The 245,829-nt window shown below is 35.7% G+C and overlaps 2 protein-coding genes and 1 non-coding gene across 4 annotated transcripts; 2 read left to right on the forward strand and 1 right to left on the reverse strand.

Annotated features, from left to right (window-relative positions):
- Positions 1–24,555: 24,555 nt before the first annotated feature.
- On the forward strand, positions 24,556–103,592 carry Sou (required for meiotic nuclear division 5 protein souji). 2 transcript variants are annotated; one of them, XM_089087373.1, is made up of 9 exons: positions 24,556–24,779; positions 31,028–31,173; positions 37,617–37,754; positions 54,791–54,928; positions 61,184–61,316; positions 75,344–75,509; positions 92,129–92,231; positions 101,236–101,396; positions 103,391–103,592. In XM_089087373.1, the coding sequence occupies exons 1-9, from the start codon at positions 24,644–24,646 to the stop codon at positions 103,452–103,454; spliced, it is 1,185 nt and encodes a 394-aa protein (XP_088943499.1). In that variant the 5' UTR covers positions 24,556–24,643; the 3' UTR covers positions 103,455–103,592. The 2 variants fall into 2 exon arrangements, with proteins under 2 accessions (XP_088943499.1, XP_088943500.1); XM_089087374.1 differs by having other exon boundaries at positions 101,236–101,387.
- On the forward strand, positions 53,443–53,514 carry TRNAP-UGG (transfer RNA proline (anticodon UGG)). Its single transcript has one exon. It is a non-coding gene; the product is annotated as a tRNA-Pro (tRNA).
- A 1,410-nt stretch (positions 103,593–105,002) lies between the features above and the next one.
- LOC148952714 (uncharacterized) lies at positions 105,003–194,592 on the reverse strand. Its single transcript, XM_089087759.1, has 5 exons — positions 194,521–194,592; positions 181,803–181,923; positions 128,253–128,458; positions 118,569–118,628; positions 105,003–105,489 (listed from the first exon to the last, which is right to left on the reverse strand). Exons 1-5 carry the CDS (start codon positions 194,590–194,592, stop codon positions 105,367–105,369), a joined length of 582 nt encoding a protein of 193 aa, XP_088943885.1. The 3' UTR covers positions 105,003–105,366.
- Positions 194,593–245,829: the final 51,237 nt, after the last annotated feature.

Below are 245,829 nucleotides of genomic sequence, written 5' to 3' on the forward strand. Positions count from 1 at the left end.
GAATCCGCGACACGTAAATAATTTTTGGGATCATCAAATATCATAACTATCCAGTATGGTATATGGATCCATAATGATTATGAAGGGTGATATTTATGTACTTATATCTTGTACTGGTCGATCGGGTTCTCACGATTTATGTGATTATATAGTTCGATAATGCACTGGATACTGAGATTCAAATATAGTGTTACCTGATACGTAATATGGTTTGTGGCCGAGGAAACAACGATCAAGGTGACTATAATTTTCGTAAATGAATCTGGGATGAAAATTGCCTGGAGTCTATGGTGAGTACTCTTCGTTGGTTGAGGTATGATGAAAATAGATGCTACTAGGTTGTATCTGCACTGGACAACGCATTGTAATGATCGATTTCCAATATGTCAATCCACTTCCTGTAATAGAAATAGCGAGGCAGAATCACACGTTCTTTAAAATAAGTCGTCATAATACATAATAAGCAATATTTAATGGTTAACGTTACGCTACAAGGCAATATTAAGCAAATGCTAATGTTAATGCACATTTATTGGTGTACAAAAATAACATTGTTACTTTAAATAAGGTCTCTTACTATTTTCCTTAGTATACGTTATTACACACACTTTATCTTAATCTTCTTCAACCCGATTTTAATTCTCCTTTAGTTTTAAAACAATCCTTTAAACATAAGTTACTCTATATTGTTTAGTTTGAGTTCTCATATTACAACATATTCAAGAGCTTCATTGGTTCCAGACATCCGTGCCGTTTAAGAAACGCCTGCTGCGGCGTCGTAACCGCACGGTTTTACGTACACGCCACTTACAATGAGGGAACAAGACATAGCAAGGACGAGTGGAGACCTCTATACCCACTCGTTTTCTAATGACCCCTTTTTCTTGGCTTAGACGTTCTCATGGGGTTTCGGGTTTAACTTCTGCATTTCAGCCGTTTCCCGTGTTGTCCCTTTGGGTTTTGCCTTCTTAGTCTCAGGATTTTTCCATAATTAAAAGTCAGTAAGATTCTCATGGTCAGGGAAGTCGCGAATACGAAACATGCGGTCAGTAGTATGTTCCACCAAAAATTGGTTGAGAATAATCCGTATCTATTATCCACGTACGTTAATCTTTGGTCTTTATTTGTAAATAGGGGAATCTGGAAGTCTAATACTTCTCTTATTTTTGTAAGCCTTAATGTCCCTTTATTCTCTTCTATTTTGGACCATATCGAGGTTTTCATTTCCTCAATTTCTATATTGGGAATAGTGTACGACAGGTTAATTGCCTTAAAATTGATTATTTTGGGAATGATTATAATTGTGGTCGTTGTAATTAACGGCGTTCGAACAGTTGACTCTTTAGTTACAAGTCGACATCCTTGTTTTATGGTTATCGTACCCACATCTTGTAACAGTAATTCTGTCCTGTAACTTGGATTTATTCTTTCTGTATTATTATAACAAGACAAAGTTCCAACAGTTTCTCTTGGAACAGAAAATAACCAAAGATCATTTCTAAGATGTGTGAATATTTCTCATTTAGTACTTCCTATCAAGGCTTCTTTTAGCTGCAATGGATAAATCGTAATAGAACGATGTGTGTAGACTTTTTATATTAAATGCATTTAATCGAAATAATTATTTGCTATATTACTTTTTAGTTCGACTTTGTGTGTAAGAATTGATATATATTGAACGAATAGTACCAGGCAGGTTTGATTCATGTGAATCCAAGATATATGTTTAAAAAAATGTTCTACAGCATTTTTATAGTTGTATGATTTTTACTTGTGAGCTAAAAGTTTTTAAATTATTATTTTTTTATGACGCCTATCCATAAAAATCTTTTAATCCTATACTGTTTAAGTGTAATTCCATCTATCGGGTTTTTTAACCGTATTACCCAATTGTGTCGTTTCTTTCTCCTCGACTTCTTGCGGTTTTTTCTTTTTCGGTTTTGCTAGTGAAATAAGATCAAATTTTTTGAATTGTTTTTTCAAAAATTCTTGCCCTTTTAATTTTGTTTCTTTCGCGTGCGCTGCTGCTGAAGTTGGTTTTGGTTTCCCTATTTCTTTAACTACCATATGGTCTGATTTGTCGCCAGACTCTTCGGAACTGGTTTCCGATGATTCCGCATTAGAACTCTTGGAGGTGGTACTTCACATTTTTTAGGTATCACCTTCTATCCCTTCGTAAATTTCTACTCCTCTGGAAGTAGAAGGTTCATTCTATAAGTTCTCGCTTTGAATTTTCAAGATGGGAGATTTGACAGATTCCTGACAGCTTGACAGGAATTGAAAGTTTTTGCGGGGTTCCGCCATTGTTTAAATGCCATGTCTTCTGGGGAATGGGGCATTCTTTGCACTAGTGTTTCCCTCCATGAAGTCCACTGTTTAGGCTTGACCTTGGACACAGTTATATCATGATATTGTCCTTGCTGGTCATCCTTGGGAGTTTCATTTTTAGGCAATGTACTTTGATTCTTTTTTATTGGGAAATTTATTAAATCCATAGCTTCTCGCAGATTTGTTTTAATTGAATCTTTGGGAGGAGTTTTCTCTACAATAATACCCGGAGTTTCTACCGCTCTGTTCAATTCCTCCTGTAATGGCAGGGGCCTCTCTATTGGTGTTGCAGGGGAAACCATATCGTCTGGAAATCTTTTGGAGGGACAAGGGGTCGAAATTCTATCAGGGAAAAATTGAGTTTTTGGAGATAACATATAATCTAATTCTTCTGCGCTCTCTGATGATGAACTTTTTTGATTTTTTGGCGTTTTCATTCTTACTGGTATTAGGGATTTTCTCTTGGGAGATTTTTCATAGCTAAAAATTTCTCAAAGTTTTCCTCTTCACTATCATTCTCGAAATAGTCTTGCTTGAAATTAAGGGGTTTTAGCTCTGCTAATCTTGATTTAGGGGGCTCATTTTCTGCATCTGACGAATCGATAGACGGGGGACGCGGTACCCATCTCTCTGGAAATTTGACTTTTCATTCGGCTAACATGCGCCTTGTAAGTTTTTGCACTATCGGGGTTCACCATTTTAAAAGTATAATCGTTATCGTACTTTTTGTCTATTCTTTACGGTCCAGAATATTTGTTGGAAAGTTTTTGCCTTCCATCTTTGCCTTGTTCTTTAGGTAGACGCAATCTTTTATCTTGAAATTTATGCTCCCCTTGACTTTGGGTTGTTTTTATAGCTCTTGGTTTATTTTACATTTTTCCAACTCTTGCCTAACTATCTTATAAGTTTTCCTCATCCTATTTATGAATTCTTGTTTGTAATCCTCCGAGTGATTGTAATTTTGCCGGGATTCAATAATCTCGCCATAGGGGATTCTAAAATCACGACCAAATAGTAAATAAAAAGGGTTGTCTTTGGTTGTTTCCGAATAAGCAGTGCTGATTGCGTTGGTTAAATAAGGTAAGAATTGATCCCAATCGTTCCTGTTATCTTTTGTATAAATGCTTAATACATTCGAAAATATTTTATGCCTGTTTTCTATTTTACCATTAGCTTGTGGGTGATATGGAGAAGTCACCAATTTCTCTATGTTAAGAAAACTCATTAAGTCTTTTGTTACTTTTGAAGCAAAATTGCTTCCGTTGTGACTTAAAACCTTATTTGGAATGCCAAATTTTAAAAAAAATTCGCTAACGCCTTACTCGTGGAGTAAGCTCCTTGATTCTTTAATGCTTTTGCAAAAGTAAATCCAGAGAAGCGATCTATAACTGAAAGAATATAAGTATGGCCCCTGTTGGAAACAGGCAAGCCTCCGCTGGTTCCGTATAAATCAATTTCTACAATATCGAAGGGGAATTGTGCTACCGGGACTATTCTAATAGGAGGATTAGGATAAGCTTGGGGGTTTTTCTTAAGTTACACGCTTCGCATGTACTTACAAATTTTTTAAGTTTTGTTATTCCCGAGGGCACGTAAAAATATTGTTTTAATTTACGGAAAGTTTCCGTTATTCCTAAATTTCCGCCATTATCTGAATGAAAATATTCGAATGCATGTGTTATTAAGTTTTGGGGTAATACAGGTATTATTGAGGTTTGGTTACTAGTTGCCTCAGCAATCGCGATTCTGCATAGTATTTCTCTATCCAAATCATAGTAAAAATTATCTACCTCTTTTCTAAGAGTTTTGAATTTGTCTGGTAACGCAACATCATTCACAAAATATTTCATAAGTGCTAAACACATTTCGTCTTTTTTTGCTTTCTTTTTATATTTTCTAAAGACAAGGGACAATGATTAATCTTATTTTATTTTACTGTGTCTTTGTCTTTGTTTTTCTTACATTTATGTTTGCTCTTAGTATTGATAGCGTTAACTTCATTTTCCTCAGTTTCCGACGGCATATCTTCTGGGTATGTACTCAAAAAGTCACAAGCTGCATTTTGTTTACCTTTTAAATATTCATATTCGTAATCTGGGTCTTGGATTTTCATAATCCATCTAGCTAGAATACCCGTGGGGTTTTTAAATGTGCGCAGGTACTGCATGCTTTTATGGTCTCATCGTAGTATAAATTTTCTACCGATTAAATAGTGTCTAAATTTGTCCAAGTGGTGGATTATAGATAATAATTCTAAGTTTGCGGCGGAATAACTACTTTCGCCTTTTGATAAAGTTCTACTCGAATAGCATATAACTTTTTCGATTTTTTTTGTTTAGGCCTTCCCTCTAGAGGATTAGGGTTATCGCAGTCATCGTAGTCATCGCATATTATAAAATTTGTCGGAAAAATTCTATTATCCCTTTTTACGTCTAGGTGAATTGAACCTTTTACATCCAATTTATGCCCTGTCACGCTAGTTAAATTAAAATTTCTTTGTTGCCTAATATGCGGAGGCAACATATTAAATACGCATGAGTTTATTATGTTCGCCGTAGCACCAGCATCAATTAAGACCTTAAAGTAAACATTTGCCACACAAAAATCCTTAAATGTAGGTAACTTGTTATTACTCTCACTACAAAACGGTACTATTATAGGTTTGGACCTATAAAACAATCTAGGCGGCCTCTGGTTCCAATTTATATATCTGAGGGGCCTGAAACGTTTCCCCGTGGATTTATTTCGTACGTCGGTATCTGCAATAGAGATTCAGACACGTGAGATTGCGTAGGCATATCTAATGGATTTACATTTGTCTGCCTTCGCCATGTATTATTACTGTAATTTCGCTTTCTTGCGCCAGTGCCGGGTGTTGGTGCTGACATTAAATGCCGTTGGCTTGAAAAATTTTCATTTCCCGTCGGCCAATTAACTATTTGCCGTTGGCTTGAAAAATTTGTATTTCCCGTCGGCCGATAATTATTTTGTCTATTAGGGGCAGGGTTATACACATTTGGTTGGTACGCGTTGTAAGGTACTGATTGCCGCAATCTTCCCTGGTTATAGCCTAGTGCACCACTGCCGGTAAAATTTGTTCTTCCGAACAAATGGTTGCCATAATTTTGCGTTTTATCGACTGCGATCGTTTGTGCGTGATCGGGGACATAACGGCACTTTCGCGATGTGCTCAACGCGATTGCAAATATAGCATCTTATTATTGTTGAGTTATTTTCATAACTAATTTGTTTGACGGGCTGAAAACGTACTGTTTTCTGCCTAACGGGTTCTTGCGTTCTATTTCTTTGTGGCACTGGGGAGTTATCCCTTGCAAAGAAATTGGGAGACGCCTGATCGCCCTTGAAGGTCAGGCTTGCGTTTGATTCGCCTAGACTATTTATTTTTGTTTTACTGTGATTTGTCACCATCGTATCGACTTCGATCAATTGCCCTACCTCCTGAACTGCAAGATCTAACGTCTGAATATTTTTGGATATTACCATTCTATATAGTTTTGGGTGTAGCCCTTGCAAAAAGGTATTTAGTATGACTTTTTCATACAGTTCTCCTGAACCTTTTCCGTATTTTGCTTCTGCTGAAATCCGTATATTATCAAGATATTTTCTTACGTTTTGTGAATGGTCAAAGCATACCATTCCGTGTTTTAATTTATTTGTGGAACTAGTTTCGATGAATCTATCTTTAAATGCCGTTAACAATTTTTCCACCGTATTTATTGGCAAGCTGGCGTCATCACCAATAGTATCTTCAATGTGCTTTAGGAAGGTTAAGGCCTGGCCTTTTATTCTTAATTGGAGCATGCCGACTAACGTTTCAAGCTCTGTTTTTTTAATTCTACAAACTGGGCAATTTGGATATTAAATTCGTCGATATCTGTTTGTCCATCGTATTGTGGAGTAGATTTTGCTATCTCTACATTCTTCGCGGCCAACTTTTAGGCCATTAATAGTTCGCTTAATTCTTCTGACATTTTTTTGCGTTTGAATTAACTCAAAATAAATTTATTATTTCGCTTAACCTATATTGGGGGAGGGTATTATCTCCTATGAGATATTTTAAAAGAGTTTCCTATTATAGCTTAGCGATTATAGGCCTAAATCCTATTTTATATGTCTGTATCTCTCCAATGATTAAATTTAAATTACAAGGTTTAAAGCATAACTAGTTCACATGTTTTCCTCCAATTTCTGACCGTGCCATATGTAGCGATAAAAAATAGACTGGATTGTGTTAATTGTGGTAATAAAGATTGACCGCGTCAAATGTAATATTATGATTCAAAGCTGTGAACTCACACCTTATAAGTTTTCTGACAGTACCACGTATAGTGCTAAAGGCTGTATCATATGTAATATTATTCTTTAAAGCTGTGGCATTTAATATGTACCGAATTTGATAATGAAGTCGGAGGCTACGAAAGTAATACCATGATTCAAAGCGGTGTACCGATCATGCCACTCATTGAAAGTAAGAAAACAACATGCGTAGCTTTAATAGGTTAGAAATTCTCCAACTATCAATTTGGGAGTGTAACCTCGCTTCCTCGGGTTATAACCGTGCCGATTACCTCTAATGTTATTTAGAAATCAGATTCCTGGGAGCGTTACCGATGGGGGCATACGAAGTAGTTACCTGCTGTGCGGTTAGATACAGATATATAAATAAAACAACACAAGTAGAAAAGCAATAGATTTATTAAGACTTACATTTTAGGCGTACAACAATGCTTCACTCCAACTGACGACAATAGTGGCAGATAACAATAATGAGCAAATCTCTACAATGACTGCATAATAATAATTTGAATAGCAATGCCTGAATGTCAATAATAATGATTCTCATCTACGAATGCGTCATCACAATGCCTCCATAATAACTCTGACAAAACGAATGCCTCGAAAAACACTTTTTTCACTACATCACACAAATATAGCTTCTGCCCTCTACTAGCTTTTTCCCGATTGGCCGAAGTCCTGTGGAGGGGGCCGCTACCTAGTACTTATGTTTGCAAACTCACTTCATTATGCTCACTGACCGTTCAATAATTTGTTTTAAATATATCTGATGATTAAACGTTATAACTTAAGCTTCCTGTGAATTCTGTATCTGGTGATTTACTTATTACCAAATATATTAGCGAAATTCTAAACCGAATAGTATCTTTTTATGTTTTAGGCTAAAACGCAGTTTATCTTTTTGCTGATTAATAATTTAGATTCTATGAAACAGAATTAGAACTTAACTAGAGAAAGTCTAACTTAGTTAAGTATTATCCTTAGACGGGAGGAATTTTATTTTTTTTGTATTTTAAACATATCACATATTACTCACGGTACAAATGGTGGATGTGAGAGGGGGGTTAGTTGCCCTTCAATCACTTTCGACTATTAAAAAGGTCAGTAGCCCTTTCAATATCCAATCAATTGAGCCCTTTTGAAGTTTTTACGACAAAACGTTCTATAAAAGCCTTATATGCCCCCAGGGCACAACTTACAACCTTTGTCCTGAGGGTTGGGGGGGGGGGCTGTCATACTCAAAGACCTAATTTCCAGAACCTTCAACTACGTTGAACAAAATGAACATCTCAAAATTTTTATTGGATGTATTTGGGAAAATGGTGGACGCGAGAGGGGGTTAGTTCCTCTTCAATCACCTTCTACTATTAAAAAGGGCTTTACCCGTTTCAATTTCAAATCACATGAGCACTTTTGAAGTTTCTACGACAACTCTTTCTATAAAAACCTCATATGCCTCCAGGGCATAACTTACAACCCTTGCCCTGAGGGCTGTGGAGGGGGGGGGTGTCATCCACACAGACCTAATTTACAGACATTTCAACTACGTTGAATAAAATGGCCATCTCAAAATTTTGATTGTGTGTTTAGGGAAATGGTGGGCGGAAGAGGGGGATTAGTTGCCCTCCAATCACTTTCGACTATTAACAAGGGCACTAGCCCTTTCAATTTCCAATCGAATAAGCCCTTTTGTAGTTTCTACGACAACGCGATCTATAAAAACCTTATATGCCCCCAGGGTATAACTTACAACCCTTGCCCTGAGGGCTGTGGGGGGGGGTTGTCATCCTTAAAGACCTAATTTCCAAAACTTTCAACTACGTTGAAAAAAATGGCTATCTAAAATTTTTGATTGGATGTGTTTGGGGAAAAGGTGGGCGTGAGAGGGGGGTTAGTTGTCCTCCAATCACTTTTGACTATTAAAAAGGGCACTAGCTCTTTAAATTTCCAATCGAATGTACCCTTTTTCAACTTTCTACGACAATGCTTTCAATAAAATCCTTATATGCCCCCAGGGCATAACTTGCAACCCTTGCCCTGATGGCTCTGAGAAGGAGGGGTTGTCATCTTGAAAGACCTAATTTCCAAAACTTTCAGCTATGTTGAACAAAATGGCTATCTCTAAATTTTGATTGAATGTGTTTGGAAAAAAGGTGGGCTTGAGAGGGGGTCTAATTGCCATCCATTCACTTTTGACTATTAAAAAGGGCACTAGCCATAAGAATTTCCAATCGAATGAGCCCTTTTCAAATTTCTAGGACAAAGCTTTCAATAAAAACCTTATATGCCCCCAGGGCATAACTTATAAATCTTGCCCTGAAGACTATGTGGGGGAAGTTTCCTGCTCAAAGCTATAATTTCCAGAACTTTCAACTGCGTTGAACAAAATGGCTATCTCAAAATTTTGATTGGATTTGTTTGGGGGAATTGTGGGCGTGGAAGGGGTGTTAGTTGCCTTCCAATCACTTTAGACTATTAGTAAGGGCACTAGCCCTTTCAATTTCTAATCAAAAAAGCGTCTTTTGAAGTTTCTACAACAACGCCTCCTATGAAAACCTCATATGCCTCCAGAGTATAACTTCTAACACTTGCCCTGAAGGCTGTGGGGGAGTGTCATCCTAAAAAACATATTTTCTATCTGGAAATCAACTACTCTGAACAGAATGGATATCCTAAAATTTTGATTTGATGTGTTCGGGTAAAGTGTGGGCGTGGAAGGGGTGTTAGTTGCCTTCTGATCACTTTCGACTATTAAAAAGGGCACACGCCACTCCAATTTATAATTAAATGAGCCCTTTTCGAAGTTACTACGACAACTTCTTCGATACATAGTGCCCTGGTCTAAAGTAAAAAAAAATAATAAAAATACATTGTGCCAATATCGTTCTTATATTCCCCCAGGGCATAACTTAAAACCCTTGCCCTGAAGGCTTTGGGGGAGTGTACTCCTCAAAAACATAATTTCTATCTGGAAATCAACTATGCGGAACAAAATGGCTATCTCAAAATTTTTATTGGATGTGTTTGGGGAAATGGTGGGCGTGGAAGGGGTGTTAGTTGCCTTCCGATCACTTTCGACTATTAAAAATGCACAAGCCACTCTAATTTCCAATTGAATGAGACCTTTTCGAAGTTTCTATGACAACTTCTTCGACACAAAGTGCCCTGGTCTAAAGGAAAAAAAATAAATAGTACATTGTGCCAACATCGTTCTTATATACACCCAGGGCATAACTTAAAACCCTTGCCCTGAGGGCTTTGGGGGAGTGTCCTCCTCAAAAACATAATTTCTATATGGAAATCAACTGCGCTGATCAAAATTGCCATCTCAAAATTTTGATTGGGTGTGTTTGGGGAAATGGTGGGAGTGGAAGGGAGTGGGAGTGGAACAATGACTGCATAATAATAATTTGAATAGCAATGCCTGAATGCCAATAATAATGATTCTCATCTACGAATGCGTCATCATAATGCCTCCATAATAATCTGACAAAACGAATGCCTCGAAAAACACTTTTTTCACTATATCACACAAATATAGCTTCTGTGCTCTACTAGCTTTTTCACGATTGGCCCAAGTCCTGTGGAGGGGGCCGGTACCTAGTACTTATTTTTGCAAACTCACTTCATTATGCTTACTGACCGTCCAATAATTTGTTTTAAATATATCTGATGATTAAACGTTATAACTTAAGCTTCCTGTGAATTCTGTATCTGGTGATTTTTTTATTACCAAATATCTTAGCGAAATTCAAAACCGAATGGCGTCGTTATTTGGCTGAGGCCAAAACGCAGTTTCTCTTTTTGCTGATTAAGAATTTAGACTCTTGGAAACGGGATTTGAAATTAATTAGGTGAAGTTTGATTTATGTCAGAATTATCTTTAGAAAGAAGGAATTTTATTTTTTTTGTATTTTAAATATATCACATACTACTCACAGTACATATTACCCTTCCCATTATTTAATGACGTCCTGTCATTAGGACTTGCTTGCCCTTGGTTTTTTGAAATATTCGCTATTTATTAACTATTTATTCTACATAATTTTGATTGACATTGTATTATTTTGTACTCTTATATAAGCTTAATCAGGAGTGCTAAAAATGTTCTCTATTACTTTTCTTATTTTATTATACATCCCTATCTAAAGTTCATCTACCGGACTAAGACTATCTATGGTTCTAGCCTAGCTACTATATTAAAGATTTTTTTTATAACACTGATGACTTTTACATTTCCAACAAGGTTGAGGCTATTCTACTTTTACTATAAGATTTTTCGAAATTAACCTTTTACAAGTTTTTTTTTTATTTTGTTTACTATGGGATAATTATGCTTCCTATCTACGCTAAATTAATCGGGAAATACATTGACTTTACACTAACTCTATCTAAGTAAATAGCAATACTATATATATATATATATATATATATATATATATATATATATATATATATATATATATATATATATATATATATATATATATATATATATATATATATATATATATATATATATATATATATATATATATATATATATATATATATATATATTTTATAACACTGATTCATCTACCGGACTAAGACTATCTATGGTTCTAACCTAGCTAGAACATAATTAAAAGTCAGTAAGATTCTCATGGTCAGGGAAGTCGCGAATACGAAACATGCGGTCAGTAGTATGTTCCACCAAAAATTGGTTGAGAATAATCCGTATCTATCATCCACGTACGTTAATCTTTGGTCTTTATTTGTAAATAGGGGAATCTGGGAGTCTAATGCTTCTCTTATTTTTTTAAGCCTTAATGTCCCTTTAATCTTTTCTATTTTGGACCATATCGAGGTTTTCATTTCCTCACTTTCTATATTCGGAATAGTGTACGACAGGTTAATTGCCTTAAAATTGATTATTTTGGGAATGATTATATTTGTGCTCGTGGTAATTAACGGCGTTTGGATAGTTGATTCCTTACTTACCAGTTGACACCCTTGTTTTATGGTTATCCAGCCAACATCTTGTAATACTAATTTTGTATTCTAGCTTGGAACTATTCTTTCTTTATTAAAACGGAAAAACATATCTCCCACAATTTCTGTCGGAACAGAAAATAACCAAAGATCATTTCTAAGGTGTGTGAATATTTCTCATTTAGTACTTCCTATCACGGCTTCTTTCAGCTGCACTGGATATATCATACTGGAATGGTACGGGTAGACTTTTTATATTAAAGGAAATTATTCGAATTAATTATATGCAATGTTACTTTTTCATTAGAATTTGTTTTCGGGAACTGATATTTGTTGAGCGGACAGTATCAGACGGTTGTGATTCATGCGAAGCCTTGATGTATGTTGAACAAAAATTGTTCTATATGGTTTTCATAACTTTATAATTTTTACTTGTGAGTTGAAAGTTTTTAAATTATAATTCCTTTATGACGCGTATTCCTTAAAATCATTTAATACTATACTAAGTAAGTGTAGTTCCATCTATCAGGTTTTTTAAACGTACTACCTAATTGTGTCGTTATTTTCTACCGGATTTTTTGTGGTTCGTTATTTTTCGGTTTTTCTAGTGAAATAAGATCAAAATTTTTGAATTTTTTTAAAACATTCTTGCCCTTTTAATTTTGTTTCTTTCGCGTGCGCAGCTGCTGAAGTTGGTTTTGATTTTCCTATTCCTTTAACTACTATATGGTCTGATTCTCCGTCAGACTCTTCGGAACTGGTTTCCAATGATTTCGCATTAAAACTTTTGGAGGTTGCAGCTCGAATTTTTTAGGCATCACCTGCCCTTCCTTCATAAATTTCTACTCCTCTGGAAGTAGAAGGTTTATTCTCTAAGTCCTCGCTTTGAATTTTCAACTTGGGAGATTTGAATGATTCTTGAGAACTTTGAGAGGGATTGAAAGTTTTTGCGGGGTTCCGCCATTGTTTAAATACCATGTCTTCAGGGGAATTGGGCATTCTTCGCACTAGTGTTTCCCTCCATGAAGTCCATTGTTTGGGCTTTACCTTGGACACAGTTATATCATGATATTGTCCTTGCTGGTCATTTTTGGGAGTTTTATTTTTACGCAATGTACTTTGACTCTTTTTTATTGGGAAATTTATTAAATCCATAGCTTCTCGCAGATTTGTTTTAATTGAATCTTTGGGAGTTTTTTCTACAATAATACCCGGAGTTTCTACCGCTCTGTTCAATTCCTCCTGTAATGACAGGGGCCTCTCTATTGGTGTTGCAGGGGAAACCATATCGTCTGGAAATCTTTTGGAGGGACAAGGGGTCGAAATTCTATCAGGGAAAAATTGAGTTTTTGGAGATAACATATAATCTAATTCTTCTGCGCTCTCTGATGATGAACTTTTTGGATCTTTTGGCGTTTTTATTCATACTGGTATTAGGGATTTTTTCTTGGGAATAACTAGATTTTTCATAGCTAAAAATTTTTCAAAGTTTTCCTCTTCACTATCATTCTCGAAATAGTCTTGCTTGAAATTAAAGGGTTTTAGCTCTGCCAATCTTGATTTAGGGGGCTCATTTTCTGCATCTGACGAATCGGTAGACGGGGGACGCGGTACCCATCTTTCTGGAAATTCGGCTCTTTTTATTCGGCTAACATGCACCTTGTAAGTTCTTGCACTATCGGGGTTCACCATTTTAAAAGTATAATCGTTATCGTACTTTTTGACTATTCTTTACGGTCCAGAATATTTGTTGGAAAGTTTTTTGCCTTCCATCTTTGCCTTGTTCTTTAGGTAGACGCAATCTCTTATCTTGAAATCTATGCTCCCCTTGACTTTGGGTTGTTTTTTTAACTCTTGGTTTATTTTACATTTTTCCAACTCTTGCCTAACTATTTTATAAGTTTTCCTCATCATATTTGTGAATTCTTGTTTGTAATCCTCCAAGTTATAGTAATTTTGCCGGGATTCAATAATCTCATGATACGGGATTCTAAAATCACGACCAAAAAGTAAATAAAAAGGGTTGTCTTTGGTTGTTTCTGAATAAGCAGTATTGATTATGTTAGTTAAATAAGGTAAGAATTGATCCCAATCGTTCCTGTTGTCTCTTGTATAAATGCTTAACACATTCGAAAATATTTTATGCCTGTTTTCTATTTTACCATTAGCTTGTGGGTGATATGGAGAAGTCACCAATTTCTCTATGTTAAGAAAACTCATTAAGTCTTTTGTTACTTTTGAAGCAAAATTGCTTCCGTTGTGACTTAAAACCTTATTTGGAATGCCAAATTTTAAAAATAATTTTGCTAACGCCTTAATCGTGGAGTAAGCTCCTTGATTCTTTAATGCTTTTGCAAAAGTAAATCCAGAAAAGTGATCAATGACTGAAAGAATACAAGTATGGCCTCTGTTGGAAAGAGGCAAGCCTCCGCTGGTTCTATATAAATGGAATTAGACACTATCGAAGGGGAACTTCGCTACCTGGCCCCTTCCTATAGGAGGTTTAGGATAATCTTGGGTGTTTTTTCTTAAGGTAAACGCTTCGCATTTACTTACAGATTCCTTAAGTTTTGTTATTGCCGACGGCACGTAAAAATATTGGTTTAATTTATGGAAAGTTTTCGTTACTCCTAAGTGTCCGCCTATATCTGAATGAAAATATTCGAATGCATGTGTTATTAAGTTGTGGGGTAATACAGGTATTAATGAGGTTTGGTTACTATTTGCCTCATCGATCGCGATTCTACATAGTATTTCTCCATCAAGATCATAGTAAAAAATTATCTATTTCTTTTCTCAGAGTTTTGAATTTATCTGGTAACGCATCATCATTCACAAAATAATTAATAAGTGCTAAACACATTTCGTCTTTTTTTGCTTTCTTTTTATATTTTCTAAAGACAAGGGGCAATAATTAAACTTATTTTCTTTTACTGTGTCTTTGTCTTTATTTTTCTTACATTTATGTTTGCTCTTAGTATTGATAGCGTTAAATTCATTTACCTCAGTTTCCGACGGCATTTTTTCTGGGTATCTACTCAAAAAGTCGCAAGCTGCATTTTGTTTACCTTTTAAATATTCATATTCGTAATCTGGGTCTTGGATTTTCATAATCCATCTAGCTAGAATACCCGTGGGGTTTTTAAATGTGCGCAGGTACTGCATGCTTTTATGGTCTCATCGTAGTATAAATTTTCTACCGATTAAATAGTGTCTAAATTTGTCCAAGTGGTGGATTATAGATACTAATTCTAAGTTTGCGGCGGAATAACTACTTTCGCCTTTTGATAAGGTTCTACTCGAATAGCATATAACTTTTTCTATTTTTTTTTGTTTAGGCCTTCCCTCTAGAGGATTAGGGTTTTCTACCGGGATTATTTGCGAAGGAATAACACCAATGCCCTTTGAACTAGCATCGGTTATAACCACAAATTGTCCGTTTTTGAAATCAGGCAGCGATAATATTGGTTCAGAAGTGAGTGCCTTTTTGAGACGGTCTAGGGAAAATTGAGCTTCCTGGGACCAGGTAACATTTTGGGAGTTCCCTTTAGTTAATTCCGTGAGGGGTTTCGCAATTTGGGCGTAATTGCGCAGGAATTCTCTAATGTAGCCAGTAAGACCTAAAATTCCTCTTAATTCTTTCATAGTTCTTGGGGGTCTGAGGTTTTCATCACATTTTATTTTGTCAGGGTCTGGAGATATCTCTCCTTGCGTCACCACTACTCCTAAAAATTTAATTTTAGGTTGAAAAAAATTTAATTTTCATGCCGGCATTTTAATCTGTCCTGTCTGAACTTCTCGAACACATTAGCTAATGTTGCTAAGTGTTGTTCAGCGTTTTCTCCAACGCATATGACATCATCAACAAAATGAATGATATTGTTTATTCCTCTTAACAGGTGTAACAAGGGTCTACATAGCGCGCTTGAACTTGTGTTAAGTCCAAAATGTAATCTTAAGTATTCATATGAACCACATTCAGTCGTAGAAAATGCAGTTTTATAGACATCTTTTTCGGCTATTTTCACTTGGTGGTAGCCTTGGGTAAGATCTAAAGAAGTAAAAATTCAGTTTTTGCTTGAAATAGAGTCAAGAATTTCATCTATTCTTGGTAAAGGAAATTTATCGCTAACTACTTTTTTGTTAAGGACTCTATAATCTACAACAAGTCTAAGATCACCATTCTTCTTTGGCACCAAGATCACTGGTGCAGAATACGGACTTGTACTGGGGCGTATAATTTTATTTTTTTTCTAATTCATGAATTTTGTTTTTTAACCATTCTTTGTGATTATACGGCGCACGATATGGCTGTTTCGCTACAGGATTACCAGTCGTTAAAATTGAATATTCATAAAATGGTATCAGTCCTATGTCATCTTCAGATGCGGAAAATACATCCTTAAAATTCCATAATAATTCGCATAATTTTTTCTTAAGTTATAAGTCCGTAATATGATCCATATTAAATTTGTTTAAGAATTGCGATTTAGTTAGGGGGTATTTGTTAGTTGAGGTTTTAATGCCATTAACTAGGTTTCTTTTGGAATTTTCCCATCTATTTAAATCATTTTCCGAGATAACTTGGATTTGCACTAAACACGTCCCCTTTTTTATTGTAATTTTATCATTTTCGTGGTTATTAGTTACCCAAATAAAACCTTCTTCTTTGTCGTAAGATATAATCTGTTCCTCGCATAACAGATTTTCAGGAATGTCATTTGACGGGATCACAAACCATATTTCAGATTTGCAATCTAATGGTTTAATCATCTGTGATATTTGAATTCTTTGCGTCGTTTTGGGAGGGATCTTTGTTTTCCGTACCGCGAATCCATAATATTTTTCTTTATTTTCATTGTCTATTGAATTTGGACTGGCGCTATCTGCCAATAACATTGGCTGTGCCTGAAGTGCATTGGGGTTCACTACTTTTTTCCATAATTCCACTATTTTCTTGATTTCGTTTGACCTGTACTGTCGCATATCTCCTATTTTCATTTTTACAGATTCAATACACTTATTATTTAAATTTACTTCATTTCTGCAATGTCTCTCAGAATAATTGAACAAATTTCTGATAATGCCAAGTCCTCCTTGCGAGATATGAGGTTCAAAAGATTGCGACATTGTACTGCCAGAAATTTTATTTACTGTTATGTTCTCTTCGTAACCTCTGTTACAGTTTCTTAAGGTAGAAATTCCGTCCCTTACCTTAGCCGGGTAGACAAGCCCTTCGTTTGCCACGTCTAATAGTATTCTATTAGACCTTAAAAAAATTGCGCCGATAATGGTTTCATACGGAAAGTCATCGCATATTATAAAATTTGTCGGAAAAATTCTATTATCCCTTTTTACGTCTAGGTGAATTGAACCTTTTACATCCAATTTATGCCCTGTCACGCTAGTTAAATTAAAATTTCTTTGTTGCCTAATATGCGGAGGCAACATATTAAATACGCACGAGTTTATGATGTTCGCCGTAGCACCAGCATCAATTAAAACCTTAAAGTAAATATTTGCCACACAAAAATCATTAAATATAGGTAACTTATTATTAATATCACTACAAGACGGTACTACTGTCGGTTTGGACCTATAAAACAGTCTAGGCGCCCTCTGGGTCCAATTTATAATTCTGAGGGGCCTGACGCGTTTCCCTGTGGATTTATTTCGTAAGTTGGTGTCTGCACTAGAGATTCGGACATGTGAGACTCCGTAGGCATATCTAATTGATTTACATTTGTCTGCCTTCGTAATGTATTATTACTATAGTTTAGATTTCTTGCGCCAGTGCCGGGTATTGGCGCTGACATTAAATGCTGTTGGCTTGAAAAATTTTAATTTACCGTCGGCCAATTAACTATTTGCCGTCGGCTTGAAAAATTTGTATTTCCCGTCGGCCGATAATTATTTTGTCTATTGGGGGCAGGGTTATACAAATTTGGTTGGTACGCGTTGTAAGGTACTGATTGCCGCAATCTTCCCTGGCTATAGCCTAGTGCACCACTGGCGCTAAAAATTTTTCTTCCGAACAAATTGTTGCCATAATTTTGCGTTTTATCGAATGCGATCCTTTTTGCGCGATCGGGGACATAACGGCACTCGTTCGCGATATGCTCAACGCGATTGCAAATTTAGCATCTTATGATTGTTGAGTTATTGTCATAACTAATTTGTTTGACGGGCTGAAAACGTCCTGTCTTCTGCCTAACGGGTTCTTGCGTTCTATTTCTTTGTGGCAATGGGGAGTTATCCCTTGAAAAGACATTGGGAGACGCCGGATCGTCTTTGAAGGTCAGGCTTGCATTTGATTTGCCTAGGCTATTTATTTTTGTTTTACTGTGATTTGCCGCCATCGTATCAACTTCGATCATTTGCCCTACCTCCTGAACTGCAAGATCTAACGTCTGAATATTTTTGGATATTACCATTCTATATAGTTTTGGGTGAAGCCCTTGCAAAAAGATATTTAGTATGACTTTTTCATACTGTTCTCCTGAACCTTTTCCGTATTTTGCTTCTGCTGAAATCCGTATATTATCAAGATATTATCTTACGTTTTGTGAATGGTCAAAGCATACCATTCCGTGTTTTCATTTATTTGTGGAACTAGTTTTGATAAATCTATCTTTAAATGCCGTTAAAAATTTGTCCACCGTATTTATTGGCAAGGTGGCTTCATCACCTATAGTATTTTCAATTTGCTTTAGGAAGGTCAAGGCCTGCCCTTTTAATCTTAATAGGAGCATGCCGACTAATGTTTCTAGCTCTGTTTTTGTTAATTCTACAAATTGGGCAATTTGGATATTAAATTCATCGATATCTGATTGTCCATCGTATTGCGGAATAGATTTTGCTATTTCCACACTTTTCGCGACCAACTTTTGGGCCATTAATAGTTCGCTTAATTCTTCTGACATTTGTTGGCGTTTGAATTAACTCAAAATAAATTTATTATTTCACTTAACCTATTTGGGGAGGGTATTATCTCCTATGAGATATTTTAAAGGGGTTTCCTATTATAGCTTAGTGATTATAGGACTAATCACTTTTCCTTATATGTCTATCTTTCCAATAATTAAATTTAAATTACAAAGCTTATAGCATAACTAGTTCGCATGTTTTCCTCCAATTTCAGACCGCGCCATATGTAGCGATAAAAAAATAGACTGGCTTGTGTTAATTGTGGTAATAAAGATTGACCGCGTCAAATGTAATATTATGCTTTAAAGCTGTGAACTCACACCTTATAAGTTTTCCGATAGCGCCACTTATAGTGCTAAAGACTGCGCCATATGTAATATTATTCTTTAAAGCTGTGGCGATTAAGATGCGCCAATGCGTAGCTATAGTAGGTTAGAAATTCTCCAATTATCAATTTGGGAGTGTAACCTCGCTTCCTCGGGTTATCACCGTGTCGATTACCTCTAATGTTATGTAGAAATCAGATTCCTGGGAGCGTTACCGATGGGGGCATACGAAGTAGTTACCTGCTGTGCGGTTAGATACAGATATATAAATAAAACAACACAAGTAGAAAAGCAATAGATTTATTAAGACTTACATTTTAGGCGTACAACAATGCTTCACTCCAACTGACGACAATAGTGGCAGATAACAATAATGAGCAAATCTCTACAATGACTGCATAATAATAATTTGAATAGCAATGCCTGAATGTCAATAATAATGATTCTCATCTACGAATGCGTCATCACAATGCCTCCATAATAACTCTGACAAAACGAATGCCTCGAAAAACACTTTTTTCACTACATCACACAAATATAGCTTCTGCCCTCTACTAGCTTTTTCCCGATTGGCCGAAGTCCTGTGGAGGGGGCCGCTACCTAGTACTTATGTTTGCAAACTCACTTCATTATGCTCACTGACCGTTCAATAATTTGTTTTAAATATATCTGATGATTAAACGTTATAACTTCAGCTTCCTGTGAATTCTGTATCTGGTGATTTTTTTATTACCAAATATCATAGAGAAATTCAAAACCGAATAGCGTCTTTGTTTGTCTGAGGCCAAAACGCAGTTTCTCTTTTTGCTGATTAAGAACTAGACTCTTGGAAACGGGATTTGAACTTAATTAGAGAAAGTTTAACTTATGTCGGAATTATCTTTAGAAAGAAGGAATTTTATTTTTTTTGTATTTTAAATATATCACATACTACTCACGGTACAAATGGTGGATGTGAGAGGGGGGTTAGTTGCCCTTCAATCACTTTCGACTATTAAAAAGGTCAGTAGCCCTTTCAATATCCAATCAATTGAGCCCTTTTGAAGTTTCTACGACAAAACGTTCTATAAAAGCCTTATATACCCCCAGGGCACAACTTACAACCTTTGCCCTGAGGGTTGTGGGGGGGGCTGTCATCCTCCAAGACCTAATTTCCAGAACTTTCAACTACGTTGAACAAAATGAACATCTCAAATTTTTATTGGATGTATTTGGGAAAATGGTGGACGCGAGAGGGGTTAGTTCCTCTTCAATCACCTTCTACTATTAAAAAGGGCTTTACCCGTTTCAATTTCAAATCGAATGAGCACTTTTGAAGTTTCTACGACAACTCATTCTGTAAAAACCTCATATGCCCCCAAGGCATAACTTACAACCCTTGCCCTGAGGGCTGTGGCGGGGGGGGGGAATCATCCACAAAGACATAATTTCCAGAACTTTCAACTACGTAGAAATAAAATGGCTATCTCAAAATTTTGATTGTGTGTTTAGGGAAATGGTGGGCGGAAGAGGGGGATTAGTTGCCCTCCAATCACTTTCGACTATTAACAAGGGCACTAGCCCTTTCAATTTCCAATCGAATAAGCCCTTTTTGAAGTTTCTACGACAACGCGATCTATAAAAACCTTATATGCCCCCAGAGTATAACTTACAACACTTGCCCTGAGGGCTGTGGGGGGGGGGGTGGTCATCCTTAAACACCTAATTTCCAAAACCTTCAACTACGTTGAACAAAATGGCTATCTAAAATTTTTGATTGGATGTGTCTGGGGAAAAGGTGGGCGTGAGAGGGGGGTTAGTTGTCCTCCAATCACTTTTGACTATTAAAAAGGGCACTAGCTCTTTAAATTTCCAATCGAATGTACCCTTTTTCAACTTTCTACGACAATGCTTTCAATAAAATCCTTATATGCCCCCAGGGCATAACTTGCAACCCTTGCCCTGACGGCTCTGAGGGGGAGGGGTTGTCATCTTGAAAGACCTAATTTCCAGAACTTACAACTATGTTGAACAAAATGGCTATCTCAAAATTTTGATTGAATGTGTTTGGAAAAATGGTGGGCGTCAGAGGGGGTCTAATTGCCATCCAATCACTTTCGACTATTAAAAATGGCACTAGCCCTAAGAATTTACAATGGAATGAGCCCTTTTTCAAGTTTCTAAGACAAAGCTTTCAATGAAAACCTTATATGCCCCCGGGGCATAACTTATAACACTTGCCCTAAAAACTGTGGGGGAGTGTCCTGCTCAAAGCTATAATTTCCAGAACTTTCAACTACGTTGAACAAAATGGCTATCTCAAAATTTTGATTGGATGTGTTTGGGGGAATTGTGGGCGTGGAAGGGGTGTTAGTTGCCTTCCAATCACTTTAGACTATTAGTAAGGGCACTAGCCATTTCAATTTCTAATCGAATGAGCCATTTTTGAAATTTCTACGACAACGCGTTCTATAAAAAACCTTATATGTCCCCAGGGCATAACTTACAGCCCCTGCCCTGAGGGCTGTGGTGGAGTGTCCTCATCAAAAACATAATTTCTATGTAACAATCAACTACGCTGAACAACATGGCTATCTCAAAATTTTTATTGAATTTGTTTGGGGGAAATGTGGGCATGGAAGGGGTGTTAGCTGCCTTCTAATCACTTTCGACTATTAAAAAGGGCACACGCCACTCCAATTTATAATTAAATGAGCCCTTTTCGAAGTTACTACAACAACTTCTTCTATACAAAGTGCCCTGGTCTAAAGTAAAAAAAAATAATAAATAATACATTGTGCCAACATCGTTCTTATATGCCCCCAGGTCACAAACTAAAAACCCTTGCCCTGAGGGCTGTGGGTGAGTGTCCTCCTCAAAAGCATAATTTATATCTGGAAATCAACTACGCTGAACAAAATGGCTATCTCAAAATTTTGATTGGATGTGGTTCGGGAAATGGTGGGCGTGGAAGGGGTGTTAGTTGCCTTCCGATCACTTTCGACTATTAAAAATGCACAAGCCACTCTAATTTCCAATTGAATGAGACCTTTTCGAAGTTTCTATGACAACTTCTTCGACACAAAGTGCCCTGGTCTAAAGAAAAAAAAATAAATAGTACATTTTGCCAACATCGTTCTTATATACACCCAGGGCATAACTTAAAACCCTTGCCCTGAGGGCTTTGGGGGAGTGTCCTCCTCAAAAACATAATTTCTATATGGAAATCAACTGCGCTGATCAAAATTGCCATCTCAAAATTTTGATTGGGTGTGTTTGGGGAAATGGTGGGAGTGGAAGGGATGTTAGTTGCCTTCAAATCGCTTTTGACTATTAAAAAGGGCACTAGCCGTTCCAATTTACAATCAAATGAGCCCTTTTCCAAGTTTCTACGACAACTCTTTCGATACGAAGTGCCCTGTTATGAAAAAAAATAATAATACGTTGTGCCAACATCGTTCTTTACTTAGGCAGCGCAATTGCGCTGCCTATGATATTGGTAAACGCAGACTTATATAACTATACTATAAATTACTAAAGAATAGATAACTTTTAGATCCTATCTTCTTAGGGCTATTTCAACGCATTTAAAATAACAAAAGAAAATTCTAATTGTGTCTAGACTACTACACTTTAAACTGAGTTTAGGCCGATAAATGGCAAATAAAAAAAACAGATATTTCTAAAGGATATACTCTCACCGCTTAAGGTCGAATTCGAACCCTTTAAGGCGGCAAGATTCCTAGGACGTGCTAGAAAAAGGTGGAACTCGGACACTTTAAGGTGGCAAGATTCCTAGAACGGACTAAATGAGCGGTCTGTTCCCAGAGTGGACTAGAACGGTGGTAAATTTCCAACTAAAGAAAGTCTCTAAAAGGTGGCGAGTTACATTGTCAGCTCGGAAATAAGAGGTAGTCTATTGTCTAATCTAGGCAATCCGTAAAAGAACCGTTAATGGGCTTGAGGCACAGGAAATTTGAATAAAGTGAAAGATATAGAAATTAGATAAATTTAGAACGCTGCACATTCTGGCGTTTTACAGTTTGAAATCATGATTTAATAAATAACCTGTCACGGATCATTACAAACATAGAAGTTGTCATTGTCCAAATAATTATGTTGCTTCAAAAGGGTAGCTTTTTGCTGAAACGAGATTTATCTTATCGAACATTAATTCCACCAAAAAGCTGCCTTTTTAAGCAATTTTTGTTTCGGACTTAAAGTACCAAGGAGGCTGGTTTTTAGATTGATTGATCGTTTGGATTGATTATGTAGATATTTTTATATTCATATATCCCTTTAATATTTAGAAAAAATATCCCGAAATTCAATTTTTAATGAAAAATACCTCGAAATTCATTCATACAGTCTTTATTAGTAGCAGGTGTCTAATTTCAAAAAGCAACAAAAAACTTGAGTGAAAAATCATAAGCAAAAAACATGTGCAAACAGCCTAGGTAGGTACAGCTTCAATTGAAAGTTGTCTTTGGAAATCAACAGATTGCCAATTTTTGAATTTTTACCTAGGAAAGTTGGTCGGATTTAGATAAATATTTTTTTTTTCTATTTTAACGGGTGTGTAATTCACATGCCTAAAACTCAAATACCAAAGGTCTCCCTCCGGTTGCAGCCATGCGATACCAGAAGAAGAGGACGTCTAAAAACCTTATTACGACTTAGCTACCTAGCAAACCTCGCAAGATTAAACCTTAGAGGACTACGAGGACTTAAGAGGACTGTTACCTAAGTAAAGTAACAACAGGAATTCGTCTTAAAGGAATCCTGGGGAGTTCCAAACAATAAAGAAACCCTTTCTTGAAGCCACCATATATATTCAGAGTATGTCTTCAACACCTTGCTGAGGAACTCAAATGATTTTTGCCTATACTTTGGTGCTTATGTGTTTAAAGTAGCTAGTTAAAATACTCAGGTATAAAGTACTTTCAATGAACTTTCGCAGGCAAGATTTGCAACAGAATACATTTAAAGTGACTCAATAATCACCCTAGAATATATAAAGATGGAAGCTAGTCACAGGATATGAGATTAACCAAGATAAATCACATATTTTGACCATTAGTCTACAATCAATGTTTCTACAATTCTTTCCACAAGAAACTCAAGTAACGTAAGCCCAGCTTTTACGAGTAATAATTAGTTTTGGTTTAAGCTGGCAAGTATTGTGAAAATTACTCTCCAAGCTGGTCGTTCACTTTCCCTTCTGTCGCATCGCAAAACATTTTTTCCCCCACAAAAATTTCACCTAAGAATTCTCAAATTCTTTTTTTGACGTCATTTAGAATATGCTTGTCCAGCCTGGTATTATGCAATCAAGAAATGATACGTTGTGACCATAAACTCTCTGAAAGCATATACAAAAATGAAATTCAAATAAAACAGAAATATCAAAAGAAAGCCTTTCTTAAAGAGATATTGAAAAAAAAAACTTTTTGCACGAATACCGAATATTTATCAGCAAAACAATTTTGGGAAACTTTAACACCAAAATATTTAAACAACAAAATATTTGAGAAAAAGTAAACAGAATAAAAGCTCTGTACAAAAACAAAATAAAAAAACTAAAGAAAATACATCTAAAGAACGTTCAAATAGAGTCGCAAATCATTTCCGAATATAAAATTAATGGAAATGCGAAAAATTGCATATCGTAGGCGACTTTAAAAAAAGCAGCAATTTCAAATATTTAACAACCTGACTGGAAGAAACAGCTAAAGTACTAGACGAGAAAAGACGGATAATCAACTATCACCATCATCAAGAAAATCCTAGAAATGGAGTCAATAAATGCAGTTGACAAAGAGCTTGACCGGGTGCTAGGAAAATTTACTGCTTTGAAGAACCATGGTTTGAGGACAGTTGGTGATTTAGAAACTCAACTTTTATCTCTGAAAAATGAGCTTCAATCAGGTGACCTGTTTTGGGCTATATTAAACTATGATTATAAAATTTTCTGTTATCACTCAAACAGGATGCCACCAGATGGTCAACAGAAAATGGTAAATTTCTAGGTGGTGCAATAATTTAGCTAGGATGAAAGTGAAAACATCATTTGATGCCTTTTTTCATGTTCTTTCATAATTCAATAATCGCTTCTGGGGCTAGTTGCATCTTGAGCCATTAAAGGGGCCCTGAAGGTATTTTATATAAATTATGAAAGAGCTTAAAAGGTAAAATTCTACTTTAGCTACTTTTGGCTATCTTGGAAAGGAGTTTGGTTAGGAAAATGAAACTTTCAGGGATAGATCTACAGGCTAAAGTATGTCCCGGGAAGGTATTTTGAAGTACCTACTTCCACTCCTTCTCCCTCTAGAGGGTCCTGACCTTTGATGACCTTTAAAAATTGGTGTGTTATAAAAGTGAAACCTTGTAATATAGATCTTTTGCTTAAAATGAAGTCTAACAAAATTGTTTTCAGCTTCAAAACTTTGCTCAATCCTCATTTATAGAGTTTTAAAGATATGCAAATACATTTCCTAAATTTTGAAAATTAACATTGATATGGCTTAAAATACTACTCAAATAACAGGAATTGTATTTCCAGAACTAAAGCCAGAGAAAAAGAATCTTACAACTGAAAATTAGGGTAAAATGTTGTTTTGTCAAAATTTCAATAGGTATAGACCTGTCATGTAGGCAAATTTCAGGATCCTCTAGAGGGAGAAGGAGAGGAGATATGTACTTCAAAATACCTTCCCAGGACATACTTTAGCCTGTAGACCCATCCCTGAAAGTTTCATTTTTCTAGCCTCACCCCTTTCCAAGATAGGTCAAAGTAACTAAAGTAGAATTTTACCAAAGCATCAAATGCTGTTTTCACTTTCATTCTAGCTAAATTAGGCCTATATGGCCCACTGCAAATTGTTGACCATAAACTTTAGGTAAAGTTCTACCAAATCATATTATTGACTTATGTAAAAAGTGAATATACCACTTAATGCCTTTTTTTAAGCTGATTACAAATATAGTAATCATTTATATTGGAAATTAATTTTATCCCCCCTCCCCTATATATGCCAATTCAGGATATATATTTCTATACCCTTACCCTGAATTGGTACATATAGGGGAGGGGGCTGAAATTCATTTCCAATAGAAATGATTATTATATTTGTAATCAGCATAAGAAAATGTATCAAATGGTGTATTCACTTTAGTCCTAACTCAGTAATATGATTTTTTAGAAATTTACCACACTTTACCCCCCCATAATGTGCAAATTTATAGCCTACCCTGAATTGTCAATGGCAAAGTTTCAAATTGCAAAATTCAGTGCTATTTTTGTCAATGGCATTTGAAAAACTTGAAACAGTTAGAAAACTGTTTATATTTGTGTTGCCTAATAAATGAGATTTGAATTGTTATAAATATGTATTTTTGGAATATATTACTTGTGAACAACTTATTTATAAACTAGTGATGTTTTTAACCACTTTTCAATAACTTAACTATTATTAACTTCTTTATATGGTTACAAAAATGAAATTTCTTTGGGATGCCTTCAAGGGCTCAATTACCTTAAATTACCTTAAATTACCTTAAATCGCACTTGCTAGCGATAGGAAAAATCCTGTGTCCGCCAGCTTCAGTGATGATAGTTAATCATCATTTGTGGCATCCCAAATGGTGCACCACGGTTTGTTGAGCCACTCTCTATCCACTGATGACTTAAACGCATCCACGCTGGTAGAGGTTACTGTTTTTTCACTAAGGGAGTTCCACAAGCTGACAACTCTATTTGAGAAGAACTTGTTACTTAGTCTGGTGTTGGCTCGTTTTCGGAATTGCTTTTGAGAATGACCACGAGTTCTCTTTGAATTGTCCGGTTGGAAAAGGCCAGGAATGGTATCCTCAGCATTTAGAAGCTTGTATGCTGTTATCACATCACCTCGTTTGCGACGATATGTTAGAGATGGTATACTAATCTTAAGGAGATGGGATGGATAAGGGACATCATAGAAGTCTCTAACATATTTCGTTGCCCTCCTCTGGACTAATTATAGAGCTGCTTGGTCTGTCTTATTGTTTGAGTATGCGATACCCATTCCAAACTCTAACCTTGGTCAAACTAGACTTTTGTATAGCTTGGTCACAACAGTTGGAGATCTGCTAGTGAACGTTCTTTTGATTAAGCCAAGAGTCTGACTAGCCTTCGCAATAGTTGCTTGTGCATGAATATGAAATTTCAATTCGTCGTCTACCAGGACACCAAGATCTCTCTCCGCGTGGCTGCTGGAAATGGCATTTTGGGACCCATCCCTACAATCCATATGGTACTGAGTGTGTGGGTTTTTCCTCCCAAGGTGGAGAGTCTTGCATTTCGATGCATTGAATTCAAGCCTCCAAATATTAGTCCAGTGAGTAAATGTATTGAGGTCTAGTTAGATCGACTTAATATTCTCTGCTGTGTCTGCACGACCGATAAGATGCAACTAGCCCCAGAAGCAATTATTGAATTATGAAAGAGCATAAGAAGAGGCATCAAATGATGTTTTCACTTTCATCTTAGCTAAATTATTGCATCACCTAGAAATTTACCCAGTCAATAGCATAGCCTAGCTTATATATAGAGGAAAAACCTTAGCCAAGCATTATATATAGAAAAAAAATGTCTAGCATATATATATATATATATATATATATATATATATATATATATATATATATATATATATATATATATTTATAATATATATTGTTATAAATATGTATTTTTGGAATATATTACTCTTGAACAACTTATTTATAAACTAGTGATGTTTTTAACCACTTTTCAATAACTTAACTATTGTTAACTTCTTTCTTTGGTTACAAAAATGGAATACCTTTGGGATGCCTTCAAGGGCTCAAGATGCAACTAGCCCCAGAAGCAATTATTGAATTATGAAAGAGCATAAAAAAGGCATCAAATGATGTTTTCACTTTCATCCTAGCTAAATTATTGCACCACCTAGACATTTATCCAGAAAATAGCATAGCCTAGTTTATATATAGAAGAAAAAACCTTAGCCAAACATTATATATAGAAAAAAAAATGTCTAGCCAACTATGTGGGTAATATGAATGACAGTATATATATATATATATATATATATATATATATATATGTATAGTAGGCAGCATTAGGCTGCATATTGTCTGGGGGGGGGCAGTTGATAGTGTGATTGAGTTTTATCAACTGCTTTTTCAGCCATATCTAATGTAAATTTGAAGGTCTAGGGGGGCAGCTGCATATATATGTAATATATATGTATATGTATATATATATATATATATATATATATATATATATATATATATATATATATATATATATATATATATATATATATATATATATATATATATATATATATATATATATATATATATATATATATATATATATATATATATATATATATATATATATATATATGGAATCAATTAGCCAACCAGTTGGTTATTAGATTTCACCTCAATTATAGGCTGCATGTCAGCCTCAATTAGCCATTTAGTCCGCTTATGTTAGAATTAAAAAGACACTATAGAATTAGCTAACTAGTGGGCTATTAAGATCCCAGATATTTATAAACTTTAGTTTAAAATAGTCAGCTATCAACAAAGTTTCTAATACACAGTAGAATTAGCTAAATATTTGGCTATTAAGGTCTCAGCTATATACACATGTTTAGATTAACCAATCAGTTGGCTATTAGATCTCTCCTATATATACACTTCAGCCCGAATTAGCCAACTATTCAGCTCATTATAGAATTGTATATAGACTAGGACTAAAATATGGAACTAGTTGGCTATTAATATCCTAGGTATACACAAACTTTAGTTTGAAATAGCCAACTAGTCAGCTATCAATTAGGAGATTAAAGCAGAATCAATCTTCCCTGAGAGATATGGAGTCACCATTGGTGTCCTGCAGGGTAGTGTCTTAGGACTTACCTTATTCAATATCTATATAAACGGTATTTTTCAATTAACTACAAATCATCTAACTCTCTATGCAGATGACTCAAAATTGTTTGGTGCAGTCAATCATAAGTAAATACCACCTCATAAGTAAACCACCTCAAAACTGCAGAGAATTTAATTCTCCTCCAATGTAAAAATTTTCAACTTTCTAGTACGATCAGTCAAATTTTTCAAATATAATTTTTGTGTTTCTAAGAGAGTACGCAATGCAACCACTTTCTTAATTTAGCACCAGGTAACGAGAAGGTTGATACAATGGGACGGAATTGGGCTCCTGTCTTATGAATTTTGGGTAGACCATAGATCTAGGGTGCGGAACAACCTCTTGCATTTACTGATAGTAAATTTAAAGATCCCTATTTATGCACTTTCATTAGTATTAGCCACCTAGTTGGCTAAAAAAATTCTCCATATATAATGCTTGGCTAAGAATTTTTTCTTTATGTATAAACTATATTATTTTATATTATCATGGATATCATTGGATATCCAATGATATCCTACATCATGGATATCCATTTACCATCTACATGTTTTACATTATTTTAATTTTCAGCTCTTCTTGACAAGCCCAAAATAGAAAATTTTAGGATTTGAAATATATAGGCTAGATAGTGAATTTAGTAGATATTATTAATATTTCAAATTTGAGTACATGCAAAAATAGAAGATTTCTACTGAAAATAATACATAAATTATACCAAGAAACTCAACACAACATGATTTTTGGTGTGTTGTAAAGTAAGAATTTTGTTATTGTAGTGTTTTCTTCAGAGGAGAGGACAGACTGCACTGTTGTATTTTTAAAGCACTATAAAACTATAGTGTAAAGAGCAGAGGAGGGAGCAGCCCCCTATTGAACACAATTCAGTAATTGCAATTTCCTATTGAATGCCAAAAAATACAGAGATTAGTTCATTAAGCTTATTAAATGTAGGGATTACTCTGCATTACTTTCTATGATTATTTTAACATGTAACCACTATTTACAGTGTCACCAACTGGGGCTGGGAGAGCCTTTGCCTCTCTAGGTCCCCCTGGATTTTGAAAAATTCCTTTTTGGGGGTATTTTTTTTATTGAAAAATGCTCTTTTTTTGGTATTTTCATTTAAAAAAAAACGTATTTAAAAAAAAACGAGTTGCATGACTACATATTTAAAATTCGTTTTGCCCTGTGCCAACTGATGGTAAACCAGTTAGCACATTTATGTAGCCTCTCCTCCCTGAAGATGAACTTTCTTTACATTACTGGCTTCTAATTCACTGTGATAAAGGTAAATTTGCAAAACAATAAAACTTAACACCTGAAATGTACAGGTTGAAATTTTATGTTTAAGTCTCCTAGGTTGTTGGTACCATCTAACAAATTTGAAAAGAATCCAGACACGTTCTTATGGGGAGTAGGTGAAAATGTGAAATACCTCTAAAATAGGTGAAATACCTCTGTACAGTCCAAAGTAGTTTCTATTGATTTTAATGGGATCTGAGCTTTTTTTTTTGTGCAAATGCCAGACAACATTTTGATACCATATTTGTCAGTGTACTTACCCCATAAACTTCAAGCTGATTGGTAAAAAAAAGACATGCTAACCCTTCAGCTGGTTGCAGGGGGTCATGGACCTCTTTGTTCCTCTAATCATATACATTGATAACCTGTCATTATTCTGCTCAAAAGAAGGTGTAAAATGCATAAGTTTATCCTAAAATGTAGGAGGATAATGTAGGAGGGGAGGTGGCTGTTTTATCAAAGCAGAAAATTGGCTAAATTTCTTCTAAAAAAATGGAAGTGGAAGGGTGTTGGACAGATCTTGGGACCATAGGAAGGTAAATACTTTTGAAAATATTATAATTTTCTGGGAAAAGAATGTGTTTTAACTCCTTACCAACCCTCTCCTAGTAACAATATCAATCATATCCCCCTGGAACAGCTGTTTACTTTTGTATGGTTACATACAGAAAGTTTTTGAGATAAATATTGCCTTGATATTAATGCAATGTTTTATATTATACTTAAGAAATTGATTCTGACTTTCCATAAAATGGTTCAATTTTAGACCAAAGAAAAAAGATCTTGTGCACTTTAACATGTTATTCTCTCCAAAAGGGATCTTAGACATTTTTGAGATTTTGCAGTTCATGCCCATATGCAAATGTTTGGGGGATCTATATAAATAATGGTTTCTTTTCAGCCCCTCCTGAAAGTAAACTGACTTTTGGACAAATATCAATACTAAGTCAAGTTATGACCAAAGTTAAAGAAGCAACAAGTCGAATTGCAACAGAGCATCGTGAATTACATGGAACTGTTTCAAAAGTTGGAAAATCCATAGACAAAGTAAGTATAGACACAAACCAAAACAACAATCTGTTTATATATAATTGTATATTATATAATATGTATATTTATATATATATAATATAATATGTATATTTATACATACTGATGTTCTTATGAATAGAATTACTAGTACCAATGTTTCAGCTATAAAATAATAGAAGATTAATGCCGTAAGTAAACTGAGATTATAAAAGCTGAAATGGTTAATAGAATAAAAAGTCTTAGAAATCAAGAGCACAGGGGAGAATACCATATTTATTCCAGAAAGCACCCTGTAAGAAAGAAGACATTCTATATTCTAAATAACAAATATACCAAAAAAGGCTACTATTAAGGGAATCTGCCAAGTAATTAATTGCTGTCATTAACTCTTCAGATAGTTACAAAAAAATGTTTTGCTAAGCTATTATGAAAAGGAAGAACAGTAGGACAGTGTATTTTTCTTTGACTAACATACATCAATCATTAGTAAAAGGTTTTAAGGAACGTGAATATAGGTAACATATTAGCCAGAATATATATCACCAGATTTGCTCTACTCCAATCATCATGGTCAATCAAGCCATAATTTAATATTTTGACGTTATTTTCAACAGATGATGAAGAAACCATAACAAATTGATATTTTTTTATTATTCTAAATAACATATATACAAAAAAAGTGAATATTAAGCGAATGTGAACAAATACAAAAACCTGAAGAATGATGCTTTAACACTATTTAAGGGAAATTAGTGAGGGTTAATCATTGTCATCTTTTTTCCAAATACTTTATTACTAATCTGTCTATTACTCTTCTGAAATTGAAAAAACGGAAGCCCTAATAATGCAAAGCTCATAGTTTCGTTTTTTGGACTGTAGTTTAGTTTTTTGCTTGATTTCAAAGACGATTTCACTTTTAGGCCTACTGCAACATGCCCAACTTTGAGGCCAAAACTTGGCATTATCTTTAAATTTTTTCAGGTTTCTTGTGTTTTGGAGTTTTTTGAATTCTAGTTTTATTGTTAGACCATGAAACACTTACCTCTTCAGCAGAAACAATAAGGAACATAAATTAAAGAGAGATTATAAGGAACATGAATAGTAGATAACATACTAGCCAGCAACACCAGATTTGCTTTCTTCTAACCATCAAGGTCAATCAAGCCATAATTTAATGTCTTTATATTATTTTCAACAGTTGATAAAGAAACCCTATTAATTTTACGTTCTGCTATATAAATAACAAATAATAAAAAAAAAAAAAAATCAAGGTTATTGTAAAAGGAATGTGCCAAGTGCCAGCAGAAACAAAATTTAAGAGTAATGGTTTAACCTCTCTTTGAGTGAAATTAGTGAGGGTCAGTCATTCTCATCTTTATCACAAATGCTAACATGAGGCTCTCCAAAAATATCTTGTTGGTATTTCTTTTTTAACCTGCAGAAGTAATTGAAAGTTGTAGTTTTGCAATTAAATGCATTTTGCTATATTTTGGAGGCCTTTTTTTTCAAACAGCATTGTAGGCAGTGGTGCGAGTTCACGAAAACTCCAGAGGATGGGCAAAATGTATTTTTTCAAGGTCGGGGGGGGGGGTAATGTGCTCTTTATTTCTATTTTTCATTGAATAATCCCCCAAAAGCATTTTTACTGAAAATACCAAGAAAAGTTATTTTTCAAAATCTAGGTGGGGCCTAGGGATCACATGTCCCCCCTCCCAATTGACGCTACTGCCCCTGGGAATCTTGGAAACATCGATTTTAACGTCAGTATTCTGGGCAGACCTTTTGTGGAGACAGCAGAAGATAGCCTGCTTAATGGAGATTGAAACAGTTGGATAAACCTTGAATCAGGGTTTTAACCCGCTTAACCAACGAGGCTATGCATGAGGCAACGAGGCAGGATGGGTTGTAGCATGAAGTATAGGAACCTCAAGTGGTAAGCCAATTTCAAAACAAGGTATGCTTATATTACAGCTGGCGCATGAACGTACCTTTGTCAGATTAAAATTAGATTAAATTTTTATTAATCAGTGGCGTCAATTCCCGAAAATTTAGGGGGGAGGATGTATTTTTCAATATCTAACAAAGGTGACTACTTTGCCTTTTTCTATTTTTAAATAAAAACATCCCAAAAAGGTACTTTTCGAAGTTTAGGGGGGGGGCGCAAAGAATCTAAGAGGGGAACAACACCACCCCCCCCCCCAATGACACCAATGTTACTAATATAAATTAAACACATACCTATAAAAAATTACAACTCTAATCAATGGAGAGCAAGAATGGACGTGTCAGCTTACACATAGCACAAAACTTAATACGCGCCACGAAGTAACGCCAACATCTTCAGAAAAAATAAGACAAATCAAGAAAACATGTAGCAAAAAAAGGGAGAGCAGAGAAAAAGACCAGAGGTCATCCCAACGTGAGTATAAATCAATCCAGAATTAAAACCAGATCAATCATTTGCAATTCCCCACATCCTGACAAGGACTAATTTCCAAAACATATTTTTTCATTGATGAATGATTCTTTGGAGTTCTATAAGCCAGATCCAATGTATTTGCAACATAGAGGATATGGTAACTTTTTTTGGGATTCAATACGGGTTTATTACTAAAAAAACGATACAACAAAACACTTACTCTCCTTAAGCTTCTGCTGGCTTGGAGTGAACATGGACAGAATAAAACGGGGACTCTAGCAATAGAGTCCCCGTTTTATGAAAGCCATCTTTATGAAAGCCATTGGAGTGAACATGGACAGAATAAAACGGGGACTCTAGCAAATAGAGTCCCCGCAAATTATGAAAGTAGTTTGTTGGAAATTGAATGTTATAATACAACATTGCTGTTTGTTATTATTTAGTTGTTTGAGAAAAAAAAAAAAATATTAAGAAATCTAAACGAGGTTTTGGGGTTCCGATAGATTTTGAAACTTTGTAGGGCAAGGAATGAAGGAGTCAAGAAATTTTTCCGCATTATTCTGGATTATCTGTAAGAGTTGGAAGTGAACTGTATATGTGTTGAGATAAACTATAGGACAATATTTAAGATAGGATTCAACGAACTCTAGCCTCGTGGTTAGCGTGCTAGACTTGAAATCCTTTGTTTGTGAGAACAGGGGTTCGAATCCTGGTGTTGCTGGCTATTTGGTTTGGAAAGGGAGTTAGCGGTGTTACTCTGTAAGCTCAGTCAGAGTTGAACCAACTCTAAATGGGTACCTAGAGAAATCTGAGAGGAAAACATAGAAAGAGTCAGATGATTTCCCCCCAACCACGCATTGCACTCCCCACCGAAGGCAGAGAATCAGGAGATTGGTACCTGCGCAAAGCAGACTATTGGTCGGTATGTGGGAAAAATTTTAAAGCAAGCTATTCAACGAGGGAATGATACAAGATTTTAAGAATGGTGAAAGGAGAAACATATTTTAATATATAATGGTATCCCACATTGGTTCTAGGCGAATACCCCCCCCCCCCGGGCGAACAAAAAAAAAACAACACCCCCCCCCAGGCCCCCCACCGCAGACCGCCCAAACTATCCGCAACAGACATAGCAACAATATATTCATTTTCACATGGGGTCCCAATCTAGCCTATGTCCGCCGCTTCCATCATACAAGCCCAATTTTTTTGGTTCTATAATTGTACCCTTATACCGTGTTTCTCTCCACCTAGTCTCTCTCCAATCATCTTCCAAATAGTACCTATTCATTGGCACAGCTCAGCCCCGCAATCTGAGCAAATTTCAATTTTTCAAGTTTTGGGTCATTTGCCTGGGACTCTGGACAGGTGGGTGCCCCCAAAAATTGGCCCAAATTTCTCTCTCGCTCAAGCATTTGTTCACGGATGTCTAATGCGGTGAATGGTTAGACCGTTGCTCAGGCGGTAACCATAGGGCAAACACATACCAGCAATATTTTTTCATTTTCGCATGGAATCCCAATCTAGCCCATGTCCATCGCTTAGCATTCAAGCTTCTCTCTTCAGGATAGGCGGGGAAGGGGTGCCCGTCGTCTCCAATCACTTTCCAAATAGTGTATATTCATTGCCTCAGCTCATTCCAGCATTTTGAGCAAATTTAATTTTTCACTATTTTCAATGCATAGTGACCCCCTCATATAAGGTCTGTGGATTATCATCAGGGGCTCAGGGTGCAAATTTTTGATTAATTATTAGACAAAATGTTAGTGTTCAGATTGGAGCGGGGTCTGACTATCTGGGTTTTATTTTTTTAAGGCCTGAATGCTAAGCGATGGACATGGGCTAGATTGGGACCCCGTGTGAAAATGAAAAAAATATTGTTGGTATGTGTGAAGCGCATGGTTACCGCTAGGGAAACAGTCTAACCGTTCACGGCTTTAGGCATCGGTGAATAAGTTCTAAGGCGAGAGAGGAATTAAGGACAATTTTTGGAGGCACCCACCTGCCCAGAGTCTCAGGCAAGTGACCCAAAACTTGTAATTTGCTCAAATTGCTGAACTGAGCTGAGGCAATGAATAGATACTACTGGAAAAGTGATTGGATACGGTGGGCATCCGTGAACAAGTGCTAAATTTAGAGAGGCATTTGGGACAATATTTGGGGCACCCACCCGCCCAGAGTCTCGGGCAAGTGACCCAAAAATTTAAAAAATTTGTGAAAAATTGAAATTTTCTCAGAATGTGGGGCAACGAATGGGTACTATTTGAAAGATAAAGATGGCTTTAAACGATTGTTTGCCTGTTATTTCAAGCAAATTAATGGTCCTATGTCAATTCTAAATTCTTGGTCAACCATCCCCAAGACCACAGGCGGGCGTGCCTTGTTTGCCTCTCATTGCAGGTAATCTAACGGTCTTATGTCAATTTAAATTCTTGGCCAACATGCCTGAGACTCTAGGCAGGCATGCCTTTCCAAAAACTAACAAACAAGTATGTGTCCAATAAGAGAGTCATGCTTACTCCCGCCATTTACCCGTGCCACAGCCATTTAAACATTTGCCTCTCAATTATTTGGACTATCCGTCTTGGCTTTTCTCTTTCTACAATTAGCCATGTCTCCGTGGGGGGAGGGGTATTTTCGGGGGGGGGGGGTAAACGCCGGCCACCTCCCAAATTATGAGCAAATTTCAGAGACAAATAATCAGAATGTTTGTGAAAAGACAACGTCTCATCAATATGATCCCAAGGGCTAAGCCAACTAGATGGGACCGAAAGCCATCTCTTCTATTCTGATTTTATCCAGTGCCCGCTTTGAGTGCCCAAATTTCAGGAACTCAGTTTTGATAAGTTTGTAGCCGAACAGTTACAGACAAACCATGTGTTAAGGGTATTCGCTGTTATTATCAGACTTTCAATCAACAAGGGTTGTGTTGTAGCTTTTACTGTAAAAACAGTGTCATCTTAACAAACTACTGCTTAGGTGTTGTTAGGACCTGATCGAATACATCTAAAATGCTTCTATTGAAGTGTCAATTACACAATACTGTGGTGCCTTGTCTCCCTCCCCTTTTCTTGGTTTTTCACCACGAGCAACCATTTCCCACAATGCTTTTTTCGCATCTTTAATTATAGCCACTTCAAAAAATGCTGTATATATTTAATTATAGTCTTATCATCAATTCATTTCTAAATGTTATGTTGCGTTATGTTATGTTATGTTACATGTATGTTGCATATAGTTCACAACGGGAGAATGTACCAAGTTCATATCGCTGGACAACAGTGGTATTCGCTGAATTCAAATATGCCATTAGTTTTTGGCTACGGGTTCAAATTTTTAAAATATATGAAATTATCTATATGTATGTATCTTGTTAAGTTTTATTTTTATTAATAAACTTAACTTAAAAATAAAACAATTAATTTTAAGCAACCATCATTTTAAGCATTGTGGGTGTTAGTGGTATATTTTAAAAAGTATAGTTGATGCAGAAAAACTGATTTTGTATTTGGATTCAGCATCGAAAAAACACATTCAGAAAAAATTGCAAATAGGAAAAAAAATACAGGAATTAGTTATTATGTAATTTTACATCATTGATATATAGCGATTTAACAGTAAACTTAATTGTGGATGATACTGACTTATTTCAAAAAGTATAGCTGATACAGAAACAATTGATTTCATGTTTAAATGCACCATTCCAAAAATGACGTTGGGGCAAAAAAAAACTTCTCCTGTTGGCTCTGAATTTTGAACTACCAACTAATTGAATATATTCAGGAGTTCAGAAATCAGTTGAGCAATTCTGTTGCAAAATAGTTTTGTCCTTGTAACTTGAAAAAAATAATCCGATTATAGCAGTTCGTGTTCACGCTTCAAGACTTCGTAAAAAATTGAATCCGTTATGCTTGAGTTGTTTTGTGTAAAAAAAGAAAGAAAGAAAGAAAAACAAAAAACGCAGGCATGTGAGTTTTCAAGGATTGAAAAACTCACAAGTTTTCAAAGATTGTATGAAAAAAAGTTTTCTTTTTTCCAGAATTTTGTTCCAGACTATGACTCAGTTGTTAGTGACAAGGAATTTAGAACTGACGAAAAGATGAAAATCTTGGACAAAGTGATATGCAACCATTTTTTCAGAAGTGGCCAAGTTGAAGTTGGTGAAGAACTAGCAAAGGTTTTTCTTTCTGTCCTAGAGTCGGATAATTTTTTGTGGGGGGGGGGGCACACTCCTTTAACCCACCTCTCCTGGATACGGCTTTGTTACTAACCCTTTCAGTAAGCTTCTCAGGCTGTTCACCTTTTTATTTAGAGACAGTAGCCTTTTCTAAGGTTTTGGCAATGTTTGTTTTACGTTTTTTTCTTCTTTTTTTTCAATGCTTTTTACGCCTTCGGTCGCTTTCTTCTGCTATCACCAATCTCAGCTCAAAAAAAACTTAAAGCTGAACACAACTTCACCTTACCTCCTTATAGCATTACTTCAGACCCGGCTGATCTCTGAGCTTCAATCGTTGTCCATGCTGATGAGGCAAGTTTTTGCTGACACTAGGACAACTTCTACATTTTTCAATTTATCTTTGTTTTATATAAAGAGAAGGAAAAACTTATAAGAGTTGGACCTCTGGCGCTTTAACATGAGAAGACAGGGGTTAAAAACTACTTCTCTAGTCCTATTAAAAGTACTAGATAAAAAAGACTTCCCGTTTTACTGATAATAAAAGTTGTCATTAAGGCGGGGATCTAAGATTTTTCGTTGGCACCTTAGTCAAAGATACCTTTTTTTTTTTTAAGTTTTGTTTTAACTTTTCTTTCTTTTTCTAATAAAAAATTATGACAACCGTTTGCGTAAAAGGGGCTGTTTTGGATGTTCACACAGTTTCAGAAAAATTTCACTGAAAACTCACCCAAAAAATTGGACTGAGTTTACTCAAAGAGCCAAATGTTTTTTTTCAATTTGTGTTTCAATGCTTATTTTTTAGAAAATCTACTTTAGAAAGTTACAGAGCTAAAATGTGTAAAAAGGGAACTTCACTATTGGACTGTAAGGCGGGGGTTTCCCGCAGGCACCTTAGTTAAAGGTTTTTAGTACTTCAGCAACCTTTTTCTTTAAAAAAGCTCTTTTCTTACATTTTCTAAACGCAAATTATGACAGTCGTTTGCAAAAAAAGGGACTTTTTTGACTGTTCTTAGAGTTCCAAAAAATGTTTCACTGAAAACCCACCAAAAAAATTGGACAGAGTTTACTCAAACAGCCAAATATTTTTTTTTTCAATTTGTGTTTCAATGCTTATTTTTTAGGAAATATACTTTAAAAAGTTACAAAGCTAAAAGCAAGTCAAGAGATAAAATACTCAAAAAAGGGAACTTCACTATTGGACTTCGTTGTCTTAATTGCTAATTTCAAGCACTCTGCTTTTCAGTTTTTCCAAAGCTTTAATAGCATTAAAACTAAAAAAAAAATTGAAGAAAGGGTTAAGCAGCGAGCGCGCGGCAGCGCTTTCTCGAGGCTTGACGGCTCTGACAAGTTTGAGTTGGCTGATTTACGATGGGGTGTTAGGTCCGAGGTGGCCCTTAGAAGACTCAAATCTGAACAAAATCTGACACATGACGGTAAACCCCCACTTCTGGTCGTAGAAAATCGTGCCTCATAGAGAGTCAGAGGATACTATATTGCACAAAAATACGTAGAAAATCATTAATAACCTGACAACCGAAAGGCATACAAAATCTACTTAATAAGTGCTTATGAATGGTGTTTCATGTGTTCTCTAGTTGACCTAACGGATGAAACCCCTCTCCACCTTGCACCTTTCCCCCGCTATGAGACAGGCTAGAGGGTATTTACTTAATTGTTTAATTCATAAACCTCTTCTTGTAAGTCTTGTTCTATAACTTTTAATGTCTTATTGGCTGCATGTTACAGAGCTGCAACAGTTATATCTCCTCCTATCTCAATAAGATAGGAGGAGACGGAATGAATTTATCAACAGTTGTGGGCTCAACTTCAAGGAGTGATGGTTCCGCTCCTTCCATTTTGAGGGAGTAGGGCTCAAATCAGAGTCTTATATTTAGGAAAAAACGCTAATTACATTGCGGTCTAAAAACGTTAGGAGGAAATAAGGTAAACAAATTGATGAAACTGGCTTAATTTGAGGGAGTGGGTTCCAAATCTAGGTTTCCCAAAAATATCATATAACGCCTTTTGTATTATCACTATTGACTTATGTTGTTATTGACCTGCAGTTTGTAAAAGGAATTTTTTCATACTTGGTTTTGGGCAAGCCTCCTTCTTTTAGTAACCGGTGGGGTGAGGGGGAGCAGTTGAAACGCCTAAGAATTTTTTTTGAGTGGGGGTTAAAGAGACTTCAATTTTTGTTGTTGCAGCTGAATAGGGGGTATAATATTTTTACTCCGGGCCTCACAATGAAGTTGTTTTGTTTGGCAATAGGGACCCCAGGATTCGATTCCCGTTGTTTTAAGGTTGGGTGACAGGCTATGTACGCTACCTATTCTTATAAAAAAGGAGTTTGTAAAAGGCATCCAAATACAGCAAAACTACTTCGCTATAAAAAATGAACGGTATTTGTCGGTTATTCGAAACCCATTCAAGAATTACCAAATATAATATCCGACATTAACCGGCTTGCCTGTCTAGAATTGGTCATGATGTGCTTATGTTGAGTGAGAAATCGTAGGATATTGCTGGATATTTTAACTAAATTTTTAATATATAGAGGTGGTTGGGTGTTAGGTTAGTTTTCCATAATTTTGTTTCTAAGGTACTATTTTATCATAATGTTTTCTTATATTTCATTAGGATTAACCTAGCTTCACAACTTAACATAACATAACCTAATAAGTCGGGCGCAAAAACCCCTATGCCTTCCCAAGGCCAGAACAAAATTTGTACTATACTGAAAAAAATATAAATATTTTTGCTATCATAACTTTAATAAATCAAATAATATTAACTTGATCCCAACGTATGTTAATTTCTGCTCGTTTTGAGTTTGACTCGGTTATTTATTGTAATTTCTGTTCGATTTGGGTTTCATTTATTTATCGATGCTGATTTGTGGTAGTTTCACGCTTGGTAGATTATTTAATTTTATTTTTGCTAATTTTTTGTTTAATGGAGTTCTTTACTTTTCTTTGAAAAACTTATTTTGTGGAAAAAGTTTTTTTTAATCAATTTCTGTTCGTTTTATATTGACATAGTCTTTTCAGGGAGAAAGAAAATAATACTTTAAATCTTTTCGTTTTTTTAAGACATTATAGTTTGGCCTGCTATTTGTATGCTGGAGAAAAACTTTCAGCAATTTTTAACAATATACACCCTTTTAAAAACTGGACACAAATAGTAGTGTTTAATTTAGGTTCATACCTCCTCTAGTTGACCTGAAATGGAAAATTTGATACCGTTCGCAAAAAAATCTGTTTATTTTCTTTGATAGCTTGGATACACTTACGCTGTTTTGACTTGGTTATGTTTTAAGATCAGATGTAGCCCCGAAAGTTTGAACATAATATCCTCAGTCGTTTTGGGATACTGCTGAGATGCCTTATTGGGAATTAGCATTAACATAGTACATTTTGATTTAATCTTAATGCAACATTTAGTTTTTAAACATAATGGACAAATGAGAGGGTGGGCGTGGGAGGGGGATTAGTTGCCCTCCAATCACTTTCAACTATGAAAAAAGGCATCAGCCCTTTCTATTTTCAATCGAATGAGCCCTTTTCGAAGTTCCCACGACAACTCCTTCGATACGAAGTGCCCTGGTCTAAACAACAACAACAACAAAAAATAATACATAATACCCACATCGATCTTTACTATCAAATGTCATGCCTTCCAATCACTTTCGACTATTAAAAAGGGGACAAGGCCTTTCGATTTCCAATCGAATGAGCCCTTTTTGAGTTTCTTCGACAACGCTTTCTATAAGCACCTTATATGCCCCCAGGACATAAATTACAACCCTTACCCTAAGGGTTGTCAGGGTGGTTGTCATCCTCTAAGACCGAATTTCCAGAACATTCAACTACGTTAAACAAAATAGCTATCTTAAAATTTTGATTGGATTTGTTTGGGGAAATGGTGGGCGTGAGAGGGGCGGTAGTCGCTCTCCAATCACTTTCAACAATTAAAAAATGCACTAGCCCTTTCACTTTCCAATCAAATGAGCCCCTTTGAAGTCTCTACGACAACGCTTTCAATAAAAACCTTATATGCCCACAGGGCATAACTTACAACCCTTGCCCTGAGGGCTGGGGGGGGAGATGGGGGCTGTCATCCTCAAAGACCTAATTTCTAGAACTTTCCACTACGTTGAACAAAACGGCTATCTGAAAATTTTGATTGGATGTGTTTGGGGGAATGGTGGGCGTGAGAGGGGGGTTAGTTACACTCTTATCACTTTCGACTATTAAAAACAGCACTAGCCCTCTCAATTTCCGATTGAATGAGCCCCTTTTGAAGTTTTTAAGATAACTCTATGTATAAAAACCTTTTATGCCCCCAGGGCAAAACTTATAGCCTTTACCCTTGGGGCTCTGGGGGGTTTTTCATTCTCATATCCATAATTTCCAGAGCTTTCAACTACGTTGAACAAAATGGCTATCACTAAACTTTGATTGAATGTTTTTTGGGAAAGGGTGGGCGTGAGAGGGGGGTTAATTACTCTGCACTCACTTTCGACTATTCAAAAGGGCAATTTCAATTTCCAATCAAACGAGCCCTTTTTGAACTTTCTAAAACAACTTTCTATATAAACCTTATATGCCCCAGGGCATAACTTACAAAACTTGCCCTGAGGGCTTTGGGGGGGGGGGAGGGGTTTTCATCCTTAAAGAACTAATTTCCAAAACTTTTAACTTCCTTGAATAAAGTGGCTATCTAAAAATTTTGATTGGATATGTTTGGGGAAAGGGTGGGCGTGAGAGGGGGGGGGGGTAGTTGCCACCAAATCACTTTCGACTATTAAAAAGGGCACTAGCTCTTTGAATTTCCAATTGAATGAGCCCTTTTTCAAATTTCAGCGACAAAGATTTCAAAAAAACCTTATATGCCCCCAGGGCATAGCTTATAACCCTTGCCCTGAAGACTGTGGGGGGAGTGTCCTGCCCAAAGGTGTAATTTTTTGAACTTTAAACTGCGTGGAACAAAATGACTATCTAAAAATTTTGATTGGATGTGTTTGTGGAAATGGTGGGCGTGGAAGGGGTGTTAGTTACCTTTCAATAACTTTCGACTATCAAAAAGGGCACTTGTCATTTGAATTTCCATTTGAATGAGCCCTTTTTGAAGTTTTTACGACGACACCTTCTATAAAAACCTTATATGTCCCCAGGGCATAATTTACAACCCTTGCCCTGAGGATTGTGGGGGAGTGTCCTCCTCAAAAACATCTTTTCTTTCTGGTGATCAACCACGCTGAACGAAATGGCTGTCTCAAAATTTTGATTAAATGTATTTCTGAAAATGGTGGGCGTGAAAGGGGTGTTAGTTGCCTTCCAATCACTTTCGACTATTAAAAAGGGCACAAGCCATTCCAATTTCTAATCGAACGAGCCCTTTTCGAAGTTTTTACGACAAGTCCTTCGATACGAAGTACCACGAAAAAAATAAATAATACATTGTGCCGACATCGTTCTTTACTTAGGCAGCGCTTTTGCGCTGCCTATGAAAGTGGCTTAATTAAGGTTTTCCTAAAATCATTTGATACTTCTGCTTTTTCAAAAATCATATTCATAATCTTCAGTAACTTGTTTCCAACCTCAAAGCCACCATATTTAAGAAACTCATTTACTACCCTATCAGCACCTGGAGCCTTATTATTTTTTAATCCTTTTAGTACTGTCGTTAATTCTTCCTCGCAAAACAAATCTTCCCTCACATCCAAGGTATCACAAACTTTTTAATTTTCCTCTATATCTTTTCCTGCAACTCTATCTCGGTTTAGCAAATTCTCAAAATGTTCTGCCCATCTCTCTTTAATTCTTACCTTATCGATAACTGTGGCCCCATTCCTGTCTTTAACTGAGGCAATTCCAGATTGACTACTCCCTCTCAAATTGTAACGTGCCAGTACAATATTTTACTATTATGCCGTCTAGCTGCATCTTCCAGATCCTCGGCAATTTTATCCATGGCGTCCACTTCACACCTCCTTGGTTCATATTTTAATGCTTTCTCCACTTTCTTTACATTTCTTTTGTAAAGAAAGTACATTTCTTTTTGTAAAGAATATTAAATATAAAGCTTTTTCAATAATATTCTTAGCTGCAGTCCTAGCTTTCTTCCCTAAGACTTCTTCAGCAACTTCACAAATTATTTTTCTACAATTATTCCATCCGTCTTCCACATTATCAAATGTTAAACTCTGAAGTTTAGTATTCAACTGTTCCTGGAAAGTTTCTCTCAAATTCTTATCCTGGAGTCTACCAACATCATAACTTCCCGGGAGGTAGTTACTCTTCCGATATTTCGGCTTTAAATTAACCCTTGACACTACCAGATGGTGATCTTTACTTTTAACATCAATAACAGCACTCCTATATACCCTAGTATCCTGTATTGATCCTGCCAGTCTTCGGTTTACTATAACATAATCAATAAGGTTTGCTGTCTTACCATCACGTGATTACCATGCTACACTCATTACGTTGTGTAAAACTCGAGAACAGACCGATCTCTTCGTTAGTTTCTTTCAGCTTAGCGTGAGACGAGACAAATACTTCTGACTGAGTAGAGGAGAAAGATATAGTTTGGACTATATATTTGCACATTGGGGGAGGGGGGTAAAGTATTTGGACATTTTAAAATTAGAAAACAATTTTTACTTCATAATATGCAGAATAATTGTACCTAGCACATTTTGCATGCAAAACCGCTATACTTTACCCCACCCCCCTATTGTGCAAATATATGGCCCAAATTTGTTTCTAAAGTATTACATTTTCACCATATTTTGTGTCAGAAACATTGACCGTCAAAGAAACAGGTTCTAATTAAAGGAAGCACTTGAGTGGTGTATAATGCACAAGTATCTAACCAACCATGAGCGCCGGCAGGGGGGGGGGGGGCCAGGGGGGATGCCCCTTTCAAATTTGGGACTATAAAGCAATTATAAGGAAACCAAAAGAAAAAAAAAAACAGAATATGGAAAAACCATGGAAAAAATGTGTATTGCCCCATTGTTGACTGCCTGCCAATAGATTTTTACCCTTTAGAGAAAGTGTAAGAGCCTAACTATTGATAACATTCAATCAAAGAATCAGCTTGTTATGGTGATCCTAGATATATGTTTGTTTATTTGTAATTAGTGCAGTTATTATTACACAAGGAAGTTCGTATAATTAAAGAAAACTTGTAATTAAAGTAACGCATTGATAATGCGTTGCTTTTTATCAACAATTGATTCTAAAGACATTAAATATTTTTATGTTTTATAACCAAGTCCTAGGAATTCTGGCAAATTCACCGAGTGTAAAATTTCTCCTGAAAAGTTCACCACCTTGAAAGCTCCCCTCTCCAGGGAAAATTGTCCCCGTGTAAAATCCTCCCAGCAGAAAATTCTTCCTCCCCTCCCCACCCGAAAATGTATGTATACTCCCAATAACAAATAAAACAATGGGGTAAATTTTATAACTTAAAAACGTTTCCCCAGGGGCTGTAGGGGGTCATTTTACCTCTAAAGACATAGTTATTGGGCCTTTCAACTATACCGAAGGAGAAAAGCTGTCTCTAAATTTTGATCGGACGATTTTGGGGAAAAGGTGGTGTGGGAGGGGCCTAGTTGCCCCCCAATTATTTTGGTCACTTACACTTAAAAAGGGCACTAGAGCCTTTCATTTCCGTTAGAATGAGCCTTGTCTTGACGGTCTTAGCCCACTCGGTCGATACGATCACCCCTGGGGAAAAAATAAACAAACAAATAAGCACGCATCCGTGAAAATTACAAAATTTCCACATTTTTGCAGATATGAGCTTGAAACCTCTACAGTAGGGTCCTTTGATACGCTGAATCTGATGGTATGGTTTTCATTAAAATTCTTTGACTTCGAGAGGGCCTTTCCCCTTTTTTTAGAAAACCAGACGAATTTTCTCAGGCTCGTAGCTTTTGATGGATAATACTAAACTTAATGAATCTTATATATTTGGAATCATAGGCAGCGCAATAGCGCTGCCTAAGTAAAGAACGATCTTGGCACAATGTATTATTTTTTCTTTTCTTTAGACCAGGGCACTTCGTATCGAAGAAGTTGTCGTAGAAATTTCGAAAAGGTCTTACTCAATTGGAAATTGGAGTGGCGTGTGCCCTTTTTAATAGTCGAAAGTGATTGGAAGGCAACTAACACCCCTTTCACGCCCACCACTTCCCCAAACACATCCAATCAAAATTTTGAGATTGCCATTTTGTTCAGCTTAGTTGATTTCCAGAGAGAAAATATGTTTTTGAGGAGGACACTACCCCACAACCCTCAGGGCAAGGGTAGTAAGTTATGCCCTGGTATCATATAAGATTTTTATAGAAAGCGTTGTCGTAGAAACTTCAAAAAGAACTCATTCGATTGGAAAGTCAAAGGCCTAGTGCCCTTTTTAATATTCAAAAGTGATTGGAAGGCAACTAACACCCCTTCCACGCCCACGTTTTCCCCAAACAAATCCAATCAAAATTTTGAGATAGCCATTTTGTTCATCGTAGTTAAAAGTTCTGAAAATTAGGTCTTTGAGGATGACAACCCCCCCCCCCCCTCCACAACCCTCAGGGCAAGGGTTATAAGTTATGCCCTGGGGGCATATAAAGTTTTCATAGAAAGCGTTGTCTTAGAAATTTCAAAATGGGCTCATTCGATTGGCAATTGAAATGGCTAGTGCAATTTTTAATAGTCGAAAGTGATTGGAAGGCAACTAACACCCCTTTCACATAAATAATTTCTCAAACTCACCCAATCAACATTTTTATAGAACCCTTTTGTTGCAAGCTGTTAGCAGTTCTGGAAATTATAACTTTAAGCAAGACACTCCCCCCACAGTATTAAGGACAAGGGTTATAAGTTATGCCCTGGGGGTGTATACGGTTTTTATTAAGGCTTTGTCGTAAAAATGTCAAAAAGGGCCCATTCGATTGTAAAATGAAAGGGCTAGTGCTCTTTTTAATAATCAAAAGTGATTGGAGGGTAACTAACCTCCCTCTCACGCCCACCTTTTCCGCAAACACATCCAATCAAAATTTTGTGATAGCCATTTTGCTCAACGCAGTTGAAAGTTTCGGAAATTTGGTCTGTCCGGGTGACACCCCCCCCCCCACAGCCCTCCGGGCAAGGGGTGTTAGTTATGCCCTGGGGGCATATAAGGTTTTTTTTTATAGAAATTGTTGTGGTAGAAACTTCAAAAAGTGATAATTAGATTGGAAATTGAAATGGCTAGTGCCCTTTTTGATAGTCAAAAGTAATTGGAGGGCAACTAACCCCCATTTCATGCCCACCATTTCCCCAAACACACACAATCAAAATTTTGAGATAGCCATTTTTTTCAACGTAGTTGAAAGTTTTGGAAATTATATATTTGAGCAGGAAACTCCCCCCACAGTCTTCAGGGCAAGGGTTATAAGTTATGCCCTGGGGGCATATACGGTTTTTATTAAGGCTTTGTCGTAAAAATGTCAAAAAGGGCCCATTCGATTGTAAAATGAAAGGGCTAGTGCTCTTTTTAATAATCAAAAGTGATTGGAGGGTAACTAACCTCCCTCTCACGCCCACCTTTTCCGCAAAAACATCCAATCAAAATTTTGAGATAGCCATTTTGTTCAACGCAGTTGAAATTTTCGGACATTAGGTCTGTACGGGTGACACCCCCCCCCCCACCGCCCTCAGGGCAAGGGTTATAAGTTATACCCTGGGGGCATATAAGGTTTTTTTTTATAGAAAGTGTTGTCGTAAAAACTTTAAAAAGGGCATATTCGATTGGAAATTGAAATGGCTAGTGCCCTTTTTAATAGTCGAAAGTAATTGGCGGGCATCTAACTCCCCTCTCACGTCCACAATTTCCCCAAACACACACAATCAAAATTTTGAGATAGCCATTTTTTTCAACGTAGTTGAAGGTTCTGAAAATTAGGTCTTTGAGGATGACAACCCCCACAGCCCTCAGGGCAACGGTTCTAAGTTATGCCTTGGGGGCATATATGGTTTTTATAGAAATTTTTGTCGTAGAAACTTCAAAAAGGGCTCATTTGATTGGAAATTGAAAGGGCTATTGCCCTTTTTAATAGTCGAAAGTAATCAGAAGGAGAATCCCCCCCACGCCTATCATTTCTTCAAACACTTCCAATCAAAATCTCGATATAGCCATTTTGTTAAGCCTATCAGAAAGGTCTGGAAATTCTGTCTTTGAGGATAACAAATCATCCCAGCCCTCAGGTTAAGGGTTGCAAGTTTTGCCCTGGGAACATATTTTTTTTTTTTTATAGAAAGTGTGGTCTCATAAATTTTAAAGGGGGCTCATTGGTTTAGTAATCAGACGCTCTAAGGCCCTTTTTAAGAGTCAAAGTAATCAGAGGGCGGATACGCTATCCCCTCTACACACCCGTCGTATTGTCCCGAAATGCGTCTACTAGAAATTTTGAGATAGCCGTTCTATTCGAAATAGTCCATATATAATATAACAAGGCTTTTTGGGTTTAAACAAACCCCAGAGACTAGGGGCAAGGGTTGTAAGTTATGCCCAGGGGGTATCTAAGGCTTTTATGGAAGGGATGGTTGTTAAACATAAGAAAGGGGTCAGTCTTTTTCCCTGAAAAAGACTGCGTCTTTCAAAAAAAGTAAAGAACTCCATTAAACCAAAAATGAACAAAAATAGAATCAAATAATCCACCAAGTATACAACAACCACTAGTAAGTATTAATAAATAAATGAAACCCAAAACAAACAGAAATTAAAATAAGTCAAACTAAAAAAGAGCAGAAATTAAGCTGAATAGGTTTATAAACCCTATGATTTCTAACATCCAAAATATAATTTGTACTTTACTGAAAAAAATTCTTTTAAATGTTTTCATTTTTATAACTTTAAGAAATCAAAAAGTAATTTAAATTTTAAGAAATAAATATTAGCATTATGTATATTAAACTGACAATGCACATAATTTTCAGTAAATTCATTTGAATTTTTTTTTCAGTTAAGTACAAATTATATTCTGGCTTTTAGAAAGCATAGGGTTTAGAACCCTACTCAGATTAATTTCTGCTCGTTTTGAGTTTGACTTATTTTAATTTATGTTTTTTTTTATTAATCAACATAATAAGCCAATTCTTTTGATATATCAATTGGTATCAAAGTTTATTTTTTTAGAGTTTTGGTCACTATTGAGCCTGGTCGCTCCGTACTTACAGTTCATTACCACGAATTTTTTGATTACACATCAAATCCAAACTGAGATCATTGCAATATTGATCGTTTTTTCTGCATTACCAAAAGTACTGTACCCTTTTCAACTAAAGTAAGGAGCAAGTTTAAAACTTAAAACAAATATAAATTACTCTGTATTTAAAGGAGACTGCCCCCTTCTTAACACTTTGCTCATTAAACAAAATTATTTTTAGTGTTTTGAAAAATCTTATCTTTCCAATTGCGAATGTTCTTATGTAAATTTCTTGAAAAAAAAAAACTTCACAATAAACAGTAAGGAGCTAAATAGGAGACAGTTCCCTTCATATAAATAATAATCTGTTCAAATAGATTTCAAATCGGTTTCTTGCTTTCAGTTGAAAAGCTCTTTTTTATTTAATTTCTTATTGTTTTCCAGATCATTCCCATAGGCCTAACCAAGGTATAATTTATTGTACCTGTCCCTTAAATCCCTGGTTAATTGCTTTTAAAATGTGTAAATAAATAATTGTACTTGCTTTAGTACCGACCTTCGTTTAAATTTAAGTTTTGGATAAAATTCGAATATGCTTAAAAAATTGGCGATGAATAGTAATGTTGGTAAATAGTCAGGTGCTCCTGTATTAAACATACTCTTTTATATACTGCTAATTTGGTTAATGCTAATGAAATAAAATAAAATAGGATGAATATATAATAGTTAAGAAACAAATTTGGGCTATATAATTGTACATTTGGGGGGGGGGGGGTAAAGTATAGCATATATTATTACGTAACCTAACCGATGTACCTCCTCCCCTAAACCCCGAAAACAACAGTTTGAATATCGTATACGCAATGAAAACCACGCTATGTATTGCATTACTCTATAGCGATGTCTTGAATTAACCCGTCAAAAACGGGCTTCTCGTGACTGGTTTCCATTACAGTATATAAAAGAGTACGTTTACTACAGGAGTACCAAAGGTCCTTGTTAATATTACTACAAAATACTTTTTGGATGAAAAGGAATATTATTGTTTGTATGGATGTAAATTCTGCAAGACTTTTGATCTTCTACATAACTGAAGGCATCACAACCTCTACAATAGGATTTTCTCATCGATAAATATATTACCAACATTTGTTTAAATATATTGAAATACTTCATATAAATAGAAAAAGATAATAATACCTTTTAGAATTGCTGAAAACTAAGTTCCTAGCAGTATTTGCCATCCCAAAGAAATTTACTGGCGGGGCTGATGATAACCTGCCTTGCCTTTTCAACCTCTGTGCTGGTAGATATGGGAATGTAACATTTCAGCTGTATAGAGAAACAATTTAATTAATTCCTACTTCCCCCTATCTCTTTCAACATTTATCTGAAGCCTCGTGGAGAGTAAGCAGTTTGTCCATTAAAATATACCTGTTCAGGAATCTACCCTATTCCCACCTAAACAAAGACTCACCCCCCTTCATTATAGCTGATACGCAATTACTGATCACCAAACTTAGCATAATTTCATTACAAATAAAGTGAATCAAGTTGGTTGAATCCAGTACTGCCACCGGTTGGCAATGCTGCTTTTGCAACTGGGAAGCCTAAAATATAGCTATTGCTACTTTAAAATCTATTAACTTTTAAAGATTTTAAATTAATTGCCAATTCGTCCTCTTTATGGTAAATTTCTAGTTTGGTGCCCTAAATAGCATGAAAACAAGACTTTCCGCTGGCCCAATATCTCTGGTCACTTAAAAAAGAGCTTTAAATTTACGTTTGAATTTTCGTTCCCTCCCAATTTTCGTTCCCTCCCAATTATCTTGGACCTTCAGTTTGATGCAATCACCCCTGGGAAAAAAACAAATAAACATGCATCGATGATGTTTCTTCTGAAAAAAAAACGAAATTCCCCATTTTGAAGATTTTAGCTTCAAACCTCTACGGTAGGGTTCTCTGATAGGGTGTTTCAGTACGATCGCTTGCTTTTTTGGGGATGTTTCCTTTTTTTCAAAAATGAGACAAAAATTCTCAGATTTTTGGTTTTAGTTGGGTAACAATAAACTGAAAGAATTTTATATATTTAGAATCAGCATAAAGCCAATACTACCGGTGTAACAATTGTCATGAGGATTCCATTTTTAGTAAGATTAAATGCATAATAATTACATATAATTGATTAGACAAATCGATCCCTTTACCCCTTAATTGAGCCCTTTCCTGTCACCCAACCACCACTGCTATTTTGGTGTCAGCCCCTGCCCTGTAAAATTTTCTGCTGGTGCCTTTGTAATCAACGAGTATCATTGTCACTTTCCTACTATTTGTCTGAGGGAGAATGGAGGACAGCACATCTAAGAAAAAACAAATTTGATATACCTTGAGTGCAGAATAAGTCGTGAGAAAATTGATGGCCTCAATAGAACTTGCTTAATTTGAGGAAGTGGGTTCCAAATATAAATGTTCTACAAAGTTCATTTAATGCATTTGAATTGCTGAAACTAATTGTATTTGAATATGTTTATCAATTAGAGAATTTTTTTTTGCAAACATCCCCTATAAACAACCACGCGGCACAGCCAGAAGTCTTAAATATTTTTTCCTCTCCAGATGATTGTCTGAATTACTACCACCTACCAAGCCGCCTGAGGCCACCAAAGCTGTGTGTGTACGGCTCTCCTCCACCCGTTGTATTCAAAGGTTCACTCTGTACCCCGCCCAATGAAGTTCCGATCAAACAGTTCGTGGTAACGAACTGTAAGTAAGGAGTGACCCGGCTCAATGGTAACCGAAACTCTAGAAAACGGTATTTTGATACAAATAGATACATCAAAAGAATCACATTTTAATGCTGATTTCAAATATATAAGTTTCATCAAATTTAATCCTACCCATCAAAAGTTAGGCGCCTGAGAAAATTTGGCTGATTTTCGAAAAAGGGGGGGAAAGACCCCCTAAAAGTTATAGAACCTTAATGAAAATCACACCATCATATTCCGCGTATCACAGAACCCTACTGTTGAGGTTTCAAGCTCCCATCTACAAAAATGTGGAATTTTTCATTTTTTGCCATAATAAATATCACGGGTGCGTGTTTATTTTTTTTTTTTTTTTTTTTTTTTTTTTCCCAGGGGTGATCGTATTGAACCAATTGTCCTAGGATATCGTGGAAGGGCTCATTGGAATGGAAATTGAAAGTTCTAGTGCCCTTTTTAAGTTACCAAAAAAAATGGAGGGCAACTAGGCCCCCTCCCACGCTCATTTTTTCCCCAGAGTCACCTGATCAAAATTTTGAGATAGCCATTTTGTTCAGCATGTTCGAAAATATTACAAGTATTTCTCTTAGGATGACACAATCCCCCGAAGGGCCCGGGGGGAGGGCTGAAAGTTATGAACTTTACCCAATGTTAACAGATAGTATTGGTTATTTGGAATTGTACAGGCGTTTTCAGGGGATATTTTTCCTGGTCGTGGGGGGGGGTCAGGGGTTATGTGGGAGGATCTTTCCATGAAGGAAGTTTTCATGGGGGAAGGGACATTACTATGAAGGGGACGCCGGACTTCCCAGCATTATTTAAAAAAAGATCATAAATTTAATATAAAAAAACAAGTATTTCAACTGCAACAGCAGCAACATCGAAACTTTAAACGAACAGAAAATATTACATATATAATTGGGTTCACCCCGTAGTCAATGCTTCTCTCTTTAAGCCAAAGATTTTTTAGTACTTTCATAAGAGCTATTTATTCTAATTAACGGCCTTTGTGATTAATCGGTCATTTCTAAAGAATTGGAACAAAATTTGAACTTTCGCTTAAAGAGCAAGGTATTGACTAGGGGGCGAACCCCCTAATAAATGTATTAAAAATATATGAATATAGAAGTTCGTTACGTAAGTTAATTCGTAAGTTACGTATATTTATTACTAATAAAAACGTTCGTAAATAAATTTAAACAAGGTTCGAGAAAGCCATTTAACTAAATAAAAGTAAATTAATATGAAAATTTTGTTTTAGTTATTCATGTACGGTGAGCCAAGATCAAAACCTGCATTTATTCAAAACATTCAAAAATTAAATGAAAAAAAAAAGTTTTTTAAACTGAAAGTAAGGAGCGACATTAAAACTTAAAACGAACAGAAATTATTCTGTATATGAAAGGGACTGTCCCCTCCTCAACGCCTCGCTCTTTACGCTAAAGTTTGACTCTGTCTCACAAATTTATTTTTTAAAACAATAAAAAACTTTCGCGTAACGCGCGAGGCGTTGCGGAGGGGACAGTCTCTTTCATATACAGAATAATTTCTGTTCGTTTTAAGTTTTAATGTCGCTCCTTACTTTCAGTTTAAAAAACTTGTTTTTTTTATTTAATTTCGTTTAAACCCGCTCTTATGAACTCTTCCTACTCCAACGGGGACGACAATTTTTTGTTTGGCCTACAATTGTTTTTTTTGTATCTTCTTATTTTAAATAATTAGGTTATTTTACCATGGCCTGTTGGTCTAGGGGTATGATTCCTGCTTTGGGTGCAGGAGGTCCCGGGTTCAAATCCCGGACAGGCCCTTTTTGAAACTTGATTTTCTAACGTTTTATGTAAAATTGATCAGTGGATTTTTTTTCTTTTTTTTTATTAACAAATGGGACACAAAAAAAGAACATCATAGAAATTTCCATATAATACAAAATAAAAATTTTGTATATAAACAAAACTGCAATCACTGAAATCTTCATATAATACTAACAAACTGCATATAATATTAACAATATCAAAATAGGTGTCGACTCATATTCGTGTGTTTGGGACGACCAAAAAAAAAGGACCACTTCAACTACTCATACACTTCCTCACAAAAAAAAACTTCCTGACTCCTCCTCCCTCTCCCATCCTTACTAAACAATTAATCAACATTCTAAAGTTAATATTTTGTTATAGGGAACTTAAAGGAATCCCACACTCATACTCTACGATTCATCATGCTTCCTTTCATATACCGACACTTCACCTCAGTCCACTCACGAATCAATTTCTCTTTTAACACTCACAAGCATATACTCACTCCCAACTCAATCACTGAATCCATGTCTACAATACTGGTTAAAACAAATACATCGCAAAGAAGCACGGAATTCCTCAATTCCGCCGGAAGCAAGAAGCACCTTTTACTTCCGCCGGAAGCCTGTTCCAGACTTCAGGACCAATATACATAATAGAAAATTTAGGTCTGGTTGTAGTTGAACCGGCGTTCTAATAAATTCAACATTTCTAGTTTCATAACTATGTTCCCTTTCTTCATAAAATTCCCAAAACTTGCTGGTAACAAATTAGAAAAAATTTATACATAAACAAATTTATATACAATTTAACCAAACCGAAAAATGGTAAAATTTTTAATTGGTGATACCTGGATCTTACCGAATTCATCGGTCATTGGTCAAAACTCTTACAGATTAAATGTATGGTTTGAAAATCCCATTTTTGTTATTTGGTATTTTGAAAATCCTCTTTTTTCCTTTTTTTTGGGGCGGGGGGAGGCAAGGGGGTGACTCTTTCCGGATGTAGCCTCTGAGGGGATGCCAAACTGAGTTTTATTTTTTAGCCTAAGAATAAACTATATTTGTTTGCTTACATTGTGGTATGTGGTAGTAGTGCCGCAGGGGGGGGGGGGAGGCAAAAACCGAAATTGTTGCCGAAGGCTGAAAACCTTAGCTACGCCTCTGGGGAGAGGGGTAGGGGGTGGTGCTTTGTAAGCCAATCTAATGAAGACCAATTATTTGGCTTACTTAGATAGTTATTTTAGTCTTAGCCTATTAAAAAGTGTTTTTTTCTTTTTCATTGCAGGAAGCTGGATTAGCATTTGATGTTAAATCAAAGGAGCCGTTCCAAGAAATAAATCAAATTTTAGAACATTTGAAAGGAGGCAATGTTCAAAGCGCACTTGCTTGGTGTGATCGTCATAAGGATAAATTACACGAAATGGTATATCTTATCAAGGATTTTTTACTTTATTTACAACTTGTTTTTCCAAATTGGAACTAAAATGATAGTAAGTCAAGCACAACTATTACAACTAGTTTTTTCCAAATTAGAACTAAAACGATAGTAGTTCAAACACGATTATCAAGGCTCCACGGGAGGCTTGTTCGTTTTATATTGACATAGTCTTTTCAGGGAAAAAGAAAATAATACTTTAAATCTTTTCCGTTTCTTAAGACTTTATAGTTTGGCCTGCTATTTGTATGCTGGAGAAAAATTTTCGGCCTGTTAATGTTTCGTTATATTGGTTCCAAGTATTTTTCTGTGGGACAGTCCTGTTTGTAGAGGGGAGCAATCCCTTTTCATCTCCTGTTGCTTGTGAAATATAAATATAAAATCTTCGTTACATGTTAGCCTTACACATACCCACATGATAGGGGAATGTATACACACTTTGGGAGGGACAAAGACAATCCTATCCAGAAAATCAGACCAAAGAACCCCCAGACGAAGTTGTGACTTGAAAAGTCACTTTTACCCCTCCTAAAAACAAAAATTCATCTTCATGGGGAGCAATAGGGTATTCACGGCTGAGATTGGTCTAAGGAGTCCTCTGAAAATTCATTCTCAAAACATTTATCTCGTGTTTTAATCTACCTTTAGTTTTAATATTTGGATGGATTCTAAAACGGTAATCTACTCCACGCATTGATGGTGTCAAACTTTAGGGTCTTATCCTTAGATTACTTCTAGGCTAGACTAGGGTCTTATCCACAGATTTTTAGGGTAATTAGCATAATCTGTACGTAGATTATGGGACTAGATATAGTCATGGATATTTTTTACGATAAGGTTGATTTATTATTGAAGAATTATAAGTGTGGAAAGATCTAAAAATGAACACCTTTTGTATCTTTTGATTGGTAAAAAAATTGACATGTTAGTTTTATTATTAACCTAATGATTTTTTTAGACAATGCTACATGGCGTTTACGGTGTTTCTCAAAGTCTAGTGTAAAGCATAAATAAAGGGTTAAAGTAAGACTAATATGTTTATTTGGCTTATCGTTAGCTTAATGATTTAATTCGGCAATGCTAGATGGTGTTGGCGTTAATGGTTTCTAGGCTAATCAGCTAGACCCCGAAGCCGCGCCGAAAAGTCGGCGGCGCGCCAAAAAGTCGGCGGCGCGCCGCCGAAAAAAAAACGGTGGCGCGCCACCGAGCTTGCATCAGCGCGCTGACGCCGCCGCTGATTCTATCGGCGGCGGCGTAACTAAGACGCCGCCGTTTTTTTCTCTCTTTTTTTCTTGTCGATATTGACCACCGGGCTTCAATCGTCATCCCGGCTAATCTGTTTCTTAAAAATAAATACTGTCATCATGGGCTCGCCATGTATATCGGTTCATAGGAAGGAGAAGAAGAAATTTTTCTTGAAACAAAAATTCTACCTTCCATTTTAAAATTCTGTTGTTTCTGGATTCTGTTCATTTTTCTTTCTGATTTTTCGGATGAAAAGAGGTAGGTAAAAGAGCATTAGGCAATTCAGGATGCTGTCATAGGCAGCGCAATCGCGCTGTCTAAGTAAAGAACAATGTTGGCACAATGTATTATTTTTTTTTTTCTTTTCTTTTCATACCAGGGCAATTCGCATCGAAGGAGTTGTTGTAGAAACTTAAAAAAGGGCTCATTCGATTGGAAATTGGAGTAGCTTGTGCCCTTTTCAATAGTCGAAAGTGATTGGAAGGCAACTAACACCCCTTCCACGCCCACCATTTTCCCAAACACATCCAATCAAAATTTTAAGATAGCCATTTTGTTCAGAGTAACTGATTTCCAGAGAGAAAATATGTTTTTTGAGGAGGTTACTCCCCCACAACCCTTAGGGCAAGGGTTTTGTAGTTATGCCCTGGAGGTATATAAGAACGATGTTGGGCACAATGTATTATTTATTATTTTTTCCTTTAGACCAGGGCACTTCATATCAAAGAAGTTGTCGTAGAAACTTCGAAAAGGGCTCATTCAATTAGAGATTGGAGTGGCTTGTGCCCTTTTTAATAGTCGAAAATGATTGGAAGGCATCTAACACCCCTTCCACGCCCACCATTTCCCGAAACACATACAATCAAAATTTTTGAGATAGCCATTTTGTTTAACGTAGTTGAAAGTTCTGGAAATTAGGACTTAGAGGATGACAACCACCCTCACAGCCCTTAGGGTAAGGGTTGTATTTATGCCCTGGGGGCATATACGGTGTTTATAGAAAGCGTTGTCGTAGAAACTTAGAAAGGGATCATTAGTTTGGAAATCGAAAAGCCTAGTGCCCTTTTTAATAATCGAAAGTGATTGGAAGGCTTGATATTTTTATAGTAGAGATCGATGTGGGTATAATGTATCATTTTTTTGTTGTTGTTGTTGTTTGGACCAGGGCACTGCGTACCAAAGAATTTGTCATAGAAACTTCAAAAGGGATTCTTTTGATTGAAAATAGAAAGAGCTGATGCCCTAGTCAATGTTTAAAAAGGGTTGATAAGCTTCTGATCCCCCTCCCAAGCCCACCCTCCTATTTGACTCTTTATTTAGGAAGTTAGTTCTTCCAAAAGAGTGAATAAAAATACACCCTATTATTGCTAATTCCCAATAAGGAATATCAGGAGTATTTAAGTAATAACTGAGGGTATTATGTTCAATCTTTCAGAGCTTCTTCTGCTCTTAAATTTGACCAAATCAAAATAGCGTAAGTGCCTCCAAGCTATCAAAGAAAGTAAACAAATTTTTTGGAGAATGTTATCAAGTTTTCAATTTCAGGTCCACTAGAGGAGGTATGAAACTACATTAAACACTACTATTTGTGTCCAGATTTGTAAATTACATAATTTGTACTTTACTGACAAAAATACAAATGAATGTGAATTGTTGGTTTAATATACATATACTGATATTTATTAATCAAAATGTTAATATTATTTTATTTATTAAAGTTATACAAGTATAAACATTCATATTTTTTCAGTAAAGTGAAAATTATGTCTTGCCTTGAGAAGGCACAGGAGCTTTGAGCCCTACTTACGTTAATTTCTGCTCGTTTTGAGTTTGACTCGGTTATTTATTGTTATTTTGTTCGTTTTGGGTTTCATTTATTTATCGATGCTGATTTGCGGTAGTTTCCCGCTTGGTAGATTATCTAGAGCTAGTATAGAAATATATCTATAGAAATGAATTACATTTTTTTTGTACAGCTAGCAGAGCACACTGAAGTTGAAGTAGCCTTAAACTTTGACTTTAAACGGTATAACTTGACCACTTCTTTCAGAAAAGAATTTCGGAGGGTTATTTCGTCTTGATAAGAAAAGAGGGTAAAGGTGCAGTTTAGTTCCTCCTGTAGTGTAGTGCACAGGAGCCCTATGGTGAAGGTGCAGGTTTGTCCTCCATTACAAAACAACTTATTTCAGCAGATACAAAGAAGAAGCCCATTTGCGGCATTCTGTGGGACCCCAAGGTCCAGTACTAGTATCAGATCCCGCGAGTGGCAGTTTACGCTCGTCAAGTTCTGGCTGTACCGGCCACATGTGCCCCAGCTAAACGACTTTTAAGCACGACAGGACTGATAGTGACTGCAAAAAGATCAATGGCTCCAGGCAGAGTGAACAAACTCACTTTTGTTACATCAATTGTAACTGAAGTGATGTAACCGCTGATTTAAAATTGTTGGTGTTGTTAAGCCATCGTATCTGATTTTTATACAGTGTTTTTTCGATGTTGTTATTTGTTTGTTTATTTTCGCTTCCTTTTCGTATATATTTGATGAACAGGAGATGTTTGAACTTCAAACTTTGAAAGTTATACACACATTAGCCCAAATCATTAACAAGAAGAACATAACTAAACACGGGATTTTATAGGAAAAATGCGACGCTAAACATAAACACAACATAGGTTTCTCTGGGTCTAGTGGCTAAAAATGAGAATTCTACTTGGTCTGATCGACAGTGAACATAAACACTTTCCGCACGGCCCAACAAATTCCTGTTTTTGTCATATTGTTCTTGTATGTTTTTAGCCAACCATTTAAAAATCCTTACTAAAATCGAGGTTGAACTTGCTTGGTGAAGTGGAATTTTTATTATTATTTTTAATCATAAAAAACAGCGCGCCGTGGCGCCCCCCCAAAAATTTTGCGCCGGCGCGGGGGCCGGCCCCCCGCCGATACTAAATCCCACATTTGCCGCCGTCATTTCGGCGTGGCGCGGCTTCGGGGACTATAATCAGCAAAGTCTTTTTGTAGGTGATGGGATTAAATCTATCCTTGTCCCCGAATATGTAGAAAAATAGGAATATAAGATTTTTTTAATCATAAGGGTTCATAAATTATCTGAAGCTCCCCCTCCCCTAAAAACCAGTTGAATCGAATTTGATTCGAATTTGATCGAAATCGAATTTGAGCCTGATTATTGCTCCCAACCTTATTTTCTGAAATTTTCAGACAAATTCTAAATTTTGAAATTGAGACTAAAATTCTGAATTGAGAAAAAAACCTGTTGTGTAACATATGTTGATTCACTTTTAGTTAATTTATAAAATATTGATACTCTTGTTAAACTTAAAATTGTTCATTAATTTTGGGATTAACTGAAATAAAATGAAGGGATATTGCACAGAGTTCAAGCTGAGTGCGTATATCCTGCTGTATCGGGAGAAGAAGCAGTGGCTTAAATTTAGAAGAATCCTGGGGGAGGGCACTTCAAAATTCATATTACTTGACAGCTGAATGAATTTAAAACAAATTTAAGTTGTATGATAAAACTAATTGATTCCCCCCGGAAATCTCTGCTGAAATTAAAGAAGGAAACATTAAAGATTATTTGTTGACCAATGATGATGAATATTAAAATAGATTATATATCTTTGTTTATGTGTGTTTGTTTTAGTGTGTCCATGTTGGGGTTGCGTCCAACAACCCCCTTCGTTTTTTGTTTTTTTTTAGCTTTAATTGAAGTAAGTAAAACAGTTGAAAATTGTGAACTTTTCTACTGAAATTCATATTTGTAATAAACGTTAAAAGATACAGATATTTCAATAAACAATAATAATATTATGGCATCGAGCACCGCTTGGATTGTTTCACTGGATTTGGTGTTCCCAGCTGTTCAGCATATGCGGAATTTGGGTGGCGTCAGATTTAAGCCTTAAAATCAGCGAATTTTTTTAACGGCACTCCGTTGGAAAATTTTACCTTCAGTACGTTTTTGCATAAAAACTGTTTTTGTTTGTGTATTTTTGATTTTATGGATTAGCTAGCTTGGTAAGCCTGGTAAGACTGGTCGATTGTGTTTTATCTGAAATGAGTTTACAAATATTATTGTAAAGAAGTTAGAGGAAAGAGACTGTCAATTATGAATATGATCTTTGATAGGGAATTACGTTGAGATTTCAGGAAAATTTTGTAACAGCGAAAAGATTCCAGGAAAAATCGCTTGTAACAAGCGATAAGAGTAAGAGTAGTAATTTCAAAGGCATTAGCCTGACTCCTGTAACAAGCAAATTACTTTGTAGTGTGTTACGGATTAGACTTAGAGTTGCTTTAAATAAAGTTTGGTTTTTGGAAGGGACGAGGATAGGTTGACCAATTTGTCACACTTAGTTTACTAATAATTGAGTATTATGTCTGAATCGTCTGACCCTTTTAGTCATGGTTATTAAGGTGAATGTCCATAAATCCATTGCAATATCCATTTCCTATGCTACAAAAGGGATCTTGCTCTCTGACCCGACATACCAGCAAAATGAAACTTTGAATAAAAATATTTGACAAAGGATCTAAAATTAGGCTGGTTTGTTTTTTCTGATTTAATTCCTAGGGAATAGAAAAAGTCTAATGTGAAACCTGGTAGGTTTTTTTAAAAAAAAGGTCTGGAGCCTAAAAAATGGAAAATTTGAAGCAATCGAAAGTACAAAAATCGAAAGATTATAAACATAATTTTTCTAAATCTGAGAAAATTATTCAGTTTTTTTTTGTGAATTAGGTTATGGAGGGTGCGAATTTCAGTGGGGGGGGGGGATGTGCCTGACACTGTTTTTGTTTCTAAAAGTCACTTCACTTAGCTAGGCTCGGTCCCATGGTATATTTATATATATAATAATTATATAATGTATTACATAAACAATAATTAAAAGAATCACAATAAACTTCTAAATAATTATCACTATAAAATAAAATAGCTATCGTGCTAAAATAGTAATTTTTAAATTATTGTTTTTTAGGGATCGAGTCTGGAGTTCAAATTGCATCGACTTTGTTTCATATCTCTGGTTCAAGAAGGGCCATCAAGACAAAAAGATGCACTTACATATGCAAGAATATATCTTCCTAAATTTGCTGGAACCCATCAAAAAGGTATGTGTTCCCAAATATTTTTTTTTTTTTTCAATTTCATTTTGAAAAGGAAATTTGAAATTTGTTTTTAAGTTCCACTTGGAAAAGTCCTGCAGAAAGTTATTGATTTATCATATATCATCACTGTGGCGTATACTCTGATTCTAATGAGAATACCCATAAAGATTATAACCAGCAGCAACAAGTGGACAACAACCGTTGATTTTAAACTGAAGTTATCAAGTATTTTGCAGTAGGTTGTATATGGTTGCATCAAGACATGGCTAATTGTAGACAGAGAAAAGCCAAGACAGATAGTTCAAGTAATTGAGAGGCAAATGTTTAAATGGCTGGGGCTGCACGGGTAAATGGCGGGAGTATGCATGACTCTTTTATTGGACACATACTTGTCAGGTTAGTTTTTGGAAAGGCATGCCTGCCTAGAGCCTCAGGCATCATGTTGACCAAGAATTTAAAATTGACATAAGACCGTTAGATTGCCTGTAATGAGAGGCAAACAAGGCACGCCCGCCTATGGTCTTAAGAAGGTTTACCAAGAATATTGAATTGAAGTCTCTCTAATTCAATCAATCTCAATTCAATCTCTAATGTCGTGTCCTCATTGGTTGTCAAAGTAGTGGATCACATACACTCTGCCTACAGGAAATATTGATCATTTGGATTTTTTTGTGTAATTTTACCGACATTTGTTGTCTAGTAATATAAGACTTTGGACGTACTGTACTATCCTTCCTAGTACGACAAATAGGGAAATGTTAAAGCCAGCACCAAGTCCTAGCTTTGCATTAAAATCCCTTGTTATACTACTACTACTAACAACTCACCGCTGCACCAAGTCCCCTACGCACGCTCCTCCTACATCCTAACCTATTCAAAGCCTCTCTCTTCACACCCTCCTAGGAAGTTCCCATCTCTCTTAAATCTTTCTTTTGCTAGCTCTGTTGTAATATAGTGACTGTTTTTTTAATTACTAAAAGGGCTGAAAGACGTAGCTTTTCTTCAAGCGTTTTGATGCTATATATGTTAGAAAAATTTTCACAGAAAACGTAGCGTTTTTTAAGCAAATATTTCAAATTTGCAAAACATGGACGCTCATGAAAGAACATCTTTTTGGGAAGCCAAGAAGCAGCATATTGAGCGAGATTTGATTAGTTCATCTTCTATAGCTATTATTTATTCAAATCTAGTCTTGAAAATATCTATCTTATTAGATAGATACGAGTATTACTCTAGATAGTATTACTCGTACTACTAGATAGATACGTGCCGCGTAGCCCAGCATGGCTACGCGGAAAGGCTTCTATATATGAATTCTCATTGTCGCTTGTCTTCTAATCGCAGGCAATGTGAGCCTCTTCTTGATTCTCCTGACGTCATCATAGGTGTTTCCCTCCCTGGGGGAAATATTATTTGTTCCTTAAAGTTGTGACCTATGTAGATTATTTTTGTGTCCAGAAATGTTAATGTACCAGCTTTAAGAAAAAAAATATGCAACTGACTTCTAGGCCGGGCCCCGGCACGGATACGCGGCAGCCTTGTATATATTAATTCTCATTGTCTGATATCTTCTAGCTGCAGACAATGTGAACCTCTCCTTGATGTCATGTCGTCACCATAGGTTTACTACAACCACTCTGGGAAAAATAAAAATTCTTTCTCAAATTTGTGAACTTTTTAGATTGTTTTAGATTGTGAAATAAGTTCAAATGAATTTACTGAAAGAAATTTGCATTGTCAGTTTGTTATACATATGCTGAAATTTATTCCTTAAAATTTTAATTGATTTTTGATTTTTTAAAGCTAGAAAAGTGAAGATATTTAAGAATTTTTTCCAATAAAGTACAAATTATATTCTGGATTTTAGAAAGCTTGGGGCTTAGAACCCTACTCATATTAATTTCTGCTCGTTTTGAGTTCGACTTTTATTTATTTTAATTTCTGTTTGTTTTGGGTTTCATTTGTTTATTGATACTGACTTGTGGTAGTTGTATGCTTGGTAGATTATTTATTCTATTTTATTCATTTTGGTTTAATTGAGTTCTTTACTTTTTTTTGAAAACTAATTTTGTTGAAAAAGTTTTTTTTAATTAATTTCTGTTTTATATTCTTCTATTTTTATTTTATATTCTTCTGTTTCTATTTTAAATAATATCTGTTCGTTTTATGTTCGTTGTTCGTTCCTTAAAGTTGTGACCTTTTTAGATTGTTTTAGTGGCTAGAAATATCAATATGACATTTAGAAAAATATTTAGAAAAAAAACAACTATGTAGCTGATTTCCAGAACGGCCTCCGGCACTCGGCATGTGGCTGGCTTGTATATTAATTTTTGTTGTGAGTAGCAATGTCCAAATGAGTTATCTTTGTTTGCTACTCTTTCCTCGGGAAAGTGGATGTTTTCCCAGGGAATCATAGGCAGCGCGCTAGCGCTAGCGCTGCCTAAGTAAAGAACGATGTGGCCGCAATGTGTTTTTTTTTTTCGACAGGCACTTCGTATCGAAGGTGTTGTCGTAGAAACTTGGAAAAGGGCTCATTCGATTGGAAATTGGGGTGGCTAGTGCCCTTTTTAATAGTCGAAAGTGATTGGAGGGCAACTAGCCCCTCCCCCCGCGCCCATCATTCCCCCAAACACATCAAATCAAAATTTTGAGATAGCCATTTTGTCCAGCGTAGTTGATTTCCAGATGGAAAATATTTTTTTGAAGAGGACAATCCCCCACAACCCTCGGGGCAAGGGTTTTAAGTTATGCCCTGGGGGTATATAAGGTTTTTATAGAAGGCGTTGTCGTAGAATCTTCTAAACAGGCTCATTCGATTGGAAATTCTAAGGGCAAGTACCCTATTTAATAGTCGAAAGTGACAGGAGGGCAACTAGCCCCCCCCACGCGCCCTATTCTCCCAAACACATCCCATCAAAATTTTGGGATATCAATTTTATTCAGCGTAGTTGATTTCCAGATAGAAAGTATGTTTTTGAGGAGGACACTCCCCCACAACCCTCAGGGCAAGGGTTTTAAGGTATGTCCTTGGGGTATATAAGGTTTTTATAGAAGGTGTTGTCGTAGAAACGTCAAGAAAAGCTCGTTCGATTGGAAATTCAAAGGGCTCGTACCCTTTTTAATAGTCGAAAGTGATTGGTGGGTAACTAGCCCCCCCCCCCACGCCCATCAGTCCCCCAAACATCCAATCAAAATTTTGAGATTGCCATTTTGTTCAGCGTAGTTGATTTCCAAATAGAAAATATGTTTTTGGGAAGGACACTCCCCCACAACCCTCAGGGCAAGGGTTGTAAATTATGCCCTGGGGGCATATAAAGTTTTTATTGAAGGCGTTGTCGTAGAAACTTCAAAAAAGGCTGATTCGATTTGAAATTCAAAGGGCTAGTGCCCTTTTTAATGGTCAAAAATGATTGGAAAGCAATTAGACCCCCCCCCCCCCACGCCCATCATTTCCCCAAACACATCCAATCAAAATTTTGAGATAGCCATATTGTTCACCGTGGTTGATTTCCAGATAGAAAATATGTTTTTGGGGAGGACACTCCCCCAAAACCCTCAGGGCAAGGGTTTTAAGTTATGCCCTGAGGGCATATAAGAACGATGTTGGTACAATGTTACAATCCCTTTATAATTTTTTTCCTTTAGAGCCTGACACTTCATATGGAAGGGTTCGTCGTAGAAACTTCAAAAGGGGCTCATTCGATTGGAAATTGAGAGTTCTAGTGCACTTTGTAATAATCAAAAGGAGTTGGAGGGCAATCAGCCCCTCCCCCACGCCGATCAGTCCCCCCAACACTTCGGATCAAATTTTGAGATAGCCATTTTGTTCATCGCGACACTCACACCATCAAATATAAACTAACCCACGGAAAAAAAATTCTTCAATTTTTGAGCTCATTCTCATCACCTATTGGTTCCCTAGGGAAAGGAGGAGTAAATGATCAACTAACAATATCTAAACAAAAATTATCAATGTAAAATATTTTTATTGTCAGAAAATGTAATAATAAAATAACATATACATTTTCTCCCTTTTTTCACGAGATGTCCCAATCCATTGTCCTCAATGTGTTTTATGATTGCTTTCAATTTAAGTTGTAGTCTAGATATGTGCATAATGTTCACTTTAGCAGCAAAATATAATTGTTCTTCCAACTTAAATTTACTCAAAGATATAACATATCTACAAAACATATCAACCCACTCAAATATTAGTCGACATTCCTTTGCAATTTCCACCGCTAAATTGGGAACTTCATATCGTCTTCATATCATTATTGTCAACTTCTTCAACTTGCAATTATTTTTTTCCTTTAGAGCCTGACACTTCATATGGAAGGGTTCGTCGTAGAAATTTCAAAAGAGGCTCATTCGATTGGAAATTGAGAGTTCTAGTGGCCTTTTTAATAGTCGAAAGTGATTGGAGGGCAACTAGCCCCCCCCCACGCCCATCATTCCCCCCCACACCTCCCAGCAAAATTTTGTGATAGCAATTTTGTTCAGCGTAGTTGATTTCCAAATAGAAAATATGTTTTTGAGGAGGACACTCCTCCATAACCCTCAGGGCAAGGATTTTAAGTTATGTCCTGGGGGCAAATATGGTTTTTATAGAAGGCGTTGTCGTAGAAACTAGCCCCCTCCACCCAAAACCCATCAATCCCCCAAACATATCCAATCAAAATTTTGAGATAGCCATTTTGTTCAGCGTAGTAGATTTCCAGATAGAAATATATTTTTGAGGAGGAAACTCCCCCAAAACCCTCAGGGCAAGGATAATAAGCTATGCCCTGGGGGCAAATAAGGTTTTAATAGAAGGAGGTGTCTTGGAAACTTAAAAAAAGGCTTATTCTATGGGAAATTAAAAGGGCTAGTGCCCTTTGTAATAGTCAAAATTGATTGGAGGGAAACTAGCCCCCCCACGCCCATCATTCCCCCTAAAACTTCCAATCAAAATTTTGAGATAGCCATTTTGTTCAGCGTAGTAGATTTCTAGATGGAAATATATTTTTGAGGAGGAAACTCCCGCACAACCCTCAGGGCAAGGATTATAAGCTATGCCCTGGGGGCATATAAGGTTTTTATAGAAGGGGTTGTCGTAGAAACTTCAGAAAAGGCTCATTCGATTGGAAATTCAAAGGGATAGTACCCGTCTTAATATTCAAAAGGGATTGTGGGGCCCATAGCCCCCCCCACGCCCCTCTGTTCCCCACACACATCCATCCAAAATTTTGAGATATCTAATTTTTTCAGCGTAGTTGATTTCCAGATAAAAAATGTGTTTTTGAGGAGGACACTCCCCCACAGCCCTCAGGGCAACGATTTTAAGTTATGACTTGGCGGCATATAAAATATGTTTTTGTAGAAAATATTTGTAGAAAATATGTTTTTGAGGAGTACACTCCCCCACAACCCTCACGACAAGCGTTATAAGTTTTGCCTGGGCGCAAATATTTGTCGTAGAAACTTGAAAAAGGGCTCATTCGATTTGAAATTCAAAGGTCTAGTACCCTTTTTAATAGTCGAAAGTGATTATTGATATTTTTGTTGTTGTTGTTGTTTAGACCAGTGCCCTTTTATCGAAGGAGTTGTCGTGGGAACTTCGAAAAGGGCTCATTCGATTTAAAATAGTAAGGGCTGATGCCCTTTTTAATAGTCAAAAGTGATTGGAAGGCAACTAATCCCCCTTCACTCCCACCCTCCCGCGCCCACCCTCCCATTTGCCCATTATTTTTAAAAACTAAATGTTGCCTTAAGATTAAATCAAAATGCACTGTGATAATGCTAATTCCCAATAAGGCATCTCAGCAGTATCCCAAGAACGACTGAGGGTATTATGTTCAAACTTCCGGGGTTACTTCTGCTCTTAAAATTTAACAAAATCAAAATAGTGTAAGTGCATCTAAGCTATCAAAGAAAGTAAACAGATTTTTTGCGAATGGTATCAAGTTTTCCATTTCAGATCAACTAGAGGAGGTATGAAACTAAATTAAACTGTACTATCTGTGTCCAGATTTATAAACGAGTGTATGTTGTTAAAAATTGCTGAAAATGTTTCTCCAGCATATAAATAGCAGGCCAAACTATAAAGTCTTAAAAAACTAAAAGATTTAAATTATTATTTTGTTTTTCCCTGAAAATACTGTTTCAATATAAAACAAATAGAAATTAATTAAAAAAAAAACTTTCCACAAAATAATTTTTTAAAAGAAAAGTAAAGAAATGCATTGAGCAAAAAATGAGCAAAAATAAATCAAATAATCTACCAAGCATGAAACTACCACAAATCAGCATCGATAAATAAATGAAACTCAAAACAAACAGAAATTACAATAAATAACCGAGTCAAACTCAAAACGAGCAGAAATTAACAGAAGTTGGGTGCAAAAGCCCTATGCCTTCCCAAGGCCAGAACATAATTTGCAATTTACTGAAAAAAATATAAATGTTTTTACTTTTATAACTTTAATAAATCAAATAATATTAATATTTTGATTACTAATTATCAGTATATGTATATTAAACTGACAATGTACATTCATTTGTATTTTTTCAGTAATAGGGGTTTTGCATGTTGCATAAAGACCGCAAGGCTTTTATTGACAGCAAGGCATCCGAACTGCAAGAGGCCGCCAAGAAAAAGGACAGTGGAGCCACCTACAAGATTCTTCGTGAGCTGTCAGGTCAGCACACTCAAACTACGCCAGACCTTCGAAGCGCTAGCGGTGAGAATATCTACGACCAATCACACTGCCTCCGCCAGTGGGAGGACCAATTTGAGAAACTGCTCAACTCAGATCCACCAGACCAGACGGACCATGAGCTCGCAGCTGCTGCGGATACGACCCGACCTGCTCCTGATGGTCCTGAATTTTACAGCGTAGGAGATAAACGCTGCCACCCGCAAGCTCAAGAATAACAAAGCGCCAGGACTATATGGACTCAAATTGGACTTCCTGAAAAATGGGGGTCCAGCCATGATCCTCTGGCTACAAATGCTGTTTAACCTTGTGTGGCACTCTGAAAAAATCCCCTCAGACTGGAAGAAGGGCCTACTTGTACCAATCTACAAGAGGAAGGGAGCAAAGCAGAATGTATCAATTATCGTGGCATAACTTTACTCTCAGTTCCTGGAAAGCTCTTCGCTATGCTACTTCTCAAACGGGCAACAAGATACCTCCATGCCCTGCGTCGCCCCCAGCAAACTGGCTTCATGCCAGGCAGGTCCACCACCGAGCAAATCCATACGATTAGACAGCTAGTAGAGAAAACTCTTGAATATAAGAGTAAGGCGTACATTGCCTTTGTAGATTTTCGATCTGCCTTCGACACTGTCGATAGGCAGTCACTATGGCTAATCCTCCAGTCTACTGGCGTACCCACGAAAATCGTCCGTCTCTTCAAAGAGCTGTATAATAACACTGAAAGTGCGGTGATCGTAAATGGACGGCCTTCTGGATATTTCAAAATTAAAAATGGTGTCTGGCAAGGATGTGCCACTGCACCTGAGCTCTTTAACTGTGTAATAGACCACATCCTGAATAAAACACAGCAGTTGCAGTCGTGTGGGCTATAGTTTTCTGGCAGAGTTATTTAAGACCTTGACTTTTCCGACGACGTGGCGCTAAAATTCGAAAACATTAGCGACCACAAAACAACACGGGAAACACAGGCCTCTGCCGCGGAGAAATTAGGTCTGAAAATAAATTGGTCGAAGACCAAGATAATGCCCGTTGAGAAAAAGCCGTCCAACCCCCTGTCATCTGTGGAAATTTGTGGCCAGACTGTAGAGGTAGTCAATCAGTTTACCTACCTTGGTTGAATTGTCTGCTCAAACGGAAGCCTAGATGCCGAAATATCAGCAAGAGCGGCAAAAGCAAACTCTGTCTTCGGTCGCCTTCTAAAAATAGTCTTCCATAAACCCCAGATCAGCCGTCTCACCAAAGCACGAATATATTCTGCTTCGGTTGCCAGCGTTATGCTCTATTCTGCTGAGACTAGGTCGCTGACTCAGACACAGACGCTGAAGGTAGATGCCATCCAGACGAAACACCTCCAAAAAATCGAAGGCTCCCGATGGCCCGACAGGGTACGAAATTCGGAAATCCTCAGGTCCTTCAAACTCCCACCCCTGTCCGAGCAGCTTGAGTCTCGCTCGCTGCGTTGGTATGGTCATTTGCTCCGTCTGCCTGCCCAAACACCCGCCCGACTCATCTTCGATTTCGACCCAGCTGCAAACGGCTTGAGGCGTCCTAGGGGAAGACCGAGCACCAGATGGGCGGGCGTCATCCGTGATCGGCTTACCTTCAGAAGCATCAACCCGGCTGAAGTGACAACCCTTGCCCTGAACCAACCACTCTGGAGAAGGCTGACGTTGCTGACGACTGGTTCCCTCTACGCTGGTGACGCTGCCGATCAAGAGCTTTAAGTAAAGTTAAGTAAGTAAGGGGTTTTGCGCCCAACTTCTGTTAATTTCTGCTCGTTTTGAGTTTGACTCGGTTATTTATTGTAATTTCTGTTCGTTTTGGGTTTCATTTATTTATTGATGCTGATCTGTGGTAGTTTCACGCTTGGTAGATTATTTGATTTTATTTTTGTCATTTTTTGTTTAATGGAGTTCTTTACTTTTGTTTGAAAAACTTATTTTGTAGGAAAAAGTTTTTTTAATTAATACATACAACGTTGAAAGGTCCCAATTACTTGTAATCAACAGTTGCGTAGTTTATGGTATCTTTGTTGGTTTGTATTGGGTTTTGCGCCACATTTTATTGGCGTCAAAGATTGCGATGGCGTTCTTCTTCTAACGTCATATTTCTTTCTTCTTCACTCTCATTTTTGACTCGTTCTGATTTTTGTTGTCGCTTGTCTTTTAACAGCACAATTCCTTGTTCTCCACTCCATTTTTGACACGTTTTGATACTTGTTTTCTCGCGATCGCTTGTAATTTTCGATGTCGCTTATCTTCTAACCGCATATTTCTTTGTTCTCGCCATGGCATGACTTTTAGCCAGGTATTTCTTTGTTCTTCACTTCCATTTCTAATTCGTTCTACTCCTTGTTGTCGCATGCATTGAAACCGTTCTTTATTCTTGATTCTTTATTCTATATGTTCTTTGCTCTTCACTTTTGTTTTTGACTCGTTGTAATTGTCGCTGACACAAGCATTCTGAGCGTATGCCTTTGTTCTTCATTTTCGTTTATCAATACTTTAGACATTTTTTCAATACCCTTTACCTTAGTTTCTCGGATTGGTCTTGTCATGTTTGATGGTCTAGGTTGTTCATTTCTCCTTTAGACATTATGAAACTACTTAAAACGCCCTTCGTAAATAGACTAATTACCATGGGCGCCCATAAGCTGCATTCCAGGGGGGGGGGGCGAACCTCGTTTAATTGGCATTTTTTATGATAGACAAAAGAAATCTAGACACAAAAATATAAAAATAATACCGTATTAGTCAGCCAGGGGGGGGGGGGCGGGGGCCCCCCCCCCAGCCCCACCATATGGGCGCCCGTGCTAATTACACTTGATATTTTACACTTCGCTTTGTTCCTCTTGTAATGCTGCATGCGTCATAGACATAAAAACTATACGTTCACTCCTGGAGGGGGGGGGGGGTGAAAATGATGTAATTTATGCTCTTGAAATATACTAAAAAATAGGACGTCAATCATATGGGTGTTTCTTCGATAATGTGGTTCTTGTGTAATTTTGCCTGCATCATAGACACTAAAAAGGTACAACTACTACTTAGGCAAATATGACGTATGTATGCTCTTGAAATGGGGTTATATGTATGACGTACACATTTTTTTCCATAATTAAGGCTTTTAACGAATTTTCTCCAACCCATTACCTATATAGTTTTATTTTTGTAAGCCAAAAAATTCCCGGATGCCAATTTTCAGAAAAAATATGGAGTCTTTTTCGAGAAAAAATGTACAAATACACAATTAATGCTCGTTTACAGAGATAGTATATATATGTGTGAATATATATTTTTTTTCTAAAATGACGCTTCATTTTTTTTCTTAAAATTAGTGCATTAATATTGTCTGGTGTGAAAAACGATCTAGATAGGTAGGCTTTGATAGGCTTTGGGGCCATTCGTATTGAACCATGGTTCCTAACGTGGGGCATACCCAGGACATACAACGTGGGACGTAGGCCCCACCGATAGGGTTGGTCGCGTTGGTATTTTGGTTGGTCGCGGGCAGGACGTACAACCTTCGGCTAACTATCCTTTAGAAGACAGTTTCTTAAACTTTTTTCCTCATAGACCCCTTTCAAAATTTTTCTGATTCCGGAAGACTCCCTTTCCTTTCATATTTCCAAAACTCGACAAAAATATGAAGATTAGAAAAAATTATGAAACGAATTAAGAGTTTTCGAACAAAAAAGTAATTATTAATTAATCCATTCGTTAATTAATTAATTGATTTTGCTGTGAGTGGATGTCAAAAGAGTAAAGTTGAATACAAAAAAGAAATTCTATCCAACTTTACTATTTTGACATCCACTCATAGCACAAGCGACCAACGCATTGTCACTTATCTTAGGTAGAAAACTCCCTATTCGGAGTGGTAAAATTGAAAAGCAAAAAAGGGTATTTTCTTGTGTTTTACTTATTTAAATACTTAATTATTATACTATTAATTATTGTGATACACCATTATAATATGATAAAAATCGTAATATAACTAAAATTAAACATCAATAACTTAGTGTAACTTTTACAATGATGGTCACAAAATAGTCACAATTTTAATGGTAGGGATATAATTGATGCATTGACATCAAATTATCAATATTTGGCTTCAGTTTTGTCAGGAATACCCACAAATCTCTCTGTTTTGTGATATTCAGTCTGCTTCTTTTTTTGTCAAAAGGTTTGTAACAAAACCAAACTTTTTTTTGACAAGACCTGACGGGGGAAGTGCTATCAAAAGCTTTATCGTAATTCCCCGCATAACACGGTATTTTTGGGGTATTTGCAACCTGCAACCTGCATATCGCAACCTGCAACCTGCATGCCCTTTTTTAAACTTTACCTTCAGCCACAGACAAGAAGTATTATCATACAAGAAGTACTACAAGAAGTATTATCACATATACAATTATTTATTTGAACTTCTTCAGTAATAATAAATATTTGAATAATCCTGATTTGACTAGACAACCTTTGTTAAACGTTTTTAGGAAGAAATTAAGGGCAGATGAAGTTCCACTTCCTTATTTATGGAAGTGGATTCCTTGAGTTATCATCTATGGTTGTATTTCTATCATCAGAATATCTTGAAATCGGATTTTGAAGTCATTAAATAAAAAAATAAGTTTTTTTTCAACTGAAAGTAAGGAGCAACATTAAAATTTCAAATGAGCAGAAATTATTTTTTACATAATGGTGATTCCCCCTCCTAAATATGCTGCTCTCACGCTAGAATATTTTAGAACGTTTAAGAAAGCTTCTTATTCTAGTTAAATAGTCTTTGTGTTTCACCAGCTGTTCTTAAGAATTGGGACTAAAATTCAAATTATAGCGTAAAGAGCAAGGTATTGAGGAAGGGGCAACCCCCCTCCTATATACAAAACAATTTCTGCTCGGTTTAACTTTTAATGTTGCTCCTGACTTTCATTTGAAAAAACTATTTTTATTCAATTCATGATTGTTTTTCAAATAATGCCAGGAAATCCAGATTCTTTCCATGGAAAATTCTCTTCCCACCGAAAATTCCTCAAAATAAAGTTCCTTGCACATAAACACCCCCTTCCGGAATAGTTTCCCGTGGCAATTTCATTCTCGCTAAAAAACAGAAAAAAAAATTCCCCAGGAAAATTTTCCGTGGACAATTCTGCCTGAAAAACTCTTTCATTTGAAAAGCTTTATTTTTGGGTCGTTTTTCAAATCATTTTGGAAATCCAGCGCTCGTAAAAAATTTTTCTCGGAAATTCCTCCACCCCCAGTGAAAAGTTGCTCCCGCGGAAAATTTCCCATATGAAGACTTACTCATCCGTAATCTTTCTTCTGGCAAAAAATTGGTCTTTCTTCTGGTAAATTTTTGTATTAAAAATCTGGAAGCCTCTATAGTAGGGTTCTCTGGTATGTTGAATTTAATGTTGTGATTTTTATTCAAATTACTTGAAGTTTTGGGGGGTGTTTTCCCAAATACTAAACTGCTTAATGAACTTCATATATTTTGAATCAGCATAAAAATTTGACTCTTTTGATGTGTCTATAGTTATAAAAACTCGGTTTTTCAGAGCTTCGGTTATTATTGAGCAGCTTCGCTCCTAACTTAAAATTCGTTATGACGAACTGTTTGATCATGCAGCACAGTTATATATTGAAATCCTCACCAAGGCATTCTTCGTGTGACAAGTTTGAAAACCAGGAAAATGTACGCTGACTAATATCTGTCAAATCTGTCAAATACGCGATGTTTGATTTTAGTTTCAACTGGCTTTCTTTTAAATCTGCATCTTTATTTTCCAGAAACTCTAAAACTAATTCAAAAATTAAGTAAACAATTTTTTAACGTTCATTTTTCGACAACCAACGTACTTCAGTATGTAAGAGCAATCGTTAGAAGTCTTCATCATTGTCGTCTTACCATGTGTAAAGAAATGCATATTCAATGCATTGTTTCGTATTTTTTTGACTGCATTAATCACAATTTGAAGCGATTTATGCAATCTATCAATCAAATTGTTCGCTACTAGGTGTTTTCAGTGTATCACAGAGGGAGTTACGGTTACAGTTTCTACGAGTATTACGAATAAAAGACATTGAGCTTCTTAAAATGTCATCTGCCTACTCTGATAGGTGAAGTCAAGCCAAAATTTTGATTCTCCACTAAATTTCCGCGAACCCCCCTCTACGAACCGGGAACTCCTATTATTTTGTCATGCCAAGAGCCTTGTCGAGTCTCCCGTGGACCCCTGAAGGTCCACCTGGTCTACTTAGGGTATCACGAATTTAGAGCCTTAAAAAAAGATTATGTGAATGACGTCTCATTCATATATATTTAAAGAGCAAAAAAGATACATGATAGTATTTCACCGACGTCATACATTGTATAAAAGGTGTTGTATTCATACAGTGTTTTTCATTAGTATTAATAATTCCAATCGAATGACCAGAAAAAATATACCGAGTTAATGGCTTTTAACCTTCCTTCAGGCTTTTTAGAAAATTTTTGGAAACAAGATTTAAATATCACTAATGGAGGGAGGGGGCATCAGGATTTTAGACATGGCCTAAAATCGTTTAAAGGCTTAATTTTGGAAAAAAAACACATTCGTCATATGAATGACATCACATTTGTGTGCATGTCTATTCATTCTGTTTCCATTACTAGTGTTAACAAGCCTGCTTAGTGCAATGAATGACTAATCGGGCTTCTAATCCCGGGGGGGACAGGCCCGACTCTTACAGTATTCGATTTTTTTTTGAATTGTTTTTCCATTGTAAAATTTTTCAAAAATTGTTATATGAATCACGTCACAAATAGGCCTACTTGGAATAGTTATAATAAATTCCGATGAAGATGAATGTCTGTGCTAAATATCTCAAAGTACATTACAATTGAATTTTATTTTCGATAGTGTGGAATGATGTGTCGAGATAAAAATGAAAAGAAATGCCAGCGAACTGTGTTTTCTGCTACTTTTATAGATGGCACTGAGTTTGTCAACATGTTTATCCTAGTTAAGTTATAGATGGCACTGATAGATGGTTAAATTTTCATCGAGTGAAGCTCCGTTACCTAGTGCCTCGTATATATGGAGTTTAGCTCTCAAACTTGAAATAGTCAGCGTTAAAAGCGCTTGAGATGAGTGTTAACCTAGAAAATATTCCTAGTTTGAAAACTGTATAAATGGGACAAGCACTGTATAAATCTCCCTGTTTCTTAATTTGAAAAACGTCACGTCTATCCAACCCTTAATTCGTATAACATCCTTTCATCCATTAGCGTTTGACTTGGTAAACCGGTATGTTAATAAACTCAACTAAGCGTTTCATTTCGTTCTAGAATTCCAGTCATTGATGGCGACATTGTTGTACGTTTCACATGGAATGGATCAGTCCCCATATCGTCATCTTCTGGACCCGTTTCTTTGGGCTGATGTCTCTGAGACTTTTATGCGAGATGCTTGTACACTTCTTGGACTAAGTATTGACAGTCCATTAGCTGTTTGGTAAGTTTTTTCTTGTAAGTTTTTTTCTTCAGAAAATGTAATTTCCATGGGCCTCTTAACTAGGATAAACATGCTGGTAAAATCAGTGCCATCTATAAAAGTAGCAGAAAACAGTTAAGTAGCAAAGTTCATTTAGGCTAACGGTTTTTTAATTGAGTAATTTGGGCTGAAGCTCTGTATGTTACTTTGGCTCGAGACTTGTGCCATTAATCACGACTTTGTCCACCCTTTATTGTTTTCAGGGGGTGGATCCAGGGGGCGGCTTTTGGGGTATGTGTGCCCCTACCCAGGAAGATCGAAAGTTACTCTAATCATAAGAATTAGAGGACTGAAAAATACCGATGGGGGGATGAAGTTGTGTTGATATCCTTCCCCCTGAAACATTAATTCTGTATCTGGCCGTGGCTGTTCTCTGTGAAGAAGAAGAAGAAGTATTTATTGAAAAAAAAAAACATATCAACAAAAAATTATTGCTGCCTCCCCTAAAAAGCAAAGCTTGTCCGTGTGGGAGGTAAAGTAAACAAAATCAATAAAACAAAGAACACTTGGCCACCGATACCACTAATACCATCACACTAAACAATAAATACAAAATAATATAATGTATTATACTTCCTCTGGGAACATCATATCAACAAAACCCCCACAATAAATAAATCAATTAATCAGTCAAAACTCATATTCAGCAAAAAGCAGTTCCTTAATGATTTTTCTAAAGATATTGGGGTCACCAATAGTCTTAATATCACTATTCAAACTATTCTATTTCCACGTATCTCTATAAAAAACAGAAAAACATGAACGGGAAGATATACCTCTAGGTACACAGAAATCCGCGCTACCCCTTGTATCATGAGAATGAACAGTAGACCAAATGGACAATAAATCACCAAAACAACGAGACTGAACATCCTGCTGCAGTCCAAAAATAAACCACAATATATAGAACTCACGAAGGCCTGCAGCCGGCAAAATTTTTAAAGTTGGGTAAATTTCTCTAACAGACATACGTGGAGATATACCGGCTAAGATTCTTACTACATGATTTTGTAGAACTCTTATTGGTTTTAGGGTAGAAGAAAAAGTAGAGAGCCAAATACTCGAACAATAAAGTATATACGGGTGTATTAAAGAAAAATAAAAATGGCTAAGGACAGACTTGGGAAAAAATGTTGGAGTTTCTTCATTATACCAAGATTTCTTGCCAGAATTTTGCTTGTTAAAGTAAAATGTTCCTTAAAAGATAGAGTTTCATCTATTACAATCCCAAGGTATTTAAAAGACGCAGTCCGTTTTATAACGCCATTAGGCATATTTAATTCCTTGATCCATGGGTAAAAGTTAGATGATGGCGAGAAAATAATAAAGTTAGACTTACCCATGTTAATCCTTAATTTATTTACCCTCAGCCATGCTGTAATTCTATGAACTGATTCCTTCATGGAAATCTTCAGCAGCTCCGCTGTCTTAGCTGTGCTAATGGCTGTTGTGTCATCAGCAAAAAGTGAAACTGTTTCAATAGTCGGGTTTACCGTTAGTTCATTTATTCTATAGCAAAAATTATTTAGAAAATTTGGTAAATCATTAATAAATATCAAGAATAATATAGGACCGAGAACTGATCCTTGCGGAACACCTATTTCAATGCGCTTTTTTTCGGAAGAAGTATCATTTAGTTGGACATACTGATAACGATTACTTAAAAAACTTCTTAAAAAATCTAATGATTTACCCCTCAAACCATACACCTCACACTTCTTAAGTAGAAGTTCATGATCCACAGTATCGAAAGCTTTCATCAGATCTAAAAATATAGCAGCTATTTTGAAACCTTTATCTAATACATCATTAATAATAGTTGTCAAATAAATCATCGCCTGTTCCGTTGTCCTTTTTCTACGGAACCCAAATTGTGTCTCTACCAGTAACTTATGATCCTCCAAAAAAACTCATCATTCTAATACTAAAACACTTCTCTAAAACACGGGAAATAATGGGTAAAACAGATATCGGTCTATAGTTTCCTGGGTCATTTTGAATACCACCCTTATGAATTGGGGTTATACGGGCAACTTTAAAACAGTTTGGGAATTTTCCTTGACGAAAACACTCATTAGTTAACCCACATAAAACTTCAGCTATAACAGGAAAAATACATTTAAGTGTTTTTAGAGTAATATGATAGCTACCAGATGAATTACTACGCAACCCATAAATAATTTTTTTAATTTCATCAACTGTTAGAAGTCTAAGGTGAAGAGACACATCAATGGGGTCCCTCATTAAGGACTAGGACGTTGAGTCACCACTATCAGGCACAACTGACATAGCTAAATTCAGACCAATATTCGAAAAATAACTGTGAAATTCATTGCATATGTCCTTTTCAGAATTCAAAGTCTTTCCCATTACACTAACTAATTCATCAGGTACACTATTTATTTTTAATCCAATCACTTCTTTTATTAGTCCCCAGGTTTTCTTAGGGCATCATTCGACCTCCTTAAACTTTTTCTCAAAATATTTCTTTTTTTCATTTCTTAAAATTGTATTCAACCTATTTCGATAAATTTTATATAATTGCTTATTTTCTTGTTTCGGGTTAATTATTTGAGCTCTAAACAATTTATCTCTTACATTTATTTGCTTCAAAATAACAAGACCAATCCAAGGTTTTTTACTTGAGTGCTTTCTATTAAACGGTTTCAATATGATTTCTTGACTTATCAAGATCTCCAAATTTTCATAAAATAAAACAAACTTTGAATTTGTATCTTGAAGATTGCTTAGAACATCGTAGCAATTCACCTTTTCTATATAATTTTTTAATTTTACCATCGCATTTTTACAGATCACTTGAATCCTTGATTTTATGCCTTTAACCACCTTCTTTACAGTTCTAAAGCTAGCTGAAACTCCAAAGTGGTCAGATACATCGTTGATAAGGACCTCGGGAAGACTCAAGGTTACATTAGAAAGGATATTATCCAGAAGCTTGGCTGATGTTCCTGTAATTCTTGTAGGGATATTTATACAAGAATGAAACCCATTGGATAACCTTCTATTAATAAATTCAGTGCTAGCAGATGACTGATCAATAAGGTCAATTTTAAAATCCCCCATAATAAAACCTGGCATAGAGTTAATCGGAAGTTTCATTAATAGTTCTTCAAATAGGTCTATAAAGTCTTGGAGCAGGCTCTGCGGAGGACTATATACTACAACAATGCAAAAGTTCAAATTGTCTCTACTTATATGTAGAACAAAACACTCACAAACTTTCTCTCTATATATTGTAAGATTTTCTCTTATTGAAACCTTATAATCAGCCTGAATGTAAGCTGGTAGGCCTCCATGTTGGTAATACTCGCGATTCCTTACATATAAATTATAACCAGGGATATGTAGTAATTGCGAGTTATTGTCATTTAACCACGTTTCAGTTAAAGCGACCACCTGAAAGACATTAGTATTTATTAATTCCGAAAAAAAATTATGCGCAGAATTCAATCCCTGACAATTTAAATGAAAAATGTTAAGGCTAAAATGGCCCCTATCACAATACAAGGGTAGGGCTTCTTCTTTAAAAATATACCTTGATGGTTCATTTGTGAAAATCTCAGTGGCATTAATGTCTAAATTTCTATTTATCCTTTGATAAAACTGGCTGGAAAAATCAACCCCTCGACTTTCAAGTTGCAAGACATTGCTGTTCCCAGGAGGAAAAACGATATCTCTAACCATCATCAATAAAAATTAATGTATGTGACGGTAGAGGGTGGCGAAAAAAATCATTATCTACTAAACATATATCTAGACCTAGATAAATACAAAAAAAATAACAAAATATATTCCGGCAAAGCGGACATACAATTTAAAAAAGCACATTATTGCAAGCTTCATGGCGCAAAGCAAAACAATTCAAAAAGACATCAGCCCGCTAACACCCACTCAAAATAATTTCAAATTAAAAAACATTTTAAATTATTTACTCAAAAATTAAAATTATCATTAACCCAAACATTTCAAATTCATCACTATCAACTTTTCCATATGTATTTGATTAAACCAAGCGAAAAAGACAAGATAATTAACCAATAAGTAAACTAAACACATTCAATAAAACACTCATTTTTTAGCACCTCTGGAAGCTGTGGAGGGAGGAGGCTTATGTGCTAGTTCCTCAATCCATTAATCACACGTAAACTTCATTTTCGTACCACCCGGACGTTCAAACTGAAGATATTGTGTAACTGTGTTTGATACCCATGAAATGATACCCATCGTTTTAAGACACAATTTTTTTTCATATAGTTTTTTTCTTGCCTATCTCATAGAAAATGGGGCATCATCACTCACATAAATGTTTCCCTGTTTAGCTATATTTCTTCCTTTAAGCTTCTTTCCATTTTTAAGGATTTCAATATTGTTTCAACGGTTTTTTATATTAACCTTAAAAAATTTCTTATCCTTTTTTATTACAACAACTGAAAAATGGGGTATCACTGTTAAATTTAGTCCATCCGTGCATATCTCGGTAAACATATGTTTGGCTTGATCTTGATCCTCACAGACTGCATTCCATACAACCACATTGTTTTCGTTAGGCTGATATTCCCCAGCCATAAGCCTATCAGAAATACATATGGTCTTTTCTTTAAAATATTTAACTTCTGACTGCAGGTTAAAATTATCGTTTTTCAACAAAGAAATGTCATTTTCTACAGCATTTATACAAGACTTAATCCCGGAGAATTCAAATCTTAAGGCTAATTGCTCTGATTCAATTGCTTTTATTTTATTTTCTACTAAAATGAATCACTGTTCAATTGATTGGACTGAGCTTCGAGTTTTCCGTACAATGTCTATCATCTTTTCTATGTCCACTAATAGGCTTAGTAATTAAACCCGACTTGTCACTAGCTTCCGAATATCTGGATTTCCTTACATATTTGGGATGCCTGTAGCACTATCCTCACTAGAATCAATATCTGGACGACTCCTTTTATTTTTTTTCTTGCCCATCTTATCTTAGTAATAGCTAAAATTGACTTACTGGCAAAAGAAGAAGCCACCAGTCCTAAATAAGTCCTTTTCCCCCACTGTACTATTCCTTTAATATCATATCACGAATAATTGGAGCCTTAAATCACTTTGGAGGAATAACAGCTAATCATTTCCGTTGTTGAGTTTTATTTAGGGAAAGGCTTGTATTTTCAGATTGTCTTTTATCAGATTGTATAAAGTTTTCATTATATCACAGCATGCAGATAATTTAGCAATAATCCATCGTCATTCATTTCATTACGTGATTCATAGAGTGGGCGATAGCAAGCAATACGGTCTTAACCGGTTGAGCAATGAATCATGACTGATGAATGAAAATATTTTTGATGGATGAGTGATGGCTGGTGGTATATCTGTGATGAGGCATGAGATAGATAAAGAGAGAGACAGACACGCAGACATAGGTAGAGAGAGAGAGAGAGAGACAGACAGAGAGAGAATGAGAGAGAAAAAACAAGATAGGGACAAACTAACGTTTGAATCGAAACTTACATGAATTCTCTTATAGGCCTATAGTGCAAATATTCAAACAAAACGGAAAAATCGGACAAGCCGAGAAATGAGCTCACTCTTAATAAAAATAATAAATAAAATCGATTAGACTATGGATGAGGCATGCTAATATGCCTTCTAAATATACTTGTTGATATGATGGTAAGAGCTTGTTCAATAGTGCTCGTTTTTACTAACTTTAGTTATAGTTGGATATATTCGGGTTATAAGTAGGTTTCAGTCCTTTTTTTGTTGCTATCCTTGATTGCTTATCACAGCCTATTACAATTAATTATTCTTATTGTGCGTGTTTTTAACATGCATGCATCTGATCATTTCTCGGCTTTCAATCCTTCATGCATCATTTCATTTCATGATCATTTCATGCATCTGATTATATGATAGTAGCCTATCATAGTTTTCTTTAATGAAATATCCTTTGGTATGAAAGTTATATGTATTTTTTCAAAATTTGAGTCTATTAATCAAATCAAATTAATTTATTTAAAATAAAAAATACAAAAAAAATTTACAGCAGCCATCTACAAAAACCCGAAGGTTTGTTTACGATGGCTGCAAATCCACTATTATAAAGCTCTACAACTACTACATGAACAAAAAAAAAAAAGAGAAAAAAAAACATCCACATAACAACTATCTCTTTGCGGGGAAAAATCAGCATTTGAATTAAAAATCTCAACATAAAGAACATCTCCTACTCTAAAAGGATTACTCTCTAAAAATCGCAAGTGAGAAATATCACCCATCATCCTTACAACATCCACTCAAAAAAAAAAAAAAAAAATGAGCAACAACAGAGGTAAAAAAATGAGATACTACTAAACTAAATCAACTATGACAATGGCTCTCTAAATCTTGATCTTAATGGCTCTCATGATCTAATGGCTCTTCACTATCATGTGGATTGTTGGTTGGTTTTGACTGTTTTTCCCTGTTGCTGGAAAAAGTAAGGATAGACCCTCATCTAAGTGGCTTCAATAAAGTGGCTTCAATCTTCGTTTTGGCTTCGATAAAGGGGCCACTTAGTTCTTTTTTTCACTCGTCTCATATAAAAAAAAAATCTTTTTTTTTTGGTGCATCTCGACTGACTGCAATCCACTTTTTATTAGGATTATCGGGTTTTAGACTTGTTATCCCTTTAAGGAGTACACCACTCAAAGTGGGTGTACCGTCGCATATGGCTGTCTCACAGTCTCTTCTTTAATATATCAATAGTGAGTAATGGTATTGAACGAACTGATGTACAGTACGGGAGCCCAAGGTACTTAAGCACCACAGAAGACGGGATTTTGAAAGAGCGTAGGTGACATAGTTGCGTGTAATTTTGATTTTATCATAAAGAATCACCAAGAAAAGCTAAAACGAAATGGATGAAATCAAGTCAAAATGCGAGCTGTTTAAATATCTTGACAAAACTTGAGCAATAAGAGGCATCGAATGAAAAGAAAAATAATCAGTTGGAAAGATGTTGTGGATGATTTACGCCACAAAAATATGATTGATGGAAGGATAGATGAGCTTCTCCAAGGAAAACTACATGGTGGTTCTCAAGAGTTGGTCAAAAAGTGTTCGAGTGGGGAAGAGAAAACACAATATCCGGAAAGTCTAAAAGCATGGGCCTTAACTCTTTGTTTTTACTCTCCTAAGGCTAATGAGTGTGCCAAGAAAAATTTTCGACGTAATAGATTAGGTATATTTTTTCTAAGACCACACCGTCTTTCTATGGTAAACAAATAGATTCAACAATATTTCTTCTGCAAATAGAAGACGAAGAAGATTTTGCCACCTTCATTAGAAGTTCAACTTAGATTTAGGCAATATTAAAGAAGAAAATCTACCCAACTCAAGACCTTGGAAAAACCCAGTTATTGAACTCACTCAGTCAAATTTAGTGAATGAATCAGAAGTAATTATTTGGCTCTGTATAAATATGCTAGTTTTAATTTCAATGCTTGATTATATCTGCTGGTCATGATTGCTGTATATGTCGTCGAAATATCCAGAATTTTGTATCTGTTTTCACTGTCTAATAGATGGACTTAACTTCATTAGAAAGTTTATTTGTTCACGAAAAATTTGAGTTTAATTTACCATCAGTGAAACTTTAAGAGTATGGACTAAGAAGGTCAAAGGTAAACCTAGTTTTATTAACTAGACTATTAATATGTTGAAGCTAAGAGCCAGAGATTAATCATAAATGAAACAGAAGTCCGGGAACAGGTTGAATGGGATGGAAAAAAGTTTGTTGGTCCGATAGAGAAAAAAGTTTGTTGGACATGGAACATCTAGGGATACAACTTCTTTGAGGACTTTTGACGGTGCTTTGTGTTACTTGTTAAATGCTTCATCTTTTCATCTTTTGGAGCTAAATTACGCTTTCCAAATATTGAACCACTTTATCTAAATCCTACCCATAAAACTGAAAGAATTCCATTGTTTTATTTTTAAAATTTATAATAAAAATATTAACAAATGATTTATTATTTGTTATTTTATAGAGAATTTTATAATTTTGTGATTATTTTGGACCCTTGTCATATGATGAAACTTGTTAGACATTTGTGATTTTTTTTTTAGAGAGAGAGAAATTAATGTTTATTAGAGATCAATATTTAACAAAAAATCATACCAAACAGACCTACCTTTTGAAAACCTAAACGTATTTGTTTTGGACGGGGATCAATATTTTACTCACTTACTACATATATATTGAAAAAAAAATGCAATCATATAAATAAATAAGAAATAAACCTCATGGAAACTGTGAACCAATACTTACACAAGATAGAAGACAGAATACAGCCCCCCCCCCTCACCCATCCTTATTCATTAAGAAATTATTTAACCTATTTTTAAAAGAGGACACACTCTCAGCCATCCTAGTGCTTTCCGGAAGACTATTCCACACCGAAACACTCACATGCCTAAATACAAAACTAGACCTAGCAGTGTGTCGTCTCTCATGTACTAGGTCCGCAGAATTCCTTGTATTATAAGAATGGTACGCAGAATTCGATGATAAAACATCACAAAAATAATTAGGTGCTAATTTATTTAAACACTGATACACAAAAATACCGCTCCGATAATCCCTCAACTGCACAACATTTAAAATATTAAAATGGCGATAACGATCCATTGTAGGTTCACAATTTTCAAAATCACTGAGCAGGCGCAGTACTTTATTCTGCACAATTTGTATCAGTATAAAATTTACAACAAAATTACTAGCCCACACAGAACAACCGTATCAAGGAGGCACACTTGTGCCTCTTTAAAGAGGCGACCCACCACAATGTTAAGCGATTTCCGGTCCTAGCGGTCGCAGAGAGACAGCGGCGATCGCATTTTGTAGCCCAAGCTCCAACTAAGAAACGTGCAAAATTTTACCCCCTCCGACTTTATCTTCATGGGTAAAAGTGGGCCGGAAGTTTCGACCCTCCGACCACAGCCCCCCTTTAACGTTATCCGATTGGGCTGAAATTTAGAGGTTAAGCTTTCCTAGGGCCCGGGAGCTTATCCTCGAAATTTCAGCTCAATCCGATCAATCCTGTTTTCTAAAAAAACAAATATAGCCACTTAAAGTTCATTTCTCTTTTTTTTTTTTATCAGCCACGCCTACAGGCCACAGTTGGCAACGAATCTGGGTGAATGAGGACTCATTCGAAGCGGAATTTGACCTGTTAGGGCCTTTTGATATTTTCATACCAAAGAAATTATCCCCCGAATTTACATTTACGAAAAACCTCGTTTTCCTATAAGAGCCCATGTTAATTTTTCCCACCACAGCCCCCCTTTAACGTTGTCTGAAATTTAGAGGATAAGCTTTCCTGGGGCCTGGGAGCTTATCCTCAAAATTTCAGCTCAATCCGATCACTCCGTCTCTGTTTTCCAAAAACCAAATATCAAGTATTGTGGGGATTTCCTTGCGTCAAAAATAGATTGCACAGAATAAAAATAATGTAACGTGTCTCTGTGGTACAGTGGTCGCTATTCCTGACTGTCAGGCGGAAGACCCGAGTTTGATTCCCCGTCAGAGAAATTTTTTTATATTGAATTTAAAGTTTAAAAAAGAAACTCAGTTTCTTTTTTAAATCCAATCTATTAAATGCTTCGGCTCAACAGGCGTCTCCAGAAGAATATCACAGTCGGCCTTCAGCTTACAGGTAAGTCTCCACTGTTTTGATGACATGCCGTATACCTACATGCTCGAAGAAAAGTTGAAAAAAGAAAAAGCTTTCAAAAGCTTTTTCAATAGTAGTATCAAAAGCTTTCTTAAAATCAATAAAAACAGTTAAAGGAGTAGAGCCGCTCTCGAACACAATGTTTAAAACATCAAGAAGGTGGTGCACTGCATGACTAGTAGAATGGGATTTTCGGAATCCAAATTGTGTGTCACATAAAAACCCAAGAGAATTAAGGTAGGAATACAGTTTCTTATGAACAACCTTTTCAAATATTTCTGAGAACAGTGGCAGAATCGATATTTTTGAGAAATATTTTTGATAACAGTGGCAGGTCTCCAGTTTGACATTTCTCTTTTGTCGCCACCTTTATGCAAATGTATAATTTTTGCTTGTTTTAAAGCATCTGGGAACTGACCTTTTTCCATAGATAGGTTCACCAAGTATAGAAGACAAGGCAAAAGGTAAGTGACGACAGCCTTAAATGCCTTAAGGCTGTTTCATTGATGACCCTCCGAGGGAGTTCATTTTGTTCCGAAGTTTCCTAAATTCTTCAAGGGTTTTTTGGGTTGGACAATTAAGGTACAACTGATAAAGTCCATTCTGTTCACTAATTTTTTCCGAGAGTGAATTATCTACCCACGGTTTCTTTGCGTTATTTTTCTTCTTACGAACAACCTTCCCTGGGCAACACTTATCATAAATAGGTGACAATATTTTTAAAAAAGTGTCAGACGCCACCGATGCGTTTTTTTTTCATTCATAACTTCCTCCCAAGAAACTATACTTATCTCTTCTTGAAACTGTTTAAGATTTTCCGGCTTAAGATACCTAACTGTCGTTTTCTCCATTTTAAAAACCTTTTTTCCAGTGTCCCGAATTACGCACGCCTAAGGAAGATGGTCAGAACCTGGACACATGATCACGTCGCAATAACTTTTCTGTATAAGATTCGACGATAAATAAATATTATCAATAAGGGTAGCCGACTGACTAGTAATCCGTGTCAGTATTTCTGCTGCCGGAAAAAATTGTGCGACAACCTAAGATTTAAAAAATTCAATGTTAAAACTACTTAAATTAAGAAGATTAAAATTAAAATCACCAATAAAAACCCGATCCAATTTAGTCGCCGCTGTATCGGAAATAAACTTATCAAAATCGTAAAGAAAAACATCCGGACTAGCACTAGGTGGCCGGTATACTAAACAAACTAACAAATTTTTCTTCTCCGAAACTTCAATCTCAATAGAAAAAGTTTCAATCCAACAATGTAAATCCTTCTTTACTTTGTATCTTATATGATCCTTAATTATAAATCCAAGTCCACCCAGCATGCTAGAATTTCTTGATTTTTAAACCAGCTGGGACCCTGGAAACGTATATGGTGGGAGAAAGCTACCCCGTGTAAGAAAAGATTCGCATATACCCAACATATCAATTTTAACACAACATGAAGTAAGAAGGTTCGACACTTCAAAAAAATTCGACGTGATGTGACAGTTCCACTGACCAATACATAAATCCATATTTGTCACATTAATTACATTACTATTCATAATATCAACATATCTACTATGCCTCATCGGCCTAACATTAACTTCAGCTGGATCATTTGCCACGCGAGATAACAGTACGTCATCAATACAAAATGGATTATTTTCAAGCGACTTCAAATGCGAACTTGCGAAGGGTTAATACACGAAGCGATTAACATTATTTAACTTCACATTATATACAAATGATTATATGTCCCTGGTTGACGGAGGACAAAACCTATGAATGGAAAACTAATGCTAAACTGTAAGAAATAAATGAAAAACCAATGTTATCTAACTAAAATTACTACAAGCAGGAATAAACTTATGAAGATATGCTAACTAATAATATATGCAAAAAATGACGCACGCATCAGAAGATTTCTTCTAGCGACCAGAGCCTCTGTGGTGAAGAATTGCTAGTTTCACGAACGAAAATTCGACCTTGGTTGGACCAGACACACTTGTTCCCAAATTTATCTATAGCCGCTTTTAAAATATCACGCTTCTTGCGCGTAAGGTTTTCGCACAAAAAGATCCCGCTTTTTGCAAGTTTAGCCTTAGCTTTGAAGATAGACTTTGCAATCTCTTTGTTACGGAGCTTCACTATAACTGGCACTACTCTGTCAGGTCTGCTTGCCGGGTTGTTATTCAGGCTCAGTCTATGTACACTAATGATATCGGAGTCGGCAATATTTACAAGGTCCATTTTTTCGCGGATCACACTCCGGATAGTACTGTTTATGTCGACCGTAGCGGGCTGCTTGACACCATGAAATAGAAGTGAGTCCAGTTTCCCCTCTTGTTCGAAATCGTCCAGTTTGTTTTCTAAACTACGAATTTTTTCTTCAAGTAAATGAACCTGATGCTTGATTCCTTTGAGGAATTTTTCCAGAAGCAAAAATTTGGGGGTATGCTCCACAGTGATTGCATCATAGATCTCAGGGACAATAATTTCCGTCTAAAAGTTACCAATCCCTCGTTCATTTGATTTTTCCTGTACCTTGCGCTGAATATCCTTCCTAACGTTTTCTTTCATTTGAGCGATTTCCTGCTCAGACGCTACCAATTGAGCTGATTGTAAATTAATTGAAAATCAAACAGAAGGCGTTATTAAATCGGGATTTTTTAATCAAATGGAATAAAATTTTGAGAAATTACATGAACTTCAAGAAATAAACGAGGGTTTAAGACCTGCAAACAAGGTGACTAGGCAACATTAAAAGAAAAAAAATCCAAACATAAAAGTTCGCCTATCACTTTAGCTACTTAGCAAATCAACAGCTGAAGAAGCAAAGTTTTTGATGGAAGATGAATTTGATTTGAAAATGCTCGTGCAACAATTTTTTTGCTTCTTTGCTTTTATCACTTCTTTGATATTATGAAAACTAAGTCACTTTTTTTGCAATACTCTACAAAGGACCCCTGAAGCCCGAATCTGAACATTTTTGGAGGCCATTCTTGCGCTCTCAAATGGAATCAACCTTGAATTGTCTTAATAATAATCCAAGATCGAATTTTTTTGACAATTGATTGATTGTCTATCAACCAAGATGCACTGGCTTTCTTGGATTCAATATCCACTCTTTCCTTTTTCCTCTGTGACAACTTTGTGAAGGCGAATAGTCCTGAAAGACTTTTCAACTATATTTTGTCTTATAAGTTTAGCCATTTGCGAAAATAGATTTGTGCAAATTTGGAAGAAGAGACTGAAAGCCCTCGAAAATGGCGTCCGGTCGAAATGAAAACGGCATCATTGGAATTCCCGTGGTTGAAAATTTTCTACAGGAGAATTATATCCCCCCCCCCCATCTTGAAAAAACAAAGGAAATAGCTTTTTTTTTCATGGGAAGCACTGATGTACATTCTCATCGCCGCTAGTGTGGCACTGGAGTATTATAGGTGGTTACCAAGGAATAGAGGACACTGACTAGAGAGGAAACCTAAGTTAATCTCCGAGAAAAAACTCTAATGCCATTTATTGTCAGATAATACAAATATCAAGGGCAGTGACAAGGAAATTTTATTATTTAATTGAAATTAATTTAATTTAATTAAAATATTATTTAATTTATTATTTCAGTTTTATATTTAGTGGAAACTTACACAGCGTATATATCTTAAAAGATGAACGAAAATGGGTAGTTCAATCTCTAAGCAAAAATACCACCATATACACAATTCTTGGCAGTAGTAGGCACAAAATTCGAAAAAAAGAAAAGTGGGTGAAAATCAGCGAAAAATAAGCTAAAAATATGTGACACTAAACAGATTAAGAAGGTGTAGATTATCATTCCTGAATCAGCAACAAATAGTAATTTTTCTCGCTAGACATTTTTTTTAAGTCATTTGTCCTGTACTAGGTTGCAGCAATACCTGCAACCATGATTAGATGTGCTTCTCCAGTTATCTTGCAGATACATTCTTTGGATTGAAAAAGGAAGGAAAACTGAATCAAATTGGCGAATCAATTTTTAACAAAATAAAATAGGTTATATTGCAAAGGTCAACATTATATAACACTTGAAAAATTATATAAACATCATTATCAACGTATATATATCTCCAGTGTGAAAGTTTTGTTTAATTTTTCTATTTATTTATGGATGTGGATCAATACACTTTTGAACCTATGAACTTATCAAACAGTTCGTGGTAACGAACTATAAGTAAGGAGAGATGCGGCTCAATAGTAACCGAAACTCTAAGAAACAGAGTCTTGATAACAGTAGATACATCAAGAGAATCAAATTTTGATGATGATTCAAAATAGGTAAAATTCATCAAATTCAGTGGTACCCATCAAAAGTTGCGAGCCTGAGAAAATTTGCCCAAATTTTAAAAAAGGGGGAAACGCCTCCAAAAAATCAGTGAAATTAATGAAAATCATTCCTTCAGATTCAGCGTGTCAGAGAACCCTACTGTAGAGGTTTCAAGCTCCTATCAATCAATCAATCATTTATTACCCACAACTACAAGACAACAAGTAGTACAAGTGGAGTATAAACATAATAATAAAAAAAAAAAAAAAAGAACATCAACAAAAACTAGCAATTAAATTAAACTAAAAAAAAAACTGTAAAAGACCATGGTCAGGGCCAATATTACAAAATGCATCTGCAGAAAGCTTTGTGTGTAGTTCACAGAGCTTTTGAGTTAAATCCGTAACATAGAAATTTTTAAGTAGATACCAATTTCTAGTTCATGACGGCAGAGAAAGAAGAAATTTTCAAAATTTGCAATATGTAACTTTAATCTTTTTTAAATCCTTTAGCTTGAGAACAGAATGAACACCCGAAAAATAAAGTACAGAATGATCAGAAAAAGTCAAGAATAAGCGCCCAAGAGCTCTTCTGTTATATTTTCCACGGTTTGCTACAATTTTTGAATAACTGAACTGAATTTTTCTTACTGAATCAGCAACGATCTGTTTACGAAAGAGAGCTAGAGAATTAGAAACAGTAATACCAAGCCACCGAAAGGAAGAGACAGAAAGTACAGAAAATTCATTACATACCAGAGGAGTAGACGAAGACAGATTATAAGATAAGATAAGATATGTACAAAAACGTGGAATTTCGTTTTTTGTATTTCTTTTAATAAGAAAGATCACGGTTGCGTGTTTATTTGTTTTTTGTCTGTTTTTTTTTTTTTTTTAAGGGGCGATCATATCGGCTGTCTTGGATTTTTATTCAATATCCACTCTTATCCTTTTCCTCTATGACAACTTTGCAAAGGCTAACATTCCTGAAAGACTTTTCAAATACATTTTGTCTTATAAGTTTAGCCAATTGCGAAAATAGATTCAAATAGTACCCATCGTAGCCATCAAAAGTTACGAGCCAGAGAAAATTTGCCCAATTTCTGAAAAAGGGGAGAAACAACTCCAAAAGATCAAGTGATCTTGATAAAAATCGTTCCATCAGATTCAGCATTCCAGAGAACCCTATTGTAGAGGTTTAATTCCACAAAAATATGACATTTTGTGGTTTTTGCCAGTTCACAGATGCATATTTATTTTTTTATTTTATTTTTTTTTTCAGGAGTGGTCATTTCGAACCAGTGATTGTAGAAGATCAGGAGAGAGCTCACATGATCGGAAATAAAAAGTTCTAGTGCCCTTTTTAAATGACCAAAATATTGGAGGGCAGCTAGCTCCCCTCTCACGCTCATTTTTCCCCAAAGTTACCCGACCAAAATTTTGAGATAGTCTTTTTGTTCAGCATAGTCGAAAAATTAAATAATTATGTCTTTGAGGATGACTTAACCCCAACAGTCCCCGGGAGAAGGGCTGCAAGTTATGAACTTTGTCCATTGCTTACATATAGAAATAGTTATTCAGAAGCATATAGACGTTTTCAGGGGAAATTTTTCTGGTGGGGATCGGGGGATACGTGGGAGGATCTTTCCATGGAGGAAGGGAATTTTCCATGGAGGGGGAGCCGGATTTTCCACCATTTTTTAAAAAACGATCAGAAATTAAATAATAAACAGGTCTTTTCAACTGAAAGTAAGGAGCAACATTAGAACTTAAAACGAACAGAAATTATTATATATATATGGGGGGTAATGCCCCCTCCTCAACATCTCGCTCTTCACGCTAAAGTTTTTTAGTACTTTTAAAAAACTCCTTGTTGTTCAAATTAAACGACCTATGTGTTTCAGAAGTCGGTCTTAAAAAGAATTGGGACAAAGTTCGAGCTTTAGCATAAAGAGCGAGGAGTGGAGGAGGAGGCAACACCCCTTATATACGTAATAATTTCTGTTCGTTTTAAGTTTTAATACTGCTCCTTACTTTTAGCTGAAAAAAATTGTTTTTCTTTATTTAATAAAACAAGAACTGAACTTTGTAATAAACACAACTTTTTCACCAATGAAAATAAAAAATTGAAGTCCCTACATATTACCCGCTTTTAAGATTTTTGTAGAAAGTTTGGAGAATAAGTTATCAAAATTAATTGATTGATTACGTAAAATTAACTAATTAATCACATTATTATAATGTTTTAACTAATTGTGAATTATTTTCTTTATGTTTTTGTTGAATTTAAGTGTAAATGCTGGTTTTGTTTAATACCAATGTCAATAGTCCTTGCAAATAATCGCTTCAAAGACTTATTATATAAGCTGTGGAATTTAGATGTAATTAAATAAGTAATAATAAGTAATTTAATCACTCTTTTAATAACTTATTTAAAAATTATTTGATCGATCAATTAAACTAAAATTAATTAATTAGTTATTTTGAAAGTATTTATTTTTAATTTGGATATTTTAATTGATAAGTGATTGTTTTTACGTTTTTGTTAAATTTCAGTGTGAATGCTGGCTGTGTCACTCTTCCAGCTCTACTTAGCATAAAACAAGTGATGATGCAGAGACAAGTCCAAGGGATGTGGACCTCCAAAGATGAATTACCGGTACTGAACTCCTTTAATTTTTTTTCATTAATTATTAATAGTATATTATCCATTTTTAATATTTAATTTTAATTAATTGTTTAAATTTGATAATAAATAGTAACACTTTAGTTAAGTTTAATAGATTAAAGTTTCAAAAAGTAAAATTTAATAATTTAATTTAGTAGTTTTATTACTCGGTTGACGTTCTTGTAGTTTAGACTGCTTTAGACAAACTAAATTCTAACGGTACGTTCCAAATGCCAATTTTCGTAATATTTTTTATTACCTTCTCCCTAAAACGGCTCAGGATTAAAAATTCAACCATTTTATATTGATCGTGGTAACTGCAACCTAGTAAAGAATGAGCCACGGCCCATAGTAACCAAAAATTTAAAAACGCTTTTAAAAAAAACTGTGTGATGAGACGGTATTGCCATTTGTAGCTGATTTAGGAATTGTTGTTATTATTTTGATTACTCTTAATAGTAAAATGTTATTTTGAAACCAAGTTTATGGATAATTTGAAAAATAACCTGAAACACATCTTAAATGGTGTTGGATCGAAACAAAAAGTACACCATTAGAATCGCCATGACCAAAAACAGTGTCTGGGAAACTTGCAGCCCCCACTTTGAACAACAAGGAAATTCGCTTTACTGAAAGCACAGATGTCTTTTCTTTTCTTCACCGCTAGTGGGGCACTGGAATACCATCTATAACCATAAAGTTTTAACATCTAATTCTTTCTGCACTTATAATACAAAAATTGACCAAATTCTCTTATTACTTAGATTTTTGGAACGCAAATAATAATAAGTTATAAATTGTCGGGATCATCTATTATAGAGGTGGATAGTTGGATTTTTGTGTACTACAGGAGGGAGGAGTAGCTTTATCTTTGTTTTTTTTCTTTATTAATCCTTTCGTTTAAAGTAAAGTTTTTATTTTCTCAGACAGCTAAACGCTTGTCTTTGTTGGGATGGGTAGGTTATGAGATACCTAAGTGCCTGGTACGTAGATTTTAATTTTTCAAAACCCAATTTTAAATTGTATTTTTTGTATTTAGACTAATACAATGTTCATAAATAAGTTGAAAATGTCAGCCAAAAATTTAGCTGCCAGATTGGTTGCCAAATACCCAAAATCTTTGGTACTTTAATATAGGGAGGTAAAACGGGTAAAATTACCAAAGAAAATTTTGGTAATTTTTGGTAGTTTGGTAGTTTTTGGTAATTTTTGTAATATTTGGTAATATTAGAAAAATTCATGTTGGTGCTGGTGAATAATTGGAACAGAATAGGACTCAATGGGACCACCTTAAGGAGGACCATCAAGTTTCGGTAGCATGCAAATATAGCCTTTTTGATCATATCCCTTATCATTTCTTGAATTTTCCAACTTAATATGCTCAGTTTTTCCTGTGCTACACCCTTTTGACAATCCGTATACACATAAATTGTTTTGATTTAGTTCAAAACTCTCCTCAACATTCTCTGAAAGGCTCACCTGAGTGCCCTTCGTCTTTTTGAAAAGTAAAGGCCAAACAAGCATACCTTTCTCAGTAACATATACTATGTTTAAACAATGAACAAACTTCATAGCTTAAAGCCATTGTCCTGAGGACTTTGGGGAGGTTGACATCCCCAAAGACATTATTACTGGGCCTTTCAACAAGGCTGAACAAAATATATCTTTTAAAATTTCGATACGACATGTTTTGGGGTATGATAGCCTGGTGGGGGCTGATTGTCCTCCATTCATTTTTGACTCTTGAAAAGGGAACTAAAACTTGGGACCTCCAATCAAATGAGCTCCATCTGATCCAAACCTTATACGGCCAACCGTTCCACAAAAACCTTATATGCCCCGGCGCATAACTTACAACCCTTGCCCATCGGCTCTGGGGGATTGTGTCCACCCTAAAGACATTGTTACATGATTTTTGGACTACTGGTAACAAAATGGCTATTTCACAATTTCAGTTGAATGTGTTTTGGGTAAAAGATGTTATGGAGGGGGGCTAGTCTTAAAAGGGAACTAGAACTATACATTTCAAATTAAATGAGCCTCTTCTGAAGTTCACACGACCACCCCTTCCGTAAAACCCTTATATGCCAATGAGGCATAACATACAACCCTTACCACTAGACTCTGGGGGATTCTGTCCACCCCAAAGGCCTTATTATATGATCTTTGGACGATTTTTGAGCAAATGGCTATCTCAAAATTTCTATCGGGTGCATTTGTGGAAAATACGACGTGGGGGGGCTTCCCCCCGATTACTGTGACTCATAAAAAAAAGGCCCTAGAACATCTGATTTCCAATCAAATGAGCCCTTCCGGAGTTTTTACGACCACGCTTTTCATATTTACTATATATACATATATACTATGCATATATACTATACATACACATATATGTACATAGATATATATATACTATATATGCCCTTGGGGCATAACCTCCAACCCTTGCGCCGAGGGTTGTAATCCTCAAAGACATAATCTCCAGACTTTTCAACTACGCTGAACAAAATGACTATCTCAAAATTTTGATTAGATGTGTTTTGGGAATTGATAGGCGTGGGGGAGGGACTTTTTTCCCTTCATTCACTTTCGACTATTAAAAAGGGCACTAACTCTTTCAATTTCCAATGGAATTTCTATCAGATTCATTTCGGGAAAATATGAGGTGGGGGGGAATCCACTCCCGATCACTCTGAATGTTAAAAAGGGCACTAGAAATTCTGACTATCAATCCAAAGAGCCCCTTTGAAGTCTATACGATCACCCTTTCTATATAAAACGTATATGCCCCCAGGGCATAACTTACAACCCTTGCCCTGAGGGCTGTGGTGGGGTTGTCATCCTCAAAGACATAACTTCCGTCCCTTTTAACTACGTTGAACAAAATGGCTATCTCAAAATTTTGATTGGATGTGTTTGGGGAAAAGATGGGCGTGGGAGGGGGTTGGTTGCCCTCCTATCACTTTCGACTATTAAAAAGGGCACCAGCCCTTTGAATTTCCAATTGAATGAGCTCTTTTTTGAAGTTTCTATGACAACTCCTTCGATACGAAGTGCCCTGGTCTAAGACCCCCCCCCCCCAAAAAAAAAGAAGAAAATAAATAAATAATATATTGTGTCGACATCGCTCTTGACTTAGGCAGCGCATCGCTTCCCATGATAATCATCCGTACCTTGTTTGTTTTGCACTGTTTTGTTTTGTTCAGCCACATGCATATTTCTTTAAAATTATACTTTTTATTAATGCCATTATTCTGTGATTATTATATATTTTTCTACCTTTTATGTCTTTAAATTAAGAGGCAAAAATATTTCTGGAAGAAACTTCTGGAATTATTTTGGCATTCCTGTAAAAGTGTGTTAGTATCGAATGAAATGGATAGACACGTAGTGGAGAGGGGGCTTCGGCTAGTAGACCACCCCCTACCCTATAGCTTGGATTATTTCTACGATCCTTCTTTAAATTATGTTATTTGCTTTCTGCGTGTGCTGTTTTGGGCCCTGGTTTTTATGAAAGAAGGAATTTCTTGAAAGCCCATTTTATTTAAAAAAAGAAAAACTTCAATAAAGCTAAAGAAAAAGACGAAACAAAAAGAAGAAAGAAGGCTAAGAAAACAGCTCCTTAGGAAAGGAAAACTCAAATTAAGTAACGAGAAAACTGTCTTCAGTAGATTAGTCTTTATCTTGAAAGAATTGGAAAACTATGTACTCTATAAAGTAACCCCCCTCCCCCATGGACAAAGTTGCTTTAATTGATATCATTAAGTTTTTACAAAAACAGTCCTTAGTTTTTGGTTATGTACAAATGTATGTTCATAGATGTAAATTAATGTTTTGAAACGTCTACCGATGCTCATCGTCAATATTTGATAAAGGCCTGACAATTTCTATAAAAATTTTATATATTAAAAAAAAGCCACCGGTGACTGGGTATCTCATTGGTGGAACACAAAAAGCCATTTAGCGCAAGCTGTTTTCAAACAGTTAGAACTTAGTCAAACAATTTATGGTAACGAACTATAAGTAAGGAGCGACCCGGCTCAATAGTAACCGAATCTGTAAAAAACGGAATTTTGATGTTAACAGATATACCAAAAGATTTGGCTTATTTTGCTGATATACCAATTATATAAGATTCATTAAGTTTAGTGTAACCCATCAAAAGCTATTAGCCTGAGAAAATTTAGGCTGATTTTTGAAAAAGGGGAGAAACACCCCTTAAAAGTAAAGCAATCTTAATGAAAATCACACCATTAAATTCAACGTATCCAAAAACCCGAGAAATCCAAGAAAAAGGATCACGGATGCGTGTCTATTTGTTTGTTGTTTTTTTTCTGTTTGTTTTCCCCAGGGGTGATCGCCACGAACCAATAATACTAGAATATCGGGAAAAGATTCATTCTAACGGAAATATAAGATTCTATTGCCCTTTTTAAGTGACCAAAAATTTTGGAGGGCAACTAGCCCCTCTTCTACCCCCTTTTTTCCTCAAAGTCGACCGATAAAAATTTTCAAAATTTTGAGATAGCGGTTTTTTTCAGCATAGTTCAAGAACCCAGTAACTATGCCTCTGGGGATAACGTAACCTCCAACAGCCCCTGGGGAAAGGTCTGTAAGTCTTGAAGTTTGCCCATTGTTAACGTATAGCATTTGTTATTGGGAAGTATATCAGCACTTTGAGGGGGGATTTTCGCCGTGGGGCTTTTACACGGGGAGAATTTTCCGTGGGAAGCGAATTTAAGGGGGGGGGGGTCTCCAAGGGGAGTTTGCCAGAAGTCCTGTACGAAATTATTTTCATTTGTCCTACTTTCTCATTATCGACTCACTTTACATGTGGAGATGTTCAGGGGAATCATCCGGCGGAAATTCTTTACCGGGTGAAATTGTCTTGAGTATCTTTCAGTAGAGGAGAGGGGAGGATTTACCACGACAGAAAATTTCCCATAGGTGAGCTTTCCACGGGATGAATTTTCCAGAGGAACTTCCTGCGGAATAAACTTTCTATCAGGGGGCGGGGGAGAGGCTATTTGCGGGAAAACTTTTTCATAGACGAGGAGATATCCGGCATGATTTTAGAACAATCAGAAATCAAGGTATTTTTTAAATGAAAGTTAGCTAAGAAAAAAAAAGTTCTTCCGGAATCGTCCGCAAGAAACTTTCCAGTGGAATTTTCAGCTAGAAGGGAATTGTCTTGGGGGAGTTTCCTGGCAGGGGGGGGGGGGTATTTTATTTAGAAAGAACTTTCCATGGGGGGGGGTGAATTTTCCATTTAGGGGAGCCGGATTTCCCGGCAAATTTAAAAACAATCAGAAATTAAACGAAAAAACAAAAAAAGTTTTTTTCAGCTGAAAGTAAGGAGCAATATCAAAACTTTGAGCGAACAGAAATCATTACGTATATGATAAGGTTGACCCCCCCCCTCAAGACATCGCTCTTTACGCTAAAATTGGACTTTGTGTCCGAATTCTTTAAGAACGGCTCCTGAAACACAAGGGCCGTTTAATTAGAATAATACATCTTTTTTTAAAATTCTAAGAAAACAACTTTAGCGTAAAGAGCGAGGTATTGAGGAGGGGGCAATCATTTTCATGTAGGTAATTATTTCTGTTCGTTTTAAGTTTTGATATTGTTCCTTACTTTCAGTTGAAAAAACTTGTTTTTTTTATATTTAATTTATACTTAAGCCAATACAATTATTATTATTATATATCGAAAACCCTCCTCATGCAAAAAGAAAAGTGAGAAACAAAAAAAAGCACTATACAACTATGACAGTGTCATTAGTGCTGAAGGAGTTGTTTCCTACGTGGTTTGAAATATTTCGGTTGTGTTTCTCTATTTGTTTTGCAACAGCTATAACAGGATCTGCTCTATGAAGACTATTGATTAGCTTTGATCTGCGTGTCCGAATTGGATATCTCAGTAGATATTTTGCGAAACGGAAGAAAGTGGAGCGGATTTTCAATTTATCAGCATTTGTAAGAATCTTCCAGAAGGCTACAATTTAGAGGATGCGGGGGAGAGATATGAATGAATAGACGTACGAAGCAACCGGTGATCTGGCTGGTCTGTTGCCTGTTATGATGATTTTGCTAATTTCAACTCAAAAACCATTGTCATTGTGCTTAAAAATCAGGCTGGCCTGCAGAAGTATTTTGTGATCATTCCTAGAATCCATGTAATTTTCTGATAGAAAAAAGTGACGGTAAAACAAAAAAAGAATACAAGTTTATTGTATGTAAGTGGTGGAAGCTCCCACCTTAACCTTCTATAAGATGATGTTTAGCTGATGGTGGTAATGATGATGGTTAGATGATAGTAAAATATAGTGGATCTGCATGTAAAATGTGTTAGTTACAATTATTCAGCATATTATGAAGTAAGAAATGTTACGATTTTAACTAGACAAACAGACAATGGGTATCTAGTGTCCTTGATCTGAAGCAGGGAGTTACCACTGCTACGCACCAGAGTGGCAGTACTCAAGAACTAATTTTTACAAACGTGAGTGACAATTATTACTCCCGTCGGTCGTCAGGTCCTCTCCAGAGTTCAGATCATTATGTAATCCTTTGGCAAGCCAAAAATAACCAAAAGAAGCCAAAGAAAACCAATGTGAGTATTCGTACGCTTAACCCACAATCAATCTGTGATTTCGGTCTGTGGATCGGGACTCACTGCTTCGACGATCTGTGTTCTATAGTAAACCTGAATAATAAATTTCAGCAGTTTAACTCTTTTCTGTTAGAGGTGTTCCACAAGTTTTTTCCCACAAAAGTTGTAGTGGTAAGTGAGTCCGATAAGCCATGGATCACAAGCGATCTCAAACAAATGATCAAGATGAGGTGCAGGCTGCACAGTTCCGGACAAATAGCCGCGGCGGCGAAACTTAGAAACCGAATCGTGGCCGTTAATCGTTTCAAGCGAAGAAATTATGTTTGGGAGAAGATATTACCCCTTCTCCAAAGTAGCAGTCGGAAGTGGCATTCCACAGTGAAACAGATGACTGGCAAGTCAGTTTACAGTGACCTAAAAATACCTAAGCCTGACGGGTTTCTTACGAGCGCTTCAGACGTGAACGAGTTCTTTGCTGGCATTTGTACTACCTACCCCTCAATTACGGAGGCCGAACTGGTTAACTCTTAGTCGATTGTGAAACTGACGAAATAAAAAAGTTTACCGAATTTGCTGTTTTTAAAGAACTTAAAAAACTAAAACCGAACTGTTCATCCTACCCTGGGGAGTCGCCGGTCAAACTTATTCGCGAATATGCCTTGTTTCTAGCCAAGCCATTGGAATCGATCATCAATCAGTGCTTCAGTGAACAAACTTTTACCGATACTTGGAAGCGAGCCTATGTTCGCGTAATACCCAAAGTTAAAGGACCTAAGACATGTGATCAGTTAAGACCTATTTCGATCACACCGAACTTTGCTAAGGTTGCAGAATCTTTCATATATCGTGAACCTCTTACGCAAATTTCACCGTCACTTGACCCCTTCCATTACGGTTGCTTGAAGGGATGCAGCTCTTTTGTTGGTTTGCTTCTGGTAGACTACCGAAGGCATTTGATTTGATGAAGCACCCTCTTGCCGCCCAGAATCTCAAGTCAATGGGTGCCCGTAAGCACATCCTCCTATTGGTAGTTGATTTCTTACGTCACAGGTATAAAAAGTGTCCGCCCTTTTTCCCGGTTATATTGAATCGGAATGGGTGGAAATTACATGTGGTGCCCCACAAGGTACCAGATTAGCAGCTCTTCTTTTTCTGGCAGTTATCAACCACGTCCTTTCTGGCTTCGACGATCGCTTTAAATTCATCGATGATTTGTCTGCGCTTCTTAAAATACCAAGTAAAGGATTCGCAAGCTGTAGCCCAGTTTGACCCAAATTTTTTCGATCAGTTTAAATCAAAGTGTACTGCTAACAATCTTCAAATTAACGAGAATAAATTAAAAGTTGAGGTTTAACCCGCTTAAACGCGATTTTACCTGCCCCTTGACTTTGTTCCCTTCCGCTTCGTGTGTGACTATCTTGGGCGTCACCTTAAGTGTGGACTGTTCGTTCTCTATTTACGTACAAGAGCTGGTAAAGAAGGGGCATTAAGCTATGCGGACACTAGTGGCGATGCGCCGTCTTGGTTTTCCAATATGTCAACTGAATTGAAAACGGCGTACCTCACTTTTATTCGACCCATCCTTGAATATGCGTGTCCCGTCTGGGGCCCGCAAATTCATCACATGGATTATTTAAGTGATGATTTGGAGGGGATCCAGAAATGAGCTGTAAAGGTCATTCTTTGTGGCAAATATGTAGATTACAGCTCCGCTCTGAAGTCACTTGAAATACCAAGCCTTCGGGATCACCGTTTTCAGCTGATGATTCATTTTGGCCAGTTTTTATTGTCTAGTCCTTTACATCGGACAATATTACTATCTGAAATGCCTGTCCGCGGAAATACCAGAAGTAAAAGCAAGCTTATGCCCGTCTCTTGGCGCACAAACAGACTCAGTAACTCCTTTGTTCCTTTCTTTACAAGTGTTTTTAATAAAATATGGCGCCTTTTAGCGCATTTTTTTAATGTGTCTTTAACAGCTGTTTTCATTAAACTGATTCTGATTCTAGTTTCACACTGTCTAAATACTATACCAAACCCCCCTCTAATGTGCAAATATATACAAATTATATATTTCCCATCTATTCTGTCATTTCTCTTTGTCTTGTCTCGCGCTAAGCTGAAAGAAACTAACGAAGGAACTGGTTCTACAATATGTCTATGGATGAACAACTTGAGTGGTCGGCACTATAATAGTCAAGTACCCAATGTTTTTAACTCTTATTTTACTATTTATATCATTTTCTTATAATCCGTCATTTATCCGTTATTTTCAATCATTAATCCGTTATTTTCTTATAATCATTTTCTTTATAATCCGTCAAATAAGACTGTTTTAGTTTTGCATGCCGTATAACTCCCATTGTGGATCTTTTTTTAGATCGAAGTTGATCTTGGGACAAAATGTCGATTTCATTCGATCTTTGCGTGCCCTATTCTGCGACAGCAAAGTACAGAATCGAACCCTCCTACCCGTCTTGTCTGTGGTCATGCCATATCAAAAGACGCCCTTGCACGTTTGTCCAATAGCAGGCAAGTGAAGTTAGTTGTTTTTTTTTCTTTGGATTTTGCCAGCAAATTCGCCTCTGATTTTGTATAAAAGTCATAATTTAAATTCAACCCCTAAGCAGATACTTAGAACAAGTGGAGAAAAAAGTTTTTTTTTCTATTTAATGCTTCTAGTTCTATGGTTCCCAACCGATTTTGGGCCATGCCCCACCATTTCTAAAACTCTGATGCCCCCCTCGTGATATGTAGATATGTAAAATTTGCTATTCCAAATCTTACGTGTATTCCCCTGAAGGAATCTTAAAAGGCCGTTAACTTGGTATCTTTTTTCGGGTCGTCCTCTTGGCATATTTATTTATATGAAAACTATTGTCTGAGTACAACACCTTTTATAAAATGTATAGGATCATTGCAAATAAATTAAGGCTCTAAAGTATACTCAGCCAAGGGGAGCACCTCCTGCCCATGACCCAAGAAAATATTGCCATGCCTTACTAATAGGGCTTGTGCCCTACGTTGGAAATCACGGCTCTAGTTTTTCAGCGGCTCTTGGTAACAGTTTATCTGTTATCAATTATCTTCCGTGCCGATTTTGAAAATGGGTTTTGAAAGGAGTCGAATTTCGCTTTGCCTTCCGGATTTTACTTCACTCGATCAAAAATGTTTGCCGTCTGAGTGAATATTTGCTTCACGAACTTCTGGTTCATCGACTGTTGAGTAGAAGAAATTAAATAATCATTCAATTTGGAATTAAGCCATTTTCTGAGTGGAGTCAAATTTCGCTTCACCTTCTGGTTTTCACATCACTCGATCAACAAATGTTGCCATGCAGACAAAAGTTAGGTTTGTTAAATATTCAGTTTAAGGAAATAAAAAAAAAACTTCCAATTTTGAACTAAGCCAGCTTTTGACAAGAGTCAAGTTTCAATTTGAAAGCCGAATTTCATGCCCATAGGAAAAAAAAACGTCTTCGGATAGGAGAATATTTAGTTTGTTTCTGTTTCCGATACAGATTAAAAATTCGTTACTCTGACCAAAATAACCGTTTTAACATCTAATAAAAGCTCCGTGTGCTATTGATAAATTTTGATACATTTAAATACATTTTTAAATATGTAAACTTAGAATATGTATTTAAAATAGAGTATGTTATATGAGACATAAAGTATAACATAAAATATGAGAAGCTTTTTATAATAATTAAGAGAATTGCACTTTCAATAAGAAGTATCAGCTGAATTTCACGTCGTGGCTTCGGTGACGTCGCCTCGCTTCCCTATTCACGCTTCCCTAACAAATCTACGCTTCCCTATCAGTACTTAGTTACTCTTCCTTTTTCATTCTTCCCTTTTTAATCTGCGCTGTTTTTTTTAATGCTTTTTTGTTTAAGGTTAGGATAGATAACAAATAGGATAAAAATATACACCATTACATTCTTCTTTCAATGCTCTTTCCAAATATAACAGTCACTGCCATGGCAATGACGTCCCAGTCCCCTTAGTGTAGCCAGTTGCAGCCGTACGCTGTATACACTAGTTTGCTGATTTTTTGGATTTGTGATTGATTTTGTGTGTTGATTTCTCTTCGATCGTTGGTTTATTATACCAAGTATTTTATTCAAAAAGAATAAAATAAAATTTTGCTAACTTATATATAAAGCCTAGGGCAATATCTGGGATCCCATTAGAGAGGAAAGTAGGGAGGCAATCGTGGCAGTCATAGCTATTATAGATTGAAAAGAATATTGAATCAAATAGCATATTTTATTTTTTCTGTCTTACTTCTGTCCTATAGGCTATGTCTATTTGCTCATATCTTTTTTTTTCTTGTTGTTTTTGTACCGATGTCTTAGGTTTTCCTTTCCATTCTTTTTTTATACCTGAGGATGGAAAATGATAATCAGTCATAAACATTCGGAATTTTTTACAATTTTTTCCCTTTTTTCGGATTCTAGATATTTTTCAGATTTGTGTTGATAAATAATTCGAGTTCTTTTCTAATAAATAGGTCTGATTTTTTTTTTCCAGATTCAAGTGTCCTTATTGTCCTATGGAACAGAATCCAGCTGACGCAAGACAAATATATTTCTAAAATTGATTGTATATACTATTTATGATTTTGTAATTTCCTCTCCTGAAAACTTTAACTGGTTATATTTTAAGGAATTAGACACATGTGGTGAACCGATTCACTTTACTAAGTTCAAAATAAACGTCATGACTTTTTTTACCTTCATTTTTATATTTTCTTTGAAAAACAGTCGCAGGTAGGGCTATCAATATTTTGCAGCTGGAAAAGGCCAAAAGTTGATTCAAAAAGTGGCAAAATATGTGTGCAAGTGGCAACACATAACCGTTTGAGTGACAATTTTGGTTTTAACCTTTCTTTATAGAACTCCCTAACTGAAATTTGTAATTACTAGAGCCTCGCCTTGATTGACATCATTCACCCTTTCAGCAGCATTTTTTATAGGTGGGTCATTACTGGACCGGCAGCTATAATTGGCGAGCCTTCGAAAATCTCCAAGGCTATGATTGGCAGTCCAATCGAAGCCGGCCCTACTGCTGGCACGGTGGATAATGTCAGTAAAGATGAGGCTTTAACACTGTGTTGTTGTCTTTTTTTGTTATCTCTTTTAATTTAAACTCGATAATTATCTTCAGACCTGGCTTTAAGTATTTTCTGGATTTTTTTTTCTGGACGGTTGGTTGTCACTTGATATTGTTGGGTTGTCACCTGTTTTGCACATTTCATAATAAAAAATATAAAAAAAAACACTGAAAAAAAATAATAATAATAAAACTGAAATAAAAAAAATAATAATACAAAAACTAATAAGAAAAATATCACGCTGGTAACCCAAATATCTAGGGATATTCTGGCTACGAGCTCTTTAGCCGGCCGACTACCATATCTAGCTATGGATAGATCAGTTTTTATAGATAGGCCAGTTTAATGTCAACTGCGAAAGAATGGGCTGTCCGTTGCTCGGTTTTTAAAGTATTAGCTCTTTACAATTTTTCTCACAGATGAACCGATGAAGAAAAACTTAGCAATTTTTTAGTTACGATTGACGGTTATCAACCCTCCTCATTAGTAGCCAGCACAATAGTAGCAAACAACAAAAGTACGAAGAACAATAGGGAAATCTTTTTGCAAGACAGTGGAGATAATTTGCAAGACAAAAATATATGAAAGAAAAAAGACTCACAACAACATGCAACCAATAAAACCAAAAAGTAAAAATTTTTCAAAGCAGTCCTAGCATCCTTACTTCAGCGAACTTCAACCAGGACTCTTTCGAAGTTCAATCAGAGTCCTGGTTGAACTTCGCTGAACTAAGGATGCTAGGACTGCTTTGAAAAATTTTTACTTTTCAGTTTTATTGGTTGCATGTTGTTGTGAGTCTTTTTTCTTTCATATATTTTTGTCTTGCTGAGGACGGCCCTTGGACATAGGGCTGAAATATTCATTCAAATTATCTCCACTGTCTTGCAAAAATATTTCCCTATTGTTCTTCGCACTTTTGTTGTTTGTTATGGAAAGGCAGTGTGGTCTTCGTCGCTATTTTCACAATAGTAGCAGAAAAAAAATTCAATATTCACTCTAGAAGAGGTGGTCTGCGAAACGAAAAAGGAATAGAAATTATACATTTCTAATCTATAGATACAACTTGATTACAAAATTGAATTTAATTGTAAAGAAAGTTTTTTGAAACTCTTGAAAGTATAGGATCAACAACAGCTCAAATGACTCCTAGGCAAGGTCAGCGCCTCTAGTAGACTATTTTGGATCAGGTCTCCCATTTTTTCATTATTATCAGCAATTAAAAAATCATCGAAAAAATTGTCCACTTTGTGGCAAAAAATCTAGAGAATTTTTTTCAAGAAATGACGTGTAAAATTCACATTTGCTGATAATATCTTTTCAAATTTCCATGCTAAAAATTAATCCACGTGGCAGCGCTGACCTAGAATAAGGTCAATTGTAAAATTTTTACACTTTAATACTTTTTATAAATTTTTTTCTTCTCCTTGTCATTTTTCTTATGAGTCTTCCTCTCATGCTCTTTCTTTTTGTGTAGTCTTTCCTTTTTCAGTAGCCTCTTCTTCTCTTCTTTTGATTTCTGTGGAAAAAAAGAAGCAATATTAATGAACAATTTCTCGAACAAGTCGTAGAGCGGTACTTTTTATAGATGGCAATGTTCCATTCTTGTTTCATGTCAAACAAAAAATGTTGTTTTACTTGAAAGAAAAGAGTGACATTAAAAATTAAAAGAACATAAATTATTCCGTGTGTGATTGTGGCTGCCCTTCCTTAACTCACTGCTCTTTACGCTAAAGTCTTATAGTGCTTTAAAGGTACTTTATATACCTTTCCAATCGCCTTTATATTTGAGCAGTTGTTCTTAAAGCGTTGGAATCAAAAATTAAATTTTAGTGTAAATAGTTAAGGGGGAGTGGGCAATCCTCCTCTATACGGAATAATGTACGTTCTTTTTGAGTTTTAATATCACTTTACTTTTATTAGAAAACCTTTTTTCCTCAATTTTCTTTTCCTTTTTAATATCATACACAGGATTATCTGAAATAGGAGGAAGGCTACTATCCACTCAAAATATTATATAACCCCATCCCCCCAAACTAGCTTCTACATATATCTGAAGGCTAGCGAAGAGTTATAAAATTATGATGAAAAGCACCTTTTTCAAGGCTGCAGCCCCCCCCCATTACATCAAGATTTACCAGCCCTCCTCCAAAATATTCGATACACAATTTCATCAAGTCTCAAATGAATCGATATAGTCAAATAAATCTTTAAACCACGCTCTTTACGCTAAAGTTTGACTCTTTCTCACAACTATATTTTTTAAAACAATAAAAAACTTTAGCGTAAAGAGCGAGGCGTTGAGGAGGGGACAGCCCCTTTCATATAAGGAATAATTTTTTTTTCGTTTTAAGTTGTAATATAACTCCTTACTTTCAGTTTAAAAAACTTGGTTTTTTAATTAATTTCTGAACGTTTTTAAATTAATGCAGGTTTTGATTTTGGCTCACCGTACATGAATAATTGAAACAAAATTTGCATATTAATTTTACTTTTTTTTTTGCTAAATGGCTTTCTCGAAAGTTGTTTAATTTTATTTACGAACTTTTTTATTAGTGATAAATATACGTAACTTACGAATTAACTTACGTAACGAACTTCTATATTCGTATATTTTGATTTTGTATATTAGGGGGGCTTCCCCTTTTAGTCAATGCCTCGCTCTTTACGCTAAAGTTCGATTTTTTTTTCCAATTCTTCAAGAATGACCCCTTAATCACAAAGGCCGTTAATTAGAATAAATAGCTCTTATGGTAGTACAAAAAAAAATTTACGCAAAGAGCGAGGTATTGACTAGGGGGTGAACCCAATCATATACGTAATAGTTTCTGTTCGTTTTAAGTTTTGATGTTTTAAGTTTTGAATTTTCAGTCGAAAAATTTTTCAGTTGAAAACTTTCTGATCGTTTTTTAAATAATGCTGGGAAATCCGACGCCCCTTTCATAGCAATGTTCCTTCCCCCATGAAAACCTCCTCCATGGAAAGATCCTCCCACGTAACTGCCGATCCCCCCCCACTACCAGAAAAATTCCCCCTAAAAACATCTGTATACTTCCAAATAACCAATACTACATGTAAACATAGGGGCAAAGCTCATAACTTGCTGCCCTTCCCTCGAGGACTGTGGGGGATTAAGTCATCCTCAAAGACATAGTTATTATGTTTTTAACCATCCTGAACAAAATGACTATCTCAAAATGTTGATCGAGTGACTATGGGGAAAAATGAGCGTGGGAGCGGGCCTAGTTGCCCTCCATTTTTTAGTCACTTAAAAAGGTGCACTAAAACTTTCAATTTTTGTTCGAATGAGCCCTCCCGCGATATTCTAGGACCAATGGGTCGAAACGATCACCCCTTGGGAAAAAAGAACAAACAAATAAACACGCATCCGTGATCTTTCTTCTGGCGAAAAATACAAAATTTCACGTTTTTGCAGATAGGAGCTTGAAACCTCTACAATCGGGTTCTCTGATACGCTTAATTTGATGATGTGATTTTTATTATGGTTCTATGACTTTTAGGGGGTGTTCGGCTCTTTTTTCGAAAATAAGGCAAATTTTCTCAGGCGCGTAATTTTTGATGGGTTAGACTAAACTTGATGAAACTTATATGTTCAAAATCAGCATAAAAATCTGATTCCTTTGATGTATCTATTGGTATCAAAATTTCTTTTTAGAGTTTCGGTTAATATTGAGCCGGGTCGCTCCTTACTTACAGTTCATTACCACGAACTGTTTGACTATCTATACTAACTATTCATTTTGCATGGACTACGTGCATTTTTAGGAGCAAATACCCTGTACCGCGCTTTGCAGAATCGCAGTTGTGGAGTTCTTTCGCGGAGGGTATAAAGATAGCAGATACTGTTAGCCATTTCAAGGTTGGGTTGAAACGTCGCCTTCTGGGAATTTGTTAATGATTCTTTTTTTCTGGTTTATAGGTGAGGTGTGAATTTATATTAGTAGATCATAAGGATGGCAAAAACAATCATATACAACCCAATGGGTTCCCCCGATTATTGTTGAAACATGAACATTTATTTATTTGTCTCTCTCTCTAAAAAAAAAAAAAAAAAAAAAAAAAATTGTACCATACTGCGGCCCCACTGCCTTTGAAATTGGGAATTATAAACTTATAAAAAAACAACATCTTTTTTTATAATTCTAAATTATTTCGCTATCTTAGAATTTTCATTTTTAGGCTTTTAGCCCTTTTTCGACAAATTGCTATTTTGCGACACAAAATAACAGAAAACAATACTTTGTTGAGGCACAATCTTTTTTGCTTCTTAAAAAGGGCACCAGAACTTTCAATTTCCGTTCTAAAGAGCCGTTTCTCAATATTGTACAACAATTTGCTCTACAACTCTTCTACAAAAATTGGTTCTATATAATCATCACTTCGTAAAAAAACAGGCAAGCAAAGAATAAAACGAAAAAAAACAACAAACAAACAAAGAAACCCTTATTCGTGACCATTATTCTTGAGAAAAATGCAAAATCTCCATTTTTGTAGATTTGCGCCTTTTTGCATTTTGGCACCTTTGCATTAACTTTTTCTGGGGGATATGCTGAATTTGATGATTCCATTTTAATCCAGATTACTCGGATTTTTGGGTTTGTTTTTCCCCTTTTCAAAAACTAATCGAATATTCTCAGGCTCATAACTACTGATGGCTACCTTAATACCTAAATGTTACCTAATATACCTAAATGTTTATGTATTTCGAATCATCATAATAAACCGGTTCTTTTGACGCAGACATTGTTATGAGCAATCTTTTTATTATTGTTTAGTTTGCTATTAGCATGAGTCGCTACTTCCTTGCAGTTTGTTACCACGAATTGTTTGATACGTATAATTTGAGCCATACATATGAAAATGAGACAATGTCATGACAAAATGAGACAATACATATGAAAACACACAAGATGCTAGTAACCATAATCACTAATCATATTTTACCTTTTTTAAAAAAGGTAAAAACAATTAATTTAAAAAAAAAACATTGTACCTTTTTTAGTTCCAGGGTTTATTCTCTGTTTAAAAAATTATCAAATAATAAATGATGTTCCAATGAGCTACCAAATAACTATTTTTTCTCTTATTAAAAAATAATTTCTTAGGCCACAATGCCTTTAGATTAGATAATTTAATAAATGAAAACATAGATAGAAAACCGGGTGTAATATTTAAACATACGCAATATAAATTTTTCAAATGAATATAATATGTTATTTTTTGCTAGATCGGATTACCAAATTGGAATTATACCCGGACTTGGAGTCGAAATATCCGGATTTTTCCTATCTAAAGTTTTTTTTTTTGTTCCACTGCTTTGTTAAATATTATACCTGTTTTTCTCTCTATATTTTCATTTGTTAAATTCCTTCTTAGAAATATATAATTACTTTTGAAGATTCAAAACCCATTTAATGTTGACAAAGATAATAAACCATGATTCTAACTTCTTTAATAACTCAGGTTGAAGAAAACTGAAAAACAAAGCTAACCCTTTGAATGCATAATTATAACACCTACTGTTCTTTTTCATAGCAAAAGAGAATAGCGAATAACTAAACTAGAATAATAAAAGGAAAAATTAATAATGATGCATTTTGAACACGTTATAGCATTTACTTCAAAATGACTTAGGTTTTTGCGTCAAAACTAATAAAATTCTGTACATTGAAAACTTGTCACGATTTGCTAATAAGCCCCAAAAATACCAGAATTTTACCGAATATAAATTGATATTAAGAGAAACTGGTTTTAATCCGTTCGTAGTAATAAATTGTAAGTAAGGAGTAATACGGGCCACTATTAGTCGAAACTCTAAAAAAAGTAGTTTTGGAAATGATACATGCATGAAAAGATTATTTTTCTTATGGTGATTCCAAACACATAAATTCCAATCATTTTGAAGATACGCTTCAGAAAGTACTATAAATAAAAAAAAATTAAGATCCTACTGAGCTACTACTGGTACATAGGGTGTCGAATTGACGTTTCAATTGCTGGGTCTTCTTTACAGGGAGGAGTAGCAAGCTTGTCGCCCAACCTTACTCCGGTGGGGATCGAACCCAGGACTCCGTTTTTCCAAGCAGAGCTCCAAAAGTACGGGGCTGAGAAAATTTGGCTCATTTAAAAAAAATAGGGAAAACACCCCAAAAGAGCAAGTGATTCTGATGAAAGTTACACCATCAAATTCAATACATCAGAGAACCTTCTTGTAAAAGTTTCAAGTTTTTATCTAAAAAATTATGGAATTTTGCTTTTCCTCGAGAAGGCAGATCACAGGTCTGTGTTTAATTGTTTTTTTCCCAGAGAATATTCGTATCAAACCAATAATCCTAAAAAATCGGGGAAGGACTCAGTTGAACGTAAATTAAAAGTTTTAGTGCTCTCTCTGAGTAGCCAACAAGATTGAACCACTGTAAAGGAGAGACTTTGCCACTTTATGAATCCAATTTACTCTCTCTCTCTCTCTCTCTCTCTCTCTCCCTCCCTCTCCCTCTCCCTCTGCCTCTCTCTCTCTCTCTCTAAGGGGTGTAATAACCCCTTATTTGCATGAGCACCTTTTTTGTCAGCTTTAGAACGGTAGCAACGTTGGGAAAAGAGGAACTAAATTCAAAAGTACACAAAAAAATCATATGAGTATAACAGCTGGAGCGAGAGAGGGGAGGGGGACCAGAACCTTCACCCTTTCTTTTGCATAAATATCTGGATTAAAAAATTATAAATTCTGGGTTTTTCCCGGCCCTCGTAATGTCTTGACAAGAACGTAAAAACAATTCCCAATTAGGTCTGTCGTTAAAAGATCCATGAAACAAATGGTTAGTTTGTATATCGTAATATTATATGAGTAAAAAGCTTTTAACAAGGTAGAAACTACAATTTTATTTTTAGTTCTTTAATTTGGCCCTTAGACACAAAAGAAAAATATTTGGTTACTTTACTGTTATTAATGATTCTAATTAGATATCGAATTAAGATATCAAATTAGCAAACATAATTTTTAGTACCTGAGAAATATTGGGAAAACATTTTGGATACTTGTTTTGTTTCAGTAGTTTTCTAAGATTATTCTTGAGTTAAAAGCATAAGAATGAAAAAATCTGAAACAATAGTTTTCATAGCGCAATTGGAAAAAATGCTCCCTTGCCGTAATTCCCATTTAGGAATGATACGTAAAATAGTCATTTATTTTACATTATTGAAAGTGCAACCCTTTGTGGATGAATTAGTAGATGCTGGGTTATTAAATTATGAAGCAATAAGCTGATAAACCTAACCTTAGTTTCTAACATTGGCTTAAAAAGTGGCGTCGATTGGAAAAAATTTAGGAGGAGGGGGATCAAAAGGAATTTCTTTAAATCAGAGGGGAGAATTGGAATTTTTCAGTTTTTGAATGAAAATACCCCCCAAAAAGGTTCTTTTTTAAACCTAAGAAGGGAAAAGAAAAATGTAGGAGGACACATTCTCCCCCATAGCCCCACCCAAAATTGACGCTACTTTCTAAAAGTATTCTTGATATTAACACCGAATGTGTTCGGACAACCGAAAATAATAGCTGGCTTCAGAGAAATTTTCGTCCGTGGGACGTCGAATTCCGTTCGTTCGTTCGACCAAACGTATTTTATGATTTTTTTTAATGCAGTTACTGTAGTTACTTATTTAATGTTTTTACCTTGTTTTTTAAAATAAATTTTAAAACAAAGCTTGGTATTCTAATTAAACGGCCATTGTGTTTCAGGAATCGTTCTTAAAGAATTAGGACAAAAAGTCAAAACTTTAGCGTAAAAAGCAAGGTCTTGTGGAAGGGGCAGCTCCTCTCATATAGGTAATAATTTCTATTCGTTTTAAGTTTTGATGTTGCTCCTTATTTTCAGTTGAAAAAACTTGTTTTTTTTTTAATTTAATTTATGATTGTTTTTAAATAATACCGGGAAATCCGGCTCACTCTCCATGAAAAAATCCGGTACTTGTGTATTATACGCCACTCACTCAAGTTTATGCTGTGTATAAAACTCGAGAACAAACCAGTTTCTTCGTTAGTTTCTTCCTTACTTCAGAAACAAGTTTGGGCTATATATTTGCACATCAGGGGGGGGGGGGGTAAAGTTTAGCCGGTCTGCATGCAAAATATGTTAGGTACAATTATTCTGCATATCATGAAGTAAGAATTATTTTCTGAGTTAAAACTGTCCAAATACATTCACCCCCCCCCTTTATGTGCAAATATATAACCCAAATTATATATTTTCCATCTATTCTGTCACTTGTCTTTGTCTTGTCTCACGCTAAGCTGAAAGAAACTAACGAAGAAACCGGTTTGTTTTCGAGTTTTACCCAGGATAAATTTGAGAGAGTGGCGTATAATACACAAGTACCAAAATTCCTTCCCCCTACGGAAAATAAAAAAGAATAAAACTCAAATAAAATTCTCAAATATGGAAAGCCTTATTTTCCAAGGGAGGGGGGTATTTTCCGGAAGGTATTTTTCACGGGAGGGGGGTATTTTCCGGAAGGTATTTTTCACGGGGGGGGGTATTTTCCTGAGGGGAGCATTTTCCGCGGGGGAGGGGGGGGTATTTTCCGTGGGGGTACTTTCCGTGTGGGGTATTTTCCGGGGGGGGGGGGGTAAACTCCGGTCACCGGTAAATAGATAGATCTGAAGCTAATGAAGCTAGTGACATATATAATTTATCCTGTCGGCTACAGTTTTAGGTCTGCCACGACATCACGACATGTCATGACACGACGTCGTTTTTTAGGGAACATAAAAATTAAATTTATTTCATGGACTTGGCACATTTTGCTTCTAATAAAACATTGATCGTTCTACTTATAAAATTTACTACACGAATATATTTATTATTCTTATACTATTACTACTACTACCGACAACTTACACACCTATCCACTTAAGGGTAACACTGCTGTGGACGCTCCTCCTCCAACCCAATTGGTTCCACGCTTCCCTCTTCATACCCTCCCAAGGAGTTTCAAATCCTTTCTTAAGACCAATTTCTTATGCAATTTTACCGATACATGTGGTCACTCAGCAAAATAGTGTGACACATGACCAGAGGAAATATGTTTACTTTTGGAGGTTGAAAACTGCTACGGTTAACTGTAGGATCAAACGAAAAGCAGATCATCCCCGAATTGGTTAAGAGGATGTCGTAAGGAAAGATTTAAGGGAAATGGGAAATTATTGGGAGGGTGTAAAGATAAAGAGAGAGGCTTTGAATAGATTGGGACGGAGGAGGAGCGTGAGTAGCTCTATCGGCCTCAGGTGGCTTGTTGCTGCAGTGAGATGTTAGTAGTGGTAGTATCAAGATTCCAATTAATTTTCAGGGATTGTCACACAATTATGCAGCATTGCGTATTTTCTCAAATACAATGAATTTTGTGTCATACGTAAACAAGAGTGATTACAATAACATTGCAAGATTGTTGTGCAACACATTTAGCATTATTGTGCATATTGTAGCAATCATGAGCCTGTGCACTAACAGCTTGCATTAGAGGTGGTGACGATGAATTCTGTGATGCAAAACACTAAGTGATTATGCTTAGTGAAATCTAGTCTGATTGAAAGTCAAATTCTCTAAAGCTGTCTTGAAAAAATCTTCACAATAGGAAAAGAAATTGGAAACAAGAAAAACCAATTCCTCAGTAGTAATAAAAGAAAAGTTATATTTTTGGCTGAGGAGAACGGAAACCCGCCACTCATGTAGCACTGGCTTTAAGAAGAAGAAAAAAATCTCTGATTGAAATCAGAATTCCCTGGGGTTTAACTTAAAAAAAAAAAAAAAAAAAAATTAAGCACGCTTTTCTCTGCCGGAAAATTTTAAACACTTCACATTACTGATTGGGCTGAATCCATGAATATTCCAGAGGGAGGCAGTGAAAACTTTTTGTCTTCATCGAGCGACGTTACATGCAGCTGTGGAAGCAAATTTCAACTCTTGTCAGCTGAAAATTTTCTGTAAGAGTAAACGGAGGAATGTGAGGGGCACATATAATGTGAGGGAGTACATATGTATGTACATATGTAGGGGGTACGAATGTGAGGGGTACGTATGTATATTGACGCAATGTATATAACAATGTCTATACTCTTACACACTTAGACGAGGGCTAAAGATTTTAGCAAGCTTCATCGGAAGTCCACCGCAATGGAAAAATGCGGCCTAAGATGCAAGTCTTCTCTGTTTGCCCCAATAAGATTTTGGTGATGTGAATCCCACCCCAAATGCATTGACAAGTTCTTATTACTTCTTTAGCAGGAAAAATACGAAAGAATACGGAAGAATAAGAAATACAAGGATAATGAAGAATAAAGGAAAATATGAAATGCTTTAAGTGAATTCAATAACTTAAAGAATCACTCTATCTTGTCCATTGTACCATTTTTAACCCCTATGCCCTCCCAAGGCCAGAAAAAAATTTGCACTTTAATGAAAAAACATAAATGTTCTTACTTTTATAACTTTAATAAATCAAATAACATTAACATTTTGATTACTAAATATCAGTATATGTATATTAAACTGACAATCCACATTCATTTGTATTTTTTCAATAAAGTACAAATTTTGTTCAGGGCTTGGGAAGACATAGGGGTTTTTCGCCCAACTTATGTTAATCTCTGCTCGTTTTGAGTTTGACTCGGATATTTATTGTAATTTCTGTTCGTTTTGGGTTTCATTTATTTATCGATGCTGACTTGTGGTAGTTTCACGCAAAAACATATTTTCTATCTGGAAATCAACTACGCTGAACAGAATGGCTATTTCAAAATTTTGATTGGATGTGTTTGGGGAAATGATGCGTGTGTGGGGGGGGGGGCTAGTTGCCCTACAATTACTTTCAACTATTATAAAGGGCACTAGCTCTTTGAATTTCCAATCGAATGAACATTTTTTGAAGTTTTGACGACAACACCTTCTATAAAAACCTTATATGCCCCCAGGGCATAACTTAAAACCCTTGCCCTGAGGCCTGTGGGGGAGTGTCCTCCTAAAAAACATATTTTCTATCTGGAAATCAACTACGCGGAACAAAATGGCTATCTCAAAATTTTGATTGGATGTTTTTGGGGAAATGATGGGCGTGGGGGGGGCTAGTTGCCCTCCAATCACTTTCGACTATTATAATGAGAACTAGCTCTTTGAATTTCCAATTGAATGAGCATTTTTTGAAATTTTTACGACAACGCCTTTTATAAAAACCTTATATGCCCCCAGGGCATAACTTAAAACCCTTGCCCTGAGGCCTGTGGGGGAGTGTCCTCCTCAAAAACATATTTTCTATCAGGAAACCATCTATGCTGAACAAAATGGCTATCTCAAAATTTTTATTGGATGTGATTGGGGAAATGATGGGCGTGGGGGGGGGGGCTAGTTGCCATCCAATCACTTTCGACGATGAAAAAGGGCAAACGCTTGCCCTGAGGGTTGTGGGGGAGTGTCCTCCTCAAAAACCTATTTTCTATCTGGAAATCAACTACGCTGAACAAAATGGCTATCTCAAAATTTTTATTGGATGTGTTTGGGGGAATGATGGGCGTGAGGGGGGGGGGCTAGTTGCCCTCCAATCACTTTCAACTATTAATAAGGGCACTAGCCACTCCAGTTTCCAATCGAATGAGCCCTTTTCGAAGTTTCTACGACGATTTCTTCGATACGAAGTGCCCGGGTATGGAGAAAAAAAAACACATTGTGCCCACATCATTCTTTACTTAGACAGCGCTGGCGCGCTGCCTATGATATCTTCATTATATCTTTATGTCTTTACTTCAAACTTGCCTCTTGTTAGCTCTATGAAGTGTTGACACTTTTAAGATCCCCTATAAACGTTACTAAAATTGCTTTAGGATTTCCCCGTAGTACTGGATAAATTCGCTAATCAGCCCTTTGTCTTCAAGAGAATTAGCCGACGCTAAGATTCGCGAAGTGAATTTTAAAGTATCGAATCCCTTAAATTCAGTTGTACGAAGCATTAAGAAACAAAGTGACGTTTATTAATCTTTTCCTGCTTGCTCACAATACAACTTTAAAGGAAAGTGGAAAATTGGATAGAACCTAATAACTAAAATTTGGAAAATATATAAAATAAAAAAAGTAGTTACCCCTACTGCAAGACCTACAAAGGTCTTGCAATTATAATTTGCTAATCAAGCTAAGGTACGTTGACTCTTTCCACTATAGATGTCATCCTGACTTTTACTTATGAGATTGACACTTGTTTAAGGACCCTTGTTTAAAATGTTAATGTGTCAGTTATTTGAAATTTTTGATAAAATTTTTGAAATTTAGGATGTGCATGACAATGATGCTTAACATAAATAACAGAAAATTGCAAAAATAGGGGAAGTTCATCGATAAAAGTAATCAGAACGGAAGCAGCAAGGTTCAAAGGTTTTACCAAGCGATTTGAGTATGCAAAAAGTAACAAATTGCATGCCTGCATTTTGCATGTGAAAGGTCAGATTCAATTAGTAGACTATAGCAGAATATAGGTCTATATTCCTGGACTGGGTTTATATTTAGGAATGACTGTCATACGGCCAGAGTCGTATACATGATTCCTTTTCGGTAGGGGGTATTTTATTCAGGAGGGGCAATGGGGTACCAAAAACACTATAAAACGCAACAAAAAGTGTTTACATGTATTTTTGTCAACTTTTGTACGAGTCAGACAATTTTGTTGTTTTTTTTAGGGGGGGGGGGGGTCAAACCCCCTCCTCTCCGGGTAAAGCCCTGGACACGGCATCCCAGTATGGCTTAAGGAATTGGGGAGGCTATAAAAATACATTTTCAATTGTTCCTGGAATTTTTCCTCAATAAAATTTTGACCCGTTTCGACCCTAAATGGCCAGATACTGACGAGTTCACATCACTTCTATAACAGGAAATACTAGTAAATATAAAATATTTTAAACTCAGTTGTACCTTAAGGGTTTGTATCACAATGAATGTTACAGAAAATAACTGAAAGTCCAAAAATAGGGAAAATTTTTTGATAAAGGCAATTAGAACGGAACCAATAAGAGTCAAAGCTTTTATCACGTGATTTGGATATAAAAAAATTAATAAGTTGTATGATTGTATTTTGCACGTGAAACGTTAGATTCAAGTAGCACACTACTGCCGGTATTCAAAGGCTACCATAGGTTTTAAAAAAAAAGTAGGCTACTGTAGATTATGAAATTAAATTGGCTGGCTTTCTAATGACACACATTCTCTTTTCTTTTATTCGTCTCTCAATTTCATTTTTTAAGCATTACGAACGGATACATTCAACCATTAAACGCTGAAATGAGTAATAATTAAAGCAGTTTTGCGCCTCTAAGCAACCCCAGAACCAGATGAGAGATCGGATGAAATTCCTAAGATGTCATCTATGCCCCCATGAGTAACTAAGGGCAAGGGCCCCAAATTATTCAAAAGCATGTTCGAAAGTCAGGCTTTCTTGACATATTCTCGTTTCTTTCTCTGGCTCTGTGCTTAATTTTTTTTTTTATTATAAAATATTTAACTGTCAAAGCACTAAAATTCAATCATAGGAAACGACAGTTTTTCCTTTTGGGTACCCCCGTAGCCCAGGGAGCAAGGTTAGTGGCATCAATGGGGGGGGGAGGGGTATGACTCTTCCCTAGATTTTGACCAATACCTTGCAACGCGATATTTACCCATTGCCTTAGGTCTGTTTGCTGAATGTTATTCTCTTTTTTTTTTGCATCTTGATTTTTTTTTAAATCCTACCCTGCCCTCTACATTGTTGTGAAGTAACGGAACTGGGCAAGGACTGCATATTATCCAGACAGCCAATTTAAACAGAGACTAAATATACATATTTCAGTACCAAGGTGGACATGTTACAGGCTATTGAAATCAGAGTCATGTAACGATATTAAATCTCTAGTGGGATCTTAAATCTGGTCCAAAGTAGGGTCTTTCGGCCGATGCCCCTTTCAAACCCAAAATTAATAGCTTGACTAATTCATAGTACACTATAATAAATAAATATAGGAATTTCTATACAATTTAATGCACTAATTATGTTATATATAATCGTATTGATTTTATTGCAGGGTCTAAATAATTCTTTGATAGATCGAATTATGAAATTAATTTGTTGGCTTTTATATTATGATTAAATAAAAAAAAAACAATTTTTTTAAGTGGAAGTAAGGAGTGACATTAAAACTTAAAACGAACAGAAATTATTCCGTAAATGAAAGGGGCTGTCCCCTCCTCAACGCCTCGCTCTTTACGCTAAAGTTTTTTATTGTTAAAAAAATTAAATTTGTGTGTAAGTCAAACTTTTATCTAGGGGGGAGGGTTAGGGGATTGGAAACCCCCGAAATGTTTGTCCGACTCGTAAAAACGTAGCAAAAATGAGTATAAACAAAATTTTGATGCGTTTTTTAAAGATTTTTTCCGAAAAAAATCCTTTTGTAAACCCCCCACCCCACCCCCAAAAAAATGTCTGGATACAGCCCTGGTTACAACGATATGGCAACACTGTCAGATATAAATTTAATCATTTTTTACCTCAATAATTAATTGAATTGAAATTTACCTTGTGTACTGCAGGCATTTTGTGCATTTGCTTCTTGGAGTGTGATAACTCGTTTTTATGCTGTAAAAGAAAATAGCGCAAAATTATAATAAGCATAAAAATATTAACGCTATAGTTCATCACAACAAAATATAATTAAGTAATGTTGAAATGGCATAACATAGTGGAAGCATAGTTAGCTTATAAAAACTGAGAGAGAACTTCGAAATAATTGTCATTGTTTATTTTGGCTGTTTCTTTGCTATATTTTTTATAATCTAATGTAACATTATATACGAATTGACCCATCACTAAATTGTACATAAAAAAGGTCATTATATAAAAAAAACCATTGTAGCCAATTACTTATCATTCTACAGAACTAGTTAAGTCTAATTTTAAATTTTTAGCCTAAGACAAAATATGAATTTTTTTTCGATCCTCACAATTACTTCAAGTTTATTTAAAACGCTAACCAATCCAGAATTATCTGTACAATGCTTATGCTGCAGGTTTGTTTACAAAAGTAGCCGCTTTAAAGGGTTTTCGTTTTGACATCTCATAAAAAAACATGACAAATTTACAAGAATGTGAACTGGCGCTGGTGTTGAAAAGAAAATCACAAACGCCAACTTGTTTTTTCAGATACTTTAAGGTGCAGGAAATGGCGCTAGTGTTGAAAATAAAATCAAAAACGCCAACTTGTCTTTTCAGGTACTTTAAGGTGCAGGAACTGGCGTTAGTTTTGAAAAGAAAACCACAAACGCCAACTTGTTTTTTCAGATACTTTAAGGTGCAGGGACTGGCGCTAGTGTTGAAAAGAAAATCAAAAACGCCAACTTGTCTTTTCAGGTACTTCAAGGTGCAGGAACTGGCGCTAGTATTGAATATAAAATCACAAACGCCAACTGGTTTTTTCAGATACTTTAAGGCGCAGGAACTGGCGCTAGTGTTGAAAAGAGAACCACAAACGCCAACTTGTTTTTTCAGATACTTTAAGGTGCAGGAACTGGCGATAGTATTGAAAAGAAAATCACAAACGCCAACTTGTCTTTTCAGGTACTTTAAGGTGCAGGAACTGGCGTTAGTGTTGAAAAGAGAACCACAAACGCCAACTTGTGTTTTCAGGTACTTTAAGGTGCAGGGACTAGCGCTAGTTTTGAAAAGAAAATCACAAACACCAACTTTGGTTTTTTCAGGTAGTTTAGGGTGCAGGAACTGGCACTAGTGATGAAAAGAAAATCACAAACGCCTACTTGTCTTTTCAGGTACTTTAAGGTGCAGGAACTGGCGCTAGTATTGAAAAGAAAATCACAAACGCGAACTTGTTTTTTCATGTACTTTAAGGTACAGGAACTGGCGCTAGTGTTGAAAAGAAATCAAAAACGCCAACTTGTCTTTTCAGGTACTTTAAGGTGCAGGAACTGGCGCTAGTGTTGAAAAGAAAATTACAAACGTCAAATTGTCTTTTCAGGTACTTTAAAGTGCAGGAACTGGCGCTAGTGTTGAAAAGAAAATCACAAACGCCAACTTGTCTTTTCAGGTACTTTAAGGTGCAGGAACTGGCGCTAGTGTTGAAAAGAAAATCACAAACGCCAACTTTTTTTTTCATGTACTTTAAGGTACAGGAACTGGCGCTAGTGTTGAAAAGAAAATAACAAACGTCAAATTGTCTTTTCAGGTACTTTAAAGTGCAGGAACTGGCGCTAGTGTTGAAAAGAAAATCACAAACGCCAACTTATTTTTTCATGTACTTTAAGGTACAGGAACTGGCGCTAGTGTTGAAAAGAAATCAAAAACGCCAACTTGTCTTTTCAGGTACTTTAAGGTGCAGGAACTGGCGCTAGTGTTGAAAAGAAAATTACAAACGTCAAATTGTCTTTTCAGGTACTTTAAAGTGCAGGAACTGGCGCTAGTGTTTAAAATAGAATCACACACACCAACTTGTTTTTTCTGGTACTTTATTGTCCAGTAACTGGCGCTAGTGTTTAAAATATCTAAAAAACGCCAACTTGTCTTTTCAGGTACTTTAAGGTGCAGGAACTGGCGCTAGTGTTGAAAAGAAAATTACAAACGTCAAATTGTCTTTTCAGGTACTTTAAAGTGCAGGAACTGGCGCTAGTGTTGAAAATAAAATCACAAACGCCAACTTGTTTTTTCAGGTACTTTAAGGTGCATGATCTGGCGCTAGTGTTGAAAAGAAAATCACAAACGCCAACTTGTCTTTTCAGGTACTTTAAGGTGCAGGAACTGGCGCTAGTGTTGAAAAGAAAATCACAAACGCCTACTTGTCTTTTCAGGTACTTTAAAGTGCAGGAACTGGCGCAAGTATTTAAAATAAAATCACAAACGCCAACTTGTTTTTTCTTGTACTTTATGGTCCAATAACTGGCGCTAGTGTTGAAAAGAACTAAAAAACGCCAACTTGTATTTTCAGGTACGTTAATGTGCAGGAACTGGCGCTAGTGTTGAAAAGAAAATTACAAACCTCAAATTGTCTTTTCAGGTACTTTGAAGTGCCGGAACTGGCGCTAGTGTTGAAAAGAAAATCACAAACGCCCACTTGTTATTTCAGGTACTTTAAGGTGCAGGAACTGGCGCTAGTGTTGAAAAGAAAATCACAAACGCCAACTTTTCTTTTCAAATACTTTAAGGTGCAGGAACTGGCGCTAGTATTGAAAATAAAATCAAAAACACCAAATTGTCTTTTCAGGTACTTTAAGGTGCAGGAACTGGCGCCAGAGTTGAAAAGAAAATCTCAAACGCCGACTTGCTTTTTCAGGTACTTTAAGGTGCAGGGACTGGCGCTAGTGTTGAAAAGAAAATTACAAACGTCATCTTGCCTTTTCAGGTGCTTTAGGGTGCAGGGGAGAAAAAAGCAGCTATCCCAGTAGGTCTACCACATCAATGTTATATAACCCGATTAACCTACCAGAATTTTTCCAAGTCAACCTCGTCTGCTCTGTGAAGACTGGATTTTGACTTTTAATTATTGTTGAAATTAAAAAATACTGAGAAATTACCACTTAAAGAGAAATCTAATGTTCATATTATTGCATCGCTGATTAATCTCATCAAATATCCAATTTTATTTGAAATTTTCAATTTTTTAAAGAAGCTGCCAGACACTGCCCTATAATTGGTACTAGTGTTTTTTACATTCTGTCGTCCCAAGTTAAATCGCCATAGATCCAAATCTTGTAAGCTTTCCGTTCTCTTTATTGTGTTCCTCTGATTCTAATGCATAATTTTTTGCCCCTTCCACCCTAGACTTTGAATTTCCTATATTTTTACTGAAAAACGCCATTTTTTTCTAAAAAAAGCCGAAAATATTTGTTTTAAGATTGTTTTCAAAATTGACTAAAAGCAGAAAATGATTGCCACCCGTATATAGTGTTTTATTTATACAAGGATGAGTACACAAGAGTGGGAATTCTGATTTTTTTATTGCACTACCATTGGAAGTGCATGTACTGACAAAATTTGGAAGTAGCTGAACATTTGGAAGTGATCGAAAAATGGTTGACAAATCTAACAAATTTATGCGACAAACAAACGAAAAACGGTAAAAAAAGACTGTAAATTAAGGAAAAAAGTTTTAATAGTGCTACCCCCCTAGAATAAAAATACACCCCCTCGCCTACATTTCAGTGAATTGACGCCACTGCAAAGTGCCTTTGAGTTGTGGCTCTTTCAGAGAACGTGGTAAAACATTTAACACTAGTACAACTTACGACTTTATACTACATTATGTAATTTTTCTTAACAAATTTGGTCCGCAACATAAGTAGTGCTAGTAGACTTGAACTCAGGGTTGCAACTGACGAAGTTGTCAACGTGCGACAAAGAGGGCCTAAAAAGTGTTTTTCTACCTAAAACGTGCGACAAGCCGGGTTTTTGTCGCACAAAAGTGGAATGTCAGATTGGAATGTCTGTAGGAGACATTGACAAAATTTTAAGAACAAATTTAAGAGCTTTTCCTAGAAAGCCCTTTAACGCTAGATCAGAACGCAAAAATGGTCGCTTTTGCGTGAACAAACTAATTTCATCATTTTTTTTTGCTGCAAGCAAGACCGTATCCAAAGGGGGGGGGGTAGGAGTTTTGACGCCCCCCCCCCCCGAAATGTTTGTCCGACGCACAATTTGTTGTGCGTTTTCTTAGGGTTTTTTGTGTATGCCCCCCCCCCCCCTTAGAAAAAATCCTTTTGTAACCCCCTCCCCCCCCCACCGAAAAAAATTCTGGACACGGCCCTGGCTGCAAGGTTATGCGTCGCATCATCTGAACGGCTGTGTTGAATTTTTTCTACTGAACTTATTCTCTTATTCTCTTGTTATTGATCTGAAAAGCCAGTTTGCATGTGACACTGTTTGTTTGTTTTATGAGCCCCCTCCTTTTCCAACACACTTGTTCTGTGATTTGCTTGATCAACTTTCTTGTGTGGGGTCTTTCTCTTAAAAAACGTATTTGTGTTTTGGGAGATTTTAATTGTAATATGTTAATTATTGGATCAAGTGATGAATGTGACCATCTCTTTGATGTGCTTTCTTCTTCCGGTCTACTTCCTTCAATTTTTTTCCTTCTTGTGTTGACCCTACTAGAAATTCTGCCACTTTAATAGACAATATTTTCATTTCTCATTCTTCTAATTTGAAGTTTTCTTCTGGTCTTGTTTTCACTGATCTTTTTGATCACTTCCCTATTTATGTTTCACTTTTTGTGCCTCAAACTGAGATTGCTGTGGATGAGCGGGGTGAGTCTTTTCTAGACCTTCCACAGATAAAGAAATTTCTAATTTAATACATAGTCTTCAGAGTAAGGATTGGTCTAGTGTTCTTGAAGCTAGTGATGTTGATTGCGCAACGAATTTATTTTTGTGTCGTATGGGAGCTCTGTTGGATAAGCATTTTCCTCTTAGAAAGACGCCAAGGAATTCCATAACCAAATGTCCATTGATGTCTAGAGGTCTGATCAATGCTACACACATGAAGGCGTCTCTGTTCAAGGCTGCACGTAAAAGTAAGACACAGGATGATCTTTTGAAGTATAAACTTTATAAAAATGTGCTTACTTCTTCAGTACGTGCAGCCAAAAGCTCTATTTTTCGCGTCGAATTGATGAGTGTAAGGGGAATTTGCGAAAGGTTTGGACTGTAGTTAATGAAGCTGTTTCCCGCAAGAAACTCAAACAGTCCCCCCCTTGTCGCTACAGGAAAGCTGATGTATCTTTCGTGGACAAAAAATCTTCAGCAAGCACCTTCAATTCGTATTTCACCTCACATCCTTTAGTTCCTAATCCACCCTACAGCAGAGTAAGTAGTTTTCCCTTAACAGAAAAGTCCTTTTTCGTTTTCCCATGCAGTGATATCGAAATTTCTAACATTATTTCTCAGCTTTCAAGTAACCGTTCAGTTGATGGTTTTGGTTTGAGCTGTAATGTTCTTAAAAAAATTGGTCAGTTTGTTTCTAACCCCATCTCACACATAACTAACCTCTCTCTTTCTTTTAGTGTTTTTCCTCAGTTATTTAAGGTTGCTAATGTTGTACCTTTGTTTAAAAAAGGTGATTCATCTCTAATTTCAAACTATAGACCTATTTCTCTCCTTCCTGTAATTTCTAAGGTTGTTGGAAAAGTAGTGTATTGTAGACTCTCTTCATTTGTATTTAGTACCAATACGACTGCAGGAAAGTCTCTCATAGCTAACAGTCAGTACCTTTTTCGTCGCAGTTTTTTCGCCTTGCTTGCACTTTCAGATGCAACAGAAACTGTTTGCGTTAATCTTGACAAGGGCTTTAGCGTTTTGGGTATATTTCTTGACTTTTCAAAAGCATTTGATATGGTTGTTCACTCTGTTCTTTTGTTTAAATTATCTTCATTTGGAGTGCACGGAGTCCCACTTGAATGGTTTAGGTCTTACCTCTCAGGGAGATCTCAGTATGTTTCGGTTAATGGTACTTCTTCTTCTTTCTTGCCTATTTCGAAGGGCGTCCCACAGGGCTCTGTACTTGGACCACTTTTGTTTTTAATTTATATTAGTGATCTTGTTGATGGTCTTCATCCCCTTGTGCACCCTATTCTTTTTGCTGATGACAGTAACTTTTTCACTGTTGCAGTGGACCTGCCATCTGCCACTTCCCTAGCTCAAGGTCTTCTTGATAAAGTAAAAGATTGGTGCTGGTCAAATGCTATGACTATTAACAGCCAAAAAGTGCCATTGTACACTTCAGGACCCCTTATCGAATGAGAGACGCAAGGGAGCCAACCATCCGGACTTATGGGAATGATTTTATACCATAAGCTACTATAGTGAAATTTCTGGGTGCGTATCTTGACTATTTTCTTTCTTTCAAGCCCCATATAACTCACACCCGTTCCCTTGTCCTCCGCCAATCTTCAATGTTATACAGGGTTAACTCATTTCTGCCCCCAGATGTTATGCTTTCTCTTTATTATGCTTTTATTTTTCCTTACCTTTCTTATTGCTGTTCTGTCTGGGGTAGTACAAATAAATCTCTTCTCTGCTCACTTTAAAGACCCCAAAATAGGGCAGTGAAGGCTAATTTTCTTCTACTTCGTTTTTACCCTTTCTCTGATCTTTATAATGATACCGGAATAGCTCCACTGGATCGTATTGTGGGTAAAAGTTACCTTTATTTAGAACATTCTGCTTTTCTAGGTACACTTCCACACTCTCTACAGCAGTTTTTCTTTCTGTCAGGCTCAGGTAGGTACTCTTCTTTTTTACGTAGATCTTATCGCAGATTCATTTTACCTAAGCGATCATCAACAGCAGGTCAGAGGTCTCCTGTTTATCAATCTATTTTACTATGGAACTCCATCCCTCCTCATGTCCCTCTATCTCTTTCTGCAAAGCCAGTTTCTCACCGGGTCTTTCCAGTATAGTATTTTTTCCCCTTTTTTTCTTCTTTTTTGCATTCCATCAAAATTTATGTTTTTTTTTCATTCAATATATTTTCTGATTTTAATTTTTTTTGTTTTGTTTTTTTTATATTTAATCCTAATTTTCAATCTCTTTTCTTCGTTTATATTTTTTTCAGTTATTTGTTAAGTGTCCTGTTAATTATCCTATTTTCATATGTGTCATTTGCTTTATAATAGTGTTTTACGTTGTAATAGTGTTTTTAAGTTTGTATTACGTTTTTAATTGTTTTGTTTTTAGTATTAATAAATTGATTGATTGATTGATTGAACCGTTGAAAATCGCGTCCATTATTTTGGATTAGAAGCTTTTAAACCATAAATTGCAAGTAACTGAGAAACTAATCATGTGTATCAGAAATTTGCCATTAATATTTGTCAAAGAACATGATGGTCAGGTTTTTTTATCAAAAACTTTAATTCTTAACGCCCTGGGAGGGGGGATTTCCAGGTAAATGAACATACAGGATAAGAATTATATTTCTAATTAGGCATAGCTTGCCTACGCTAATATAGGTTAGCCCTTTGAATATTTTTCTTAGCTTCTAGTACCTTATTAAGCCTATTACTAGCAAAAAAATTTAACTCCTAGATGAATAATTAATAAATTGGGCAAATAAATTAACAAACTCTTCCTAGAAACCTTTCACGCTTGATCAGAGCTAGAACCCCCATCTCCGTTCCACATTTTGATTTTTGGTCTTAGGCGATGATTAGGATTGTCTTATAGATTTTTACGTTAGCCTAGATTGAAAAGACATGTGTAAGTGTGAAAAGTTTTATTTAACATTACTTAACTTAACCACTTCGCATATAAAACTATGAACTAAGTGTGAAAGGCGCTTTACCAAAGCCAAATTCTGTGCATACTTGTCTATGTGATCTAACGTACTTTGCGAAGAGCCCCGGCGCTCCCTTTATGGAGGCACCATTGATGGATCCTGTATGTCTGTTTCTCTCTTCCTCTGTAGGGGTTGTTGTTGAATATGTATTCAACAACAATCCCTTAGAGGAGAATTGGTGAGTATTTTAAAAATATAATGTCAAATAAGGAAAACAACAACTGAAAACTTAATAAGCTATAATACCAAATAGCAAAACAATTGATGGGCATAAGTGGGGAATAAAGATAAGCATTGTCTCCCTGACTGGGAAAGAAGGACGAAATCCCAGGACTAAGTTTCAAGGGAAGGCTTTAGGAACCAAACACAGCTTTAGAAGACACAATTGAAAGGTCATACCTAAATAAAGTACATTACACTCAGAATAATTCCTTTCTATTTATAACAGCATTTTTTTTTTTTTTTTTTTTTTTTTTTTTTTTTTTTTTTTTTTTTGTACTAGAGTGCACTAGCTGGTAAAGTATATTTGGGGCAATGTAATAATCCATGTGAATGACGGGGAAAAGGAATAATGAACACTTGATGCATATATATATATATATATATATATATATATATATATATATATATATATATATATATATATATATATATATATATATATATATATATATATATCGGTTTTGAGATCAGCATTTCTTTAAAATGCAAAATCACCATCATTTTCCCTCCATTTTCCTCTATCATAGAAATGGAGGCCTACAAAGAAAACTGGCATAATTTATCTAGAGGAGGAGGCAAATATTAAAAAAAAAATTTTGAATAACGGGCAAATTGAATAATGAAAGCTTGAAGAAAATGTTTTATGTTAAGATCAAAAACTAATTTTTAAAGCAAAAATTTTTATCCTATTTCCCCATTAAAAGTGGAGTTCCCTTTATTACCTGTTTCCCTCATTTAGTAGATTTTGGGTTCAGTCATCTATATAACGGAATTTCGAAAGAAATTGAAATAGGTAAAGGGATAAATTATCCTAAATTCGTAACATGGATTTCCTGTTTAATTTTAGATGACTAGAGGTAATATCAATAATTTCTCGGTGAGAAATAGTCAGAGTGGGGGTACAGGGGCACCAAAAAGATGAAAACTTCAGGAAATGAAAATAAAGGCAAATATTTTATGTTAAGAGCAGCAGCTTTTAAAATGCTAAAATCACTACCATATTCACTCCATTTTCCTAGTCACGGAAATGGAGGCCTACAAAGATAGCCATAAAAATTTATCCAAAATGGGAGGCAAAAGTTCAATGAACTGTCTGAATGACTGAAAAAGTGAGTAATAAACACATGAAGTAAAATAATTTAGGTTAAGATCAGAAGCTTTTCTTAAAGCTAAAATTTCCAGTTAAAAGGGGCCATTTTCCCTCATTCATCACTTCACAGAAATGGAGGTATATAAGAAAAGCGACAAAAATCTTTCCAAAAGGGGGAGGCAAAAGCTTAAAGCAAATGTTACTCTTATTGTGTTTTTTTTTTATAGGAATAGAAGTATAAAATACATTTGTCAAATATATAAAATGTGGTAAACATTGAGCAGTTCACATAAATGACCTACGAATAAAGTGAACATACCACTCGATGCATTTTTTTATGCTCTTTCCGAACATAATAATCGTTTTTGGTGCAAACTCAATTTTGGCTTAACCTAACCTTTCTAACCTCACTCAAATACATAGCCATATTATATATTTCCCATGCATTTACTGATTTTCGATTTTGTTACCGTTGACTGAATTTACGGGTAAATCAGTTTTAACAAGAGTCACACTAACAGAGGTATATAAGCCGTATCTGAAATAAGAGAAAAGGTATAATCTTCGAGGGTCCATGGCGGAAAATTTATTCCTAGTTAACAATGACTACTCACGTATGCATGGTTTCCCATTACACTTAAATGCTTCGGTTTTTCATCTTTATGACCAAGTAAATTTTTTGGGATATTTTGAATTTCTTTGTTTTTAGTATTTGTGTGAACAGCGTGCGCCTCTTCTTTCTTTCTTTCTTCCTTTGATTTGTTTATTTCTTTCAACTTCTTCGGATTGATATGTGCAATCTTGTCACTATGTTTTTCCACTGTAAGAAAAAATATATTGAAGTAAATAAATATGTACACATACTTTCTTATTAATGTTTTTTCGAGTCTGTTGCTCACCAAAAAAAAAAATTCCTTATTGTTCTCAGAGAAAAAAAATTTACGATTTTAAATTCAATATCGTCTAAAAGAGAATTTCCGGGAATTTTATTTGCTACTATTTAATTGAATTTTCAAGAACCTTACAACTAAATTTATACGATCAAACGTACTTCTTTTGCGAAAAGGTAATAAGAGATAGATTTAAAAGTAAAGTGCCTGGTAAACTGTTGTCATCTCGCATGTATAAGAAAAAATTATAATTTAATTTATTTATATTCACTGATAGATAATTTGGAATGTAGTTCCCATAGTTCTTAGCAAATACAATCATAATGTGTTGACGCACATGAAGAACAGTGACGGTAGAAAGACCAAGCCTTGGTGAACACTACAAACTAGCGGTTACACTAAGATTAGAATCCAGGTAAAGCCCTGAAGGCAAGTAGAGTGTATCTATGGAATTCTACGAGACGTATACACCTTTTCAAAGAGAGTCAGTACTCCCTCACACAGTTTGACGTGGACATTGCAAAAAAGTTGCCAAGGTATAATGTGGTCTAACATGTTTTGAGAGTATGATCGAAATTATATAACTCAACCAGACTGGTTTTTGTTATTGTTGTCAATTACACAAGGAATTGCAGTTCAGCTTCACGTGCACATTTTTTTTTTTTTTAAGCTGGCAAGGTAACAACCAGACCGGTATTTGAGGCAACACTCATTTTTTAGGAGCCAGTCAGAGACAGCGATGGTTGCTCAATATACGATAACTTGATTGGTGATTGGATTTGAATAAAAGCAATGGTTTTTTTGGCAATCGGCATTTTTGTCTGATAAAAGGTACCATTCATTGCGATCATAGCTCTGAAAAAAAAGAAAAGGGTTTAGCATTTGGGAATACTTCGATGTGTTCGGTATAATACATAAGTGGTGTTTTGAAAAGGGTTGTCAGTTTAAAATAGAGTCTAGCGAGGGCTTGTTATCATCCCACTAGTAAATTCAAATTTCAGGGGGACATATCCCCCCTCCCCTCCAACAATACAAACCCTACAATAGTAAAAGTATACTTGCTAGAAAACGCAAAGTATGCTCTTTTTTCTATTATGTAAACAAAATTCCTCCTCCACCACTCCTATGTTTACGAGTTTATTTCATTAGATGTAGTTCTTTTCCTTCAAAAATGTCAGTTTCCTCATTCGTTCTATTAAAATATCTTTTCTTTATCTGTTTAAATAAAAGCTTCTGTGTTACAAGAAAGGGTCTTTTTTGGAAAAACAAGCTTCGCACGCTTGTGTTATCTCAGAGATTAATGTTACATGTGTTTGCGTAATTCAAGACACGTTGACAAAGAGTTTTTTTTTTTTGTCAAATTAAACGAGAGATATTCTATTTTCAATTGTATACCATGATTAAGAGAATTTTTTAATATCATGGAAAAGAACGACTTTTGATTGCCTCGCTGTTTAAGTAAATATATGAACTCAAGACGAGAGTATTGTTTTAAGAATTTTCGCTGGTGAGAGATTCACCAATTGTACACTTGTTTATTAGAATGAAAAAGAACGACAATTGAATGACTCGCTGTTTCAGTTATGAAGTGAAAACAAGAGCAGAGAACTATTTGAGATTTTTCATTGAGGTGAAATCAAGACCTGAGGAATTTTTTAAATTTTTCATTGGTCAGAGATCAAATAATGAGATACTCGTTTTCTAGAATTAAAAATAAAGACAATTGAATGACTCGTCCTGTCAGTTACGAGGTCAAAACATGAGGAGAGAAATTTTTTAGATTTTTAATTGGTCAGAGATGCAGCAATGGTACAGTTTTTTACTAGCGTTGAAAAGAATGAATATTGAATGCCTCGCTGTTTAAGTTAAGAGGTGAAATCAAGACCAGAGGAATTTTTGAGATTTTTCATTGGTCAGAGAGGGTTTTATGACTCCTCCCCACAATAAATTCAGATGGTTTTAGGAGTCATCCCCCTAGCCATAACTCCATTCAACCATGAGCGAAGGTATTAAAGTTTGATGATGTGTTTCTCTTCTTAACAACTACATTAATAGCTTCCAAGATGATAGGACTGTATGACACAGAATTTATCGGTTTGAAGAAATCATCTTGTGGTGTTGTATTTGAATGTGCATTTTTATTATTGTCATGGAACTCGAAAAAATTGACTGTTATCATTGGATAGTGAACTATAACATGTTTGAGTATGATAAAGGCTTGTGGAGTACTACATTACATCATATAAACAGACTGGGATTCTACGATAGAGTGATTACACCACTCAATAATAGTGGTCAGGAACTGAGAAATTTTCAGCAAGAAGTCAGTGAAATTTGCAGTTTTTTCGGGGTTGAAGCACTCTACGTAAAGGGTAATGTACCTACAGATAAAGTGTTAATTCAAAAGTGTGACCCTACGATTCCACTTTTCAATCTATAAGAATTTAAGTGTCCTAAATTTGAAGGGCTTTATCTCCGTCCTGAAGACGAGGTCAGGTTCTTCGCGCACTGGATACCTAAGGACATACCTGATCGTGATAAATGGATAAGACATGGTAAAAACTATTCTATATCATGGGACCATCTTTTCTGGATGTTTAAGAGTGAACGTGTGTATGACCAAGTATCATAATATAATTTTGTATTAATATTCTACATAGCATTATTTCATTAAAAATATATTATGCATTACATTGTTATGTGATCATTATTTGTAGAGTAAGCCAGCATATCAAAAGTTTAGCACACACAGACACGAAACACATAGAGACGACACATGCACAGAGACGATATACACACAGAGACAACACACACACACACACACAGATACGAAACACACATAGAGACGACACACACACACATACAGAGACGACACACACACACATAAAGACGATACACACACAGAAACGACACACACACACAAAGACAACAAGCACAGAGACAACACGCACACAGAGACACACACACACACACACACACATACAGAGACGACACACACATAGCGACGACACACACACAGAGACGACACACACACAGAGATGATACACACACACACACACACAGACAAAACATACAGAGAGATGAAACATACACAGAGATGATACACACACACAGAGACAAACAAAGCAGACAGAGACGAGACACACACACAGAGACTACACACACACATAGAGACGACACACAAAGAAACGACACACACACATAGATACAAAACACACATAGAGACGATACACGCACAAAGACGCCACACACACACAAAGACAACAAGCATAGAGACAACACGCACACAGAGACGACACACACACAGAGACGACACACACACACATAGCGACGACACACGCAGAGAGATGACACACACACACAGAGACGACAACACACAGAGAGAAGACACATGCACAGAGACGACACACAAAGAGACGATACACACACAGAGACGATACACACACAGAGACGGCACACGCACAGAGACGAAACACACACAAACAGATACAATACAAACACAGAGAGACAAAACACACAAAGCTACTACACACGCACAGAGAAGACATACGCACAGAGACGACACGCACACAGAGAGAGAAGACACACACACAGCGACGACACACACACAAAGACGACAACACAGACATAGAAACGACACACGCACAGAGACGACACACACACAGAGACGACACACACACAGAGAGGATTCAGACACAGAGACGACACACACACACAGAGACGAAACACCCATAGAGACGAGACACGCACAGAGACGATACACACACAGAGACAACACACACAGGGAGACGAGACGCACTCACAGAGAATTGACAAACACATATAGAGACGACACACACAAAGAGACGACACACACACACAGATACGAAACACACATAGAGACGACACACGCATAGAGACAACACACACACAGAGACAGCACACTCACACAGAGACAACATACACACACAGAGAGATACGACAAACACATAGCAAATACAAACACAGAGAGACGACAAAAGTAAAGAGACGACACACACAGAGATGACACACACACACACACACAGACAACACACACATAGAGACGACACACGCACAGAGACAAAACAGACACACAGAGACAACACACAGAGAGAGACCAGACACACACACAAAAAGGACAAAAACACATAGAGACGACACACACAAAGAGACGACACACACACACAGATACAAAACACACATAGAGACGATACACGCACAGAGACGACACTCACACACAAAGACAACAAGCATAGACACAACACGCACACAGAAACAACACACACACAGAGACGACACACACACATAGCGAAGACACACGCACAGAGACGACACACACACACAGAGACGACAACACACAGAGAGAAGACCCACGCACAGGAGACAACACACACAGAGAGACGAGACACACACACACAGAAATGACAAACACACATAGAGACGACACACACAAAGAGATGACACACACACAGATACGAAACACACAGATAGACGACAAACGAATAGAGACAACACACACACAGAGAGAACACACACACACAGAGACAACACACACACACACACACACACAGACCACACACACATAGCGACGACACACACACACAGAAGACACACACACAGAGACGACACACACTCAGAGATGCACACACACACACACAGAGACTAAACACATATAGAGACGAAACACGCACAGAGACAATACACACAGAGAGAGACGAGACACACACACAGAAACGACAAACACACATAGAGACGACACACATACAGAGACGACACACACACAGATGCGAAACACACATAGAGACGACACACTCACAGATACGAAACACACACACACAAAGACAACAATCACAGAGACAACACGCACACAGAGACTCCAAACACACACAGAAGACACACACACATAGAGACAACACACGCACATATAATACACACACACAGATACGACAACCAACAGAGAGACGAAAACCGATCATTGTCGACACACACACACAGCGCCGACAAACACACACAGATGAAACACACACTAACAGAGTCGACGCACATAAAGAGACGACAAATGCGCAGGTACGATACACACACACAGAGACAACAAACACACAGAGACGACACACACACAGCGACGAGACAAGCACAGAGACGAATCACGCAAACTGACGTATCGCACACAGAGAGAGAAGACAAACACACAAAGACGAAACACACACACACACATACACAACACACACACAGAGACGACACACACACATAGCGACGACACACAGAGAGGACACACACAAAGAGAAGACACACACACAGATACGACACACTCACAGAGATGAAAACACACAGAGAGATGACACAAGCACAGAGACTACACACACATAGAGACTACACACGCACAGAGACGATACACACACAGAGACAAAACACACAGAGAGACTAGACACACACACACACACACAGAAACGACAAAAACACATTTATAATACAGACAAACAGAGACGACACACACACACAGATACAAAACACACAGAGAGACGACACACATATAGAGACAACACACACACAATGAGACAACGCCCAAACAGAGACGAAACACACACACACACGACACACACAAAGAGACGACACACACAAAGTGACGACTTTATAAATAGAGACGACACACGCACAGAGACGAAAAACACACAGAAACGACACACATAGAGAGATGACACACACACACACACAGAGACGACAAACACACAGAGACAACACACACAAAAAGAGACGACACACACACACGGATACGAAAACACACAAAGAGACGACACACGCACAGAGACGACAAACATACAGAGAAGACACAAAAACAGAGACGACACACCCACAGAGATGACACACACATAGAGACGACACACGCACAGACAAGTTCTGTTTTTTGTGTCGTCTCTGTTTTTGTGTCTTCTCTGTATGTTTGTCGTCTCTGTGCGTGTGTCGTCTCTTTGTGTGTTTCGTATCCGTGTGTGTGTCGTCTCTTTGTGCGTGTGTTGTCTCTGTGTTTTTGTGGGATCTCTGTGTGTGTGTGTCGTATCTCTTTTTGTGTCGTATCTGTGTGTTTGTCGTCTCTGTGAGTGTGTCGTCTCTTTGTTTATGTCGTTAGTTTGTGTGTATCGTCTCTGTGTGTTTGGCGTCTCTGTGTGTGTGTCATCTCTGTGTGGGTGTTGTCTCTGTGTGTGTGTGTGTGTTGTCTCTGTGTGTATCGTCTCTGTTTGTGTGTTGTATCTCTGCGTGTGTCATCTCTTTGTGTGTGTTGTCTTTATGTGTGTTTGTCATTTCTCTGTGTGCGTGTCTCGTCTCTCTGTGTGTGTTGTCTCTGTGTGTGTATCGTCTCTGTGTGTGTCTCGTCTCTCTGTGTGTCGTCTCTGTGTTTGTGTCATCTCTGTGTGTGTGTCATCTCTGTGCGTGTGTCTTCTCTATGTTTGTGTCGTCTCTGTGTGTGTGTAATCTCAGTGAGTGTATCGTCTCTGTGTGTGTCGTCTCTCTGTGTGTTTTCTCAGTGTGTGTGTGTGTGTCGTCGCTGTGTGTGTGTGTCTTCTCTCTCTGTGTGTGTGTCATGTCTTTGCGTATGTGGTCTGTATGTGTGTCTCATGTGTTTGTTTGTATTCTCTGGGTGTATTTGTAGATTCCCTGTGCGTGTGCAGTCTCTATGTGTGTGTCGTCTCTGTGCGTGTGTCATCTCTGTGTGTGTGTCGTCTCTGTGTGTGTGTGTGTTGTCTCTATGCTTGTTGTCTTTGTGTGTGTGTGTCGTCTCTGTGCGTGTGTCGTCTCTATGTGTGTTTCGTATCTGTGTGTTTGTGTCGTCTCTTTGTGTGTGTCGTCTCTATGAGTGTTTGTCGTTTCTGTGTGTGTCTCGTCTCTCTCTGTGTGTTGTCTCTGTGTGTGTATCGTCTCTGGGCGTGTGTCGTCTCTATGTGTGTCGTCTCTGTGTGTGTGTGTGTGCGTCTGTGTGTGTGTGTTGTCTCTTTGCGTGTGTCGTCTCTATGTGTGTTTCGTATCTGTGTGTTTGTCGTCTCTTTGTGTGTGTCGTCTCTATGTCTGTGTTGTCTCCTGTGCGTGTGTCTTCTCTCTGTGTGTTGTCGTCGCTATGTGTGTGTGTCGTCTCTGTGTGTGTGCTGTCTCTGTGTGCGCGTTGTCTCTATGCTTGTTGTCTTTGTGTGTGTGTTGTCATTTCTGTGTGTGTGTGTCTCGTCTCTCTGTGTGTGTTGTCTCCTGTGCGTGTGTCTTCTCTCTGTGTGTTGTCGTCGCTATGTGTGTGTGTAGTCTCTGTGTGTGTGCTGTCTCTGTGTGAGCGTTGTCTCTATGCTTGTTGTCTTTGTGTGTGTGTTGTCTCTATGCGTCTCTGTGTTGTCTTTCGTCTCTGTGTGTGTGTGTGTGTGTCGTCTGTGTGTGTGTGTTGTCTCTATGCGTGTATCGTCTCTATGTGTGTTTCGCGTCTGTGTGTGTGTGTCGTCTGTGTGTGTGTATAGTCTCTATGTGTGTGTGTCTTTTCTGTGGTTTTGTCTCGTCTCTTTCTGTGTGTTGTCTCTGTGTGTGTGTATCTTCTCTGTGAGTGTGTCTTATCGATGTGTGTTTCGTCTCTGTGTGTGTGTGTGTCACCTCTGTGTGTGTGTCGTCTCTGTGTGTGTGTCGTCTCTGTGTGTATGTCGTCACTATGTGTGTGTCGTCTCTGTGTGTGTGTGTGTGTGTGTTGTCTCTGTGTGCGTGTGTTGTCTCTGTGTGTGTGTTGTTTCTATGCGTTTGTCGTCTCTATGTGTGTTTCGTCTCTGTGTGTGTGTGTCGTCTCTTTGTGTGTGTCGTTTCTATGTGTGTTTGTCGTTTCTGTGTGTGTGTGTCGCGTCTCTGTGTGTGTTTTGTCTCTGTGTGTGTTTCGTCTCTGTGCGTGTGTTGTCTCTATGGGTGTTTTGTCTCCGTATTTGTGTCGTCTCTGTGTGTGTGTCATCTTTGTGTGTGTGTCATCTCTGTGTGTGTGTGTCGTCTCTGTGTGTGTGTGTCCTCTCTGTGCGTGTGTCTTTGCTCTGTGTGTGTGTCGACTCTCTGTGTGTGTTTTCAGTGTGTGTGTGTGTGTCGTCGCTGTGTGTGTGTGTGTTCTCTCTCTGTGTGCGAGTCGTTTCTGTTTGTTTGTCATCTCTGTGCGTGTGTCATCACTTTGTGTGTGTCGTCTCTGTGTGTGTGTGTTGTCTCTCTGTGTGTGTGTGTATCGTTTCTGTGCGTGTGTCATCTCTATGTGTGTGTCGTCTCTCTGTCTGTGTGTCATCTCTGTGTGTGTCGTCTGTGTGTGTGTGTGTGTCGTCTCTGTGCGTGTGTCTTCTCTCTGTATGTTGTAGTCTCTGTGTGTGTGTATCGTCTGTTTGCGTGTGTCGTCTCTATGTGTGTTTCGTCTGTGTGTGTGTGCGTCGTCTCTGTGCGTGTCGTCTCTGTGTGTGTGTGTGTCGTCTCTGTGCGTGTGTCTTCTCTCTGTATGTTGTCGTCTCTGTGTGTGTGTGTCGTCTCTGTGCTTGTGTCATCGCTATGTGTGTGTGTCGTCTCTGTGTGTGCGTGTTTGTGCTCTGTGTGTGCTCTGTGTGCGTGTTGTCTCTATGCTTGTTGTCTTTGTGTGTGTGTGTAGTCTCTATGTGTGTTTTGTCTCTGTGTTTGTGTTGTATCTGTGTGTGTGTGTCTTCTCTGTTTGTGTGTCGTCTCTATGTGTGTGTTTCATTTCTGTGTATGGGTCCCATCTCTTTCTGTGTTGTCTCTGTGTGTGTATCATCTCTGTGCGTGTGTGGTCTCTATGTTTGTTTCGTCTCTGTGTGTGTTTGTGTGTCCTCTCTGTGTGTGTGTCGTCTCTGTGTGTGTCGTCTCTCTGTGTGTGTGTGTGTGTGTGTGTGTGTTATCTCTGTGCTTGTTGTCTTTGTGTGTGTGTGTCGTCTCTGTGTGTGTATCGTCTCTATGTGTGTGTGTGTGTGTCTTCTCTCTATGTGTGTGTGTGTGTGTCGTCTCTATGTGTGTTTCGTATCTCTGTGTGTGTGCGTGTGTGTTGTCTCTGTGTGTATATCGTCTCTGTGCGTGTGTCGTCTCTATGTGTTTCGTCTCTGTGTGTGCTAAACTTTTGATATGCTAGCTTACTCTAAAAATAATGAACACATAACAATGTAATGCATAATATATTTTTAATGAAATAATGCTATGTAGAATATTAATACAAAATTATATTATGACACGTGGTCATAAATACTTTCACTGTTGAACATCCCGAAACGATGGTCCCATGATATAGAATAGCTTTCACCATGTTTTATGTATTTATCATGATCAGGTAAGTCCTTAGTTATCTAGTGCGCGAAGAACCTGATCTAGTCTTCATGACGGTGATAAGCCCCTTCAAATTTAGGACACTTGAATTCTTCTAGATTGAAAAGTGGAATCCTAGGTTCACACTTTTGGATTAAAACTTTATCTCTAGGTACATTACCCTTTACTTAGAGTGCTTCAACGTAGAAAAAACTGCAAATTTCACTGACTTCCTCCTGAACATTTCTCAGTTCCTGACCACTATTTTTAAGTGGTGTAATCACTCTATCGTAGAATCCCAGTCTGTTTATATGATGTAATGTAGTACTCCACAAGCTTTTATCATACTCAAACATGTTATAGTTCACTATCCAATGATAACAGTAAATTTCTTCGAGTTCCATTGGCAATAATAAAAATGCACATTCAAATATAACACCACAAGATGATTTTTTCAACCCGATAAATTCTGTTTCATACAGTCCTATCATCTTGGAAGTTATTAGTGTAGTTGTTAAGAAGAAAAATACATCATCAAACTTTTATACCTTCGCTCAAGGCTGAATGGAGTTATGGCTAGGGGGATGACTCCTAAAACCATCTGAATTTATTGTGGGGAGGAGTCATAAAACCCTCTCTGACCAATGAAAAATCTCAAAAATTCGTCTGGTCTTGATTTCACCTCTTAACTTAAACAGCGAGGCATTCAATAGTCATTCTTTTCCATGCTATTAAAAAAGTGTACCATTGCTGCAATCTCTGACCTATGAAAAATCTGAAAAATTCCTCTGGTCTTGGTTTCACCTCTTAACTTAAACAACGAGGCATTCAATAGTCGTTCATTTCCATGCTATTAAAAAAAATGTACCATTGTTGCATCTTTGATCAATGAAAAATCTCAAAAATTCCTCAGGTCTTGATTTCACCTCTTAACTTAAACAGCGAGACATTCAAAAGCCGTTCTTTTCCATGCTATTAAAAAAACAGTACCATTATTGCATCTCTGACCGATGAAAAATCTCAAAAACTCCTCTGGTTTGGTTTCACCTCTTAACTTAAACAGCGAGGCATTCAAAAGTCGTTCTTTTCCGTGCTATTAAAAAAAGTGTACAATTGTTGCATCTCTGACAACTGAAAAATCTCAAAATTTAATCTGGTCTTGATTTCACCTCAATGGAAAATCTCAAAAATTCCTCTAGTCTTGGTTTCACTTCTTAACTTAAACAGTGAGGCATTCAATAGTCGTTCTTTTCCATGCTATTAAATATGTACCATTTTTGAATATCTGAATAATAAAAAATCTAAAAAATTCCTCTGGTCTTGGTTTCACCTCTTTACTTAAACAGCGAGGCATTCAAAAGTCGTTTTATTTCCATGCTATTAAAAAATCCTCTTAATCATGGAATACAATTGAAAATTGAATATCTCTCGTTTAATTTGACAAAAAAAAAAAAAAAAAAAAAAAAAAAAAAAAAAAAACTAGACAGAAACGGAAAAAACAAACAACCGTGAATGCAACAGGATATTGGTAAAATATTAAGAACAAAAAGCGTCCCATCGAAAAGCCTTGCATAACCCCATGCGCCATACGAAACAATTAAAGAATTTATATTACACATATACCTTTTGACTAAAAAGCTAATTACTCCCACATAAGTATCTTAATATCATTAATTAAATTTTTGGGATTCTGAATCGGCTTCAAAAATATTCATTTTCTTTTTCTATACTGTTAACTCCGTTTTTTAGAGATTCGCGTTTCTTTTGGTAAGGAATAAGGGTTTAATTGCCATTTGTTATCACGAACTTTCTGAAGCCAAACTAGAGAGAAATGGTAAACAAAAACATGAATATAACAGGGTATTGATAAAATATGAAGAACAAAAAGAGTCTAGTACAAAACCTTGCGTAACACCATACGGGACACCCAAAATTTTTAAATTTGTGTTGCACATGTACCTTTTACATAAAACGATAATTACTCCACAAAAAGATCTTAATATCAGTGATAAAATTACATAATTTTATCAAAATTACATCGTTTACATAAGTGCCGAGAATTATTTTTGACTACCAGACTACCGCTTATGTATTATTTAGAAGAACCAGATTTATTTTTTCTATTTTAGTTCTATCCTAGGGTTCAAACGACACTTTAGTCTTTAATGGGGTTTTAGAAGGTAGCATCACTTACTATAATAGTATGAAAATGTTGATAATATTATAGTCTGATAATCTTAGTGGTGTGAAATTCGCCTGCTGAAGCTATATTTTCCTCTTGTTGACAAGGCCGTACCCAGAGGGGGGGGGGGTGTAGGGGGGTTTGAACCCTCCCCCCGAAATTTTTGTCTGACTCGTAAAAACTTAACAAAAATGAATATAAACAAATTGTGTATGTGTTTTTTAGTTTTTTTTTGTGTAACCCCCCCGCCCGAATTTTTTTTCAGTAAAACCCCCTAAATAAAACCTGGGTATGGTCTTGCTTGTTGGAATCTAGTTTGAACCCCGTAAAGCACTTACATTTTGTTGTCACTAAAGTTGGTCAATTTGGCTTTACTAGTTCTTTATTCCATGGTTGTTTAATGTCACTCTCTATCTTATGTGAATTAGCCAAAGGAGAAAATATTCCTTATTGTTCTCAGAGAAAATAAGTTTATGATTTTAAATTCGATATCGTCTAAAAGAGAATTTCCAAGGAAATACTATTTGCTACTATTTAATTGAATTTTCAAGAATCTTACAACTTAATTTATATGATCAAACGTACTTCTTTTGCGAAAAGGATATAAAGATAGTTTTAAAAGTAAAGTGTTTGGTACACTATTGTCACTTCCCATGTATCCCGTGTTAGACGAAATTTCTGAGTATTTTTGAAACGGAACAATTTTCAAAGGGAAAACAATGATTCTGATAGACTTTGGTAATTTAATTTAATAATTAATTGTTGTGCAAATTAATGGTAATTAATTTGCATTGGTAATTTAATTTGCAACTTTAGCTATTTGGTAATTTAATTTGCTCTGACTGCCGTAATCCAAAAGGCGAAATGTGATTGGGGCATCAAATTCAAGGAAAATCTTGGAGGGGCAGGGGTGAGGATAATTTGAATTTTGTAAGATTACACAAAAAAGGAATTTTTTTTCTGGATCTAGGGGGGTGGGGGTAGATTTTTTCCAATGAAAAGGTCCAAACAAATTATTTTTAAAAATGTATGTGGAAGAGGGCCCCTCCTGTTTAACTCCCCTATATAGGATATTTTACTTAACTGAGATTCGCAGCCTAAATCTTTAAGCTTCACATGTTCTGCTGAGGTATAATCTGCGTTCTTTGGTTTTCCATTAGCCGTGAACATAGGCTTTTGCTTGCCGAGTTTTAGAGAGTTTATTCTCCTTAACTGAACAAGTTTCTGATGGAAGCTCATTTGGATTTTCATAAAGATTATTAAAAAAAATTATGTTCAACAATTGGACCCGCGAGGCCCTCTCATCCAGCCCCTGGAGACCTTTTAATCGCCATTAAAAGATATAGGGCCATCTAATAAAAGAGTTGATATCCCCACATAGAGTTTACGGCACAGTTACTGGAGAGGATCGCGAGGTCCTCTCATCCAGCCCCTGGATATCTTTTAGTCGCCATTAAAAGATGGCGTTACGTCATTTCACCGACTGTTCAAAGCCAATGAAAAGATATAGGGCCATCTAATAAAAGAGTTGGCATCCCCACATAGAGTTTACGGCATAGTTACTGGAGAAGATCGCGAGGACCTCTCATCCAGCCCCTGGAGACCTTTTAATCGCCATTAAAAGATGGCGTTACGTCATTTCACCGACTTTTCAAGGCCAATGAAAAGATATAGGGCCATCTAATAAAAGAGTTGACATCCCCACATAGAATCTACGGCACAGTTACTGGGGAGGATATACTCAATTAACTAAAAAAGTATTCGCTTATCATAATTTGGACTGGACAAACTTCAGTTGCTTGACTCTTAATGGAGGAAAGAACATGTGTGGTATAAAGAAAGGCTTGGTTGGAAAAGTAAAGCAGATGTGTAATGAGAAACAAATTCCACAACTAATTTTCTTGCACTGTACTATTTACTAGCTTTGTGTGCTAAACACATGCTGAAAGATGCAGGCACAGAATCGCAAGATTTACCATATTACACTAAGCTGCAAGGAAGTTCTGAGTAGAGTATTTGAAGCAAGAAAGGAAATACACGACTTCCTAGAAAGTAAAGAGAAGTCACAGCCATTACTGTTTGATGAAGAGTGAGTATTGAATTGCCTTTGTTGCAGATATTACTGGTCATTGTAAATTTCTGAGCCTAAGACTACAAGGAGTCAAAATCTAGTTTCTGATCTATGCACTCACCTAAAGGCCTTCAGATCTAAACTCTTCTAGTTTTTGGAACAAGTACAGGTCAACAACTTGACGGACTTCAATCAGTGCAATGTTTTCATGACTGAAGTAACCGCTGAGTTCCCCACATCATTTGCATGTGAGATCATCAAAGACCTCCGGATTCAGTTTTAGGAGCGGTTTTTTGACTTGGATTCAAAGGCAAAAGAAGTGAGGCCATTTCCAAATCCATTTGAAGCAGATGTGGCAAGTTACTTAGATGAACTTCAGCTGCAGGTCATTGAGTTGCAAGTAAATGAACTCCTTAGGGGCAAGATCAAAGAAGGACTTTTAGTTTTTACTAGTTTTTGCACAGGCAAGACTTTCCTAATGTCAAAGCATTTGCATCATGGTGCCTTTCAATCTTTGAAACAACGTACTTTTGCGAACAGACGTTTTCGAGGATGAAATATGCGAAGGACAATTTGAGAACTACCTTGTCTGGTGATAATCTCAGGTCACGGTTGGTGTTAGGGACATCAAATCCAAAGCCAGAAATACCTATTATTTTGGGAGCCAGGAAACAATTTCACCAATCCCAGTAATACAGGTGTTCATGTGCAGTGTATTAATGTATTATTAAATAATATTAAATAAAATATTAAATAGTATTAATTTTATAGATATAATTATGTAAAAATATATAATTAAAAACGACTTCTATGTTTTGACTCTTTTTCATTTGGACCTCTAGTGTGTAGTCGTCCTCAAAGCTGCTTTTTGACAATTAATGCGGCCCTCCAGCAGAAATGTTTAGAGCTTTTTGATTGGTCCATCAGATACACTGTTTTGATCTTGGAAATTCAGAAAAACAGCATATTCACTGTGAAATTGAACTGCCAATATCCGCAGCTACAAAAGATACAGCAACTTCGTCTATGCCAATTGATTCAGCATGAAAAGTCATATAAGAAACCTCAAAATCGAGAAAAGGTGCAGATACACTGTTTTGGGACTGGGCAGCCGAGCTCATGCTCGATGTCATTCGTAAGAACATATTTCTGCTCTGTGTTTTGTTCGTTCTCTGTGTTTTTCTTTTCTTGAACTATGCTACTTATACAGGAAGGGGGTGCCAGGGTATGCATGCATAGATATTATTGTGTCATGAAAAAGAAGTGAACACCTTAGTTCCCCACCCCTTCTTTAAAATGAGATTTCTTCGGAAAGAACTACTGAGAAAAAAATAAAATTCCAGTACCAAAAACAAAACCACTTAAATGCATTTAGCAACTGTGAAGAAGGGACATAGTTTTTTTTTTAGTATTTTGCAATTCAATATATCATATATTATATGATATTACATAATATATATATATATATATATATATATATATATATATATATATATATATATATATATATATATATATATATATATATATATATTATATGAATATATTATATTCAGCATATGTTTCGATATTAATTGTTTTTTACAATTTACAAATCCTATAGTGTATAAATACCATATATATTTTTTGCTCATTCAAGATGATACAATAATGTCATAACAGATACCGATTTCCAACATGAGATAAATACAGGATTTTTCAAGGCTGCCCCCTCCATATAAGGAGACTATTTTACCCCCCCCCCCTCTCCATATAAAATTAAGGGACAGCTCATCCAGAACAAATTGTATTTTTATGTGTGAATATATTTAGCAACACGCATAGAAACCAGTAATTTTAGTTATAATTACTATTTGGTTTAAACCTTTCTTAGGTTTATGGAAAACTTCCTTTATTATTAAACAAAAAATATCTTCTTAGTAATGTTACTTTTGCATTAGATAAGAAATAAATCAACTGACTATTAGAAATTCCTTTGCCTGTTGTTTCCCATTGGAAATATTCCAAATCGATAAAATGCTGGATAAAGAATATAATCAGTTTCGGCTAATATTATTAATTTCACTAAAAGCTCACTAATCTAGTTAATTAAAAAAATTTCTAAGAACCCAATTTGTGTTTCAACATTATCTATTCTTAAGAAAATACCATTTTAATGCCTAATAATGGCCAATTGTCTTTACTGGCAATTTTGTACCACCAATTTCCTAGGAAAAGAAAATCAATCATCCATTGCTACCAATAGTAAAACACTAAAACTTTTTTTTTCTGAAAAGTTTTGCAAATCTAATTGTTTTATGGCAACATTGCTCTACAATATGCAACATTGTGTTCTCTGAAGACACTGTAGACAAAATATTTCGTGTTAACAAACTATAAGTAAAGAATGACATGCGTCTATAGTAACCGAAACTTAAGGGGGTTTAATACCTTGAAATCATTTTGTATGCCTCAGCGTCGGCTGACCGTCTCAAAGACAAAGGAACCATTAGTGAATTCTCACACGGGACTAGCCACTGTCGAGAGATATTGAGAACCTATGGTTTTGACTATGAAATTTGACAGAAAAGGCAATAATATTTTACGCCTCCTGTGTCGGCAATTTCTTCAACCAGAGTAGGTAGTACCACAGGGAACTAAGCTGCCAAATCGCTCAAATGGTATTTCCTTTGGTCAGTTTTTAACTTTTTTGTTGCAGGTTTGCAAGAAAATTTTCAGGGACTGCCCTTTCCTGGACTTTGAAAAGAAAATTCTGCTCCGTTTGATCGACAAAACAAAATTTACATTTTCTAATGATGGAAGTTTCATTCAATCTTAACATCTCTGTCTGGCACAAGACGGGAGAAATGGTTTTTCTAAGATTTCTGGGAAAATAAATGTCGGCTTTTGGTGTTCTGTCGTTTATTCGGATTTCTTATCCAAGCTATGGCAAGACTTCAAATATACAACACTTACTAAACTTAAAGTTACTCACAAAAAGCTTTCACGCTCCTATATTCAAAAACAGAAAAATCTCCAGTTTTTCCTAGAAATTTGACAGTTATTGCGTGTTTACTTTTTTTTATTTCCGTAACACGGGTACGTGGTTTGGGAGATTTCTCATGACAAGAATAGAGCACGTGAGCATTTAAAATTATATTTATATGTAAATTTATTTGAGTTTAGAAGAGGTTCATTCACTAATTATTTTTAATTTTTTGCAATAGCCTGGTTCCATACAACAGATAGCCTTTAATTCAATTTAAACGAGCCAATGAATTAAGAGCTTTGCTATGGATGGGGTGAGTGGGTACAAAGTAAAAGCGCCGTTAAAAAAAAGGGCGAAGGTAGATTATCAGCCAGACCAGCCTCCATTTAGGTTATACTTCACGGGGTTTCCAGCTCCCTATCTTAATAGGCTAACTTACTGGGGAGTGGGCAGGATAGAATATTAAAGATAACGAGTATATATGACTCTTTCCATTCTTGAGACATTTTGAAAAGTACTTTATTCACATCCAATTGCCTTTGTTTGAGCTGTCATTCTGCCGGCATTGAGGGTAAAAATCGAACTGTAGCCTAAAGAGCGGGGAGTCTTTAATTCCATTCAAAAAAGAACTTGTAATAGAGAAATTTCTTTTCCAACAACATCACTAAAGTTTTTGCTCAATGGTTTCTTAAAAGTTTTCGCTATAACATTTTCCATGGAGTCACTGTTGGCTAATTAGCGTTTACTATGTTCTTTAGTACACGCTAAATTTTATGTATTTTTTTTAAACTTTTATGCATGTATTTATTCAGGCTAGAATTATTGGCACGAGTTTCTGTGGAGTAAAGGGATATTCATTTTCCCGTGGCACGTTCTTTTTGGCTAATTAAAAGAGCACTAGAACGTTTAATTCTCGTTTGAATAAACCTTCTCCCGATTTTCAGGACTAGTGAATAAACAGGCACCAATGATTTTTCTTCTGGGAAAAAATGAAAATTATTAATATTCAAAAATTATTAATATTTTTTAGGTAGGAAATGAAAATCTCTACAGTAGGGTTCTCTGATACGTTGAATCTGATTTTTGGGGATGGCTCTTTATCAAAACCGGGCTAATTTTTGTAAGCTCGTAGGTTTCGAATGTTGTTGCTCATTAAAACATTACGAATTATATATATTTGTGTTTAGCATAAAAAGGTAGTTCTTCTGATATATTAATTGCTATCAAAACTCCATTTTTTTAGAGTTACTGCTACTATTAGCTCAAGTCACTCGAGTGGTCGGCGTTTACCCCCCCCCCCTAAAAAATACCCTAATAAAATATCCCCCCCCGAGGAAAATACCCCCTTCCCCCGAGGAAATACCTATCACGAAAATACCCCCCCTCCCGTGGAAAATAGGGCTACCCAATTTTGAGAATTTTATTTGAGTTTTATCTTTTTTATTTCCGGAGAGGGAAGGAATTTTGGTACTTGTATATTATGCGCCACTCACTCAAGTTTACACTGTATAAAACTCGAGAAGAGATGTGTATTTTAAGGCCAAATATAAGGCCATAAAACACTTAAATGAAACACTACATTAACCTAATAATAGTACTTAATACTGGAAAAAACGGTCTTTGAAAAAAAACACTTAAGACTTGAAAAAATACTTAAATGAAACATTACATTAATTCATACTGGGATTTTTTTTTTTTTTTTTTTTTTTTTATTGAACAAAATTTCCAGACACCTCGATATTCTTCTGTAATTTTTTAGTGGCTGTATACCGAGAAAGAATTTTTTTCTGACTTCAAACTGTCCAAATACTTTACTCCCACGGTAGATATCCCCCCCCCCCGGGGGAAAGAAGGGTTTCCAAATTTTAGAATTTTATTTGAGTTTTATTTATTTAATTTCCGTGCTTGAAAGGAGTTTTGGAACTTGTGTATTATGGGCAACTCACTCAAGTTTACGCTGTGTAAAACTCGAGAACAAATCGGTTTCTTCGTTAGTTTTTCTAGCTTAGCGCGAGACAAGACAATGACAAGTGACATAATATATGGGAAATATATAATTTGGGCTATGTATTTTCACATAAGGGGGGTGGATTAGGTAGTAAGTATTTGGACAGTCTAAATTCAGAAATAATCCTTTCTAGGTATGGCCACTAAAAAATTACTGAAGAATATCGAGGTAGTATAAAGTAAAGGTAGTGTTTCATTTAAGTGTTTTTTTCCAAGTGTTAAGAGTTTTTTTTTTCAATGACCGTTTTTCCAAGTATTAAGTACTATTATTGGGTTAGTGCAGTGATTCATTTAAGTGTCTTATGATGATCGCTGATCAAAGTTTATTTTATTTGTATTTTTCATTTATTTTATTTTACTATGTTCATGGCCGTATATTTGGCTCTAAAATACACTTCTCTATTTATCTATCTAATATGCAGAATAATTGTACCAAACACATTTTATATGCAGACTCACTATACTTTGTATATATATATATACAAAATATGTTGTGTGTCAAAATGACCCAATAGGGATTTTGTGTGAATAAATATATCTATTTATCTATATATACATACACATACACACACATTTTATATATATATATATATATATATATATATATATATATATATATATATATATATATATATATATATATATATATAAACTATATATATATATATATATATATATATATATATATATATATATATAATATATATATATATATATATATATATATATATATATATATATATATATATATATATATATATATATATATATATAGATATATATATATATATATAAGTTTGAAGACTTTTGATTTACTTTTCTAGTTCTCCATTTGAGTACGTTCTTTCACTAGTGGTGTAAAAAAAAAGAAAAAAAAAGAAAAAAACATCTACCAATGTAAGAAAGTAGTTTTACTTTTAATTTGAAGTTGGGGATTGCAAATGTCCTTTACAGGATTTATATTTGACCGTAATGATTCCAATGGTACGCTTTCCATTTCGATGGAACATTTTTTTTTTAACAATTTTTGAGGGGTTTTCAATCTATTTTTCAAAATTACCCTGAAATTATTTTCGCAATAAAATTTTAATCATAAGACTAACCAAAATAATTGTAAGTGTTCATGAATTAGCTTAAATTACAGCTTTTTCTCACTAGATGACTTTTTTTTCAAAACGTGCTTTCAAGCTTCTGGTTACTGTGGGCCGTTCTTTAGTAAGCTGAACCGTTATTCAGTCCGTTTCTTCTTATCTATTCTGTCTCCAAAAAAGCGTCTTTTTTCTTCACTTCAATTCATTTAATTAAAAAATTATAATTAAAAATGTTATAATTAAATTAAATTACTAATTTAAATTAAAGTTAACTAAAATTTAATTTAATTTATATCAAACTAAATTATAATTAAAATGCCCAAAAGAGGGATTCTTATAATTGTTAATTTGACTCGTTGGAACCATAGATAGATTTACGATTTTTCTATATTGTTCAATTCAATTTCAATTTTTTTCAGTTCAATTCAATTGATTACAAAAGTATATAGCACATGACATTAATTCAAGTGGTTGCCCAAAGAAAGACGTGGAAGCACTTGATACTGGGCGACCACATTTGTAACAAACGCTTAACAAACAAAACTCTTAACAAACGAACAAAACAAACAAAAAAGAAAATAAAAGAACCAAATTATGACCAATCTCTAATAAGGAAAATAAAAACAAATATACAAAAAAAATAATCAAAGCAAAAAAAGAGAAAAGAAAAGGAAAAAAACAAAAAACATCTATAAACCAAGAGCCAAAAAAAGTTTTTAATTTTGCTCTTAAATAAACCAAGGTGCTCCGCTACCCGAATGCTCTCTAGAAGAGAATTCCAAACCTTAGGACCTAGATATCTGACAAAAATAGTTGGAAATTTGAGCTTTTATTTTCAAAATCATGCCAGTCAAACCCTGGTTGTAAAAAAAGGGTTTGTCTAAAAATCGGCAGCATGACAAATATTATATAGGCTATACATAAAAAAACGAAAAAAACATAAAAAACATAAAAACATGTACATTTCTTAAAATTACAAAAAAAAACATATACACAAAAAACGAAACATTTCTCGCTCTTGGCTTTGAGTCCGCTGATTTTTGAATTAAAATTAAGTTGCCATCAAGCCATGGCTAATTGGAGATAAAGCCAATACTGGATTAGTGGGAAATTTGAGCTTTTATTTTCAAAATCATATTAGTCACATCCTGGTTGTAAAAAAACGGTTTGTCTAAAAAACGGCAGCATGACAAATGTTATATAGGTTATACATAAAAAAAAACGAAATATTTTTCACTTTTGGCTTTGCAGTAAAATTTGTGTTGAGAATCATATGGCCTTTTGTACTCCCACGGTCATGCTTCTGGAGTATTTACAGAGTAATTTTTAGCGTTTTTGCAGGTTATTGCTAAGAAAATTTATAAAAAATTAGCCTGGTTAGGATAAAAAGCTCCTCAGTCCAAGAGTAATATTCAAAATTAGATTAAAACCGTTAGAAAAGCTCGCTGTAATCCAAGAAAACCTGGCAACAGCAATTTTCAGAATAACGGTACGGAAGTCAAAATATACCAGATTTACAACATTCAAAACCAATCTCATTTCAAATTCAAACAGAGTAGTGTTGCTAAGGATCTGATTTCTTAGCTAGTCAAACACCCTACGAAACGTCAAACCAAATGCTTTGTCATGCTTGCTGAATAAACAAACATTTGTATTCTAAACATCAAGCATTATAATGAAGAGTTGCTTCTGTTTGTTTAACGTTTTGTTGTGTTGACTTTAACAATTTTTACTGCTCTTAAAATGAAACTTAATACTTTAACAAAAACAGCGACAATGATATGTTGTTTTGTCTAGACTCCGGTAGCTTGCAATTCATTTTGACTTTTATTAAGGTTGCCTAGAGGCATTTTTAAGGGGTGGCACTTGCTCCAAGCGCATATTTTTAATTAAGTGATCAAACGGTTATAAACATTTGATAATTTTTGAAATTTATTTTTATTAAAATAAATTTGAGGGCGCAGTTGGCAAATTTTTGTTAACAAATGAAAATTTTGTTAAAATTTGACCAGAAAATTCTGGAGAGGCAAATGGAGGGGGGGGGGTGCTAATCAAGATTTTTCTCCGGGGCGCAAGAGAGACCAGAACCACAACTAAGGTTGTCAAAACCTTTGTTTCCTGGAGGGGAGGTTGCAAAGATCATTCCAACAATGTCAATTGACAATTTATAAAGTCCTTTAGCTTTAACTTAATACAAAAAAAATCGCATGCTGACCAATAGTCTGCATTGCACAGGTACCGATCTTAGACTCGCTGCCGTCGGCCGGGAGTGCAAAGCGTGGTTGGGAGCAAATCATCCGATGCTTCCCGTGTTTTCCCCCCCAGATGCACATTTAAAGCTGGGTCGACTCTGGCTGAGCTTAAAGAGTTGCGCCATTGACCCCCGTTCCAAACCAAATAACTAGCGTCACCAGGACTCAAACCCCTGACCTCAGGTTTTCAAGTGTGGAGCACTCACCACTCATGCTTTAACAACAACTACGACAACTAACAACAACAACTAACAACAACAAAAAATTAGGGAAAACGGGGAATTCAATGTTTAATTAAAAACACCTTCATATTCAGTTGCATAATGTTGGTAGCAGTGCACGTCAATTTGGAAAAGTGTAGCCATAGCGGCTAACCATAGCGGTGTAGCCATAGGTGTTAACCATAGCGGCTAAATAGGAATTTACGCTGCGGAGCTATAATTTGCAAAATGACCAATCATTGGTTGGCTAAAAATACTCCAATAGTCGGAAATAAATTTGCATACTTACGACCTTATCTAAACCAATGTGACAGGCCTATTTAGCCTATGCGAAAACTCTATAACAAGTTATAGCGATTTTTTGCGTTTAAAACCATTTGAGCACTGGCGGTGTTTCATCTTTTAAGCAAAATGAAAATAAAATGAAAAATATGAAGCCAGGGCCGTATCCAGGATTTTTTTTTTTTGGGGGGGGGGGTACAAAGAAATTCTTCCAGGAGGGGGGCAAAAGCTTTAAAAAGCGCATCAAAAATTTGTTTATATTCATTTTTGCTATGTTTTTACAAGTTGGACAAATATTTCCGGGGGAGAGTTCAAACCCCCTAATCCCCCCTAGATACGGCCTTGCTATTAACTTATTTTATGTATACGGAGGATTTTTCTTATGAATTATTCTTTTTACGAGCCTCTAACATGAGCCACCGGCACTTTCCCATTATATGGGCCTGTACAAGGAAACCAGTCCCGAAAAACCCATTTTTGATGGGTTAATTCAAGACACCGCTATAGAGTAATGGAAAGCACAGCGTGGTTTTCATTGCGTATACGATATTTAAACTGTTGTTTTTTGGGGTTTAAGGGGCGAAATAGGTACCTAGGTTAGGTTTCGTATTTAATATATGCAATGCTTTACCCCCTACCCCTAATGTGCAAATATATAGCCCAAATTTGTTTATAAATTATAATATATTCATCCTATTTTATTTCATTAGCATTAAGCAAACTTGACTTTTTAGAAAGGCCCATATAATGGGAAAGTACCGAGCCACTTCAGCTGAGTGGATTGCGCCCTGAAGTTGCATGTCTTTCGGGATGAGGGTTCGAACCCTAGCGCCCCAATTAATTGGCGGGTGTATGTGGCATGACACTGTAAGCTCAACCACCGTGAGTCTAGGGAGCTTACGGTTAAACAAATCCCGACGAAATACTCGAATTTCAGATACCAGGTGAGGCGGAAAACACCTGGTCCTGCTGCAAGCAAGCCATAAGCTATAAATGCAATTTCCCGACAAGACTGGTTATTATTTTTCTTCATTGGGGCACCCCCTTCAATGTACCATTTAACTATATGTTCTTTAAGAGATTTTTGCACAAATCTGCAACAGGTTTATCCATTCACCAACCCAAAATGATTATGTTACTGTGTAAGATCAAAATTTGGTAAATGTGGACATTCATTGGTGAATGTCCGAAATTCCTTTTTCTCTGCTTGGATTCAGTCAGCTTTGCCTGTCAGTTTTGTCACCCTTATGCAAGGTTTAATGGTAAAAGTTAAAGTTAGGTTAGCTTAAATTAGGCTATAAATCTCAGAAATGGGTTAAAAACCTAACCTGCCACCATCAAAGCTTGCATAAAACTGAAAAAGATGACTGGCAAAGCTGACTAAATCCAAGGGAAAAAAGGAAGCGGACATTTACCGGTGAATTTCGACATTCTTTAATTTCGGTCTTTCACGGTAACAATTACATTACTGAGACATTTCCTTAGAAAAGAATCTAAACTTGCATTAAAAAATGAATTTTTTTTTCAACGATTTTCAAGCAGCTTTCAACGTGCTTTTCATCTCAAAAGCTCTGTACACCAAATTTTAAAATGAAATTCGGTAGATGGATAGAACTAAGTCTCAGCTATGGAGCGTTAGTAAAATTTTCTTCTTTTTTTTTATGTATAGAAAGCACAAGAGAGCGAAAAACAGCGTATAAAACTTCGACAGGGAACCTTAATGAATCTGCTTTCAGCAGGATTAGCGGAAACATCAATCCCTTGACGATAGACCACTACTGCCTTGACAAATAGAAAATTACGAGCTGTAGGTTCCTGCAAAAGCATAACCAACACAACGGATATAAATTCTCCAGAGGCAACATTGCTTCATAGAACAGAGGCAACGTTGCTTCATAAGTGCGTTATACAACAAAACATTAGCACACACAACAGACATCAATTCTCCAGAGGCAACATTGCTTCATATGCAGCCTGTTATTATACCTTCAACAGTTTCGGTGTGGAAGAATAATTTGTTTCTTTTTGCGGTTTCAGTATAGGTTTTATAATTTGTTGGAATGCAAAATGGGGTTTTAAGTGAACTTCCTTCCATACATCTAATGTTCAATACCAATGCAGCCCTCCTTGAAAATAAGAACGAACCTGAAAGGGTGTCAAATCCAAATGTGGTTTTTGTTCTATCTGGGTGGGGGGCCTTGTTGCTCCTGTTATCTGTATTTTCAGTTGCTAAATATCCTGCAATTTCATCAACAAAAAATGTCTGCTGTTAAAACATTGTAACTGACCATTCACTCTTTAGAAAATTATTTAATCAGAAGTCCCCAGTTGGGGTGTGAGGATATCGCAAGGAAAGATATAAGGGAAATGGGAACTTCCCGGGAGGGTGTAAAGAGCTTTGGTTAGATTGGGATCGACGAGGAGCGTGCGTAGCTCTGTTGGCTTCAGGTTGCTTGGTGCTACAGTGAGCTGTTAGTAGTAGTAGTAGTAGCTATGCCTATCCTTCTGAACAAATCACAATAAATAAAATTAGATTTGGTCTATTTAAATTTTCTTTCCGACAATTGGCTTTTTAGTAGTCCTTAAAGCTTCTGTTTGAAAGATCTCCCTATTTTTTTTCAGATATCTAACCATGGACATTGCGATTTAAATTAGGATGAAAAAGAATATGTTCTTTTCCCTAATCCTCAAAAATGCCTGAGCTATCTAGGATCATCTTTCTAAGAAATGACTACACAAAATGAGATATCTTTTAAAACCATTTAGTAGACAATCTTATAAGAGCTCTTAGGAAGAGCCCTTAGACTTTAAGCCCTAAATATACTAAGAAAAAAAATTATCAGTCTAATTCAGAAGATTCCAATTTGCGATTTTATAACAATGCTGAGAACAATGGACTTTTTGCTAGCCTGGGTTATTATGATTGTTGCGGCAGCTCATAACCTGTAAAACTTACGAGAACTATACTAAAATAATATCGTCGCCAATAAGGTGGGAAGTGAGGCTAAGGTGGTTGATGATTCACGAGAATTCACGGTACAAGAAAGGGTTCACATATAAGAGTTAAAAAGACGGTACGGTGCATTAGGCGGATACTGCTAAAGAAGTCAAGTTATGTTAATGCTAATGAAATAAAATAAAATAGGATGAATATATAATAGTTTGTAAACAAATTTGGGCTATATATTTACACATTAGGGGGGGGGGGGTAAAGCATACTATATATTAAATGCGTAACCTAACCTAACCTAGGTAACTTTTTCCCCCTTAAACCCCAAACAACAATCGTTTAAATATTGTAATTCATTGAGAAACCACGGCTTTGCAGTTATTTATCTATAGCAGTCTGCATGTGAATGCAGTGAATATGCATAAGTGGAATAGCCAAGGCACAGGATGTTTTTTCAGAGTTTAAAAAAGTTTGGAAGAATAGGAAAAGAAGGGTGCGAACTAACATCGGAATATTAGAAGCCATAGATAGGATGCTATCTTGTAATTGCTGATCAGCCAACTTTAATACGTATTAGAAACATTAAGAAATATTATATAGCTTATACCATATGCCATTATCATTTACACTGTACACCAGTTGGCTTCTAATTTTACTCACTGACTGGTCATTTTTGTCGACTGTTTTTTATTAATAATTAGCATAATGTCCATTCTCATTACAATACGTAACATCACTGCACGAGTCAGTAAAAAATGAAATGTTTATTTTTTTGAAAACACAAATAAAGACATGTTTCATTGCAAATTTCAAATTGAAAAAAAAAATTAAATCAAGGGGTAGGGGTGGGGGAGAAAGGTCAAGGAGGCAACTTCTCTCCTTAATTGACACTCCAGTTTTTAAGTATTGTTGAAAAATGCTTTTTATTACCAGTCTGGTGTCTATGAAACTGAAAATAACAAATGAATAAATTTTGACATGCCCGAATAATTTTTTTGCAAAGTAAATTTCTTAAAAAGTAATTTTTTGACAATAATTCTATAAAATTCCACAATCTAAAAAGAAAAAAAATATATTATAAACTTTCAGGAGAAATTTCCTTAGGACACGTGGGTTTGAACCCGAGCATCTTCACTTGACAGGCGCGACTCTTTCCCCAGCGGTATCGTAAGGCTTGGAAACCAAATGGACATTTCGAGTGGCTTTTGGACATTTCTTCACTCTGAGGGACACCGGGACACTATTGGGTAAAAAAAGGCAGCTTTTTGAAAAAAAGATACTTTTTGGACATTTTTCCAAATTAAAAACCAAATGTCTTTATCATTTTTTTTTATAAATATTTTTCTATAAATTTATAAATTTGTAAAAATTTAATTATAAATTTATAATTTTGAATAAAATATTTTTTTTATAAATTTGTACTTTACTTTTAAGCTTTGGTAACGTCTTCAGGATTTTTCTTGGATGTTTTTGCGCCCTACGCGAACACTATTTATTTAACGAATAGGAATAGGACCTAAAGTCTTAACCAATGTGGTATGCTAGAACTATCGAATCCATCTTTTTCTTCTATCTTACGGTTGACGTTTGTCATCAAGTCGGTCAACTTTAAGCACCCACCTACTGCTGGTGACAAAGTCACCAAGGCCGCTGAGAAGGCTGGAAAGAAGAAGTGAATGGACATTCCCTGCTGGCGCGTTCCGCGTAAATCCCTGTGGCGTGTAGCCGTGTGCACATGGCTACTATTGCACTGCTGTCATAGAAAGAAAGGAGTTTTGCAGAAAAGCTGCGTTGCGCCTCAATTTTATTTATAGCCGCTCGGTCAAACGCTGGTTGCGCCTCAATTTTATTTATAGCCGCTCGGTCAAACGCTGGTTGCGCCTCAATTTTATTTATAGCCGCTCGGTCAAACGCTGGTTGCCAAATTCTATCGAGTATAACCCAAGCGAATTTATTTCATTCGGCCTTGTCTCGCTTTTTTAGTTCTCGAAAACGTCATTTTTGCTCAGGGCTGCTTCTAAATGTTCAGAAAACGGCAAGATAGAGGAGTTGTTAAACGGTTTTAACCACTTGACCTACCAGTTGACAGAGTGGTTAAAGAGATCGACGTCTTTTTTTAACTTTAAAACCTTGTAGGTCAAAATAGACATTTCGTTGCTACAGCCGTTCGGACCTAGTCGCACACAAAGATCCTTAATAGCTACCGAAGATCAAAGACTCGCATCTTTTTCGCATAACTTATGAAAATGCCGAAATGAAAATGAATCTCTATGGTTGGTTCTTTCCTTTTCGACTAAGGTAGGTAGCGGTATCAATATAACATTTCGCTCTGTTGATATTCTCATGAAGATTTTTTTCTGCCATCTCTTCAAATCGAACTAGCACTAAACTTAATTTATAGGTAGTGTTAAATGTCAAAGCTGGAAATACCTGCAGAACTCATGCAGGTAACAGACCGCTAGGTAGCAAAACTAAGAAGGACAAATTTCACAGGTTTTTCGGCACTTTTTTCACAGATTTTGAAAATTCATAGTGGCAACCCTGTATTTTGGCTAATTATCTAGACGGACACTAAAAGTGTCCTTTTTTGGCTGATTTGGACACTTTTGTCCCTAAAGGTTTTGGCAACCCTGTCATAAGGTGGCTGTTATAGTGATTCTTCTAGAATATTATTGTTTCTTTTTTTCAGAGTTGAAAAGTTTGGAAGAATAGGAAAGGAAGGGTGCGAACTAAGATTAGAATATTAGAAGCCATGATCATTGCAGCGCTCAATTAAGTTAATTTTTTTCTAATGGAATTTTCTAAGGGTAGTGTAAGATACGTGTTTGACTGGCCGTAACAAGATAACTTTCTCGGGCTATAATGAGAGAAAGGTCAAGACGACTAGGCAGCGTTCTACGGATGAATGATGACAGATTACAAAATATTGCATGGGCGCCCATAAGGGGGGGGGGGCTGAATGATGCTGCCCTATTTTTATATTTTAGTTTTGAGATTTATATTATATAGCACTAAACGTGCCAGTTATACCAGGTAAGTCCCCCTGCAATTCAGCTTATGGGCGCCCATGAAATATTATGCTTTTCGATCATCCATCTTGGACCAAACAAAAAACCCGTAGTCAGCGTAGAGGTAGTAGGGAGAGAGGTCATAATAAATTATTTAAAGAAAACTTGAACTTCATTGGAGGGAGTAAAGAGTGAAGCTTTGAATAGATTGCAACAGAGGATGAGCATGTGCAGCTGTAATGGGCTCATGCGGCTTGGCGTTTCTGTTAATTTTTATTAGCAGTATTACTACTAGTTAACTGTTTAGAGAGGATTATCAAGAAATCTGCTCTTTTTCTCCAATTTACATTCTTTTTATACAGATTAAATTAAAATAATAAAAATATTTTTCTGATGAAAGTGAAGAGCGAAGATGAAACACAAAGCGATCAAAAATTACTGCTTTGCAGTTTATGCAACATAAATTTGAAAAAAGTGCTTAAATAAAATAGCCCTTCATATCTTCTTATTTTTGTAATATTACGAAAAATAAGTAATTTACTAAAAACTAAACTTGCCTGAAAATTAAAATTGTATAGTTAAATTCATTAATATCATGGCCGGCAAGGGTCGTATCCTGGATTTTTCGGGAGGGGGGGGGTTGATCCAAAAAAGCTTTAAAAAACGCATCAAAAATTTGTTTATATTCATTTTTCTTACGCTTTTACGAGTCGGACAAACATTTTGGGTGAGTTTAAATCCCCAAAGCCCCCTGGATATGGCTTTGTGGCCGGTAAAAGGTGAGAGGTTTAAAAATCACTTTTTTATTTTCTAACGGCTACTTAAGAATTTTCTCTGCTACTAATCCTGTTTCGTTGCGTCGGTTTTGTGTTTTCAGCAAAGTAATAGTTTTTCAGAATTATCAAATATTGGAAAATTTTATAAGCCAATTTATTTGAAACAGTTTTTTAGATATATATTGCACTAACTGTACAGCAGTAATCTCTGTTCGTTTCCATGGGAAAAGTGAGTTTTGGAATCACTCAGCAAAACTCAGCAAGAAGACGGGGACTTGTAATTTTGTTGTATTCGATTTCTAACCATGACAATTCCAATGGTGCACTTTTCATTTCCATCCAACGCCATTTTCAGGGGATTTCAGCAAGGGTGTATCCAGGATTTTTGGTTCGGGGTAGTGGGGATGGGGGAGTATGTTTGTTCAAGTTGGGTTACAAAAAATCGTTAAAAACTATTTTATAAATTAGTTCAAATGCATTTTTGCTACTTTTTTACGGATTGGAAAAAATTTAGGGGTGGGGAGAGTTCAAACCCAGTAGCCTCTGCCCTTGCACATGGCCTTTGGTTTCAGATTTTTTTTTTCGAAATTCCTTCAAATTTATTTTCGCAATAACATTTTATTATTCAGTTTATTCGAAATAATAGTTAGCATTCCTGAATCAGCTACAAATGACAATTTTTCAAACACTGAGAAAAATTGTCATTTTTCTAAGAGTGACTCAAAAACTAAAACATAAAATCGCGAGGAAAACGAGGACAATTAACAGCCGGTGAAAAATTGAAAATTTTCGGTCAAGACCTCCGCTTGACCGTCCTCAGTGCAGAATAAAACTAATAAAAATATAAAAAACAAACCTTAAAATAAAAACACCAAACTAAAATTGGACGTCCCTTTCTTAGTAACGGTGAAAGGGTAACTGTATAAAAAACACAAGTCTAAATGGCATTTCACAATTTCATTTTACGTAAAGCACTCTTAAAGGCTAATCGCTTTCCAGTTAGATTATTATCGGAGATTTTATTTGATTGCACTATATTATTTTGTGGATGTATGTAAAAACCACAGTTTATAGAATTAGCAGTATGATCATTCCCTATCTCACCCATTATAAAAACCCGGACCGGGGTGCGAGTGCTCCAGAGAACGTTTTTGCAGATAGAAACATAAGCGGCATCAGATCTTTTCACGGGTAGACAAGTCAGATTTCTCTTGGACGCGAAACATGGCTTCAACGTTGGAACACTAATTTTGAAGAAACTAATTTTAAATTAATTTATTCCAATACATACATGAAAATCGGTAGTTAGTAGTGTAATGTTATTATTAGATGTTTTTAGGAATTAAAAATAGGTTTCGAAGTCTCAAGTTGGTTTCAAAGGCATTTTGAGAAAGTTTCTGCCAAAATACGTGTTCCAGGGTAATTGGACCGCTGATGGCAGATCAAATGAGAGGAGCTGTTTGTACGCGCCGATATATATATATATATATATATATATATATATATATATATATATATATATATATATATATATATATATATATATATATATATATATATATATATATATATATATATATATATATATATATATATATATATATATATATATATATATATATATATATATATATATATATATATATATATATATATTATATATATATATATATATATATATATATATATATATATATATATATATATATATATATATATATATAAATAGTTCAGATGTTTATAGGAATTACAAGTAGGTTTCGAAGTCTCGAGTTGGTTTCAAAGGCATTTTGAGAAAGTTTCTGCCAAAATACGTGTTCCAGGGTAATTGGACCGCTAACGGCAGATCAAATGAGAGGAGCTGTATATATATGTATATATATATATATATATATATATATATATATATATATATATATATATATATATATATATACACTACGAAAACTTTACGAAAAAGAAAGTTTTTTTTAAAGAAAAGTAAAGGCCATATTAAACTTAAGATCAGTAGAAATAAAATTTTCTGAAAGTTCCCTAAGAATTTTACGAAAAACACTTCTTAACAGACGTTTGTATTTTCTTGGATAGGGCTATTATGACAACTTTTACCACAGCAACCAATAATTAGAATCCAAGTCCTAAATTTGGTCTCAATCAGGAATCCTTATTGCTATCTAAATTCACTAAGTGCAAAAATTTCCAAACAAATGTGTTTAATGTATAAAGTTCAGGAAATGTATGCCTATTCTATATGAAAACATTCATTGAAATCGAGACTAGTCCTATCTAGAAAATAAATAACGTAGAAAATAAACATCATGATATGAAAAAAAATAATTATAAACCATCTAGTGGCGGATCCAGAGGGGGGGTTGAGGGGTGCCCCCTATAGTAGTCTAAAGTAGCGTAATTTACCTAATTAACGCAAGTTTGCATTAAATAAACTTGCTCCTAACGTAAGTTTGTCGGATCAACCTATTCCCCCCCTAAAAAACCCTGGGTCCACCCCTGAAACCGTCACACCTATTCCACCAGTTATTAGAAGAAGAAAAATTCCTTATTTTCACAAATTTCATCAACCCCCCACCCCCTTTTTTATAAAATCCTACATAGGCCGATCAGTTGAGTCCACTGTATGTAAATAATAGATTAAGTCATAATTTGTATATAAATTAAGTCATACCTGTGAGACGGGACACTTTCAAACCACTTGTCTGGCTCACCAAGTTTTTTTCTGCTTTCGCAATTACGAACAATGCACTTTGTAACCATTTCTCATTGATCGACAAAAACACACTAACCCGCTAATGCAGAAATAAGTGGGAGGAGCTTTTTGTTCGCACCGAGAATGAAGACCAGAAATGATCTGCGATAAACTTACTGGATAATTCTATAAACTGTGGTAAAAACGATCTTTCATCATAAAAGGGACTTAGAAAAGTTTCCCCAGTGTCTCTATTGAGAGCTACCTTTTGGTGAAAGTGCTTTTTTATTTCAACTGCTTCCCTGAAAACTTACGTGAAGTGAAACCTTTAACGGGGGCAACAATGGAGGTTTCTTCAAACAAAAAAGAAATGGTGTAGACTCTCATACACATGTTGAGCCAAGGCGGAATCAAAACCTCAGGCCTTTGGCGTAGCGCCGTGGTCTTGTTGATTGAGGACCTATGCTCAGATAACTTCTCTCCCAATTGCCGTTGGTTTCTACCAAAATAAAAACAGCCACAAGAACAAGGAATTCTATGAACACCACTACCCAGAATGGAGCTGGTTTTATCTTTCCTGCTGTTGAAAAAGTTCTGTATAATATTTGAATTCTTAAAGGCGACGCTAAGTTTATGTTTTTTAAGGATTGTTTTCAATTTGTCACTCAATTTTGGAATGTAGGGTAGAACAGTGAAAAGTTTATTATCATCCACCAATGGGATGGTATCTGTTAGGCTTTGTGAAGTTGAAGCATTATTTTCTGCCTTTTTTCGTCTTTTTTCTATTACGGCCTCAACTATTTTTCTGGGGAAGCCATTGCAAAATAAAAAGTCCTTAATATAGTTCAATTCTGAGACTATGTGAAGCTCTGAGCATATTCTTATTACTCGGTGAACCAAAGAAATAACAACTCCTTTTTTATACAGGGAGAGTGGTCAAAAACTAACAATCGGGGTTCACTCTTTACATGGGTGCAGCAATTTGCTGCACCCATGTAAATGCTGCACCAATGGGTGCAGCATTTTGCTGCACCCTTTATAATAATTTTAGCTTTGAATGACAGCAGGTTTTGCTTATGCAAGCTCATTTATTATTTTATTAGTTTTATTAGCTCTATTTATTTCTTGTTTTCAGACTTTATTAGCTTTGTTTCCTAGCAGATTTACACTTTCCACTATGTATTGCTATTAACTAAACTATAAATTTAACTGAACCGTCATTAAATTTAAATGCTCATTTTTTAAAAATTCCCCTAATTTAATAAATATTTTTTTCAGGTTATACGTGGATCAAATACTGAATAATCCTCTACATATTTTTAAAAGCAAGATTGATAGTAGTAATGATAATTTTTCGATAATGAGGTGTTGACATTATGAGAAATATGATTCAGGAATGATAACTGTTATTTCGATTAATCTTAATAGTAAGATGTTATTAACAGAAAACATAAAAAACTATAGATATAAATACGACAAACGGGTCTTTGGCCAGTAAATCAAAACGAAGAAAAAACAAAAACGAATATTTCGCCCGTATCTAACAAGGCGTCTTCAGATTAGAGAAAAAAATAAACTAAAACTAAAAAATATACACAAAACTAAAATTGACTGATCTAAAAATATAATATACAGTTACTTAACATTTACAATTTGAAGGTACCTTCGTGAAACCACCTCACAAAGTAACTGGATTAAACATTTTAAAATGTTTAATCGCTGTACGCTGAAGATGCCTTGTTAGATACGGGCGAAATATTCGTTTTTTTTTTATTTCTTCGTTTTCATTTACTGGCCATAGACCCGTTTGTCGTATTTCTATTTAATTTTTTTTTGTGTTTTCTGTCACGGCTGGCCAGTTCGGCATATAAATTTGAAGGAATTTAAAAAAAAATTCTGAAACCAAAGGCCGTATTTATGACATCATGGCAAGTATGATGAGTCATCTTGATTGATGTCAAGCCTATACACAACATAATGATTATACCTCACAAGCTTCGGCAAATTGTGATGATTTTAAGATTGAACCTTCTGTTGAAGAGATTAAAGATATCCTCTTCTGAGATTTGATTCTACTAGCTGTTTATTCTAACACACATATTCCTCATTAATTTAAAAAGCTAGAATAAAAACTAACAGTTCTTAATTTTCCCCTTCATTTAAAAATTCGTTCTGAATCAAATTGTCTCTCTCAAAAGAATATCCCTCAAAGGGAAGCATTGAATTTACTTGAAAATGCTCTCAACACAAGGATGACATTAAATCCTCAAGGGGAAAAACGAAAAAGATGAATTTTAAAATAATAGTTTCCAAGCTCTTCTCGGTTGACATTCAAAATAGAGGGTTTAAGGCACTGTATATAGATAATATATTATATTATCAATATTATATTAAAGATTATATTATATAATCTATATACAGTGGTTTAAGCTAACTGCCGAACTAGGATAAACTGGTACCTTACTTAATAAATTTGAAACTTTAATAATAAATTAAATAAAAATAATAAGAAAAATTTGCATTCTAATAAGAAATATAAATGAAATCAATTCATTTGCATTGAAAGAAGAATTATTCTACCTGTGTATATCAACATTTGGGAAACACATAAGAGACAAGGCTGTTACCAGTTAGGGGAGTTCCAAATTTGATCCTCCCCCCCCCCTAAATTTTTGTCCAACTCGTAAAAACATAACAAAAATGCATTTAAACAAGTTTTTGATGCTTTTTTATTTTATTTTATTCTTTGGTAGCCCCCGAACAAAAATACTGGATACACCCTTGTAAAAGAACCAAAGGTTCAGTATGCTTATCCCATATGTGATTATCTTGCTGATGCTTAGAACCGTTCCTAGGATTGGTGGTGGGCCGAAGAAAAATTAATTAAAGCGCCCCCTCTCGAATCAAATTAATCAAATTAGTTAAATCAAGATTAATTATAGAGCCCCCAAACGAATAAAATGAGTCAAATTAATTAAATCAAATTAATTACAGCGCCCCTCTCGAATCAAATTAATCAAATTAATTAAATCAAAATTGATTGCAGCGCCCCCTCACGCATCAAATTAATTAAATCAAAATTAATTACAGCACCCCTCTCGAATCAAATTAATTAAATCAAAATTAATTACAGCGCCCCCTCTAGAATCAATTTAATCAAATCAAAATTAATTACAGCGCCCCCTCTCGAATCAAATTAATCAAATTAATTAAATCAAAATTAATTACAGCACCCCTTCTCGAATCAAATATAAGAAAAAAGGCCGAACCAAAGTGAAAAAAGCTGGCAATCCCCAGCCACCCCCAAGCTCTGGTGCTTGGAGCAGCTGAACCAGCTGCACCTTTCCCCATGAGAACGGCTCTGATGAGGCTTACGTCAAGTCTTATTTGAAAGCAATAAGTTTTTACAATCTTGGAATCCCCTTTTAGGGAGGGAGAGGTGGGCAGCTCCAAGGTATTTTCAGATCAACTCTTCTAGTTATATACTACACTCCTCTAGTATATGGCATCACTTGGAAATTCCATAAGAAAGGTCATACTTACCTTTATTATTAGCTCTGTGTATAGTTTAATTATTCGACTCTGTCTAGTAAATTTGAATTTAATGATTGGATTTATAAGTGTGCTTTGCAATCAGTTTGAGAGTTTTAGGCACCAAGCTTCAAATCTTTGAAATACTTTATTATTGCAATATTATTACTATTAAAACGATTTTTATCAACATTATCAAAATGACAGATCTTGGGCCTTTTAGGGCTCATAATAGGGGTGTCAATTCACGAAAATGTAGGGGGACAAGGATTTATTTCATTTTTTAGGAAGTAACAAAAAGGTATTTTTTCAAGATATACTGGGGAGGGGTATTTTTGCTTTTATTTCTACTTTTAATGGATTTACCAAAATAGGGTATATTCTAAACCCCCCCCTCTGAATTACCGTTCTTGGTTCACTGGCTAATATGATCTAATAATAATAATTTATTATTAATTACATAATTTTACCATGCGTAATTTTAATAATAATATTAAAGGTTTAATATGAATATTTATGGCTAATAATAATTTTATTATGCATATAGCACTGCATCTGGAGTAAACACAGGGTAGCTGGTTTTAAAACAATGAAAGAAAAACAAGTAAATATATAATTATGGCTAAATACATGTGCATCAGGAGGGGGGGGGGTGCATTTTCAGAATAATGATTATTATGTTGAAAAGGAGCATAAAATAAGTAACCTAATAATACCATTTTTATTATGTTACTTTTATATGCAGCCTAGGACTATATATCGGACAATCAGTGGTTTGGGGATGAACTGTCACAAACGCAACTTTAACCATAAAAAGAGCATAAAATAAATAATCTAAAAATACCTCTCTTTTGTTCTAGCGATGAGTAAGCGACTTAAGAAATACATTTCAAATAGTGACATTTTTACATTTTTAAATAGTGACATATAACGGAAGAGATACGGCTAATACAATGTTTTCATCTTTTTTAGAAAAAACATACTGTATTTTATAAAAGTGTAGGCCTTTATGTAAATTTTGTACTAATCAGTGTGAACGTAAATTTTCAATCTTGTAACATAAAATCTGAAAATATTTACACATCTCTCTAAAAAAAAAGATTGTCTTGGAAAACGTTTAATATGTTCCCCTGTAATATATCCTTGGCCTTCACACTAACAAACCATATTAGTAGGTTTGGACTCCTGGGAGGAGGTAAAAGCTGTTCGGCTGAGACCTTCAAGGTAACTTAACATGCCTAAGATCTGAAGAATATTTATTCCCTGATTAAATTGAAGCCTGAGAATCGTGTATTCCCATTAGTCCCTAACAGCTCTTATGAGCCCTGGATAATTCTCGCGTTCAAAAATTTCAGATCAATTTGTCAAGGAAGTTTCCTAGAAATAAAACGTGGGCAATAATGTATATTAAATAAAAAAAAAAGTTTTTTCAACTGAAAGTAAGGAGAAATAATAAAACTTAAAACAAACAAAAATTATTATTTATACGAGGGGGATTGTCCCCTCTTCAACACCTCGCTCTTTACGCTAAAGTTTTTATACATTTAAAGAAAAGTTACTTATTTTTCTAGTTAAATTACCCTTGCGTTTCAGGAGTCATTTTTAAAGAATTGAAAAAAAAAAAATTAAACTCTAGCGTAAAGAGCGAAGTGTTGAAGAGGGGGCAATTCCCCTCGTATACGTAATAATTTCTGTTCGTTTTAAGTTTTAATATTGCTCCTTACTTTCAGTTGAAAAAACTTGTTTTTTCTTATTTAATATCTGATCGTTTTTTCAAATAACGCCAGGAAATCTGGCTCCACCTCCACGGAAAAATCCACCTGCCATGAAAATATCCTTTGGATAACTCAATCCTGGTGAAAACTTACCCCGGACAATTATCCTTAAGAGCTCTACACGTAAATTTTATTCAGTATATAGAAAGCAAGACATATAAAGAAATTTCGTATAGGAATTCTGGCGAATTGCCCCAGTATGCAATTTCCACTGAAAAGTTCACCTTCCGGTTAATTCTCTCTCCATGTAAAATTCTCCCCGTGCAAAGTCCCCCGGCAAATAATTTGTCCTCCATTCCTCACCCAAAAAAATGTATGCTTACTTTCGAAAATACTAATATTGTACGAATACTATACGTAAACAATGGGCAAATTTTATAACTTAAAGACCTTTCTCCAGGGGCTGTGAAGGGTCATGTTATCTCCAAAAACATAGCTATTAGGCATTCCAACTATGTTGAACAAAATGGCGATCTCATAATTTTGATTGGACAATTTTGGGAAAAGTGGCGTGGGAGGGGGCCTAGTTGTCCTCCAATTTTTTGGTTACATGAAAAGGGCACCATAACTTTTAATTTCCGTTAGAATGAGCCATCTCCCCATGTTCTAGGCCTATTTGACCCATACGATCTACCCTGGACAAAAACACGACAAACAAACAAACAAATAAATACGCCTCCGTGATCTTTCTTCTGGCAACAAGTACAAAATTCCACATTTTTGCAGATAGGAGCTTGAAACCTCTATAGTAGGGTTCTCTGATAAGCTGAACCTGATGATGTGATTTTCATTAAGATTCTATGAATTTTAGCGGACATTTCCCTCTTTTTTCGAAAATCAGGCATATTTTCTCAGGCTCATAACCTTTGACTGGTACAACTAAACATAACAAAACTTATATGTTTAAAATCAGCATAAACATCCAATTCTTTTGATATATAATTATGTTGGTATCAAAATTTCTTTTTTTAGAGTTTCGTTTACTATTGAGCCTGGTCGCTCCTTACTTACACTTCGTCACCACGAACCGTTTGAAAACCCTTTTTTAATTCTTTAAAAATGTAATACCACCAGGAGCATCAGGAGTGGATACAGAATTAATATTTTTTCGGGAGGGGGGACACCCATCGAAAATTTCCCCTCAATTGATATTTTTGCCCCTGCAATAAGTGTATTTTTTGTCCTTCTGGGGGCACATGCCCCTAAAATCAGCACCATACAGTTCTTATCAGCCCTGGAAAAATACCTTACTTTCCAAAAGTAAGACTTGCATCCCATAAGCTATTGGTTTCTTAGGAATTTTTTTCTTAGATTGGGAGGTGGGGAAAAATTTTAAGACCTTATTTTTATACTTTTACAAATGTATTTCACCCTTTTACATGCAATTTAGACACTTTTGTTGATTTAATGACTCTGCCCTAAGTGTAATTCTTGGTCCGAAGCTAAAATGCAAAAGGATTTAGGATTTAGATCCTCCAGAGCAGTTGCTGGCTCATAAGTCGTCGAAAGGACGGTTCAGTTGCTGGGTCTTTTTTTATAAGGAAATTGATCCCTGGGCCCCGTATTGCAAAACAGAGCATCAAACTACTGCGCAACCAACAAGATCCACTGTAAAAATATATAGAGGTGGTTAGGGGTTAGGTTGGGTTAGGTATTTAATATAATGTGTTCTGCGTGGCCTGCTTTCCACAAATTCTTTGTCATAGTTTCCAATATTTTGTTTCTAAAGTAATATATCATCATCATGTTTTGGCATATTTCACTAGGATTGACCTAACTTCAATTCTTGAGTACGTTCCGTTTAAAAGACAAGTTACAACACATTCAACATATTCTATCTTAGGCCCCTTTCTATTATACCCCTAATTCCGTTTTTTATTTGGTAGAAAGATTTTAGGAACAGACCCATTAAAAAAGACATTGGAAAAAAAGAAGGAGAAAGCGATCTCTTTTCTTTCCTCGAACTATTTGTGCAAGTTCGGCTATATACTAGTAAGCATAAATATATCCCAGGGGGAATGTGACCTTTCAATGCTGGGAACATAAATATCCTCGTATTACCTCATAAAAATTTTACAGTCTCGTTTGTTTCATGTAACATATCGACAGAACACCAAATTTGTGGGTTTCATTCATATTTATATCGACAGTATAAAGTTGATTCCTTCTCTGTCAACATAAATGTCGTCTTCCGACGGCATTAACAATGAATGCTCTCTTTTTCTCAGTCGATGTCTTTGCCGACAAAAATGATGAGTGGAACATTAGGCTTGGAAAACATCGACAGACAAAGCTAGAATCAAACGAATTTCAGAATCAGCCTAAGATGACATTATGTTTTTCTTGCTGAAAAAACGGGTTGTAAATCCTTAACCTGGATTTTAAACATGTCATTCCACCGAGACTCTGCGTCATGAAAATGCTGTTCCACTGAAAATCTGGATGGTCAGTTTAAATTCAGGCTAGGTTGTGAATTCGACAACTTTGCTAGAAGACTGGATTTTATCCTTGGTTTGCACTGAGGCAAGTTTATTTACCGGGAATAACGACTCATGGATAATGGTTGCAAGAAAATCGTAACACTGTTCACACATAAACAGTTCATTGCGGCCGTTGAAGCGCGAAGACCAGAATAAGACACTTAAAACCGCATAGGCTGGATCAGGAATAGGCGAGATCAAGTTCTAGAAGCTAAGGACATTTATCTAAAAGGCAAGCTTGTATTAGCCAAGGCTAGATGTCCCTTTCTTATCTTCTATGTTCATTTTCCTAGAAATGTCCTCACAGATCTTAAGGATTGTATGTTTCTTTGAATGGCCCTCACGTCCTTTGTCATATATTAATGGCCGACTTCTGATAAATATGATCAGTTTCTCAACAATTTGCATTTCAGAGTTCAAAACAGATTTCAATTGAACAGACCAGATGCGTTTTTCAACAGCTCATTAGAAATATTTCAACCCAGCCGCTGAACCATTATGGCGCAAAAGTATTCAGCGAAAAACAGATGAAATTTGACGGATCACGCAAAAACGGCCGTTTTTGCGTGAAAACGCAGCAGTGTGAATCAAGGGCTACCAGGTCACCGGGCTTATAAATTTTGTACCATGACTGGTCAAAAGAACCCCTGTTCTCTCAAAAAGTTGTGGCCTAAATATGCACATTTTTGGGTTTTTAACCATAAGTGTAGGTGTTGGGCTAGGTTTGGCAGAACTTATCCAGTCTGCCTAGTAATTATGTTAATGACAAGAGATTTTAAAATCCCTCTTTAAACAAAATCTTCTTAATAAAACATATACCTGTTTTTTTTATTTTTATTTTACGATATTACAATTTGAAAACACAGTGTTTCAACTTCTGCTTACGTCAGTGTTATAACCTGCGCAATTGCAGCTTTAGAATAATAAAAATTAAAACCGACTAAATTGTCCTTTAAATATAAAACTGAACATCTTTATATTTAGAATTTATATATTTAGTGAACAAATACAAACTATAATGATAAAAAAAACAAAACAATAAAAAAACGAATCAATCTTCTCTACAGTTTAAAAAGAGACAGTACACCTTTGAGTTTCGTTTAAAACCAAGAAAAGAGTGACACAATCTAGGATAATTCTATTTTAATACTATAGGCTAAAGTTGAAAAAACATAAGGTTTTTATCGAATTTTCCATGTTTTCTGTATTGTTTCCGGGAGAGAGAGAGCAAACTAAAAAGAAAGGGAAATCAATCTTCTTGGAAAATAGATGTTCGCTAGTGTCGTATTATACTAAGATTATAAACGCCAAAAGAAGGCGGACTGTAAGGAAAATCAGCGTAAAAAAAATTAAGATTTGGCACTTTCCTTACATTTTGATTATCGGCCAATTTTTCTTATATATGGGAGTTTTAGAAACCTGAGGAACCAGGGGAATTGTCTAAGGGTCGTCCAAGGTACTCGTTTGACTGATTGTATGCAAGGTGTGAGGTAAATGTGGTTCGACCCCAATTTCTAGGGCTATAATGTAGAAAGGCTAAAATGGCTAGGCTAAAATCTTTGAATAGATTTGAGTGTAAGAGAAGTGTGCACTGACGTATTGACCTAGGATAGTTGGTGCTGTAGCATGGGCGTACGGAAGGGGGAAAGAGGGGTGCAGCTGCCCCCCTAGAACTTCAAATTTACACTAGATATGGCTGAAAAAACAGATGGTTGAAAAAGCATCTGGTTGAAAAAGCAGTTGAAAAAGGTAGATGGCTAAGAAAGCAGTTGATAAAAGGTAGATGGCTGAAAAAGCTGGAAATAAACAGCTGGAATGACGGAATAAAAGTCAAACAAGACGCAATTATTCATAATGTCTTGTAAAGATTCGGTTCTATTCCAAGAAGATTGATGGTGAAGCTTATTGATGATTTATAATTTTCGGGAATTACTTATTAATAATGATTTCTTAGGTATGATAGAACTTCCTGGCAATGTAAGGTTTTGTGAACTGCCAATATAACTTCAGCCCCCCTCTCGTCATCACAGAATTCCCCCCCCCATAGAGAAGAAGCTGCGTACGCCCATGTGCTGCAGTGAGATGTTGATGTTCGTTGTGGCCGAGACTAAAAGCATGTATTTATAAAATAAGTTAGTTGGGCTTTTTGTGAAGCTACCCTTTTTTTTAGAGGTATTTGAAGAATAAATTTCCATACAATTTCCATATATGCCAATAAATCATGCGTTTCATTTTTCATACGGTAGATGCAACTATGTCAAGTAATCTGTGAAGAATGTAGCCTCCAGGCGAATCCAGGGGGGCGAGGGGGCGTGCACCCCCCCCCCTAGCGTAGTCTAAAGTAGTGTAATTTACTTAATTAACTCAAGTTTGCGTTACTTACACTTGCTCCTAACGCAAGCTTATCGGATCAACCTATTTTACGCCCCCCCCCCCCTAAAAAAAAATCCTGGATACGCCCATGCCAGAAAATCACTCCTCTGTCCCATTAAGTAAATTTACCTCATAAACACAGCCAGTGGACAGAGATCAACTCAGGGAAGCTTTTTCATAACATACTTTCAAAGGGAAAATGTTAAACATCACACATGATTGATGCGACGTATTGTCGTGCTAACAGTTCAAAGCTAAAGACAATACTTTTTTAGCAGCTTTACCTTTTTTTACTGTTTCCGCGAGCGAAAGAAGACTAAAAAAAAAAGGAAACAAATATTACTGAAACTTAGAACTATCCCAGCAGGTGCCAAATCCAGCGAAGGTTACAACCCCCCCCCCCTCAAGATTAAATGGCCATGTGGAAAATCAATGTAAAAAAAAAAGAAAATCAAGAAACACCATTATTTTTCCTCGACATTTGACTGTTAAGAATTTCTTTTATCGCTTTTTAACATAGTCAAAACTAAGACTGCGTTTCAAGTTCAGCAATAAGTAACTGAAAGTTAGAAAAACTAACTTTTTCGTTCCAGCTGACGTTGTAACGTTGTAACGACATGTTGTAACGATGGAACGACAGAAAATAACTTGAATTTATTTTTACAGTAACTTTTCTGAGATTACAGTGATTGACAGTAACTAAAAAATACAGTAATTGACGGGCATATTTAATGAAACAACTGTGCATCCCTATCATCATTATCATGTTCACAAACCATCAGTTTGAAATATATTGAAACAAAATTATTACGTAAGAGTAATAAATATAACTGAAACTCGTGAAAATTATACCCTTACAAACCTACTAAGCCCGTACTAATTTCACGACCGTTCCCGGTGAGTGTCAGCTTCAACTACAAGTAACTACGGTAGTTGAAGTAAAGTTACTTCGCCTTGCCATCCGGAATACACCCTCAAGCACGCATCTACATTTTCAGAACTTTAAAACAGAATTAAAGCAAAGTTATTAAACTTTTTGTGGGAACTATTTTTTCAAAGGATTTTGAATTTCTTTTTTTTTTACAAGACACAGACTGTGTAACTAAATTATAGGGTTTCATTTTAATATTTATTAAATGAAACTTAAATATTTAATTAAATATTTATTAATGAGTATTGTTTTAATACATTTATTAGCTAAATAATAGGGTTTCATTTAAAATTTATTTACTCGAAGTAGTCATTGACCTAAATGCGCAAAAAGAATATTTCTAACCTTTCCTCGAGTAATTTCGCCACTGAAATAAGACCATATAGAAAGGCCATATAGTATTGATTCAGAGTTCAGAGAGTTAAGAGCAATTCAATCGGATAAAATAAAGGATTAAATCTGGACAGCTTGCGTAACCAATTTTTACCTGTGTGTGGCTTTGTGCCAAAATTGTGAATATGTTTTTCGAAAACAAGAAAAATAACTTATCGCTTTGTTACAATACTAGATCAAATTAAGGAAAACCTTTGTACATCGATAAGATCCAAAGTGTGAAAATGACAAACCAAACATTAGAGGCCGAGAAAATGCAAAGTGCCCAGTTTTTGCGAGAAATGAATTTCAAAATTGATTTATTACCAGCGCTTTCGGAGAAAGTTAATTCAATTTCTGGACTTTCGGATAGCATTGCTGCCTTACAAGTACAGATGAATAACATTAGTACACAGCTATCTAGCAATGCTAAGACAATTGAAGAAATTAAAAAAGAGCTGGAATATGTGAAATCGGACCTAGTAATCATATCTGAACGAGCCAACCAGCTCGAAACAGAGCAGAAAAGTACAAATTAGATTATTTATAATTGTATTCCGCAACACCTTGGCGAGTATACTGTGAAGCAAGAAATACTGGGTTTATTAAATCATACTATATCTTCTCTTAAAATTAGTCGATGTGATGCACGTGACATTTTTAGATTAAGTTCAGGGCCAGTAGTAGTGAAGGTAAAATCGGTCGAAATCAGAGACTACATCTTAAGAAATAGTTCCTTATTAAGAAAGGTAGGTCTATCGGTGGCCCCAGATTACGCAGCTAAACAAAGAGAAGCCCGTAAACACTTAAAGGAAATTATGAATCTTGCACAGAACGACGGCCGTGATGCAATGCTACGAGGTGACAAGCTGTTTATCCAAGGCCGACTATTCAGTTACGATGGAAAGGCTGTGATTGAGGTTAAATGTAACTTGGCGCCAGTTAAAAATCTTGGTCCACCCCCTAGTGCTAGACTCCCAAATTACCCTGCTGTTATCACGTTGGGGCTAGATAGTGATGCCAGTAATAGCGATGCAGAGACAGTGATACCATCATTAGCCTATTCTCAGGCAGTATCGGCAACTAAAAGACCTGCTAGTGCTGTTATTAGCCCTAATGACCTACATCGACCAGGCACTCGTAACGTGGCACCCAGAGGAAACCATTCTCCAAGAATAGAATTTAACATAAGACCTCGCAGTGTTTTTTCCCGTGCTTTTGTTGATAATAGTAAGCGAGTGCTAACAGATATTAATAGTCGCACTCGTGAGTATTACCATTTTGCCTTTTCTTCGACAGAGACCAGGAACGAGAAACTCCAAGAAATGGCTAGTGATATTAATGCACTGACAGAAAGTATTGACGCATAGGAAATAAAGAGCCATATACTGAGTTTAGTGTCATGGAACATACAAGGACTACGTGATAAGCTGCCTTATTTATATGATGAATTACTTTCGTTTAATGTGATTTCGTTTATTGAAACATGGAACAATCATTCTCCTATATCACATCTCCCAGGGTATTTGGTTGAACAGGTTGTGCGTAAACCAGCAAAAAATAATAGACATTATGGTGGTATTTTGGTTTTGATTAAATCATCAGGTATTGATGGTTATGAAAGAGTTAATAGTAGATCTGAAAATTTACTTTGGCTGCGTATTTGTTTTAAATGTGGGAAGAGATTAATTTTGGGCGTTGTGTATATCCCTCCACAAAATAGTTCTTATAATCGAGAAAATACTTGGGAAATTTTAGATGATGAATTGTCGCTAATACAAGAAAGTTATAGTGAGTTTGAGTGCGTTTTGATGGGGGATTTCAATGCTTATACAGGCGTTGAGGTTGAGGTTCCAGATTTATTAATCCCAGATTTAGGGGATTTGGTCCCAATTTGTTGTAGATTACCGCGAAGTAATAAGGATGAAAAAAGAAAAAGAAATGATTGGGGAAGAGAGATCCTGGAACTTGGTGGTGAACTTGGTCTGATCAGCTCGATTGGAAGGTATGAAAATTATATGGGTCTGGTCAAGTTCACTATACCTTTGGGCGAAACTCAAAATTATGTAGATTTTGTGCTTATTAATACAACATTTGCTCCTGACTCAATTGGTATTGATGAACTAGATTGATGTACCAGAGCTATTAAGCATGAGCTGAAGACTGGGAAGCTTCAGGATGTTGTTCCTCGAGTTAGAAATTTATCTAATGGGGAGCTTAGATTAGAGGGCTTAGGAAAACGAATTAGATATGATTTAAATGATAATGATTTTGAAAAATTTAAAAGGGAGCTTAGGAAGCTGCAATGTAAAAAATAAGTTGAAAGCGTTAGAATAAGATGGAAAAGATATACATGGTATAATTATGGAGTTAAATGAAATAATTTGCAGTTGTACAGCATCGTGTAATCTGAATAAAAACGAAAATAAAAACGAGAGATATTTTGATTTGGACAGTAAGTTAATGAAAGAAAAGGTCAGATATCTATTGAGTCATTTAAAAGAATGTGACATACCTGAAGAGCAAAGTTTAAGATTAGCCGAATATAAAGATAAAAGAAGAGATTATAAAAGTTTAATTAAAAGGAAAAAAAGAGTTTGAGATTAAGAAGAAACTGGATATTGCAAAATATTTTAGAAATAAAGATTTTAAGAAGTTTTGGGGTTATATAAGGAATGATATTGGAAATGAAAAAGGAAACACACAGGTGGCTGCAGACGCCAATTCATGGCCTGATTACGTAGAAAGCTTGGAAGGTGATTGCGCAGAATTACAAGAGGTAACACATACCACAGAGATGGTTATTTATCCTATGAAGGAACATGATGATGATTTAGTAGGGGAAGTGAGTAATGATGAGGTTAAGTTTGTATTCAAGAATTTAAAAGGAGGTTCGGTGGCGGGTGTTGATGGTGTACCAATAACGTTATTTAAAAATTTTCTTTAAATTTTTATGTCGATAATCGTTTTTCTTTGTAATAAGGTGTTAACTTCAGGACAATGGCCAAATGAGTGGGAGAGATCATTGCTTATGTCGCTTTTTAAGAGAGAGAACCCTAAGTTGGACATGAATTATCGTTTAATAGCGGTAGTCTCTTCTTTAAGTAAGATAATGGAGAAAATACTAGATACCAGGCTTTCTAAACGGTTAAAAAAAAATAATATAATACATGAAGAACAAGGAGGTTTTAGGACAGGGTACCGGACGGTAGATACAATGTTTATTTTAAAGGCATTAATTGATAAATATGGAAAGGGAAAAACTTCTTTATATGTGGGATTTCTGGACTTCCACAAGGCGTTTGACAGTGTTAACAGAGAGCTATTAAAAGATACCTTGTTTAGAATTGGCTTTCCTCATCTGTTTGCGTGGTTGATAGTGAGTATGTATATATGTGTGAGGAGAATCGTGTTAGTTGGTAACAGGTTTTCTAGGTTTTTTAATATTAAGCTGGGTGTAAAACAAGGCAGCACTCTTTCTCCTAAATTGTTTAATATTTTTATAAATGATGTTGTTGATTTTCTAGAGAATAGATGGAATCCGAATGTTAGTCAAGGGACCCATAAACTATCACTACTATTATTTGCAGATGATATTGCTTTGGTGGCTAGCACACCGCAATATCTGCAGACGCTTCTGAGTCTTATAGAAGACTATTTGCAGATGAAAACGAAAGGCTGAATAATGAAAAGAGTGAAGTTGTTATTTTTGAAAAAAGGAAAGCAAGTGGCGAAGATAATTATAGATTTAAATTTAATAATAAGGAACTGAAAGTAAGTAAAAGAATAAAATATTTAGGATTTGTTTTATCGGAAAATGGAAGTTTAAAGAGTCATGTTGATGAACTACTTAATAGAGGTAAAGTGGCCATGTCTGCAATTTTTAGAAATCCGACGATAATGGGAATTAAAAACCTAAAAATGCATAAAAGAATATTTAATACAAAAATTTAACCAGCATTAGAATATGAAGCGGAGATTTGGGGCGGAGAAGCGGCACAGAAGTTGGAGTCCCTCCAGCTCCAGTATTATAAAAGACTGTTTGGATTACATCAGACAACTTATTCACAGGTTCTGAAAGGTGATATGGGCCTGTTTTTGTTAAAACTACGTAGGTCTATTTTGATGCTTAGATTTTGGTTGAAGATGATTAGGTGTAATGAAGATAGACTAGTAAGTGCTGCTTATTATCAGATTCTGAGCTGTGGTTTAGAGACGTCATGGCCGTCCCAAACTAGGTCATTACTAGAAAGAGTAGGAATGGCTTACTTATGGAGGGATGGTCTTGGTTTCCCTGACCTACTAACAAATTTAGTAATTCAGGTACGATTTATCTTAGAGGGTCAAGAAATTCAGTATTGGCAAGGGCTGGTTTTAAATTCTGCTACATTGAATCATTATAATCAGGTTAAACCTAGTTTTGGACCTTGCCAGATAGTAAAACCTATTCAAAAGAATTGTTTCACTTACCAACTCAACCCAACTAACTCATGTTTGTCACGACGTAATCTCGAGCTCCCAGTTTTGACAACAAGTATTTTTTTGGGGAAAACAGGCCTTTATATAAAGGGGGTTGCCTACTCCTCAACACATCACTCTTTACGCTAAAGTTCCTCTGTACTTTTGAAAAAGCGTCTGTTCTAATTAAGCGACCCTTGTGTTTCAGGAGTCATTATTAAAGAATTGGGACAAAATTCAAACTTTAGCGTAGAGCGAGGTGTTGAGGAGGGGGCAATCCCCTTTATATACGTAATAACTTTTGTTCGTTTTAAGTTTTAATGTTGCTCCTTACTTTCAGTTGAAAAAACTTGTTGTTTAAAATTTTATTTCTGATCGTTTTTTCAATAGTACCAGGAAATCTGGCCCAACCTCCACGGGAAAACCCCCTCCCCGCGGAAATATCCTCTAAACAATTTAATTCCAGTGAAGATTTACCCCAGACAATTACTCTTAACCACTCAGTGCGTAAAATTGAGACAGAAAAGAGAAAGCAAGACATATAAAAAGAATTTTGTATAAGAATTCTGGCAAATTCCCCCAGTGTCTAATTTCCCTTGACAAGTTCACTCCCTGTAAACTTCCCTCCGCATGGAAAATTCCCCCGTGGAAAAACACCCAGCAAAAAATGTGCCCCCCACCCGAAAACGTATGCCTACATCCCAATAACAAATACTATGCACAAATAATGGACAAATTTTATAACTTAAAGATCTTTTCCCTGGGGTTGAGGGGGAGGGGGGGGGGTCATGTTAAACCCAAAGGCATTGTTATTGGGCCTTTCAAGTATGATGAACGAAATGGCTATCTCAAAATTTGGATCAGACTATTATGGAAAAAATGTGGTGGGGGAGGGCACCTAGTTGTCCTCCAATTTTTTGGTCACTTTAAAAGGGAACTAGAACTTTTAATTTCCGTTCAATTGAGACCTCTCCCGATATTCTAGGACCACCGGGTCGATAAAAGCACCCCTGGGAAAAAACAATAATAAAAAAAAATAAACACGCATCAGTGATCCTTCTTCTGGCAAAAAAAAAACACAAAATTCCACATTTTGCAGATAGGAGCTTGAAACCTATACAGCAGGGTTCTCTGATATGCTGAATCTGATGGTGTACTTTTCATTGAGATCACTTGACTTTTAGGGTCTGTTTTTCCCTTTTTCGAAAATCAGGAAAATTTTCTTAGGCTAAAAAATAGGACCATCCTCCACTCCATTTTTACATAATTGTGTGGCAGTGAAATAAATACACATAACGTGTAATTGAACCAGAAGTTTAAGTTAATTTGAATAGCATTTCAATTTTTTCTTAGCTAATACAATGATATTTGTAAGTGCATATTGATCTAACCCATGGGGGGACAAGGGTACGTTTTGTTCCTTAGTATAACAGGGGCAACTAAAATTGCATATTTTGCAACCTCACAGCCTTTTACTTGAAGTACTGGAATAGGAATTGTATATTTTATTTTGTCAATACTTGGATTTGATGAGAACAACTATTGCAAATTTGTTTATTAAATTTGGTTAATACACCGGAAATCAAGGCCGTATCCAGGAGGGGGGGTTACCCGGTTTGAACCCCCCCCCCCCCGAAATTTTTGACCGAGTCGAAAATTAGTCTAAAAAATACCTGTAAAGACAAAACCTTACCAGAAAAAAAATATGCTCCCACGCTAAATCCTATTGCATTTTGTGGGTTAACGGTTCTGATCAGCTTGCGCAATTAGGTAACCGTAGGTAACCCCATGTTCACCTGACCTTGCATAGTAAATTAGGGTTAATAATATGCGCTCTGATCAGCTTACACAATTAGGTAACCCCATGTTCACCTGACCTTGCATAGTAAATTAGGGTTAATAATATGCGCTCTGATCAGCTTACGCAATTAGGTAACCCCATGTTCACCTGATCTTGCATAGTAAATTAGAATTAATGGGCGCTCGAGGTATGGTATAAGAGAGTGCAAGATTGTCAGTTCAGTTCAGTTCAATTTCGGACTTGGCTAAGAGAAGAGCGATTTTCAACATGAAGAGGAAGTGTGACATTACGTCGTTTTTCGCGCCCAAGCGGACCAGGGATGTTTCTGACAGTGGCATTAGCGGGACGTCTGCGGAGCATTCATCTACACCCGTGGATCTGAAGGGCACTGGAGCCATCGTTGAAGCTTCTGAATCACGCACACTGGAACCAACCACACCGCAACACGCACTTGCACCAACCCAGTCTTTGTCGTTGTTTGCAAATGACATCGGTCGTTTTGTCAACAAATCATCCAGTCTCGATTCAAATTCTAAACTTCGTTTGCTGAAGAGCCCTTGGACTCCAGATTTCTCCTACATTTTTCCAGTATCCGAAAAACGGAAGCCGAAGTTTCAGTTAACTTGGCTCGCTCGTTTCAGTTGGTTGTCCTACCCTCCGTCTGAGGACGCTGCTTTTTGCAGATTTTGCGTTCTGTTCTCGTCAGAGACAGCTGGCAAAGGCTGCCACCAGCGCTTGGGGAATCTAGTCACCAAACCATTCAGGAACTGGAAGGATGCGATAGAGTGCTTCACAGCTCACCAACAAGCACAGTTTCCTAGAAACTGCATCATATCGGCTGAAAACTTCTTTTCTGTCTCGGAGAAAAGGCAGGACAATATCCTGCACCAACTAGACGTAGTGAGGAAAGCGCAGGTTCAAGAAAATTGCCAAAAGGTGTGACCACTTGCTGAGATGGTGATATTTTGTGGGCGGCAACAGCTTGCCCTTCGTGGTACCAATAATTCCGGTCCCATTTCGGTCTCAGATCCAGAACCTTCTCACAATGATGGTAACTTCCGAGCACTACTGCGGCTAAGGGCGAGACACGGTGAAGATGTTCTGAAGAACCATCTTCTTTCTGCGGCTGGAAATGCCACATATCTTTCTCCCATCATCCAGAATGGTATTATCACCGCATCCGGGGAGCTTCTTTAGCAGTCTATTGTGAAAAGAGTAAACGCCAGTCCCTGCTTTTCGGTGCTTGCCGATGAAACGGCAGACGCTTCGAATAACGAGCATCTGTCTGTTTGCGTCCGCTACACTTTCAAAGGTAACTTGCATGAGGACTTCATTGGTTTTAACCCAGTTTCTGATTTAACTGGGCAAGGTCTGGCTTCATCAATCCTACAATTTCTCGAAAGCCTTGGTCTTAATCTGAACAAGATGGTTGGTTAGGGATATGACGGTGGATCAGCGATGAGTGGGCATCATAGGGGTGTCCAGGCTGTTATACATGAAAATTATCTGAAGGCGCTTTACGTCCATTGTAGTGCGCACAGTCTCAACTTGGTCATCTCTTCTGTATGCTCTATTCTGGCTTTTAAACATTTCTTCGGTGTCTTGTCACAACTTTGCAGTTTTTACCATACTTCCCCACTAAGAACACAGAATTTAAAAGAGAAGGTCAAAGAAATACTACCAGATTCAAAGAAACATACTTAAACCGGACTCTGCGAAACAAGATGGGTGGAGCGCCACGATTCAGTCGTGCGTTTTCTTGAGCTTTAGCGACCATTCCTGCGATCCCTGGAAGCCCTTGTAGAGAACGGAAATGCAGAAACTACGGCAAAAGCGGCGCAGTTGCTGGCACGTGGAAACTGTCCTTTCAAAAACAAAGGAAATGCGAGGAAATGCTGCTACTGCTTTCACATCTATTTTCGACGAAGCTCAGCGTTTTGCCAGCGACTTAGGACTGGAGATGACTCATCCGAGGACGAGAGGTGGCCGGAGTATGCACGCAGACGATCCAGACCTTCTCAACCACTATAGAACCTCGCTCTTTATTCCTTTCCTGGACCACTTCACTTCCGAGCTGAAACAACGATTTGTGCTTCACCAGAAACTGCCAAATCTGTCAAATCTCAGCGTCCTGTCTCCCGCCAAAATTGTTTCTGTCGATCTGAAGGCATTAAACCTGGAGTCATTGGTTGAATTGTATGGCGATATTCTTCCGAGCCAGACTGTCTGAAGCAAGAAATTGAGCTATGGCGCATCAAGTGGGAGAATGTTCCGGTATCAGAGAGGCCTACTTGTGCTGTGTCTTCGCTTCAGGCATGCGACGCTACCTTTTTTCCAAATGATTTTCTTCTTCTGGCTGTTCTTGCGACGTTACCTGTTAGCACTGCTACTCCGGAAAGAAGTTTCTCAACGCTCAGAAGGCTCAAAACCTGGCTGAGAAATTCAAAAGGAGAAGAACGATTGAGTGGCTTAACCCTCCTTGCAGTCCATAGGGACGTTGACATCTGCCCTGACAAGGTCATCGAAATTTTTGCAGGGAAGAAAAATCGTCGCCTGGATTTTGTTTTATAGATATTCGTCCTTACTTTTAGCTAAAAACAAAAAAAAAAAAAAAATATATGGACTACTTCTAGCCTATTATTTGGCTTATTTTTGCGCAAAAAATAGCTTGTAGTATTCAACTGTATTTAAATACTTTTCTCTTTTTTGCGTTACTAAAGAAAAGAAAAGAAAAAAAATGCCACTCAAAGATACGAAAGTATGCATATTCAATTCGCAAGTGGTGTACTAACGGTTTCAAGTTAATGTAATGTCACTTGAGGATGTTAGACAAAGTCCACGGGAAAAAATCGGGTAAACCCCCCCCCCCCCGAACAAAAATCCTGGATACGGTATTTAAGTATTTAACTTTCGTTCTAGTATTTTGTTTTGTTTTGCACTTTACAGTCAATCTTAAAGTTAGTTAATTAGGAAAACTAGATGTATCAACTCTATTGAACTAGATCTATATTCAAAAACCAATAAGACATTGGTTCACGAATCTCAAACTAGTAATGTCCATGAATGTGGACTTTGGGGGACCGACCAATTCCTTCCATCGGAAAAACAATTTTGGTATCTAGTTTCTGAAGATTTTGCGTGTGTGTGATATTGTAATCAAATATGAACACAAAGTTGAATTTTAATCAGAATGTGAACATTTCTACTATATTAAAATTGTCAGAGTTCTACTTTCTGGCATTATAAACCTAATCTTTCTAATTCCAATTTCCAAAGGACAAAGCATCATAAATTCTATAAACCCGTGTTCTATTCATGGTTTCTAGAGTCCAATATAAACTTTAAAGATAAAATTTACCCACATTGCATTAAAATTAGGTTTCATGTTTCCTGTTCCAAGACTTACATTCAAAAGTTTACAGATTTTCCCCAATTTTTTCAAAATTATTTTAATTTTCTAGAATCCCTAAGCAGAACACGGGTTTATAGAATTTATGATGCTCTGTCTTTTGGAAATTGGAATCAGAAAAACTAGGTTTATAATACCAGAAAGTATAACTAGGACAATTTTAATATAGTAGAAAGGTTTGCAAGAAGATTTCAAAATGGAGGATCATTCCATAAAAATTAAGCTAGTAACCTATCGAATTAAAACTGAATTAGAACAAAAATACCGTAGTATATAGAAGATAGAGTACAAATGTACACATTGCAAAAAAAAGAAAAAAAATATAAAAATAAGAAACGTACCTTTACTTGGGCTAGCATATTTGGGTCCATGAAACACTTCGTTTAATTCGGTAAGTCTTACTTTGTCTTCGCGGTGCTGAACTAGCCCCTCTTCTTCAAAAATATTCTTTGATGAGCGCTTCTGTAAGAGCAGAAATATAAATACTACTAGCACTTCTAGCATTAGCAACTCATTGCAACAACAAGGACTGCAGCATCGTCATCTGCAAGGCGGTTGTGATGTGTGATTGACACAAGCGCATAAACAGGAAGTTTTTATTTATTCATTTTATTATTTTTGCAGACAATTTTTTCGCTGTAGAAAGGACTTTTTCTACTCAGATCCGAAATTGAAACCAAATGTTTACTGATTTGAATCTATAATTCATTGTGTAGGCACAGGGCCAAATCCAGGATTTTTTTCGGGTTTGAGGGTTGGGATATACAAAATGACTTATTTCGAGGGGGGGATAAAAAAATAAAAAAACGTATCAAAAATTTATTTATATTTATTTTTGTTATGTTTCTACAACTCGGACAACCCCCTGAATGGTTTCTACCCCCTGAATACGGCCTTGGGTATACAGACGTAAGTCTGGCTCTACAAATGAAATTTGACTCCTCTTTCAATATACATTAATGCTGATAATATGAATTGCTCTGAAGTACCATGGAGACAAATCCGTGGTGTCCTATGCTTTTTTTTTGGCTGTTTCAAAATTATGAAGTTACAAATCGTATGTTCTAGGTTCGACGAAAAGTTAATAATATATAATAAAAATTTAATTTTGTATTCCAGGTGAGGTGAGTTACCTGCTAAAACAACAAAAAGTTGTTTTCGGATGAAATTTTTGCGAATACAGTTAACTAGCATCTTTGGTGGATTAACGTTTGCACAATCATCATCAACTTAGGAAACGCGGAGGAAAATGATCAAGATTATGAGAATTAATAAGTATTAAGGCATCAACACACATATTTTTCATAATTTACTCATTAAAAACACTGAAAAAAAACTATCGGATGAATAAAATGTCATTTATTTGATCCTATTTTTACGAAAATAGTTAAATTTCTTATGTGCAAATTCTTAAAATTATGTGCAAATTCTGCAAATTCATGACAAAATCAAACACTTGAAAAAATCAGGTTGACTTCTTTGGTTTCATCACCTGATTTAAACAAAGATCTTTCAGTAAAGCTTACTGTGTGTAATCGAAAAAAAAAATTAAGCAAAGCTTTTCTTCCGGAAGTAAAAAGCCAAGTTGAAACTTGAAATGAACAAAAACTATCGCTCCGCGAAAGATATACTGTATCAGCGAAATCAGCCAAAACGAACTGACTTGGGATCCTTTCCGATATCTGTAGAATTTTAAAAACTAGCACTTTACTGAAAACTCAGCCGGGTTCAATTTTTCAAAGAATTATAAATATATGGTATATTAAAAGTTACGGAAATTATGGTCGCTGATAGTATATTGAGATAGCGTACTTATAAATTAATATTTTCTTTGAGCAGACAAGACACACAATTTTCTGCTCCTAATAGAAAAACCTGATCTTTTTTTTGGGGGGGGGGGGGGTTGTAGCTTCTAATGTGGGTATTTTCAGGAAATGATAGTCGACTCTGGCTGCAACTATCTGCGACTGCAACTACCTGTGACTACGACTGCTTGTGACTACATGCAACTGTGAATAGTAGCGACTTCCACAATGACTACTTGCAACTGTGATATTATTCTTTGTCCTAGGAATGATGTCTAGAAATTGATATATATATATATATATATATATATATATATATATATATATATATATATATATATATATATATATATATATATATATATATATATATATATATATATATATATATATATATATATATATATATATATATATATATATATATATATATTAAGATTGGAATCAACTATCTCCCAGCATTGATGTACAACTTTATTTTAACTAAATTCTTTCTTCGTGATATATGTGAAGAGCTAAAAAAAAATGCTTGGTTCGTAACAGATCATGTTCCAACAAAGACAACACAACAAAAATACAAGTGGACAATCCCTGCCTAGAATTAAAAATTAGTATAAGATACAGGGGGGGGAGTGGTCTTAACATTTACCTCCCCTGGAAAAATTTTGCAGCCTCACCTTCACCCTGGGCAAATGTTTCACAGTTGCTTTACTATTCCAGTGCTCTGTCAATCTAAAGTTTTGTCACCAGTTACGAAACCCGCTGCGAGAGAAATGGAAATGCAACCGTTCTCTAGTTAGCCTTATGTCATGCAAAGTATATGCAAATTGAATCAGTCAGGCTTCTAGGAGCACAGGCCCTTTCAACATTTCACTTTGCATAACCCTATGGAAAGACTTAAGAAATTCAAATTAGATGATCTCCCAAAGGTGAAATTTTCCTTCTAGAAAGATCTAGATTAACATTAGCACTGTTTTGGACGATTGTTCTCCCAAAATTCACCACCCACCTTCCCTCTGTTGACAATGATTTCCAAGTTTGATTTAGGAGGTCGATTTCATCAAAGAGTTAATTGACTGTAAAACTTATTCACTGGGTTCTACAGTCGATGGTGAAATGCCGGTTTTAGAAAGATTTAAATTGGCATTAGCGCCATTCTGAATGTCAGATCTGCCAAACTTCATTGTCCGTCTTCCGTCTCTTGAATATAATTTACAAAGTTTATCTCAGAGTATCCACTTCATCGGAGGGCTAATCGACTATATAACATATTCAATTACATATTATCCTTTTCTTCGGAAATGATCCACGTATTCCACTCGTATCCAATCGGTATTCATATTACGAAAAATCTGCTTACAATGCTTAAACCTTTCTATCTGCCATACCAACACTCCTTTGATTACTTCCATTCATCGCCGAATATTCACCTCCTTTGTCTCAGATGATATATTATCTTAAAAATCATTATGTGAGCTTCGGCGTCGGCTGACCGTCACAGAGACAAAGGGGCCATTAGCAAATTTTCCCAGGGGACTAGCCATTATTAGATAGCTGTCGAGAATTTGTGGTTCAACTGTAAAATTTACTGAAAACACAGTGAAATTCTACGTCTTTTTGTCGGTGAATTTATCAATCACAGCAAATGCACCGCAGGATACTCCCAAAGCGGGCAAACTGCTCAAATGATAATTCCTTTGAGCTGATTAGCCTATATGGGCCACGCTCGAGAAGTGAAGTTAATTCTAATGAAATATACAAAATATAAGATGAGAATACAATACTTTTGTAAAAAAAATGTATATATTAAACAGGGCATATATTTGCTCAGACGGGGTGGAAGTGGGGGTAAAGTTCAAACTCAGCTCTATAGTAAGAAGTTCAAACTTACCTCTATAGTCAGAATTGCATCCCGAATCCAAATTTAACATTCATTTGCGTCGGAAATGAACTTTACCCCCCCCCCCTAGTGTGCAAAATATACCCTGAATTAGAATATACATACAACGTAGTTTACTTCAGTGAACTAAAGTTAATTCTCCGCGAATAGCGAATGGTAAACCGTTTATTGTCTGATTCAGCTAAGCAAAGCTCTTGACTGGGTACCATATAACACGAAAGTACCCTGATTTTTAGCGTTTTCCTAGTAGGTAAGCTAGAATATTTTTAGGAACTGTCCGTTCCTGAACTTAAACAGAAGATTCTGTTCCATTTAATCGAAAAAATTCACACTTTCTGATGATGCAAGTCTCATTATAACTGTATATCTCTATCTCCCCCGTGAAACACGAGAAGTCAAATGGTTTTTCTAGGATTAACAGGAAAGTAGATGTCGGGTTTTAGCTTTCTATAATTTATTCGGGTCTCTTATTCATGCTCTACAAGGTATTGCAAGGCGACCCAATCACTTCTAAACTGTTTTGCCACACAAACTGATTTTTTTAACAGAGGAGTTAGGGTAATCCTCTTAGGTACCGTATCATCTTCAATTGTTTCTGAGAAACTTCGTTTCAACTGTTTTCATCTTGCCGATCTTCCCAACAGTATCGCGCTTATCATTTCTTAAATATCATGCCTTTCATGAAGAAATTTGCAAACAAAACAAAAATAAAAAAACCGTTCTGTTTGGCTAAATATTTGCTTCCGATACCACTGTGGATATGAAACTATGGATTAATTATTACATAAAGCATCCCAGGTCCAGAAATTACAGGCAATATGGTAGCTTAAAGGATCACCTTAACTCATATATTACAAACTGTTTTACTTTGTGTAGCCAAATTGTTTAAAACTTATTTAATCCGCCTACTCTGCCCCGTATTTGAACCTCTTGAATCCTATGATGTGGTTACAATCAGGGTTGCCACCCTTACATAAAGAAAGAAAAACGAGCAAAAATGGGGTTTTTTTAGGCCAAATGACGATACTGAAAAAACAACGCGAATATTTCGAGAGGACAAACGCCTCTCTTCTTCAGCGCGAAACGAAACGATGTAACAATAAAAGCCAAAAATTAAAAGAATTAAAACCAACTACCTAACAACCATAACAACCTAACAACCTACATCGTTTCGTTTCGCGCTGAAGAAGAGAGGCGTTTGTCCTCTCGAAATATTCGCTTTGTATTTTCAGTATCGTCATTTGGCCTATAAAAACCCCATTTTTGCTCGTTTTTCTTTCTTTATGTGATGTCAGGCCAATGTGGTTTAAGAAATTATCTTTGCCACCCTTAGTGATTTATCACTAGTTCTAGTGATTTTTTATGTTGCCTAAACAAAAAAATTTCTAAATCTGGACATAAATCACTAGACTATTGAAGACAATAACTAAAATCTAGTGATTTTTTTTTCACCGGGCGGCAACCCTGATAACAATTTTATCTTTTGCTGTCTTTGCTATGGAGGGACAGTTTTATTTGCGCGTCTTTCGTTTTGATGTTGAGAGGCCACATTCTGAATAACTTTTCGGACAAATATTACAGTCAGCCTAGAATCACCTATATATCTAGCATCGAATATTTGTTGTTGAAGAATGGAATAAAAGACACCCGCTGGCTTCTACTCCTTTTATATCTTTATGGTTTCATCATTTGACTATTTTCTTTACGTGTTTAACTCCTGAGAAATGTATAGCATTATTTATTGCATTAGTTTTATCTTCTTAGCATGGAGGTAAGGATGAATTTGTGAAAATTAGATGCTAGAAAATGAGAAAGTAGGCTACAGTAAATAAATATGTTCTTGACATTAAGTTACTTTTCTCAACCATACTTGCAATAAAGCTGCAAACGGGAATGATATGGAGGGGTTTTCCCAAATAAACCCATAATACCTCACTAACACGAAGCAGTTCAATTAGTTACTTGTAGTGTGGACTTACCATTATCAATTACTTGCAACTATCAATCAGTATAATTATTAAGTATCCTTTGCTAATAGTTAACTAATTAATCAGTTACTTACTATGTTTAATCGACTACAACAGATGAACGTTTTGACTAAGCATTAATAACAGACAAATAAAACTGGCAAAAGTAACTTCTAAAAACAAGTAAACTGGTAAAAAAAAAACTGGTAAAAGTAACTTCTAGAAACAAGTAAACTGGTAAAAGTAACTTCTAGAAACAAGTAAACTGGTAAAAGTAACTGTTAGAAACAAGTACTGGTAAAAGTAACTTCTAGAAACAAGTTTGCATTTGTTGGAAAACTCTGACCTTAGGTTGGGAATTTTCCCCAGGGTTTTTAATCTCTAGGCATCTTTACTTGCTGTCAAATCATCAACATAAACCATAGCAGTATGTATTTTCCCCGTACCAGGGTGTTATTTTTCCTGTTGCTAAAAATACAGGCACTTTTTCCGGACTATGGAAGAAAAACACTTGCAAACAATGGTGATGTAGAAAAGTTTCCTCAAGTTCAGCCCGCTATATATTTACACAAAAAAAGGTCAGGCAATTGCTTATAGTAAGGGCTTATAATTACTAATCAGCAATTGTTTTCAATTATCAATTAGGCGTAATTATTAGTTATTAAATTATTAGCAATTGTAAATTAATTAATTAGTTACTTGCTAGCTTTTATCAGCGACAACAGACGAACTTCCTAACTCAATATTAATGACAGACCTTTGGAAATTTCACCCAGTTTGCTTAATCTCTGGACAGCCATACTTGAAATCCCCTCGGTAAAATAAATTTTTTTACCGAGGTTAAAAATGAAGAAAGCCGCTCACTTCTTTATAATTTGAATTTATTATTTCTTGCATTAGTACTATAATATATTATAATGGCAAAATTACTTTTATAATGAATGAAGCAATAAGTAATAAATAAAGAAATTTAGCAACAAATAAAAATGCAAAAATATAGTAATAAATAATTTGGATTCATTATTTTTACAATTTTTCATGCATTTATTTCATTTTTGTTTTCCCGCTATTTATTCCTGGCCATAGAGCTTAAAGAAGGAGACTATGTTGAAGTGTTTTTTGCTATAAATTTATTTATGAATAATTAAACCCTGAATACAATCCTAAACATAAATGTACACTCATAGAAGGTAAAAATTCAGACACCATTTTAAATTTGTTTAAATAAGGCAATTTTTTTATGAATTTAATAATGAGTAGTATGGAATAAAAATAGAAATGTAATAGCTAATAATAGATTTAATGATAAATATACAAATACGATTTGGTGCGGCGTCAGGACCCCCTAACATCTGACTAGCTAGGTAGATAGTTTTCAAGGAGGAAATGGTTTTGGATCCTTAGCCCCAGTTAAACATTTCTTCCAAAAAATAGATGAAAAGGGGAATCCAATTCAACTTCTTTAATTTCACTTATTTCTAATAAAACTCATAAAATTCATAGACTTAACATTGTCACTTTAACATTGTAACATAGACTAACATTGTCATTGTCATTGTCATTAATGTGCAGTAATTGCGTGGGCAGCTCCTGGCTATTGTTGGAAAGTTTTCCTCGCAACACATTATCGGATCTACTAAAAAATGGCAATAAGACTTTAGGTTTAACAGGGGCAGTTTCCGGCGGGGGGGGGCGGGGAAACTTATCCCGGGCACAAAAATTTTAGGGGTGCAAAATTTCAAATAAGTAATCTAACAGTTATACTCCTTTAGTAATTTTTTTAATTTTATTTTTATTAAGATAAGTAGAGGGCGTAGTTGGCAAGTATAAGCAAATTAAATCCAACATTTTAATTTTTCCCATACCTTTTCCTACATAAAGTAAGAAAAGTCAGATTTAAATGAATAAAAAAATTGTTAAAATTTCGCCTGATCAAGCTTATGGGGGACAAGGGGGGAAGGGGCTCTAATAAATATTTTGCCCAGGGCGCAAAAAAAAGGTCAGAACTGCCACTGAGGTTAAAGATATGTTCATGGCCAAGTTAAAAAAAAAAGAACTTTAACATATACGACTTCAGGTTAAGCACTATGCATGCACAATGAGATTTACTAACACTCAAAAGGTATTAGTTAAGTTTCAGCCAATCAGAATTTTTGTAGAATTTTTCAGCCAATCCCAAAATATCCTTAAATTCTGAATACTCAAATTAGCGCTAGCTAAATTTTGGTATTATTAAAATCTCTTTTGTTACGACTGCTATTTTTTTCAATGAGGTTAAAACTCATGTCAGATTGGCTAATTTATACAAGCTGGATCTGAATTGACCACTGAAAATTTCAGGAAGCCTGGCCGAAACTAAAGACACATAAAATAAACTGGCTAGATTTGAAAAGATTTGGTAGCCGAATTAAAATTTCATTAAAATTAATGGTTGAAATTAGATGAACCTGCCCTAGTTGTCGGTGACTGTCAAATGAGAATATCTTTATAGCATTTAAATGTTATCACACACAAGGTTATCCTTGAAAGACTTCAGGGTTACACTTAAACTTAATGAGAGGGGTTAATTGCACAAAAATATACTATTTTTGTTTATAAAGGGTATAAACTTATGGAATAATTTGGATAATAATATGAAGAAACTAGAGAATTTTAGTGGTTTTAAAGCAAAATTGAAAGAAAAATTATTAAGTAAGTATGAATTCTAGTTTTGTTTGTTTTGGAGGTGACTTGATTTGATTTAATTTAAATTAAGTTGTAATTGCTTGTTGGTTTGTGAGTGCGACCCCACAACAGGAATATTGTATGTAGTTGCTGTCCCTGTACTATTATTATTTTTATTCTTTATTTATTTTTTCTTTCTTTTGTTTTCTCTCTTTTTTTCTTTCTTTCTTATTATAGTGAATTTAAATGACGTTATATGTATGTATTTTTTTTTTTACCTGTTTCATCCCACATCAACCGTTTGGTTTTGGTGAATCATATTGATTTTTGTATTTAAACTTTTTGTTAAAGTTAATTAAATAAATATATCACTATATCATTATATTTAAACACTAAATATCGTCAACGCTTTCTGAAGTTGACTCTCCCCCAAACCTAATCTAAATCTTGTGCATCAGATTAAAATGTGCCTTAAAAATGTGGATTCTTACGTATAATCCAGAACACACTCAAGAAGTGAAGTTAGGTGAATCATAATGAAATATACCAAAATATGATGAAAATATAATACCTTATTAACAAAATTATAGAAAATGCAGCAAATAATTATGGAAAACAGACCGCCTAGAACGCATTATATTAAATACCTAACCACCTCTATATATTAAATATATAATGTAAATATACCTGCAACGTAGATTATTTCACGAAAGAATAAGCTAATTATAACCGTATGCGAGAGTGTGTTCTTCTTGCGTGTGTCAAACTTCTTGAGTGTGTTCTGGATAATACGTAAGTACCAAAATCTGTTCTAAAAGATCAAAAAGTCTTCATTTCTACCTCCTGAACCCGATAAATCATATTCCCCAAGGTTTCTTAGAAACGAATCAGATTACCAATCTTTCTCCGCCTTTCTATTCAAACCCTTGATTACTACATAATACGTCTAGAGGTACGACATCTTCTGAGAGTGAACAATGTACGGTGATTACATGCCAGCGGTTGCCAAAAATTCTACAAGATTAGAAAGTCAACAACCGATATTTAGGAAGAAGTCTGGGAAATTTCTAAAAGATGCAATTAGGATTTAGCTGTATCTGACGTGGCTAATCAGTCGACCTTTGGAAGTGGCATGTATGAGCTGTGAATAGAAGAGGTCGTGCAATCGAGAGGGAGAACAAAGACTCTGATGGGGAGAGAACCTGGGGCTTGAGAATAGGGGCTTCATTAGGAAGAGGACTGTTAGGTCCATGCCCATACAAAACTGAAGGGAATATTGCAATAATTGAAGGGAAACTGGCTTACTCTTTTACTTTTACTTGTGGCCAGTTCCTGGTTTTCAAGGTCTTTAAAATTCTAATTTTTAATAATAATTCATATTTATAGTCAAATTGTTGAAATCTACTTCAAAGGACTTATAATACAAAAATATAAATAAAAACATTTCCGCCCCCCACTCCCAACGAATTCTAGGCCAATTTATACCTGGAAACCGGTATTGTCAAAGTTTTTCTTTTGGTTGTTTTTCTTTTGAAGTTTTCAATGCAGTAACAAATTTTCGTCAGTGTTGCCACGCTGAACTATAGAACGTAAAAATATTCATTCACCAGCAATCTGTTGTTTCCCGAAGACGTTCAAAGGAAAGCTACACCTTCTTAAGCTACTTGGCAACCATGTGTTTTAGTTATTTTTTTGGCTGATTTTCCGCCTAAGCTTTTTTTTAATTTGGCACCCACTATTACCAAAAACTGCATATGAAGGTCTTTTTCAATAAAAACTGAATTCCTAATTTTTCCAAATATTTCCCCCCTGGAAAACGAAATATAAATGTTAGTGTAAGCTTACCCTTCACCAATTCAAACAATTGCATTTCATTTTTCCTGTCGTCGGTACTTAAAGGGTGGATTCAATGCCGTATCCAGGGGGGTTTGGAGTTTGACCTTCCATAACCCCTCTCCCCCGAAATTTTTGTCCGACTCGTACAGGATTTATTATAACGGATCAGGATTTATTGGTATCTGCTTATGTTTTATGTATTGTGAATGCGCACTAGTGCATTTTAGTATTAGACTTGGTTAAATTGGCCTAAGAAAAGAAAATCAGTCATCGGTCGTCATTCCAGGAACAATTTATGGCAAATCGTTCCAGGAAATTTATGGCAATTTCGCCATTGAACGTTCATAACTAATCGTTCATAACTTCGGAATTGCATTTTGAAGCTCTGTTACTGGTTGTCCCATTTGGCTTATTATAAAAATACCCCTTCCCAAAACAAAGGGTTAATGATCTTTTCATGCCACTGGACTCCTAAAATAAAACACGCCTCATTTTTTCACAAATGTGATTTTCCGTCCGCCTTTAAATGTATCCTCAGAATGGCATAGCTGTCAACGTGATGTTGATACATAAATTTGATGTATATAATTCATTGTATCAAGGAACAAATATTAATGGACTTCCATGGACTTCAAATTATCAAGGACTTCCATGAATTTATGGGGGAGTCTAACTTATGTATTGAATTATATAACAGTGTCTGCTTCTGGCTATGGATTTGTATGAATAAAAAATTTATATATACATTTACGGACTTGGTCTGGGAAATAGTAAATAATTTGTAAGCACCATTGGATGAACAAGCCAACTATAAGAATAACAATAACCAAAAGTAAAACTTACGCAAAAATTCATATAAACAAATTTGGATACATTTTAAAGTTCTATCTGTACCCCTCCCCCCGAACTAAAACCTTCCCAAACAAAAAACTGGATACGACATTTGGTGGGTTTCTGAGGATCACTTTTGATCGGGAGGTGTTCCACACTGCCACACTGATCGGGAGGTGATCACTGTAGGGTATTCCTGGTTATATTTTTCTGCCTGCAAGTTTCTTGGTGCAAACATGTTACAGATTGGGTAGGGACAAGAAAACTCATGGACCCTCAAATCTTGCAAGAATCATCTTAGAAACAATCTCAAAGGAAGATTGGAAGCAAATACTTGCAGAAATTAACCAAACTGTGAAGTTAAAGCGCCATTGAAGTAATTGATCAGGTAATTCAATATCTTTCACCAGAAGCAGTAGTTAATGCTCTAACAACTTGTTCTAGTGATTAGCCAAATTTTGGATTTCTTAAAACCGATAAAATTAAAAGAATGAAGATAAAATCGGATTTCCGAACAGCTAAAAGTGATAGTTTATAATTTGTGTAAGTAACAAAACCTAATGAAAATTATTTCGCAAAATAAAAAAAAAAAATCGCAAAATTATATTGCAAAACACGAAAAAAGAGCTTGGACGTCCTTCAGATGAAGTTACTTATAATAAATAGAAGAGACTAAGAGAAATAACGACCGAAATATTGAAAAGGACAAACTTAAAATGATTTTTCAAAAAAATTAATTTTGGAATTGAATGAGTAAAAACAATAATTCCGCAGGTATAAGACAAAATTATTATTTTTTAGCTGTAAAAAAAAAAATCATTGAAAAATTTATAGGAAAATGTGAAAATAATGGTAATGTTGCTGTTGCTCTTCGTATCTTAAATGCCGCTTTTGAGCAAAAATAGGTTTCAAAACAATAGCTTTTGGATAGCCGTATTCGGGGCTGCCTATTCGCGGAAATATACGGAGGAAAGGCAAGTATATTTTTCCATTTTCTTTTAATGAGAATACCATTTTTATCAAAATCTGGGGAGGGGGCAATTTTGTTGTTTTTCAATGAAGATACCAAAAGACGATTTTTAAAATATGGCAAATTGCCCCATCCCCCTGTTTGGTACCTCTGACATAGAGCAAAAAATTGTTGAATCTGCTGAAACCCTTTTCATAATCAAACCCTGGCATTCAATGGAAACTGAAAAGAAGGCGGCCTCCTCCAATGACACACTTCCAACAAAACGAACCCTTCAGATAAGTAACCCTTACTTTCCATCAAACCAACTTCAGCACAAGAAATATTCTTTTATGCAAATAGCTTTGAATGAAGTCAACATTCACTTTTAGCCTTTGTCAGCCAGCATCAAAAGCCTTATTAGAAATTCATTAAAATCAACTTCAAAATTGATCACACCTCTATTTTCTAATAGATCTTAGATCTATTAGAAAATAGATCTTAGAATGAGCCTTCAAAGATCTTCGAATGAAAGGCCACCAGTTTAATTCCATAACTACGAAGTCTCTCTGAATTTTGACTTCAGTAAATAAAATAACAAGGAAAGTAAATGGGGCGGACAGGCTATTGAATTTGACAAGAAGTAAATTCCTTACTGCATATGTAAAAGATAAAACAGGACATGTTCGAGTAAATTTTTGTTACCAAAACAAGTGCCAAAATTGCCGAAAAAAATAAAAGGAAATATTCGAGTACATTTTTGTTACCATTACAACTGCCAAAATTGCCAAAAAGATTAACAGGAAACGTTCGAGTATATTTGTTACCAAAAAACTGCAAAAATTGCCAGAAAGATAAACAGGTAATGTTCGAGTATATTTTGTTACAAAAATAACGGCCAAAATTGCCAAAAAAATAACAGGAAAAGATAGATTATGTTTTTGTTACCAGAATAATTACCAAAATTGCCAAACCCGACCATTTGTAGCAGCCAGAATCAGAAACATCAATAAAAATTTATCAAAACCAACTTCAAAAATGGTCAATTCCTGTATTTCTTAATGTTCACGCAAAAGAGCCTTCAAAGATTTTATAAGGAAAGGCTACCAATCCAATTCCACGGGAAGGCGGTCTAACCGTCAGGAGCACTAACGTAATTTCGTCTACAAAATCCGTCATAATGTCGACAAAAAAACGTCAGAACCACTAACCGTCATAACATCTAAAATTTTAGAACTTTAGTTTTTTGGGGTTTAGGGGGAATAAGGTACCTAGGTTAGTTTAGGTTACGTATTTAATATATGCTCTGCTTTTTTCCACCCCCCTGATGTGCAAATATATAGCCAAAATATGTTTCTAAACTATTATGTGCTTATTACTATTATATAAACTTATATATTTTTTTTTAGATGTTATGACGGTTATGGTTCTGACGGATTTTCCTTTTAGATGTTATGACGTTTAGTGCATGTGACGGTTAGTCGAAATGGTAGCTCCCCCAATTCCACATCTACAAAGCTCTGAATTACGAAGGTGACAAAAGAGACACTTTTCACATCACTAGATAAAATAACAAGGAGAGTATACTGGACTGACAGCCTACTGAATTTGACAGGAATTAAATAGTTTAGCGCCTTTGTAACAGACTAATAGGAAAAATCAATCATATTTCTATTTCCTAAATTACCAACTTCTCTAAATGTCACCCAGCATCCTAAGCTTCATCAGAAATTCATTAAAATCAACTTCAAAAGTGATTGCCTCCTCTGTTTTCTAATATCCTCTAAGAAGAACCTTCAAACATCTTGAAGGAAAGGTAACCAATTAAATCTATATATATATATATATATATATATAGTTAGTTTATGTGTGTAAGTTCGTCTGCAAGTAAACTAAATCAATGCATAGCCTAGAGTTATACCTGCGAGGGATGAAGACAGCCTTAGCAGCCAAGAGGAAGCCAAGGCCCGTTAGCTAAAAAGGTGTGTGGTAAGGCGAATAAGACGTTATTTTATCCTTATCTTTAATTATAAGATTGGCAAATATATGATGTTATTTCAAAACCTAGTCATTCATTTTTTTTTTTTTTCTATGAATTTGATTATGTAAGAATTATGTTATTATAGCATTCAGCTTAGAGCTTTACATAAATTATACTGTTTCAAATAAATTTATTAGATGTTTAGCCAATACCAGCCGAAGCTTAATAACATCCAAAGAGATAGAGTCAATGGAGGTCTCCTTTTCCCACGACATCTCAGAGATTCTAAATTCAGATCCCAATGTCTTGAATTAGGAAAATAGAAAACCGAGGCTGAAACCAACATCGACTTTTTTCTGTTAATTACATCTCTTTCTGGAGATAATTGAATATCGGCCCCATTCATGATAATAAGGCAAATTCTTCTTCTCCACGATGAGCGAGTTGGAAAAAATGCAGTGCTGCGAGACTCAAATTTTATTTCCAGTCAAAAACCAAATTATGGCGACCATCTTTCTTGGCATTGAGCCAAAATCGAAAACCAATTCCACGGTCCAACAACGCCAACTTACTACTCTGAAAGAATGAGACGAGAGGTATCAAAATCCAAAATTACCACACTGTTGTAATTTAGAGTTTTCAATGGGTCTTGTTTTCACACCCTAAATCTCGACAAATACATTAAACTTGTAAAAGATGCATACTCAAAGAAGAAATATTTTTGGGCAGTCACCAATTACATTAGGGTAAGCTAGATGGGTAGGCGTAAACCTTTAGATTAACTATTTTCATAAACCCGGTTTATTGGTTTAAACTGAATAATAACCGGTTTAAACTGAAAATTCGGTTTATCGGGTCAAACTACAGACAAGCAAAGGAACTACTTGCAAAAATTGCACCTCAAAAAATGTTGCTAATTCTACTGGATTAAGATTTCACACATGAGAACCAATCAAGAAGTAAAAAGGCGTAGTTATTAGCTTTCCTTGATGACATAAGCTTAAAAATTAATGTGATTAGCTCAAAAAAACTTCACAGACATAAAAAATGAAAGTAAGGCAAAATTTAACCAAAACGATAGGAGTCTTTATTTTTATTCTAACTCTGAAACATAAATAGGTCATTGAAGTTTTTCTGCTCTTAAATAGGCCATACTACTGTTGAGTCTTAAAGTATTAAAACCCTTAGAGATCGCCATTTTCTGTATATAGGCCTAACATGTTTTGGGTGATTTATCCTTGCTAGTTCTAAGCGCCGACATCTTCTACTCCTGCTGCCAACTCAGCAGTTAGCCCCCCAAAAAGGATTAGATCAGTGTCAGCACCTTACAGGACTAACCCATCTAAAAATTCATTCGTATCGTTTTTTGAATAATGTTTTTATGTCAGTGACTAAGATCATAAAAAGCAGCACTATGAAAGGTGCTAAAAAAAATGTTTCTGTAATGCAGAAACAGTTCCTTAATCTTGCTTAAAGTACGCGCATAGTAAACAAGTGAATCTTTATAATAATTTGTGGTACTCTTCTATTAGCTGGACTCTTTTTATATCTCAAACTCGAGATACGTTGAAAAACCCGTTTTTCAACGGGATGATACGAGACTCCGCTGTAGAGAAATACAATGTATACCGTGCTTTTAATTGCGCATACGATATTTAAAGTTTGTTTTTTGGTGTTTTTTTGGGGGGGGGGGAAGAGGTACCTAGGTTAGGTTAGGTTACGTATTTAATATATGCTATGCTTTGCCCCCACCCCCTAATGTGCAAATATATAGCCCAAATTTGTTTCTAAACTATTATATAGTCATACTATTTTATTTTATTTCATTAGCATCAACCAAACTAGCACAATATAAAAGAGTCCAGTAAATAGAAGAGTCCCTTTTTTATTTGCACTGATTGGAGACATACAGTTTTAAATAATACGCTTTTCATAAACCAAATTACGGAGCTAGTTTATATTGATTCTGAGCAGTCATCTTATTCTGTAAATGTTCATCTCTAGTTCAAAACTTTTTCGTGTTGACATAAAAGACAAAATAGGGGACAAAGAGCCAGAATATATCGTAGGAGGTGGGGCAACACTGCTAAAGGCGGTTTTAGAGGAGGATAGTACTGCCCTGGTTTCAGAAATTTTAAGGGTCCAAAATTTCAAAAAAATAATATAACGGTTATAATCATTTTGTAATCCTTTAAAATTTCATTCTTATTAAAATAAAGTAGAGAGCGCAGTTAACAAATTAAAATAATCAATAAATCATTAACTAATTGATAAAATAAAAATAAAATGAAATACAATTAAATAGTAATAATTAAAATCAAATAACTATCAATGGGTACTAGTGCATTAGATGGTCACTCTTATATATTAAGCAAGGAAACCAGTCATGCAATGACAGACGACACGCCAGAAACCGGTTATTTTCAAAGAGACCGCTACTAAGAAATGGAATGCATAGTAGTTTTCATTGCGTTTACGACACTTAAACTGTTGTTTTTGGGGTATAGGGGGGAGGGACCTAGGTTAGGTTACTTATTTAATATATGCTATGCTTTACCAACCACCTCCCCCAATTGTGCAAATATATAGCCCAAATTTGTTTCTAAGCTATTATATATTCATCGTATTTTATTTCATTAGCATTAACCAAACTTGACTTTTTAGAAATGACCATATAATGCCCCAGTAGCTATTAATGTTATTAAATAAAAAAACAAGTTTTTTAAACTGAAAGTAAGGGGTGATATTAAAACTTAAAACGAACAGAAATTATTCCGTACAGGAAAGGGGCCGTCCCCTCCTCAACGCCTCGCTCTTTACGCTAAAGTTTTTTATTGTTTTAAAAAATAAAGTTGTGAGACAGAGTCAAACTTTAGCGTAAAGAGCGAGGTGTTGAGGAGGGGACGGCCCCTTTCATATACGGAATAATTTCTGTTCGTTTTATGTTTTAATGTCGCCCCTTACTTTCAGTTTAAATTTTTTTTTTTTATTTAATTTCTGATCGTTTTTTAGTTAATGCAGCTTTTATTTTGGCTCACCGTCATTGAATAAGTAAACAAAATTTGCATAAAAATTTTACTTTTCTTTTGCTAAATGGCTGTCTCTAAATTTGGTTCTGACGTGATTTACAAATTAACTTACGTAACGAACTTCTATATTCGTATATTTTTCTTCTGGCAAAAAATACAAAGTTGCAGATTTTTGCAGATATGAGCTTGAAACCTATGTAATAGGGTTTTCTGATACGCTGAATCTGACGGTGTTATTTTCATTAAAATTCTTTCACTTGTAGGGGATGTTTCCCCCCTCTTTAGAAAATCAGGTAAATTTTCTCAGGCTCGTAGCCTTTGATGAGTAATACTAAACTTAATAAAAATTATATTTTTAGAATCAGCATTATAAGCCATTCTTTTGATACATTTATTGACATCAAAATTCCGTTTTTAAAAGTTTCGATTACTATTGAACCGTATCTCTTGTTTTTTTTATTGTTTTTTTTATTACGTATATATTATTACGTATATGAGGGGGTTCTATCCTTAGTAAATGCCACACTCTTTACTTTAAAAGTTAAAAAAAAATTAATTCACGAACCTCGGAATCACAACGGTCGTTTAATTGGAATAGATAGATCTTTAGAAACAACTAAAAAAAACTGTAGCATAAAGAGCGAGGTATTGAATTGGGGGAGAACCCCCTCATGTACGTAATAATTTCTGTTCGTTTTAAGTTTTAATGTCGCTCCTACTTTCAGTTGAAAGAACTTACTTTTTTAAATTTAATTTCTGATCGTTTTTTAAATAATGCTTGGAAATCCGGCGCCCCCTTCATAGAAATATCCCTTACCCCAAAGAAACATCCTCCACGGAAAGATTCTCCCGAGTAACCCCCTCCTCCAGCCCCCCCACCAGATAAAAATCCTTCCTGAAAATGTCTGTATATTTCCCATTAACCAATACAAAGTGTAAGCAATGGGCAAAGTTCATAACTTGCAGCCCTTCCCCTGGGAACTGTGGGGAATTAAGTCATCCTAAAAGACATATTTATTAGGTTTTCGACTATGCTAAACAAAATTGCTATCTCAAAATTTTAATTGGGTGACTTTGAGAAAAAAATGACCGTGGGAGGGGGCCTAGTTGCCCTCCATTTTTTTGGTCACTTAAAAAGGGCACAGGAACGTTTAATTTCCGTTCCAATGAGCTCTCCTACGATATTCTAGGACCACTGGGTCAATATAATTACCCCTGGAAAAAAAAAAAAAAAAAAAAAAAAAAAAAAAAAAAAAAAAACGTGATTTCCGTGATCCTTCTTCTGCAAAGGAGGCAAAAAATGAAAAATTCCACATTTTTGTAGATAGGAGCTTGAAAACTCTACAGTAGGGTTCTCTGATACGCTGAATATGATGGTGTGATTTTCATTAAGGTTCTATAATTTTTAGGGGGTCCTTCCCCCTTTTTTTGAAAATCAGCCAAATTTTCTCAGGCACGTAACTTTTGATGTGTAAGATTAAACTTGATGAAATTTATATATTTGAAATCATAATTAAAATCTGATTCTTTTGATGTATCTATTGGTATCAAAATTCCGTTTTTTAGAGTTTCGGTTACCATTGAGCCGGGTCGCTCCTTACAGTTCTTTACCACGAACTGTTTGATAATAACTTAAATTGTAAACTAACAATTGTAAACTAACGATAAATTCTTAATTAATTACAAAATTGGCAATAATTTTGTTAATAATTGAAAATTTTGTTAAAATTTGGCCTAAAATTTTGTGGGAAACAGGGGGAGGGGCGTTAATCAAAATTTTGCCTCGGGAGCAAAAGAGAGCCCAGAACCCCCCCCCCCCCCCCAGCGCTGCAGAAAATGACAATTCAAGATTTTAGCGCCCATTTAGAAAGTCGGGGGTCTCAAAACGGGGAGTCATACTGACTTACCTATGAGCAGTTTCTATTTCTGTTAGTTTTAATGCCTGTCTTCTCGGTGTCTTCTCAGACAGTAACGTGGTTGAAGAATTTTATTTTGCAACAGCCAAAATTATATTTTCTTTGCATGTATTTCCTCAAATTACATTTACTTAATATTGCCATAAAAATAATTTTAATTTATGTTCTTATTAATAATTTACAATAAAAAAAAACAATTTTAAATTAAAATAAAAAATGGATGGTTAAGAAGCTGCTTTGAAGGGTCCAATGACCAGAAATACAAGAAGGGGAAGCCGTTTGTATGAGGGCCAAACTGCCAAAAATGTGCTTTTAAAGTCATGATTTAGCTTGAAACCGACCACCCTGAGATCACCAGGGTAATTTATACCTGCAGCCCTATCCCCTCTCCTGACCATGCCACTAGTCTCAAAGTAAATCAGAGTCCTCTTTAATTCCCCCGACAATAGGTTTCAATGTAGATCAAATGAAAATAGTGAAGATTGCATTTTCTAGGGTGATTTTTATGCTTCAATTTCCTCATCCTGAATTTTTTCAAATCCAAGGGATTACTCTTTTCGAACACACAACTTGATGTACCAACACATCTCGGATCTACTCTCATACTTGTGTTCGGTTTTACTCTCGTTTAACCGGTTAGACCGGTTTGATATAACATATAGTCCCTTCTACCATTGTCACTGATTAAGATGAGACACATTAGAGAAGAATTCTCACGTATGCATATCACCCAGTCACCTGATGAATGGAATTAATACTTGATTATATCAAGATCTTAAGTTACAGAATGGAATTTCACATGCATATCGAATTACTGCTACTACTAGTTACAGATTATTGCAACACCAAGCTGCCTGAGGTTCACAAAGCTGTACACACTCCTCTTACAACCCAATCTATTCATAGCTTTCTATTTTCCTGTAAATCCTTTATTATGACCTCTTCCTACTCTGTTAGGAGGTGAAGTGCTTTTCGTTTGGTCAAAGATGGATGGCTAATAATTATTAGCCTTCTTTTCTTGTGTGAGTTTTTTTGTATCAATGGATTTGCTTCACGAAATGCCTTCTTTTTGTATACAAATTTATAAAAAAAATTGATATTAAATAACTGAGACTTCTCTATTCTTTCAGAATGAAATTTGGTCTTACTCCAGCAGCAACATCTGATTTTAATCCTGTAGTCACGTGCCATTTTATATGGGATACTCTTTCCGATTCAGGTTTCCACATTATTTTTTGTTTTTAATTATTATCAATTAAACTATTAATATCTGACTTCCATATGAGCTGGTGTCTTTTTGCTGAGTAATCAGAATAAATTCTTATAAGTTACTAAAATTATTCCCTCTCTCTATGTAACTTTTTCTGTTTTTAAGTTAGGGTTTAAATTGTATGCATCTTTTCTCTTCTATACAGGCCATGGAGCCTTAAGGGAGCTCAGAGACAGTTTTAGGGGGTACACTTGCCCCGGTTGCATAAATTTTAGGGACAAAAAATTTCAGATAAATAATCTAGAGATTATAATCATTTTGTAATTTTTGAAATTTTATTTTCATAAAAATAAAGTGGAGGGTGCAGTTAATAAATAAATATAATTAATAAATTATTAATTGATTAATAAAAGAAAAACAAATATAAAATACTAATAATTAAATTAAACTGATTAATAATAAGTGAAAATTTTAAAATGTAAATTTAAAAAATAATTAAAAGTGAATTATTAATTATTTAATAAACTGAAAACAATGTTGTTAATAGATGAAAATTTTATTATAATTTGGCTTGAAAATTTTTTTGGGAGACATGGGGTGGGGGCTAATCAAGATTTTGCCCCGGACGCAAGAGATGCCAGAATCACCACTGGTGGAGGTAAGTGCCTTGTATTTGTTTTCTTTTTGTTCTCAAATATATCTCGTCGATCTTATTTATGCTTTGACAAATCCAGGAAGATTTAACGGGCTTATATTAATCAAAAAATAAATAAATAATAATTTGCTTTCAGCATATCACCTGTTAAGAAAATCAATGCTTGACTATATCACAGCTCTAATTCACTGAATGGAATCTAATATGCATATCAAATTACTAGCCGCCTATTCATGCATCAAGCTTTTTGTAGTCAATGCCCTTATTTTCTGATGCAATAAGTTTTATATTAAGAAATAAATATCAAGAAATTGGAAGCTCCTCCTCATTCCCACCGGTACAAAATTTAGAAGAAGTTGTGCAGGCCCGTATCCAGGGGGGTTACCCGGTTTGAATTTTATCGGATTGGATTTGAAGTTTGGATTTTATTGGTGTACTGTTTTATAATAAAATTGAATAACCATGAAGAAAATGAAAGTAATTTAAATTGTCCCTATTGGACAAAGAGGGCCACGATTCAACGGGAATTAGAAGCTTAGGCCTGCTCTTCCCGCGATCAGTCTGAAGAACCTCAAATAAATTCTAAGAAAATGGGAGTAATAGCTTACTATTTTTTTCTTACCCCTGTCTCCTTCCTCAATCCTCAGAAAAATACCCTGATGTCCCACTTAGATTATGTACATCTGAGCCGTCAGTATTCATAACTCATAAAACATGGCCATGTATAACAACTTGAAGAAAGTATTGGAGAAAAGAACTGTAGCCTATTCACGAAGTTGGAACGATTTCTTATCATATCTTGTACCAGTATCCTTCCTTATTTACTTGCTCAGTTTTTATAATTTTTCGTTTTTTAACAATTATTCAATCAACAAATAAATATTTCTACGCAAAACCAGCCAATAATCTGATGTTTCCTTTCTTAACAGAAGAAAAGAGCAAAATTTTGAAAAAGCAGAAAGTCCTACAAAATAAATAAAGTTGCTGATGCAACTATTGTTACGATTTAAGGATGGAAAAAATAATCAGAATATAAGACAAAAAAAATTGTTTATTACTTTATATTTTTCTATTATTTTATTTTAAATTATTTTAACTTTACCTAGCTTCTAAGAAGAAAGCATGGCTGCAGTAATTCAAAGGATAGTATGTTACATAAAAATTACGCGACAGTGAAAGAAATAGAAAGTTATGTTTACAGTCTTGAGCTAGTTTTTACTTAAATAGTAAAAACGATTTTACATAGGATCAGCTCCTTAGCCCCGCCCTAAAACATCCCTAAAACTAGCTCTTTTACAAGTGATTACTGCAATTTAGAAAACGTAGTCTAGGTATTACAGCCTTTTCTAGCTAAAAGATACAATTCTGGAATTTGGAAAGTATCATTATACTTTTAAAAGAATAATAGAAGAAAATGCTTCTAATCTTTGCATCCCCCCTTCCTCGAAACATATGTTCTCGTCTTTCATTTTATACTAGGGTATATAGGAGTGCTGTTATTGATGTTAAAAGTAAAGATCGCCATCTAGTAGAGTCTAGGGTTAATTTAAAGCTGACATATCGGAGGGGTAACTACCTCCCCGGAAGTTAATATGTTGGTAGACTCAAGGATGAGAATATCAGAGAAACTTTCCAGGAATAGCTGAATACTAAACTTGAAAATTTAAAATTTGACAATGTGAAAGATGGTTGGAATAATTTTAGAAAAATAATTTGTGAAGTTGCTGAAGGTGTATTAGGGAAGAAAGCTAGGACTGCAGCTAAGAATATTAGTAAAAAAGCTTTATGTTTAATAGAAAGGAGAAAGGACTTGTACAAGAATTATCTGAGTGATAGATCGTATGAAAACAAAAGAAATGTAAAGAAAGTGGAGAAAGCATTAAAATATGAACTAAGGAGGTGTGAAGTGGAGGCCATGGATAAAATTGCCGAGGATCTGGAAGATGCAGCTAGACGGCATAATAGTAAAATATTGTACTGGCACGTTAACAAATTGAGAAGGAGTAGTCAATTCGGACTTGGCCCAGTTAAAGATAGGAATGGGGTCGCAATTAGCGATAAGGAAAAAACTAAAGAGAGATGGGCCAAACATTTTGAGGATTTGCTTAACCGAAATATAGTTGCAGGAAAAAATATAGAGGAAAATGAAAAAGTTTGTGATACCTTGGATGTGAAGGAAGATTTGTTTTGTGAGGAGGAATTAGCAACAGTACTAAAAGGGTTAAAGAATAATAAGGCTCCAGGTGCTGATAGGGTGGTAAATGAGTTTCTTAAATATGGTGGCTCTGAGGTTAGAAATAAGTTACTGAAGATTATGAATATGATTTTTGAAAAAGGGGAAGTACCTAACGATTTTAGGAAAACCTTAATTGAGCCACTTTATAAGAAAGGTGATAAAAGTGAGTGTGTTAATGATCAAGGCATTAGTCTGGTCTCTGTAGGTAGCTGTAGACAAAGTTTTAAGAGAAGAGCAGTGCGGTTTTAGAAAAGGTAGAGGATGTGTCGACCAAATTTTCACTCTTAAGCTAATAATTGAGAAGTGCCTGAGTTTTCAAACACCTTTGGTCGTCAGTTTTATATATTACGATCAAGCATTCGATTCTGTTGATAGGAGAGCTTTAGTAAAGGTTTTATCCTTGTATGGTATACCAGACAAATATATTAAAGTGATTAGTGCTATGTACGAGAATAACACTGCTGCGGTTAAGGTAGGAAATGAGGTTAGCAGCTGGTTTTGTATTAAATCAGGAGTTAAGCAGGGTTGTGTTCTATCCCCATTTGTATGGATTATTTTGATGGACTTTGTTTTAAGAAGCACAGGAAAGGCAATGGGAGACCACGGAATCAAATGGGGAGGAAAAAAGTCTCCTGGAATTGGATTATGCTGATGATTTAAGCATCCTAGATGAATGTGTGAGCAAAATGAATGAAGTTTTAGAGGTTTTGCGAGTTCAGGGTGCTAGAATTGGTTTGAAAATTAATATTAGGAAAACTAAGTCACTAAGGCTAGGAATAAGTGAAGATGAAAAGGTGACGTTGGGTAATGAAAAGATTGATCAGGTGGGCAGCTTCACTTACCTTGGTAGTATTATTAGTAAAGATGGTGGGAGTAGTGAAGATATTAAATATAGAATAGCCAAGGCTCAGGGTATTTTTTTCACAGTTAAAAAAAGTTTGGAAGAATAAGGAAGATAAGTCTGCAAACCAAGATTAGAATATTAGAAGCTACAGTGATGACAGTGGTTAAATATGGCTCTGAAGCATGGACGCTCCGTAAAGCGGATGAAGGTTTGCTAGATGTTTTCCAGGGAAATTGCTTGAGGATTGTTCTGGGTACCCGGCTGACTGACCGTATTTCAAACAATAGGCTACACGAAAAATGTGGTTCAATACCGCTCTCTGGGCTATAATGAAAGAAAGGTTGAGGTGGCTAAGGCACGTTGTGCGGATGAAGGATGACAGATTGCCGAAGATTGTTCATTTCGGCCAACCATCTAGGGCTAAACGGAAAGCAGGTCGTCCCAGTCTGGGATGGGAGGACGTCATAAAGAAAGATTTAAAGGAAATGGGAACTTCGTGGGCGGGTGTAAAAAGGGAAGCTTTGAATAGATTGGGGTGGAGGAGGAGCGTGCGTAGCTGTGTTGGCCTCAGGCGGCTTGGTGCTGCGGTGAGTTGTTAGTAATAGTAGTAGTATATTGCAATTTCACTAAACACCCTACATACAGTTTTTGTAATGTTTGCCTCTTATTCCCCTCTAGCTCACCCTTTTTGAAAAAATAAATGTCATATTTGAGATTAGCTCAAGTTAAACCTTTAGTTTACATTTGAATGCAAATGAACAAAAATTTGCTGTATGAGGGGGCTGCGACCTCTTTAAAACCTCCGCTCTTTAGCCTAAATTTTTGACATATTATAGATTTCAATCATACCCTCAACAGAGCATAATCTAAGAAAAAGAAAAAAGTTCACAAAGAGAAAGTTTCTTAAACAGCAAATTTACAGGAAAAAGACATTGATGCCCTTCCCAATTCTTGTTTGATTTAATATCAAGGAAATCTCCCCGGGGCCTCTACTCATCTTTCCAGCTAATCGGTAAAATTAAGTTTGCGATCTCAATTCTAAGGAACCATGCTGAGTTAATATTACTCGAGAAACAATATTCATTACAACAAATCTCTCCGGGATAGTCGTATATTTGATTAAAGTAAAAAATGGGTCAACCACAAACAAATTGCCCCATCAAGGTGGGGCATCCACGGGGGTAGGGGATTTGAACCCCCCTGAAATGTTTGTCTGACTCGTAAGAACGTAACAAAAATGAATATAAACAAATTTTCTCTGCATTTTTTGAGGTTTGTTTGTGCTGTCCCCCCTCCTCCCCCGAAAAAATCCTTGTGTAACCCCCCCCCCCCTAAAAAAGAACAATCCTGGATACAGCCCTGTGTCCCATATACTATTTTATTTCTTATTATTCAAAAGATGGTTCAGAGCTCAAAGAGAGCTATGTTCCATGAGCTGTCGGCATTTAAAATGACCTCGCAGTATAGATTGTTCCAGAGAACCTTCTCTCAGCTGCTTTAACAAAAGGTATAAACATTTACAAGTTAAGTAGGATAATTTCCAGGGCTAGTACCACATCGTCAGGCAAAGAGGCCGTGATATCTGAAGAATACAATTTTGCCGCTGAAGAGGCTTGTGGCCACAGATGAGCCTGATGATAAAAAGTATAAAAGATACTTTTCTTTGAAGGTTTAAACCCCACAGTTCATAAAGGTAATTTCACATATGTTTATGATCTTTGGAACCTTTCCATCGAAATTCTTGTGCACCGAAACTTGGCAGTTTTCTACTGCAAGGAGGTGCATCGCAAATAAGAAAAGTTTCGTAATGTCATCCCACATAACATTACTTATACCCACGCATCTTTATAATTTTCGGAATTTTTTCCACCGAGAACCTTGTGCACCGCAACTTGGCAATTTCTCACTGCAAGGAATTGTATAGCAAATAAGAAGAGTATCGTAATGGCATGCCACATAACATTAACTACACCCATGTACATTTATAATTTTTGGAATTTTTACACCATGGACCTTGTGCACCGTAACATGACAATTTTTGACTGCAGGGAAGCGCATGGCAAACATGAAGAGTCTCGTAATATCAAACCATATAGCATTAACTATACCCATATATCTTTATAATTTTCGGAATTCTAAACCGATGAGTTGTGCACCGTGGCTTGGCAATTTGTCACTACAAGGAAGTAGCATGGCAATAAAGAAGAGGCCCGTAATGTCATACCCAACCACATTAACTGCATTAAATTCAGTTCAGTTCAGTTCATTTTATTTAACATCAAAATACATTTAACAAATATGCCAATACCTACCCCAAGAAAGATACCAAAAAGCACTTGTGACTGGGCTGGTACGTACAACTCATTTACTAATTAATGATTAACTAAATAAAAAACAAAAAAAAAAAAAAAAAAAAAAAAAAACAAACAATAATAATAATAATAAAAAAACAAAAAAAAAATCAATCTCTCATCAATTCATTAAATAATAATAATAATAAAGATAAATAATAATAATAATAATAATAAAGAAAAAAAAAACTATGAACCTTGACCTAACAAATATTTTTTCAATTTATTTTTAAATAGCCCCAGGTGCTCAGCCGCCCGAATGCTCTCCGGAATAGAGTTCCACACATTAGGTCCTGAAAATTTAGTATGGAAGCCGGCTATGGTTCCACTTCTATTCGGAACAATGAAATCACTAGCATGACGAGTTTCATAATGGTGCAAAGACCTATTGTCATTGAAATAATCGCGAAAAACCTCTAGACTAACATCATTCCAGCATTGATAAGCAAAAATTCCTATTTGGTAGTCTCGTAACTGTCCTACATTCAACACTTGCAACTTGTTGAAGCAAGCTGAAGTGTTATTTACACCTTAAACATACCCACCAATAAGACGCATCGCTCTATTTTGAAGAGTCTGAACACGCTTAAAATTCACATAAAAATTACTTGCCCATAACATACAGCCATACGAAGCATATGGGTGGATCAAAGCATGGTATAAAATCAATAAAACTCTCTGAGGTAAGAAATTTTTAAAACGACGAATCGCTCCAAGGCCACGTGCAACCTTCGCGGCGTTTCCGTGCAACAACATCACTGTGGCGTTTCTACGAAAAATTACAATCAATTTAAAACCCAAAGTACCGGATTTCTTGAAGTTGAATTACAGGCATAATATTAAACAGAATTCCACCATCAATATCACTGGGCTTGCCTACTCTAGAATATACAATAAAATTAGTCTTAGTAACATTAACTGATAACAAACTCAAACTAGTAAAAACATGGAAATTTCTCAGAACACAATTCACTTTCAACACAAGACTATCCAAACAACGACTAGAAAACGTAACTGCAGTGTCATCAGCGAATGACGTTAAGCAACAATCTGGAGGATAAAACCTCATGCTATCCACATAAACCAGATGCAGAAGTGGACCAAGGACCGATCCCTGTGGCACACCACACGACACTTGATAAGGGGAAGAAAAAGCATCATCAATCATCACTTTAATAGACCTCCCACACAAATAACTTTCAAACCACTTCAAACTCACTGCCTTAACACCTAAACATTCTAATCTTTGCAATAAAATGTTAAAATCTACCGTGTCAAATGCTTCCCTAAAATCAAAAAAATACTGCTAGGGGGATTTCACCTTTTACTAAACAATTATTTACAAATCAACAAGATAAATGGCAGCATGGCTATTGGAATGACTTTATTGGAATCCGAATTGGGGGTGTCACTGAGTAGGCTATGTTTCGTGAGATGGTCATATAGACGGCATGAATAACTTTTTCTAAAATTTTTGACAATAAAGGGAGTATCGATATTGGTCTCCAGTTACCAGCATCTGACCTGGCACCCCCTTTGTAAAGCGGAATGACTTTAGCTTGCTTCAACGCATCTGGAAAGGTAACCGTTTCCATTGATAAATTAATAATATGGAGAATACAAGGTAGTATAAACATTAACACAGCTTTAAAAGTTTTCAGAGTCACGCCATCTATTCCAGCAGAATTTGGTTTTATATTTTTCACTATTTGAATCACTTCATCACTTGTACACTTTTCAAACTGGAACTCAACAGTATCTCCACGAGAGTCCACGAATTCCTCGCTAAGAAAATTTTCCCTGTCACTTTTATAGTGACAGATAAATATCTTTGTAATTTTGTAAATGTTTCCACCGAAAACCATACACACCGTAACTTGGCAATTTTTCACTGCAAGGAAGTACATGGTAAATACGATGAGTCTCGTAATGTCCTGCCTCATAATATTAACTGCAGTTTGACATGTTAATAGGAGAATTACATAATTCTTCTTCAAAAGGGAAGTAGACAATATGCCCATTTTGTTGTACATACATCACAGTTTATATAATTAGGCAGTAAGTTTACCGCAGATGATTTCTGGCTCTTCATTCTTGGTGCGACCAAAAAGCTCCTCCCACTTATTTATGCATTAGCGGGTTAGTGTGTATGCGTCAATTAATGAGAAAAGGTTAGAAATTGCATTAATCGTAATTCCGAAAGCAGAAAAAAACTTGGTGAGCCGGCCAAGTGGTTTGCAAGTGTCCCACCTCATAGGTATGACTTAATTTATATACAAATTATGACTTAATCTATTATTTATATACAGTATGTATGTATGTATGTATGACGGCACTAGATCCTTAAGGTCCAAACCGGCGGTGCTGATCTCCGTTTCTTGGCCCTTCAGCCAGGAAGTGCAATGGGGGGCTGGGGGCCACCCATCCTTATATACAGTATATTATTCCATATATTCCATCCTTATACTATTATTTATATACAGTGGACTCAACTGATTGGCCTATGTAGGATTTTATAAAAAAGGGGACGGGGGTTGATGAAATTTATGAAAATAAGGATTTTTTCTTCTAATAACTGGTGGAATAGGTGTGATGGTTTCAGGGGCGGATCCAGGATTTTTGAGGGGGGAGGCAAAATATGTTGATCCGATAAACTTACGTTAGGAACAAGTTTAACTAATGCAAATTTGCGTTAATCAGGTAAATTACACTACTTTTGACTACTTTAGGGGGGGCACCCCTCGCCCCCCTCTGGAACTGCCACTGAATGGTTTATCATTTTTTTTCTCGCTGTTTTATTTGTTTTCTCAGATTCTAGATCCGGAGAAGTTTGAGAAGGCTAATTACCTATTTTGGCTGAGAGCCAAGATAATAATATTTTTACTTTAAATCAGCGTCTCCGTAAGGAATGGGAAGACTTTTCCTGAACTTTAAGAAATTAACACCTGTGCTTGAAAATCTTTGCACTTTGTGAATTTAGATAGTGATAAGGGTTCCTGATTGAGACCAATTTTAGGACTTGGGTTCTAATTATTGGTTGCAGTTGTAAAAGTTGCCACAATAGCCCTATCCAAGAAAATACCAAACGTCTGTTAAGAAGTGTTTTTCGTAAAATTCTTAGGGAGTTTTCAGAAAATTGAAGGACATCACACATTTTAGTGGCAGATCCAAAGTTTTACGGGGCTTTACGCTAGAAAAGCTCCTATTATAGAATGTTCTTCCAGTTTGTTTACCAGAAAATAAATAAAATGTATTTCTTACTGCTGAGTCTGTATAATCTTAGACCTTTTACGGCACAATTTCCAAAATATTTCTAAAACTTTTCTAACGGGGAACTATAAGAAATAATACGTTTTAGCTATACATTTCAAAGATTTCATGTCATGTGTTTCCGTTCAACTGTCAACTGTCTGTCATGTGTTATATATATATATATATATATATATATATATATATATATATATATATATATATATATATATATATATATATATATATATATATATATATATATATATATATATATATATATATATATATATATATATATATATATATATATATATATATATATATATATTTATATCGGCGCGTACAAACAGCTCCTCTCATTTGATCTGCCATCAGCGGTCCAATTACCATGGAACACGTATTTTGGCAGAAACTTTCTCAAAATGCCTTTGAAACCAACTTGAGACTTCGAAACCTATTTTTAATTTCTAAAAACATCTAATAATAACATTGCACTACTAATTACCGATTTTCATGTATGTCTTGGAATAAATTAATTTAAAATTAGTTTCTTCAAAATTAGTGTTCCAACGTTGAAGCCAAGTTTCGCGTTCAAGAGAGATCTGACTTGTCTACCGGTGAATAGATCTAATGTCGCTTATGTTTATACGTTCACTGGAGCACTCGCACCTCGGTCCGGGTTTTTATAATGGGTGAGATAGGGAAAGATCATACTGCTAATTATATATACTGTGACATACATGCACCAATAGCATAGATATTACCATCTGCAATCATCTCATTCGGAGCTGCTTATGAGTGAAGTAATTCCCCGAGTGAGACTTGAAGATCTGTATCTTCAGCTTCTAAGACCATTGAATAGTCATCCAGAGCATGCGCAAATTGAATGCTATTCCACGTGTACAAAATCCATATGATTGAATACTTTATGTCAATGTTCATTCTAGCTATAATATACTTCTTGCCATAAGGGTGACATATTAGTCATGAAAAGTACAAGTGAAAGAGATGGCTTTTAGTGCTTTCGTGTATACTTTAACAACTTCATTTTACCAATAACTTATTTACACTACGGTATATTAAATGGGCTACAGACTCCAGAGAATAGAGCATTACACAATTATAGTTAATCAATAAGACGGAGGGGCTACAAAAATAAAGCTGGACAAAAGAACAGCATATATTCAAAAGGATTCAATGATAATGAAATACAACGTCAAAATATACAGTTTTCGGGCTCGCAGTTGGGCACATGGTTCTAAGCCAAGCCCCCCCCCCCCCTACCCAATTAAAATATCTTTATTATGATAAATATAATCAAAAAGAATAATTCTTAGGTAAACAAATATCCCTACATAGTATAATAATTAATTAAGTATATTACAGCTCTTTGTCTTATTTGCTCGGGAAAAATAAAGAAAGCGAATTAAAACGCCTTAAAAATGGAGGTTTCCTAACGCATCCTGAGCAGGCAAAACGCTATTTTGGTCTGTTCCTTTATTACCACCATTGATTGCAACTCTTGTGAGATGGCCGCTGACTTCAGCTGTTCGCAAATTGTAATTAATTAAAAAAAAACTTACGAGAAAGAAGTTTTTAAAGAAAAGTAAAGACCATATTAAACTTAAGATAAGAAGAAATAAAAACCTACAATAATTCAAACTCAAAATGACCAAAAATTACTACTAAAGAATAAATGAAACCCAAAAAGAACAGAAATTAAATAAACAATCATACTAAACAAACAAGCCGCAGGCACTAATATATATGAATAAATCTTAAAACGAGGAAATTATTATTTAACTACGAAAATCAAGCTTAAAACAAACAAAAATCTTTTACTATTGAAGTGTAAATGAAACCCAAAAACAAACAGAAATTAAATAAACAATCATAGCAAAAAAACATGCAACAGGTATTAATATAAATGAATAAATAAATCTTAAAACGAGTAAAACTTAAACTGAGTATGCAAATCAAACTTAAAACGAACAAAAATCACTACAAACAGAAGTTTGGGTACTAAATCCTTCCCTAACTGTAAGAGTCTAAAACCTACTGCGTCATTGGCACTTTACTGAAAACTTTATGAGTCTTTAACAGTCTTGGAAAGAACTAATAAAATCAAACATAATATTGGACATATAGGATATTGGTTGTTGAAAGATCATCAGTTCAAGATTTTATTTCGTTGTATTTTTTATTTTCATTTTAAATGCTGTAATAACTGGAAAAGAAAATAATTGTAACATAATTTGCTTTCCGTGAAGCGCCAATGACGCAGTAGGATTTAGACTTTACAGTTAGGGTAGGGGGAAGTAGCCAAACACTTGTTGGTAGCGAAACTATATTTGACTTGAACAGTATTAGAAAGAGCTAATAAATTAAACTGAATATTTGATATATAATGATATTAATTGCTGAAAGACCATCAGTTCAATATATTTTTACTTTAATTTTTAGTTTTGTTTTCTATGTTGTGAAAAATACAGAAGAAAATATTCGTAATTAATTCGTTTTCAGTAAAGCGCGATCAGGAGAGGGGGGGGGGGGGGTGGTCGGGCTTATCTGATCTTTGAACTATTTTAAAAACCCTTCCATAAAAACCTTATAAGTATGCCTCCAGGGCATAACTTACAACACCTACCCCAGAGTTCTGGGTGTAGTTTCAACCCTGGTGATTTAGTTATTTGATCTTTGAACTATTTTTAACAAAATGGCTATCTTAAACATTTTTTCGGAAGCATCTGGAGAAAAGGGTGGGGGGGGCTAGTTGCCCTCTGATTACTTTTAACTCGTAAAAAGACATAAAGAAAGAAAAACTAGCAAAAATGGGGTTTTTAAAGGCCAAATGAAAATAATGAAAAAAAACAGAACAAAACGAATATTTCGAGGGGACAAATGCCTCTCTTCTTCAGCGCGAAACGAAAAAATAAGATCAATGCGAGTGCCGAAGAACAAACAAACAAATAAAACGCGGAAGGTCAATGTGAATGTGAAAAAACCCAATGAAAAAAAAACCAGCAAATTAAAAGATGAATAAAAATCAATAAAAGCCAAAAAATTTTAAGAATTAAAACCAAACACCTAACAACAATAAAAGTGAGTCATTCACCAGTATCCGTGATTTGCAAAGAAATTCAAAATTGAACCGCTATCGACGGATACTAGCGAATAACTGAGAAATAAAAGACAAACATTCATTCACTCAAACCAAAACGAAACAGCATTGAATGAGTTTGAGAGCTATGTCATCTGACTCCGGATTTTATTCTTTCCGCGACTTTCTTTTGGACTATCTGCGTTTTATTTGTTGGTTTGTTCTTCGGCACTCCCATAAATCATATTTTTTCTTTTCGCGCTGAAGAAGAGAGGCGTTTATCCCCTCGAAATATTCGCTTTGTTGTGTTTTTTCAGTATTTTCATTTGGCCTTTAAAAACCCCATTTTTCTCGTTTTCTTTCTTTATGTTATATCAGGCCAATGTGGTTTAAGAAATTATCCTCGTAAAAAGGGCCCTAGAACTTCCGATTTCCAATCGAAAAGCCCCCATTCAAAGTTTATACTACCACCCCTTCCATATGAAGTGCCTCTGGTAAAAAAAAAGTAATTAAAACATTAAAGCCTTATGGCCTTTACTATGGGCAACACTATAGCGTTGCCTCTGATGGTATCAGTTCAGGTAAAAAATCTATAGCTAAGGTCGGTATAATGTTTATCTATGCTGCACAAAAATACAGAGTTATAATAATAATTCATCATTTAATATGATGCTGATAGCAATGTTTTCAGGTCAACTTTCCCGCTAAGCACTATAATTAAGTTAGTTCCTCGTTTCCAAGAAAGCATGCAGAGTTGACATTACTAGGAAGAAACTTTTCCTGCCGCAAATCTTTCTGAACTAATTGGACACTGGTTGACTCAGTGACATGACAACCACAATCTCTCCGAATTATGTAAAAAGTAAAACACGCCATGAAGCCTTTAATAAAGTAACAGAACCGAGCTCAAATTATTTTCAAATTTGATGCAAATATGATCATATTGAGGGTCGGCTTTCCTCCTGGGAAATCCCTCCCAAGGAAAACTACCCCTGAAGGAAAATTCACCCCCTTAGATTTATGTTAAACAGATTAAATATATACGTACTTTAGGTGTTCTGTCAATATAATCCATCATACCCACATGCATGAGGGAGGGGATTGTTGGCGTTTGTTTGGAGGGGATTGTTGGGAGGGTATTGTTGGGATTGTTGGAGGGGATTGGGGATCGAAATTTCTAAAAATCACCATTTTTGTGTGACCATGCACACCATTGGGTGTGCGTGGAAATTATATAATTGCCGTGACCCCCCCCCCCCCAAAAAAAAATCTTGAATTCACTCTTACCCAGCCAAGGACATAAATTGACCGAAAATCAGCCTTTGAAGAATCAGATTTCCCTAAACAAATCTCCTGGTACTTCCCCTACGGACGAGGATTGTATGCAACTCATCCCCCATGCGTAAATTCATCGTGTTATCCGTGTTTTAGTGTAAATTTAGTTAATAGCAAGATTTCACAGACTGTCTCATGTCGATGTTACGTTAAAATGATTCATTATGGAATAATTTCTGCTCGTTTTAAGTTTCAATGTCGCTCCTTACTTTCAGTTAAAAAAAACTTTTTTTTAAATTCGATTTTGTAGACAAGTTCGAAACGTCACTACAGGCTCGCTTTAGAATCTGTATCACAACTTAAAATTCTCCGTTTTATAGAGAGAAATAACTGAACTTCCAGGCTGCAATTTACGGTAGATTTGTTCTTAATATCAAATGATACAAGATGAAACCAAGATGTAACCCGATAAATCAATACATTATCTTATATGTTGTTTAATGCCTTTGAAATTATTATTTTTATGTCTAAGTTTTTAAGATAATTTTAATTGTATACTGAAAGTTACTGATATTATAGCTCCTGTAGGACTATGAAAAGCGCTGTAGATTAGTTTGCTGCTGTGAGGCTACGTATTTACTTTTAAATGAATATTCTTGTTTTTTATACTTGGCTATTGTGTTTTCAGTAAAGTGCTAGTTTTCTGTAATCCTACAAATATAGGGAAATATCACTAGTTGATTTATTTGCATTAGTTTTATTGATATATGTCAGATAGGCTAATTTTTGTTCGTTTTAAGTTTCAACTTTACTCTTTACTTCCCTCTGAAAAACTTTTTTTTTTAATTAATACTGTCTAAGAGATAAAACTTATGCTGAGTTTTGCCGATTGTATCATTTCTTCAGCAATTTTACAATTGGTAAAACCTTTCAAAATTTGTTAAACTTGTCATTAATAAGAATTCTTTAGTCTTGGAAATGACGGTTTTCATTACGCAGTTTTAGTAAACCTAAAAAAAAAGATGCTGATGTTGAATAACCAAAGTAAAAGCCATTAGTTTCTTTCTCTTGAGCCCGAATAATTCCAAATTCGGGTTTTTGTGATATTCATTTATGGGTTCGATTTTTTTTTTGTATTTTATTTGAAGATTGGAAAAATTATCTTTAACTATAATTTCAGCGATTGAACTTTGGCAAGACCAGGAAATTGTATCGTTTCTTCAACAACTTTACAATTGGTAAAACCCTTCAAAAATTGTTTTAAGCACGGTTGAAACTTGACTCGAGAAACATTCTTAGAGTTAAAGGTAACGACACTATACTAAAATAATTTTTATAAAACTAAATAAAGTATTTCTTATTATTTTGTTTTATAGCATAATTATTATCAAATATTCAAAGTTCAAAAGTTATTTTGTTGTCTATTTATTGTAAATTTTTGATCATAAAAATATTTGATCAAAATATTGAAAATAAAGTAAGTATAGGACTTCCAAAGAAAGAATCAATAAATAATTGTGCTAATTGATGGGTTAACTACTCCTAGTTGAAATTCATAAGTTCTTGTGTTTCAGTGTTTTTGTAACTTAAACGGGGCTCAACAGAATATTAAATATTTTGTTTTTTAACTGAAAGTAAGGAGCGACATTAAAAACTTAAAACAAAAAGAAATTATTCCGTATATGAAAGGGGCTGTCCCCTCCTCAACGTGTCGCTCTTTACGCTAAAGTTTGACTCTGTCTCACAACTTTATTTTTTAAAACGACAAAAAAACTTATTATGGTGCATACGATTTTGAGAAAAGCTATTTCAACACAAACAGCTTAAACCGGCATCGGTTGTTTGGTATTTGGGTTTTCTAAAAATGGGCATGACAATATTAGACAGAGATTTGGTTTAGGGTATAAAAGACGATGTCAGGCTATGGTACAGACATTACAATTTTCAAGGTTCCTCCTGAATTTATTTGCACCAAAATCCAAGTCAGCTGCAGAAATGCGAAATGCGTTAAGTGACATTTTCCAAAATGTTCAGGAGAAGCAAAAAAGTGTTTTGGAAAATGTGCCTCCATATCTCTCTAGACCTCCACGCGTATCTTTTAGACAATCATGTGACAATCTATCATGGCTGTGGAAGACCCTTGCACTTAACGCTTTTGGTTCTGCAGAACTAGTCGAAATTTGGTTATAAAGTGCTTTGAATGAATCATAAAATTGAGAATATCCCGAGAACAAAAGAGGATGCGTTTATTCTGATCAAAGCAATCGATCGGACGTGTCTGATTTTAGTAGAATAAAAGTCTTTTTGACTGATATGTCACATAAAACTTTTCGAGCCGAAGGCCCTTTTGAAAAGAAAGTTTATTTTGGTTTTCCCTTGAAAGAGAGAAAATTCCGAGAAATTTAGCAATCCCTCTCTCCTCGATAAATTCGAATTCAAAGCTCGATTTGAAAGTTGGTTTTCATTCTGATTCCAAAAAACCTTGGAGAAGTTTTTATTAATTTTTAATCCAATTGAGTTACTATAAAATAACTTATAAAAACCAATTTTAGAATAAGGGTTAGTGAATTTATCAACAAAAAATTAACTCAGATTAAAATCAAACAGAATTGAGATAAAATTATCAATTGTGAATTATGTTATATCATATCACCACTATCAATTAGATTCCAAATTGTTAGTAATTTTTTAACGACGTCTAATCACTTTGATTTAGAAGATTTTATAGATTCAATATACACGGAAATAAAATCAACAATAAAAAGATTTTCTCTTGTAGTTTTTCTTTTTGTTTAAAATATTTTACAAAATTAACTATTTATTCAAATATTCTGCATAAAACACTTGTTTAAAATGTCCTAAGAACGGAACGGACAATAGTTCGGTCACAGGAGCCCCACCCCTTTAGTCAAATATAGATTACTGTAAATTAGTTTTATCTCTAACACTAGGTGGACCCTTGCCTTCGTTTGGGCCATACCACAATATCGAAAAAGGTTGGCCTCTGAAATGGAGTTTTGACCGCGCCCGTTCTTTGATGGAAGACATAGACTGAATCCATGTCAATGTATCACCACAAATAAAGAAAGAATGTATTTTTGAACTAAAAAGAATAAAAAAAGTAGATAATCTTTTTCTAAAATTGTTATTATATCTAAGAGTCACGCAAATTCTCGTGATTAAGTCAAAATACGCTCCATCCTTAGGTTTTTAAAGTAAAATAAATAGGTAGACAGAATGTCAGACAAATAAGTTGACGGGTTATTGGGATTGAAATATATTTGTAACATTAATATTTTGTGGTAAAAAAGGTTGAAAAGTTGATAAAGAAAATTGATTTGTAGAATCCAAAACAACCCAACGAAATCTATGATACATTTGAATTTTCAATTCCTACAAGTTTGCATAGTCTACATAAAAGTATTTTCCTCAACGTTGAGCGGGACTATCGAGAAGAAAAATCTTTTCTTAACCTGCTAGGGTTAAGATTTGCAAATTTAGGATTTGTAATTTTCTAGATTTGCACATTCAAAGCAGTATATTTAGCATGTTTTCAGGTAAGGAACCTGTCCAGGAATTGCGCCCGAGTCTCTCAATGTTTTCGTCCATCCTGGTTCTAAGGATGTCAACAGGCACAGTGCTTGCGCATTAAGGTAGCTAGCGACCTTATTCACAATGACGTTTTACAGATACCAAGATTTAGCTAGCGCTGATTTCAGCCAATCAGTTTTTCCGTGGGATCTTGTGATTGGATAAAAATTCTATTTGGCTGAAATTAGGGCTGGCTAATTCACCTGACAGGTGAATTATTCACCTGACAGGGACTATCTTGTAGTATCAACAAAACAGACAATCAGTCGCAAAAAATATTACTATAAAAGTGTTGAATAAAGTTGAAACATAAAAACATATATCAGTTATGAACTCGCTTCCGCTGTGTTAACATCTAATTGGTGTTTTCACTCTTGGTATTTGCCAGTCGAAATTCCCCGTGTGTAACTTGAACATTTACAGACCGTGCATGTGTAAAGTATTTAAGAAGTGAATGATTTGGGAAGGGAATGTTTTGAATCCAATTAAAGTTTGGGGATTTAATGAGAAGGGGATAAGCCAAATTTGGGAAATTTAACTTAAAACAGGGGGGAGAATCTGTAAAGTATTTAACATCAATTCGAGAAGCTTTTCCGGGTATCTCATTTCTTAGTTATTTGGGCATTTATGTGTCAACGAGAGGATTCCAGGGGGGCTCTTGGGACTAAAGCTAGTCGTGGGAAAGGGCCCGTTCCCAGGCATGGTTGAACAACCAATAGCTGGAACTTCCGTTCCAGGAAAGTTATATTCTTGGTTCATTTGTAAAGGCAGTCTATCTTTCGCCTTCGTCGTAGCTAGTTGCTCTTGTGCTACCTTATTTTCTCTATGGGTATTCTCACGTTATTTAATAAAGACCATGTACCAACATTTATCGTCTATCTTTGGAATTTACGTAAACCATTACATCTGCCAATATAAAAGGCATACAAATAAAAGAACTAAAAAAGAGATTTACAGAGTGGTGGCAAGCGGTTAAAACTGGTGGAGCATGTATCACTAGTGGAATACCTCCAAGTGACATTTGAGTGACCGTTATAAGTGCTTACGACATCTTACGCTAAATACTGGCAACATATTGAAGAGCTATTTCGCCCGCTACCAAAATTGCTTGTGATATTGAGCCACAAATACTGCAAAAACTGATAAATAAGGCATCGAAACGTTACGAGCAATTGAACTTTCTTCTATTCAAAGTACCTTCTTGAAAAACACTTTCTTTAAATGAACATTTTGAAATAGGCTGTTACACAATGCCTAATATGGATTTCCTCGCGATAGCTTCTACCTAATGATTCAAATTTCTACAACTGTGAGTCTCAGGTTGATTTCTACCTTCACTTAGCCATTCTACGTTTGGTGTTTTTTTTTTACCTGATTTTATACAGTCGACGTGTGATCTATATTTGACAGTTTCCAACCAAAATTTAACATTTTGAATTCGATAATCAAAAATTAATTCTCAATTGTGACTACATTTGACGCTAGTGATTTAATTGAGACCAACTGCAATTGGATGTGGGACAGACTATCTTTCGTAAGTGATTTACCATGGTTAAACAACCCAGTAAATTTTATTAGACCCTTGTTGTTAGTAGTGAAGTTTATGGCCCAAAATCTGGCGTCCGTAATTGAAAAAAAAAGGTGGAAAGGGAGCTGGTTTTGAGGTCCCGTGGGATGGTACTGATGCCTCACGGGATGGTTTTTTTGTTGCACTGCGAGATGGTACTGATGCCTCGCAGGGCGGTTTGGCTACCCAGGAAAAGGGAGCTGGTTTTGAGGTCCCGTGGGGTGGTACTGATGCCTCACGGGTTTGTGTTTTTTGTTGCACTGCGAGATGGTACTGATGCCTCGCAGGGCTGTTTGGCTACCCAGGCAAAGGGAGCTGGTTTTGAGGTCCCGTCAGATGAGAAAAAAAAGGTGGAAAGGGGGCTGGTTTTGAGGTCCAGTGGGATGAGGTTGATGCCTCACGGGATGGTTTTAATGCGTAGCGCTAATAGTTATGTAGAGATATCAACAGTAGTACTGCCATTTGTCGAACCACAAGTTAGTAGAGCAAAACCAAATAGGTCAAAACCGAGGCGTTCCATAGCAATAAAACCCCGAGGATTTTATTGGTAATAATATCTTGACGTCATTGCAGCATGGTAGGCCAATCAAACTGCAATGGTTGACATATCTATTCCACTATTTATAAGTTTATACAATTTCATTTATTTGTCGCCAATATTTTCAGGATTAATTAGCCTTTCCCGGTCATTCCTTTTGCCCTAATTCAAAGTTTATACATAATCCCAACTTTCCTTGTCCTCATCAAATTCAGGGGTATGGGGAACAAGTCTATTTTAAAGTATACAAAGACAAATGAAGTGATAAAATATCCAGTTTCCGACTACTGTTGTTAGTGTGGTTCGTTTATACTATGTAAGTTTTTACTTATGCAAGTATTGTGTAGTGTTTGTGTTATGTAATTGTTTACTAGTTCATGCTGTAGAATGTTAGTAGGCGAGAAGTGAATGATTTGGGAAGGGAATGTTTTGAATCCAATTAAAGTTTGGGGGTTTAATGAGAAGGGGATAAGCCAAATTTGGGAAATTTAACTTAAAACAGGGGGGAGAATCTGTAAAGTATTTAACATCAATTCGAGAAGCTTTTCCGGGTATCTCATTTCTTAGTTATTTGGGCATTTATGTGTCAACGAGAGGATTCTAGGGGGGCTCTTGGGACTAAAGCTAGTCATGGGAAAGGGCCCGTTCCCAGGCATGGTTGAACAACCAATGGCTGGAACTTCCGTTCCAGGAAAGTTATATTCTTGGTTCATTTGTAAAGGCAGTCTATCTTTCGCCTTCGTCGTAGCTAGTTGCTCTTGTGCTACCTTATTTTCTCTATGGGTATTCTCACGTTATTTAATAAAGACCATGTACCAACATTTATCGTCTATCTTTGGAATTTACGTAAACCATTACATCTGCCAATATAAAAGGGCATACAAATATGCCCTTTTATAAGAACTAAAGAGAGGTTTACAGAGTGGTGACAGCAGAGGTTTACACATGTCCCTGGACTTTCCTAAGTGATATTAGTGACCTTGGTTCTTGTTACTTGGATTATAGGATTTGTATTATAGTCCTGAACAGTGAAAGAAATAAGATGTGAGATTTTTTTTTCCAAATGGATAATGTCGGAAAAAACGTAAACTCCTTAAAACTAAATAGATTTCTCATCTTTTTCGCTTTAAAAAGTCAGCTTAGCTAGAACCCCCCCCCCCCCCGACTCCTATGTCTAAATCAACCACACATCTTAAAGGAACACAAGCCCTAAACATCCTTCAAGCTAAAAGTACCAGTAAAACCCCTGGCAAAAGAAGAAAAAAAATGATGCAATTAGATCACTCCCTGAAGAACCCCAACCCGAGATTTTATCACTCCCTGATGATTCCCAACCAATTGAATCGCTACCTAGCTCTTTAGATCAGCCATACTATTACATTGTGACCATCAAGAAAACCAATGGTCAACCCTTTACTAGAGATCGGTTAATGGATATTAGAAATCCTATATTTTTACTAGCTAACTCAACTTTTGAAGTAGTTTTCCTAAAAGGCGGTCTGATAGATCTTTATTTTACCTCTCGCAAGGCCGCAGATTCAGTCCTTTCAAGGTCCAAGGAATTAATCGTTGAGGGTTCCAGAATCTTTGCTACTTAAAAAAAAGTAGAAAAGTCGTATAAATACGTGGTTTATGGTGTTGACACCGGTATACCAATAGAGGAATTTACAGCTGAACTAATTGATTCTTCGGGTCATCCCGTCCAACCAACAACAGCCACAAGACTCAGCATGAAAAATGATGGTATCTTATACCCAGTCGCTTAGTGCTCATTGTATGCAAAAACGAGTTGCAAAGAGAAGTTTTTCGTATGGTATGGCCCATCGCCAAAAGTCCTATAAACCAAAGCCCCAACAATACACAATTTGCCTAGCTCATGGTCATAGCAAAAAAAATTGTGAACTGTCACTCCAATCATGTCGAAAATGTGGTAAACCTAGCCACGTTACAGAAAATTGCACCGAGAAAAACACCTTATCGTAAAAAATTGTAATAATAAAGGGCACACGGCACTTGAGAAGCAACTTTGCCCGGCCTATCACAAGAGAGCCGAGATCCTCCGAACCTCTGTGAGATTGAACTTGCCCTACTCCGTCGTAGCCGCTACAATCTCTACACAACCAACTCCAAGTAGACTCTTAAAGAGCCAAACTGAAGTTTCAAAGAACCAGAGGAAAAAGGTCCCACCCCCAATAGATAAAAGCTTCTCATTTACCCAATTGTCCACTCAATTTCCTCAACTTGAGGCAAATCGCAGTCTTCCTCTTCCCAGCTTCCAGTTTTATCACATCCACAAGTTATTCATCATTATAATCAAGAATGGCAAAGTTTAGCCACACACCTCGCAGTTTCCCATCTTATCGAGGTTGGCAGTGAACCAGTTGAACTGAAAAATATCCTTAAAAAAGGCCATTACTACGCTGCTAGGAGAGGAAATCTGGCAAAAAGCTACGGTCCAAGGTTTGTCCTTTAAGGAGGGAATGGAATAACACCCTAACTCAACATATTCTACGATCTCAACTGTTACGAAAGTCTCCAGAAATTTGATAGAATCACCAATCCTTGAAACGTTGATTGAGGCACCAAGCCATAGCAAAAAAAGAAAAAAAAAAAGAAAAAAAAAAGAAAAAAAAAAACCCACCAAACAATTAAAACAGAAATTTACGACCCCTAACGAAGTCTCTTCGGGAGAGGATGATGTTCAAAGCAAAACTCAAGCGAGAAGATACCCAACAAGAATGCTTGACGACTAATTAATGTGTGACTTTTTGTTTTTAACTAATTTATCCCTTTCTAATAACATTGCTTTTAATTATTCCGATATAGCAAGTAATCAGCATGAGAACCCTATAAGCAGCCCCAATGGTACCTTAACTCATGCTAGTTGTAAATACCTTGATATTCTCGATTTTGCTACCAATTTGAAGCTAAAACTAGTAAATAATAATTCCCTTAATTTTCTTTGTGTCAGCATCAGAAGCATCGGGGATAAGTGGCTCAAGTTTAAAGATTTAATTTCATTCAATGGTGTCTGCCCTTTTGACGTAATAGGATTAACAGAGACATGGCTTTCCGATAATGATGATACTAGTGATTTTTTACTCCCTGGTTACCAAATAATCCATATGCCCAGGAGATTGACAAAGTGTTCTGGGGGTATCTCACTTTACATCCGTTCGAATGTAAATTTTACCAGGCTATCAGAGTGCGAATCTATTTTCTCTACACAAATAAATCTCAGATGTATTTATTCAACAATTGTTAACATAGTTATCGGCCAAAATTCCTATATACTCTCCTTATTTTATAAACCCCCTCTATTTCCGACCTCATGTTTTTGTAATCTGTTTGATGATTTCTCTAATTTTATTAATCTACCCCATAAAAAGGCAATAGTTCTTGGGGACTTTAATTGTAACCTACGCAATGTTGGTAAAAATATTGAATCTGACACTTTTTTTGAATCGGTAACCACGAGTGGTATTCTACCCACAATTTTTTTCCCCAGTAGAGTTGATCCTGTGAGATCAACTTCAACATTAATTGATAACATTTTTGTATCCACTTCCCTGGGAAATGACCTGTCTTCAAATATAATTTTTTCGGATCTGTCTGACCATTTTCCTATTTACTTGTCGCTACCTTCGCAACCACTACCTCTACGCTCTAGAATTAATATCCCAACACCTACTAGAAACTACAGCTCTACAAATATAACCCATTTTATCGATTGCCAAAGAACCACTGACTGGTCCGATGTTTTAAATTGTCAAGAGGTAAATTCTGCCAGAAATGGCTTTGCGCAAAGGCTAAGTGAGATTATCCATTCAACTTTTCCTATTCGTAAACCTAACCGGAAAACTACCCCTATATGCCCCTGGATGTCACATAGCCTCATTGTATCCTCATATCGTAAAAACAAATTATATAAGTTAGCCTGTAAGACCAGTAGTGATATTGACCTATCAAATTATAAAAAATTATAAAACTTACACACTAAACTCATCTGTGAAGCGAAGAAAAATTATTATTATACAAAAATTCTCAATTGCAAAGGAAACCTGAAAAAGATTTGGTCCACCATTAATTATATACTCTCAAAAAATACAAAATCAAAGTCTATACCTATTCGCCTTAAAGACACAAATGGTAGATTAATTGACCCTTTGCATGCACCTGACGCATTTAATATTTATTTTTCTAATGTTCTTTATACTGACTCCCGCACCTCCTTACAGGCTGTATTTCCCTGCTTCAATTCTAGATCCATGTTTTTCTGCCCAACTGATAGCAATGAGGCACTTCAAATCATCGGTTCTCTCCCTATTAGCTTTACACCTGACTGTCTTGGATTAAGTAATAAGCTCCTGAAGACCATATCTCCTTTGGTTTACGAGCCCATCAAGCATATTGCCAACCTATCTTTAACCCATGGAGTTTTCCCTGATTTACTAAAGTCAGCCATTGTTATTCCAGTTCTTAAAAAGGGCGATCCAACTGAGATAGGTAATTATCGTACAATCTCAATTCTTCCTGTTATATCCAAAGTGCACGAGAGAACCATCTTCAGACGTCTGTCTCCCTTTCTGTTTGACAGTCAGCACTCCGTTTCCTTGATTTCTCCACACCAAAATGGCTTTAGGCCGAAATTTTCAACTTCTTATGCTCTAATTGACGCCACATAGTTCATACGCTTACAACTCAACCTTAAAAAAACTGTATTGGGCTTATTTTTGGATCTTTCTAAGGCCGTTGACACGGTCGATCATAGAATTTTCATAAGTAAATTAAATATTTGCGGAATTCTTGATGTTCCTGTCTCTTGGTTTGACTATCACCCATCTGGAAGGGTAAAGAGTGTGAACCTAGCTGGAATATCCTCTCAGACCTGACCTATTTCAAGGGGTGTCTTACAAGGCTTTATTCTTGGCTCGACTTTACTTGTCTTATACATCACTGATCTTTTTATGGACCTGGGTCCATCAGTGTAGCCTGTACTATTTGCTGATGACAGCAACTTCTTCATCACTGGCACCAATTTACCATCGGTAATAACCTCTGCCCAAGTCGTTCTGAACATAGTCCAGGCGTGGTGCCTTACGAATAACATGACCATTAATAACAAAAAAAGTCAAATAGTATTATTCAGAACCCCCTACAACAGAGACGTAATTCAACCTGCTCTTGGTCTCAAGTACTCCTCCGACATCCTTCCACAAGTGGAGGTTGCCAAGTTTCTTGGTGTATTTATTAACTCATGCTTGTCATTCCCTAATCATATTTCTTACATCACAGCAATAATTTTGAGACAAGTAGCTATGATTAACCGTGTGAATTATATTCTTCCTCCTAACAACCTAGTTACCCTCTATTATTCTTTTATTTTTCCTTACTTTTCTTATTGCGGATTAGTTTGGGGAAATACAAACCAAGGTCCTTCACTAAAAAAACTCAAATGTGCCCAAAACCGTGCCATTACAGCCGCTTTTTGGCTTCCTAGTCTATATCCAATCCGTGATATGTGTTCAGATTTTGGCATAGCTCCACTAGATCAAATTTTACAAAAACTAAACTTATCGCTTACTTATTCTGCTTTCCACAATAATCTTCCTCCTCGACTACTAACCTATTATAGTATTAATAATTTGAAAGCCTACTGTCTCCGTTCATCCAATTGAGCCTTTATAATTCCTAAATGCGTTTCTAGTGCTGCCCAGCAATCTCCCATTTACAAATAGTCCAGGACTTTTAGGGTTTGACCCGGACAAAACTGCAATATAAACGAAAATGGTACCAAAATGATCAGAAAAAAATTATGTACAACATACTAAAAGTCCTTATAAATCCGAGTGGGGCGAGTACCCGAAAAACAGGGGAAAAAGGGGAAATGCGGGGGAAATTGGGAAAAATGCCGAGCATGCCCAGAAAATAGTTCAAAGTGAGTTTTCTGGGGCTTTCCCTTACGCTGATCACGAAACGGACATCTAAAATTCAGTCTAGAATAACATTACGACGGAACACGGGGGGAAGAGGGATCAGAGTTTAAAATAAGTAGACAGAAAGGTGTGGAGTAAAAATCACTTAGAAATTTGTTGCTTGGGGTCGTTTAATCTGCATTGAACAAAACGAACGTTTAAAACGAAATACGGAATCGGAGCCCCACCATCCCGGGAGAAAAGGGGGAAAGAGGGGAAGAAATGAGACAATTGACGTCAGGGGTAAACATCAGTTTGAAATATGTTTTCTGTGGTTTTCATATCTGATGATCCAGAAACTGACACCTAAAATGAAGGAAAGAAAACGAGAACCATGAAAAACAAACAAAACTTGAGGAAATAACGGACAAGGGGAAGGGAAGCCTGACTCCTGAGCCAGCTGCTCAGGCCTATGGACAAAATAACTCGCTTAAGTATCAAACTTTTACTTTCTTGAATCACAGACATTTCTTACAACCATTTGAATTACTAAACATAAAGAAAACAACCGCTTGGCAGTGATCACAGTATAAAACTTCAGCTATTATACGTAAAATTTGTACTTTCGAAGGCAATATCGTTGAATAAAAAACTAAAAAAAGAACTTCAGTAACTATAGGTAAAATCTGCACTTTTTAAGGCAGTAGAGTTGACTTGAAAAACACAGTATTGATGTCACTAGTCGAGCTCCTCGTCTTCGACAATCTCGTTGTCCCTGTTCAAACAATTGATACCCTGACATTCTCCGCACGCGAACGTACACGCTAATCCATTTTTCTTGCAGCTGCATCGCGAGTTCTCGCAGCCTGTCTTACAGTTGCATCTCCCGACACTCAAAAGAGTCTGAGGTGCGGGCAACAAATCGGTCATCACAGGTGAGTATTTATGGTCTCTGAAGACCCAACCCCAGTCAGCCGGGTCTAGGTCAGCTGGTTCCCCTTTCCAACGGGATACCTGGAGACGCACTCGCTGGGAGTGGAATGAAGCTGCAGCTTCGGTTGGCGGAAGCCTTTCAGGCTTAACAAACGCCGTAGTATTTGACGAAGAAACTTTTTCCAAGAAAATTCGATGTCGCAGCTTAGTGAGATATTCGTTTGTTCGTGCTTTATACAAGCTGAGGAGAAGATATTCACCCGCTTTCACAATTTCATCTTTAGACGATGATTCATCCAGAAACACTTCGCATTTTTTTCTGAACACTTCGCTCTTCTTCAAAAGAGGTAGCACAGCTTGCTTTCCAAGTTCGAAAACTCGTGAGGTCGTGTCACATCCCAAGAGTGTGTGCCCTACCAGAAGTAGCCTGGATACTTCTCCCATTTTTTTCTAACTTCGTTGAGGCACCAGATCCGTGTTAGCGCTTCTTTTGCGTTTGTTGACGATTCGAAGTAAAGTGTTTTTGTATTAGGCGGGAGGTGATACAAGAGTAGAATCAGAAGGTCAGTGTCTTTGCCAAGAACTATTGTTTCAGAGTTTTCTGCTTTCGTTACGGCAGTCTTCACGATTAGATAGTCAGCATCGTCCTTCGCATGGACGACTTCAAATCCTTTGGCTCTGAGTTTTTCCCCGATGTAGCTTATAATTCGCTGTTTCTTCTGAGAGTTGCTCAAAAACTCTTCCTTCTTTTTCTGGAGCTTCATCCCTAAACTGAAATCGATCACTTGATGCTGGCTTCCCTTACACCGTCGGTTGTGGGTAGCATCTTTCGTGGTTGGACCAGCGCTGTATCCATCGAAGACAACAGTAGAGGAGGTACAGCGTCGAGTAACGAAACTAACATAGCTGTCACAGATTGAATCATAAGTATCACCAATCTTCCAAGGTACTTGCTGAAGCAGCCAACCTCCGTCAACTACAGTGAATTCAGGCACCCAGGGAAAATAATGAATTAAACTTGGCTTAGTACTGAAAGAAGAATTGCCGATACGCAAAATTATGCTTGACTTAACAAAAAAATCTCGTCGTACCTTGATTTATCCTGCTACCATGTCACATGTGTAAGCATCCACGCAGACTGGGGACTATTGTATCCGCTAGATGTCATTCCGTCAGGATAGGTTTTGTCGTCGGCACTGGAACTCCGCGGTGACTAGTCTACCTTACTTCTCTTACTGAATGTCGAATTAGAACAGGATTATGTTGACGAACCCACGCGCTTGTTGATAACGGCGAGGAATACGGAATAAAGGACTTTTAGTATCTTTCCGAATTTCTTTCTCGATTTTTTTTTTTGCCTTTTTAGAACCTATGGGGTAGCCGAACCTCTATAGGTCTCCTGTATTAACATTTGTAAACATTTCCACATGCTTTCTACCCCTACCCTGTATTTTTCCCTTTTTCCCCTCTCTCCCCCCCCCCATTTCCCTGTTTTATGTTAATCATTTTTTTTATATTAATTTAGTTCTCAATTTCGTAATCACCAGATAAGAATACCCCAGAAAATATCTTTCAAACCGCTTTCTACCCCTACCCTGTATTCTTCTCTTTTCTCCCCTCTTCCTCCTGTTCCCCCGTTTTCCGTAGTACTCTTTTTCTATACTGAATTTTAGATGTCAATTCCGTAATCAGCGTATGAGACAACCTCAGGAAATTCACTTTAAATTATTTTCTGGGCATGTTCGGCATTTTTCGCATTTCCCCCCGCATTTCCCCCTTCTCCCCTGTTTTTCAGGTACTCGCCCCACTCGGAGTTATAAGGACTTTTAGTCTGTTGTACAGAATTTTTTCCTAATCATTTTGGTACCATTTTTGTTTATATTGCAATTTTGTCCGGGTTCGACACTTTTTTGAGCTAAAAGTCCTGGACTAAAATCTATTATTCAATGGAACAAAATACCCTCCAGTGTTGAACTAGCCACAAGTTTCTGTAAGCTGTACAAAAATGTAACAAAACTTGATAATATAGTTTAATCTTTCAATTTTTAACCAATTTGCTTTAATTACCCATGTTTTATTCTTCTATCTTTTTTTTCAGTGTTACTTAAGTTTTTTCTTTTTTTGGTCCTTAACAAGTTCTCTTTTAGGATCTTTATTGTTATTGATGTTTGTGTTATGTTTTTATTCGAATAAGTTGAATTGAATTGAATTGTAACAACTGGTAAAGTTAAGACTGTGAATTATGTTTATGTTTGTAGGATTAAAACCGTGAATTGATCAAGTCTAAATATTTGGATCTCATCTCGTGAAACCATTATGAACGAAAAGAGAAACAAATTACTAAAAGAAACAGCTAAAACATAAAGAAAACATTATAGAACTGAAAATCTCAATTTATAAAGAAGAGAAACGAAAAAACGTAAACCTGATAAGTTTGCCTTTTTTCTTCAAATACAGAAATTCTCATTTTTCTTTTAACATTCTCTTGTGTGGTATACATTATGGCTTATATTTGTGTACATTTATGCATTGTGCATGTATATGAGGTACGCATACCTCATATAATTTATTTTTCTTTGTAATATCTCTCTCTGTTTCCATTGACAGAAGTTTCAGCCATGAAACGGAAAAAGTCCGGCTTAATTATTTTATCCCCCCCCTTAAAGGTTTAACTAGTTATCATATATTTATATATTTTAACATTTTTTATAAATGGAAATGTATTGGTGTTAAAAAAAAATCAAAAAAATCATAGAACTACAAGTTCTCTATTCGTGCAGCCAAAAGCCTGACAACTGCATTAGCGACTGTCGTATCAGTTGTTTATATTAAAACAAAAATTAGCGCTAGTGTCAACAGAAAACCGTCAACACCATCTAGCGTTTGGTGATACCTGTCATTTTTCAAGCTTTGTAATAGTTCTTTTTTGTCAGCAACTGAGATCAGACGTTTTGTACTACCCTCATTTTACTAATTACACTAATTAAATTAATTATCCTTATTTTTACAGTGGAAAAGATGCCAAATATCGCCAGACACTAGATGACATTGATAGTTTTTTGTCGACACTAGCGCCAGTTCCCAGTCTTGTATGTTGTCCATAGTCTTTGTTTGAAATGGTAAAAATGCTGCCCAACGCATCCTTTTCACTCTTCTGTCAGTTCTGTTTTTGTGTTGTGTCACTTTAGAAAACATGTCCAACATTTATCACTTGTTTGATTCTATTTCATTTTTCAGAAAACATAAACTTTTATCGAAATAACTGGGAAACCCACTGCACAGCACAAATCTATAAATTGTTTCCTGGCAGTTTCAAAATTGCTTTCAGTTTAGAGGGAGATTACTTTTTCAAAGAGTTATTTGAGGACCTGAAGTGGAGCCTCTTTTCCCTTCTTTGCTGATTTCAAATATCTTTCCAGCATTCCACCTTTATAGAATTCTCTGAATGAGAGAGAAAACAGATCAAGTGACATTCTTTCAAATATCGTTGCCATGTACGGAAATGAAGCCGTGTCAAAGGGATTTTGTTCATGAGGAGAATTTCAGGGATGTCATGGCAATTATGTCACTGAAAAATGGTAAATTAAAAAAGTTTGACCAGGAGGTTTCTTTAGTATTAAGATCTCAAGAAAAAATCGTCGCTCTTATTCCCCTCCTCAAAAAAAAGAAAACTTTTTCTTATGCTGACCAATAGTCTGCGTAACGCAGGTACCAACCTCGTCACGCTCTGACTTGGCCGAGAATGTAATAAGTGGTTGGGAGCCAATCATCCGACGATGATTGGGTGTTCACGCCAAAAAAATTTCCAACTAATTTTTTAAAATATTTCTAGGTCTATGAAAAATAGCTCCTGCACAATCCCAAATAACTTTAAAATTTGTCAAATATTGTGTTGAGATTGAAAAGGCTTTTAAATAAAAAGACTGTTTCATTGCTAGGGTCCTTTTCAGAAGATTAAACAGACATATACGTACAATAGCATATAGCAGGCTTTCTGGCTTCGAATGTTGGTTGTTACTTGAAAATGATTAAAAACGGTTTCAACCGTTGAGTTGAGGTGTCGCTGATAGTCCCCGAAGCTGCGCCACGCCGACATGACGGCGGCGAATGTGTAATTTAGTATCGGCGGCGGTGCGCCGCCATGCGCGCCGAATTTTTTTGGGCGGCGCGTCGCTGATTTCTGACCAGCGGCGCGCCACGGCGCGCCGATTTTTCTGATTAAAAATAATAAAATTCCGCTTCACCAAGCACGTTCAACCTCAACTTGATTTTAGTAAGGATTTTTAAATGGTTGGCTAAAAATCAGACCAAGCAGAATTCTCATTTTTAGCCACTAGACCCAGGGATACCTATGTTGCAGTGCTTCCATTTCTACTATATTTTAGAGTACACTACTTTATTTTGAATGTTTCTCCTCTAATATTTTTAGACATACTTTAGTACTTTATTTCTACTTTAAATATACTAGCTCTAGCTCTTTTCCAGATTAATTAAAACAAACTTTTTCCACAAAATAAGTTTTTCAAAGAAAAGTAAAGAACTCCATTAAACAAAAATGAGCAAAAATAAAATAAAATGATCTACCAAGCGAGAAACTACAACAAATCAGCATCGGTAAATAAATGAAACCTAAAATAAACAGAAATTACAACAAATAACCAAGTCAATCACAAAACGAAAAGAAATTAACACGGGTAGGACTCAATCACCCTGTGCCTTCCCAAGTCTAAAGCAAAATTTATGCCTGACTGAAAAAAATATAAATGTCTTTACTTTTAGAACTTTAATAAATCAAATAATATTAACATTTTGATTACTAAATATCAGTATATGTATATTAAACTGAAAATGCACATTCATTTGTATTTTTTTCAGTAAAGTGCAAATTATGTTCTGGCCTTGGGAAGGCATAGGGGTTTTGAGTCCAACTTATGTTAATTTCTGCTCGTTTTGAGTTTGACTCGGTTATTTATTGTAATTTCTGTTCGTTTTGGGTTTATACATACTGCCGATATACATACTGCTAGACCCCGGCGCCGCGCCGGCGGATCGACCGAACGCCGCCGACGAGAGGCCCGGTCGAACGCCGCTGAAGTGTCGTAACGCCGCCGGCGTGCCGCAGGCACACCGCCGACGGCAGAGGCGGCGGCGTTCGGTCGACTTTAAATTATTTTTACGGCAATTCTTTATTGCGTCAACCGCAAAGTCGGAGCTTTTCCTTCTCGTGTGGTTTAGTATTTCGATTTTCCTGATTAGAAATCAAACAGAGCTTGCACTATCCCCGAATTTTCTGGTATTTCTCCGAAAATCTATGCGTCACCTCGAAAAAAAATTTGGTTCCCCGAATCCCCGAAAATCACGCAATCACGGTGCCATCCCTAGTGATTTATCACCAGTGACTTTCCCTGCCAAATATTACTTTGTATACTATAATTCTTCTCTGCTCTCTTGTTCATTAAATTTCGTCTCTTTTGTTACTTTGCATAAATAAAAACCAGACAGATGCAATATGCTATTGCAAATATTGCAATATACACAGTTCTTCATATGTTGACCAAAAAAAAAGTATCGTCTTTATGAAATGAGTTTAAATCATTTCGAAGGCAGTTTCCCAATCGCTATTTCTTACATCATTCGTAGCCAAGAATTTTATTTTCAAGTTGAATAGAATTATAGAACGCATTCACTATTATACAGCTTCAGCCTTTTGTTGGATTTTGAAATTGACAGCTGACAGATAGCTTCTGCAGCTGAATTGTAAGTTTGCAGATTTTTTTTTGCTTTTTTTATATAAGATTTTCTTAATTTTTAATACTCAATTATTGAACACCTGATAGAAAATACAATCTTCTTTCTGGAACATTTTTACCCCCCCCCCCCCAAAAAAAAAAACAGCCTTCGGTTGAGTCAAAATTAGCTATAGACTAAGCTATGTACAAGGTTAGGAATTAGAGATTGAACTGGAAATTACCTCAAAAACATAATCATGTATAAGTTGTAAATTATTGCCTATAGGGGAGGGGGATAGGGGGTTATCATTTGTCAATGGTGATACCTCATTTTTTTTTTATTTAAAGCAGGGATACCAAAAAGATAATTATATATTTCATTTAAAGTGGAGACGGAAGAAAATGATATCAAATTCCCTAGGAAACCATTGAAATATTTTGATAGACCCAGGGCCCCCCATTAGGACTTGCTCATTGTCTTGGGTATTTTGCGATTTCTCATAGGCTACTGGCCTTATTTGGGTTTTGTGTGTGCTCCCTTTTAGTTCGATTCTTTGGATCTTATGGAATGCCATGGCGAATCTATCACTCAGTTTTCCAATAATTTGAGGTATATCTGAATAATTTCGACATTTCTGTTGTTGTCTTTGTACCCCTTTACTCATAACCTCAAATTTTTTTTTTCGACGAACACTAAGCTGTTTAACGCTATTTTGCGTGTTTGTTTGAACCATATAGTGACCTTGTTAATTATTCAGTAAATTATTTTTCTAATGAAAGCTGAGACGGTATCCTATCAAGGTGGTATCCAGAGGGGGGGGGGTAGGGAGGTATTTTATTTAAATGATAATAGCTCGAAATTTTATTTATTGAAAGCAGGGATCCCAAAAAGTTCATTTGTTTTAATTTAAAGCAGAGACGGCATCCTATCAAGGTGGTATCCAGAGAGGGGGGGGATATTGATCTATCATATTTAAATGATAATACCTCGATTTTTTTTAAAGCAGGGGTGCCAATAAGTTAATTATTTTTTTTATTTAAAGCAGAGACGGATACTATCTGGATACTATCAAGATGGTATCCCGAAGGAGGGCATAGGGAGTTATTATGTTTAAGTGATAGTGCATTGATTTTTTTATCGAGAGCAGGTATAACGAAAAGTTCATAGTTTGACATAACTAACAAGATTTTTGTGAGTTATACTTGATACAGCACTTGCATGAGTTTATCGTTACAAGGGAAAGTGACAGACGTGGCCACTCCGGTTTTTTTCCTATTGATGAAACTGGTTGACTTTGAAAACATTCATTCATATGTACCAGGCAGATTCCCACTAAAACGAATTGGAGTGACGAAAGCGATATCGACATCCCCACCTAACGTTGCGCTCGAGTAACAATGGCGCCCTTGGTCCAGTGCCCAATTTACACTAAAAGGCCAGGTCATAATAGAAGCTTTCAATTTGGGAGGTTCAAGGGGGAGTCTTTGACAGTCTTATGACCTCAGGGTACTAGATATTGCAACGTTCTTACGTATCTAAAGTGGTTTAGAAAATTCGATCTCCCCACAAAGGATTACCAAAAATATGCACAAATGTAACATTTGGAATATTATAGCACTTTTTTCAAAGCTTTGAAGAAAAGCAAAAAAGTCTAAATACCCCTAACTATGCTTGAAAGCTATTTTAAAAAGAAAATTTTTGGAGATTCCATGGAAATGACCATAACAGAAGCTTTGAATTTGGGTGGGAATCGAAAAGGAGTCTAAGTATTTTGACCACAGGTGACTTATTGTTGCGACTTTCTTAAATTTGGTAATTCTTGTGAGCATTTGGAAATCAAAGCTTAAACTCAATAACTGGTACTAAGTGTCCTAACATTTTGCTTGGATTATAAGTGACGAACTAGGATGAACATTTCAACATTTTGCTGGAGCTACTTCAGTCTGCATATTATTTCATTTAATTACACTTAAAACGGATGAGCTTTTCATTTTTTACCTAAGAAAATAGCTGGTACTTCATTTTTCTTCATAGCCAATAAACTATTGAGTGTTTTTTGTGTCATTGTAATTGAAGTGTTCTCATGTGAAGTGTTCATCATATATTTTTTCAATTTGATAAATTTACTCCTTTTAGATACAGTTTATAATTTGACTGATATTAGGTATTTATCAGTTAATAGTTTAGAATGAATCCCAAAAAGAAAAAATGAATAATATCCAAAAGAGCAGACAAAAGCGATAAAAAGCAGCAGTTCAGCCTTAGCCTACATGACATATATTCTATAAAGAAGCCAAAAAAAAACTTTAAAATGCATTTTTTTTTAATTGTAATTAAAAACCAGTTTTTAATACAAGAAGGTTTCTTAGGAATCCAAAAGAGCAAAAAAAAAAAAACAATCAATATCAAAGTCGCCCATTTCGACTGTTTTAAATGTGACAAAACAGATATAGGCCAAGGGCATTATGAAAAAATTAAGCTTCTAAGTTCAAAGTTATATTCAAAGTTTTTACCCAGATAACTGACGAATTTTGTGATACGGTATTTCAAGTTTTATATGCAGTAATGCTCGATGAAAAAAACTATTAATTTTGATAATTATTTATGTTAAGAGTACATAGCTAATAGATACTTCAACTACTCGTATTATGCAAGGGTTCTGAAACGCCACAGCCATTTCATTTCTATCAGATTTCTACTTCTCTTGATGAATAACAAAGAAGACTAGTTTCCAGCCAGCGACTTGTAAATTTTTGAACTCATGAATAGGCTCGAATCTGTTGTAAATTTAAGCTGTGATTTGAGAAAGACTGATGAAAACATTAATGTTTGTGGTCAACATTGATCGCACCGGCGGCGCGCCGCCGACATCCTACCGATGGCGTGCCGCCGGCGTATTACCGGCGGCGCGGCGTGCTGTTTTTTGCCCCGCCGCCACCGGTCTTCCCTCATCGGCGCGGCACCGGGGTCTACATACTGCCCAAGATGACAGCATTTATCTTTAAGAAGCAGATTATCCGGGATGACGGTTGAAGCCCAGAGGTCGATATCGATAAGCCAAAAAGAGAGAAAAAAACAAAAAAAAATGGCGGCGTATTAGTGACGCCGCCACCGATAGAATCAGCGGCAGCGTCAGCGCGCTGATGCAAGCTCGGCGGCGTGCCACTGTTTTTTTTTGTGGCGCACCGCCGACTTTCGGCGCGGCTTCGGGGTCTAGTCGTTGAAGCCAATAATAACTATGACTTTGTTCAGCATACATACTTATATATTAATTTAGCTGCTAAATTAAAAATCTTTTTCCTATTTGGCCTCCAATTATCGCTGTGAAACCGCTTACAGCCATATTTAAGTAGCGACTGAAATTGGAAAGTGCATCAATTGGGAGGAGGGGGCTGTTCTCCCCAGATTTTTTGCCGTTCCTAAATTTTTTACCCTTCTTAGTTTAAAAAATACATTTTATGAGGTATTTTCATAGAAAAATGGCTTCTTTGGTATTTTCATTAAAAAAAAAAAACGGGAAATGTGCCTCCATAGATATTGAAAAGTGTACTTTAATTTTACTTCAATTGTACAACGTACTTTTTGCAGAAAAGTGCGAAAAGTACGAAGTGCAGAAAAGTGCTTTGTATTGTTGCATGGTTCGATTTTATCAAAATGTGAGTTTTCATTTTTCTCTCTTATTTGTAATTTCTATAGCGTTTGTTTGTTTTCTTTGCTTTTCATGTTCTATTTAAGTTGATATTTTTGTTATATATTATTTCCCAGTTGAGAAGAAATATTCAGACTCTTATTATTAATTTTATATTAAAAAGTTCTATTTTTTTTATTGTCTCTAAAAATTTTACGTGTTATTAATAGATTTTCTTTTCCGGGCGAAAAGCCACCATGAATTGCTTTATAAGCCATTCATTACCAAAATTGGTTAACCGCGTCTTTGAGGGTACTTAAAATCTAGCTTTAATAACATGAAAGACTTAAAATCCAGAATTCACGGCGTGTAAGCCTAATGTTAATAGTAAGCCTAAGCATACAAAATGGCAAAATGATTTGGAAACAGCGCAGTTTCTGGATTTTTCCAAAAAATTGTTCCAAAAAACTGTCCAATATATGTCCAAGGGTGTTGCAATAATGTAATTCAAACAGATAAAATAATTTTACGCCCGACGATTGAAACATATGATAAAGGGTGTGCTAGAAGCAAGGCCGTATCCAGGGGGAGGTTAAGGTGTTTGACCCCCCCCCCCCGACCGAAATGTTCGTCCGACTCGTAAAAACGTATCAAAAAATCCCCCCCCCCCGAGGATACGACCCTGGTTAACGAACCTGGTTAGAAGACCAGGAAAATCAAAAATGGAAGGGTAAAGTCACATCCTGGGTGTTCCTTGGAGTTTACCGGCAATGGAAGGAGATCTGGAGACATGCTATTTATTTTTAAAAGGGTTTGAATAGCGAGAAAATTAATAGCATATGCCAGGGAGGGGTAATTTTGTAGCACTGGAAGAAAGAAGAAAATATTTAGAGAGGGTAAGAGCGATGGATGTTCCTTATTCATGCCCCATGTGTGGAGAAGTTAGTGAGTATCAGCCTCACTTTATGGCCCTTTATTCTGAATTACTGGATTTGAGGAAAGATTTATTTTCAAGTAAGGTGGAGTCAAATTAGCGGTTTATTTCAGTAATGGGTTCCAATAATTTTGGGCAATCAAAAAGATTGCAAACTGGGAATGTCACATAGAGAAACTTTTTATAGGGAAAGGAGGGGGGTAAGTGCTTAAAATTCTGTTGTATGTATATAAGTTGTTTTTTCTATTTTATTTTGCATACGGTTTTGATTTGTTATTTCAAGCACTAAGAGTAGTATATTATACGTTGCCATGTGGATTTTTAAGAATAAACATTTATCTACCTATCTATAAAAAAACAACAATTCATGTTCTTTATCACTTTATGTGATAAAGAACAATAAGATAAACATATGAAAAATATGTTTGAATTTTCTTAGAATACCAAGGTTTCTGAAAAACTTTCTTTTTGATCGGTCCAATGAGGTGCTTAAAAGATAAAATTTTATCTACGAGGACACCTAGTCAAAGGACATGGACATCATTTGCTCTAGTATTAGAGCCTTTGTATAGATGAACTTCAGATATTTGAGGACAAGCCTGGGGTATGTGAGAATAAACTAAAGAACTTGATTTACAAAAAAAAATTGGGCAAGAGAGTAATCATAAAAGCAAGATTCTCTCGAACGGGTCCACTAACTTTGTAAGAAACCCGCCCTCTGTTCTCCCAAATGTCACAGGGGTGGCATCATCAACAAAAGCAGCAAGAGAATCCAAGGAAGGCAAATTATGGTTATGAGCACGAGAGAATGTTGGATGACATAGACGATAATAATATAGAAGATTTTCATTTTTAATTGCGAAAGCTAGATCATTTACATATATTAAGAACATTAATGACACTTTGACCCTTGAGGGACCCCATTGTCAACATTTGACAGTGAACAGAAAAGCGGATCAGCAGAAATTATTTTACCAGACATTTAAGACTTAAACGAAAGAATCCAAGATACTCCAAAGAAGGCAAACCATAGTTTTAGAGAAAATACCAAAAAAGAGGTAACTTTTAAAATTTAGTGGAAAATCATGAGGTGCATATGCCATCCCCCAAATTGACGACCACTCTCTACTCAATATTTTTTTTAAATGTGTTTTTTGTTTCTCTTGTAAAATTTATGTTTGGTAATAAAACGCCTTCTGAATTTGAAAAAGGCAATTCCTTTGAAGAGATCAATTTGTCTGATGAATATATCATACGCAGTATAGGTATTATTCAGCTTCACTTTGGAATTACGTTCAAAGTGCTGCATGACGGTGTGAGAGTTAACAGGGTACACTATCTTGTTCACTATAAGATTTTTTAGTTTGTGTAACCAAACTACTTAGAATTGACTTTGCAGCGGTTGCAGAGGTTGAATAACTTGCAGAGGTTGAATAAGAGATCAGAATAAATGACAGAAACCTATCTAGACCAGATATAGAGATATTCAGTTTTAATGAAACTTACATCATCCAAAAGTGTGAATATTTTGTGATTTTTTTTCCATTTTTTTCGAGCAGATTTTTATCTTTAAAGTTCTGCAAACCGCAACCTATAAGTATTCAGGTATACCTGCTAGGAAAACGAAAAAAAGTCTGCCCAAAGGAACTATCATTTGAGCAATTTAGAAGGCTTTGAAAGCTCCCTGTGATGTCACCCACTTTGACTGATAATGTCACCAACAAAAGGAATTTAAAATCTTTCAGTCACATTTCACAATCGAATCACAAACTCTCGACACCTCTCGATGGTGGCTAAACTCCTAAGGTAATTTGCTAAGGGACTCTTTGTCTTTGGGGCGGTGAGGCAATAGCTGAGGCTCTCAAAATGATTTTAGGCGTCTAATCCCCATAAAATTTAAAACAGAAACAGTTCAGACGTACAGACTAGACATTTCGAATATACTTATGTATAATTTCATAAATATTTAATTAAATAAATTTTCTTAGTCTTTCTACTTGAGGCTTTTATAAATGTCTACTATACTAAGGACACTAAGATCTCCTTTTTTTCCTGGGTTAAAACACGAAAAACAAGGAGTTACGACATATTTTGAAAACTTCATCATCTAGAGGATTTTGATTATGATAATTGCTCTTTTTCAATAAATATGATCTTGAATTTCATGAAATTTCTGGGGTACCATCTCCGACCTACTTCCAGCCTGTTGCAATTCACCGTGACTCGCACGGCACCTCATGTTTGTGCGCCACCTGGTCGACGTAATTTTTATAGTAAATAGTCTTTCAGAAATTTTTTATGCAATCTCTATGACGAGTTGAAAAAAAAGAAGAAAATCAGACCTGGGAATCCTTTCATAGTTCAAGGAAAGCTTTTGTAAAAAACTTTCGTACTGATTTTTCCTTTTTCCTTAATGCCTGAATGAGTCATAAGTGAACAAAAGAACGCCACTTAATTTAATTTTAAATTACCCAGTGCCATCTAATTCATGTCACAAACACAATGCTTTGGTCATGAATCAACAATAAAAGGATTTAAAAATGTTAGCCCGGCTGTCCAGAATCAAAACATATTTTTTGTTGCTAGTATAATGACGAAAATATACGAAATCTAAACATTTTGTATCAAATACGACTAAGCCGTCTATTGCAACTACATGATGAGAATGTAGCTACTTTTCCTGGTGTGGCATGAGGGCTGAGCAATTACAAAAACTACCTCCTTTTTTAATATAGCAAATTTTAAATGGTATCAATTTAGCCGACCCGCTCCACATAAAGAAACTTAATTAAAAAAAATTACTTTATTATATGCTTGGAAAATTTAGTCAACACAATTTCTAGGCATAAACAACTTTCACCAGCCCCATCTCCTAATTTGAAAATATATAGCCCAAATTTTGTATGTTAAATGCATTTCGCCCTATATCACTCTTTTGTTTCAACTTAATACCCGTGAATTGAGGCAACGGTGACAAAATAAAGAAACGAAAAAATTAATGGGAAATATATTGTTTAGGTTAAATATTTTCACATTAGGGGAGGGGTGGAAGTGGTTTACACATAGAGAATCTGTTGAATACGTTTTTTAGGCATATTGTGAAGTAAGAATTAGTTGTTTTTTTTATCATGTTTCCTCATAAAGAGTGGACCTGCTCAACCAATACCCTTTAGTCTTTTTAATTAGTCTTCTCATTTAATCTTGTCATTCGGAAAACTAATCTTGTCATTCGGAAATTTTAATCTTGTCATTCGGAAAACTGGTTAAAAATGCTTGACATGTTCTTCCTCCCGCGGACATACTCAGAGCTTTTATTCTACCAATCAAAACATATGGAATTTCGGTACTTATTAATTGTTCAAAACACACTCAAGAATTTTGCTCTGTAAGATCTGGCAAAAACCGGTTTGCCTCTCTGCAATAGGTTATGATTTCTTTATTTTGAGTGAGAAAAACTTCGATGTAGGTATGTTTTAAGTATATACCAAGGTACTACTTTGCGCACACCTCCGTACAAACAGGTTTTTCTGTTAGGTTAACAGGTCATTACACTCTTTGCCAGAGAATAACGCAATTTCAAAAGTTCAGCGTAATTTCAAAGTTCAGTGTCATTTTTTAGTGGTAAACCAGAAAACCGATGTCTCTTTTTACCCGCCAATTATTTTTGTATATATTCAGATGCCACTTACTGGCAGGGGCGAATCCAGGGAGAGGGTGCGCGCGCCAACCCATATTCTTCTTCTTCTTCTTCTTGCATGAGGGATTCAGTAGCACGAGGATTCAGTTGCATGGGAGTTCAGTTGTACAGGTTTTCGGTTATACCGGGGTTCACTTACATGGAACGATTCAGTTGAACTAGGGGGGGGGGATTTGCGATGTTGAGGAGATGGGATGATAGTGTAATGTATAATACAGAAGTGAGATTTTGGAGCGTATTGTCAATTTAACGAGAATGCTTCACTATAAATAAGGCTATCGTGTTTTACCGAACTTTCTAGAACAGGGGTAACTATTTAGTTTAAATAATTCTAGGACGAATTGAGTTTTATGGATGATATGGAAAAAATGCTACTTGTTAAATATTCGGGTAAACATACGACTAAGAAATCTATGATTTGGGATGTGTGGGTTGCTATTTTTTTACTTTTCTGAGCTGTATTTCTTAGCCTTTCATAGGCGTGTATGATATTTTCTTGATATAACATAGCAGTGACTACATCAGATGGTTTTGTAGTGCAGTGAGTCGTTACTAGTAGTAGTATTTTGTTTTTTTTTGCAAGCCATTAATAATATATATTAATTGATTTATTTTTTTTCATTTATATAAAAAAGTATTTAATAATTCCTTGTTTTTTTTTTTTCTTTTTATCGTTAATTTTTTTTTGTGTGTAACGTTTTTTTTTTGCTACAACAAAATAAACAAAAATCTGGTACAACAGATAATTTATTTTTAAATAAAAGACGTGACTAAATCATAGGGTTTTGTAGTGCAGCGAGTTGTTACTAGTAGTAGTATTTTCGTGTTTTTTGCAAGCAATTCATACTATACCTTAAATGCATTCGGATATTTTCTTGATTAAACACAGCCGTGACTACATCAGATGGTTTTGTGATGCAGTGAGTTGTTACTAGTAGTAGCACTTTCGTGTTTTTTGAAAGCCGTTCATACTGTACCTTAAATGCATTCACTTGGCCCAATGTGTACATAAAGTATTGGTTATTGGAGTAGACTGAAGTTTTAAGGGGGACCTGTGACGGATAGGTGGGGGTGGGTGAGTCGGAAGGTTACTCTATGACCTTTCTAATATTCTCAATACTCTAAGGTTCAAATGCAAGAACTTATTGATTTTCTTTAATTTATATAAAAATATCTAATCTATCATGATGAAAACCACAAAGTAATGTATATTTTTTACATATTCTACACTTATATGTTGATTCATATCGATGTATATCTCTCCATACCAAAAACCAGTTCCGCTGCTTACACCAATAGCATCGTTCGTCTTTGACTATATCGTCGGGGTTATGGGGATAATACGATCCTCCTTCGGGTTTCATTACAGAACTCTGAAAGTAAAAGTATATTGAATTATTAAGAAGCATATGTCGTTCATATGAATACTTTTAATTTTAAACTTAAAATATTCAAAATTCTTGATTTTCATTCTAACTTAATTTCTTTAAAAAATTGGGAAAAAAAACCAACTTCACAATAAAGAGTAACAAGTTAAGGATGAGACAGACATTTGATCGTTTACATAATTAAATAAATAAAAAAATTATATATTTGAAATCAGCATAAAAATATGTTTCTTTTGGTGCATCAATGTATATAAAAATTCCATTTTTTTTTGTTTTGATTAATATTTAACATTGTTACTCGTGACTTAAATTTTATTTACACGAAATGTTTTAATAAATATTAATGTTTTTAATTAATTTCAGTTAAAAAAAAAACAAAAAAAAACTATCGAGCCACACAACCCAAATCATAGATTTAAGACAACACACACCCCAACGAAAGACTAAGAAATCTAGCTCCGAAAAGTACACTGAATCGAACGGTATGATTTTGATTAAAATTCACTGACTTTTAGGGCGAGTTTCCTCCTTTATTAAAAAAATAATGCAAATCTTCTCAGGCGCATAACTTTTGATTGGTAAAACATCTTCTCAGGCGCATAACTTTTGATTGGTAAAACTAAATTTAATGAGTTGAAATCACTTATATATTTGAAATCAGCATAAAAAATATGATTCTATGGATATATCCATGGATATCTAAATTCCAGTTTTTAGAGTTACGGTTACTATTGTTATGTTTCTATTGATGTCTCCATGGATATCAAAATTCCAGTTTTTAGAGTTTTGGTTACTATTGAACAGTGTCGCTCCTTACTTACCTTCTTATTTGTGGATTCTGAATATGGATATAAACAACATCAGTCACCATTTATAGTTGAATAGGACATGGTTGAACAAATCGTCAAATCGTCAAAAAACCTACTTGATCTAATGAAGTGGAACAGAAACTCACCAAACTGAAAAGATAAATGTAATAATTAACAATTATTAAGTAGATCATAGCTTAATCTAAATAAAATTGCTTTCTACTACTACAGATTGCCAAGCAGTAAGAGGAAATTACAATTCTTACTTTTGGTTCAAAAACTCTTTTTTTTATTCAATTTTTGATTGTTTTCCAAATCATACCCAGGCCTAACTGAGATATTATTTGAAGTATCGGGCCCCTTAATCCTTGGTTAATTGCTTTTTAAAATATTTAAATCAGTAATTGCACGTTGATTAATACATCCTATGTTTAAATTTGCAATTTCAATTTTGTATAAAATTTGAATATACGTAAAAAATTGGCGATGAATAGTAACTTTGGAATACTTTGGAATAAATTTCAAAATTCTGAGTTTGGAATAACTTTCGATACAAAATGGAATTCTATTTTATTCTGTTAGAACTATTTTGGATTTGTGTTAACTATTTTTTTTATTTTTAATAATAATTTTTTATTTTGTAAGAAATAATTTGGATTTCTTAAAACTATTTACATTTATTAAGAATTATTTCTGTTTCGTAAGAACAATTATTATGTTAGTACTATTTTGGATTTGTCTATAGTATTTCTGTATTTCGTAAGAATGATTTTTGTTTTTTAAGAACTATTTTTGGAATTTGTTTGACTAGTTTTTGTTGTTTAAGAACTATTTTAAATTTTCTTACAACTTTTTTTCTTACTTTTGGTTCAAAAACCCTTTTTTATTAAATTTTTGATTGTTTTCAAAATCATACACAGGCCTAACTGAGATATTATTTGAAGTATCGGTCCCTTAAATCCTTGGCTAATTGCTTTTTAAAATATTTAAATTAGTAATTGCACGTTGATTAATACATCCTATGTTTAAATTTGCAATTTCAATTTTGTATAAAATTTGAATATACGTAAAAAATTGGCGATGAATAGTAACTTTGGAATACTTTGGAATAATTTTCAAAATTTTGAGTTTGGAATAACTTTGGATACAAAATGGAATTCTATTTTATTCTGTTAGAACTATTTTTGATTTGTGTTAACTATTTTTCTATTTTTAAGAATAATTTATTGTTTTGTAAGAAATAATTTGGATTTCTTACAACTTTTTATATTTTTTAAGAATTATTTCTGTTTCGTAAGAACAATTATTCTGTTAGTACTATTTTGGATTTGTCTAAAGTATTTTTGTATTTCGTAAGAATGATTTTTGTTTTTTAAGAACTATTTTTGGAATTTGTTTGACTAGTTTTTGTTGTTTAAGAACTATTTTCAATTTTCTTACAACTTTTTTTCTTACTTTTGGTTCAAAAACTATTTTTTTATTCAATTTTTTGAATTTTTTGTATGCTATAATAACTATTTGGGATGTTGTTAGAAAATTTAGTGTCTTGAAGCAAGTATTTGGTATTTTGCATCAAGTATTTTATATTCTGTTAGAACTATTGTGGATTTGTGTAAAGTATTTTTGTATTTATTACGAATAATTTTTGTTTTGTAAGAACTATTTTGGATTTCTTAAAACTTTTTGTATTTTTATGTTGTTAGAATTTTCATATTTTGAAGCAAGTGTTTTGTATTATGTAGCAAATGTTTTTTAATCTGTGAACTATTTTTTTTTTATTCTGTTAGAACTATTTTGGATTTGTCTAAAGTATTTTTGTATTTTGTAAGAACTATTT

This window comes from Artemia sp. Qi Xiang Cuo, chromosome 4, assembly GCF_049724085.1.
Source record: "Artemia sp. Qi Xiang Cuo chromosome 4, ASM4972408v1, whole genome shotgun sequence".
Classification (NCBI taxonomy): domain Eukaryota; kingdom Metazoa; phylum Arthropoda; class Branchiopoda; order Anostraca; family Artemiidae; genus Artemia; species Artemia sp. Qi Xiang Cuo.

Bases quoted from the DNA above. Each gene is read 5' to 3' on its own strand.
- Sou (XM_089087373.1), top strand. From the start codon at position 24,644: ATGGAGTCAATAAATGCAGTTGACAAAGAGCTTGACCGGGTGCTAGGA. The intron at 24,780-31,027 runs GTGACCTGTTTT...GTTTCTTTTCAG, and splicing joins GAAAAATGAGCTTCAATCAG to CCCCTCCTGAAAGTAAACTG. The intron at 75,510-92,128 runs GTAAGTTTTTTC...GTTAAATTTCAG, and splicing joins GACAGTCCATTAGCTGTTTG to TGTGAATGCTGGCTGTGTCA.
- LOC148952714 (XM_089087759.1), bottom strand. From the start codon at position 194,592: ATGACGGATTTTGTAGACGAAATTACGTTAGTGCTCCTGACGGTTAGA. The intron at 118,629-128,252 runs GTGAGTAGTCAT...TTTCTTTTACAG, and splicing joins TAATGGGAAACCATGCATAC to CATAAAAACGAGTTATCACA. The intron at 105,490-118,568 runs GTAAATTTCAAT...TTTTTTCCACAG, and splicing joins AAATGCCTGCAGTACACAAG to AAATCAAAAGAAGAGAAGAA.